Source organism: Lissotriton vulgaris, chromosome 9 (genome assembly GCF_964263255.1).
Source record: "Lissotriton vulgaris chromosome 9, aLisVul1.2, whole genome shotgun sequence".
NCBI lineage: Eukaryota > Metazoa > Chordata > Amphibia > Caudata > Salamandridae > Lissotriton > Lissotriton vulgaris.
The window spans coordinates 68,224,847-68,483,657 of NC_141697.1; the positions used below are offsets into that span (position 1 = coordinate 68,224,847).

At 46.3% G+C, this 258,811-nt stretch overlaps 2 protein-coding genes across 3 annotated transcripts; both read right to left on the reverse strand.

Moving 5' to 3' along the window:
- Positions 1 to 5,353: 5,353 nt before the first annotated feature.
- On the reverse strand, positions 5,354 to 161,323 carry SLC39A9 (solute carrier family 39 member 9). Of its 2 annotated transcripts, none has more exons than XM_086937040.1 (7): positions 160,468 to 161,323; positions 125,230 to 125,338; positions 95,921 to 96,112; positions 35,870 to 35,941; positions 35,030 to 35,115; positions 29,292 to 29,426; positions 5,354 to 8,640 (listed from the first exon to the last, which is right to left on the reverse strand). In XM_086937040.1, exons 1-7 carry the CDS (start codon positions 160,561 to 160,563, stop codon positions 8,407 to 8,409), a joined length of 924 nt encoding a protein of 307 aa, XP_086793166.1. In that variant the 5' UTR covers positions 160,564 to 161,323; the 3' UTR covers positions 5,354 to 8,406. The 2 variants fall into 2 exon arrangements, with proteins under 2 accessions (XP_086793166.1, XP_086793167.1); XM_086937041.1 differs by having other exon boundaries at positions 125,233 to 125,338; positions 160,468 to 160,884.
- An 88,820-nt stretch (positions 161,324 to 250,143) lies between these two features.
- On the reverse strand, positions 250,144 to 251,985 carry LOC147689614 (uncharacterized). Its single transcript, XM_086939428.1, has 2 exons — positions 251,881 to 251,985; positions 250,144 to 251,268 (listed from the first exon to the last, which is right to left on the reverse strand). Exons 1-2 carry the CDS (start codon positions 251,983 to 251,985, stop codon positions 250,144 to 250,146), a joined length of 1,230 nt encoding a protein of 409 aa, XP_086795554.1.
- Between the last annotated feature and the right edge of the window lie 6,826 nt (positions 251,986 to 258,811).

Genomic DNA, 258,811 nt, shown 5'->3' on the forward strand with positions numbered 1-258,811 from the left:
AAATGCAGCTACAGCCGCAAGATCCAAACAAATGGAAGTGTAGGCTAAACCAGCACGCTGTAAATGCAGAAGGTAACATGATATTTTGAGTAGGGGCATCTAGTGGATTAATATTGTTGTTGGTTCAATATATAACAAATCATTTCCATTTTGCTGCATAACATGCTTTGGTAGTAGGCTTTCTTGCTTCCTTAAGAATATTCATACACTCTGGTGGCAGGTTGAGATAGCCAAACTCTATGACTTTAGGAGCCAAATCTCTAGATTGAGCTCCTTGGGGTTTGGGTGTCTGACTTCTCCATGGTTCTGAGTTCAGAAGGCTGGAATGGAGATGCAGCTTTTGAAATGGAACCAGTAGTAGTTTCATGAGTGTTGTGAACCAAGGTTGACATGCCCAAGTGGGAGACACTAGAAATCAATGTGAGGGATATTTGCTGAGCTTCCGAACTAGAAACTGAAGGAGAGGGAGAGGCAGTAAAGTGGAGGCAAATATCCCTGACCAATTCATCCATAGGGCATTGCCTTTGGATAGAGGTTGTGTGAACCTGGAGGCGAAGTTTCGGCATTTTGAGTGGTCCACTGTGGCAAACAGATCTATTTGTGGGAATCCCCATTCTTAAAAGTATGGAAGGAAAACTTTGGTATAAAGTTCCCACTCGTGTATTTGGTATTTGTTGCCACCTTCTGCAGAAGTCGGCAATCTGATTGCTCACTCCTGGGAGGTGCTCTGCCAGAAGATAAACTCTGTGATGGATTGCCCAATGCCAAATGGTCTGAGAGAGTTGTGAGACTTGCAGAGAATGCTTCCCCTCCTGTTTTTGTACATAGTACATAGCGGTCCTATTGTCAGTGGGGACTAGGACAACTTTCCCTATGAAATGAGCCTGAAAAGCTTTCAGTGCTAGATACACAGCTAGAAGCTCTAGATAGTTGCTGTGGAGACTTTTGCACTTGTTTTCCCATAGGCATTGAGATCTGTTAATTAACCCAGAGTCAGATTCCACTGACGTGCTAAGCATTCCTGTAGTGGGCGCATGTGTAACCTTACATGAGGCACTTTTGCAATACATGATGCCATCATTCCTAACAGTTGCATGAAAGTTCTGACCGGTAAGTATTAATGGGTCTGAAACTGTAGTAGCAGAGTTTGAATATTTCGAATTCTGGCTGCATTGGGAGAGGCTAGAGCTGTGCGAGTGTTTAGAGCTGCTCCCAGATAGGTCCACATTTGTGAAGGTTGAAGATGAGACCAATGCGCATTGACAGAGAAACCCACTTGGTGGAGTAGGTCCAATGTAGTCCAAGTGTGTTGTAAACACTTTTGGTGTGTGCTGGGTTTGATAAACCAGTTGTCTAGGCTTGGGAAGACATGAATCTGTTGTCTTCTGAGATGTGCTGCCACTATTGCTAAACATTTTGTGAACACTTTGGGGGAAGTGGTTAATCCGAACAGGAGTACTTTGAATTGTCAGTGTTTTCCTGCTATCAGAAATCTGAGATATTTGCGATGTGCTGGGTGAACCGGAATGTGAAAGTATGCCTCTTTTGTAGAGTATGGACATAAAATCGCTTTGTTGTAGCAGCGGAAGCACCAGTTGAAGTGTGACCATGTGAAAATGTTTAGACAGTATGTATACACCCCTGAACCTTGGTACTGCAACCTAACTGGTTCTATGGCTCCTTTTGTTAAAGAGCTTGTACCTCTTGTTTGAGGAGTTGTAGGTGCTCTTCAGAAAGTTTGTGAGTGAGAGGTGGAATATTGGGAGGATTGCAGGTGAGCTCCTGGCAATAACCATGTTGGATAATGTCGAACAATCATTTGTCTGATGTTATGGATTGCCAAATGGGAAAAATAGAGTTGAAGTCTTCACCCGACAGATGTTAATTAATCAGGGGGGGTGGGGGAGTGTAGGCAAGTCACTGTTTAATGGGGTAAAGGGGGTTGCGCGTGCTCTTACCCCACCCTTAAAATTGTTTCCTCTGTACCCTCCTATATAGAAGCCTCTAGAGAAAGAGGGTTGCGTGTTGGACTTACATGAAGCAGCATTAGGGTCTGAGAATGTATTATTGGACGCTCACCTATAAAATGAGCGGCGAAAGGAGCCTCTGCATGATGAAAACTGAAGCTCTTGCATAGATTCCGCCACGTCTGTTTTTTTTCATCTTTTCTAAAACCTCATCCACTTGAGGTCCAAAAAGATGTTGCTTATCAAAGGAGGTATTTCAAATAGACTGCTGGACTTCCGGTTTAAATTCTGAAATGCTAAGCCAGGCATGTCGACGTAAGAAAATGCTGGTGCCAACTTCTCCTGCTGCAGTGTCAGGAAGAATCAAGAGCACATCTAATAGAATAATTAGATATACGTTTTCCTTCTTGGACTAACTCTTGTGCCTTTTTCTTATGCTCTTCAGGGAGGTATTGAAGTAAGCCTTCTATCTCATCCCATCCCATTGCTCCCGGTCATACCTAGCTAGTAGGCCCAGCATGTTGGCAATGCACCAGTGGTTAGCAGCTGAACAGCCACGTTTTTACCAAATGCACCAATTAATTTAGACTATCTGGGGAAGGTGCATCCCCAGAGATCTGGGAGCTTGCTCTCTTACGAGCGTTTGAAACTACCAGTGAGTCTAAAGGGAGTTGTCCTTTAATAACAACAGGATCAGAGGGTGATGGTTTTTATTTCTGATCAACCCTGGGTGTTAAAATACAGGCACAAACAGGTTCCTAAAAAAATCTAATCTGCATGTCTCATCATGCCTTTAAACACAGTGAGACTATGACTTGTTCTACTTGGAGACCCTAGCTTCTTTGTGCTTTTTAACTTTTTTTAACTCTATGATATGCTGCTGCCTTAGAAATCAGCTCTAGATAAGAGACATTATCATCTGAAGGTGATGGCTTTGCAGGGTATAGATCTGGGTCATTATCCATGGGTGGATCAATATTATAGTCATCCCATGGATGTGTTGTCATAATCATCATCATCACCATCTCCTAAACCAGGCTGTGTATGAGGAGAACCCTGTGGTGTTTTGTGCAGTGGGTCTGGGCCTGGCAGTTGTGGCAAAGGTGAAGATGGTTGAGGGGATGGCAAAGTAGAAGATAGGACTTGTAGCAATCTATCCTATTAAGGAGGAATCTTATATCCAGTGTCCTCTGAACTGCCCTTTCTTTTGGAAGGAGTTTTGGGTGAAATGTGTCCAGTATCTGGATTAATGTATAGCTTTTTCGATTTGGGATCTAATCGGTCCTTCATGACATCTAAGATCGGTTCCGGGGGATCTGGAAGATTTTCTTTTGATGCTGAAGTTTTCGGTGGCGAACTGGACTTGTCCTTTTTGTCTTTCAAAGCAGAATGTTTTGGCTATGAACTGGATGTTTGTTTTGAAGCGGAAGATTTCGCCTCTGAAACAGATTGGTCTTTCGAAGCAGAAAATTAAGGGTCCATAGACTATCTGTCTCAACTCGATCGCGAGCCAAAAGGCTTGACCGTTTGTTTTGGTGCTGAGCCGGAGGGAAGGGTGTCGGAAACACATTTCAGAACCAATCAAGGGCCAAAGGCAGAGGTGGTGCGGAAGCCTTATGTTAATGGAAAATAGTTTATAGGGTACGGGTTTTAGTACTCACAACACCTTGTACTGCTGGAATGTCTTCAGACCGCAATTTGATCTCTAGGTCGGAATCAGATTCTGCGACCGAGAAGGCCTCCTCTTCTTCCGCAGCGGTCGATTTGTGTTCGGATTCTTCTCCGAAGATATCCAGAGTATGTTGAGAGCTTTGGTGCTGCATTACTTGTCATCGAACCCGATGATCTCGAAGAGTGTTTTTTGATCGGAACGACCAACAGGCCTCGCAATCTTCCTTGTTCTCCGGTGAGAGGCACAAGTGGCACACTTGACGTAGGTCGGGGTGAGGGTTCTTGGAGTAGCACCGAGGACAGAACTGAAACCGAGTCCGTTCCATCGGCAGAAGGCTAGACAGACACGGCTAGGCCCAAAGGCCGCCCACAATGTTTTCGACTGAAGATGACTTTCTCGATCAAATGGATACATAGAAAGAGGGAAACTTGTACGAGAACAATAACGTCGAGGGTACAGTGGATTGCTCACTGAGGTGAAACTGAAGGACGGTTTCGAACCAGAGTGAAGCAATACACGTGCAAACCTGATACGCTTATCAAAGAAAGAACCTAGAAAAATAGCATTTTCATGGAACTGGAGCATTCCAGCCAATGGCAAATTGGAACCTTCTACCAACACAGTCCATTTCCCACAAAATCCAATAAAAGGTATATTGCACAAGTGTTAGGCAAAGGCTCTCACAAGTATTGTGACTAGCCCTCGCTACTCATTTGATGTAGCAGTGCATGAATCCTGTTCCGCCTAAACACTGGATCTTGCTGTGTGGTATGTTACAGTACAAGAAAACTGTACAAGGAAGCAGATTAGAGAACAGCATGTGTTACCATGAATATTATGGATTTATATAGTCGACGTATATACATTTTCAGTAATAAATAAGGTACTTCGCCAAGAAACCAGGGAGAAGCAATCAGAACCGTATACTATATGAAAAAGCAAACTTTTCTGTAACAGTCATGAATGAAATGAGTTTGTTCACTTAGAAAGCCATCTGTAACTAATGGTAACTGAGGGGCTCTTGTTAGACAACATGGTCGCAGACATATTCTGATAATAGGTTGTCCACATGGGTAGGTGATTTGTCTTATTGGAATACTGGAGTCTAGGTCACGTTACTGTATGCCCACACTTGAAGACTTCCTTTGAAACAGGATAACCAGGTCAAATCCAGCATAACTGAGATCAGTCCTCTCAGTCCCAGTCTTTTTGTGGTTGCTACAGTACAAAATAAGTGCCAAATGGGTTTTTCTTCCATGGAGAACTCACCAAGCATTAGTCTATAGTAGCCACAGCCTTCTTGTCCTATCAACGACCATCAAATCATCCACATGCTTCAAGTGTCTAATTCAAATGTTAAGCCTAAAGCAGACTATTTGCGTGTTTCACAAGGAGAATGGCACAGACAAACCAAAACATCACCACATACTGACCTTTAATACCATCTCCGAGAGAGCAAGCATTCTTACAAGCAGTGCCTTCTTTATGAAACAAGCAATTGAAATACTTTACATGAAAATATGGGAACACTGGAAGAATCTTTTCTTGCACGGCCATCTATCAAAAGGGACAGGTCTCTCCTTTTGGGCAGCAATCCGTTTGAAATAATCAAAATACATCTCCCGTAAAAACAGAATTGCGGAATAGTTAAACTAAGCCCTTCAACTTTTAAAACCATTAAAGTGTACCAATCTGCACAATTACTGCACACAGATTTAGAGACTGCACCTAATAAATTTTTATTAATATCATAAAACAAATAGAAAACAATGAATCTCTTTTCTTTACTATTCACAATTAAAGTGAAAAAACACAAATAAGGCAGTCATCGATGGAATGATTCAATGTACATCAAGTCTGATTCAAAGAAGTCCTGCTTCGTAGCTGGGGAGTTAAATGTCCTTGTTTTGTCCAGCACTGCCGCAGGTCATATCATGTTAAAGTACATAATAGCTCCTCGATGTTGTGGGGGAAACAGAACATGCCATGGCCTCCTAAAGAACTTGAATCCATCACAAGTCAGAAAAGCCAAAATTGGAGCCTTTCCGTAATTCCAGATTGCCACGAGGTTGCAGCTTGATGAAGAAAGACCAGAGTGGAGCAGAATCAGCGTTATCAATAGCATCCTTAGGGTACGCTAACTTTCACAATGCACAGGAAATATTGGGCAACAAAACTGTTCGGAGGACATTCAAGGTCACTTTTGGAGTTGTGTTTGCAGGCATATTACTAGGCCTGCATCCATATATGACTTATTTAGAAATCATAGAGAAAACCTTTAGTAGACGCCTATGCTGCCTCGAGGAAGCTGATCAAGCACAGGTGATGGTGCATCAATGGCAGCCAGGATTCATCTACACCTCTTCCAGTCTCATCAATCAGAGGCAATGAAACCAGAGACAGCCAGTGTATTTCTGCAGAGATGAATTTGGTGTGAGGAACTCTGCAGCACTCCCCCTTTGTCTCACTAACACAGAATATGCCCACTCTAAGCAGTACAATGTAAATCAACCAAACAAATGCTAATGTTGTAGGGTGGCTGTTATCCAAAAATCAATCTGGGTGCACCTTTAAATATCTGGATACCTTAACACTGACAATAAAAAGAAATTTGGAATTAACATTTCCATGGAACACAACTATGAAAATGGACAAGACGGTCCAAGAATAGGCAAGTAAAATGGATTCCAGATGCTGCTGCGGCAACCTACAAATGCTTGTTAATCTACTCATGTGCTAAATAAACTAGGAGCAGAAATTAAGCAGTTTAGGAAAATACTAGAATGATCAGGAAACACTGTCTGCGCAACATTAGAAAAGACTTGTCAGCAAGCTCTAATTTCCCTCGTGTCCACAGCGTCAAGCTGCTGACACTGGTGGACAGATCCTTTCCTCTCTTCCCATGTTAAAATGGTTTAGGAAGGAAAGGAAAACAGTTGCTCTTACAATCCTACATTATGATACTCAAACATCTACGCTAATTTCACTTTTATAATGATTCTGTCTATCTTCCTTCCAATTTACAACAGGTCAGCACAGGGATAGAAACGACCAATGGATTTTGAACAACAAATGAACTTAGCCAGAGCATTTGTGTGATGACAATGTGTTCTACTCATGATAAATCACTGCTGAAAACAACTCCATAAAGTTGAAGACAAGAGACAGCAATTTAAAAGGGGAAAACATCCAACCTAAGAGTATTAAAACACATATAGGGGGAAGTATCAATCTGACCAGTTTCAAGACATGATACCAGTGTGGGATTGCATCAAAACTAGGGTTAAAGGCTCCATTCTGAAGGGTTGGACCGACTTACATGAGCAGGGAAAGCACCAGATGGAAACTGGCACTGAATGAAAAAGAGTAAGAGTACAAGTGCACCTCCTAGTTCCTCGTGAGCCTAGATCCTAATAAAATACTGGCTTTAAAGGGGTGTCCACTGTGTGACCATATCAGTCTGCACCAAGACAAGAGAGAGGTATGTGTTCCCAACATACCAATGCTTATTGATGTATTTGCACAGCTTCGCTTCTCTAGAGTAAGAGAGGAGTTCCCATTTGGTGAACAGTCCAAAAAGGCACCAGAGTTTGCCAGTATAAATGAAATACAGGTCCTCAGGATCTTTCTGAAAAACAACCTTTTGCACACAGGCAGCTGTGATTTAGGCACTCTTCACACCCAGTCTAAATCCAAAAATGGGAACCTTATAGCAGTCGTAACACTTCTTTCCCAATTTAACGGCATAGTGTTGAACCTACATCCAGAGGACTGTGGCCGACCTGCACGATTGCATATTGCAACAACTAGTAGGGATTCAGGACTCTTCCTGGCGTCAACTGGTAATGTTGGTAGCCCGTGTGCAGTAAGACAATGTATAATGGACAAACTGCAAGTCTCTTTCACAGTCCCTCCATTCTACAGCTGAATCAGACTGGTGAACTAGTTGACGTGTCACAAGTGACTATCAAAATTCAGACAAGCAACTGCCACACATCAGTGCTTGTAGCCAGGCGTAAGGCCAACATGGTTCATATCCAGGCCTAAAGTGAAGCCAGACTAACTGAGCTAGACTTTTTTGGGAGCGTTTCTGAACACAAGAGAGGCACAAACATTCCTGTAACTCTCCTGCAACTCCAGCCATCTCGTTACAAATCTACCTCTTGTTGTGGAAGGACACAGCAGCTGAAGACCCAAAAGAATGGAAATACAGAGTGGTCTGACCAATCACTGCACCTTACTACGGCTTTTCAAGAATACCTTCACAGCAATGCACCTGAGCAGCGTAAGACGATTAAAACCACCCCAACACAAAAAGATTCCTAATAGGGCATAGCCACATCACGTCCATTCAGTCTTACAATGACAGAAAAGTTTTCAAAATACTTACATCGACAGATTCCATGATAAACCCAACAGTTCTCCCCAACCCAACTTTTCTTAAAATCTAAATGAATTTTACATAGTTGGAAAAGGCAGGGAAACTAAAACCGAAAAAAAGTTAAGAAAAATAAAAGACCAATAGTTACAGATATCAAAACGAGCTGACAGTATAGAAATGTTCAATCTTCACTTTAAAAATGGCTCCCCTAAAATTCTTGATTTCATTACGTTCCTTTAGTCTGCGCAGGTGGGAGCTTTTAGTGAGATGGGTGGAGAATAATTCAGAGATACAGCAGCTGATGTGCATCACTTTAGCTGAAAAGCCCAGCAGGGCAGTTGTGGACCAAGGTTGGTTGAATGTGGAACTCTTCTTAAAAATGGTGTTTAGTGCTGATGTCCAATTGATAAAACAAGCGGGATAAGACATCCTATAACTAGGGCGGTCACTTCGATCCGACTGAGTCCTTTCCCTCCGGCAGCAGCATCAGGCTTATGGCTGTGCCCCATTCCTCCCACTTCCGGCAGGACGTGCACTGTGGCCACATAGAGGAAGGTGCCAGCAGAGAAAAGCATGGCCACCCCAGTGGCATTGACCTCGGAGAGGGCTTCTTTACTACTCTGGAACAGAAGACAAAGAAAGTAAGAAGGCTGTAATGGGAAAACAGCAAGTTATAATCAAACGGAACACTTAACCAAGATATATAAAGAACCCAATATGGCGAAGAAAAGGATAGTAAACAATAGTCACATTATGACCATAGGTGTAATTACTGTCCTATATCACCCCACAGTGAAGTAATTAAAAAAAGATGAATGGGATTAACACTACACATGAAATAAGAGCCTTTTATGCCAGGGCGCAAAGGAATTCTTTGTTTCTTGGGACCTTGAGCAGTAACAAAAGTTGAAACATCTGGAGACACAAGGAACCTACATAGAACTAAAACGTATTCTTGTTTTTGTACCTTCATTACTATCCTTGCAATCTTGATGCTATGCACGGTTAAACTATTAATCATGATTTGCAAACCAATTTTCAATAGGAAAAAAATAATGTATGAATATAAAATACACCGACTTTGCCAGACACGTCCGAACATTTGATTTCTACTGACATATGTACACAGATATGCAGTATATCCTGAACTGTTCATCCTTTGATTTTGTTTCAGGTGCCTTGATATTGAGATCCAATCCTAGGCGGAATGGACCAGGCAACAACAGTTCTACAAAGGCCTTAATTTGAAAATAATTATTCAATTAATTTGCACAGTAGAACATGTAGCAAGGAGCTTCTAACCAACCTAACCAGCTGAATGAAATGTATTTAACGTGAAAATTATTAAGACTTATAGAATATTAATGGGTTTTTTTCTTCCCACCCATCCTCAAAAACATGTTCTGCAGAACAATATTATTACTGGTGCAAGAGTGCACAGTAGAATCTGTGAAACAATCAGGTAATTTTAGATAGTTTATGGAGGTGTGAAAGGCTGTATGCACCCAGGCATTTCACTAAACTCATCTGAATACAAAGAAAATACTTTTGCAAAATACAAGCAGAGTACTAGAAATATAGGAGGGCACATAGAAGAGTTCTCTCTTTTTTGTGGCTTGAATAAACACTCCTGATTCACAGGCTTGGTCTGCTGTACAAGCCACCAGTAAATCACAGGTGATATCAGAAATGTAATTAAATGAAGCACTGAACAAAGTAGCCCATTAGCACCAACCCAGGAATTGGAAGACTTTTTTTCCCTACATCCCTTCGGCAGATTGCTATCCACGTTAGGCAGATCGAAGAGCAGCCGAGGGCTTCTTAAACTGTATTATTGCTGCCAGAGGTCCTACAAAAAGCATAAATCATAGTGAGCCACACAGGAAACACTCCCTAGAAAGAAATCAAGGTGATCACTTTAGATCACCTCACCCATGATAAACAATTTCATTTGCTGAAATCTTGCTGTGAAAGTTGGGTGCAGAGGATAACCACGGGGGTTTCTTTAACTGACATAAAGATGCTCCGGACCAATAGTTGCACCTTGAGACCTGGACCAAATGAGGAACAATAGTAAGTTATAGCTTAAGACATTTCCAGAACATCTCCACTTGTGATTAGTAAACTGGAGTATAGCTGTAAGACAACAGTCTGAAAGCTATTCATATGGCTGTACATTAATTATGCAGTCCGGTTCAGGGACTTGAGGTGGGGGATGGGCAATCTCTTAGATGAGTGCCAGGTACGATTGTTCAACTGCATCGGTTGGTGCACAGATAGCCTCAGTATGTCAATGAATCAAAACAGATGCGGCGATGCCCGTGAAATCAGAATCCGGGAACAGTAATCTAGTTTCGCCTTCCTCAGCACTCTGGAGGGGAGAGAAAATGAAGGAAAGGATAAGCCCGTTTCCACTGGACGTCTAGTTCCTGTTGAATGGGCCTCATCTGAAGCCTCAGAAAGTGATCACGGAGGATGCAAGATGACATGAGAAGTAAATGCGATTGGTATATCCTGAAGGGTATGGTTTGCTTTGAGCAAAATGCCTTCGCCATGGCCTGAGGGTTTTCTTCGAAAGGTAAAGTCTTCCCCAATTATGAATCAGGATAGTTTCTATGAACTTCTGGTCACAGGATAGATGGAAGATTTCTTGGTGTTCAAGTTCAGTTCCAATTCTTGGAATAGTAATTGGAATAGGCTAATGTGGACAACTGTGGAGACCAAAGCCACTACCTTTGATGGATCTTTGACAAGCAAGATGTTGAAGTGCGGATACACTTGGTAGCCTTACCTTACATGGAAGGTGGCTACTGGAGCCAGGCACTTCATAAAGATCCATAGACTTTAAAAAACCCTTAATGTACAATGCTGCCCCACCCTTGCAAAATGCAGGTGCTGCCAGTGATTTGGATGTACAGAGACGTGAAAATACACATCTTTAATACACAGGAAGAGGTGGTTCTTCCCTTCCTGATCCATCAGAAAGACTCACCGTAGGGTTACCATACAAAATGATTGTTTTTTCAGGAAAGTGCTCAATTTTGCCAGATCCAATATAGACCTCCACTGGACTGACCAGAAAGAATCCGGAGAAGAATCTTAAACTCCTCTGGTTCTTCTGCACCTTTTTCTAGGACTAATTTTAGATGATGAGAACAATCTCTTATTTTAGTTCCCACAAGTGTAGAATAAAAAAAAATTACTTACCTACAGTAACTATCTTTCTAGTAGATACTCTACCCGCAGAGTCCTCCCCTGTAGAACAAGTCTAGGTGCCAGACTGGATCCAGAAAACCTCAAAACTCTCAAATCGCAAATAGGAGGCACCAGTCTCGGTCGACGTCTGAAGTGGCATCATGCAGCATCACTGAGGCCATAAAGCGCTCACCCAGACATAACTACATTCATTTCAATCCATTTTTCCTACGCCTTTGAGGAGAGAGAACAGATTGTTCAAAAAAGATATAATCTGAGATCTTATTAACTCTCCATATAACTCATCTATCGAAAGGGGAGGTGGGCAGGCCGATGAGGAATCTGGTGGTACATTGGGTATCCACCAGAAAGATCATTACTGTGGTAAGTAGCTTTTTCTTCTGATGGATACTTCTACCTGCAGATTCCTCACCTGTAGAACAGATTTCACAGTAATACACTGCCCAGAACAAGGGTTGATAGATGGTTAGTTGAGGAAATCTTGCAGAATGGACTTAGCAAAGTGTTTGTTACTGCGCACCTCGAGGCAGACAGGAAGGCAGACAAAGCAGCCAAATACCCCATCACAGCACCATTTGCACACGCCTCTGATCAAGAAAAAGTACATATTTCAGAACCTGTGATAACTTGGTTCGTAAGTGGTTCACCTCATTGTTAGCACACCATGCATCAAAGTTGTCCCATCTGCCCGAGTAGGCCGACTTAGTGGAGAAGTGACCTGATGAAAATACTACAGCGACCAGTTGTGGTGGAAGCTGAAAGGAACTCCGTTATTTTAGAAAAAATCTCAAACCATGTAGGTGGAGGTATCAGAGATTGGTTGCAGAACTATTACACCCAGAGTGGGAGAGAAGGTCCAGCCTAAATGGAAGGCGAAGCCGGGGACATGTGGAGAAAAACCTTCAGTCGGTCAATCAGGAGAGATGAGAATGACTTGGACCCGGTCTTGGCGAATCTTCCCAACAACTCGAGGCATCAACAGCATGGGTGAAAAGCGAAATGCAGCTGAAAGTTCCACCTCAACTGAAAAGCGTCCCCAAAGGCTCCATTTAATTGATACTGGAGGGCACAGAACTACCACACTGAGCATTTCCAGAGGTGGCAAACCTGAGGAGTGCCCCACTGGGCGAAGAGGTCATGGACTAACTCCGGTAGAAAACTCCACTTGTGTTCGGCAAGATAACGCTGGCTCAGGCTGTTGGCTCTACCATTCAGAGAGCCCACTAGGTGATTGGCAGGGAGTCAGATCCCTTAATGGTCTGGCAACTCTTCCAGGTAAAGTAGTTGAGACACAACTCCCTCTTGTTTGTTCATGTACCATGTCGCTGTTGTGCTCACTAGCAAATTCGGACAGACCGACTGAAGGCCTGGAGTGCCAGCCGAATCATCTGCTGTTCTAGAAGGTTTATGTGAAGCACCTGTCCTTCTGGAGACCAGAGTCCTCTGATCTCCAGACGGGCTCCCAACCCTAGAGTGAAGGCACCTGCCGCCATCATAGTTAAGGCTGGATGGCAATTAAGGCAATCCCGCAGTTAAAGTTTGCCTTGTTCTCCCACCAAGCCACTCCAACCACAGCACTGTATGTATGTATGTATGTATGTATGTGTGTATACTTGTAAAGCGCACTATCGCCTGTAAGGTATCTTGGCGCTGTATACCGCTGTGGAACCCTTCCTGGCTTTCCCTGTGAGATGCCCCTTACTGGGCACCTCCAAGGTGAGGCCAGGCATCCTAGCGCTTTTGGGCCGTTGTGGAGATTAAGAAAGCTATTGCCCAGAGTTGCAGAGTGGGACCCATGATTAGAGTAAGCACCTAGGCGAGAATTATCGAGTCCGTGGACATGGAGCCCAAGAACCTGCCGCGTCAGGAATTGAACCCTGTTCCCGGGCCAGACCTCTGCCTCAGGGTCTGCCGCTCTAATCGGTGAGCCACACTTCTCCACACTGGGAGACATTGTAATGGATTTCGACAGCTCCCAGCCATACGAGAGCCACTGCCTGCTGAGGCATCACTGCAGGGCCCTCATGTGCCAGCTTGCGTACATGACTAGGAGAAAGCAGGAAGCCAGAAGACCTAAGAATCTGAGTAGTCAGGACTGGGACTCTTGCGCTTCAATGAAAAGATGGAACCATCACGGGTGACAAACAGAGCTCTACTAATCCACCTTGCATTACATTTCTGGGATGTCAATTATCCTCGGAGATGGAGGAAAGGTGCATAGACCCTATGAAGACTGGAGTCGATGGGAGGCCACAGTTGGGAATTGGCCTGGTTGATGGAAAAACCTAGGTTGCACAGCAGAAATTCTGTTGACTGCAGATGGCACAATGCCAACTCCAGTGGACTGTCTTTGATTATTCAGTCGTCCAAGTATGAGAAAATGGGGATACCCGACCTTCTGAGATGAGCTGCAAGAACTACCACAACTTTCATGAAGACTCGCGAACAATTGTTAAGCCAAAGGGAAGTACTGGAAACTGGTAGAGCGTAGAACCCACTATGAATGGCAAGTACCTCCAATGTGACTGCCAGATAGGGATGTGGAAATAGGCATTCTGCAGGTAGAGAGACATCATTCAGTTTCCAAGCTCCAAAACCAGTAGAACTTTAGCTAGGGTCAACGTCTGGAACTTTTCCTTTTTGAGGAAAAGGTTCAGGTCCCTGCGGGCCAGGATTGGATGCAGACCGCTGTCCTTCATGGACACCAGGAAGTAACCGGCATAATATTCCTGGCCCTTTCCTGTCAGCTGAGCCAGTATCCCTTCGACAAAGCGTCTGCCTGCCTGGCAGCACTCATCCCCTGTTGTGAGGCTTCAGCGGGGATACTTCGGTACACGCATTGCGACCCTGGGCTTATTGGTTCCCTCTCCGTTCAATACTGTACCAATTAAATTCCTTGGCTGGCTAAAGGATAATTACCCTGGCTCCTGGACGTATATTCATTATCTTCCTGCTACCTTGAGCACTCGCACACTTTCAAACTCCTGGAGTCCTCCCTGCTAGTGCAGCCTTCTCGCATCCTGCCAGACTTCCCACCCTTTGGTGCAGACATCGAGCACCCTAACAGACTCTCAACCCACAGGTTCATGGGTAGATGTGTCAAGAAAACTCCACACAATCACAGCTTCCTTAATATGCACCCAACAAATTGTTATCTTAATGTTCATGTGATATGTCAATTTTAATTGCACTGTCTGGCTGTTTCTTTCACCGCATCGCTTGTGCCATTCACATGGTCTTGAGCACTTTGTGTGCACTTATATTTTGGATTACACTAGCATAGGATAAAATGTAATATTGCGGTCTGAAATTAATGTCTTTGACCAACAAAAAAAACTTTGACTACAGACTGCGATATCCAACCGTTATTCCCTTTTCTTGCTTCTGTCTTGTAATTCACTTTGCACCTCCTCAATTGTCTTTTTAATACTACCTATTGAGACATTGTTGTCTGTTACTCTTGCCTGTTCTGGCACCAACTCCTCTGCTCCTTTCAGGAGGAGAGCTGCCACATTCTGCTGTAGTATGACTAAATGGTCTGAAGGTTGAGAATTTGAGAGAAGAAAGAGGGGGGTGAGGTAGAGCGCCTGGAAAAAAAAAAAAAGAAAAAAAAGGGTAAAGCCCTCTTATATGACCCAGTGGTCCAAAGTAATGGCCTTCTGGGACAGAAGAAAAAAGAGACACTCCTACTCTTACAGGCTCCAAGTGAGCTTGTGGAAGCCAACTAGACTTGCTTTCCTGGCAGTGCAGGAGGAGGAGAAAGAGGAGGAGGTGGGTTGCAAGACAGATCCGCAGCCCTATCTCCGGCTTCTACCTCCGTTTTCCCTGACAGGGGGATTAGGCTGCTGTGGGAGTTGCAGCTGATATGGTCTGGGACAAAAGGAGATCCTCTCTGGAAGCAGTATAAGCGACAAAACGGGTGGCAGTCTATGGTCAGAGGCAGGACCTGTAGGCCAAGGGAACGCATGACAGCCTTGCTGGTTTTAAAGCACTCTTAGACTTGGTCAGTCTGGTTACCTAAAATCTGCACCCTCCTCAAAATGAAGGTCCATGAGATTGGCCTGGACATCTGCAAAGAAGTTGGAAGTCTGGAGCCAAGCCTCTCTACGGATTGTGATGGAAGTGTCCATGTCACATGCCATAGAATCTGCAGTATCAAGGCCAGATTTGATAAACTGACAGGAAGCATTCTGGCCATCTAAAATGAGCTCCCAGAAATGGTCCTTTATATCATACATAATATGTGGCAAGACCATCTAGGCATGGTTGTACCTGGCTAGAAGGCAGTTCGCTTTAAGGGGCTTTAGGGCTATACTGCTTGCGGAAAATCCCTGTTGGACTCAAACCTCAAGATGTTTTAATTCAGAGCAAGCTGTTGGTAAGGCACTTCCTGATTGGCACCTGGAACAGAAGGCTTGAACGACACAGCTAGTCAGTGATGGATGGAATAAAATGAACACTGGGTCCCCTGGAGCTTGTCGATAGCAGCAATCTACAAGCCAGTTGTCTGCCATGGTGGAAGAGGGTTTATCCCATGCTGCCAAACAGGTTCTACCGTAGCTTCATTTAAGGTGTGCCAATGTTGCAGCAGTTGGCGAAAGGGCCTTAGTAAGAATGTTCACTTGGGTCTTCAATTACCCAACACAGGAACCAAAGACTGTGGCAGCCTTTAGCATTACTTTATGCAGCAAGACTACTTTAGGCGTTGGTGGAGCAGTAGCTAAGTTTATAACTAATTTTGGAAAAGCGTCTAGGTCACTGGCGGAGGACAGTCCATGAAATTCATAAGTATCATGCCCAGGACCTCCACAGATGATAGGGTCCGAATCCATCCAAACAGATCATGTAGACTGTTTATATAGACTTCTGTCTCCAAACGCTGTTAAGCATCTCTATGGGACGTGTTCTGAGAGGCGACGTCAGGCTGCCGTGTGGGTGGCATTACATCCAGCACAGGAGATGAAGTCGGCAGTGGCAGCTGTGAAAGCGGCGCCATAGACGTCTGAGGCTCAGAACCCTGTGACACCAGCACCGTATCCATCAGAGCGGTACCAAAGGGATTCGGACGCAAAGGTATGAACATGCCTAGCCGGAATGGGATCGCTGGTCCCAAATCAACACTAGTCGACATCGAATGGGATTAAGGCAATAAATACACTTCTAATGAGGATTAGCATTGTTGATCTTCTGTCCACAGCCCAAACAGGACTTTGAGAGATTTTATTTTCTCCTGGTCCTCCACCGTGACAGTTGGCGGTTCCCCTGGGCCAGTACTGAGAAATCCCAGAAATCCTCCAAATACAACTCACACTGAAATCTAAAAACAGGTCTGGTTGGTGTCCGGGAAGGACAAAGTCAAGGCTGAAAAAGCAACCAGTCTAAGGTCAAGCACAGATTAGAGCACAGCTCTTCTCCATGACTTCCTCACACAACATGTGGTAGAAAATAGAGCTATGGTGGCCTCCCTGGAAAGTAGGAGAGCTCAGCACTTCCACCTCATTGACTGAAGTTCAGGTGGTCTCAAATGAGGTTGATGTGCTTCTACGCACACACTACTGTTGAGGATTAAGGCATTTTAACACAGTTTACTGCTATTTAAAATGACCTTAGATTCCCAGCCCGGTGATGCAGAAGGATTTAGGCATGAGAATATATGAAAGATACAATGCTGGAGAACTCCTGCTATCTGCAGCCTACACCATAACCATATTGCAACTAGACAATACTCAACCCTCCAAAGCAGTGGTTCCTTCTCTAGAAACTATTGTCATGTTACCAAATCTCTTTGAATCTACTGGCTCCCCATTAGGGAAGAATAAAGTGCGAACTAGGACATCTAGCCTACAAGACAGTGCATCTTAATTTACCCAACTACTTCTCCAACCTCCTCAAATCTCTGGTGGCAAGAGAAGCCTCAAGAGTAAAGACCGCTTTCTGCTAGAATATCCTGGTTTCAAAACGATGCACACCCAGAACCAAGCCTTCTCAGGGGCTGCCGCTTTCCTAGGGAACTCGCTCCCAGCAGAGATCAGAACCCAACAGAGTTTAGTATCGAGGGAGGGCGGGATGAAAGGAGAGACGCAGGCAGGCAGACCTGTTCAATATCTGCTAACAGCAGTAAAGGTCTGTATGCAAACACCGGGAAGGGGGAGGGGGGGGGGGGGGTGATGGCGGCGAGGGGGAAGTGTAGGGGAGCGCAGTAGAGCATAAAGTTGAGTGATAGAAGTAGCTAGATTATGGACTGTTAATACATTGTGATATAGTGTTCTTCAAGGAGGTGCATTTTCAACGGTTTCATAAACTGAAGCTGCTTTGTGGCAGTCCTTATGGATGCTGGGGGTGTTTGAGAACCTAAGAGCAAGGATTGAAAAGTCCTGCTTCCGCGTTTTAAATTATTATTATTTTTTTACACTTCTTAGGCCTGGCTTCACGTGTCCTGAGAACCAACACTGGTGGGGAGCTTGTCTGCAAGATAAGTCGGCATGCTGGTAGTGATGGATTTGTAAATGAAACAGCTCATTTTGAAGATGGTGCGGGCCTGCAAGAGGAGCCAACAGAGTACTATCAAAATGGAGGTAATTATATTTTAGGTCCTGGATAAATGGGGTCGAGAGTGGAGTCTATGAGGCCATCGAGCAGGCAGTTTCCGCCATCTAGATGTTAAAGTATGAGGGCTTGAAGAGCAGTTCTGAAGGCACTTGAGAGCTGAAACCAGGCTTACTGTTTTATAGGCATTGTGTTCCATGAGGATGGTGTCTAGAGTGGATCCAAATGATCTGCCATTCAGTAAAAGTCAGGGTTCGAAGCCATCAATACTCATTACATGGAGCATGGTTTGTACGGTTTGTTTGTTATTCTTGCCAGAGAACAGGAATTCTATTTTGGTTGGGTTGAGCTTCAGGTAGACTCTAGACATACGGGTGTGGATGATGTGCAGGCATTGGAGGTGTTGAATGTCTGAAGCAAAGGAGACTTTCAAGTAGAGTAGTGAATCAGCATACTCGTGAATCTTAATGCTGTTATCAACTCAGACCTCACCTCTTTTAGGAAAAATTAAAAAACTTTCCTGTTTAACAAATAGTTTGTTCCTCCTGCATTCTGCCCTACGGGAAACACTTGTTAGCTTTCAGCGCTGGGACGCCTCCGGGCAGCTATTCTGCGCTTTACAAAACTCATTTTCATTTCATTCATTTTTTATTTCATCTGTGTGTGGAGCATGAAGTGGCTCCATGTGGACGTTAAAGAGGACAGCAGACAGGATGGAACCCTGAGGAACTTGGTAAGTGATGGGGAACTTTTGGGATCTGGAGGTGCCTATGCGAAGAAACTAGTGATAAAAAGAAAGGTAATCGGAGACTCAGGGAAGGACACTGTTGGTGAACCCCATTTGAGACTCAAAGGTGCATATGAGGATGGGATAGTCAACTGTGTTGAAGGCAGCGGAGAGGTCCAGCAACTATCAGGAGACAGAGGTCATCTTCATGTGCAGTCAAGAGGGCATTGCCTACGATGTTTAAGGTTGGCAAAGTAATTACTGTCTAGTGGGAGTTTCTTTAGAATTGGGAGGATCTGTCTTGTCTTCTGAAAAGATGCCTTGGGTGGGGAAACATTGACAATGGTCGAGAGCAAGATATCAACTTCCAAATAGGTCAGCGAAACCGGCATGAGCTAGAGCTTTAAAGCATGACCACTGCGGGATTCTCAGGAAGAGGTTATAGAGAGGCAAATGAGATAAAGCAGGCTTTGTACTGTTGCTGTAATGCTGGATGGCCCCCACACTCTTCAGTTGAATAGGGAATGGAGTCTCCGGCAGTGGGATGATGCAGTGCTTGATTGTTTTTAAATGCATTTTGCTTCCGTTAGTGCTGCCTGTACCGTACTTGGCTTTGGCCGATATTAGGAGCTGCCTGTGTTGCACACCAGTGACATGAGGTCATCAAGAGTTCGGTTCTTAATCATTTTCCATTTTGCTTTTTTATTCGGTTTCTCTCCTTTACAGCGACTATCCTTCAGATAGTGGAAATGCATTGCAACCTGCTGTCTGCACCCATCCTAGTCCCCTGAAGTTGTGTTTAATGGTGCTTCAGCCAAGAGCTGCACTGCAATGCCATCTGGCCTCTCAAATACAAGACCTCTCCAATGTTACAGCTTTTTCTCTCCTTTCACGCTCAATCAACTGCTCTTAACCAAACATACATGTATTGGAATATTGAATTATACCATACCACTGTTTGTTAAACTGCTCACATTTTGACTGGTTCAGTGAATTGTACCTACCAAGCTATGTCAAACCATTGGCATAAGCATATGTTCTTGTGGCTTGTTCAAAGTATACTTACAATTTGTTGTTCAATGTAATGCACTTACATAGTTAACAGTTCATAAGGGCCATTATACACTGTTAAATAAACAACGTGGTGCACTCCCGCTCACCTAAACAGTGAGAGAGAGGAGCTCAACCACAATAGTCATTGGAAAAATGAGCCTGACTTGTTAACCTCATATTGCAACAGTGCCTTACATAGAAAATGCAGGGCTTGACACTGTGGCAAACCCCACCAGAGGCAGTGGAGAGAATTTGGACAGGATGACTGTGTCTCGCACAGAGTGAGGGCTAGGCATTATCATCAGATGGCTGACACCCTGTAAGTACCTCCTGAGTCTTATTACTATACATAAAATGCAGTGTCCACAGATGAATGTGTGCACCTGGACTGCTGCATGCAATGCAGATGGTTCTGCAGTGAACTCGTACTGACAGCAGCAGAATAATCAGCTCTAGATATTCTTGGAATCTGAAGGAAAAGGTGTGTTACTGAAAACAAATGCTTCCCAGTTGAACAGGGTTTTTCAGCAAATAGTCTAATGTGGGGCGTACACATTTTAGGTAGGAATGTTGCTCCTACTGCTATTACCTTTGTAATGTAAATTTTTTATGAGAAAACACATGTGTACATAATAAAAAGAGCACGATTACAGCCCTGGCTGGTATAATATAATGTACTGTTGATTTTTGGGAAAACCTTTTACCCGGTATTGGCATCAAATGAAGCTTGGAGAAGGAAGCAGAGAAGACAGCTTATATTTTGGAGCTCATCAACCTTAGGAGGGATGGCCTCCAAGCCTTTCAAGAAGTTGCTATGTCAGAGGATATTGTACAATGGGTATCTTAGACTACATTGTTAAAACGATTCACATGAAGCACATAATTTAGCAATAAGACAATAGTACATACAATCAGGCTAGTTTTGAATGAAGGAAAAAAATTCAGCAAACTCCAGAGTAAAAAAATGATTTAATAAAAAGCCTTTCAAAAAATATGGAATGGAGCCAACTGAGCTGCAGTGCTCCCAGCATCAGCTCTTATGGTGCATTGCAGTGACAAGACGTACTTCGAAGTCTAACACCAGAAAGCTTATTCCGGTGTGATCCTGCCTGTGTTTCAGTAAGTGTTCAAACTGGTGAACACTTATCCAGAAGGCTCCGAGCCGCTCTGCATACTCGCTATTGGAGGCTGTTAGTCGGTGGCATCCATAGAGCAACGCAGTGTTCAGAACTACTGCCAAGGAGTAAGTCTGCAACAGGCAGGAACAACAGTAGGTTCACAGAGCAGAGCACAGCAGAGAGAGAGCGGAGGAATGTGGTTTGACTGGAGTAACCGGTTATGTGGAGTTCCAGGGACTGCTAGTATAAACAGAGCATTTCACTGACACCAGGGGCTCCTCTCAGAAACTGGACGAGTCTGACCATCAGAGTGTATATCTGTGAAGCACGTGACAGAGGACTACATAGCATCCCGGATATCTCCCCAAAAGCCAATTACTGGGAAGAGGAAACACTTTGCTAACTTCCACAAAGCCTCCAGTGGGACATGTTGCAGAGACTGTTGAACCAACAAGTATTTCAAAATGTTGCAGAAGAAGAGAAATAGAAGGGTTTAATGGAGAGATTTTCCAAGCCCAGAGTGTTTACTACGCTCAAGTCCATAAGAGATTAGGAGGTTGTTGCCTCAAATCATACATGCAAATTCACAAGCGGGGAAACAGCCTGGTTAAAGTCACTTAATATCCATGCATCAGAATACGAACTAAGATACAGAAAAAAATTGAAATGACAACTAAGGCAATAGAAATGAAGCTTCCACAGCTGAGTGAGCAGATGAGACCGGTTATGGTTGGACTGACATACTGAACCTTTCATTTGATGCTGTGAAGGTACAGCAGTGGCACGGTTTTAAATGTTTCACTTCTAGCAATTGGGCGTGCAGTACTGTTTGGACTAAGCCTACCTAAACCTAAAAAATAAGACACATGTTGTAAATTGTTGCGAGATCATGCTCAAAGCAGACCGTCCAAATGCTCCTGTTAATCAATGAAGAGCAGACAGACAGAAGTAGTTCGTTTTTATCTTTATTCATGTGAAGCACACCTACACGTCACATTAGCCATGAAAGCCATTTCTCTTGAACCTGCGTCAGCAAGGCAAAAAGGCTACTCCTTGTACTCCAGTGAAAGAGGTTCTGCAAACACAATCTGAACACTCAAAAGGAACATGATGGGCCAGGAAAGAACAGCTAAGCTTTAGCTTGTACCCGCTAAGAGCTCTAACAGAAAAATTCACCAACGTTTTTTTATTTTATTTTTAGACACTTGGCCTCTCTGGCCTGGTTGAGATGGTCAGAAGATTTAATATTCTCCATTGCCAAGCACGAATACTGACTGGGTTGTAGAATAAGCTGAGAGAAAGCCAGACTCTTCTCTAGCAGGTTCTCAATATGAAATTCAATTATTTGGCTCAATATGGGCAAGTCTCTGTTTTTGTCAAACCTCTGGAGTCAACAACAGAATAGCATTCACCAAGAACCAGGACAAGTAAGTGAGACATTTAAGACTGCAAGGCGTAAAGAAGGATGGAGCACTTTGAGGTAAAGCTCTTGATCCACGTTCGCTCTGAAGAAACAGTATGTGTCAACAAGCATTTGCAATGCAATAGGTCTCGCATTTGCGAGAGTTTGAGCTATTGGCATTGTAAATGACAATGCCTTTTATTTATGCGTTTAAAAACTTGCAAGCTGTGCCTAAACAAGCATGTTGTACTTATAGTCCTTGCTTATGAGAAGCAAGGCTGCCAGTCTCCTTAAATGCAAGCCTTGCTTCTCGTAAGCAAGGACTATACATACAAAGTGCGTGTTTATGCGCGCTTGCAGGTTTTCTAAACAAATGAATAAAAGGCAGTGTCATTTACAATGCCAATAGCTCCAACTCTCGCAAATGCGAGACCGTTGCATTGCAAATGCTTGTTCTCTTAGTTGAGCAAGAAACAATGGACCCTAGTTAGGAAATACAACATTTTCAACTTCTACATAAATTCTCTCTTGGGCTCAAATGAATAGCTGGAGTCCTGATAACGACCCCATAAATTGAAGGGAATCGAAACGCCAACCCCTTGTAAACTGGTGATTTGAACTCACGGGCTGTGTTGTTCTGGACTACACACATGTGTATCAAATATCAGAGAGCACAGAACGCAGTGTTTTTGCACGGGCCCTCAATATGATGTATGGGTTTTATCTTGTTTGATTAAAAATCATTTGACTTTATGAAAATATTATATTTCCTAACCATGGACCATTGTTCCATGCTCAACTGTTTATCTCAGATTCCTAATGACTCCTGGATTCCCCTGGTGCTGAAAAAAAGTATTTTTTTCAGTTGCAAAGGCTTCTTCGATACCACTCATTTCAAGTCATATTCACATATGGAGGTAAGTTGCTCTTCCGTGTGTCGTAGGCAACAAGCACACATTTGAGAGCTTGGCTGTGTGCCGTGTGTATGCGCTGATAGTTGAACCGCGTGATCCTAACTACAAAGCAACGGAGCGCTGTACTTCACATGAGATGGGGCTGTGCCATCTTCAACATCATGGACATCAAGTGGGCGTTATCTTCTGGGATATGAAAAGCTAGCCTCCATGGACCCTCTGGGTACGCCTCTGTTTACCAACTAACTCCAGCTGAAAGCAGGCACGCGATCCTGCCCCTACCGCTGCACACTTCTGGCCCCCTGCGAGCACTGGCTGAGGCGCTGCTCTCACGCCGGCTCCTGCAGGAGGAAAACAAACTAGTCTTCCTCCTCCCAGGCAGCTAATGCGAGCTGCGCCACATGGGGCTGGCCCAGGGCCGGAAACCCACCGCCCGCGTGGGTCCAGGAAGGTGCACTGCTTCCCTGCTCCGTGGGTCCCGGCCGGCGGCATGGTGCAGGCACTCTGTGCCCCCAGTGCCAGGGAGAGACAGGATGAGCGGGCACTCGGTGCCTCAGGCCCCTCGGCTCCAGGGTGAGACTGTTGTGCGCAGCAAGTGCAGAGCCCGTAAGAGCAAGGCTGAGCTGAGGGTGCCCCGAGCTGCCTGTGGCATCGAATGCATCGAGCAGGGAGCACACCCGACAGAGCTCATCTGGAGACGTATCACCCGGCTGTACATAAAGTTCCACGGTGTGGATTCCTTTGCTAAAATGCCCACAACCGCCCGTTCGAATACACCCCATTAGAATCCAAGTTACAGTTTACTGCCACCTTTGCGGGCACTGGTGCTTGAGTTTCACACACTGCAGCGTGCTCCGAAGGGTCGCGGATATCATCCCTGGAGGTTAAGGTAACACCTGATGTAAACAAACACCATCCACTCTGCATATTCACCAGTCTAATTCGAGCAGCGTGAGTTAGGGCAGTATAGGCACCGTTTGGGGGGCCGGAAAGGCGGAAACAGTAGGGTCTTTGGGGCGCAAGTGCGCCTGTGAATATGGTACGCAGCCACACAACAGTCTGTACACACAGTGTTCCCTGGTTCTTCGCCTCGATATGTCACGTTCCTATTATTATCACGCTGCCCTGGCATTGGCCAGGAAACACATTCTGTGCTGAGAGTGAAAGCGCTGTGATTGCGTCTATTCCAACGCTTGAGTAGCATCTAAAGGCCAAGTGAACCCGGGCTCGAGATACTCGCCCTCAGTCCGTGACAGGAGGATGGGTTTCTTCTAACTACACCCCCATCCCCCACAGGCGACAGAATAGGTAGGTAGATCAATGAAACTGGTCCAACTGTAAAGTATTAACGTCTGGGCGTACGCATCGGCATATACATATAAATCCACAACAGATCCAACAAGGTAACGCTAGTGCTTTGCATTAGTAGGCACAAAGGAATACTATCTAGAGGCTGGCAGCTGTGGGCACAAGGGAACACAATCCAGAGACAGTGCATCGGTGGGCATACGGGAACTCTATCTAGAGACAGCACTTGGCATCGGTAGGCACATGAGGACATTATCTAGTGCTTGGCATCGGTAGGCACTTACCCTGTGTGACCTACTGGTTCCGGTGGACGCCCGCCCCCTGCTGCTGCTGCTTCTCTCGGGCTAGGAAAGCAACAGTGTGAGTCACGTCCTGAGTCATGCTGCGAGCTACGCACAGGCACTAGTAAACAGTTTCCGCTTCCTTTGTTCTGTGTAGTATCCGCTCCCATTCTGCTCAGAAAAGTGCATGCAGCGTACTGGTGATGTCGGGATGTGCAGCCGGAAGTTAGGGTGCGTTACGACTCTCGTGGGGCGGGACTTCCGTTTTCCATGGGAAGCCCACGCCCATGGAGTGATTGGCAGAGATGCAGTACTGACGCTGGGCTCCCATGCCCAAGGGAGAGCCCTGCGATGGCTGCAGAAGTGGTGGCGCCGATGCGGTGAGTGGGGAGTGGGGCGGGGGGGCAATGTACGTGTGTGTGTGTGTGTGTATGTGTGGTGTGTGTGCGCGTGAGCCGTGAGTGGTGGGGGAGAGGGGTGCGTGCGTGTGTGTGTGTGTGCGTGCATGCCTGCCTGTGTGTGTGTATGCCTGGGGGGGAAGGGGGATGAGTGTGTGCCCTGTGGGAATGTGTGTGCGCATGCGTGACTTTGCCTGTGTGTGATTGAGAGAGCATGTGAATGGCAGGCAGGGGATGTGCACGGCGCCGTGCGCGCCCTCGAGGAGGAATCTGAGACAGCAGAGGCGCGTGCCCGAACGCTGTCTCAGATTCCTCAGAACACGCCGACAATAGGTCCTTCGCTACGCTTCGCTCTACCTAAAAACAGGCAGGTCCATCTTCTCATATCCTTGACCTAATTCCTGGTCCGGTTCAGCCTGGAGGAGAGGATGGACATACAGCCAATGGTAGGCTTGTGGCTCAACCTGACAAGACTGATGGACAATGGAGGAGAGAAGGTGTGTCCGAAAGGGCTAAGGCTGTCTATCTCAAATCTGAGGAACAGAGTTCAAGAATGACACTCAAAATCTTGTGATTCTGGGCAAATCACATAATCTCCCCGTGCCTACCATAAATAAATGTGTCCTTGTATAATGTAACTGGTGCTCATGTAAAGAACTAATACCTTCGGGTCAAGTTTGCGCTATATAAAAAAAACAAAAAACTCAGGAGTGTTGTGGGCTTTCCAGAGAGCCGACAGATTATGAAGTGGCATCCTGTGACTTCAGTCATTATCTTCTGAAAGATCACATAGGTATAACAGAAAGTTTCCCATTAAGTTGGTCACATCTTGTGGTGGCTTTTCCCTTTCATCCTCTGGGTAGTCAAATAGTTAACAGAGGACGCAGTCTGTAAGCGAGAAAGAATTAGCAGTGCATAGAGCAAAATGTTTTAAAAATATTAACCTACTGGCTCGAAGGCCAGGAACTGGTTTCAGACTCCGCAACAAAATGCTGATTAAGAGGTTCAAGTGAGGACTCACATTATCCCCTCCCCTAATGTATTCCGGACAGACCCAAATGGATATTAGGGGATTTTCTGTTGACTGCATGCATGATTTTCTTTTACTAATTGAAGGGTGTACAACTCAAGACTGCGAAGTGCTGATCATGTGACTAAACAGGGGCGAGATCACATAAAGGGCTTGGATGTCTACGATGCCGTAGGGCACCATATTACATGCTATAAAAGGCTATTTTAGTCTATGGTTCTAGGAAGACAAAACACAATGACTTTTGATGCCTCAAAGCAGCACTGACCACTGCCACTAGCAGTATGATGGTAGGGCATGTAAGGAGTCATTTCATAGTGTCATTCTCACTAGTCCAAGCATTACCATTTCCAAGTGCAGATCAAACATTGGGACTGTTAGAGCAAATGCATTTCAATGCTTCATTTGTCTGCATCGCTTTGCATCAAGCTCTTCTTTACATACAGGTAGATACTAGTACTGTAGTGGACCTATAACTGGTCCAAGATGACTGATGGGACAAAATGACTGAAAAATCAAAGCAGTAAGGAATTGCTATGTCAGAATGCCTCGTCAAATTATGCTTTTGTCGTCACTGAGGCGAACGTCTGTCTTTTCAGTTCAGTACATTTGTAGCAGTATCTTCAGTCTAAGGGGAATGCCTCCCAGCAAAGAAAAATGGCAAAAACCTTAAAATGTACAATAATTTCAAAATGTTTAGCTCCTAATTTCTGTTCACAAGAGTCAAAGTGCTGGGAGATGAAGTAGGTTTTCCCAAAGCCTAAGTTAGAAGACAGGTCTACCGGTTACACAATCAATAACTTGACAGTTAGACCACATCTCCCTAGGGACAAGCAGGAGGCTGGATAAGAGGCAAGATAAAAGGCAAGAAAATGGAGAGCTCCTACTTCAACACCGCATGGAGCAGTTAAAAGCTATTTAATAACTACTTCACCCAAACTCGCATGCTTGCTGTGGGCATTTTTTCTTTAATGATGCGTATAACAGAGACCATAAGAAAAAACTATTGGGGAAAAAGTATGACTTTTTCACAGAGAAGAACCTGTGTGAAATAGGTATTCACACTGCGGGACTAGTGAAATGTAAATTCCTCTGAGTGAATAGCTTTATGTCAGGAATCCTGGAGTTTGTGCTCTCCGGGGATCGTGTACAGTGTCACAGTCACATATCTAAGACTCCATGAAACAAGCTTACTGTGGCAGGCCTTGGAGGCTGTGACAGACAGCTTAGTAATGGTTGGGGTGGCAGAGCAGGATGGTACCAAAGGAAAACCGGATTAGCACTTAATGGGCACCGTGGAAAAAGCCAAAATATTCTGGAAGGCTACAGAAGGTTCCCAACACTTTCAAGTCAGTAAGAGCTGGACAATGTAAGCACCAGCCACAGCAGTACACTATGCCTAGTAACCGCAGTTGATGGATTCATATCTGGCAGCATGCTTCGCTCCGCTTGCATTCCCTGTACCTATTTTTTTGTTCATTCCTCTTGGGTTCCCATGGGTGGTTTATGACTGCTTAGATTAACCCTTCCTATCACAGATACTGAGCTTAGCATGCGGTCATTCACGAACTCCTGCTCGACATCGAGTACTCCAAGTCCTCCTGGCTCTCTGTGTCCCTACCACTAGAGGTCGACACTCGCTTTCAGGTCCCAGACTCTATATCCTGGCTGTCTGGAGGCTATTCATGGCCTCTCCGCTTCCATTCCCCGGTAAGTCAGACTATCGATAGTCACAAGACATTGTATCCTGTTGTACACAATTATACTTAGATTAATGGTACGACTTCAAATTGGATTACGGGGTCACTAGTCAGTCTACTGCATACTGAAGATCCATGCTGCACACCTTCCACCAGCCTGTGCTCCTGAAGTCAGCGGGCCGAGTGTTTGTCTCGATCTCCTGTACCCTTTTTTCCCCCCTGTGGAGCCACTTCAGAGTCTGGTGTTTGCTACAGATGTTATTTGACTAAAAGAGGAAGGAGTGGGATTAGCATTGGAGTTCTGGCCTGAATTACAGTGAAATTCTGCCGCCTTACTTCCTTTTCAGGTCTTGCCTGAGCCAATGCGCTTGCGCATTGCTCCGGCGAGATTATAGTAAGCAGAAAAGAACAGTCTACCAAAACGGCTGCGGATAGCATACAGTTCATGTGATATATGCGCGTGCACACACCCAGCCATATCACACACCACCACATCACTCGGGGGCACCACCACAACACTCGGGGGCACCACCACATCACTCGGGGGGCACCACCACATCACTCGGGGGCACCACCACATCACTCGGGGGGCACCACCACATCACTCGGGGGGCACCACCACATCACTCGGGGGGCACCACCACATCCCTCGGGGACACCACCACATCCCTCGGGGACACCACCACATCACTCGGGGACACCACTACATCACTCTAATATACCACCACATCACTCAGCCCAACCACCCACCACATCACTCAGCCCAACCACATCATCACTCAGCACCACAACAGCACTGTCCTTGCTTGCTACCAACAAGCATTGCCACAGCCAATAGGACTCGCATTAGGAAAGTGTAAGCTATTGGCTTTGTGAATAACAATGCTATTAATTTATATATTTTCAAAGCCAACACATATTAAAAAAATGTGTCATTTACAATACCAAAAGCTCACACTTTCCTAATGCGAGACCTATTGCATTGCAAATGCTTGTTAGGTTGAGCATGGGAAGCGCATGCACTGCTCTGCGAGGCATGCTGTATTGGAGTATGCACTTGAAGTCAAGCCCACTCTCCTCCCTTATTTTTCATTGGCTTGTGTCAGTCCTTCGTAAAGGCTGGCTTCTGATTAGTTAATAGGCTTTTTAATCCCTCCTTAGTACCGCCTTATCTTCATTTGTAACCTCCCATGGCGACTGGCCCTTTTACTTCTGTTGTGACACAGTAGGTCTTATTTAGCACTATTTTCTTTAATGAGCTTCTCCTACTGCAGGCACGAAGTGCAGAGCGGCATGCGCGCTTTCACTATCAAGCAGCCCAGGATCATGGCGGACACTTCTTTGAAGTGAAATAGGTCTTGTGTTTACCCTTAGTTTGAGCTATTGCCATTGTAAATGACAATAGCTTAAACTCTCACAAATGCAAGACTTATTGCATTGAAAATGCAGGTTCAAATACCTGTTTGTGCATATCAGTTTTAACTTTGAATCTTTGCTTTCCAAATCTGATGACGAGTGCCAGACTTCATGTCCTACACCTGCCTCTTCCCCAGCTCACACCTCATACCCCATCCTTACCTTGCTTAGGCCAAGGTATGTTAACATCGACAGAGCTGGTGCAGCCAAAGCGAACACCAGCAGGTGCTTCCTGATGCGATTCCGCTCTAGCCCGGCGTGCATGAGAAAGGAGACCAGACCAAAAGCAGCTGGAGCCTGAAAACAGAAACAATATATTAATTCTCTGATACTAAGAACATATTTACAATTTATTGGTTTTCATGCAAGGTGCTAAAGAAAATATATACATCAAAGTAGACCATAAAACCCAGAGGCTAGACACATTCAACCTCCCAAAACTCGCATGAAGCCCAGGTGCCCTAACCATCCCAGATGAAGATGACCATCCAAAACCTGCCAGGATATGACAAATACAGTCTGTCCTCAAAGCAATCACTTGAAATGTGCCTGACACTGCAAATTATACTTAGCTGCCACTAGAAGCGTCACAATTCCTACTTACTTTCAGGTTTAGGATAATGGGCTGGTTTTCATGTATATGCCTAGTGTGCCTGCATGGGAATGTCAATACTGCAAACATGTCAACCACATATGAACTAGAGCGGAGATGCATCCGAGCAGAATAAATTCTGCAAATCAAACGCAGCATCTCTCAACTGGTTGCAACACAAGCTTGAGCCAGCTTAGCAAAGCTGAAGCTCAGTGGATCTGGTTGTGGTGAAGAAGCGTCAGCTTTTCATCATCTGAACTGGATAAAATAAATACCTGCGGCGTCCCCCAAATTTGTATTACTGAAAGAAATCATGAGATGGGTCTTGAAAAGCCTTGAATCAAAGCACTATAAAAAAGTGTCCAATAATTACCATGAACATAAGGACTAAATTCAAACACAATTTCAAAAGGGGCAGGGAGGGAATATGATAAAACACACACAAAAATGTTTTTTTAAAGTAAGTTTGCCAAACAGCATCTTGTTTCCCTAGCAAGTGACTAATAATTAATACATTATGGCTGGTGCCTGAATTTTACTTTTCCAACGTTAGACCGTCTCATAGCTTGTAACCTTCTGCATTACAAAAGTCAGTTACTGCCAACAGTGCAATGTCCACTAGTGCCCTTTGCAGCATCAAGGAAGAGGAAGCATGGGCCGTGCTTACAAGGGGTGGCCCCAACACTGGGCGTGACCGCATTAAAGGCCGATACAGAGCAAGTCCTTTGGAGAGGTGAAAGAAATATACACAGAGGTGAGATAACAGACTGGTGAGCTCAAAAGATCAAATAGACCACAAACGGCAGGCTTATGGAGGCATGACATTAATATAAGTTTATGAAGGTAAAGCAAATATTTATGGCAAAAGCAACTCAAACATGTATGGGGAAAACAATGAGAGAAATGACAAAAGATAAATGAAACATGCTGAACTTGATGTGAAGCTAAAAATACACTCGGATTAAATCTTTTAATAGTTTGGTAGAATGCCTTCAACCTTTTTTTAAAAATAATTTTGCTATAAAAATTTGTTGGTGGGTGTCACAGACTAATCTTTTGTAAACTAGGGCCATTCAGGTAGGCTCAGGTAAAATTTCCGTTGCACTGGCGTAATCTCCTGTTTTTTGCGAATTTTGTGTGATTTATTAGTTTAACACCAAATCCCCATAATTATGTCATTATGCATCAATTTTCTTTTTCACGGGTAACAATGCGAATAAACAGAAAGCAAATAGTTGTTATTGTAGGCACTGGTGTTTTTGAGCTATTTCTTTTACCATGAAATGCAGCCCCAAGATGCTCCTCTGCTCCTCCGACCATCCCCTACATTCGCCATGCTCTCGGGAATTTTCTTTTTCGCAACGGTGCAACTCTTTGCGATGGTCGCCTGCTCAACCTTGGCTCCATTTCTGATCACTCTCGTTCACAGCTGAAAACCCACCTCCTTCTGACGTAAATGGGCTCTATGACACTTATTAACCAAGCAAATGGACACCTTGGAGTAGCAGAGCGCTTTATGAGTTTATAAATACATCAATCACTGAATCCGCAATTGATTGCTATTTTACACATCTGTTGACTGAGTAAAGACTGGCTGGTTTCTATATGTGTCCGTAACACGGATATATAGATGCTGGAGGCCTGACCCAAAGGTTGTCAGCAGGTCTTTAGAAAAAAGACAACGGTGGAGGATTCCCAACCGAACAGCACCTGGTCAAATATTCTCACAATATTAGCTTAAACCCACACTATCATATATGGGAAAATCTGTGTGCACACTTCTAAAACACCCACCGTTACAATGTTGGTTCAAGACATGAACTATTGTATACTTTAAACAAGGTCAAGGTGCACCACTTTAGGATTTGTAGACACTGATAACTTTTGATGAGATTAACAGCAATAATCACATTAGTTTGTTACTTGTGTTCTTTTAGAGTTCTTTATTGAGTTCAGTTGAGAGTAAAAAAACACACAGGAGCTACAGCCGACGCGTTTCGTCCTCTTGGGACTTCTTCAGGGCACAATAAAGGATGAGTTAATGTCCTAGTATCCTCTCCCGCAGTTATTTGGATTCGTAGAATTGTCTGTGACGAAAATCTGTGCTCAAACAGGCATCCTGTTCAACAGAATAGTTTTCTGTGGAGGAATCTGATCTGACCACGCTGTTCTGGATCTTAGGAGAGATGTATCTATTTGTAGTCTCGTTCTGCAACAGCTCTTTTATAGCGGGATTTCAAAGTTGTACATATGATTCTCATCAAGAAATGGGTGCACTATAACGTCCTCCTCCGTCAGGTAGCTGCTACCTGACGGAGGAGGACGTTATAGTGCATGCTGCTCTAGGAACCAGGGGATGCTTTGGCTCACTTTATCAAGAGTGTCCAAGCAGGAGGACCAATAACCAATCCCTCTACAACAAGTTAACAATTACAGATAGTCAGACAGAATCTACATTCCATGCTTTTTTACCCTGGTTCCAGCTCTATTCTTGGACCATCACCCATTTCTTGATGAGAATCATATGTACAACTTTGAAATCCCGCTATAAAAGAGCTGTTGCAGAACGAGACTACAAATAGATACATCTCTCCTAAGATCCAGAACAGCGTGGTCAGATCAGATTCCTCCACAGAAAACTATTCTGTTGAACAGGATGCCTGTTTGAGCACAGATTTTCGTCACAGACAATTCTACGAATCCAAATAACTGCGGGAGAGGATACTAGGACATTAACTCATCCTTTATTGTGCCCTGAAGAAGTCCCAAGAGGACGAAACGCGTCGGCTGTAGCTCCTGTGTGTTTTTTTACTCTCAACTGAACTCAATAAAGAACTCTAAAAGAACACAAGTAACAAACTAATGTGATTATTGCTGTTAATCTCATCAAAAGTTATCAGTGTCTACAAATCCTAAAGTGGTGCACCTTGACCTTGTTTAAAGTTGTCAGCAGGTCTATACGGAGCACAGAGGATCGCCACATTTGAGACCTTGTGCTCGTCGTGCACTAGCCGTGGCTGACCGATGCATTCACCAGACTTTGGAGTAAGTAGTCCGGAGTACAGAACAAGGCCAAACGCCAAATTAAACAAGCAGGGTCATAAGTCCTGCCAAGATGGTTCCTAGAGAAGTGGTGCTAAGGTGAAGGTGCTGTTACAGAGATGCACCAAGTCTGCTCGAGGTAACCAAAAATGGTGAGCTCTGGACTTTTGGAGCAGTGGAGACTGCAGGAACTGACTGGTGTGTAGGCCCAGAGTACAGAGACTGCTCGGGACGGGGACAGAGGTTGAACCCAGAGAACTCTAGAGAAAAGGGTGTGGTGACCTCGTCTCAGTGAGAGCATGGATGTTGGTGGTGACGTGATAATTGACGTCACTACAGAGGTCATCTGTGATGTGTGAAGTAACTGGCAAATTTCAGGTTTTTTGTTTTGTATCGTAACAAGTAGGTCTCTTCAGATATGTTATTTTGCAAGGAGTTTCTTTTGCAAAGCTGCAACTCTAACGCCAACTAGTACTGTGAAAATGTCAGCGGTAGGGTTGTCCCTAAGGAGGATCACAGTAGAAGTTTACCTTGAGCAGACTGAGCTCCTGCTTTCTCCGATAGGAGTTGTTTGCCTTTTGATAGCAAAGAATCAGGTAGGGCATCATTCAATGGGCCATGGACTGCATGGATATCGCCAACCCCATTGGGAGTCATCTTCAGAGACAATATAGGTAAATGGAGCAGTTAACAGTAATTTATGTTCTAGCCTCTTCAAATGTTAACATTTCTTTAGTTATCAGAGTTATGTGGGATAGAGTACAGAAATGCCTTCAACAGCTCATCAAAAGGACATTCCCATTGGATCAAGGAATGTGGCATATTAAGTCCCGACACACACAGCTTTTTTTTTTATCTGTGGCAAAGAAAACTAACCATGGTCTGCCTAGGAGCGGAAGACTAGATCTTGTTAAAGAAGCCTGAAATTGATGTGGGCTATCTGTTTCTTTATAAAGGAGACCTTGCCTGGCAGTTTGGTCTGGCCTAGTAAGCGAACACAGACTGAAATGCAGACCCAAGTGATTGCCAGTGGCCGAGAATAATTCAAGCATTCATTCACTCATTTTGCTATTTGCTGCAGAAGATGTCCTTGAGCAATGGGTATGAACAAACGTCAGGCCCATGCTCACTGTGCCACAGGACTCTAACTAAATATACATTGCCGATTAGTCCTATATAAGCAGAAACTGGTCTGGGGTTGCTTGAGTTCCAGTCTGCAAAGGACTCGTCTTTGCAGTTCGGTCTGGACTCTTTCCATCGGAGCAGGACCAAGACCGTTTGGCATATGGCTAGTCTTCGTCTAGGGAGGTATAGTAGGTGAAGAATAATGGACAGGAATGTGGCCCGAGTAATTGTCTGTAGCATAGATTAATTCAAGCATTTATTTCCACTTTGGGTTTCTTGAACTGGTGTTAACCAACAAATCCCACTTTTGCTTCCGGACATACCCTGGCTCAGGGTATTTGGTTGTTCTTGGTGTACTCTGGGTATGTGCACTGTCATGACATGGGTCCAGTTAAAAATCCAATGCTATGTGTCCTCGTTCTTCTGCTAGAGCATGCTCCCTGTTTATTCAGGTGGTAAATCACAGTTGTGATTTCTGCATCAACATTTTGTGAATCTTTAATGGTGGTCCAAATGATTTTCAGAAGAGTATTTGCATACACTTGACCAGACTTCAGTATCCCACTAATTGGCACTCAATCCTTCAAACTATTCCAAACTACAATAATGCTGGTAGAAGATTCATACAAATGTACAAGTACACATTTTGTGGAGACAAGAGGGTAAGGCTGGAAATAACAGTTTGACCAGCCAGCAGTCTTGGAACACTCCTGTGTCTAGGCGCCTTATGCTGAGGGCGCAGAGCAGGTTTTGGTCTGCTGTCACTACACAATGAACAGCCAGACAGAGGAGAGACCAGAATTGGTCACCGGAGGGCATGGAGAAGAATAATCTGAAGGAAAAGGCACAGTTACCTTTCGCTCTATTCTGTCCAGCCTCAGTTTATGCTGTCCACAACCAGCTTCCTTGAATGACTCGCCACAGGCTGATGAATTACTGGCTGCAATAACACCCCCTGTAAAAAATGCCTAGCATGGTCTGTACTATGTGCGCCAGGGAATAGTGCCCTTCCCTCTATAGAAGGATCCAGGACCAGGTCCGTCCACGACATGAAAGCCACTTACATGAAGGTCACCATTGGAGGAACACAAACGACTGCTCGAACACTGCACTTGCAGAATACGCACGGTTAGCGTTTTACCTTGTGCAGCATGATGGCCACGAACACGATGAGCTGCACGCTGGTCTGGGACGTAGAGGCCGCAGCTCCCAGTGCAACACCATCAGCTGAAAACAGAACATAGAGAGTCAGACTGGCTATCCTGTACGCATCTGAAGAACAACAGAATACATGAGCGCGCCCTCTGACTAACTCAGCCTCTACAAATGAAATATTGTTGCAGGTTGATGTTTCCCCAAAAATAGCCATGTGCCGGGGACCTCGTCCCAACACACATGCACTACAGTTTCTATAGAAAACATTTTAGCCAGAGAATATACCTAAAATGAATCACCACTGGAAAGGGAGGATGCTGTAGATAAAGATGCGACTTGCAGAAGCAGAAATGGGGATTTGTTTTTTTTCTATTTTTTATAATTTTGACATAGATAAATCTTGGTGCATTAGCAACACACAAAAACATTTGCAATGGAAAGGGCTAGGTAACAAAAGGCTAATGTGATGGATTACAGTGAGGGTGAGATTAAGAAGTATTAAGGGAAGGGTTTATGGTGACATGCCAATAACATTTTAAATGATTTAGAACAGTAAGAAAATAGTACATTTAGATCGGATTCCCAAAACGAATAACTTGAAATTTAGGAGAAAAAAAAACCCCATAAAAATAGGTTTCCAGATTATTCGAGGGTAGGAGAGCAGGAGGAGTGTGAGGTGGGTGGGCCTTGTGAGTACAAGTAGACGCTAAACCTCAGTCATGAGTTGACAACGAAGTAGGAGGAGTATGGAAAGTCTATGAATAATAAGTGCGGAGTTACACAGACCGGATGAGCTCAGGATCCTTCTTGATGGCGCAAAACCTACCTGCAGCGTGCACCACCAGCCCCAGTGTAGTGGTGATTTTGGAGTTGCCATTTCTTCCTCCTGCCTCCGGGTCTAAAAGGAGAATTGCAAAATCAAATGTTAAAAATTGGCAGGGTACTTTACACAGTTTCTGCTGAGAATGCAGTAAGACATCCGATTAAAGAAAGCACTACTCACCAGTAACAGTTGTCTCAAAGAGTTGAACATCTTGGTTGGTGGCAAGGAGCATGAAACACTTCACAGGCCTTAAACGACTTAGAACACCTCTTAATAGTCTTTTGCACTTTTTAGGGGAAGAAAGAGTTTTCCTGTCATAGAGTTTTCGAATTGCTTAAGCACAAGTGGTGTGGATCTACCATTTTAAGCCTGGTGGACCATGCAGAGTGCTTCAAACGCAGCGTTGTGGAAATCTCAGAGCGCGAATAATGTGGTCTTGTCAAAACCATGTTCTCATAGACTTCAGTCTAAGTGGACTACAGAACCTCATGCTTCGGCAAACCAATGCTTATTCTGCTTGCATAATGCTGCTATGATATACCAGTGAGATCGCTACCTCGAATCTTGAGTAAACTAGAGAGGGAAAGTTACGCTTCAGCAATCTGAGATGAAGAGATGAATTTTATGTCAAACTTTCAGCCAGCTCGTTTCCAAATGACCAACCACAAATCATGAGCATCAAAGACCACCTTCAAAGAATTGGAATCAGTGAAGAACATTTACCATGGCTTCCACTATAGGGCCCTGCCTATATATATATATATATCCTTCGTCACAGATGTCAACAGCACAATTGTGAACAGGGTTTGCACGTCGAAAAAATACAGAAAATCCGACAGTATGCCGGCAACAACAAACGTACTCCATCTCTGAAGCCAACCCATTCCCATAGAATCATGAAACCGGAATCCTTCAAAACTATCTCAGGTGTGGAATTGCAGACATACTGCACACCTTCAAAATCAATTCTCATGAAAATGGAGGTCCTACCCTCGTCAAAGCTCTCTGGGGGACACTCACCTCTCTCATCACTTTCAATGCCTCCGCCTCACTTACTAAGGCATCTTAACTGATGCTTCCAAAAAAACCCGATGATTTCACGCTTAAAGAAACCTGCACTAGACCCAATTAAAGGCCGGTCACAAACCTGCCTTTTATCAGCAAGATCATTGAAAAAAAAAAAAAGTCTATATTCATCTCCAAAAATTACATTAATGCTAACTAACTCCTGCTCAACTGCCATTCTTGTGGGCGCCTCCAGGTTTCCAAATATCCTGATCAACAGAAGAGACCCACTGGGTTCCAAACTTTCAAACTCTATATGGAGCCGCTTGTGCTCTATTCACAAATCACCTGATGAACAAAAGAAAGCCACTACTGTTCACAACTTAGAAACTTCCTTTCAGAGAGTCACCTTGACCTGAACAAACGTGACTATCTATTTCAAACAAGTTTTTTATTTTAAAGATTCATTAATTCATAGTGAAAAACACAACATTTCTTGGTCATTATCACAAGTTCTACAGTACACAAATATATGAAAAACAATCCATCCCCCAACTTTCGAATTAATATTTCTGTACAATCCAAAACCACTCTCACACATTCAAACCACATTCAGCATCCACACCAACATATTACAAAAGACAGTCTATATACATGTTCAGAAACAATTTCTTGCTATGAAAAAAATCATTTAAAACCTATGGTGCATGAAATACAGAATTATTAGAAAACTCAGAAATTTTTAAGTGATTTAAGACCACTCTGTAGGTCACACAAAGCAGGTCGACGCGTTTCGAACACCCCCAAGTAAGGGGTGTTCTCTTCAGGACCAACAAGCTTTCTCACATATTTCTATAGATCTGCCGATCTATTTATCAACTCAGTACATGGCCTTAATTGTTGGCCAGCCGAGGTACTCAGAATGCCGCCATCATTCTTCGACATCAAAGTTTCCTTGTACGTTGCGGGGGATCACCGAATAGTCGGGGCGTGTGGGCCGTCTGCAGTTACCTAGTGCTTAAATCGATGGCGTCTCTGTGAAAGGCGTAATAGCTTCTGTCAAAGACTGCGTGCAACTGATATTCACAAATCACAGCATCAAGATTCATTAGTATGAGAATGATACACTACTCTACCTGAAATTCTTCTCTGCTTAACATCCAACGCATCAAGCACTAACTGCACATGACCCAGAATTGGATGCACACTGCCTACATGACACTAAACCCAGACAAGGCAAATTCGAACTATGTGCCAAGAACAACAAACAGTGCAAACCTGGCTCCGCGATATGAACTTAGACAGTTTCGAAACCTAACTGTCACCAAACACCAAAGGACAGCCTCACCCTCAAGGAATACATTACTAAAAGAACAAAGACAGCCTTGTACCAGCTCTCTTCTTAAGTAAGTAAAACTTGTTCTTACAGAAAATGGCTTTATAACTGCTGTGGAAGCCTTTGTACTCTTGCATTTGGATTCCACTAACACCCTGCTCCTTTGCACCCCACCTCACCCAGACTCCACTCCGTCACCCATTAAGGCTAACCAAACACCACAGCAAGTCTCATCCGAGGCATGAAAAAAATTATCACCCCCCCCCCCCTCCATCTAGATGGAACACGTTGGTTCCCCTTACCACCCGCACCATCTTCAAAACCAGCTGAATCATTTACAAAGCCATCACGAGCAGCATCCCCACTTAGCTTGCAGACAAGCTCACCATCTCCGGTGGATCTCACCACAACCGCAGCCATGTATACCATTCGAGAACGGACTAAAAAGCACAAAAAGAAAAGGAAAGACAGCATTACTTTTGCATCTATGCACCCAGGATCTGAAACATGCTCCTATCAGGACCGCCCAAACACTGCTCTAATTTAGGAAAGAGTTGAAGACAATCCCCTTTAAACACTGTATCACAATGCATTAACAGCCCATAAAAGAGCCACGTCAACCATCACTTGTTGACCTTATGCTTTCTTTCACTTTCTCCAGCTTTACGCTTTCAGCTAGGTTCACACTAGAGAGAGACCACATACGTACACCTGCTGTCATTTCATTTACGTTCTTATTCCAAACATTTGCCCAACTTGTTTAGGCTGCAGCATGTTTATTCTTTTTACTTAACTTGCATATTTTGTTTAATTTATGATTTAAAGGTAGATGTTTTGCTTTGGTTGTGTAAGTGGGTGAAAGCAAGAAAGAGCTAGTGGGTGAATGCATGATTGCTTGGATGAGTGACACAGAGCAAGTATGATGCATTATTAAGTGCCTAAACCCATGAATGAATGGAGGGACGCTTCCATTTAAAAGCTCGACCTGTTGGCACTACCAATGCTTATTGTCTCTTTGGTTAGAACATGATGGTTCATTTATCACGTGCATACAAGGAGGTTGGTAACTGGGTCCGTGCTTATGGTCGGATCCAAGTCACACATGGCTCCCCACCTTAGAGCATGCACTGGTTACCAGTGAGACAAAGGATCTTTTTTAAATCCCTGGTCCTAACTTTTAAGTCCCTAAATAACATTGGAGCCCCGTATAGTAGGAACAAAATTCAGCCCTACAAACCATTCAAAACACTGCGATCATCATCTCAGCAGCTGACAATTGTGCCTACGTTTTGTGCCATTCTTACAAAGGAGGTCACTCCTTTCAAGTAGTAGCAGCAAAATTATAGAATAGTCTCCTTTTTTCCCCTCAGACAAGAAGTGGATCTCCTCCGCTTTAGGCGAAGCTTAAAGACCTGGCTTTTTCAACAGGAGTGCAGCTGTTCTTTCATCTATTCTGTTCTGGGGTCAAGATAGCGCTAGGACACTTCTCGGAGTAGCTGTGCGTTAACAAATATCCCTATAACATAACGTAACGTAACGTGCCCCTCCCTCCTTGAAAAAAAAACGCCTCTCCTCACCGAAAAATATTCCCATCAACTTACAAACACTATGATTAATAGAACTTCACTTTAGGGCGAGACAGGACGGATGGGGTTGTGGGTGGGGAGGTTCGGGCGGCACCCCCCTGTTCCACATCAAACAATGCATTGTAAACAGTGATTAAAAGTCCTGATAAACTGCCTCTTACATGGTGACACTTTTACAAATCAGCAAAGAGGGGAGTTGGGTGGGCACTGCTCACAAAAGGATGTGTAATCAGATGTACTCACCGATCTTAATACATTACTAACCTTTCCCAAAGGGGTTACTTAAGCATGTCACCCATCACCCAATACCTCCAAAAAAGCAAAAAATTACGAAGCAAAGAAAAACGAAGCATCCAAGTTCCCAACACCCTCTCCTACCGGATGATTCTCAGTATCCAGTAATCCAAGAACCTTTAAACAAGAGTCCAGCAGCCTTTCAGCCTCATATGCAAGAACAGGTGTTAAAAAGCAATGTGCGCACTGCACAAGGAGTCGAAGTCGCGAGTCTTGCACGCAAGTCTTTTTTCTGCACACTTACTGAGGATTATAGAAATACAAGTTGGTCTTCTAGTTTGACTGGCACTTCCATTGGGTTACTAACCTTAGCAGCAGAAGAAGAACTGCTCTCTTTTGGTTAACATAAACGTGTGTAAACCTCACACTCCAGGAGTCTAGCTGCCATGCTTCCCAGGAGTTGTTCAAGTCATAGCGGTTGCGCTCAGTCCTTTCATTGGCTAAAAGAAGCTAGGTTTGCTCAGCATCGGTGTGGATTTTGGGTGCTGGCATTGCCTCCTCTCTCTGTTTGGCAATCCTTATCCACCACAGTTCGTTCCGGAGCTTGGCCTCACAAGCGCTCAACCACTTCGGTTTCTTGGTCTTGTTTAAGTGGTCCATTCGCCGACTGTTCTCTCACAGCTCAGACCCCATCACCAACTACGGGTTCCCTGACAGACTGCAAGATCACAGATCCATTCCAAACAGGCAAGAATCTCGAAAGCACTCTACAGCATTGATGCACAGCCCAGAGTCCTGCTGACAGAACAACCCAATTACTCACTTTCGGAGCAGACTTAGTCCCCCACCCTTTCTACACCTTATTTGGAAACACAAAACTAGCAGCGCCAACACCAGTAAGTCTGAGTTGCCTTTTGAGACCAGATTAAAACATTTAAAAACTTGCTACAGTGAAAAAAAAAATGCATTGATAATTTTATGTACACCTTGCATCAGGGTTAAATCTGATGTGTAATGGTTCAATCACTTTTGATATGTAAAATAGTCTCCCTTAAGCGTTACAAGACAAGCACTCCATAGAAGGCTGGGTCATACACCTAACGGCATAAGGCAAGAGAGAACTACTCCTCTGGGTGCAGTCAAAACTGATGCAAGTTCCAGACTAACCACTATCTACCCCGGTTTCCACTCAGCAATCATCGAGGGCCAAAGGTAATGGCAGTGCTGCTTTCAAAACATGACGGATGATGGCGACGGACACGGCCCGGACACAGTGTTCAAGAAGTACTATACAAGCCTACAGTGCAAGTGTGGGACATAGCGGCATAGCATAAGGGGAAGATCGTAAGTACACCCCCAAATAAATGCATCCATTGCTTGGCAGTTGGGTCTGGGGCACCGAGTTGGGTCTGCTATCTTTGTGTCCGTCAGTTTTTCTCATTGTGAGAATAAAAGACAATACACTGCCTTTTGATATTAACGGGAGAGAGAGAGATACATACCCATCTGGAGACTGAATTTCAAAATGTGAAACCAAATAACTTTGAATCAATACCAGCTACCCTAAATTGTGGGATACTAGGCAAATCTTTATCACAGAGCAACGCAATGGACAATGAGTTTATATTAACATACTTCTTTTTACATGTCAAACATAAGAAAAAAGGTATCTTCCCAAAGCTAATGTGGCCACAGTTTTTTGCACTTTCGGCTTATGTTTACTTGTAGTCCTACGTTTACTTCACAAGGGAAGTGGGAGTGTATTCAAATGTAAGCTATGATAACATCACCTACTGTGAGCAAAGCTCGGATGAGCTGAAACGCATTGATTGCTACCTTTGTGGATTAAATCTTCCAAACCAGTACCCATCTCTTCTTTGGAGTGTCGAAGAGAATATATGAATGAATATAGATCTTTATATATCTACCCCATAGGTGCATATATGTGGAGTTAGTATTGATTTTCTATACCTAACTGTCGGTATTTTTTTTTTCATAATCTGTCCTCCATATTGTGGTTTCGATATTCAGTGAGCACACCTAAACATTTCGATACTTGAAAGGCATGGTGTTCCTAAAATACCATCACCAGTTGTTTTGCTAATCGGATGTCCAGTGCGTTGTGGACGACAGATAAACAGGTTGTGTAATGTGCACATCAGTGCATATATCAGCACCTACGTTCAAGACATGAGCAGATCATTGACTCTTCTTGCCCTTTTATAGGTGTACTTGCCCTCAAGAAAACAGTGAGATTTGAGGCCAGCTCAATAGGAATAGGAACAAGTCAGCGATATATTTATTTAATTCTGCCTCAATGCTTCTTTCACAACAACAACATCTTCCCACAGTTCAGGATGACGGTTATTGCGAGGGATGTGGTGGCAGCTGTTGGCTGCTTTCCTGGCAATCTCAATCTGGAAGAAAATGCCTTCCACAGACAAGCTCCACTCTAGGTTGCCATACCTAATTGTCGGTTTGAACTTGTAGAAGTTATTTGCATTGGCCGAAGACCAATAGATGGCTGACCCTTTGGAGACTAGTCAGTTCCCTGTGGCTGGAGGACACGTGGACTGGAAGCTCCCACGTGGCTCAGAATACTTCCTCCACATAGGTCTGAGCGAGGTTCCGCCACAGAGTGGGAGCTGCGAAGGAATAGTCTCCCAGAACACCAACTTCACTCAGAAATATTCTGAAGACCCATATCTTCAAACCCCACCTTAATGATGTACAAGACCGTAGCTGCAAAGTAACTGTTTGGATCTCTCTCTCTCTCTCTCCATTGCGAGGATACTCAATGCCATTTGAGTACATTTGTGAATCACTTCACTGCCCGCATGGCTATGAACATACTGCTGGTAAGTAAATACATCCAGCACTTTGACCTGGTATATAGTAGTTGCAACACAGCTAAACCTTGTAAAATGAACACTGTCCCAGCTGTTGTGTTAGTCCAAAGAAATTCCAGGTCAACCACAAACAAGAGCAATCAGAACAGAGTGCAAAGTCCAGAAGCTGAGAGGCTGGAGGCTGCACACTAGACCGGAATGATAGCAGTTCCTGATGGTCCGCTTAACACTCTGACCCAGGTAACAGGCACTGTTCAGCAATAACCTGCAAAGACATCTCACCTTGAATTTACTAATGGCAGGAGAGACCTGTGGGCCACTCCTGTAGCGTCCATGCCACCAGGAGCCTTCCCCGTCAGGTACTCAGCCCTGAAAGCAGTTCTTCATATGATTGCGGGCTACCTTTACCACTGAGAAGGATTAGAATGGTGACAAGGAGCCCCTAACTCGGTGGACACTCGTCCCCTTCTTCGGTTGTCAAGACCAGGCAATAAGACCTTCAAAGCACCTGCATAACTGCTAAGGAACCAATCATAAAGCAAGAACAAACCACGCTGCAGACTGAAGAATGCTTTTAAGAAATGTAGTAAAAAACCTAAGCTCGGTACTAGGTCTTCGCAAAAACAAATCTGATAAGCATTAAAGCAGAATGTTCAGGTTCAACACGTCTAAATGGAGTGTGGGGGCGAGGGTTTACAAGAAAGTTAAAATAAATATTAGTCATTATTACCTTTCGTTGAACATTTGAAACTTTGCTACATCATACAGTCGAGTCTTCTAAAGGTGCATTTTATTAAGTGCATTGCATAAAGGTCACTGCTTTTCACAGACACAATGTACAGAAACAGCTAGAGTCATCCTGTCCAGAGCCTAGAACTCTCCATGTTGTGCTGCTGCCCAGGAGATCTTTCCCCAGCCTGATGGCCACTACTCTATTGTTACACTATCTCTACCCCTTTTCTTTCTGCATCCTTGCTGGTCCCCTCTCCCGCTCAACCCTTAACCAAGTCTTGCTTCCCTCTATATGTCTTTTTAAGTCCATCTCACATTTGATCTCTAGTTCCACCTGCTGCTTTTCCCCTTTTCCTTCATCTTTCAAGCAGCAGCGGGTCGGTCAGCTACACGTCATCAGCAGAGTAAGAGGTGATTGGACACCACAGGGCACAAGCACAGTCACTGATCCTAGTCCAAGTGGAGCAATGAATAGGAGTGAATAGTGCGCTACTGATCAACCAGTGGTTCAGACCCATGAAGGACCGTCCTTTATGATCCAACTTCACTTAATCAACCCCGGCAAACGATTCATTTTATTCAAGGTTCTACTTGGGCCAAAGTTTAAAAATCAAGGACACTCACAACTTGACGGCTTGCGAGGAAAGGGACCATACATTCCACCAGTGGCTGTGACGTTTGTAGCAGCACTAGAACCACTCCAGTGCGTAAGCCCAAACTATTGGCTTTGTTAAAGCTCACTTTATCAGCTACTGCGGTTGGATCACCAGGGAACCTTCGTCAATGAACCATCATCATCAATGAGCACCATCAATGAATAGTGGCAACGCCGTTCAAAGCCCTACCTTCTCCACTCCCTGACCGAGAACGCCACTGACAGACTGGCATGCCTGGTCAGTCTGGCCTGGGCAGCAAACAGAGCACCGGACAAGCTCTGAAAATAACAAATTGAAAAAACAAAGGAATTTAAATGAAATCAGAATAGAAGCAAGGACCTTCAAATAGTTAAGACTTGGGGTTTGAGTTTTGGGGTTCTGAAGAAAGGACGATTACTGCTGAACAAGAGCGCCAGACGTTCCAAATAAACGGTGTCCCCCAGAAGCTTGCACCGCACTTGTTGTATTGGCCAGGTAAAGAGGTGGGCTTCAGTGCACAGATAAGGCAACACGCTTTATTGCGCCTTTACCATGAACCCTGGCTGTGCAACACGCTTTATGGCACCTTTACCATGAACCCTGGCTGTGAACCCTGGCTGTGCAACACGCTTTATGGCACCTTTACCATGAACCCTGGCTGTGCAACACGCTTTATTGCGCCTTTACCATGAACCCTGGCTGTGCAACACGCTTTATGGCACCTTTACCATGAACCCTGGCTGTGCAACACGCTTTATGGCACCTTTACCATGAACCCTGGCTGTGCAACACGCTTTATGGCACCTTTACCATGAACCCTGGCTGTGCAACACGCTTTATGGCACCTTTACCATGAACCCTGGCTGTGCAACACGCTTTATGGCACCTTTACCATGAACCCTGGCTGTGCAACACGCTTTATGGCACCTTTACCATGAACCCTGGCTGTGCAACACGCTTTATGGCACCTTTACCATGAACCCTGGCTGTGCAACACGCTTTATGGCACCTTTACCATGAACCCTGGCTGTGCAACACGCTTTATGGCACCTTTACCATGAACCCTGGCTGTGCAACACGCTTTATGGCACCTTTACCATGAACCCTGGCTGTGCAACACGCTTTATGGCACCTTTACCATGAACCCTGGCTGTGCAACACGCTTTATGGCACCTTTACCATGAACCCTGGCTGTGCAACACGCTTTATGGCACCTTTACCATGAACCCTGGCTGTGCAACACGCTTTATGGCGCCTTTACCATGAACCCTGGCTGTGCAACACGCTTTATGGCGCCTTTACCATGAACCCTGGCTGTACATTCTAACATGTCGAGGACCCACTGACGTATTTGTCCTTGTGAAGAACCCGCCGCCCCTTCAATCCAAGTGGAGCCCAGGACAACAGAAGGCTTGAATTGAACACTGACCTGTTCAGCAAACACTGAAGAACAGAAGAACACAGTAAAGCATCCGGCAGCACAGGGAGGAGGTAAAACGAGGGAGGGCTGGTGCTGCTCGAGGCCGAAGCCTCCAGAGCTTGAACACCTCTCCCCCCACCCACCCCCTCCCCGCCTCTTGCTGTCACACTCTGTAGAGGGGCTCGAAGAAAACCCTGCGTGGGCGCCCACAGAGGCCGCTTTCACTGAAATGACATTCATAATACAATTGTGTTTTTTCACGCCATTTGCCGCACAAAAGCACGCAGGAAAAAACTCCCAGGAGCCACTGAGTCACCAGGAAAGAACATGTAAATATTTTAGTTGCAGGCTGGAGGGAGGCATTGACATGCCCCGCTATTTGGTAATTTCCAGCTGCTAGACCCCCCGCCCGCCTCCGGGAATGGAAGAACATCATTTGACGTTTTGCACATCCGTCTCCTACAGCAGTTACACCACTCAGAAATAACACATATCCCGATGGCAGGGCGGCCAGCCTCACATCATTTCACAGAACAGTTTGAATGTTTGGCGCGACCAATGGCTACCTGTACCGGTCTTCGCTGCAGAGTGCATTTCTGGGGGTTAATGCCACACCACCCTCCTCCAAATCAGACCCCTCGTCTCTCTAACAAAGAAACTGGCTTATCGGACACAGGACACTGGGTTTATTTACTTTGAACAGCGGTGTTACACAGCATCCTTATTACAGTCCGTCTTCCAGCTCCGGAGTTAGCCTTCAGAGCTTGCTCTCACGATCCTGGAAGAGTCAGGGGAAAGAAACCGTATTTTAAACCTGTGACACAGAGGCGACAGCCCATGGCACCGACGTCTCCAGGAGCCACAAAAAAGGCCTCGCAATCTCTTTCCTTCTTTATCTTCGACATTGGGAGCACTTAGAAAGATGCCCAGTATAGTTCTGGTAGTGACTGTAAATCAAAAATTCCTTCCCAGAAGGCCCAACATGGTGGCCAGTTCCCAAGGCGGACCAAGTCAGCACTACCACTAGAGACAATCCAGTAGCTAGGCGTTGACCAGGACCTAAGGCTTTGCATCTAGTGCCAGCTCAACCACATAGCTAGTCATCACTGCATTACAGCTCTTGGCAAGGCCCCCAACACAGAGGCGCCCAATGACTGCGGTCCCTTAGAATCACCAGAAGTAGACCCGCCCAACTCAACCGTGGTGCAGCGTGGGCAAGGCGCAAACTGTGGAACCAGGGGTCAGGCTTTTGAATCCTGGCCTCTCAATGTAGCTAACTTCTAATACAACGCCAGAAGCAAATTAACGACAAAACCTTCGGTACTTTAACTGTAGCAACAAACGTGGTCACTACTACCTAATACAGATTAAAGAAAAGGCATTCAAACATGTATAACAGTGCAGCGCTCGGGTAGCACCATGACCTTACAATAGCAGAATCAGTCACACAGCATCACCAAATATAATTATCGCTGCAGAACAGCAAATCCCCCTTTGTTTTGCTGCTGTAGCTGAGATTCGTATACAGGTTCACTTTTTTCCTTAACTGTAAAGGGGAACTGAAGATACCTTGGTGTTTAACGCATTTGCGTTTTTTGCTCTCCTTTTTAGGTCTCGCTTACAAGCAAGCAAAAGCTGTCTCTTTGCCACAAGACCTATTGTTCACTTCTAGTGGGCTTAGAGCCTGGCCACTGCTTCCCATTGAGTGGTTTTACGGTCTCATTCATTTGCTTGCTTTTTATTCATTCGCTTATGGGGGCTTTCCTTCCTATTCTTGTGTGCTTTTCTCTCTGGAGGAAACCTCATTACTTGTGTCTTCCACTACTGAATTTAGAGGTGCTACTTTTTTGTTTAAAAAACTTCATGACCGTGCATCTATTTTCCAGGTGTCTCCTTCGTGTACTTCTCTTTCGCCCCTTCACACCCTGTGTTGCTCTATCTCGCCTGCTTCGCTCTGCCCCGTGATTGTCCTAGTGTGCATCTCCCCCATGCTGCTCTCCCCTTTGTGTTCCTCGTTGCTCCCCTGCAAGTCTCCCCTGCTCACTGTACTGCTTACCCCTCCCACGTCCTACTTATTGCATCCCTCATCCACACCCTTTCTGCTTCCACCACCACTCTCCTGCACCAATTTGGTTCCCCTCAATCAGTTTACAAGAAAACAAAATGTAAAAGAAAACAACCAAAGAACATGGTCTTTTATTTTTTTAATTTATTTGTCGATCCAACTGAGATCGGTAAAAAGAAAGGGAAAAAAGCACTTGTATATTTTTTTAGGCGTGTGTGTAAGTACTGCATCATCGGCTTTTTTCCCCTCTATTGTTTAGCCATGCTGCATAGCATCGGGATGCTATACAGCATCGAGAAAAACCCGTGGTAACACCAACAGGCCCCAAAATGTGAAACTTACTGAATTTGCCAATGCTGGTTTATAAATGTTACTTCCATTATTTATCTCTTGCATGGTAAAATTTTTGTTGGTGTCAATCTTTGCCCCAGTGTATGTGAGGCATCAGGGACTGTACACTCGTTTCTTTTGTCGGCTGTGTGAGGGATGCCCCTTCGTCTCAGATTGAGATGCGAAGGTTTCCATTTGCCACAGCCGAAGGCATCTCTCACGACACAGTATCGATGCCGCAGGCTTATCACCAGGTCCGCTTTAAGCAATATTTTGTTTCCATACGCCCTTCAAGATCTTTCTTCACTTTTATTTAAAAAGGGAAGATTTAGCTAGTGCTTTGCTTTTTCCTATACTTTGATACTTCATCCTTATTAGGTTACTGTTGGAAAAAAATAAAATACAGTGATAATTCTCAATACTTTTGTTATGAATAACTGTGCTTAAAAATGGAGGAGAGTGAAAGAGAGCAACTCGTAACATTTCTTCTCATTAAGATATTTTGCTCATTAAAGGCTGCATGCTAACAAGCACATCATGGAGGACACAGATAAGAGGGTCTTAAAGAGACACTCCATTGCAGACCTCTACTGAAGTAAAACCATGCTAAGTCTTTATCCTCTGTGGAGGAGGCTGGCCAGGAAGGCCAGTCTGGACAGGAGCCTGTCAACAAAGTCAAAGCCCATAAAAGCGGTTCAGTCAGCTGTGACAGCTTAACTAAAATCTATGCAGGTTGTAGGTAGCCTTTCCATTGTAGCATCCTTTAACTAAATAACAGATATGGGGCCGTATTACATATCACGGTTTGCACCAGACTCTGAACAGTCTACATCACCCATTGATCTGTTGTAATGAAAGTCCAGAGATAAAAAATTGAGTTTTGTTCTCCTCCAGTTCAGATGGTTCCTCCCCGATCGATGGTATTCAGAACCTTGGAGAGGGAATCATTAATGTAGGAAGTGGGTACATTGTGTCACAAATAGGGAGTAGAGAGAGTCCTGCTGCATTCTCAGGGGATTCTCATCAACTTGTGTTTGGTTTGGAAGCCGGATATAGGGTTTTGACCAGTGATAAACCTAAGATTGCTGAACAGTTTTGAAACTTACTAGCATTTGAAGATGGAAGAAGTGAATTACTCCAAACAAGGTAAACCGTTGAATTCTACTTCAAAATAAATGTGTTCACATGTTACAAAAACAAGTTGAGAGAATAGGGTCAAAATGTCTTGAACACTTAGAGTATCTTCCAGGGCTTTCCAAAACATAAGCGGCTTGGGGGTCCAGGTATCTTGAGATAGCAGTAACCGGTCCCTAGATTTCAAGATCTTACAAGGAGTCCTGCAACTCTGGGATGCATTACATGTGGACATTTTAGCCTATTTCTTGAACTGAAAACTGCCCAGATTCTTCAGTTGGAGAGTGAATGCAGAAACAGAGGTGGTGATGTGCTCTTTAAATAAGGGGTATGTCTTCAAGGTTATTCTTTTATGCCCTTTGCTGGTTAAACTGGATCTCCCATCTAAGGGGCGCTGACAATATTGTTCTCCAAAACGCTCTACGGAATCACCCCCTTAGGCATATGTGGGATAGCCTTGATCTATATTTCATTTCACATAAACCGCCATGATTCACGAAATTCAATGAGGGGGTATGTCCTCCGTCTGGCCACACCCTGGAGTTATATGTTCGGCTAAATATCCTCTTCAAAAGAGGCAATAGATCAATGAGGGTATTTCATATTAGTAGATGCATACTGTTTAATCTAAAATATGTACTTTTGTATTGTAGTTTTTTTTATTTTTTATAAATTATTGGTTTAGTTTAAGGTGGCCTTTACAGCCCTTCACCGATCTCCTCAAAGTGTGTTACTACAGATCTTGTGACGCAATGTTTGGAATGTATATTGCCACCTTAATATTTACCACCAATGTAATCTTTCCTTCTGTATTGATTTTCATGTCGGTAATCTGGCTGATTTTGGAATTTGGATTTGTTTTTATGAAAACAACCAATAAAAACTTTTGAACAAGGAAAACTTACATTTCTTCTAGGCGCTTCTAAAAGCAGCAAGTTAGTCAAAGGAATCTACTTTTAAAACATTATAATGCAAGGCAGATCAGGATGTTTCTTGTAACATTATGGCTGGATTTCAAACTTCAGCCTGCGATTTAGTAATGAAATGGAAACCTCCACTACTAACATGGCAGGAGATTTTAATTCTATAAAAGACCAGTAGGCGTAGATTGTCCCCTCCTCCCCACCACTCCCTGCTTTCATAATCTTTTTGCTCTTTTCCTAGTTTGAAATGAAGACAACTTTCTTTAACGGACAACACTCTAACCTCACTTTTAGGAGTGACTGAGCTATTTGAACATCGAATCCTGGTTTTGTGCTTTTTCAGGAGGAAAAAAGACGTTACATCCTCACTTGGTTTTCAAGAGACTTCTGTTGGATGTTATTTTGGTTACAAAGAAGAGGGGAGTTTGCTACTCTGCCCGGTGATGTGTTGTGATTGGTGCTGCCATTATAAAGTCACGGTGCTACTAGAGCAATGACATTCCTTACATCTTTAAATGCTTTTTTTCTTTCATCCATGCAGGCTGATGCTATATATTTGTTATTTGCTGCTAAAGAAGGTGTGGCATAATCTTCGCTTCAGAGTCTTTAAACAAATTCAAATCTCCTGTCATGTTCGTGGAAGAGATTTCCATTGCGAGAATTTGGGCAATCATTTTTCAAATCTTTTTTCTTTGGAGGAATGAGAAAAACCCAACAGACGAAGGATACTACTTGGGGGAGAACTTAGCCAGTGTCACAGTTTACACGGTGCAGTGTGTTAGACTGTCAAAAATAAGATCCTTGGAACAGGACGTCCTGCATTACAATCCCATCTCTCCTACTTGAACACATTGTTTGATCTTGGGTAGCGCTGTACTCCTATGCCTTTATCCTCTTATATCCGGTTATGAGTTAAGAGCTCTGAACCAAGCTATGTACAGGAGTTGTGGACCAACAATGTATTAAAGACCAGGCCATCAGCGCAGTTTTAACTTAAACAAGATGATTTTATTACATTTTCATGTCAGAATGTCTACATTTTTAGCTTTGCCATTACATTAGGACTGTTAAAAAAAGGTGTGAAAATATCAAACCTCCAACAAATCTACTAAAAGAAAATCAATAAGGGATGACTTTAATGCAATCAATCCAGCAGATTTCTGATCATCTTCTCCTTTCATCCATGCCTGATCAGGACCATAAAACCTTAGAACGGACGACCTTCATGCAGGGGCGGATTGGCAAGGCGGGCATTCGGGAATGGGCCGAAGGGCCGGTGCCTCAGTGCCCTCTGTGGGCCGTTTTTTTTCTCCCCTGTCCCAGTCCACAGAGAGTGGACTAGGAAAGGGGAGAAAAAAAAAACGGCCCACAGAGGGCACGGAGACAGAGACTGAGAAAGTGAAAGCAGCCTCGCTGTGCGGCCAGACAGCGATTGTCAGCTGTGGGCTCTCCTTCACCCCTTCCCTGCCAAGCAATCAAGCCGAGGCTGGGCTGGGGAGGGGTGATTGTTTGCAATAATCGGCCTCCCTGGGGGCCAGGTGTTTCTCAGGCTTTTGAGCCATTTGCACCTCGGCCCCCCTGGGGCCCATGCAGCCAGAAACGGTGTTAGTCTTCGCACCTCGCCCACAGCCCTTCACATTCAGGGCATAGTGGGCGAGGAAGAATGGGTCTTGCTGTGGGGGCCTGGTGATGTTTGGAATTTTTTTGTTTTATTTATTTATTTATGCGATTTTATATAGCGCAGACTTTACCTAAGGTGTCAGAGCGCTTCACACTAGGAACAGCAATAATACATGAGGAGAAAATTATAAGTGGACAAATTACAAAAGCAAACGTTAAGTTACATGAATAAAAAGTGACAATAGTGAGCAACCAAAATACAAGAGGAGCAAATGATATATTACAGGAGGAAAAAGTGACATGTGTGCAGGTTACAAAAGCGTACAAAATACAAGTAGAGGTATAATACTGCAATTAATGGCAGACACTCCAGCACAAGAACAAACTTTACGTAGGCAATGGTGGCACTTTGTGCAAGTATCTAAAGCAAACAAAAGTGAGAGGAAACAGTGTGTGACAAGAGAAAAGTGACTTGTGCAAGTTACAAAAGGGTACCATACACAGGTACAAGGGTAATACTACAGTAAATGGTAAACACTCAAACTGCCAGAACACACTGGGAAGGCACTTCCCATGCACCAGCTTCACCTCAGCCTCCCCCCTGGCTACCTGGCTACCTTGGATGACCCAGAAAGCTGTGTTTTGTGCTCCCCTGCCAGGACATTTTCTCAAGGCCTGGAGGGTTGATTAATTTACAAATTGCAGGGGCCTTACCTCAGTTCATGTGCTCCTGAGCTGAAGGTCTGGGGAGGGCTAAGTAGGTTAGTAATAGCAGGGGCTTTGCTGCTTTTCAGGTGCTCCTGTGCTGGAGGGCTGGAATAATTTTGTGACAAAAAAGGGCCTTGCTATTTTTTTTAGTTGCTCAGCATGTAGGCCATTGTCACCTTGGCCTTGTGTCGTGTGCAAGAACAGTATCCTCCCACTTTCATTCCTTGTCTGTGCAAATGGTGTTTCATGAAAGGGCACGCCCCTTGAATGTGGGCCACGCCCCTTAAATGTGGGCCACGCCTCTTGAATGTGGGCCACTTTTTTCGTCAGTGCCCGGGCCGAATTGTGATCCCAATCCGACCCTGCCTTCATGTGATAACCAGCGTGATGGACTCTGAACATAAATACCATAAAAAACGGTAGATATTATCAAAACTGTCATCATACCGCTAGCCATAAACTGCTATCCAACTCTCACACTTCCTCGTCTCACATCCACCATATGGCTGCGTCCCATAACACGATATCCGCAATTCAGCCATCAAGGACATCATGGAACCACTTGTCACAAACAACCACATCCTTCCAATCACACAGCCAACATAATGCAGCGTGCTAACCATGTAGGTAAAAACTTCAGAACCCTTTTTTTTTTTGCAGAGTTTTATAGAGCGCTAACTTGACTTGAATCGGGTATCAGAGCGCTTCACATAGCACCAGTTACGTTACAGGCGGACACATTCATTTTTGTTAGGCAAGGGGAGATTAAGTGATTTGCCCAGAATCACAGGAGGTTTAGCGTCATTACAGAGCCTCGAACCCAGTTCCTTAGGTCCGAGGTCGAACGCCCTAGGCATGAAAATGCCTTTCCCGCTCTTCTTTCTCTTACACGTGCATGACACTGCATGCAATCCTAACAAGCCCCTTAGCAGCGTAGAGCTCCAATTCCCTACATGAAATCAGAAATTACTTATTTTCTAGGACTCCGTCATAACCTAGCTTTCCGTGCAGGACCTACTCTTATCCCAGTTTCCCTTATTGAAAATAAATGACCCCTGGTTTAAATGCAGCTCTCGTTAACTGCTCATCTCGCAACCCTCAGCTTATACTCTAGTCTAGGTCTTAAACAAGACATTGCAGGACTGTATAATGTTTATACTCTAACAGCCTCTATCCTACCCATCCTCCACCAGTTATACTACATAAATTCACATATCTCCATCTAACTGACAATGCTTATCTGCTACTCAACTGGCCTCAACAAAGGGAGTGATTTGGGAACACAAGATTGAAATAAATAACCACTGATTAAATACGAATGCTTGCTTATTGGAATAGTGTGCTACTCGCCATAGAGAGTTTCAACGTCTAGCCACGGGTAGGAAGAGCTATATAAATGCCAGTACAATACAATGCATGTGGTGGAAAGTACCCCCAAAAAATGTCATTAACTCGTTGTTGATACTTCCTTTTTTTTACCTACAGAAAATCAGCACCATAGGAAATTCACATTGCACTTATTGTGATATCTTAAGATGATTGTGTCTTTCTAGAACTGCATTTTGCTGCACAACGTCTGTGCTGCCAGAAGGAGCGCCGACAAAGCCAATAGATCTGGCCTTTTGTAAAAAATGCAGATGCACAGCATCGGCAAAATAATTGCCGATTGCAGATTCTCTGCAGCGCTAGCAATAATACAGCACAACGACCTGTACAGGCTTTCATCTTTCATCATGCATTCACACATATGTTTAGATTGTTAGCTTATCCTGAGGCGGAAGCCGGGAAAGCTAGTGGGAACATTTTAAAATTGTAATTTTGTGATCTTACTATTGTGTTTTTAACTGTCATTACCTGCGGTGACTCGTGCTTGAGTCCGCCTACCTCCTTACTCCATCAGGACCCTCGCAGCCGATTAGGTGCTGCCGCGGTGTACAGCGAAGTCTAGCCGCCATCTTGGGGGTAGTTCTCGGGTTACAGTCCGGCAGCCTGGCCCCTCCCACACTCACCTGCTTGATATGGCCGGGGCCAGAGATGCTGCCCAAATCAACACCAGCGGCAGGAACACTTATAGCCGGCAGGAATTGTTCTCCCTAAGACCTGCTGGAGGCCCCCACACCTTGCTCCACACTTCCGAAAATACGAGTATGGACTCTTCATGTAAGGTCTTTGGTTTCTCCGGGGATAATAACTAGTATAGATAGACAACCCTCATCGCATGCCCTGCCTCTGTCCCGTGGTCCCGGAGTGACAATGACTAACGGCCAGATTAGTAAACTGTAGATCATTGGTAAAACACGCATTAGACATTTTTCAGTCTCTCAAGGATAATGATTGGGACCTCCTATTCCTGAGAGAAACCTGGCTTAGTGAGGTGACTAACCCTGCCTTGACCCTGGCTATAGCATATTATGTGCCAATCGTCAAATCGGCAAACATGGAGGAGGGGTAGCCATCATTTATAAATCTAAATGGACGATTACTTTGCCCCTTTATGAACAAATTGGCTGCATTGAGGGCCTCCCCTTCTGCATTAAACTGTCGGCATCGGTTACTTGTTCTGGCCTTCTGATCTATCGTCCCCCTAACTCTAGTCCCTCACATTTACATATTTTAACAGACTATATCATTCAAGCTTGCACGCGGTATTCTAATTTAACGTTGCTTGGAGACCTGAATCTTCATGTGGAAGATGCTACCTGCTCCCTTAGTTCGAATTTTATTTCCACATTGGCAGCTGGTGATCTTATTCAACTGGTAACTTCCCCCACTAGCAAGGCCGGTAATACGCTGGATCTTATCTGCTCTAACCTTCCCGACATTTTGGTTAAAGATACCAGACCAGTAATATGGTCTGATCATTACTTTATTCCCTTTATTGTCCACATGACTCATCATGATAGACCTTTCTTTCACTCCCAGGGAACTCGGTAGAAACTGGAGTAAAATCTCCCCAGAACTTCTTGAGCATACTAAAGATTCCAATCCCCACTTGACTTCTGACCTCGACTCACGCATCTCTAACTTTAATGAGCAGGTGACCAAAGCAATTGACTCATTGGCCCCTCTTAGACAAATTAAAACCTTTAGATCGGCTCCAGCGGCCACTTGGTACTCTGAGGAACTGAGACAAAAAAGTCAGCTGGAACGCTGCTGGAGATTGAATTTCTCAGCAGAAAGTAAATCCAAGTACCGGACGGCTCTCAAAGAATATCGAAAAATGATTATAACACACAAAATAAACTTTTTGTCGGACAGAATTAATAAAGCTAGTAATTCCTCTAGAGAGTTTTTAATATTGTTAAATCTTTCACTGATCCACAGGCCTTAAACTGTCGCCAACCTGTTTCTCAGTCTCTTTGTACTCAACTATCTGAGTTCTTTGAAGAGAAAATTGCCCTTATCTATGCCTCCTTCCCTAAAATTGATTGTTTGGATATCGGGGGAGAACAGTTAGCCAATTCCGCCATGGCTCCAGTCTTTGCGGAATTTTCTGAAATATCGGAGGATCTCTCCCATCAGGAACTTCTCAAATGTAAATCCGGATCTCCTAGTGATCCGTGGCCAGCAAAGCAATGTAAAGCCCTAGCAGCGTTCCTTAACCCCATCTCAATTCCATATGGAACGCCTCCCTGAGTTCGGGCATTTACCCAGAGTCGTGGAAACATGCATTCCTAGTCCCAATACTGAAAAAAGCCAACGCAGATGCAGAGATCCCGGGAAATTATAGGCCTATTTCCCTACTCCCTGCCCCGGCAAAGATCTTGGAAAAGCTGGCCCATCAACAAATGGCCAGCATCATAGAATCTAAGGGCCTTCTTCACGATTCTCCGCATGGATTTCGTTCGGGCTCTAGCACAGAGTCGGCCCTGATTGAAATGGACGATTCTGTGCGGTGGACCCTTGACCGGGGATCGAGGGCGGTGTTTGTGCTGCTGGACCTTTCGGCAGCATTTGACACCGTCTCTCACCCGATCCTCCTGAAACGACTGAGATCCATTGGAATCCAGGGCACGGTCCTTAATTGGATTGCATAATTTCTTTCTGGCCGTAAACAACAAGTGCACACTCCCCCTTACACCTCCTCAATTAGGCCACTCAAGTGGGGTGTCCCGCAGGGCTCCTCGTTGAGTCCGCTCCTTTTTAATGTTTACTTTACTCCTCTAGCCGAATTGCTATCTCAGTCGGGAACCAAAATGACATCATATGCTGATGATATCCAGATTCTCTTTTCCTATAATGAGTCATCTCCCACAACTTTTGACCCCCTAAAAACATGTCTTGGGAACATTGCAAAGTGGATGGATCTAAAGTTTTTGAGAGTCAACGCTGGTAAGACCGAGGTTCTTTTTTTCAACCAACCTTCCCCTCTTGCCTCTAATCTTTGGTGGCCGGAAGACCAGAGTCTTGCCCATTCCCCTAAGGACTGTCAGAAACCTGGGGGTTAGATGGGATAATCGCCTGTCTTTCGCCAATCAAGTCCACACAGTCTCTGCTGCTTGCTTTGGCAAAATCAAAATGATAAAAAAATGTATCAACTATCTGCCCAGCAACACTCGAAAAACTATAGTCCAAGCGCTTATAACATCGCATCTGGACTACGCCAATGGACTATATCTGGGCCTGACAGCAGGTCTGTGTCACAGACTACAGATAGTTCAGAATGCCGCGGCCCGATTGGTTTGCGGCATTCCACTTGTGTCTACCACAACTCTCCGTATCTGCGGAAACTACATTGGCTGCCCATCCCTAAAAGGATTGAGTTTAAAGCCATGACCCTAGTTTTTTGGACTACTAAAGGCCTAGGACCAGCCTACCTTACTTCCAGTCTTCGTCCATATAGTCACTCTAGAGCCCTTTGCTCCAATACCAAAAAGCTATTAGTCACTCCCAGATTCAAAAAAGTCCGATCTGGAGGCAAAACCTTCCAAGTATGCGCCACCAATCACAGGAATAAACTTCCTCTCTCCCTCCGTATGATTCAGTCAGAACTTGAATTTCGCAGATCCCTCAAAACTTTTCTGTTCTGCTAGGATTCCCTCTTTTGTTCCCACAACTATCTTCTCATCAGCGCCGGGACACCCCGTTGGGGTAGCTGCGCGCTATATAAAATACACAAACAAATAAATGTGTCATCATGCATCATAACCTATGCCTCATGATGCTACAGTGCCCAGCGGGAAGACAAGGCATGATACAAACGCCATTTTGTTTGAATTTTTATTTACAGTTACAAAATTGGGGATGACAATCTTGCAGCGTTGAATTAAAAAAATGAATTTAAACATTAGCAAAAAGCACATCTTATACAAGTAGAGGCCCGGCAACAACTGCAGCTGCTGTTTCATCTACAACTGTTTCTTTAAAAATATTTTTTTTATCATAATGAGACCAACGTAGGAGCAGGCAGGGTAGAAGTTGAAAAGGGTGGGGAGGGGTGGAGAACAGGGACAGAAGAAGCAAGAGGAGCTTCAGGCAGGGAATGGGGAGCAAAAAAAAGATAGGAAAGGTAATGGGAAGCAACAGAGGATCTTGGGTGAGAAAATGGAGCAACATGCAGTGTGCGTTGGGGATGAGAACGTGAGTGTGAACAGCACATGAAGGATATAGCAACAGAATACTCGCACTCCCATGGAATTCTTTAAAAAAAAAAAGTTAGGAAAATGTTACTTACTCTGTAAGCATCTGTACGTGGCATGTAGTGCTGAAGATTCACGTGCTGTACATACTCCATCTAGTGTTGGGCTTGGATGTGTGCAAGTTGTTTTCCTTTCAAAGAACTCTCGAGTCACAGGATAGTGTAACTCCACCTCTTGCTTCCAATCCACATGGTCATCAGCTCCACTGTTTGTTTGCTTTTCCCGCATGACGGGTAAAGATGAGACTGAAGCAGAGCGACACAGGAAAAACAGAGGGATAAAGATGACCATGCAAGAGAAGTACAAAGTAATGGCAACTGCAAAAGCCAGAGACATCCGGGGAGGATGGCTGGCGCATGTAAATCTACAGCACTACATGCCATGAACAGATGCTTACATGATAAGTAACATTTTCCATTCAAGGCATATATTGTTGTAGATACACATGCTGGGCATAGACTGTAAAGCTGTCCTTCCATAAGCAGTGCTATACGGTGGATGTTGCAGAAGACGAACAGGGTATGTAGTACAGCCTGACCAACATTGGCTAATACGTCTACACAATAGTGCTTAGTGAAACTGTATGGTCTACTTTAGTGGACCAAGTAGCTATTGGGATGTTTCCAAGGAAGGCCATAGAGGGCCCTTTCTTTCTGGTGGAATGGGCCCTTTGGGATTAGACATGGAGTTACATTTCATGGAACTTGGATGGAGCTAGCCTGACCCAGTTCCAAAAAAGGGTGGTATTGTGAGGGATCTCCGAATTACAAGATTAGTGTCTTGTGAAAGTTATCAATAGAGCTATATTTGTAAATTCAAGTTTTAACTTGCCTCTTTCCAAATTACCTTCTGTGAGTACTATTTGTATGTACATGTATTAACTTAATCGTCTCCCTTCCTCCATGACCCAAGTCAGCTGGCTGAAGAGGCAAGTGAAGAACATAAAATCCAACCAAGCAAGAGGGGATATGACCATCAAAGTAGTAGGAGCGTAATGGATAGTAAGGGAGTGTGGAATGAAGTTTCCTAAATTGCAGACAAGTTAGAATCTTCAATGGGTGGCAAACTGGATTTTCCAGCCATTGGCAAAAACAATAGGTCAAGCATTTCAATCATATTATTTGATCTTGTTTTGCTTTGCCAATGCTTTTTGACGATGCTATTTCACATCAGCCAAAATAAAAATGCTTGCTTGTAGATGCTGTGCAGCACTTGCAAAAGACCCTCCTGTAGCAAGATGACACACACCTCGACTGTCATCACCATGCATGCCCGCTTTTACATTGTGAAAGTTTAAATTAACTTTCAAAGATGGCAGACAACAATCTTGGAGCAGTAAATTAAAATATACAAAAGTGCACTGAAGAAAAAGTAGAGCCGAGAAGCAAACTGGTCGTGCGTGCGTACGCGTACACTCACTCACTCATCCACTCACTCAGATGGGTAGGGGACCAACGGAGCAAGGGGTGAAAATAGGAGTAAGGGAGAAAAGTAAAAAAGTAATTCCCTGAATGTAAGCAGTAGAAGCAGACAAATCTTACACTCAAAAAGATGGTAAAACAGTATTATGAAGGGGAGGAACAACCACAAGAGGAAGGAAAGCCGCTTACATAAAAAGCAGATGAGATTGACGAAAAAGTCAACCAGTGATAAGCAATGGGCTGACCAAAAAGCCAACTGTAAATATGTAAATATTGGTATAATCGGTCTTCTGCAAAAAACAGCTAAAGGCTGTCTGTAGGCAAGACCTAGTAATGAAACCGTCTGAGGAAGGATAAATGGTGGCTCAGTGTGGACAAATGAGAAGTGACAAAATGTATTGTGCTCTGGGAATGATAAATTGTACAATCGCGATTTGCATTCAAAACTGAGACAGAATAAGGGGGTTCCAAAGCATCCTTGGGAAATAGTAATATTTCGTATCTGGAAAACGGATTCTTTTACATTTCTGGTCCATCTACACATGTCCAGCAGCAATAAAGTAGGTCACGGGTTGGTGGGATTTGAGCTTGTGGTGATCTGCTGCCACTGCCCACCACTCAGTGACCCATACAGAAAATAGGACATGGGTTGTAGGGATGTGTGCTTCTGGTGGTCTGCTGCCACTGCCCACCACTCAGCGACCCGAGCGGAAAATTAAATCAAACTCCATCCTGAAGGCATTCTCTGATGGCTGTGCTTGGATATCTGGCTATGCTGTGAAAGGATCCTGCTGCTTCCGGAAGAAGCGTTGCAGTGTGCACGGAGTGGCATTGGAAGGTACCCTGGTAGGGAAAAAAAGAGGCTGATCTTGTAAAACCAGTTTGTCCAACAACCAGAGACAAAACAATAGATGTGAGTTGTGTTTACATGTACAACACTGATCAACTGACCCGGAGGTGACATTGTGTGTGCACAAATACTTTATCTTCATGATCTAGAGTAAGCGAAGCATGCCCTAAATAACGTCGGAAGTTCATCTTTTAACATTTAACAAAATTGTCTTTTTGTAGTACCTAGCTTTAAGGCTTAAAATGTCGAGCTACTGTGCCATTCAAGTGAGCATATGGTGTTCTATACTTAGTAAAGTCTTTGGGTCATTATTACAGTGTGGATCAGCTCACAGAAGTATTTTAGTCTCACTGTTTTCCTACTGACTTTCGGTTTGTCCTTCAGCTTCCACTGAAATGCACAATTGACTATTTAAAAAATAAAATCAGTCAGCAAGTGCTTGAAAACAATGTAGAGTGAGCGAAGACGAAAGTATTTGAAAAATGAATGCTACAGAAAATATTTCATTCTTCAGCATTCATTTTTAAGACGCTTTTATTTGAGCTTTAGTGCAATATGTTTAACATCTGTACACAGGGTCACCACCTTCCTTCAGGTCATTGTGGACACGGTCTCCAGTTCTGAATTGATTTCAGGTGTGTTAACCTTATAAAAAGGTCTATGAAGCAATTACTACAGCCCCCCAAATGCTTGTCTATCATGGATGCCTTCGGGTTTTTAGGTCGAGCAGACCTACCCTCAATGCGTGAGCATTGAAGGTGTCTGCTTCAGACCTATTGTGGCCCATATTTAGGAATGTGGACAGCTATCAGACGCGCGCTTTGACAATGTCAGATTTCACCTCGGGAGCGCGCGTCTGAGCTGCGCTTGCGCGGAGCAAAGCCCTTGCTCACACACAGACACAGGCAGCCCCCACCCCTCTGCATGCACACACACACACACACACACACACACACAGGCGCGCGCATGCACACGCAGGCACACGGCACACATACAGGCACACGGCACACTATCCCCTGCCTCGCATTCTCTCTCAATCACACACAGTCACGCAAGCGCACACACATTCCCTCGCGCACACATGCGCGCACACACTCCTCCCCTCCCCTCCCCTCCCTCACAGGCATACACACAGGCACGCACGGACTTCACATCAGCCCTGGGCCCCACTCACCGACTGTGCTCTTCCGGCGGGGCTCCTCTCGCGCTCCGCTCCTCGCGGCGCGTCTCCTCTTCTAAATCGGGGCTCCCTCAGGTCAGAGGAGCCCCGCAACAGGCGCCACACTCCTCCTTCTCCCCGGCCCCCTCTTGGGGACCCGGGCTACCCTGGACCAGCAGGGCACTCCATGCGCCAGCATGCCTTCTCACGGACCTCGGGAGGCGGGACTTCCGGTCGGCCGCGAGCGGATTGGCCGACCGGCCAAGAGCTTCCGGGTCGCCGCGGGCAGAGCGGCGGCACCCTATAATATGCACTTGTTAATAAAGGCTTTGAGTTCGGCTTCGAGAAGCTTTCATTTTTAGTCCACTGCAAGCGATTTATTTTCTTTGTCGAGCTCTGATAGCAATGCTGAGTAATCTTTCAACATTCTAGTTGGGTGCCTCAGTATTTTGGTGGCTTTCAGCATCTATGTTGAGTGGCTTTTCGCTGCTGCTGTGGATCCGTTTTCTTGCATGGCATCAAGCGGGATTTTATTTCTTCCTGCCATGCCAATTATTCGTTCGAGGTCGAAGCAGGTTTCGAGGGTTTGTCTCCATCGTGGTACCTTGACTTAGACCCACGTGGCTCCTTGGGTTTCACTCGTTCCTCTGATGCTGTCTCCCTAATGTGCTTATCTGCCCCTTTGTCTCCATGCTGCCCTGTCTCGCTGTGTGCTTCTATGCACACCAACCCTCCAGTCTTATGTTGCTCTATCTCACTGTGTGCTTTTCTGTGTCCGATGTTTCTGTCCCTTGTGTTGCGTCCCCTGCCTCTGTGTTGCTCTATCTTGCAGCTATGTTCCTTCCGTGTTCTTTTGTCTTGCCTTGCACTTCTCTGTTCCATGTCGTTTTCGACCCCCATGTGGCTTCAGCTCTCATCACCATCCCCCCTATTGCTTCCTCACCTGCCCCAGCCCCCCATTTTGCTTCCGCTCTTCTCCTTGTTACAAATGTCACTAAAAGATGTTAATATTTCACTTCTGTTCTTGGATTTTCGTCACAATAAAATACACTGCACATAATCTTCACAAAAGTTATTTACAAAAGTTTAATCTATTGCCATTATATATTACAATAACTTTTATTTAAGTATTAATTATTAAAAAAACATTAAGCCATTGTTATTTGTAATATCAATACATCTAAGTCACGTAAATACAACACATATTGCATTACAAATGCTATAGGTGTCACATTTGCAAAAGTTAAAACTATTGGCATTGTAATTGACAAAGCTATTAATTTCGCTATTTTCAAAACCAACACATAAATAAATAATTTGTCATTTTCAATACCAATAGCTCAAACTTTGCTAATGCGAGACCTATTGCATTGCAAATGCTTGTTGCTTGTAATCTCTAGGACTGAAACAATTGCATTCGGGAGACAAGTCTCCCTTTGTCTTTTGGTAGAACAAGGAAGGAAGGTTCGCTGTACAAAGAGATGTTACTATTGCATTTTCTAGCTTCATGGGGTGCTATGCATTGAACAACGGCAGACTGGAAACACCACCAGAACTCATCCCAAGTCCCCATATGACTTCTGCCTAGATGCCGTATCAATTTTGGACATACTGGAAAGTTACACTTGCGCTCATAGACTACAGATCCCAAAATGCGCTGACAAATATTCACAAAGGACCAGAATATACTATAATAATAACTCAGTATTTGTAAAGCGCGAACTAATCACCCCTAAGGGTCTCAAGGCGTTGGGGGCCATGGTGAAGATTAAGCGAGCTATTGCTCAGAGTCACATGGGGCTGGGCTAACCTGCCGACGGAGCCGGGCATCGAACCGTGAGCCCTGTGTTTAGGAGTTAGCCGCAATGGCTGCTGTGCCACACCTCTTCCTGTATGCCATGCTTTCTATATTACTAGTCCTAACACTGCTCAGCTGTGAGGTCTCTCTGCCTAGTATTGAGATTACGTTCACCTTTCGCTGGTCTTTAAGCCCAAACATCCAGCTTCACCCCGGGCTTGCTGCTACCCGCAACTGCATGTAAGCTGCTTCTGACAGACATCTTGCCGTTTTTTTAACCAATTTCTGCCTTGCTGCAACCAGAGTCTGCCTCCTGTTCTAGTGCAGCTTGCTGTAGATTTATCTCTCCCGGTCTTGTATTTTTTAGGTCTCCTGGCATTGAACAGCGCAAAAGCGCGGTCTCGCCAGAGACCTATTGTGAGCGACTGCTTCCCAGGAGAGGGGACAGGAGCTGGCCGCGCGCTGGGAAATGGAGCTGGCCGCGCGCTGGGAAATGGAGCGGGCCACGCGCACGTGAACGCGCTCGCTGTGGCCAGCTCCTGTCTCCTCTCCTGGAAAGCCGTACCACACAGCCACACCTCCCCTGCACGCATGCGCACAAACAGAGACACGCACACGAGCGCACCTACACACACAGGCATGCGCACACATACAGAGGCCCCCATCACCCCCCCGCACACATACACAGGCACGCGCACACACACACACACACAAGCGCACCCCCGCTCCCCCCTTCTACTAAGCCCCACTTACCGCCATTCTGGAGTTCTGCAGCCTCCGCGGGGCTCTCCCTCGGGCATGAGAGCCCCGCGTCACCAGCACTGTTTCTCTGGGCAGGCACTCCGTGGGCGCGTGCGCGGGCTTCCGATGACGGAAGTCCCGCCCAACGGAAGGTTTCGTTTTCGCTCACGTCTTGTGAAGACCTTGCTATTGAGGGCGGCTGTAGGAGCACGGGACACTGAATCCTTCACAGGCAGCCATCAGGCTCTAACACAGAGCGCAAGAATCACAGGTACTTCCATCCGTCACCAATCGGATTAGGGGGGGGTTGCCACTTTTGTCCGTCATTGCTCGCGCACACATTTTTCAAGCGATCGCAAAAGTGAAAGCGATCGCTTTGTCTGCCGTGCCTCCCGGCAGAGACACCGGTTTGCACCAGACACGAATGTGGTGACCCGGCGCTGATCCTAGCCGCAAGGTGGAGGAAGGGGGGACGCCGAGCTTGGCAACTACCCCAGTACTTGTCCGGGCCTGGATGTGGCTTTTAACATTAGCACTTCCGCAGGCCAGAAAACAGAGCCCACGTCTGCAGTGCTAACTTCGGCTGCGGGAACAATGGGCCACGAAGAGGGGCTTTCCTATCGGAGATACCACTCTGGAAGACTCAGAACTGCCCCCAGAATTTACAAATGCAAATCAATAATGAAATTCATCCTAATTCCATGAACGAGCGCAGCCAGCATATCGTTGGGGGTCGGTCTCCACAGAGAGGCAGTAAAAAACGGCCCTTCATGGGGCAGGTGGAGACCGATGGATAGTTAAATGGAGGAGAACAGGCTGGATGCCTGGGTTTTAACAGTAAAGAAATGCCTGAGTATTAGAATGTAATAATTATAAAATGAGCACAGCATAAGCTGGGTTGGTGACAATGACACTGGCTGCTACAGGGTGAGGACCCCCACCCCCCCTCACAATTAGGAATGCAACGAATAGGACAGGACATGTATGCAAGGCGGTGTGTTCTTCCGATCACACGTTTGGTCATGTGCAGATTAGAACACAAGTTTGCAGGTTTACAGCCAGACTTCATCCTTACTGGTAAGCTTGTAGTGCCGCCGAGGGGGGAGTCACGTGACAGGTCTGATAGGCGGGAATCCCCACCAGAGAGGCCTTGGCACAGTTACACCAGGAAGCACTTCCGCACTAAAATGAACTCCAGACTGATAGTCTGAAAAGAATCAGAGCAGTAATCGCAGACCGTTGACACCCGCCCACGTGCACATGAACTGTGCCAAAAATTATTATTCATACTCCTTTCAGATCTCCGAAAATTGCCTTTATTGATCAGCCATCAAAAATATGAGTTCTTTCCGACTGAAACTGACTAAAGACATTTCTATAGAGCACCACCCGCCTGGATCCCTTATTTTTTAAATAAAATTAAGAGGCTGCGAGTGGTGCTTAGAGGTTCCCGCGCCAGTGATGCGGTGTGCACGGCACTAATGCGCTTTCACCATGAATGGTGAGTGACATCCTTCCAGAGCACATGGCGACGAGCACCGACTCTCGGGGGCCGAATCTTAGATACAGAGCCGGGGAGCCGTTCTCTCAAGGGTGTTCCGGACAGCAATGCACGGGGCCATGCTGAGTAACACACCGAGACACAACTCGGGCCTCCCGCTCATCACTCGCAACACGTATCAGCCCCTGGGAGGAGTGGCGCTGAATCTACCTGATCAGACAGTAAGCTGAGTCCCACCAGAACAGTCTAGTTATCTGAAAACCATCTCGTATCTCTAGTAAAGTACATAAAAGCTCATAAATACATGAGGAATGGGCGGGCCAAGGGGCGAAGAGCCGTTAAATGACAGGTAAAGTGGATACGGAGGAGGGGAGGGTTAAGAAAATCGGAACAAAAGACAGACAGGGACGGTTTTAAGATTTTTGGGGCCCTGGACAAAAAGGGAACAAATGAGGGCAACCAATTTGCATAAAGGCAACCACAGGAAATTACATCACAGAAAGTGTCATGAGCATACTGAGGCAGAAGTGGCGAGCCGCGGCGACCACAGTGCCAGGAGGACACACAGGCAATGTCAGTCCAGTCGCCGCCCGCCGCGCAAGAAGAGGCATTGGTGATAATCGCAGGCGACGGCGCAAACTAAACTACGGGCAAGAGGGTGGACGAGGAGTGTCTCAGCAACCAGTGTCTGGGGGTCGGAGAAAATGCTAATGCAATCCCGCAGAGTGGATCATGCTGCAGAGCAGTCAGTGCTGCAGCTGAGCTGTGTGGCCTCGGCGGGGGGTCCCTGAGCGGCCCCCGGCCTCCGGACGGACCTGGAAACGTCTCTGAACTCTTCTAGTTCAAGTAAGTTTATAGTTGTACTACTACTTGAATGAGGTCGCATCTGACAAATACATTCATTTCACGCAATGGCATCTCATCTGCAGGGCTGCTCACTCTCATCATCTTCCCACTCTCATCATCTTCCCAGTAAGCCTCTTGGTTTAAATCTGCAGTCAGTCGGATCATTGAGATTATTACAGTCAATGCAGGCGGGGCCCCGGGGCTTCTCTGTCCGAGTCTCAGATCTGATCCCAGGGGCACCAGTAAGTTTATAATATTCACGGTGCACAGTGCGTGACAGTAACCACCAGGCAGGACTCTCTTATCTCGGCACAGTGGTGGGGGAGAGTGACACAAAACACAAACACAGGTCAGTCATAACATAGCCAGTCGTACAAAACAAGTTTCCCCAGTAGCCCCTTTGAATTTTTTCATGCGGCTCTAGAAAGATGAGCGTTTCATAAATAATAATAATGTATTCTTAGTGCAAGATCTGAAAGCTACCTTGCTCAAAGGGGTGTTATTTCATGTATTTAAGTGTTTCCCTAGCCTTACGACAAAGTGTCACTCATATTTCTGGAAATGTCACTCATAATTACACTGAAGTTCTGAACATGTCACACATGGCAATCTGAAACCTTGGCAGCTATGGCTTTCCTGTCTTCCGATTCACTCCTTCCCTCAAATTGACTTAACCACGGTATTCCTTGTTTTTAACCCTACACTTAAGATTGTTTCCCTCGTTCTCTTTGCCCGATTTTTGCAAGTAACTGGCAGACCTCCTGTCTTTCCCTACCCAGGAATCTCCTATCTGACCGACTTCGCACACAGTCGATTGGGGCTCCGACCCTGTTACCAGCCCAATCAATCATTGCACTGAATGGCCATTTGGTGATTTTCCTTTCTTACCAGCGCATTCGCTCGCCCTTCTCTTGAATGCGCCTACCAAATGATGCAAATGTTTTTTTTTTAATTTACTGATCCAAGTTGGATCTGTAAAGAAAAAGAAACAAAGTAGTAAAAATGCAATTTAATACAGGGGTGAACATGGGGAGAGCAACAGGAAACAGGGAAGGCTGGCGTGGAAGGCAGAAGAAATTAAGAGGTTCGGGGGACAGGGGAGAGAAGTGACATGGAGAGCCCAGGTGGAGGTAGTATGATCACCCCATGATGCCAATGTGCTTCTCTTCTGCCCTGATGGGGGCATGGAGACTCAGCCGGCTGTCTCATGGAGGGTGGCGGGGGAGAAGCACCCAATATGAGCTTTTCCGTTGTGGAACTTGGTGCTTAACTTTTTAATGAACTACTCTTTATGAAGTTGGGGAGATAGTGATTTGCCCAGATTCACAGGTTTCAAGGTCGGCCTTGGATCATAAGGATGCAGAAACTTCCTTTATAACATACCCCTTTCGATCACTGTGTGCCCGTCCCTACCCCAGTTCACGGTGTGCCCGTCCCTACCCCAGTTCACGGTGTGCCCGTCCCTACCCTAAGGAGGCCAAGAGAAGGCGCTATCTTTCAGTTATGTCATTCACTTCCAGTGTCCTGCTCCTGTGGCATGCTGTTCTCCCGGGACGCCGTTCCCCTGCAGGCTACATGAAGCCGCATGCATTGTTCCAGTCAGAGCTTTAAGTGGGAAGAAAAAACTAGGGGGGGGGGGGGGGAAGGGGGTTGTCTCTCAAAGGGGCGTGGTAAATGTAATTAAGGGTGTGGCTTAAAACATATGAGCTAAAAATCTGTGATTAGCATAGTGTGCCGCCCGCCTTGTATTTTGCTGTTCCTGTCATTGCATCCAGATATATGATACAACAAGTAACATCATACCTCCAACAAGTCAGGACTATTGGTTTGGTCAATAGTTATTGGATGCTCAAGATAAAAAAAAACTGCAACTATGGCGTGTATATAATATTGAAAAAGCTTCCAATTAAAGCCCTGGTGACACCACCTGGTGACTTTTGTTGCAATTAGTGTTGCAATATTTAGCAATGCCAAATGCTCAAACTTAATTACTGGGAGACCTATTGCATTGCAAATGCTTGTCTTTACTCTATTTTCAGTCTTTAGTATGCAGTCAGGTGAAGTTCCTCGGCTGCTAACTCACAAATTGTCTCCCAATTTGTTCCCTCTGCTCCAGCTACCTTTTCCCTGTACTTAATGTGTTGTATTCCTGTTTGTGATCCAGTGCCTGTGGTCTGTTTGCCTATTCCTTTTGTTTCGGTCTTTGACACAGCCAGTCACTCTGGCAAACCATCTTTCAACATGCCATTCCCTACTGAATCATGTAAAATGGTAAGCTAATCTGTGAATTTTAATATCATATTTTCCAACCGATACCAAGATTTCACGAAACTGTTAAAACCTTGCTCTCAGAAAATCTATATAATTCTATTCCACTACGAACAGTACTTTTGGCTACTTGGCATATCAACTATATTACCAGGTTAGAAGGCATGTTAATAAATGTCAAGTCAACAACAAAGCATCTAAACAAATCTCACATTTTCACTATGCGCTTGACTATTTTTTATGCACAAAAATAAATATAGCTATCAACAGACTCTAACCCCATTGTAGATACAGTGTCCCTGACGATACTAAAATAATTTGCACAAACAGGGTAAATCATACAGGAGGAGGGATGGCTTTTATAGCTCATTACAACTATAAAACAAACTTTAATGTTTTCATGTAAACTCAATATCACCAAGTTACATTTTATGTTAATTTACTAGCCCCCAAATGCCTCCATATCTCTAACCAGTCAGTGTTAGTGGAAGAAACTGATTACTTTGACTTATGAGATCAAAATCGGACTCTTACTTTATTTATCTATAAAGTTTTGTAAAGCGCGAACATGACCCCAGTGGTTATCGGAGCGCTGTACATGACAAGAAGAGTAACATAAGAAAGTAAAATAGGATAAAAGAGGCTTGGTCTTGATTAAAGTCAGTAGTGGGATGGTCAATCATCATAAAAGGTTGGTAAAAAAACAATTTCAATGTTACCAATATATTATCTTAGGGTTAAAACTTAGTCAGCAGAAAAGATTTTGCATTTTTTTTGAAGGAGGGGGAAGAGGAGATTAGGCGAACGTCAATGGTAGACAGTTCCATATGATATGTGCAATAACCGAGAATGCTCTGGCACCTGTTTTTTTAACATTTTTATTTATAACGTTTTATATAGCGCGAACAAGATCCTGAGGGATATCAGAGCGGGGTTTCAGAAGCAAGGTGTGCGTACTTCGCGAGGATCTGCTGCACCTGATTTTTCTAGCTTTTGAGCTTTGGGAGTATTGAAGTGTAACCCTTTATGCATCATGCACTATCATAATCCAGTCTGGGTAATACAAGAGCTAGAACCGCTTGTTTTACGTCTTCGCGCAGAAGGGATCAGGTTTCCGCAGGATGCCCATTTGGTAGTTCGCACCTTTGGAGGCTGCGCTAATGTGATCCTGCATATTCAGGTGTTTGTCTAATGTAATACATAAGGATCTAGCAGAGTCTATAAAGTGGAGTGAGCATTTGAGGGCTGTAAGGTGTTTCAACCAAAGATCAATCTTGGGGCTGTTCGGCGGAGAGATGAGGGGAAATTCGGGTTTAGAAGCGTAGAGTTTGAGATGGTGATCGTTGAGCCAAAGGTGTGTATTTTGTAAGATGGAATTGAGGGAAATAATGTCTGCTGGGTAGGCGATCGTGATGCACAGCAGAGTGTCATCAGCGTACATCTGGTAAGGAATGTCAGTAGATTTTAGGTGGTTTGCCAATGGCTCAAGGAATAAGTTGAAGAGAATAAGTGAGAGAGCAGATCCTTGAGGAACGCCAAGAGTGATAGCGTGGGGCTTAGACAGGGATTGATTCATTTTGACTCATAGGGATCTATTTTGGAGGAATCAAGACAACCACTGTAATACGACCCCTGATAATCTCCTGAACTTACTGGAACAAAAGGATGGATTCATTATGTTTCACAGTGTCAAAGGCAGCCGATAAATTAAGCAATATCAAAAGCCAGGATTCATTTAGATCCAGTATTTTTAGTAGGCCATCCACGATAGGAGACGGAAACCCGATTAGTGCCGATTAAGGAGTTGATAGTGGTCTATGCGATTTGGCTTTCAACATATTTTTCTAAGAGCTTTTACAGAGTAGGGATGCTGGAGATGGGTCGGAAGTTATCAGGGTCAGAGCAGTCTGCCATGGATTTTAATGTAGGGGTTACTTGTCCTCCTTTTAGGCAATCAGGGATAGTGCCTGGACATAGTGAGGCGTTTACAATCCTGGTCCATAGGGAAAGAAAATAGGTTTTGATCTCTTTAAATAGGAGCGAGGGTAGAGGGTCAGTGAAGTGAAGTGATTAGATGGATTTAAAGAAGAAAGAATGTTGTACATGTCAAATTCGCTGATTGGGGAGAAGGTGTTGCAAGAGGCATTATTTTTGGCGAGGTGGCAAGATGGTTCCTTCCCTTCCATATGCTTGGAGGTGTATGAGAAACTGAATGGGGGAGCCGGTAGTAGCTCTTCCGCCAGTTGTAGTTCCTTCGCTAGTTGTAGTTCGTTCTCGATCTTTCTGTTTTTTTTCCTCGAAGAAGGCAGCCAGTTCTTCACACTTTGGAAGGGTGATGGATCCGGAGTCCAACGAGTTTGATGTATTCGGGATGGCTGCTTGAGTATTTCGAATTGATTTTTGGGCCTATATTTGGCTTGGTCAAGCTGAGCTCTAAAGATTTGCTTTTAGTCGTCTTATTCTTCTATTGTATGTGGCCCTCATTGTTCTTAGACGTTTTAGAAGTCCCAAGGATGGGGAAGATCTCAAAGCTCTTTCTGCTATTCTTAGATTAAGTCTTCCGGTGTTCAAGTTGTCATTGAACCAGGGCTTTGAGTTTTTATTGGATATAGGTTTCTGTTGCAGGGGCGCAACCAAGTCCATGATTTCCAATACGGAAGTATTGTAGAAGTCTGTGAGGACATTGATATCATCCACGTTGGTCTGCGGGATCAATGAATTATTGTAAAGTGTAGTTAGTTCATTGCGGTTTATATTACAAAGATTATTTTTCCAAAGTTTTATTTTCCTCAGTTGGTCATTCTTTGGGATCTCCTTTAAATTGATGATGAAGGTGATGTGGTCATAATCTGTCCAGTCACAGGGGCTACCAGATTCCAAGGAGATCGTCTTTGAGATTATACGGCCCAGAGTCTCACCTTTGTTGTGAGTTGGCCTGTCACAAATTTGGGACAACTCCTGGTTTAATAGGAAAGACTTTAGGCTATTCGCAGAGTGGTTGTTCAAGTCATTTCAGTGTAGATTAAAGTCGCTCAGGAATATCTGGGGCACATGAAGATCATTCATTGTGATTATTTCCATGATTTGTTTGATAAACAAAGAGTTATCACCTGGAGGCTGATAGAAGTTGTGTATATTGAAAATGTATTTGTTGTAGCAAGAGATATCGATGCTAAGATGTTCGCATCGCAAAGCTATTGTTTCCAATTGGCGTACTGAAAGAGTATTGTGGGTTTTGCATGCTATTCCACCACCCGTTTTCTTAAGTCTATCTAGTCGAATGATCTTGTGACTAGGTGAGGACGTAGATGTCTGCTGGGTGTTTATTTGCCGATCTGCAATTGAGGAGCATGCACTTCAGCTGATTGTTAATATAATGAGAGGCTATCTGTGATATATTGACGCACTTGAGATCTAAATCTCTAGCTAGAAGTGCCATCCATTTCAGAACAAAAAAGTTTCTAGGAGACCTTGAAGTCTTTATCTTAAATGTACTTAGCACAATGCCCATGCTTCAAACAGGACAACTCTTGATCCAATTTGTCCATCTTTGGAACAAATCCACCCTGGTGAACCAATCCAATTCATCTGAGCTAACTACCTTGGTATTCTATTTTCACCATACTAGTAACAAACCCACAGCACATAGTTAAATCACCTCTGGACAGAATAGAAAAAATCTTTAAACGATCTAGTAATTCCTGAAATAAAAAATATATTGTTCAAATATAGACTCCAGCAGTTTCAAAGACAAGGGCATCTTACTTGACCAAGTTCACAATGACAGGAACCGAGCCTTAAATTATCCATTACCATTTTCAGTTAATAGAACAACTTCGTAGCCACTGTTCTCGAAACAGTGGGTTCACCCCTGAATTAGTCTTTGAAGCTAAACGTCCATCAAGCTTAAAGAAATGAGGATTACACTATATGCCTGAAGGCAAACAAACTACACCAACTTATTGACAGAGTACAAATGTAAAAATCAGGAAGCAAAAAAAAAAAAAAATTGCCATATGACTGTCACTGGCACAGTTCTTCATGCCCACCTTTTCAACTTTGTACTTATCAGGAGTACGCAATTGTTAAACGCCATGGAGCAGACCCCAATGATATTTGCTTGGCCCAACATACAAAGCACATTTGAAAATGTTTAAAGGATGATTCTTTGGATCGTTTCAATGGTTCTGACTACATGTGTAGTTCCCATTGCATGAAAGAATGCAACAGTTAAATATCTACTCAAGTATTTTTGTTTTTTTAAACTCTTATTCCATAGGACATCAGTAACTACCAGCCCATTTCCTTGTTAACATATCAACATAAACTGCTGGATAATTTAGTTTTCCAATCAACTTCATGAATTCACAGACAATCCGACTCTAGGATTCTTTTCAAGCGGTTTATTTCTAGGACACATTACTGAGGATAGTCCTGACTCCTGCTATATTAGACAACCTACGCAAATTAATGGATAAGGATGGTGCTAGAGCCATAGTTTGGTTTGATTTCTTTGTGATCGTAGGCACCATTGATCAATGTATCCTTAGCAAAACCCTTATGGTATTGGATTTCACTGGCCAGGTTATCAAGTGGATTCAATCTTTTTCATTCAATCTAAGATCTTTACACTATGGTGTCACACAAGGCTGAAAACTATTACTATTCAACTTGTAGATGCCCCACTTGCCAATCTACTCCATCTCCATGTGCACATCTGTGCTTGCAGAGGACATCCAGTTTATCTTCACCATCTCCTGTCGTCAAAAAACACTGCTTCTCCTCAGTTTGATTATGATAATCTGAACAAATGCCTTACTATTAGTAACAATTTTTAGGTCGAGCCTGTAACCGTGCTTGCGCTGTTCTGGCAAAGACTTTATGTAAGGGCTTTTGAAATCTCACCTCACGCTTGCACACGCTTGTGTGTGTGCTTTTTGTTTCGTCCCAGGCTATTGGCCTTTTCGTGCGTCTTTTTAACAGACACAGCACACAATAGGGCAAAGACTGGCGCATTGCTCCGCCCATGGCCCATTGGTTGCGGTTACCCGCACAGGCCACATCTGTTTTCAATTATCGTGCCTAGACACGGGCACGATAATTGAAAACAGGTCGCTCGCTGTGGCGTACACACCACTCGCGTGCTTGTTATACAGAGTTAACGCGACCCAAAGTGTAAAAAGCGCTTTACATGAGCGTTAGTTACATTATACAAGGCCTCACTCCTTGTTTGTAGGCAGTGGTTTCTGCTGTCATTTGGTCCATTTCGAGCACGAACAAACACCGCTGACAACAGTATCACGCGCTGTACGTGATCTTCAATCACCTGCCCGCTTGGCATGTGCTGCAGAAGCAAGAGACGATTTCTCTCATTTATTAAAACACATCACACACTTCAAAGGATCTCATATCCATAGCTTGCTTCCCCCGGCTCCCCCAAAGTGTTTTTGTTGGATTTTACATCATGTGGTAGAATACAAGGGGATTACGACAGGATTTAAACTAGTTCAGCACCACAGACCTTTCCACGGGCCAGCAGATTAGGTTTTGTTATTATGTTATGTGACACATATCTAAGAGAGAAACTGAAGCGCCAACTTCCAATGCACATGTTGGATGAGGGTGAACCATGAGATCTTTACATATTGCCAAAACAAGAGTAATATTGCTATGGAGCTTTGAACATCCCAGAGTTGGTGAAATACTAGTCAGCTTCCAACATACAACAGAAAACTAGAACTAGAAAAAGAAAAAAATGATCCATATGCTGTGATGGTGTTCAGGAGCCGGCACGGGCTGTGGTTTTGGAATCTGACACTCTGGGCTGTTGTGTATCACGAGACAAACGTCTGACTTCTTAGCGCTGTAGCTGCAAATTTGGCTCAAGCGTTCTCCCAACTCATTTTGGGCGTCTACTGAATTTGTAATTCAAATTTTGACAAATAAGGAAGCAGAGCAGTCAAGTCTGTTGCCCCAAAGCGATTTAATAGGAGAGGCTCTCATCAGTCCTGCTCTCGGACTGGCTGGTGGAGAGGTATCGCATACATTGTGCATCTGTAGTGATTACAATGCACAGTCGAGAAGGAGAACCAAACTTAATAGGCGATTTTAGTTTGTTCTGTTCTCAAACACAGTCATCTCGTGGCCACTTGTCAGAACAGACGCATATAGTACAGTGTACGTTGATAAAGCTTCATGCTTCCCTTTAGTTTTCGCTATGGTTGTGCTTGCGGTCCCTTCCCGCTAAACTCACACACACACGCTCTTTAAAGTGCACACGCAGTGTAGCTCCTCACACTGCCTAGGAAAGGAGTACATTCGCTTCTCTAGTATAAGGTACAAACAATACTCCCTCATTATACCCTCGATTATACTCATGCTATATAGTATTAGTAGTAATTACATCACGTAAGTGTGTGTAACTATGTTTTAAGCATGGGGTGGCGCATAGGACCTCCAGGTCAGATGGATCAATGAATTGTCGGGCGCCTTAGTACAGAGGTATTCACTCCATTCTGACATTGAGGGTTGTTACACACTGCATCTGAGCCCCCAGTGTGTTAATTTCCAGGCCCCATTGCTGGGCTGGAAGGAGCGGTAGTGTTCCTGCTCAGTCCACTGTGTCCTTTGTAGGCTTAGTCTGGAGTGCCCTCGGCACAGCTGGAGAGACGACCCCGCCACGAGCAGCTCAGGGACCTCCAGGACACGTCTCTGGCTCAGCGTCAGCGGATACTGTAGTACAGGATCAAAGGTCACTCACGAGGAAGAACATTGAACAAGGCTCAGGGTGCTGACCTCCATTTTCAGCAGTCAAGCTGCTCTTCCTTACGGTCACCCTATCTGAAGTTACCATAAGGGAAAACACAGGGCTGTCCAAAACTACACACTACATGATTTGTAATGTTAGGGGCTTTCATGGTCTGTAGGTTCCTGCTGGATGAGGGTTCTACGTTAGAATATCGTATGCAGAAATATCTGACAAATATTGTGCCCTAAATATTGTATTCACAAATATAATCCAGCTGATATTAGGGTTTTTATTATGAACTCAATTGAAGTGATGTTTCAGTGCGCAGTATTCTGACAGCGGTATTCTGACAATATTCTGGTCCCACACCTGGAGTATGTTAGACGGGGACCCGGAGGGTCGGCCGAGTACAGGGGGAGAGGCCTCCGGTGAGGGCCCTCTCCGGTAATCGTACAGACACGTAACTTCCCCCCCCCCCACAGATAGACACCACACAGAGATGAGTTCTGCACACTTTTATATATATCTTTAGGCAAGGTGACTGGCGATACAGCAGGACCAGGATACGGGGATCCCGTCAATTCTAGTCTCTTTGGGGAAAAGGGTAGCGGGACAGTCTGAGTACCGGTCCGGTGCAGAAGTAGCAGAGGTGAAGCTCACAATCCTCGAGCTGTAGAGTTCGCAAGGAGGGGCAACGGCAGCGCCAGCAGGCCTGGTAGATGGTTCACGACGAGGAGGGCCGCGGCAGCGCCAGCAGGCCTTGAAGATGGTTCCACGACGAGGAGGGCCGCGGCAGCGCCAGCAGACCTTGAAGATGGTTCATGACGAGGGGGGCCGCGGCAGCGCCAGCAGGCCTTGAAGATGGTTTCACGACAAGGAGGGCAGCGCCAGCAGGCCTTACGGAGGTTTCAACGACGAGGAGGATGAGCCGCGGCAGCGCCAGCAGGACTTAAAGGGTGGTTCACGAAAAGGAGCCGCGGCAGCGCCAGCAGGCCTCCAAGGATAAGTTCGTCTCGGTGTCTCTCGACTCCAGGATACAACTGCCTTCCTGCTCTGGAGCTGCCCCAGTTATAGGTCTGGCGCCCTTTGATGTCCGGACCCTCACACTTGGAGGTCGGGAGGTCCGGGATGAGGGAGTCCAGACACCCAGCAGGGGGGTGGAGCCAGCGCCCAGGGAGGCTGGGGGCGATCGGCACCTGGCGGAGGGGAGCCATCGACACTCCTTCTCCCATTGACCTGCCAAGTGGTCTCTTCACCCCCCTGGGCGGATGGTGGTGCCTCGATGTCGGGGCCTGGCTGGGCCCGAGGCCGAGGTCGACCCAAGGCCACGAGGCCTGGTCGTGTAGTGTCCAAAATGGCGGCTGGGCCGGAGACAGGGGTTCTGGAAGGTACCCGGGCCAGCCGATACGGTGGTGTTCAGGAGCCAGGGTTTCGTCGGGGGAAGGGCCGGGGGTTGCCCCGGCGGGTTGCAGGGGTGGTTCTTGTCCGGGGAACAGGAGGAGCAGGGGTCCGTGACCCCCCATGCGGGGAGGGGACGGTCCGGCCACGAGGCCTGTCCAACATGCGTCCCCCCCAGCTGAAGGCAGGGAGAGTCACCCATCCTCTTGGGTACTCTCCTCGCCGAGGCGGAAGAAGCGGGACAGGCCGTCTGCGTTGGCGTGATCCTGGCCTGGGCGATGCTCCACAGTGAAGTCCATCCCCTGCAGGGAGATGGACCAACGTAACAGCTTCGGGTTTTCCCCCCGCATCTGCATCAGCCATTGCAGGGGTCGGTGATCTGTTTGCACCCGGAAGTGGGTACCGAAGAGATAGGGCCGGAGCTTCTTGAGGGCCCACACTACGGCGAAGGCCTCCCGCTCGATGGTGCTCCAGCGCTGTTCTCGGGCCAGCAGGAGTCGGCTGATGAAGACCACTGGCTGATCGACCCCCTCGGTGTTGAGTTGGGAGAGGACGGCCCCCACGCCATGATCTGAGGCGTCCGTCTGTACTATGAATTCCCGGCTGTAGTCGGGGGCTTGGAGCACGGGGGCGGTGCACATGGCGGACTTTAGGTTCTCAAAGGCCGCCTGACATTCAGGAGTCCAGTTGACTTTCTGGGGGTTCTTTTTGGACGCAAGTTCTGTGAGTGGCCCTACAATGCTGCCATAGTCTTTTACGAAGCGCCGGTAGTACCCGGTGAGCCCCAGGAAGGCTCGGACCTCTGTCTGGGTGACCGGGGGCTCCCAGGCCTGGATGGCGGCAATCTTGAGCTGGAGGGGGGCCACCAGGCCACTTCCCACCTGGTGTCCCAGGTAGGTCACGGACCCTTGGCCGATCTGGCACTTGCTGGCCTTGATGGTTAGCCCGGCCTGCCGGAGGGCGTTCAGGACCTCCCGGAGGTGGTGGAGGTGTTCTGCCCAGTGTGGCGGTACACAACAATATCGTCCAGATAGGCGGCGCTGAATTCCTCCAGACCCGCCAAGACTTTGTTCACTAGTCTCTGGAAGGTGGCGGGTGCGTTTTTCATTCCGAATGGCATCACCTTGAAGTGGTAGTGGCCATCCGGGGTGGAGAAGGCGGATCGCTCCTGGGCACCTGGAGTGAGGCCGATCTGCCAATAGCCCGCTGTCAAATCGAAGATGCTCAGGTAGCGGGCGGCCCCCATGCGGTCGATTAGTTCATCTGCCCGTGGAATGGGATGAGCGTCGGTCCTGGTGACGGCGTTCAGACCCCGATAGTCTACACAGAACCTGAGCTCGGGGGCGACGCCCGGGGCGGCGGCCTTGGGGACCAGCACGACCGGGCTGGCCCAGGGGCTGTCGGACGGCTCGATCACACCCAGAGCTAGCATCTTGGAGACTTCCGACTGGATGCAGGCGCGTACTCGATCAGGCACCCTGTACGCCCTGTGTCGGATAGGGGGGCTATCCCCGGTGTCAATGTCGTGGAGGCACCAGGGGGGTGACCCCAGGGATGAGGGAGAACAGGTCGGCAAATGGCAGTAGCAGTTCTTGGCAGTCTTGGTGTTGCGCTGGGGACAGGGCATCGGAGAGGTGGACTCCCTCCACGGAGCCGTCTTTCTCGAGCGTTTTTAGGAGATCGGGGAGGGGCTCGGAGTCTTCTTCAGCCCCACTGTCGGTAGCCATCAGGAGGCTAAGTTCCGAGCGCACAAAGTGTGGCTTGAGCCTGTTGGCGTGGAGGACACGTAGGGGGTTTCGGGGTGACTCCATGTCTACCAGGTAGGTGACGGGGCCCTTGCGCTCCACCACTTTAAAGGGTCCTGTCCATTTGTCCTGAAGGGCGCAAGGTTCGACCGGGGACATCACCCAGACCTGTTGTCCTGGCTTGAACTCGATGGATGAGGCATTCTGATCATACCAGCGCTTCATGTCTTCTTGGCTGGCTTCGAGGTTGGCCTTGGCGAGTTCCCTGAACCGCCGGGTCTGGTTCCGGAGGGTCAAGAGGTACTTGTACACATCAGGGGGAGTCTTCTGAGGGGCCACCTCCCACCCTTCTTTGACCAGGCTGAGGGGGCCCCGGACAGGGTGTCCATACAAGAGTTCGAACGGACTGAAGCCCAGGGATTTCTGGGGGACCTCCCTGTAAGCGAACAGGAGGCACGGGAGCAGCACGTCCCATTGGCGACGTAGGGGTTCTTCCAGGCCCATGATCATCCCCTTGAGGGTGCGGTTAAATCGTTCTACTAGTCCGTTTCCTTGCGGGTGATAGGGGGTCGTGAATTTGTATGTGACCCCGCACTGTTGCCATAGGGACTTCATGTACCTGGAGATAAAGTTCGTGCCTCGATCACAGACGACCTCTCGGGGGAAGCCCACCCGCGAGAAGATCCCCATCAGGTCTCGGCCCACCACGGGCACCGTCACGGTCCGGAGAGGTATGGCCTCGGGATAGCGGGTGGCATGGTCCACCAGGACAAGGATGAACCGGTGTCCCTGTGCTGTCCGGGGCTCCAGGGGCCCCACATTGTCTATTCCCACCCTCTCAAAGGGATGGGTGACGATGGGAAAAGGTTGCAGGGGGACTTTCAGTTTTCGCCGCTTTTCCCGCTGGCCTGGCAGGTGGGGCAGGCCCGGCAGTGGTTCGCTACATCGTTCCGCATCTTCGGCCAGTAGAAGTGGGTCACCAGGCGGCTGTACGTCTTGTCCTGCCCCAGGTGCCCGGCAAGAGGCACATCGTGTGCCAAGTTCAATAGGAAGTCTCTGAATCGGAGGGGGACCACCAGCACCCGGCTGGCTCCCAGCTCGGCAATCATTTGCTCACTGTAGAGCAGCTCGTTGTCCCAGTAGATCCAGTGGGCCCCCCGAGGTATCCCCTGCGCTCTGGGCTATGGCTTGTTGTCGGAGGCCCTCGAGGGAGGGACATGCTCTTTGTACCTGGCGGAACTGTTGCTGAGTGGGGGCCCCCTTCTCGGCGCCACTGGGCCAGCTCCGGGAGGTCTTGGAGTTGATCCAGTTCTTCGTTGCCGGACCCTGAAGGACCAGGCTCAGGGGTGGTTTCTTCTGTGACGATCGGTGGAGGAGGTTCGGGCCACTCCTGTTCCTCTGGGCTGGAGATGGCGCGGGCGGCCATGGATCGGGTCGTTACACAGGCCCATTCAGGGAGACCAAGCATCCCCAGGTGCTCCCTCCGCTCAACGGCTGACCAAGGGGAGCTCTCGAGGTCGTTCCCCAGAAGGCAGTCCACCGGGGCATCGTCGCGGACAGTTACTTTCAGCATGCCGGACACCCCTCCCCACTCGAAGGGGACGCGGGCCATCTGGCACAGGCTTTCGGAGTGGTCTGCCGACCGCACTGGACAAAGTACATTGGGTATGATCTGGTCAGGGGTCACCAGATGGCAGCGGACTGCGGTCACACTGGCCCCTGTGTCACGGAGGGCTTCAGCCCGGCGTCCATTGATGGTGACCCACTGGCTGTATTTCTGCGTGTTGGCTGGGAGGGGCGCCCGCGGGACCATGTCCCTCTCCCCTAGACAGACCAGGGACATGGCGGCTGGTTCCCACTCGGGCTGGTACTGCTCGTACTCTTCTGCGTCTTCTTGGCCCGGCTCTTCTCCCAGGGCGGCGGCGGTGATCTGGCGGTTCACGGGGCTCTGATTTTTCGGGCAGTTGGGATCATTGGCGTAGTGGCCGGGTCGCTGGCATTTGTGGCAGATAACGTTGGAGCGGAACCCTGGTCGCGTTGGAGGGCTTCCTCTTCCGGCCGGGGACGGGGGGTTGCTAGTGGAGGGCACTGTGACGGTGTCCCGACCCCGACCCTGGCCTCCTCCTCCCCCCCCCCGCGGGCGGTGGGGCCCTTGGGAGGCTCTGTTCTGTTCGTTGGGCCAGCTCTGAGGGACTCGGGTGCTCTCCCATCGGTCTGCTTCGATGGCGAGTTTCCGAGGTTCGGTCAGCTTACTATCAAGGAGGTGCTGTCTTAGTTCGACGAAGCAATTATTGGAGAGGTGCTCCCATACAATAAGGTCGAATAATTGCTCGTAGGTGGTGACCTGGCTGCCCTTGATCCATCCCTCGAAGGCTCGGCTAAAAAAGTTCACGTACTCCACCCAAGTCTTACCAGGGATTCGTTTGCAGTCCCGAAATCTCTGCCGGTACATCTCAGGCGTGAGCCCATAGCGAGTGAGGAGGGCGGCCTTCATGTGGTCGTAGGATGTCATCTGGTGGTCGGGGAGTTGCAGCAGGGCGTCTCTTCCTTCGTTGGCGAATTTTCCCCATAACCCGGCTCCCCAGTCGCTCCGTGGGATTCGGTGGGAGGTCATTGCTACTTCGTAGGCTTTAAACCATTGCTGGATATCATCGTTCCGGTAGTATTCCCTGACGACGTCCTTGGGGATGTGGACCTTAGGGTCCGTAGGGGCAGTGGGGCTCTGGTGCCCGGAGACGCAGAGGTCTTTGTTCTGTCTTCGAATCTCTAGCTCCTTCAAGTTGCGCTCATGCTCGTATGCTAGCCTTTTTTCTTCCAGCTCCCTCTGGCTCTTTTTCTCTTCTCGTTCTTCCCTGAGCCGTAAGTGTTCGAGTGTTATTTTTTGTTCTGCTAATTTGAGTTCTCCATCTAAGCGGAGTCGAGCCAGCTCCAATTCGTGGAGCCGGCTTTTCTCCAGTTCTCGGGCCTCTTCGGACGAGAGGCCCGATCTTCTTTCGTCTGCAGGGGTGGTACTTGTTTCGGTGGTCTCGAGGCTTTGATCATGGGGTGGGGATGTTTCCGTCTCCACCCAAGATTCTAAGGCGTGCTTGAGGTCATCTTTCGTGCTCAGTCCTGTGGTAGCAATGCCCAGCTCTATGCAAAATTGCTTTAGTTCTTTGTGGCTGTACTCTTCCAGCTTTTCCATCTGGAATTTTTCTGTTGTTCCACTCTCCTTTGTCGTCATTGCTGCTGTGTGTCGTGGGGTGAGTTACTCTCTGTACGATTATGCATCAGCTCGGATCCCACCGCTGCCACCAATGTTAGACGGGGACCCAGAGGGTCGGCCGAGTACAGGGGGAGAGGCCTCCGGTGAGGGCCCTCTCCGGTAATCGTACAGACACGTAACTCCCCCCCTCCACAGATAGACACCACACAGAGATGAGTTCTGCACACTTTTATATATATCTTTAGGCAAGGTGACTGGCGATACAGCAGGACCAGGATACGGGGATCCCGTCAATTCTAGTCTTTTTGGGGAAAAGGGTAGCGGGACAGTCTGAGTACCGGTCCGGTGCAGAAGTAGCAGAGGTGAAGCTCACAATCCTCGAGCTGTAGAGTTCGCAAGGAGGGGCCGCGGCAGCACCAGCAGGCCTGGTAGATGGTTCACGACGAGGAGGGCCGCGGCAGCGCCAGCAGGCCTTGAAGATGGTTCCACGACGAGGAGGGCCGCGGCAGCGCCAGCAGGCCTTGAAGATGGTTCACGACGAGGGGGGCCGCGGCAGCGCCAGCAGGCCTTGAAGATGGTTTCACGACAAGGAGGGCCGCGGCAGCGCCAGCAGGCCTTACGGATGTTTCAACGACGAGGATGAGCCACGGCAGCGCCAGCAGGCCTTCAAGGGTGGTTCACGAAGAGGAGCCGCGGCAGCGCCAGCAGGCCTCCAAGGATGAGTTCGTCTCGGTGTCTCTCGACTCCAGGATACAACTGCCTTCCTGCTCTGGAGCTGCCCCAGTTATAGGTCTGGCGCCCTTTGATGTCCGGACCCTCACACTTGGAGGTCGGGAGGTCCGGGATGAGGGAGTCCAGACACCCAGCAGGGGGGTGGAGCCAGCGCCCAGGGAGGCTGGGGGCGATCGGCACCTGGCGGAGGGGAGCCATCGACACTCCTTCTCCCATTGACCTGCCAAGTGGTCTCTTCACCCCCTGGGCGGATGGTGGTGCCTCGATGTCGGGGCCTGGCTGGGCCCGAGGTCGACCCGAGGCCACGATGTCGGGGCCTGGTCGTGTAGTGTCCAAAATGGCGGCTGGGCCGGAGACAGGGGTTCTGGAAGGTACCCGGGCCAGCCGATACGGTGGTGTTCAGGAGCCAGGGTTTTGTCGGGGAAGGGCCGGGGGTTGCCCCGGCGGGTTGCAGGGGTGGTTCTTGTCCGGGGAACAGGAGGAGCAGGGGTCCGTGACCCGCCATGCGGGGAGGGGACGGTCCGGCCACGAGGCCTGTCCAACAGAGTACATATGGCACATTCCTGGCCTTTGGGCAGCCCTTAAAGCGGTTCATTAGTGTGGTTTAAGTTTTTTGTTGTGAGATGTGGGTTAAGCTAACTTCACTGCAGCTGGCGTAGGAGTCCAGTTGCAGAATAGGCACAGGTCATCTCTCTCCTCTGCAATAGTGGTCACCTTTCTCTGGTTTCCGCTCCTACCTTGCACATGTAGCCTGACTACAATTGCAAGTGAAAACAAGCATTGGCATAGCCAATAGGTCTTGCCTTTGGGACCTTATAAGTGTTTAGCCATGCAACAGTTGATGTTGTTGCACCAAGGATATTATGCTGGATAACTTAACACTTATAAGGTCCCAAAAGCGAGACCTATTGGCTATGCCAATGCTGGTTTTAATTGAATCCTTCTAAAAAACAGATGTTTTAATTACTCCACCTCCCTCAGTAACAAACCAATAGAAAATATTTCTTGGTCACTGATAGTGGGCTTGCTTCGTGCTCATGACCACCTAATGCCATACATTTTTGTTTTTAGGTGTGTCCCATTCTCTTGCTTATCACTCCAACAAGGTAGAAAACTGCTGTTCTGCCGATCTTAAGATTCCTAGAAAAGAAGCAACTTTTTGTTTTTACTTCCATCTATGTCCCTGTGGACAAAGCATACATTTTATCGAGACTGCTACAGTGAAAAGTATTCATGCTTACAGTTCATTCAGAATGGCGTTGCTCATATAATCACAGGGTGCTGTATACATTACAGAATAATTATTAAATCTATATCAGTTCTAAATAAGGCCATTTATCAGCAAAATCCAGTTATTTAGCCTTCAAATTCTCCTGTCAAGCTCCTTGTAGTGATTTGCATTCTGCTGATCCTTTTCTTTTAACTCCATCGGTGCTCATAACGAGTCCACGCTCGCACCCGGGGCTAATTCCCCGCTGTGCTGAGGTTCTGAAGAAACAGGCGCGGTCATGACGAGCTCAGCTCGGCATGAGCACAGCACCACTGTGCTGTGTGACGAGCTGAGCTCTTCAGGAGCACCGGGGCGCTGTGCGCGCCCCTCAGGACTGCGAGGGAATTACGTCTGCTGCGAAGGGGTTAATTATCAAAACAAGGGCAGCAGCTCATGGCGACAACGTTTTTACACTTGCTGTGTTGAGGATTAGGGATTACATGCCCTCTCCTATCCGATCTGTTTTCGGAAATTATTGAAATCTGGGATTTTTACTCCGTAGTTGAATTCTCTATAAGCCTCTAGGACCTTCTAACCTTCAGAAGACAACTCAAGACCTGGCTGTTCGACTAGTAGCAACAGCACCCCCTTCCGCCCCACCCTTCAGCGCCTTGAAACCCTAGCGGGTATGTAGTGCGCTTTACAAATTATCTGATTGATTGAGGGTATTTAGGTTGTTTTGCTTTACAGCGCCAAGAAGCCACAGTGTACATCAGCTAAATAAAATAACATAACATTTGACATAAGTAAAGTTCCATATTTATCTCCATGTCTAAACCATAGGGCACACACCAATGCTGCTGCCTTTGTTCTACTGGGGGGTGGGGTGGATCTACAGAGAAGTCTGCAAAGATATTTAATTTCCCCGTTGTCCTGGTTCTGTCCCTAACTCCTGGAAAGGACAGTCCCAAACAGAGTAAGTCATTACAAGTGCTCCTCAGTGTCGGTACACAAACTAAGAGCTCTGAAGTCTGATATTTCTTGACCTTAAGTGGTGTTTCCAGTCTACCCCCCTCCCAAAGCCATGGAGCAGGACTATAGTATTTATTCAGAAGTATTGCAAGCAATAACTACATGGCTCTCACAACAATACAATACAGTTGCACAAATAGTATAAAGAAGTTCCCATGCACAGAGGATGCATGGAGATATCATAAAGGAACACATTCTGACACAGCACTAGACACCTAAAAGAACACCCCAACACACCAATGAGGGATATCTCACCACTCCACACACCTACAAAAACGTGTACTCACAACATGCTAACACTCCAGGTGGAACACAGAAAGAAAACGACCACTTGGTCCATCCCATTAAATTCAGTGGTTTGGTTCCAATGTAATCCTTCCCTTTGTACAAAAGAAAGGCTCCCAACAAATCTGTAGTTCTGCAACGCCCTTACCTATTCGTTCCACACCGTCCATTACTAATGCAAAAAGAAAAACAAAATATCTCCCCTGGCTCCAAAAACCTTTCCCGCTACACAAGTCCAAAATCCTCTCCTCCTGCATAAGACCAAAAAACATCTCTCCTGGCATGGCTCTAAACGTCTACAGAGTTCATCCTCACTTCTAAGGAATATCATCTTCAACCATGCCCTCACAACAATATTCTGTAGACTCCTTAATCTCCTCACAATATCCTTGCTCCTTTCATACTTTAATTCTGCTCCCTCTTCCAACCAAGAAACAATTTGACTTTGCTCTTCTCTGGGCTCACATAGATATTTGTTTGCCTTCCTTGCAGTACAGCAATGGAGATGCCTCACCGGTAACCAAACTTCCTTTCTTCAGCCACCACCCCTGCAAAACCAATCGTAATGTGTAATGGGCCGGTTGCTGATGGATAGTTCACGGCCGCCTTTTAATGAACAATTCCCCTGGAGTTGAGCGAAGTCTTTGTTTCGATGAATGCAAATATAGTTAACAAAGGGTAAACGACCTATATAAATTACAAGACTTTTTTAATAGGTACATTAGCTAAAACATTAATCATGGATCAATTTGGAGTGGTATATAGTGATCCATTTATCCTTCTTGGACTTTATACATTCAGACTAGTGGTCTGTTCGACACCAACTACAATGAACTGTCCTAATGAAACCAACATGTGACTAGACACAATTTTCTCTCAGGGCAGCTAAAATGCACATGGGTAAACGTTGGACAGGCGGGGATATAAGATGATCGCACACTCCGAATTCTCCTCAGGGTCCAGAGGGACCGGCATCCTACTCAGGAAGACGTCACCGTTTATGGTCTTACAGACTAAGGTAGACGATCAAGGGCGATTCGCTGCAGTACAAGGCCAATGGGAGGGTAGACTCCTAAACATAGTGTCGGTATACATACCCCCATCACTCCACTCTGTGGCCCTACCAGCACTCGGCGACTTCCTACTCACACTCCCAGAGGGGGACCTAGTCATAGGAGGGGATTTCAACACTACGATAGATGCTACGTTAGATAGATACCCTGCACGACTGCAGCAACCCGGGCCCACGCGCTTCCTGGGGTTCATACAGGCGATGGGTCTCATAGATATATGGAGACACACACATCCTACTGCTAGTCAATACACATATCATTCCATGATGCATGATAGTCTTTCCCGGATAGAGTATTTTTTGACGTTGGGAGCCAGCCTCCAAACAGTCGAGGAAGTGGACGTAAAACCAAGAGGCATCTCAGATCACTCCCAGATTGTGTTGTCGCTTACATGTCCGGAAAAAGCGAGACGGCGACTCTACCCCATTTATCCGGGATAACTTAGGGTTCCGGCCATTAAGAAAGAACTCCGTGCAGCAACAAAACACTATTTTGCGGAGAACGCGACTTCGGTAGAATCGGCTGTGATATTAGGGGAAGCGTACAAAACGGTGCTTAGGGGACAGACCATTGCATCCATTACTGGACACAAACTGTTGCATCAGAGGGAACTGACGGAACTAGAACTGGCACTCGCAGAGGCTGACACTGCTTACACTCACCACCCAAAACATGACGCAGCACATACTCTGAAGCTTTGCCAATGCCAATGTAAGGATTATCTCGAAAAACAGACCATGACCAACATAACACTGACAAAAAGCAAAATTTATGATGTAGGAGATAAGGCTGGCAAAATGCTGGCATGGCTGGACAAGAAGGGAGAGGGCACAAAGGGCATACAGCAACTGAGATAACAGGAGGGCTCTCTGCACTCACACCCGGAAGAAATAGTACAATTATTAGCGGAGAACTTCAGAGAGGTGTACACTCCCACTACAATACTGACAGAAGAGGAGGTACAGGACTCACTGGAACGGATTGAGATGCAGACTTTGACGCCGGAGACGGCATTGGAACTAGAAGGGGAGCGAACTCTTGAGGAGCTACAAATGGCAATTGCTGCTGTGCAGTCGGGGAAAGCACTGGGACCCAATGGGATACCCATAGAATGGTTCAAGCAAATGCCAGAAACACTAGGCCCACCCTTATTAGCGATGTATAACGAGAGTTTAGAGGCAGCCGAACTTCCGTTGGATCAACGTATCGCGACAATAGTGGCAATCCCAAAACCTGGGAAACCTCCGGCGGAGTGTGCATCATACCGCCCGATATCTTTATTGAACGCCGAGGCCAAGAGATTAGAAAAGTTGTTGGCGAACAGGCTGATTGTCCATCTACCACACTTAATACACCCAGACCAGTCCGGTTTTCTGCCCCACAGGAACACAGCGCTCAACCTTAGGCGAGTGCAGGGAGCGCTAGCAAGGGCCCCATTATGGCCCAATTATTAACAGGCCAGACGGTGATACTCTCATTGGATGCGAGAATGGCATTCGATATGGTTGAAAAGGAATATCTATTCGGAGTGCTGAAACTGGTGGGTTTCGGCCCCAAATTCTGTGCATGGATACGACTCCTATACACCAAGCCCGTGGCTCAGCTGACTGCGAATGGACACTTATCAGAAGAGATACCACTAGCACGGGGCACACGCCAAGGATGCCCCTTGTCCCCGTTATTATTTGCTCTTATACTGGAACCACTGGCAACCATGATTAGAATGACCCCGTTGCTTAAGGGCATCGACTGAAAGGAGGGATGGGAAGATCGCCTGCCGCTCTACGCTGACGACATGTTGGTGTATCTCAGAGTCAGAAAGCGCCCCGGTTTTTTCAACAGGTGGCAGCACAAGTGTCACTCCTTCTGTGGGGTAACCGGCCAGCCCGTATTGTTCAAGCAAAACTTTATAAAAGCTGGTACGAAGGAGGAATCTCACTTCCAGACCTCAGATTGTATTATTGGGCGGCGCAACTTCAGATAATAAACCAATGGATCCACATACCCCAGACTGACCCAGCATATAGGGCAGATAGGGAGCAGCCGGGAACTAATAATATGCTGGCAGTATTATATAACAAAGGATCAGTCTCGAAGTTGACTGGCCCTACTAGGCACACTGCCCAGGTTTGGCTGAAATGCCAGAAACCGGTCCCCGGTAGCTTGTCTCCTTTCTGGTGAAGGATTGGCTTGGTAGTTTAGTCTGCCCTGTTCCCATGATGCACTGGGCCAGGGACAGACTGATTTGCATATAGCCAGGTTCTGAGCTGGGATGGTGCAGTGAGATAAATAACGGTGATGGATCAAGCCCTGATCTTTGGACTGGGTAAGAGTGGTCTGCTTAATTCAGACACTCTGTTCATCACCACCCCCTTTTCTGAATCGTTTTTGGCCACTATAGGTGTGGCAGGGTATACTCAGACATGAGTCCCTTTCTCACTGCACCATCAGGATTCAAGCAAGCCGGGCCGAAGACGGCTGAAATGCCAGAAACCGGTCCCCGGTAGCTTGTCTCCTTTCTGGTGAAGGATTGGCTTGGTAGTTTAGTCTGCCCTGTTCCCATGATGCACTGGGCCAGGGACAGACTGATTTGCATATAGCCAGGTTCTGAGCTGGGATGGTGCAGTGAGATAAATAACGGTGATGGATCAAGCCCTGATCTTTGGACTGGGTAAGAGTGGTCTGCTTAATTCAGACACTCTGTTCATCACCACCCCCCCCCCCCCTTTTCTGAATCAGGTTTGGCACGCAGCACAGACTAAATTAGGCTGGAGAGGGGTGATAACCAAACTGACCCCATTATGGGACACCAAGACTCTAGTATTTACAACAAGGGGTGGTGAGGGACAGAGTCTCTGAATTAAGCAGAAAGCTCTCACCCAGTCAAGAGATCAGGGCTAGATCCAACACCGTTTTTTAGCTCACTGCACCATCCCAGTTTCAGAACCTGGCTGTATGCAAATTAGTCTGTTCCTGTCCCAGTGCATGATGGGAACAGGGCAAACCAAACTACAAAAGCCAATTCTTACACTGGGAAGGAAACAAGCTCCCGGGGACCGGTTTCTGGCATTACAGCCGTCTTCGGCCCGGTTTGCTTGAATCCTGATGGTGCAATGAGCAAGGGTCTCACATCTGAGAATACCCTTCCACGCTTAGGGTGGACAAAAATATTTACAACAAGGGGTGGTGAGGGACAGAGTCTCTGAATTAAGCAGAAGCTACTCAGACATGAGTCCCTTTCTCACTGCTCCATCAGGATTCAAGCAAGCCGGGCCGAAGAAGGCTGAAATGCCAGAAACCGGTCCCCGGTAGCTTGTCTCCTTTCTGGTGAAGAATTGGCTTGGTAGTTTAGTCTGCCCTGTTCCCATGATGCACTGGGCCAGGGACAGACTGATTTGCATATAGCCAGGTTCTGAGCTGGGATGGGGCAGTGAGATAAATAACGGAGATGGATCAAGCCCTGATCTTTGGACTGGGTAAGAGTGGTCTGTTTAACTCAGACACTCTGTTCATCACCACCCCCTTTTCTAAATCACCAAGACTCTAGGGCACTTACGACGGAGTAAAGGTTTCACGAACTGGGATAATATAGGAATATCAACGGTGGGAGGTTTGTGGGATAAGGGAACAGTGGTACCCTTTGAGCAACTACAACAACAGTACCAACTGGGCATGAAAGAAAAATGTAGATATCTGCAAATACGACACGCACTACTGAAGGCGATACCACTAGACACCGAAGTGCCGGAGGCTTCCCCGTTGGAAGATCGGCTGCTCACGGAGTTCATGGAGGAGAGGGCCACCTCATTCACATATCGGAAATTATTGAATAACTTACCGGACCCCACGGTCACACTCAGAACCAAATGGGCGACAGAAGTGGGAGAATTTGATGATCAGGAATGGCAGAAAGCAGTAGCGTCACCTTAAGAGGTGGGCATATCTAGTAGGCTCCGGCTGGTGCAACTTAAGATCCTGCACCGCATATATTACACGAGATCCACCCTACACAAACTACAGAAGGCAACACACCCATTCTGCCTTAGGGGATGTGGAGAAGAGGGTACCTTTCTACACACTATATGGGATTGTCCGGTTTTAGCAAGCTATTGGCAACAGGTACTGCGCACCATTTCACAGACAACAAAAGTGTCCCTCTTACCAGACCCGAAGAGGTGTTTATTGAATGTATGGGAGCCCACCGACCTTTCACGACACATGCAGATTTGGGTCACGGTGGGATTCCTGATTGCCAAGCAGGATATTGCTCAGAAATGGGGGGCGGCGGAGGCTCCAACTTTGTCATCATGGTGCAGGAATATGGATTTAACGATGGTCACTGAACGGACAGTATATGCGGCCAGGGGCAGCCCACACAAGTGGAATAAAATCTGGACACTGTGGAATAAGTTTCGGGGAGATATTTGTGACCACTGCCAGAGTCTGAGGAAGATACTGCAGATGAGGACGAAGAAGAGGGGTGAGGTACTAGTTGAGAACTGCAGGGAGGTAACTAGAGGGATGACGGGGCCCGCACACAGTAACAGAGACTGCTTTAATTGTGTAATGTGATTTGCCTGAACTGTGAAATTGCCTGATTTATGCTACGATGTAAACTGCCACTTTTTCTTGTTGTTTAAATAAAAACATTTAAAAAAATGCACATGGGTTTGGTTGGTAACATGTGAAAAATCAGGACAGCTGCAAATGGCTTAAGAAGCCTTCACGATTTCATCTCGGTTGGGCAAGGGTCACACATGCCCATCAAGCACAACACCTCGTGGCTCTCTTAATAGGCATCATAAATCCACTTTATTAACAAATGTACACTGACTTCTGCTGTAGCCAAGCTATCTGTGCTACCAAGTGAAGGCTTTGGGACTGTAAAAATCACACTTTAAACGTTGACGGAGATGCACTCCTTTCTTCCTATTCTTCCGAGTATGTTCAAACTTATTATTTGAATCGATCTGATTCTGATCAGCGTTCTGCAGGGGTAGCGCGGTTGTCTTGCCCGTGCCTTACGAACATTCTTAATGTTTTATTTCGACACCAGAATGTAAAGTTTTAGACATTAATTCTTCAGCATGGGGAGGTTGCTGATGATTGTGTTGCATTGTTGTTTTTTAGATGAAACAGGCTCCCGATGAAGGGTCAAGTATGACCCGAAATGCATTGAGCACCTAAAAGGAATCACAGAAGAATTTGTGGAAATTAATTTCTTTATGTATAAAACGTGTGAAATGAAATGTGATCATAATCTTATGAATATGCTTTGTTTTTGTGATGAGTAATGTCTAAAAATTTACATTCTGGTGTCGAAATAAAACATTAAGAATGTGCAACTCATAGAGATTACGTTGAGAAATTTGTGTTATTACAGAAAGGTATAACCTAAAGCTATAGTGCGTGGGGGGTCGAGATCTTGGGTCTCGAGATAGGGAGGTTCACTGTAAAAATCACAAACATATGGTATAGGACAAGTCATAAATCAATGTGCAATTTGCAATGTACACATTGTAAGGATGCCAAAGCATGAAACACCCCCACACACCTTCTGACTAGTTTGTGACCACAAATACTGCCCAAACTATTGACTGGGTTCGTAAAAGTCAAATGGGGGGCTATCCATTTACAAAGTGGGAACTGCCAGTTTAGGCTGTGGCCATAGGTGGGAACAGCCAGCAGTCTAGGCAAACACTGCATGCTCCCCATCACATTAAACATTTGATATTACACCTCCAGTTCAGCTCTAGGTTCATGGGGAGTTACACTCAAAATTAATTTTAATGAGCCATTGATTCTGCAGACCCTTACAAATTTAATGTTTTAATTGTAATAGATTAGCACGTGCAGTGTTAGCCAAAAATATAGTTTAAGGTCACAACAAAGATGCTGCATAAATATTTTTTCCAAAGCATTGGTGATATGAACACAAGAAAGTCACATTGGGCCCTAAATCTCGACTTGGTTTTGTGTAAGCTCATGTGACTGGCAAGTGCTACCTCTCAAGGTTTAGTGTTTTGTTCTATCCGGTGCAACAATTCTATCTCCTCCGAACACTACTTCAACCTCACAGCAAGCTCTTCCCTCATAAGGATAGATCCCTTGTAGTTCATTATCTACCAATTTCATAGATAATTTGCTGAAAATCTGCGGAATCACCTTTTTTTCATAACCTGCCTTCCTTCAAAGTCTTCTCCCAATACGTCTCCATCAATGTATCAGTGAATGCTTAAACGCATTCTAACTCCTTTAAAATGTTGTTTCACACTTATTCTCCTACTACATCGACCTAGATAAGCAATCTGACACAGTGTTCCTAACCCAGGCACCAATTCAACCTCAATAAGTAGGTCTGCGCCTGGGAGTCCCAACTATGGACTTTTGGAATAAAGAAGGCCTACTACCTAGTTCAAAGATTGCCTCCATAAAGATGTGTGGTATCTTCTAAATTTGAAGTGTATTCCACACACCAAAGACTTCTTCATAACTCCAGATCCATCCTGGACCTCTATTACTAATGCTTTGCCTACGTACCTTTTAAACGACCCCATATTCAACCCGTATAGCAACCTTCCACTTTGCCCAAATCTATGGACCATACCATCAGTCGACATAACGCTCTACCGTGTTTTGTGAAGCCGGGTCAACATGACTGCATTGGTCAAGCCTTACTTCCATTATCCAAGTCACATAAAACAACGAACCCTTCATTAGGTAGGCTTCTCACATGAACCGTTCCTTCACTGTATCCTTTTACAAATCTGGACAGAACAATAAAATGACGAGGGAAATCAGTTCAAATTCTAGTTTACGGTGCGTTAATAAAACTTGCCTTGAGCCAATTGGTTTGCAGTTGCACATTCTGTTTGCAAACAAGATGACCTAGAGATTATTCACCGTATGACTGAAACGACACTTTCTCACTGTAAAGCCACTCCTTTTCAAAGTGTAACACCTCATCCATCTGCCAGTGCTGTTTTCAGACATACCTTCCAAATATTAAAGGGTCGTCCTAAAAATATTCCATCAATTGAGACTCGCCAAACAAGTTGACAACCAGTGTCAGACCAAACGGCAAATTGCCATTCTGGTAAACTGAAATGTTCTCTTGCTCAAAATCCCATGAGGGTAGGTATGGTACCGGATAACTTAATATGCAGATGATATGCAGGGAGGTAAACACAAAAGAAGAGAAAACATCTAGCAGCTATTCAAAACTGGATACCTACTACCTGGACACACCTGTTTTGCTTTGGTTCACAGACAACCTGACCTCAGTAGAGGGTTTTGCCCAGAACAAAAGGAGACCACAACCTCTGCAACTCTTTCGCAAGGGTGTGCTTTCACCTCAGAGCGATTTCCCTCACCCTATCACTTAGTACAGATTCTAATTTGAGACCTCAGAGCTGCACAACACCTTCGAGATAATCAAACGACATATCTCACTAACAGGTTACAATGACAGCTCCAACACACTGCATCACCTTGGGTTGGTCACTAAGGTCAAATATAATGCTGAGTTCTTGTGATGAGTCATTCTAGCACAGTCTCCCAAAGCTCCCAAGTCCTGTCCTATGGTACAAAAACCCTTGTGCAACAACGCATGCTCCTAAAAACCATTTATGACAATCGATCATACTCAACTGGCCTATGTAAGACTGCTTCAAACTGACTTACCAAATACCACATATTTGCACACATGTATCACCCCAAAGCAACGCTAATTTAGAACCTGAATCCTTGATCATTTCTGTTTTACTTACCAAATTATGGGGGCTGCGTAAACTCTTTTTAGCTAACTCTTGGTAGTTCCATTCTTCTTCCAATTCACACTGTTGTTTCTCGTTTGGTTTACTTTCCACAACACTTGGAAAGGTGCCATTTTTTCCCCATATGCTTTGGAGACACTTCTTCATGCTAGGCAGTCGTTGGAATCAGTGAATTTTCCGTTACTCCTTCACCCTTAAAATAGCTTCACTACTCTCCTTTGCATCCATCACTTGACTTTACTCTTTACCAATCAAACAGCATTTGTAATGCCCGAAAATTCTTGTCTTGGTTCCTCTTTTTATCTTTCAAACATCCATAGATCGCTCTTTGATCCCTTGAACTGCACTCACAGAAGGATGTCCCTGGTCATAACCTGCAGTTATATGAACATCCATTATTTGCCCTTTTACTTCACTGTTGATTATTTTACTCATTAGCTACATTTAGGTCACTAGTTCAGAAAGCTTTTTTAAAACACCTAGAGAAAATTTTACTATATGCAATGCAAAAACAGGGGTCCTTACCAGGGGACCTGCCATTTGCCCTTTAAGGGTCCAGAGCACAAACATACCAAATAATGCACACTTTGTTAATTGCCCTTTACCTTGAAATTAGGCTTGCATAGTCGGAAGAAAAAGCAATAGGCTTGTGAGTAACATTTTGGTTAATGACGATAAAAAAGTTCACATGACAGCTTCACCCACACAAAACCTGCACTAAACACATCCCGGCAGCTATAATCCTGCTACTCCTACTCAGTCACTCAAGAGGTATCATTTCAGTATTGCATTGGCATTCTTTCCTCAGACAAATGTCATGGAAATACTTTTCAGACTGGTGCTCAAGCAAATGTCATGTGCGTACACTTGCTCAATAACCTCCTTTTACTTCAAATATCATGGCAAATAGTGCCTTTCCTCCAATAATGCATGAAGACTAGATGCTTGTCACCAACATCAGCTGTAGGATAGACATGCAAGGGAACTAAATGTACAAGCAAAGCAACTGTTCTACTACAATGGTCTACGAGTCATGAACAATGTCATCTCCAGCCCCCACCAGCATGATACTTCATGGAAATTACCAGGCTGGTGAAGAGAAATATTCAAATACACTTAGCACCCTGTGACCACTGCTAGCACAAGGGTATGTCACGGAGCTAAAGGAAGACACACCATTGGGGTGTGTTGGGGATATAGTTGTGGTTCGAGAGCTGCTAAGTTACAGTGTCTAGTGGTCAACTGGATTACCAAACAGGGTGGGTTTCTGGGAGACTCCACAACTGATAGCCTGAATTCTATGTACAGGTATTTACAACAAGAATATACAGACAGTGATTTTTTTCCACAGACTTATTACAATCAAAAACCGATATTAATGCACCAAGTGGATTTTTAATTGAAATGTTAGCAATGAATGTGGGGAAGTGCCTATAAATTGATTGTGACATCAAATGTAGGCCCTTCAAAAACATTCACACCACACGTCTATAGCCAGCAGCATCCAATGGTGAAGAATCGACATTTTAACCACAGCTTTCTGGTATAAGCTCATCTCAATATAACAAAAGGTTTCAGAATGTATCAGACAAAAACGTGACAAGACCTGGTAAAGTTGTACCTATCTGTCTTGCAGAGCATGTCTGAATCACAAGGTAGACAGAACCAACAGCTGCTAACCTTTACTTTAAAGCAGAAGAATGTAATGCAAAGTTCCAAAATACCTCTAAAACGACATCTACCAATAGAATGAGAAAGTAATTTTGCATGGGCCAACATAGGACACAAACCCATGATGTGCTGGAGGCAGGTGCACTCAAATTCCTAAGAAATCTGAGGCTTCCCGTGCAGACTACAACAAACCAACCACGTCTCTAGAAAGAAACAGAAGTGCTGCTTTTCCGATACCCCCAGAATAATAGTACTCAGAAATAATTCACTCTTAACACAAGAAAACATATTTTGTGTTGCACACTTTTCTTTACATTGTGTTTTCCTCACAGTACTGACACCATGATAGAAAACTGGACCCTGAAAACACATTCACTCACCATCAGCTGAATGCATGTGAGAGCTTCCAATCTGGTCCACCAGGAGCATGAAGACGAAGCCCAAGACCAGGGAAACGCCGATGTAGGCATGTAACCGTGAGTGGTCGTGGTTGTGCTCATGAACTGCAGATATCTCGGCTCCCTTCACGGCATCTTTCACATTCTGCGTCTCAGGAGCATCATGGTGCTTAGCTAGAGGAGAAACATATTTATTCAATGTTAGCCATAACAACAATGTTCAGCCATAACAACCCTCAAGATGGCACTGGACCAGGGGAAAAAGGCCGTCCTGATCCTACTCGACCTGTCGGCGGCCTTCGACACGGTCTCACACCCCGTGTTGATAGGCCGCCTGACAGAGTCAGGACTAGCAGGAACTGCCCTCGAATGGCTTAAAAACTTCCTAAGCCATAGGAGACAAGTCACCATGCTAGGAAACTACTGCTCGGATGAAAAAATCAAAGACAGGGGTACCACAAGGCTCAAGTCTAAGCCCGGTTTTGTTCAACCTTTATATGACCCCCCTGATCGAACTTATCTCATCCTTCAACATCAGCACAATATCTTACGCTGACGATCACCAGCTCATCCTAGTATTGGATAACAACTCTTCTAAAGCGGAGGAAAATTTAAGTAACTGCCTGACGGCAACCTTTGAATGGATGCGTACGCACCACCTTAAATGTAACTCAGGTAAAACTGAAATCCTCCCTTTTGGTCAAAACAACCTTTTCTCCCCCACCAACTGGTGGCCCCAAGACGCCGAAATCCCACCAAACACCATCACGTCGGCCCGCAACCTCGGGATAAGGTTTGATGAAGCCCTATCCTTTAAACAACAAGCAGGCACAGTGGCAGGGTCCTGCTTCAATATTATCAAAGGGCTTAGAAGGTTCTTCGATCTCCTTCCCCTAACAGCTAGAAAGACTGTGGCAGTAGCCCTCATCACATCCCGCTTAGACTACTGCAACAGCATCTATGCAGGCACAAACAGAGCCGTCCTGCACAAGCTGCAGATGGTGCAAAACGCCGCCGCCCGCCTAGTGCTAAGACTACCTAGGAAATCATCTGCCTCAAAAGCGCTCAAAACCCTGCACTGGTTACCCATCCACAAAAGAGTGCTTTTTAAAATCCTGCTCATCACGTTCAGAGCCTACCACCAGTCGGGACCGACATACCTGTCCCAAAGGTTTGGAAGATACACCCCCTCACGGTCACTTAGATCATCCAACCTAAACCTACTCTCAATCCCCAAATTTAGACTAACGACAAAAGGTGGAAAATCCATCGGAGTACTTGGAGCCAAAGCCTGGAACAAGCTCCCACCACAAATGCGCCTGATCCACTCCGAAAAACTGTTTCGCAAAACGCTCAAAACATGGATCTTCAAATCCGAAGACTCATTCTGTTTGGCGTTAATCTAACCCTACACTTTATTCATAGACCAGGATCTATGAATATGTTCTACCTCAAAACAGCATCCCTCCTTCTTCTTTTCGGGACAGTGATGTCTAGCGCCAATATGCTCCTTGGAGTGTAAGAGCGCTTTACAAAAACCTATTCATACTCATACTCATAAGCTGACCGTTTCACGATGCAACGCCTAATGAGCACTTTTCAAAGGACTTGTAAAGTGTCCATAAAGTATGCCTTGACAAAATTATCTGCACTTGGACTTAGAAACACTTAAATATGAGTAAATTCTTGAATGTCATTATACTCAAAGTTTTCCAAGGGCTCTCTTAAAAAGTGACTGTCAGCAATCCTGGAATTCCATTTTTCACGTCATACTGACACTATAAGTGGACAGGCCTAGATGCACAAAGGGTTTTTTGTGGATGCAAACCTTACAATTAGGTAATACACAGCTTTTGAAGCCAAATAAATTTAAAAAGGCTTTTCCAAAATGCTAAATCGGCTTCGAAATCTTAACCAAAGCACAGTTTGGTAGGTCACTAAATCGCAGATTATAAGGAATATGCTATGTAAACGTAACTTTGGTCGCAAACCACTGATCAGTTGCTGACTGACTACTAAGTTGGGGTAGTAACTAATTCACAACAGGGGGGGGGGAGGGGGGAGTTCCACTTGAACCCCTTCTTCCTTCAGAAATAGGAGTGAAAGCTTCTCTTTTTATTTTTAAAGCAGTTGCAGTTCCTTTAGAATCAAATCTTTTTTACTGGCAGAACAATCAGAAAAGCAATTACACAGCATGCCGCCTACAACCCTGGTGGGCCGGCGGGAAGTCTGGCAAGGCATAAGTAGCACTACACAGATCCGTACATTTGGGATACGGATTACACAGCATGTCGCCTACAACCAGTCATGGTTCTGCCGCGTCTGAGGATGTGGTGCTTGGAGCGGAATAGGTAACAAAGTACATGTATATTAATGCTAGAGCCAAGCTTCGCCTCAGGTTATCATCAGTGAAGTGCTGGTAAGGCAGTCAAATTGAAGATTTCAAACCAGAAAAAGGGATAAAACATACTCCGAAATAAGGGAAAACACAGTTCCATTAAAAAAACTCTGGCTGCTTTAAAAAAATAAAAAAGAATTAAGTGCTCCATTTGGAAAGCAATCACAGTGATGGTGGTCTGCTGCAATCCTTTGTAGGACACCATCCCTGTGACTGTAGACAATCATCACAGAAGGGTGGGAACGCTAAGGTACTATTTATCTAAAGCTTTTGAGGTTGCCGATTCCTTAGTTTTAAAAGCAAAAAACACCCAAAACGGTTCTCCTTAGTATTCAAATACCCCAAAATGAATAACAAAAAAAGGAAAATGGTTGTTGTGGTGGGCGGTGGTTTACGATATGCTCTCTGCAAAAGGCAATGCTGACATCCCTGTCACATGTCCGGTTACTGTATTTTAAGATCACCAGGACATGAGACCACCACTGACAGAACATGTTCCAGGTTACAACACAAAGGTGGTCGCATCCTTTTTGACAAACTTGAATCTTCAAGATGTTGACTGGATTATTCCAAAAGTGCCTACAGGTAGACAGACAAACCAGCCACAAAACGCCTATATCCGCAGATGAAATATCGGGTTCTTGGTGATGAAGCAGTACAACAGATACCAGTTGAAAATGGTTTAATCCAAAGAGATAGGCTATTAAAATGTATGGGCCCAGGCCTTTAGGGCTAGAGATTCTAGATGGGTTAGAGAAGCCAATAAAACTAGGATATTTACTTTGCCAGCATCTGAAGAACGTATTTCGGAGATTTGTAGGCCCTTGTTCTGGGTTTCATCATGGACCATAGTGATGGTTTGTGATTGTGTCTGGTTATTGAAGCTATGCTCATTGCAATTTAACCATTTTTACTGCATAAACACTTTACAGTATGGAACAAACAAAAAATAATCATTACAGACCTATCAAACTATGGTACTAAGAAGACCTTGCAGAACGGCCAAGAGCAAAATATTACGGTTAGCAAAGTTGTGAGATTGTATATAAAAGGGGGACAGTGTGTTTTGGAAACGAACCCGAGGCAGTTAGTGGAGCAAAGGGGAAGACAAAAGTCAAACACAAAGACCCTTTCAAACAACGTCTTGAGCTGAGGGATTGCAAGGCTGAAACTGTAAAGATGATTAAGGAAGGAACAGGTATGTCACGGAGGACAGAGAAAAAGATGAATACTTTTGAAAAGCTTTAAACTTTTAAAGACGTTGAAGTGCCCACAGCACTTCAGCCAGAAGTGGGAGGAAGAAGTTAATTTATCAAAGACAAAAGTGGAGACAAATCAACTAAAAAGGATAAGGCTAGTGGGATAGGTGGGTCCATCTAGTAAGCTTATAGAGGCAATGTCAGTATGGCCACCATCCTGAATGCCTGCTAGTAACGTAGAGCTGCAGCACAGCAGACGCAATCACGGTTTGGAACAGCTTGTAGATGAGACCAGCTAGTCAGCCCACTATGGGTGGTAATAACATTAATGATAAATCTTGTGTAAGAGAAGATGTTGAAAATACTTAAACCACTAGTCATGATTGTACCGCCTCATAACAATAAGGCCACAGCAGACAAATAGGTATTTATTTGCATTAGGCTAGAAATTTATTAAGTTGAAGCTAGGTGCTGGTCTACTAGAATGTCAGCAAAGTTTTTGACACAACTAAATTCAAACAAACATTGGCAAAGCCAACTGGTCTCGCCTATGAGAGCTATTGGCTTTGCCAATGTCTTTTACCCATGTTGTAGAGGAACATGGCTAAAAGTAATAAATAAATAAAAAAAGCACTTTCATGCAGGAAAAGGAAAAAAAAGCAGCGCTGACTGGGTCATAGAACTTTTTTTCTAATGGTTTGGGTTTGGGCTGGCAACACATACAACAGGGGGTTGGGGAGCCACAGGCGAAATGCAATACAGACAATGGGAGGGTGGTAGGACAGAAGCAACATGGATAACGGATTGGATGGGGGGTGACAAGGAAGAAGCAACATGGGCAACAGGAGGTGGGGGTGGGATTAAAGATGTAATAGGGTCACGTGGGGTAAGGTCTGTTTGGGAAGAAGCAACAAGGAACACAAGGGTAAGATAATAAAAATAGTATCTCAATTACGGTGTAAGCAGATGAAGGACCCTATTCAAGATGAAGCAATCAGTGTTTGGTCCATGCTTCAGTTGAAAGAAGAGGAAGTAAAGCTGGCATGCGCTGCACAATAAGGAGGCAGAAAATGAGTAATAAGGAAAGCCACAAATGGTAAACCATGAGCTATCGTTACGTTACGTTAAATTATTTGTACCGCGCACTTTCACCAACGGTTTCATGGCGCTCTTTGACAGGTGCAGTGATCAAGGTGAGGGAGTTATGCGTATACAGATTGGAATAGAAAGGTTTTTAATAATCTGCGGAAACAATCATAATTGGGGCATAAACGAAGGGAAGGTGGCAAAGAGTTCCAAGTGGAGGGGGCAAGAACAGAAAAACTCAAACCACCGTGCTTATTCCGCTTGAATTTGGGAATCACAAGGAGGTTGAGAGATGCTGAGCGAAGAGTTCTCGAGGGGATGTGGCGAGTCAAGGCAGAAGAGATGAAGGCAGGGGCTGCATCGGAGAGGGCCTTGAAAACTGAGCATGCCAGCTTGAAGGTACAGCGCTTGGAGACTGGGAGCCAGTGCAGACTACGAAGAAGAGGAGTGACATGCTGATGTCTGGGTTGGCGGAAAATCAGGCGGGCAGCCTGATTCTGCACCAACTGCAGTCGATGGAGGTGGCATGCAGGAATACCGACATACAGCGTGTTGGCGTAGTCTAACCTGGAGGTGATGAGAGCGATGATAACTTGAATCAGGGCATCTCTGGTGAGAAACCTACTGATTTTGCGGATCCGCCCGAGATGGAAGAAACAGGATGATGTGACAGAGTTGATTTGCGGTCGCATAGAAAGGTCATCAGAAATAATCACCCCCAGACTTTTGACTGTACTCACTGGGGTGGGTGCTGACCCCAGGGATGTTGGCCAAAAGGTGAAGTTCCATGGATGAGTGGGACCCCCTACAAGGACGAGCTCAGTTTTGGTGGGGTTCAACTTTAATTGACTGTGATACATCCACTCTGCGATGGTCAGCATGATAGACTGAAAGTTGAGACGGGAGGAAGGGAGGGAGTCAATGGGGAAAATTAACTGGAGATCGTCCGCGTAATTGAAGATTGTGACCGGGGAATTGCGGAGGGAAGATAAAAGGGGTTGTAGATACAAATTAAATAGAAGGGGGGAAAGTGCAGAGCCTTGTGGGACACCACAAGTGAGGGATGTGTAAGGTGCAGAGAAGGTGGACAAGTGGACAGATTGTGAGCGCTGGTCAAGAAATGATCTAAGCCAGTCTAGGGCCACCCCCTGGATACCGGCATTGTGGACACGGTCGATCAGGATGGTATGATCGACCGTGTCGAAAGCCGCCGAGAGGTCTAATAGGACGAGGGCCTGAGAGATGTTTTTATCTGCCCCTTTCCTGAGGGCGTCCATAACTGCTACTATGACTGCCTCAGTGGAATGGAGGGGTCTGAATCCAGCTTGTTGGGGGTCCAAGAAGGAGGATTGCTCTATAAAGGAGCTCAAGCAGCGGGTTACATAGGTCTCCAGAATTTTTCCTAAATAGGGGAGGAGGGAGATAGGTCGGTAGTTGCTAAGGGTTGTGGGGTCCGCATTTGGTTTTTTCAGAATGGGTAGAACGGCTGCTTGTTTGAAAGAGCGAGGGACCACCCCAGTAGCAAGAGAGTTGTTGAGTAATGCTAGCGGGAGTCCGGACAAGCAAGAAAAGCTTCTCTCAGAATCTGAGGGGGGCAGCAGTCATTGGGAGACCCCGAACTGACTTTGAGAAGGAGAGGAAAAATCTTGTAGGGAGATGGGAGGAAATTCCGTCATGGTACTGGTGTTTTTGGGGGGAAGGGAAGGAGGAATAGGGGACGCAGGGGTAGGGATATTGTTTTTTATGGTTGTGATTTTCTCGATGAAGTAGGTGTTTAACGAATCACATAGGGTTTGAGTTGGCTGGGGTTGGGGAGTAACCCTATCAGGCAGAGAAAGCTCATTGACAATTGAAAAGATCTCCTTGGTTTTATTGTTCGAGTCCATTATTTTTTGGGAAAAGTAGGCCGTCTTAGCTGTTAAAATCGATTTTTTATAAGACTTTAAGGAGTCGATATAGGCGAGTTTAAGCAGCGGGTCATAGTTACGGCGCCAACGGCGTTCAGCTTGCCGCAAAGCAAGTTTGTCTGCTTTAAGGTGGTCCGAGAACCACCGTTGTGCATCGTGGGGGCGCTTAGCATTGATTTTTTTAAAAGGGGCAACAATGTTGCTAGCCTGACGTAGCCATTCATCGAGAAGGTCGGCCGGATCTCCGAGCGAGTTCGATGATTTGGGTGCAGTGGAGGCCAGTAAGTCATGAAATTCAGACATATTAGCCCTTTTCCAGTTGCGAGCCATTAGATTTTTAACAAGGGGAGGAGGGCACATAGTATGCAAATGTAAGTAAAAGGAAATAAAACTATGATCGGACCAGGAGCAGGGGAGGACAGCAGGAGGGGAGATGTCGAGATTGGACGTCCAGACTTGGTCAAGGATATGACCTTTGAGGTGCGTAGGGGTGTGGACGTGCTGAGAAAAATTCATGCTAATTAAAAAGTCAGAGAATTCCGCAGAGGATTTGCTTTCATGGGCATCAGATGGCCAATAATTGAAGTCTCCAATCACCAAGATATTCGCGTGATTGATCGCAAGTTGAGCGATAGAATCGCTAAAGAGTTGGGGAAAGAGAGGCATATTATCTGGGGATCTGTATACGATGACACAAATGAAGGATGACTTAGCAGAAGAAAATTTTAGAGCTAAGCATTCGGTTTTGGGAATGGGTGTCACGGTGACTTCCGCTCGGAACATCATTTCTCTGATGATGGCCGCCACCCCGCCGCCCGTCTTTCCTGCACGCCGGTTGGCATGCATAATGTAATATCCCGTAGGAATTGCTGCGAGGATATCGGGGGCTGAGTCTTCAGTAATCCATGTTTCTGTTAGCAGAAGGATATCGATGGTGCTCTGATGCAGCAGTTGGAAAATCTCAAGCTGGTGGCGAATGAGGGAACGGGTATTGAGATAGTAAATATGTAGAGAGGCGGGAGACGGAGGCATTGTGGGGAGGGGGTCGTGAAGGGAATCGAGAGGAAAGGAGTCAGATGAGACAAGAATGCCACAGTCCCGGGCCGCTCTGATAGTGCGGGAGGGAATAGGCCCTACTGCTTTGAGTCTCAGGAGATCGGTGGAGGAGTAAGAGTAAAATTGGGCATTATGACAAGGCCCTGGGCCAGGTCGGCCGCGGACGGGCGCAGACGGGCTTGACTTGTGCGCGACTTCGGCGCGAAGTCGGCGCTCCCGCTGCGCTCGTCCGCTGCGCTTCCTCCATACCGCCATTAAATACTAAAGGGGAGGGAGCACTAGACCGCTAACCTGCGAGGCTTCTGTGCAGGGCGGAAGTGGTGTCACTGACAGGAAGTGACGCTCCTCGAACTGACCCTCCGCACAAATGGCACAAGCCGGGGCGGAACGGGGCCACGAGGGAATGAAAAGTGCAGGTGAGAGTAACTTGGGAATTCCAGAGACAATGTGCAAATTACAATTTTTAAAATGCTATCAAGCTTGCTTTTAAAATCAGCAGCGAGGTCAGAGAATAAAGTGCAAGTTACAATGTTTAAAAAAAGCTAACAAGCGTGCTTATAGATCAGCAACTAGCTTAAACGTTCACAAACAGCATCCACAGCAGCTTACTACCGCAGCCTAATCGCCGCGTTTGTCAATGAGGCTGGGAGCTGAGAGCGGGAGTTAAGTACTCGGTAGGCTCGGCAGCACTAGACCGCTAACCTGCGAGGCTTCTGTGCAGGGCAGAAGTGGTGTCACGATCGCCAAACCCCTTGTTGAAAACAATGTTTTTCATAAGCGAAAGCGCATATGCCAGCACATGGGCTGTCACTGGCAAGACCTGAAAACACAGAGATGAGAGCAATAACTTTCAGAGCAGTGTAGGTTGGTAAAATGGGTTAGGAAGTGGTGTGGTCACTGGATGCCAAATATACAGTTAGATTTCACTCATGCACAAGAGGTACTCAAACCTGTGAGCAATTAATTTTCACAAATGAACGGAAGAATCAATCCATTTTAATTTCCCCAATGATATTGACAAAGATTGGACAGAAATGCTCTTCAGCCATGAAGAAAGGAGAATGGAGGGCGGTATTAACAATAACTAAAAGCGATCAGAGATGTATAAAGTAAGCTTAAGGGATGCTAAGCATGAAGTCCTGCATGATAGTCCGGAAATGCTTTCGTAAATGTAAAAACTAGATCAAGAGTAGGAAGGTTGATCACCAAGGAGACGGTTATCCTTGGAACTACACAAGCCATTTCAATAATTCAAGGCAAAGATGTGGTGCACATGTAAATGTGTACCCTGCAGATAAAGAAAAGGAAATGTTACTATGGAGTTAAAAGTGTCAACTAAAATACGGTTTAGATTTCGAAAGTACAGCAACAAAAAGAAAAATATTAGAGTGCCCAGAGAAGGACTATCACACATCAAAAGCATAATGAAAGGAGATACAGTCTGGCTGAGGGGATGGTAGGGGAGATGCAATCTAAACAAATACCTGACTTGAACATTTTGTAGAAAAATTGAACACATGCCAATCATGGGGAAAACTAAAAGGTGATGGTGGAATGCTTGATTTTTTTTCTCAGCTACTGGCAATTACTTTGGCTTGCAAAACAGGGCATCATCTTTTTGTCCACAGTGCCAGCTCGGCAAGGAACCAGCCATGCAAATCAGCCTTTGTTCTTCTCCAATAGGAACAGTCCACCTCAAAGAAAGGCCAGGTCAGCTCTAAACAAGAACATAACCAAAGGGATGGGAACATACTGAACTCTAGAAAATGGGATTCTGGAACAGCAAAGGCCAGATGAGACCTTAAGCAAACATTTGGAAGTAGGTCTTAGTTTCCATGTATTTATCAATTTATGTGACAACCAACCGCAGTGTTGTGGAAAAAAAATATTAAAGGTCCACGGGTACAAAACAGTCCCAGACACCCAGGTCCGTACCTGCTGACTCTCTATGCACAAGAAGGAAAGGTGCCCAGACCTCTGCACTGGAGCAATGGGCGCCTCGGACATCAGCGACTGGTGGTGTCTTTGGTTCCAAAAGGAGATGGTAAACTAGAAATCTGAAGCTCAATGGGCATGGCACAGGGTACACATTAGCACTTAAATAGATAACACACAAACACACTTCCAACAAACTTTCTTGCTAAAAATAAATAACTAAATAAAAACACACAAACATGCAATTTATTTATAGAAATAAATGCAATAGGCAATTTAAAATGGAAAATATATTCAAATAAAAACTGACTGAAATGCACTTTCAAGCAGATGTCCACTCGGTACAAATGATGTGATAAAATGCCTTTACTCGCAGTGGAAGAGATCCAATGGATGAAGTGGCTGAGCTATTGACCGATGTTGTATGCAGCAGTGTTTGTAAACAAAATGTCAATTACACTTGACCAGACCAAGGAATGAAGAGGGCTAAACAAAAGCTGCTCAAGGTATGTATTTTCATTATGAATTTGTGGGTTAAACAGGAGGCTGGCAAGGCAGCTAGAGTGGTCTCTATGCCAAAACGTTAAAACAATTTTTTTTAAAAAACACAATCCCAGATTGTTGATTTCTTTTATCCAGACAAAAATCCCATGAGCTTATGATACGAGAAGATAGTACCTGCTAGAAGGTTTAGATAAGGTCTGGACATCAACAAACTTTATGATGAACTAGGGGGGCGCTAGAGGGGGCGCTAGAGGGCGCACTGCAGGATGGCTGGTTCCTGAGGCAGCTCCGCCGGACGGGAGGCTGTTGCTGTGAATACTGCAGTGCTACTGGAGTCAAAATGAACAGACTTTGCTGATTCAGCTGTCTGAACATCTACGGACTGACAAGCGGATGTTTCTAGTGCCTGAAACTGCCTAAATAAGAACTTACGAGGCGAAACAACGCAGGCTGCGGACGGCCTTTCAAAATGGCGACGGCCGCGGAGTGAGGCGAAAACAAAGGAGAGCATGCCAGGACGTCGTAATCTGCCCACAAATGCTCACTTGGGACTTTGCAGTAATCGGAGGTCCTGCGGAATCGAGCAATTGCCTCCCAACAGTGTGAGCGGGAACAATGAGTAATATGCGATGTGCGTTCCACGGAGAGCAAAATGGCGGCCCTGAAACGCAGAATAACGAAGCGCGCTTTTGGTATATAAAAGGTCACCAAAACACTATTTTGCTATGTTTGATCACTGGGTATGGTGACCCCTAACATAAAAGCCCCACGCTAGCGACCGGACATCAACTGTGCCGTTTGAAGCGGACTGCCGCAATATACACACAGAGGGCTGGTCTTTCTGCGTATTACTATGAAAAAACGAACGGCGAGGACGGGAGAATCGCAGAACACGGATCCGAGCAGAGATCTTGGGTCTTGCTGGGTCGATGTCCTTAGGGCAGCAGCCGCTCCAGATATGCACACGGGATGTACCGCTCAGCGATCTGATTAGCACACGTCGGCGGTAGGTGAGAGGGTTTTGCATGAATAGTATGGCGCAGGAATAGACCTAGAGTACGGTGGCGCTGCATAGAAGATACAAAGTAGAAAAGGGCGGCACTGCATATAATTGAACACTATTTGCACCCGACGGCCTACTCATGACCTAAAATATGCGGATATACACCTGATGGATGTAATGCACACGAGAGGGGGGGGTGTGAGAACGCGCTAGTTGAGAGGTGATGTATGAGTGAGCTGCCAAGGATGACTATCAACATTGCTGACGAGGCTATATGAACGCACACAGCTATTTGCCAGTCCTATCTCTGAGGGCCGTCATGCTGTAAAGGACTGCCTCAACTGCCACTGACCCTACTATTGGTGCCACTATAACCACATCCCGCGTTCTTAAAGCACAGCTGCAAACGGATGACCACGTCGACCAGAAGGGCGCACGCCGTTCATAGTATACAGCGTGTAAGCCGCGGCCTACCCAATACAGCAGGCGCGATGGGCAAGCCAGAGAAACAGCAAACAGATACAATTTGAAGCAAAAAAACAGACTACGGGGGCGGCTGGAGGATCGGAGGGGGACCATGACGCCGAGGAGGAAGCCGGTATGGAGGGTGTGCTGCATGCCATACTACGAAGCCTGCAAGAAATGAACGGGAAGTTGGATACTCTTACACAAAGAGTTGACAACATGGCCGCCAAGATAGACAAGCATGGGGAAAGACTAGTAGAGGCAGAAACGAGGATATCGGCGGTGGAAGAGGTCTCCAATACCAACACCAAGACCTGCGCCACCATGGAGAAAACACTGGCAGCGCTACGTAATAAGACAGAAGATTTGGAAGCGAGGTCCCGCCGCAACAATATTCGCATAGCGGGTCTTCCGGAATCAACAAACACGGGTAGGATGGAATTATATGTGGACAATCTCCTTAAAAATGCAGCCTAGGTGCAGATTAGGCCTCAAACTTTTTGAAAACTGTCTGTCTAGGTGGGAACCCTTAATCTGGCTGCTCCCCGCAACAACCAGATTCTATTTGTGAAGAGAGCAGCATAGGTCGCTTCTTGCTTAGCAGCATGCACAACTCACTTCATTTAAGACAAACACCTCTGCAAAAGTGACTTCACCATCACAACTGACCAAAAACCAGCCAGTGTGGACAGAATGGCTGCTAAGACAATGAGAGTTTCATCTGCTCATGTTAAATCAAAGAGACCACAGTATAGGTACAACAGATGGAGCAGGATGACATTAAAAGCGAAAAACACATCTTCTCGCTTCGAAGTGGTGCGAAGTCTCAACTCCCATGAGATTCCCTGCATAGGTCTGCTGCTTAGCAACCAACATTATATCGGTTAGGAAACAGTAGAAACTACATAGCAGGCTAATTCAATGAACTTCTACCTGAAGAAGAACAAACAGTTAATAGATAGGAAGATGTATGTACACTGAAGACATACCAACAGAGCATCGTGCCTGCTGTTTCCATGGCAAGCTGCACTTAATCTGCAGAAAACAGGTACAAAAACACAGATGTCTGTGCTCCCCACAATTCTCGAACACCTGCTGCAAACAAATGGGGTGTCCCTCAGAGTGGTTCCAACGGTGGGTATGGTTGCAGCAAAGTTAGCTGAGTTCTACCTTAGACTTTGAGACACCATTCGGTGGACCCATTTCCTCCTTTCCCCATAGTACGCCTCAATGCCACACACAAAAACGCTTTCTTCTGCCTAGGAAGGCTAATGTGATAATCCTCCCTGAAGCGAGAGTGCTCTGCTTCATGAGTGAATGCACAAAACTGGGTGTGCTTCTCCTCTCTGTGGCAAGCCCACTCAGCTTCAAGAGTGGCATGAACGAAACGCTGTGTGCTGCTTCTCTCTCTTGCAAGACTGCTCTGCTGCCTCAGTGGATTGCACAGGATCATCCATGCAGCAAGACTGCTCTACTCTGTAAGTGGCAAGGAAGATACATTGTGTGCTTCTCCTCCCTGCAGCAAGACTGCTCTGCTTCACAAGTGACATGCAAGGAACACTATGTGGTACTCCTCCCTCCTTCAAGACTTCTCCGCTGCGCCAGGGCCGTGCATGAAACCGAATGCGATCATTCATATTGCAAAACTGCTCTGCTGCATCAGAAGCATGCACAGAACATTGTGTGCTAATCCTCCATGCAGCAAGACTGTTCTGCTTCACAAGTGACATGCAAGGAACACTATGTGCTACTTCTCTCTTACAAGACTTCGTGCGGGGCACGCAAGAAACCCTGTGTGCTACTCTCTTTTGAAAGACTGCTCTGCTGCATCAGAAGCATGCACAGAACATTGTGTGCTAAACCTCCATGTAGCAAGACTCCGCTGCTTCATGCGTGACATTCATGGAACACTGTGCTACTTCACACTTGCAAGACTGCTCTGCTTCATGTGTGACATTCGTGGAACACTGTGCTACTTCTCACTTGCAAAACTGCTCTGCTTCATGCGTGACATTCATGGAACACTGTGCTACTTCTCACTTGCAAGACTGCTCTGCTTCATGTGTGACATTCGTAGAACACTGTGCTACTTCTCACTTGCAAAACTGCTCTGCTTCATGCGTGACATTCATGGAACACTGTGCTACTTCTCACTTGCAAACCTGCTCTGCTTCATGCGTGACATTCATGGAACACTGTGCTACTTCTCACTTGCAAGACTGCTCTGCTTCATGTGGGACATTCATGGAACGCTGTGCTACTTCTCACTTGCAAAACTGCTCTGCTTCATGCGTGACATTCATGGAACACTGTGCTACTTCACACTTGCAAGACTGCTCTGCTTCATGCGTGACATTCATGGAACACTGTGCTACTTCTCACTTGCAAGCCTGCTCTGCTTCATGCGTGACATTCATGGAACACTGTGCTACTTCTCACTTGCAAGACTGCTCTGCTTCATGCGTGACATTCATGGAACACTGTGCTACTTCTCACTTGCAAGACTGCTCTGCTTCATGTGTGACATTCGTGGAACACTGTGCTACTTCTCACTTGCAAAACTGCTCTGCTTCATGCGTGACATTCATGGAACACTGTGCTACTTCTCACTTGCAAGCCTGCTCTGCTTCATGCGTGACATTCATGGAACACTGTGCTACTTCTCACTTGCAAGACTGCTCTGCTTCATGTGGGACATTCATGGAACGCTGTGCTACTTCTCACTTGCAAAACTGCTCTGCTTCATGCGTGACATTCATGGAACACTGTGCTACTTCTCACTTGCAAGACTGCTCTGCTTCATGTGGGACATTCATGGAACGCTGTGCTACTTCTCACTTGCAAAACTGCTCTGCTTCATGCGTGACATTCATGGAACACTGTGCTACTTCTCACTTGCAAGCCTGCTCTGCTTCATGCGTGACATTCATGGAACACTGTGCTACTTCTCACTTGCACGACTGCTCTGCTTCATGTGGGACATTCATGGAACGCTGTGCTACTTCTCACTTGCAAAACTGCTCTGCTTCATGCGGGACATTCATGGAACACTGTGCTACTTCACACTTGCAAGACTGCTCTGCTTCATGCGTGACATTCATGGAACACTGTGCTATTTCTCACTTGCAAGCCTGCTCTGCTTCATGCGTGACATTCATGGAACACTGTGCTACTTCTCACTTGCAAGACTGCTCTGCTTCATGCGTGACATTCATGGAACACTGTGCTACTTCTCACTTGCAAGCCTGCTCTGCTTCATGTGTGACATTCGTGGAACACTGTGCTACTTCTCACTTGCAAAACTGCTCTGCTTCATGCGTGACATTCATGGAACACTGTGCTACTTCTCACTTGCAAGCCTGCTCTGCTTCATGCGTGACATTCATGGAACACTGTGCTACTTCTCACTTGCAAGACTGCTCTGCTTCATGTGGGACATTCATGGAACGCTGTGCTACTTCTCACTTGCAAAACTGCTCTGCTTCATGCGTGACATTCATGGAACACTGTGCTACTTCACACTTGCAAGACTGCTCTGCTTCATGCGTGACATTCATGGAACACTGTGCTACTTCTCACTTGCAAAACTGCTCTGCTTCATGCGTGACATTCATGGAACACTGTGCTACTTCTCACTTGCAAGCCTGCTCTGCTTCATGCGTGACATTCATGGAACACTGTGCTACTTCTCACTTGCAAGACTGCTCTGCTTCATGCAGGACATTCATGGAACACTGTGCTACTTCTCACTTGCAAGACTGCTCTGCTTCATGCGTGACATTCATGGAACACTGTGCTACTTCTCACTTGCAAGCCTGCTCTGCTTCATGTGTGACATTCGTGGAACACTGTGCTACTTCTCACTTGCAAAACTGCTCTGCTTCATGCGTGACATTCATGGAACACTGTGCTACTTCTCACTTGCAAGCCTGCTCTGCTTCATGCGTGACATTCATGGAACACTGTGCTACTTCTCACTTGCAAGACTGCTCTGCTTCATGTGGGACATTCATGGAACGCTGTGCTACTTCTCACTTGCAAAACTGCTCTGCTTCATGCGTGACATTCATGGAACACTGTGCTACTTCACACTTGCAAGACTGCTCTGCTTCATGCGTGACATTCATGGAACACTGTGCTACTTCTCACTTGCAAAACTGCTCTGCTTCATGCGTGACATTCATGGAACACTGTGCTACTTCTCACTTGCAAAACTGCTCTGCTTCATGCAGGACATTCATGGAACACTGTGCTACTTCTCACTTGCAAGCCTGCTCTGCTTCATGCGTGACATTCATGGAACACTGTGCTACTTCTCACTTGCAAGACTGCTCTGCTTCATGCAGGACATTCATGGAACACTGTGCTACTTCTCACTTGCAAGACTGCTCTGCTTCATGCGTGACATTCATGGAACACTGTGCTACTTCTCACTTGCAAGACTGCTCTGCTTCATGTGTGACATTCGTGGAACACTGTGCTACTTCTCACTTGCAAAACTGCTCTGCTTCATGCGTGACATTCATGGAACACTGTGCTACTTCTCACTTGCAAACCTGCTCTGCTTCATGCGTGACATTCATGGAACACTGTGCTACTTCTCACTTGCAAGACTGCTCTGCTTCATGTGGGACATTCATGGAACGCTGTGCTACTTCTCACTTGCAAAACTGCTCTGCTTCATGCGTGACATTCATGGAACACTGTGCTACTTCACACTTGCAAGACTGCTCTGCTTCATGCGTGACATTCATGGAACACTGTGCTACTTCTCACTTGCAAGCCTGCTCTGCTTCATGCGTGACATTCATGGAACACTGTGCTACTTCTCACTTGCAAGACTGCTCTGCTTCATGCGTGACATTCATGGAACACTGTGCTACTTCTCACTTGCAAGACTGCTCTGCTTCATGTGTGACATTCGTGGAACACTGCTACTTCTCACTTGCAAAACTGCTCTGCTTCATGCGTGACATTCATGGAACACTGTGCTACTTCTCACTTGCAAGCCTGCTCTGCTTCATGCGTGACATTCATGGAACACTGTGCTACTTCTCACTTGCAAGACTGCTCTGCTTCATGTGGGACATTCATGGAACGCTGTGCTACTTCTCACTTGCAAAACTGCTCTGCTTCATGCGTGACATTCATGGAACACTGTGCTACTTCTCACTTGCAAGACTGCTCTGCTTCATGTGGGACATTCATGGAACGCTGTGCTACTTCTCACTTGCAAAACTGCTCTGCTTCATGTGGGACATTCATGGAACGCTGTGCTACTTCTCACTTGCAAAACTGCTCTGCTTCATGCGTGACATTCATGGAACACTGTGCTACTTCACACTTGCAAGCCTGCTCTGCTTCATGCGTGACATTCATGGAACACTGTGCTACTTCTCACTTGCAAGACTGCTCTGCTTCATGTGGGACATTCATGGAACGCTGTGCTACTTCTCACTTGCAAAACTGCTCTGCTTCATGCGTGACATTCATGGAACACTGTGCTACTTCACACTTGCAAGACTGCTCTGCTTCATGCGTGACATTCATGGAACACTGTGCTACTTCTCACTTGCAAGCCTGCTCTGCTTCATGCGTGACATTCATGGAACACTGCTACTTCTCACTTGCAAGACTGCTCTGCTTCATGCGTGACATTCATGGAACACTGTGCTACTTCTCACTTGCAAAACTGCTCTGCTTCATGCGTGACATTCATGGAACACTGTGCTACTTCTCACTTGCAAGCCTGCTCTGCTTCATGCGTGACATTCATGGAACACTGTGCTACTTCTCACTTACAAGACTGCTCTGCTTCATGCAGGACATTCATGGAACACTGTGCTACTTCTCACTTGCAAGACTGCTCTGCTTCATGCGTGACATTCATGGAACACTGTGCTACTTCTCACTTGCAAGCCTGCTCTGCTTCATGTGTGACATTCGTGGAACACTGTGCTACTTCTCACTTGCAAAACTGCTCTGCTTCATGCGTGACATTCATGGAACACTGTGCTACTTCTCACTTGCAAGCCTGCTCTGCTTCATGCGTGACATTCATGGAACACTGTGCTACTTCTCACTTGCAAGACTGCTCTGCTTCATGTGGGACATTCATGGAACGCTGTGCTACTTCTCACTTGCAAAACTGCTCTGCTTCATGCGTGACATTCATGGAACACTGTGCTACTTCACACTTGCAAAACTGCTCTGCTTCATGCGTGACATTCATGGAACACTGTGCTACTTCTCACTTGCAAAACTGCTCTGCTTCATGCGTGACATTCATGGAACACTGTGCTACTTCTCACTTGCAAAACTGCTCTGCTTCATGCAGGACATTCATGGAACACTGTGCTACTTCTCACTTGCAAGCCTGCTCTGCTTCATGCGTGACATTCATGGAACACTGTGCTACTTCTCACTTGCAAGACTGCTCTGCTTCATGCAGGACATTCATGGAACACTGTGCTACTTCTCACTGGCAAGACTGCTCTGCTTCATGTGTGACATTCATGGAACACTGTGCTACTTCTCACTTGCAAAACTGCTCTGCTTCATGTGTGACATTCATGGAACACTGTGCTACTTCTCACTTGCAAAACTGCTCTGCTTCATGTGTGACATTCATGGAACACTGTGCTACTTCTCACTTGCAAAACTGCTCTGCTTCATACGGGACATTCATGGAACACTGTGCTACTTCTCACTTGCAAGACTGCTCTGCTTCATGTGTGACATTCATGGAACACTGTGCTACTTCTCACTTGCAAAACTGCTCTGCTTCATACGGGACATTCATGGAACACTGTGCTACTTCTCACTTGCAAAACTGCTCTGCTTCATACGGGACATTCATGGAACACTGTGCTACTTCTCACTTGCAAAACTGCTCTGCTTCATGTGTGACATTCATGGAACACTGTGCTACTTCTCACTTGCAAAACTGCTCTGCTTCATACGGGACATTCATGGAACACTGTGCTACTTCTCACTTGCAAGACTGCTCTGCTTCATACGGGACATTCATGGAACACTGTGCTACTTCTCACTTGCAAAACTGCTCTGCTTCATACGGGACATTCATGGAACACTGTGCTACTTCTCACTTGCAAGACTGCTCTGCTTCATGTGTGACATTCATGGAACACTGTGCTACTTCTCACTTGCAAAACTGCTCTGCTTCATACGGGACATTCATGGAACACTGTGCTACTTCTCACTTGCAAAACTGCTCTGCTTCATACGGGACATTCATGGAACACTGTGCTACTTCTCACTTGCAAAACTGCTCTGCTTCATACGGGACATTCATGGAACACTGTGCTACTTCTCACTTGCAAGACTGCTCTGCTTCATGTGTGACATTCATGGAACACTGTGCTACTTCTCACTTGCAAAACTGCTCTGCTTCATACGGGACATTCATGGAACACTGTGCTACTTCTCACTTGCAAGACTGCTCTGCTTCATGCAGGACATTCATGGAACACTGTGCTACTTCTCACTTGCAAGACTGCTCTGCTTCATGCGGGACATTCATGGAACACTGTGCTACTTCTCACTTGCAATACTGCTCTGCTACATGTGTGGCATGCAAGATGCACTGTGTGATTCTCCTCCCTGTAGCAAGACTGTTTGGCTGTATGAGTGGCACGCACAAAACATGATGCGCTTCTCCTCCCTGTAACAAGATTGTTCTGCTACATCGATGGCATGCACCGAACATTGCGTGCTAATCCTCCATGATGCAAGTATGCTCTGCTGCATCAGAGGCAAGTGCAAAACAACGTACGCTTCTCTCCCTTGTAGCAAGACTGCTCTGTTTCATGAGTGGCATGCACGGAACACTATATGCTATGTCTCCCTCCTCCTACAATACTACTCTGTTGCGTGGTTAGCATGGAACACTGGGTAATCCAGGTAGAAGGCGTTTCCTTGAGAGACTGATAGCAGGAGTGATCCCCAAGAGCAGGACAAGGCCGTGCCGTAGAGGTGCCCTCATCCTTCTAGATCATTTGACGAGCTGACAAATGATTCCATAGAAAAGCACCCAATTATTTAAGGGACCAACAAAGCCACACGCCCTCGAACGAGCCAAAGAATGCAACTTTAAGTTCCCAGTTCAAAACTGAACACATTTTATGTTCCCAGACTAGAGAGTAGACAGCCGCACCAAGTTAAACGACGACGATTAGAAAGAAGCTTGAAACGGAAGGTCTCCTCTAGAAAGAAGGACTTATTGAGTGATTCGGTTTGCAGTGCACTGCTCTGCAGGTTCATTCATTCATGGCGATTGACTACGATGAATCGAGACTACAATTCTACACCTTTTCAAATTTGTAGATTTCCGAGCTTAATTTACAAAGCTGCACTTGCGTACATTTTTCTGAAGTTAACCTGGTAGCTATCCAACAATGATGTGTGGATGGCAGGGATAAAGAATAGAACACAGCTGCTGCACAAGGTGACAGACAAACATATTGATAATCCAGTATTCCAAATTCGGAGCTAAGAACCCAGAATGATGACATTGGGGTTGTTAAAAACTATTGTCACGAGGGATAGAAGTTCAAGGAAAGCCATACAAGTCACTATGCAAAACTATACATCTTGGGACATGAGAGAAATAATTTCCATGTAATTCCGATTTAGGGTTAGGCTATCCTCCCCCCACTGAGATTAATACAATAAGGTGTCACACTAACTTTGACCCACATTGACCTATGACATCTATGCAAGGTTGTTTTCACTAGAGGTCAATAATGTCCAGATAAAAGACTTCCTTACTCCAGGTCTTTCCCAGGCAGCAGCAGGGCACCTGTCCAACTTTCATGTCAAAATTCCAGGAGCATCATAAGACTTTGCTAAAGTTGTCATGTAAACAGGAGCTTCCAGACAGAGACACACAGAAGTATGTCAAAAAAAGAATTGGATACGCTTTTTTAAACACAGATTATTCAAGGGCAATTTATTGGTCTCATGAACATGACTACACAAGACTTCGATTTCAAACTGCTATAAAATCTTTCAGAAGGCTCCCCAGATGAAAAATTTGGGAGGAGGGGGGGGGGGAGGATTACCAGACAAAACAGCCATAGGTACTCCATGGGAATTCTTCTATTGTAGTATAGAATTACACAATGCTGCATGTCTAGGCCTGTGCGGAAGTCCACCGCAGGCAGGCGTTGCGTTGGAGTACAAGTGTCACTGGTTTCGCCTCACTAGTAGTCCGCAGGGGAAGATCAGGCTGGGCCTGTGCTGATCTGCTCCTCGTGGTCTCCCCTAGAACCTTCCCGGTTTTGGTGGGGCCGACAAAGCTTTCTCCCACTCGCCTCTTCTTGCTCATCTTGTGTCTAGGACCGGGGCTGTTCTCTGATAAAGGTCTGCAATCGGATTGCAATCTCAAGTTTTGTTACATTCTGTCCTTTGATCACTCACAGGAGGGTCCAGCATATGCAAAGACTTTCACTTCGGGCTTCTCCACAGGATCATGCTTGGGTTAGCCATGACATCCTCTCCCTTCCAACCCCCCCCCTACCCGCCAAGTTAAAAAGCAAGTTGTAGTATACTAGACCTTTTTGGGTGGACTGATGAGTATGGTTTCATGAAGGTTTTGAAAATGATAGTTCTTCTGAGTGAGACTTCCCATTGCTGTTCTGTTCAAGGGTCCTATCAGAAGTCAACAAACCCAAAAAGGTGAGTTGGCTCATAAAGTAACCTTTTACCTCCGATGTCCTTAACTGCGGGAGTCGAGGGTGGTGGGATGCAAAAGAAGAGCCTATACCCTGTCACAAGACATACTCAGATTGAGTAGGCTGGCTAGACACAATCCAGCTAAGTGGCCTTTTCAGCAAACTCTAGCACTTTGGACAGAAACATTTCTTCACAAAGACCTTTAGCTAACTGGAGCCTTATTTATGGAAGCAATTTCAAAACCTACTACTTTAAAGGGAATGTTTTTAGCAGATGCAAAACATTATTGAACAACAAAGTCTTCAACATTTGCACCAAACACTACTTCCACCTTAATAACTCATTCTACTTGTTCACTGCTTTGGCACCCCATTGAGGCTGCAAGAACGTGGCGAGTGCCCAGAAAGAGAGAAAGAGGAGAGCAGGCCCGCTTCCACCACAACACAGAGACCAAAGCAGGAACACCTTGCTGACTGGATGACGTTGTTTGACAGACTCACATGCATACAATGCTTACTAGATTGGCAAAAACCTACAAAAATTATACCTACATGGATGTTACATCCAGCCATACAGCATTCAAATAAATGATTGAAGAAGCTATAACCAACTACTTCAATGAGAATGAGCGCCAGCAGCAAGAAACAGGAACAGAATTGGAAGCTTTTAAAGTTGTCTAAAGTGAATATGCATTAAAACATCATATGGAATCACAAAGATGATTAAGAGACACATTGGAACTAGAGCCAGAATATGCAATTTAGAAAATACAAGAGCTGGAGGAAAACACAATAGACGTGTACTCTGCATGAAATCAGAATCAAATATGCAGCTCAATCAGAAGGCTGCTTGAGGTTAATGTATGTAGCAGCCTAACAAAATGGTAATCTACCCATAAAACAGAAGCAAGAATGGTCAAGTTACTTAGCTTCGGTAACGCTTTTACGTAGAGACTTTATCTAACCACAGATTAGTCACCATAGAATATTCACCAGATGTCAGCCTGGATCTCGAAAATCTTGAGGAGTGACTGCATGCTGGTAGGTGGTGTTTGGCTCAACATCAGCATTGTTGGAAGTGATGTAGCAGTGCTGCCTATATAGGCGCTACCCCGGTACGCGGACATCAGTTTCTTTCGTGACTAGTTCTGTGCCAAAAATGTAGAGCAATGTAAAAATACAACATACTTTTTTGACCAGTCTGCAGTGTCAAAAAGTTTCTTTTGGGCAAAGATCCCAGTTCATCAAAGCAGAGGAAATGGGGAGGGAGAAGTGATGAATCTGCTGTTTGATATAGTCTGTACCAGAAAAGGCATTACTGTAGGTAAAGTAACTTGTTTTTCTATTACAGACTTAACCACAGATTCCTCACCTTAGAATAGATACTAAAACAATCTTCCTGAAGGTGGGTCTGTACACTTGCTTAGACCAAAAAGTCCTGGAGGAGCCAACAGGTGAAATGCTCATCACAACAGACTTGACTGTCCAAGTAGCAGTGCTTTGTGATCATATGGAGGGACGTCCACATGGCAGCTTGCAGATGTCTAAGACAGGAACCCCATGAGCTAACGCAATATTGGTGACCATGAACCTTGTGGAGTGAGCCCGCACCCCTTCGGGTGTTGCTTCTTCGCCAGCGAATAGCAGAATTGAATGCAATGTACTGTTAATCTGGAGAGGATTCATTTTTGCACAGCTTTGATCTTGTTCGCTCCTGTGAATCCAATGAAGAGCCGATCATCCACCCGATGATCTTTGGTGCAATCAATGCAGAATCGCAGCGCTCTCTTAGGGTCAAAATGGAGTCTTTCCTTCCCCCTTCGACGGAGGAGGTGGAACGTAGAATGCAGGCAGAATAATGCTCTGGCCAATGTGCAAAAGGGCAATCACTTTCGGAAGGAGAAAGGCATACATCCGAAGGACCAGTTTGTCAAGAAAAAGTTGGTGTATGGAGGTTGGACCAAGAGAGCAACTTTGGAAAGTCGAGCCTACTGAAGTGCTGACATTGCGTCTTATCGGCAGTGGCAAATAGATCCAGCCAAGATTCTCCCCAGTTTCGGAAAAGACCTTCACCACCTCGGGACAATGACATCATTGTGATCTTTGAGGCATCAATGGCTGAGTTTGTCTGCACTGGCCTTCAGAGATCCTGCCAGGTTGTGTACAACTAGGAAAAGGTATTGAAACTCCAGTCACGGGCAGAGGCGCAGAGCCTCCAGTCACAGGGTCCAAGACCCCACCATGCACCTGAAGCAGCCTTAATGGATGGAAAGATTGCTCTTCATGCCAAGCTAATTGCCCTCGACTCCAAGTTGATATGAAGCCGAGATTCTGCTGTCGACCAGAGTCATCTGATCTCCACTTCTTCAAGATGGTGGCCACAAACTAGGAGTAATGCACCTGTCACCACTGTGAACTCTTGGTGGACAAAGAACAGGGGTCTGTCGTTGACCCAATTGCTGTTCGTCAGCCACCACTGCAGATATTTTGCAATTTCCCTCCGAAAAGCTGGACCTTGTCAGGAAGATTTCTCTGATGCTGTGCCCACTGGGACTTCAGGTCCCACTGCAGAGCACGTATATGCCATCAGCATGTAACATCAGGATACAGGAGCCCATGACAACAAACTGCTTCAGAGTCAGTCTCACAGAAATCCAAGATAGAGGCCGAAGCGTTGGAAGCATGTCCTAAATACCCCAGAGTCGCTGCTCCGGAGGATAGGCGTAGATCAGCACTGTGTCCAGAATGGCTGAAATGAAAGGGAGCGTCTAAGAGGGAGTCAGGTGTGACTTCGGCATGTTGATAATGAACCCAGCAAATGCAGAAGGTGCACCGTAGTCTTCAGTTGGGCGATTACTACCTGGAGCGAGCCCACCTTCAACAGCCAGTCATCGACGTAGCGGACAACTGGAACCCTTAACCCGCACAGACAGGCTGCAAAAACTGATACTCAAGGGGTACTGGTGAGGCCAAAGTGCAGCACAGCAAACTGGAAATGTTTGAGGCCCACCGTGAGCGCAGGTAACATTGTGGCCCGTACTGACGAGGAAATACACATCCTGCACGCCCAGTGCTCCGATGCAGTCTCCAGGATCCAGGTCAGAAAGAACCTAAGCCAACATGAGCATCCTGAATTTCTCTTTTTAAAGGAAGGTGTTGAGGGCACAGGTCTATTATAGGGCAGAGGTCTCCGTCCTTTTGTAGCACTGGAATGTAGCAGGAATAACATCCACGCCATACTTCTGGTGTGGGCACCCTTTCAATGGCGGCATTAACCAAAAGAGCCTGCACTTCCTGACAAGAGTGAGGAGTTGGTCCTCCGTCAGCTGTTCGTGAGATGGTGTGAGCGACTGATGTGTTTCTATAAATGGTAGCACATACCCCTTCTGCACTAGCTGAAGCAACCACTTGTCAGATGTAACAGATGACCACTGGGGCAGGTGGTGCCTGATTCTGCTGCCAATGGGATAGCTGTGTTGGATGGAGGGCATGCTAAAGGTGGCTTGAAGGGTGTGGTAGAAGGGGACTGTGCAGCACACTGGGAATTGCTCCACATCTTTTCTGGGGATCGCAGCACCGTCCTCAAAAGGACTGAGCAGGTTGTTGGACTGGCTATGGCTGGAACTGCAGACGACCAAAGTTGCCTCTTCCATGTCCGCGGTAGGTGTGGAAGAGCTGTTGCTGCGGCCGGGTCGGGGGGGTGAGGATGGGGGAGGGAGGAGGTCAAGGGATCTGGCAGTGACTCTGCCCTTGAGAAAGGGCTTGAGCGCTGCATCAGCGTGGTTGCTAAATAGGCGTGAGACATTGAAGGGAATGTCAGTCAGTGAAGACTGGGTATGCCCACGAGAACCCGGTAGACCATAACAAGTTAAGGCAACACAGCGCCACTGCAGCAGCCATAGCTCTTCCCGGGGACTTTGTGGTGTCCAGTCTGCACCCGATGGCAAACTTTGCTACATTCCTGCCGTCCACCAAAGCTTGACTGAGGATGGTGCAACATTTCTTGGGAAACACTGGAAACTGCTGCATAATCGAATCCCAGAAGGCCTGGGAAGATTGCCCCAGGAGGCACAGTGTTCACCGACCGCAGAGAAACACTGGTGGAACAATAAATACGCTTCCCAAAAGTGTTTAGCCTCTTTGAGTCCCTATCTGGTGGGTACGCTTTTGGGTTGACCTTTGATGTCGAGGCCTGCAACACCAGGCTCTCCGAGGAGGGGAGCTGAGATAGAAGGCTGAGTCTCCCAGGGCAGGACAGTGACAACCAGCAATCATTCGGTGCACCGGAGCCCCCGTGCAAGGTTTCGCCCAGGCCCCCAGGAGCACATTGGTGAGGTCTTCACTAAAGGGGAGCATGATTTTAGACAAGCTTGTCCCATGATGAAGCACCTCTGTCAAGACATTGGTGTAGACCATGATAACTGGCAGCTGGAGATCGAGACCCTCTACTGCCCTGTGCGCCACAGTGGCAAAATATGCTCCTTCTGCTGAAACCTGGCTGGGGGTTGGTAGAGGGGGGAGGAGGGAGGAGGGCAGGGGTGGCGGTTATACCAGGGTGTGGGGAGGTATCCAGGCCCCCAGAGTCACCCATCTCCTCAGATCAGTGGTCATCAGGGGTCTCAGGAGGACCATACACCTCCATCTCATCTCACCCTGGAAAGTAGGGCCTTTCAAGGGGTGAAAAGTCCAGGGGATGTTGAGGCCCGGGCTGTGGCAGCATAAACGTCACTCAAGAATGATAATCGGCTCAGCACCAGGGATGACCCCACAAGGGACAGAGCTGAGGTGGATGGAGGCAACTGTGGCATTGTTGGACTGAATCCGTAGGGGTGGAGGGGGGGGGGGGGGGGTCTCGGCTAGCGTAGATGGCGAAGATGCCGGAGAAAGGCGTTCCAGAGGGACTCGGTGGCACAAACATAGTGTGTATGGAGTCATAAAAATGGAGTTCTGCAGGCGTCGCTCTGGTGCAAGGAAACTAAGGATATCGTGGAGCGGGCCCAGACGCCAGCTCCACAGGTGAAATGTGAGAGCGGGCCTGGAAGCACAATGCTGAGCAGGCGAAGCCGAAGAGCACAGAGACTTCTTGAGCTTTCTGTACTTGCCTGGCTACGTCGAGGTCTTGTATTGGAAAGACAATCGACCACGGAAACGGCTCAGGGAACAGCAAAGAGATCTTGCACAAGAAGGGGAGCGGAGCCTTCTTTTGCCGCACTACAAGGAGCTTGTGAATCACCTTCCATGCATCGACCAGGCATCAGAGATGAACAGAGTGCGGATCGGACACAGACATCTGCCTGTGAAAATCCTCACAAGGCCTGAACACTGAAGGTTTTGGAGGGGATATGATGTCCGAGCACACTGGCTGCAAAGCTCAAAAATGTCAGCAAAAAGACGAAAAAAGTTGGCCACAAAATGACAGAGGTAGCTCTCAGGATCCACGCTGCTGGCACAGAATGAAAGGAATCAACGCCAGCTCTCCAGGGTGGCGCCTATATAGGCACTACAATGTCACTTCAGACACAGAGCCAAACAAAGTCACCTACCAGCGTGCAGAGGTACTGCTCAAGATTTTCTGGCTCAAGTTGGACGCCTGGGGAATATTCTAAGGTGAGGAATCTGCGATTAGAATTCTCAATCAGAAATGCAACTTGCCTACAAAAAAAAAAAAAAAAGACAACATCCAAACAATGTGAGATCATAGCGCCCCTTGTCCATGATCAATCTGAACTATAAAATATTTGGGAAGATGCTTGCCAATAGAATAATAGTTTCCCTAAGCACTAGTGCATGATGAACAAAACTGATTTACACCGGGTGGTAACACCTTACTATAGATCAGAAGGGTATTCCATATAATGATGCAGCCCTGGAGGATGGATCGCCACCAGCTGTAGTGTCAAAAGACATTGTGACCTTTTTTGATACCATACACTGCATCTACCAATTTGCAGTTCTCAAACAGACGGTAATGGTTCTGGAAAAGCTAGCATTGATAGGCTTTTTATACTCCAATCTGATGGCAACAGTGAGCACCAGAGGCAAAAATACTACAACAATGGGCAACTGGAGGCTACACCAGACAGGGATACCCACTATCATCTGTGTTGCTTTGCATAGCTATAGAAGAGCTGGCATGCAACATTAGAGATAAAAGCAGAAAGGCATAAACCTCAGAAAAACAGACACTATGTTATACTATAATAAGCAGACAGAGTATTATTAGATTTACGAGATGTAACTAGAGATTCACCAGTAGTTATAGAAGCCCTAAGAGACTTTGGTTTAGTGTTCAGCTCAAATGTGAACTGGGAGAAATCCACTAAACTCGGTCACTGCTGAAGCGAGAGGTTTTCTACTGATCACCCAGCTCCCCTGGGAACTAGTCATTTAAATACCCTGGGGTCCAAGTATATTTTAACGATGAAGAACTAGTGGCGCGAAATATAGGAAAAACAATTGCAGGTGTACATAAATAAATCCATCTTATTCTGGTGTAAACTCCCTATGTACCACATAGCCAGAACAGCAGTATCTAAAGTATACTGCTGAGATTTATGTATTCCTTTCCAGCCCTGCAAGTAGTGACATTCAGCAGTCTTCTCAGAGTTACACACACTGCTCTCTGACTCCATATGGGGTAACTGATAAAATAAAAACAAAGCTTTAAACAAAGTACATCTACAAATTAACAGGGGAGGACTGGGAGCATCCCACTATTAGAAATCATTAGCTGGCAGCTCAACTGCAAGTATTCAACAGACAAGTCAAGAAACGGGGTGGTGAAGCTGAATTCACCACAACCACACTGCTACTGATTCAGGCCATATCAATGGTGGTAATGTCGTACTCTATGGCCTCCCAGACATCACACTGGCACTTATATGCTGAAGCATGCATCACCCATGGCCTGAAGAATATGATCATAGCACCCCCATCCTTCTGGAGCTCCTTTGGTCCCTTGCCAATCTCGATCTCCCCCTCCCCTTTCCAGTCAAAGTCCTGGAGAAAGCCATCATTTACAAAACTATCATGATGAAAACGCCCACTTACCTTGCAGGCAGGCTCACCATCTCTGGTGGACCTGCAGCCACTAAAAAGTGTAAAAGAAAAAAAAGTGTCAAAGAAAAAATATACAAGATAGCAGGTCTTTTTCATCTGTGCTCCCAGGATATGGAACAACATTCCCATATCCATCAGGACTGCCCTAAAGCCGACCCAATTTTAGAAAGGGTTGAAGACTCCCCTCTACAAGGAACACTACATCACTATGCATTACCCATCCTCAACCCAGCTCCATCTCCTCTCACTCATTTACTTTATACTCGTCTTTGACAATGTACAGTGCTCTGTTGCTTTTTGGCTAAGTTTGCCCTATTGAAATATCATATACATACATGAGGGAGTACTAACAGGTCGAAGCAGACTCAAAAACATCAACATTAGTAAAAAAATAAAAAACAGCCAGATACTGCTGGCAGAGAAACACGACACCAACAGGAGCAGCGATAAGCTATGAAAACCTGAAATCCATATAGGATGCCTACCACATTTTAGAAAGGAGTATAAAATAAGGTAAACACCCATGGATAGCGGTAGGATGTGCCACAATAGCCCGACATGTTTGTCATGTACCTTACAGAGGAAACCACCTCATGTCTTCCTGGTTAGCACCACCAGAAATCTCTTTTTTTTTTTTTTAAATAGTAAACTAACATTTTGCATTAGAAGTAAACTATGCTGATAAAACGACAAATTAACAAAAAACGTAAGCTGCATACTGTGTATAAGGTGCCTTGGTACAATTTCTTTCCTGTCCTGTAATGAAAGCCTCCAATTGTTCTCCTGAATGGAGGACAATGCTTCTGTATGCCTTTATTAAGTATTTAAGGCCTGTGGGTGGAAGAGAACAAAGATGCCTACATTGCCGCACACCTACGGTGCAAACGGTAAAGAATACAGCTTGGACTTTTGAAGTTTTAACTTCATGTCTCCTCCCTAGATCACATGGTCGAAAGTGTATGAAGCAGTCATTCTCATGCTCACCTTCTAAGATTTCTTCATATAGTGCATGTACACCTTCGGGCACGATGACAGCGAGGGCAGTGCCACACAGCAGCCCAGCACCCAAGACGGTCACCAGCTTTAACTTTTCCTACAATTGAAGGATACACAGATTATAGAGTTGAAGAGCGTTTAATCAATATTCATGATAATAGCACTTAGCACTGAAGGTGCTAAAACCCACTAATTACAATCACACGGTGAGAAAGCAGTTTTCATGATTGTCACGTATTTGCACAGAACTTTCAAAGAATTTCAATACAAAATTAATCACTGCTGCTGTATTCTCAATTCCAAAAAGAATTTCAGCTATCTGTGCAAACGTTTCTGCCAATGTTTGATTACACATTTTACTTTATTTTTGATGATGCATATTAGCGCAAGCCTACCGAAAGGGGTAATAAATAAGAGCACAGGACAAAAGCAGGAGAAAACAAGCATTTACAATGCAATGGTTTTGCCTTTGTTAAAGTTAGAGCTATTGGCATTGCTTTTGACACTCTGCACTCTGAAGCTCTGCATCTGCACTCTGCATCTGCACTCTGCATCTGCACTCTGCATCTGCACTCTGCATCTGCACTCTGCATCTGCACTCTGCATCTGCACTCTGTATCCCCACTTATTTTTTTAGGATTTGTTCCCGGACTATAACCCACCACCAAGCAATGCACATACCAGTCTGCTCCCAGCCTGCCCGCCTCTCTGAGGGACACATTTCTACACACAACCGCATTCACGCCAGTGAATGGGCGAGCCGGACAGGGGACGCGGATCCTGAAAGGTTGGGATTGTGCGATTCAAGTGCATTTAACGTAACATCATATTCGCATGCAGGGTTTCCGGATTTTTAGAGGTACAAGCTGTCTTCATGACTAATGAATGTTATGCCCTGTACGTTTCCTGTTAACCGGTATCTTGGTCCCGTTTGTTTAATTGAAACTGGCCAAGACTACATCTCCCACAATACAACAGGTTGATACATGAAAGCTCAACACTGAGGCCGTCTTGAAGCCCTATATTTTAACAAGCCATAACGGTAATGTTTCATTTACTATAGAACTCGAGATGCCTCATCGCACCCCCGGGCAGAGCTGTGGGTGGGACCTGCGATCACAGGCTCGAGTCCCGGTTCTTGCTTCGGTCCTCCCAACCCCAAGGCTGGTGACATTTGCAGCGCTTTGAAACTGCCCTTGCGTTGAACAGGCACTTTACAAGTAGCTAAGATATTTGCAAACTTTCCAAATTCATACATTTCTATGTCAAACATTAAGTAGTCCGTCTCTTCACTAGTTTGCTCGTCAGGACTTTGCCAATGCTGTGCACTTGAAGGTGGCGCGAGTACTTGTACATTCGGTAACTTGCAATGCGCAGCTTGTCGTAGTGTTAATGAATGACAGATATAATGGGGTTGACATTGACCGTACCACACGTACAGACTGCGATCAGGCCTACTTGGAACAGGGCATCAGTGCAGAAGATCAAGGAGGCCCTACTGAGGGCATGCCCTATGGGTACTGGCTGAAGGTGAGTGGTGCTCTCTGCCAGTGAAGCATTGCCATGCCCAGAGATTACCACGAGCAAGGGAATTTTGGCTACAAGGCATGTCTGCAGTGTATAGGCAGTGAACTTGGGAAGGCAGTGGTACCACTGCGAACCACAAATAGGCAAAGTGCATGCTTTTTAAGGTTTTGGATACTAATTATAACTTCAGCAGTTGTTTCTTGCAGGAATGAGTTCATAGTTACAAATTACGTATTTTGCATAATTTGCAACCAGTTTGAATTATGGATTTCAACAAAAGAGAAGCTAGGAAGGCGTATAGTACACTCCAGGATACAGCACTTCATGCATTATGGTCACGTTTGCAAAGCACTCACAAAAGATCAAGGGAACATTCTAGATGATACACCACATTTTTAGTCAACAGCAGTGTTTTAAAGGAAGTGGAGAGACGTGGGAGAACTCACTATCCCAGAGTACCTGTTTGCTTCCGACAAGTGCGGGTAGTCTCCCATTAAAGTATTGTACCTGTGCTGGGAAGCATTGTTACTCTCCCAAGTCAAAACAAATAAGTGTAGGTACTCAGTACCTGCCCATTTAAAGAACTGGCCAACAAAGATTTGTATCTTGACCGACCTTTTCAGGTTGATATTTACCTACAACACTGAAACAGAAACAAAGTCCCAGAGAGCAAATGAAATAAAATAAAAAGCAATGACACGCATGGCACGAGCCACCCACTCAGCAACTATGCACCTTAGGTGGAAGGCTCCTGATTTTAAGGCAAGACATAGAGGCTAACATTATGCAGCATCCTTCATTGCTCTCATTCACTGCACGTTAGCTCATGTCTTTTTAATATAATCCAGATTCTCTGCTCACCAAGTATTCCTTGCATAAATATCAATACTTTTAATCATTTTCTCATGCCCCCATCCTGAAATACACAGCAGTCTACATCACGTGCATGACAGAAATTCCCCTCGTTTGTGTGCCATAATTATGGCATGGGCACTACATAACTCCACACACCATGGGTAGCATTTAAAAATATTGCGTCTGAAATAAATTTGTTTAAAAACAACAGCTGGTTGCATCGGGGTAGCCCATGGCCATAAGCATCAGCAGATGGAGTGCCAGGCCTGAACATTAACATCAGCACTAAAGGCTGCGTGTCCTGTGCTGACTCTAGTGTCAGCCACCACCCGGGGCGGAAGTAGAGAGCGGCGAGGGTCAAGCAGAGTGTAACGTGTCACACAAGACAGGCAGGGTGGCCGGGCTGTCAGCGCAGCTACACCAACCCCTTCGACCCAGCCCATGGGCACCCTAGACTTGGCATAGCGTTTAATTCGCAGTTGAAGGCACGAGACCGCTTTATCACCGGGAAGGGGGGCGCATGAATAACTGGCACAGGGGGGCACGTAGCACAGGCATGTTAGTGACGGTCTTGGCGGGAGTTCAGGGGTCCCCTCAGCCCTCACCATATGCCCGGACGAAGGCAGCACTCACCCCCTTTCTCGCCGATAGCGGGCTGCAGCTTGGCGGCTCCAATCACCAAAACGATGCCGAGGATGAACCATTCCTTGCGGACACGTTCCAGTAGGCCCATGCTGCCGGGAGATCTGAAACGGACTGTCCCAAGAGTCAACGAGCAATCGGGTGGGGGGGGGGGAGCAGGAACAGACACACACGGACAGGCACGGAGAGCGGAGGGGGGCGGGAAGACATAAGGCAATAACAAGAAAAGCGGGAGGGGGCGGGAAAGGGGGCGGAGAGACTTGGCATAGCGTTTAATTCGCAGTTGAAGGCACGAGACAGCTTTATCACCGGGAAGGGGGGCGCATGAATAACTGGCACAGGGGGGCACGTAGCACAGGCATGTTAGTGACGGTCTTGGCGGGAGTTCAGGGGTCCCCTCAGCCCTCACCATATGCCCGGACGAAGGCAGCACTCACCCCCTTTCTCGCCGATAGCGGGCTGCAGCTTGGCGGCTCCAATCACCAAAACGATGCCGAGGATGAACCATTCCTTGCGGACACGTTCCAGTAGGCCCATGCTGCCGGGAGATCTGAAACGGACTGTCCCAAGAGTCAACGAGCAATCGGGTGGGGGGGGGGAGCAGGAACAGACACACACGGACAGGCACGGAGAGCGGAGGGGGGCGGGAAGACATAAGGCAATAACAAGAAAAGCGGGAGGGGGCGGGAAAGGGGGCGGAGAGACTTGGCATAGCGTTTAATTCGCAGTTGAAGGCACGAGACAGCTTTATCACCGGGAAGGGGGGCGCATGAATAACTGGCACAGGGGGGCACGTAGCACAGGCATGTTAGTGACGGTCTTGGCGGGAGTTCAGGGGTCCCCTCAGCCCTCACCATATGCCCGGACGAAGGCAGCACTCACCCCCTTTCTCGCCGATAGCGGGCTGCAGCTTGGCGGCTCCAATCACCAAAACGATGCCGAGGATGAACCATTCCTTGCGGACACGTTCCAGTAGGCCCATGCTGCCGGGAGATCTGAAACGGACTGTCCCAAGAGTCAACGAGCAATCGGGTGGGGGGGGGGAGCAGGAACAGACACACACGGACAGGCACGGAGAGCGGAGGGGGGCGGGAAGACATAAGGCAATAACAAGAAAAGCGGGAGGGGGCGGGAAAGGGGGCGGAGAGACGCCGACGACGGCCTTGGAGCAGGAAGGCGGCCATGAGGAAACAAGCGGGAGGGGGCGGGAAAGGGGGAGGAGAGACGGAGCACGAAGGAAGACGCTGACGACGGAAGGCGGGTGCCGGCAATGCCGGACCAGACTCGGGGGCGTTCCCGGCGTCGCGTGACGTCGGCAAAAGCCAAAGAATGTCGGGAACGCCCCCGTGTCTGGTCCGGCATTGACGGACAGGCCCCTCGTCCAATGGCAAGGCTCCGTTTACGGAGCCAGCCAATCAATGACGAGGGCCGAACCAAGCTACACTACAGTTCTCATCAGGTTTTCGCCTGCGCGAAAAAGCTGCGCAGAAAGCGCAGCTTTCGCCAGGCAAAACCTAAAAAGTGGTGGAAATAGATCAGAACCTTAATGCAGAGAGAGGTAAAGAACAAATAGGTAGAAAATATATATGTTCATGTTGTGGAGGATATCCATTAATGGGGTGTAGAGTGTACACACAAGTCAGAATTTGGGTGTTCAAATAAGGAGTGGACACATTAGGCAAAGGCAGGGAATGGGTTGATAGCGGAGTTCTAAAATGTATTATCATGGAAGGAGAAAGGAAAGCAGGTGGTAGAAGTACCAGGGAGCATTTGTTCCAGAGTTAAGTTAATTTGTAGAGAGTAGCTAATTACCACCGAGGGTATCCAGGCACTGAGTAGGGCAGGCCTGAGGGGGGTGGGTGGGGGGTGAGGGGGGGGGGGGGGCCGGGGAGGGGAGGGAGATCATGCCCGCTTCATCTAAAAGAGCCATGTCTGGAGGTTCCTTCCGGGAGGTGGCAGGTTCTGAGGTGTAGCGGGAAGTCGTTCCTGGTCTTGGCTGCGAGGTAAGAGAAGGAGCGTATTCCGCTTCTGGTCTTCTTGATGCAAGTGAGGTGTGCTCATCCCTGGGACACAGAAGAGTCTGGGTGACCGTGGAGTAGTATTCGTAGTATGTGAAGCACGATGAGGAGACAGAGTTGATCTGTCTGCTCATGGAGAAGTTGGTGTCCAAGTTGATCCAGAGCTTCTTGGCATGGTCAGCAGGAGTGTGTGTGAGGGGCCAAGTTTGAAGGGACACCAACAGAAGTCCCGGGAGACTGGCTGTTGCCAAAGATTAGGACTTCGTTTTTTGTCTGTGGAGTTTGGAGCCCAGCATTGTTTTTAGTACACCTTGAGGTTGACCCAGCAGGACTTTCCTCGGACTGACAATCAGGTTGTCAAAGACAGTATAATTTCAGAAAGCTGGTTCCAGATTGTACATTTTGTTATAAATTGCAATGGAACATGGAGGAGGTTGGGGAAAGATGGGCAGACTAGCTCTCTCAAAGTGGGAAAGATCTCATCATAGGTCTTTGGTTCTGTAATCAAGCAACTTACTGCTTGGGGGCACTACCTTCAGCACGGCAAAGACACCTGGAGAAGTGAGGTTTTCCCCATTTATATCAGTAGAGCCATACTTGAGAACCTAGATAGGGAACAATCTAACAGATCGGTAAAAACCTGCAGACCAGCCAATTCAGCAGAGCACATCTCTATAAATGGTATGGATGATGGAGAACATCCCTAGGTTTGTAGGTTGCTTAACATTTTAAGACTCAGTACCTCCTCAACTTAGGTATTCACATCTATGCAATGTCAATTAAGTTTTGAATAGGTTTATTTCATGGCAGCTGTATGAATAATTTTCCAGGAAGGAATTATTAGGTGGCCTAGTCATGCTTCTTGGTCTGGTAACCTGTAGACGAATCTCAAATGTTCATACTCTGGATAGATCTGGGACAGTGTTTATGTTGGATGGGGTTAAATTCTCGATTTCTAGGTAGACTAATGCAAAAGTGATTGTGACGCAGGATTCAACGATTTTCCCAAAATATGTGGTTAAATGCCATATGAGCTAAAAGATCATGGCGAAGGAATTCAGGCCTCTAGGGGGTGAATCAATTACCCATTGCCATTAGATAACCTTTCAAGGTGGTTTCTTACCCAACCAATGCCAGGTGGGTGATAGAAGAGGCAGGGGTCGGCATTTTCAAGTCTGCTGCGCATTAAGCCAGAGGAGCAATGGCATCCCAAACTTTTTCTTTGGGAGTCAGACTGGAAGATATGGTCACCTGACTCAATTTTAAACAATTTGACTTTAAGAGGGTATAGAAGGTGGCTTCATTGGTAATATGGAAGCGCTTGACCAGCTTAATCCCAGATTCCTTTACAGATATAGGATATAAATGTTCATAGCTGGCGTGAAGCAACATTTTCAGTTCTATTAAGGACAAAGTGGTAAAATGTATCTTACTTGGCAGATATTTTTGGTAAAATCCTAGCTGTGTGGAGGACCTAATCTGTGAAGTTTATGGAGTAAGTATGGATGGCTCGATTCTCTCTTATATAAGGGTAAGCTGAATTGTTATAAGGATAATGTTTCCTGACATGGCATATGATGAAATAACTAGTTTCGTAACTGGATTTTTAAGCATTGGTTTAAAATGGGATCTGGTTTTTGAACGGTTCAGAACAAAAACAGGAATAAGCCCATGGAAGGAGACTGACCAATCAGGAAGAAATGAAAGAGTACATAGGATTATTGTAGCCTGCTTTTGGTTGTTTTGATAACAATTTTCAATATGCTACAAGAAAGAGAATGAAGAGAAGAATAATCTACACCTTTGTGCTATTTGAACTGAAAACGTTTCTTCGCGTCAGCTAGGAAATTTAATATTTGCTCTCCAACAGCAGCCATTTTATATAAAAAAGGAATCCTGCACAGTCTGCCCTGATAGTGATTTGGAGGGCCCATCACCAAATTCAATCATGGAAGGCACCATCAGCACTTCTCTCAGGTCTCAAACAATTCTTTAGTGACATTACCAGCTTCTGCTACTCTGCTACAAATTAGGCCATATGTGTCTGTAAACCTTATGCAACTCCTTCACCATCTGCTTATCAACATTAGACCGTGATTTTTGTCACATTCTGGTGGTCTTCCATAATTTCGACTAACATCAACTCAGCCGTAAAGCACCTATGAGAGATAGGCATCCCCCCTCACTTAGACATTTTAGAGTGGAGACAACTGATCACAAATACTTTGTAAGCATTTTAATCTTTATCTAGGGCAAAGAAGGACAATGTTGTTTTCAATGTAATCGGTCTCCTTTAAAAAAAATGGTGTCCATACACCATTGTATGTTGCATCATTAGGATTCTGGTCATTAACCGCATCGCTGCTGCGACGATTTTTGCGCTGTGCGGCTTTTCATTTTACCGCGTTACATGACGAGCTCAGCTCGTCATCAGCACACGCCACCCGTGGCTGATGACGAGCTCAGCTCGTCATCAGCAGCGAAGGGGTTAAGGAGGTGGTCTAGGATGCTCACAGGGGTGTGGGAGGGCAGTCTAAACCTAAGATCACAAACTGACAAAAGGTGCAGGAAATCAACTGTGTTCAAAAAGCAGGAGTGGATGAACAGACATTTTGGACGGCGAAGATTAGGATTACCCAAGAATTATTCAAATATTGTAGTACGTGATTTTTCTAGTTTCTTTTAAACATAAAACATGCAGAAGTAAACAAATCAGCAGATATATGCTCTCCTCACTCATTTTACCACGACAAACATGACATGACAAAAAATGGACCTAGTGTAGTGTCGACTGAGCTCCGGTTAGTACAAGGACAACCCGCATTAAAATACGCTTCATTATCACATCCTACATCAGGTGAGATACATGAACACAACAGTACAGTATTAGTGGGACATTTTAGAACGGCCCAGGTGAACTAAGGGCTATACTCTGATTTCACCATTTCTGATTAAGATTCCTGGATAGAAGGAAAAGGGCCCCAGGGTGAACTTGATCTAGCCAAGCTTTGTTCCCGGGGATCTCCTTCGTAAGAAGCACTCAAAGGTATCAGTGAATCCCCAACTAGCTCCTTGCCTTCAGCGGAATACAACCGCCTCCTCCTAGGTTACACAGTCTCAACATTCTACTCCATCACCACTCTGTCAGAACACTCACACTGGAGTCCTTAAACAGATGTCTATGTGATCATCACAGACTGCAAATATCACTGCTAAAAACATTAATCCAGTATGTTCTATGTGAAGGCCACAGATGGTTGGGGGATGGGAAGAGGGCAAGCTTTGGGCAGCATACTTCCACAAAAGCATTTATAAAAAATATACCCAGTCAGTACAGTCTTAACCAAAATAGTATAAATTCTACAACATTGTAAGTTTCAAAAGCTCTTCTTTTGGTTCTTTACCAATCTCAATTCCTAACAGCTGCATTTAGATTTACAAATATGGTATTCCACTGTCTTCAATTGTATTGATTTCCTATTCCTGGCATTGAAGGTTTCAGGAGGGCTTGCTAGCATCCCTGTTGACTTCCCCAACCCGGAAAGACAACAGCACTCCTTGCAGCTTCTGGAGTGTGAGAGAAAATGTCCCACATTGCATTCCCAAGTTGCCTTCTCGTTCACCAATTACTTTTCATGTTACCTCTAGTTTTGTATTGATTTCCATTTTAATGAGCAGAGGAGCGCAAATTTGTATGCAAAAGGGTAGAACTGCTTGCCTTTGCTTTGTCTGCACCGACAGCTCCATGCTCAATTGTGGATGAAGTAGCCTTTGGCAGTCAATTATTTACATCGCAACGCACTTACAGATATTTGAATGCATTTTGTGAAGCAAGCTTGAGTGACTAGCTTCTGAAAAGTCATCATTTGTCTTCTCATGCTGCACACGTTTCACAAAGAATCGCTCAAACGATTGATCAGCAGAGAATATGATGAGAACAGATTAAGACCTCTAGCAAACACTGGATAAACAAACAGAACCACCCTTTTAGATGACAAAAGTAAGACAGAAGATACCAAGAAACAAACTCTGGAGGGTTATCACTGAATTAAATGAAGACCTCTCCTTTATTTGGAAGTCTCTGAACAAACAATGAAGCTTCCTCATGGATAATTCTTCTCTACCTGGGGCTATTCATTAAAAAACACACGTTGAATTCAAAAGAAAATACCACTTGTGCAAATTAGAATTTAAACATCAAAGTGACAGTGGACTAAAATGTTGTCCAGGCTGCCATATATATCACAATTGCTCAATGTGTAAAGTGAGCAAAAGAAAAACACATTCTTTGACAAGGGAAAATAATTAGACTTGTTAGGCTGTTTAAGCACTTATGGGATTTACATAACATGTGCATGCAATCAATATCAAGTTGGAAACACCATTCATCTATTATAATCATGCATACAAGAAAACGACAGGAATATTCACAAACTTATTTCAGAAAAATCTTTATTGGAGCATCTGATAATTAAAGTACCAAGGTTTGCTAGAGAATGTACAATATTGGGCAGGTCACCTTCAGATGGAACACTGTACCTAAAGGACTGGTGGGTGGGGCACTAAAATAATTAAACTTATAACATTTAACACTTGGTCTTTATTGCTTTACATCTCCACACTGGCGACGATTAGGATGGGATGGGACAGATGTAATGTTAAAACATTTACTTTGCTGAAGTTATTCCTATCTAGGCCACATGCTTCTGCCGCACCTTGGACTGTTTCCTAAACAGGCTCATGATCATCTGAATCAAAGTTCTTGGCTTTCACAAATTAACCCAGATGGGACGGTTTGGATTCTAGTAGTCAGTCTGGATAGACCCTGGTGTGAATCAGTGTCTGGAACAAGTCAGGCAGCTCAAAAGAAAATCTGGTGTTTTTTAGGTTGAACATCAGCGAGCATGCGCGGTCTGCAAGACCTTCTGTAATCACTACACAGAGTATAACCTCGCCTGCTGTTTACCATAGGTTGACTCCTGCATAGCTCTTCCTTGCTGGCTCCTCATTGGTCGATGCATCACATCCTTTTTTCGTATAGGCGCACCGTGCAATTGGTTTCCTTTCGCTGCAAGTCTTTGTGCATTCCTTTGGGGACTACTACTTCTATTTCCTGCCTTGCCCTCTTCTTAGTACCCTGTGCCATTGATATCTGCTGCATGCTTCACTATTATCTATATTTACAACAAGGGGTGGTGAGGGACAGAGTCTCTGAATTAAGCAGAAAGCTCTCACCCAGTCAAGAGATCAGGGCTAGATCCAACACCGTTTTTTAGCTCACTGCACCATCCCAGTTTCAGAACCTGGCTGTATGCAAATTAGTCTGTTCCTGTCCCAGTGCATGATGGGAACAGGGCAAACCAAACTACAAAAGCCAATTCTTACACTGGGAAGGAAACAAGCTCCCGGGGACCGGTTTCTGGCATTACAGCCGTCTTCGGCCCGGTTTGCTTGAATCCTGATGGTGCAATGAGCAAGGGTCTCACATCTGAGAATACCCTTCCACACTTAGGGTGGACAAAAATATTTACAACAAGGGGTGGTGAGGGACAGAGTCTCTGAATTAAGCAGAAAGCTCTCACCCAGTCAAGAGATCACCACCCCCTTTTCTGAATCGTTTTTGGCCACTATAGGTGTGGCAGGGTATACTCAGACATGAGTCCCTTTCTCACTGCTCCATCAGGATTCAAGCAAGCCGGGCCGAAGACGGCTGAAATGCCAGAAACCGGTCCCCGGTAGCTTGTCTCCTTTCTGGTGAAGAATTGGCTTGGTAGTTTAGTCTGCCCTGTTCCCATGATGCACTGGGCCAGGGACAGACTGATTTGCATATAGCCAGGTTCTGAGCTGGGATGGGGCCGTGAGATAAATAACGGTGATGGATCAAGCCCTGATCTTTGGACTGGGTAAGAGTGGTCTGCTTAATTCAGACACTCTGTTCATCACCACCCCCTTTTCTGAATCACTATTATCTATGGCACCCGCTTTCATATTAGGTCACACCTGTAAGGGTACTGTGCAGTGAAAGTTGCAGCATGCCAATCTTCCTGTCGGATTGCCTGTATACATTGTAAATAACTTTTCTAAGGCGAGGCGTGCATTTAGTGAAAAAAATGACCTTGCACCTAGCCATAAACGTACAGGCTGTTATCTAAGGGGTGGTCACACCTGTAAAAGAAATCCCTGTCGCAGTGCGGTTTATTGTAGATATTTTGTAAGGATGACAGTGCTGCTGAACCCTCTGCAGCCAGAGCATGGCCATTAGGGTAAAAGGTCCCCCCACCCCTTTCCAAGCGCCTAATTGTAAATGGTCTCAGCGAGTGCGGCCCTCACAGGAATTTTGGCGATGCGAGTCGCCAGATAATGACATGTAATCAAGCTCCGGGTCACTTGGTCATCCTTTGCCCACAACCTCTGCCTGCTCAATCTGATCTGCTTTTAAACAAAATTTCAGACAAATAAACCAAGGGAGGGGCCCGACTACCCAAGATGATGGGGGGTGTCACCCACATTTGAAACTGCCCTCAAACAAACTCTAAACTGCATCACTACAATCATGGACAGGAAAGTACATTTTATCATGTGTACAAAACGTTTAAGGAAGAGGTGTGGCACCCGGGCACCGGCGGCAGATTAGCCCAGCACCATGTGACTCTGGGCAATAGCTTGCTTAATCTTCCTGATGGCCCCCAGCGCCTAGAGACCCTTACGGGTGATTGTGCGCTTTACAAATGTGGATTATTATTATTAAGAACCCTGCTTAATGTTCAAATGACATGATTGAACGGAAATAACGCGTACAGAGAACCTTATTAAGGTAAACATTCAGGCAGGGCTCGTTACTGGAAAAGCTTTGCCGCTAATGTAATTTCACCTCTTAGATTACTGGGATTTTGGAGACTTTTAGTGTCGACTGACACTGTTGGGAGTTCTGTGAACAGCTGAGTCATTCTGCTGGCATCATATGCCTTTTTGGACATCTAACCAAATTCCTACAGTGTCACTTCTGCTGATATCCAGTGAGTCTCTGAATCGGTCATTGGTGTTAAAGCTAAAGTCACCAATGAATGCCATATAAGTAGCAAAACTGCAAAAGACTTTGACCCACTCTTTGTGCAGGACATTTAGTCTCATGTCCACAAAACCCTTATTCTGCACTTTGATTCTTTAGAACCAGTTCTTACTTGGAGCCAGTTGTCTAAGTTTTCAGTCTGGCAGGATAGCGCAGTTAGTTTAGGGTTAGTTGCCCAGATCCAAGTGTAATCTGCAGGTCGCAGCATTATCTCATCCGTTTCCCCTTCCACAGTCAATCATCTGATGAGTTTGGATTAAGTTGCTGTAAATACACACACATATTTCGTGTATACCAGTTGTCTAAAAGGCTTCTATATCAGGGTTAATATTGCGCTGTTCTGTGCTGGGAAGAATACCCACCTAGCCCGCTGTGGTGTGCTTGGCAGTGGTGGAGAACGTGCCCCACCTTAATTAACACTCAAGGTTGCTGTGTCTCCGCATTCCGGAAGTATCTGAAACAATTGGGCTTGAAAGATGCAGCCTGTGTGATAATCCTATCTCTGGAGGGCCCTGAAACGTTTACTGGCCTGAAGGGAGGTGTGGCCAGCAGCAGTTGGGTAAATGTAGCCACTTTCCAGAAATTTGCAGGTTTCGCATTCTTTGGTTTTTTTTTTTAGATTTGCATTTTTATTAAATGATGGGTAGTCTCCGTCACCTGCTATACATTCCATCCTGCTTGTTAAGATCCTTTTTGTGTGTAGTTTCATTCTTCCACTCACACCCCTTAATGTTAACATAGCCATAGCTTTACTGTAAAGTTGCTATAAAAGCTTATAATATGGTATAGCGTGCAATTTTCTTCAAATAATCACTCCACTGCAAACAAAAAAACATTGCCATTTACGATATCAATAGCTCCAACAACAACAAATGCAAGACCTATTGTATTGCAAATGCTTGTTTCTACTGTGGTTTTAACGAAGCTTCAACTCTGAACAACGTTGCTCTTGGGCACCAGTTTGATTCTCACTACGCTTGTGCTAGTGTTTACACCCGTTGCCTGTGAAGTGTGAACACAGACGCAGGGGCATGTCAGAGAAGTTGACATGGATATTCCCCAACACTAACAATCTGTAACACAACTGCAAAGAACTATCAGAAGAATATAGTGTAGTGTGCTTGCCGGTTCGTTCATGTCATGAAGCTGGCAGCCACACAGCAGTACAGGAATGGACGTCTGATTCATCTTCTGAAAGGACGCTTGTCGGAAGGATCTGTGGACTGCATCCAATAGGCTCCGGCAATAGGTACGGACTAAGGGTGCACATCAAGAGGGCAATAAAGAACATGCCATTTCAAGAAAATGTGGGAATTGGAAAAAGCTGAAAAGATGCTTCAGGAACGCCTCCCGGTATTTTCGCTTTTGTTCCAAGTGTTTTTATGAAGGTTTGATCAACCTGCGTTTAGTGACACTGGCTAGGATTGTACCAATTGGTATCATGAAATGAAAAGAACAGCACTATACAAGGAAGATGAAATTATTTGGTCACAGCGCCACAGTGGGAGAAATCAGAAGACCGAATTCAGGTTTCAGATTGAATAACAGATTGTATCTGGTAGTTGATGTTGCCTACATGTGACATGTAGGTCCGGACATTTGTCACAATGCAAAACCTGACACTGTGACCATTCTTTTTGGAATCCCCAGAGGAACCTATTATAAAACGAGAAAAATGGAGTTTGCCTGAAATTTCAACTGAAGAAAGAAATAATTTAATGAATTTGAAATCTGTATACAAGAATCTTGAGGCACATATTTTAGTGAAAGTTTGCACTATTTTGTAAAGATTGTATTTTCGGAAGAGAACTCAAAGGAGCGAAAATTGTGTAGAGGAGTATGCAACAGCTTTAAGAAGGTAAGATACAACTTGCAAATTTGGGGAAAACTACCAAGAAAGATTTAGAGATCAATTTATGTTCAGTTGTATCATAGAATATGTCAAATAACAATTATGGCTAAAAAGACTATCACAAATTAAGCAAAATAATGCAAACTCCAAAAAAACTTTAAAAAGATTGCACAGTGTAGTAGGTTTGGAGGATCCAAGAAAAGCACATGCAAGAAGATTGTACAAAATATAGGTTTTAAACCAAAAGATGAGATGACAAGTAAGTTATGACATGTTATAAATGTGGCAATCAAGACCGCTTAGCTAATGATAGAGATTGCCCTGCTTGGAAAGCGTTGTGAAAACTAAATTGGGACAGGGAGGTGTAATTCACTCACCAAAACAGTCAGAGAAAGTTAATGAAGTAAAAGATTACATCAAACAGATGTATTTGCAAATTTTAGGTGAAGGAAAGGTCGAACCCATTGACACAGTAAGAGTGAAAAAACATGAAGTGTATATGCTATTTGATTCTGGGGGGAAACTAAAATTAGTATCTAAGGAGTGTTTGGCATGCAATCAAAGAGAAAGTAAAGCTACTGACATGGCAGGGAAAGTAAATGCATCTGTGAAGTGAGATTGTATAATTCGCAGATTTCATTAAAGAGATTTAAACAATAATCCCAAAAGATTTTACTGATATAAAACACTAACAATTGACGAATACTGACATGTGTTAGAGAGAAATTCAGTGTTTTTAATGAGAAACTGAGATATCTAGGAGGGTGCGGTCATGAGATGAAATTCAAGAAAGGGTCTCAACCAGAAGTATGCAAGAGGAGAAAAACCACCACCAAGGAGGAAATAAGTAGATGAGACTCACTACAGCAGAAAGTGGAGGCCATTGAATGGTTGGTATCATTGCTTGAAAACAGAAAAGGAACGCTAGGTTGTACATAGACCCGAGTTATGTGGGAACCAGTGTAAAGTAGAGGACAAACATTACATCCTAAACATTACAGAAATTATGCTTATATTGTAAAGTGAGAAAATATTTGAAACATTTGACCAGGTAAGACTACCTGATAATTCCAGGGATTTAACTGTGTTGATTAAACCCAATTGAATGCAAGGTTTTAACAAATGCAATTTGATCTTACCTCAACAGCCTGTGGCCCTCGAAAGCAGTAAGCACAGAGAGAAACACGCTTGCCTTTGAAACATAACAGGAGCAAAATCCCATCCAAAGATGTCTAAATGTTTTTCAAAACAACAACATAATCGAAATGATAGTTGGTCAGAAGTTTCCTAACTGATAGCTGAAACTGACTGGATACCATAAACAAACAAACAAAAACACACAAACATTCATTCTAATAAGCTCTTTCAGGGGGAGACACATTTCTGAAACCACCTTTCATTTGTGAAATCAATCCTGCACTTAATGGAAACATACTTCGATCATAAAAATTCTTTGCAGTCAATCGCCAAAATTAAATTGCACAATCACGGTCTCTCGTGCTCACTGCACCAAGCATAAATCACTGACTACTTAGTAAGAATTCTCTCATACACTTGAAAATATTGGGTTGGGGGTGGGGGGACTCATTCAGAGTGCTCAAATGATCAAGCTTCCTCGCTGAAGGGCTCTTAATGGAGACTTTATGAAGGCTATGTTCATGTGTGGCTCAGGAATATTAATGTATGCTTAATTTATAAAAAAAAATCCCTAGCCGCCTGGAAACAGGCTATTAGAAAAAAACTTTCAAATAACCCCAATAACCAGAAAAGCTTACATCCAATCAAAGTGGTTCTTTAAGAAAGAAATACCAGAGTAGTTATACAATTTAAAAGCTCATTTCCCACAAAACAAAAGCTACTCGTTTCAGAGACACTAGCACAGATCCCACTACCCTAAAGGTTGTAGTTAATGTACGGTATATAATAAATACAAGACTGCTCCCCAGTGGATCCTCATTTCAGTACAATATAACCTTCAGGCCCAAGCCAAATTCCACAAGAAAGATTTAGAAACCACTACCATTCAGTGGCATTTAACGCACAGGCCAATGTAGCTTGCAAGCATACAATAATGCCTTGCTTATGGCTGGTACTGTACTGAAATGGTTTACACTGTCAGTCCAGGACCACCTCCAGCACCTGAACACTGAATTTCAGGTCTCAAAGATCCATGCCCTGCCTTCCACTGATTTACTTACACATGGAGCTCTATAGAACATTGATAAGAGATAACAAACAAATGTTCCTTCAGTAAGCGGTCACATTCCGCTACATCTCAGGGTAACACTGGGGCATGATATTATCAACCTCATAGTCTAGCTCTACAAAATCATAAGGGAGAGGGCACGAGGGTGAGAGCTACAAGGAGCACAAGAAAGAGGCATGTGTTTGGGAAAAGCACACAAGGGAGAGAGATTCGGGAAACAGCTGCTCTCTCATGCAGCGCTTAAAACAAAAGTAGTTTCCTAAAAGTGAGCAGTGGAAGAATACAAGTCGGCCAAACAAAAACGTTGCCAAAGAAAATATGGCCCAGGAGATGGACAAACACAAGAACGACAAGATGGGACATCGAAAGCCACCAAATAAGAAGCAAGCAAACAAAAAGTAGTAACAGGGCCAACCAATGATAAGCAATGGGCGGGCCCTAAGCCCACTGTAGGTTCTTGATAAGCCCCACAATAGGTCAATCACAACCAATGGAAGACCTAAAAAGTGGATGCCAGCTCAGGTTTGGACTCTCTTCAGACTCTCATTACTACTGTGTAATAACTATTTATATTATTGAGAAAGCAATCTGCTACTAAGCAGTCACATGATAAACATGTCCAAATGAGCCCAATTGTAGCCAAACCTGCTGACGAATGTAAAGCATGTCATATCAGAATAATTTCTCTGTTCAGGGTAGTAGGCACATGCAGGCCCGACTATGGCAAAATCCTCCTTGAGGGCATTCATTAAAATGTGTTGCATCACCAAAAGATTTAACACTCTTTGGCTTTACTCCTTTGGCCATGTTGCCACAGTTCAAATAAACCTGCTTGCAATTACATGTGAATCATGCCGCATGTTGAGATTACGTCAAGGAAGCAATGTCTTCCACCAGATGCTCTGAAATAATTATGAGAAACGAAATCTCTGGAGTCTGCAGAGAAGTAGTCTATTGAATAATTACATTACAACAGTTGAATCTTACAGCTTTTCTCCAATAGCTGAATAATGTTTTTTTTTTAAAGCAGGCATTGTCAAAGCCAATAGGTCGCATCTCTGTGCCTGCCAAAACTTTTTATTCATTCAGTAAAACATGAAAGAAAGAAAATAAAAACAAGTACTGGCAATGCCAACAGGTCTATCTTATGAATGAAACTGCCTTTTGTGTCACTGATGGGTTTAAAAACTCAATCATCAAATATGGTCTGTCACACATTCATCCACTCATTCTTGTATTCACCATGTGACATCTGAAAGAAAAAAGAAAAGAAAAGAAAAGAAAAAAAAAAAAAAAACACGCACCCACCCACACCCTTCCTTACAAAGGTAATCTGACATTTCATCAAACAAAATACCTATCTGTAGACTTCAATACAGAGATATAGCAATACACACTTAAATGCCTATTGACTTTAACATTTGCTTTTAGCACCATCGATGCTCATGACGAGCTCAGCTCGTCATGAGCCGTGGAACGCTCACACGCGGGGATAATTCCCCTGCTGTGCTGAGCGTTCCACGAGAACGGGTGCACCTGTGACGAGCTGAGCTCGTCATGAGCACCGGAGCGCCGTGCCTCATGACGAGCTGAGCTCGTCATGAGCATGCGGGTGCTGTGCACGCCCCCCTGCCCCCCAGCACAGCGGGGGAATTACCCCCCGCAGCGAAGGGGTTAACAATCAATGTGTCAGGGCTACTTGGTTTATCATAACTTTCCATAATAAACAGATCTGATTTATGACATCGAAAATATGTTTCCTAGTGAACTAATCTTGCCTGTAGCTTTATGGCTGATTTGTCACCATAACCAACTGAGGTTTCCTATTGCTAATCTTAAGATTTTCGACAAGGGAAGCATCAAGCAGACAGTCATAAAATTGCAATTTAAACGACATTTCAGTTGGCAAAGCAAAATACAATCTCTAACAGAGTTTAACAAGGATTTTCACAGAGTAAGTCTTCTAAACCAATGGTCTGTCAGAGGGCAAAAACCAACACGAAAACTACTGCCATATAACAAAATGTCCATCTACGGGCTTTAACATAGAGTAATAACTATCCCCCTTTAAAATGCTTGACTTAAACATGTTTTTCACAATCAATATGCCAGTTCTTCTGCCTTTATTGTTAACTTTTCAAAATAAATCAGTTCAATAGCCTTTACCACTGGATGTTCACCATAACACTAACCTACTGTATCGAGCATAATCTCTCCACAAGGCAACAATCTGGCACACAGTCATACAAATACAACTGTATTCAAAATTACAGTTGGCAAAGCAAAATACTATCCCTCCTAATGTAGCCTAATAAAGGTAATTGTAGTGCATATCGTCTAACCCCATGGTTTGTTTGACTGGATCACCAACATCAGAACCCTTGTCTACAACGTTATTCTGAAATTATATTCTGAAATGATATTTAACAAATAGCAATCCATCCTTAACAGCCTAATGGCTTGAACACATGCTTTTCACAATAAAGAAGTCAGGTCTACTGGCTTTGTTATAACATTTAGAATAAACAAATCAAAGCTATGAAATCTGGCACGACTATCCAATAAAGTCTTTACCCCTTAACCAGCACTGGCCTATTCAAGTGCACTTAAACTGGCAGCCATCATTCATATAGTTATAAAATTACAAATCTGAGGAAAATGCAGCTTGCAAAACTGTGTACAACCCCTCTTGACAGGACCTAATAACAATCATCACAGTGAAAAGCCTCAGGGTTTGTCAGGTTGGCAGCCAATGTCAAAACCCTTGCCTACTGGGAGATTACATAACGAAAATATGTGCAACACAATAAAATAAAAAGCAGCGGCTAAGGATTTACTGGGTTTAACAAATAGTTTTCACAATTAATGTTAGATAAATTGACTTTGTCATAACATTTCATAATAAGAAGTCCTTATGGCACCAGACAGAACCTTTCCCAGAGCAAAGGTCAGGGCTATAGCTTGTCACCAACTCATACCTACTGTTTTGGGCATAAGCTTTTTCACAAGACAACCATCAGAGATACAGTCATAAAATTAGAATGTTATTTGAATAAATTACAGATGGTTGAAGAAAAAAAAACTATCTACTAACCGGACCTAATAAGGATTCAAATAGAGCAAAACACCTACATCCACAGTTTGTTAAACATGGTAACAACAACCAGAAAGATTGCCTACCATGGTGATCCGTGAGATTCTCAGTAACAAAATACTGTTTGTAAGCTACACTATAGAGCAATAACAATCCACATTTAAATGCCTATTTAATATATGCTTTTCACAATATATAGGTCCGGCCTAGTGCCTTTACCATTGCATTTCATATTAAACAGATCAAGCCTTTAGCCATGATCAGTGGCTTGCCCCCACAACCAACTTAGTCCTGCTGTATCCAGTATAAACTTTACCACACCCCAATAAAGTGTAATGCAACAAGTCTTTTTAGGGAAGGACACAAATTTGCTCAATAAAACCCTGCACTCAGGGGTACCTAGATGTGGGTGAAGGCTAAGCCCCTCTCTCAAAAGTACTCTAAAAATCTATTTTTTGTTCATCACAAAGTAAAGAGACAGTTGCACTGTTAGGCCAGACCTAAACATACATGTCTAAAGTGGAGGGCACTGGGAGCAGGGACAGCTTTAAAGCAGTGCGACTGCGGCCGCAGGACTTGCCTCTGACGGGGGCGTGGAGGGTGACACTGACCTCTGGGGAGGGCGCTGTGCTTAACAATAATTTAAGATTTAAAAGCACCTGCTCTAGAGTTCCTTGTGTGTTCATCTTTCAGGTAGCAATACAAATATTAAGATAACTTGTGATTAATGTTCCTGCTAAAGATCGAGATTGGAGTTTTGTCTAGTGCCAGTTTTCACTCGCCATAAAGTATCCCAGAGGGTTAGTATGCCTTCTGCAAAGATATGTATTTTATATGGATAGCAGAGTCAATTAGTAATGGGCTGTTAGAAATGGGGATCTCTAGTTGGCAAGGGTTTGTACCTTTGTCCAAGTAGGGACCCTGCTTTCTAGTCATGGTAAGGGAGTTACACTCCTAAAATAACCCCTACTCACCCCCTTGGTAGCTTGGCACAAGTAGTCAGGCTGATCTCAGGAGGCATTGTGCAAAGCATTTGCACATAGCCAACAGTAATAAAGTGAAAAACATTATAAAAAGGACACCACACCAGTTGGGATAAATATCGAATATTTTGACATATCCAAAACAAGACCAAAATGATAAAAATCCAACATATAGAACTTAAAAATATATACAATGCAAGATATCCTTAAAATGGCAGAAATACCTCAAGAACACTGTTCGTACAAGTCGGTAGCTCCGTTCGGGGCTACCGCGATGCTGCAAAAAACAGAGTCTAACAGTTCCAGTCGACCGGGTCGGTACGGGCCAGAAAAAGCATGGATAGACTCTAACAATCCCTTTCTCATGGAGGCTGGCATGTTGGCGTGATCTGGTCGTGGCAACTGTCCTGGTTAGGTTGCAAAATGGAATCGGAGCAGAGTGCGGTGCAGGCAGCGGCTCGGTGACTATCGTCCAGATGATGTCAGTAAAACCAAGGCTTACGGTGCAGGGTGAAGCGGTGCTTGATGCAGTGCCAACAGGTTGCGGTGCAAAAGACAGAGCCAGTTAGCGTGAGCTGGCAATGGTCAGCCCGACTGCTGTGTGGCACGAGGGGGTGCGTTGTGAAACCTACAAGCGGTGCCCCCAGCCACGATGCGGTCTCGGGTGTTGAAGTCAACAGCAGCGTCTTTGAGAACAGAATGGAGTAGTGAAGCGAGGCGGTGCGGAGTGCAGTGCCCACAGGTCACAGTGCAAGCAGAAGCTCAGTGGCAGTCGTCGGTGAGACCAGGGTTGCGGTGCAAGACACGGATGGTGCCTTCTGCTGTGCCATCAGGACACAGAGCCGCCGACGGAGTCAGTTGCGTTTCACTTCCCTGCAGCAACTGAAACAGCGGTTCCCAGAGGCTGGTGAAGTCTTTGCAGTCCCTGAGACTTCAGAACAGGAAGCAAGCTCTACTTCAAGCCCTTTAAGAGACTCAGCACAAGTAAAAGAAAGTTCAGTCCAGTCCTTTCACTGTCCAAAGCAGAAGCAGCAACGGCAGGCCAACCAAACAAAGCAACAACACATCAAATGGACAGTACTCCTCCTGGCAGCTCTCCCAGCTCTTCTTCTTGGCAGGTTTCTTTATTCCAGCGAGTTCTAAAGTTCTGGGGTTTGGGCCCCCATATTTATACTCCGTTTCTCTTTGTTCTCTCAGGCAGACAGTGTCTTTGCTTAGTCCAAACAAGTTCTGTCCTCTCTGGCCCATCTTCCTGGCAGGAGGTGGAGACAGCATTGTTCAAGGCAAGCCAGATCTATTCAGGTTCATGGAAATCTCCTCCCACTACTTCAAATGCATCCCAAGTCTATTCGCCCCAGCCCAGACTCATACAGACTCTCTGGAGCCACTACACATCCTCAGCCCCTGTCTCTCCAAAGCTAGATAGTCAATCCACAAACCCAGCAGAGGCACAGAGGATGGTTAAGCAAGAAAATACCTACTTTATAAAAGTTGTATTTTCAAGCCCAGAACATAAAAATCATCCTTACTAAAGGATGCATTTTTACATTCTGAATCCAGGCATACTAAACTACATTTATCTATCATGTCCCAATTGGAAGTTATGCTTATAAGAGGTTACAAGTAAAACTCCTATTCTTTCCTATGGGACAGATAGCCTTACAGTGGTGAAAAACAAAACAAACTGTAATTCACCACCAGGACATCTCACGTACACCAGTACATGTCCTATCTTTAACATACACGCACCCTGCCTACAGGGGTACCTTGGGCATACCTATGGGGCGACGCGTAAGTTAGGAAAAAGAAGATTAGAGCCTGGCAAGTGGATGCACTTGCAAAGTGGACATGGCAGTTACAAACTGCACGCAGACCCTGTAGTGGCAGGTCTGAGATACCTTTTCAAAGCTACTCATGTGGGTGGCACAATCAGTGTTGCAGGCCCACTAGTAGCATTTGATTTACAGGCCCTGGCACATGCAGTGCACTTTACTAGGGGCTTACCGGTAAATCAAATGTGCCAATCATGGAAACAACAATCCATAGTACCAATTTACAAAAGAGCACTTGCACTTCAACACTAAACAGCAGTGAGAAAGTGCACAGAGACACTAAACCACCAAAAACAGAGTCAAAACTGGGAGGTCAGAAAGCAAAAAAGACAGGGAGAAACACGCCAAAATATGCCAAGTCTAACATGGACCAAGCCTGTGTACTTCCTAGTCTTTTTTCAATAGCCACTATTTCTATTATTTTCTACACATGTCAGTATTATTCCTAGACATGGAATGTGCTTTCCTACTTTTAAAAGCGGCAGACAGCTTCTTATTTATGTTGCTTTCACCCTATCTGCTGTCTCTATTGACGCTTTAGTTAATTAAAACTACAACTGTACTACTCTATGCCACTTAGCTCAAATAACTTTTAGTCGCTCTGCTGTACAACACGGCTAAAAGACATTGGCAAACCATGAGCTCTCACATAGGTAAAACCTATTGGCTTTGCCAATGTTTGTTCATGACCGACTTTCTCCCATCTGTGCTGCTGTCAGAGAAAAAACAATCTTAAAAAGAAAAGAGTGTCCCAGAAAACCAGAAAGGACTGGGTAAACAAACTGTAACTAGACAAAATTCCTTTGTGTTATTCTGCTTTAGGTTTGTGACCAATTGGTCTTACTCACAGGTTTTAAATTCCTTGTGTACAGATAAACGATATAGGCATATTGTCTGACAAGGGACTACCCGCAATAGTATATATCTGCTATTTTAATATGAAATGTTTTAATGTGTGATGAAACCGTTTTAATTTATTTTTTCGGGCATTAAAAAGAATAGGATTGCTTTTTGTATTAGATTAGGGCATGCTCGAAAAATTATATGTTGGACATTAAATGCTCTGTGATTAATTTTATATGATTGCTTTTAACTTTATAAAAATAAAATGTTGAGAGAAATAATCCACTCTTGAGTTGTGTAATAATAAATGCCTATATCGTTTCTGTACACAAGGAATTTATAACCTGTGAGTAAGACCAATTGGTCACAAACCTAAAGCAGAATAACATAGAAAGGAATTTTGTCTAGTTACAGTCCAAGAAAAATCAAACATTGTAAATTATCCAATTATCGATGACACCTTACCAGCCAGCATTAAAACACCACCAAACGTTCAACCTCTGGCAGCCATATCAGGCAGCTTGATAAACAAAAAAAGAAACACAGCTGCATGGAGGGGAAGAGAACTTTTTTTCTGTGGAAGCACAAAACTTCAGACTAATCAAAAGATGTGCTCCTCCATTTTAGCATGTAAGCGCAGTCAATGACCCTCTCTACAGTACTCCTAAAAGCTCTTCTTTAGGTTGATCACATTACAACTGGCAAGCCAGACCTTAAAAAAGGCATGATGATGCAGCTGTGCAATTTTGAAAATGCAAGCATGGAGGGTGCAATTACCTTTAACCGATCTGAGATAGGTAAACAAAATAAAAAAGTTTTGGCAGCAATTAATTAAAATATAGAATATTTTTTTTTAAATGGAGGGGGCTACAAAAGGAGTGGATTGGGGTAGCGGGGGAGGGGAATGGGAACTGAAGCAGACAAGGGAGGGAGCAACAAGGAGGGGGAAGTCGGGGACGCACACGAGGAGAGAACAAAGTTAGGGCAAAACGCAACAGCAACAGAGCGTTGAGGGGGAGCCAAAAGAAAGGTCTGAAAGTGAGCAACACTGATCACTAGGGGGAGAGAAGCAGATGGATGAGAGGATTAACATGGAGCGCGACGGGAAAAGAAGTACACCAGGGAGACTGCTGGAAAACACATACCCTCTTATCAAGCAAGAAGAAAACAAGTTGTTCCGTAAACGTAAGCGCTTGACAACACAAGTTAAGAGGCTAAACTCCAGGAGTAGGACAAACAAGTTGGACAAGGTAAGCCACAGAATAAGAAGCAAGGGAGAGTGAGTGACAATAAAGCCAACCAATGGTAAGCAATGGACAGGTTTTAATCCCACTGTAAATTCATGGAAAACTGACAAAAGGTTTGTTTGCAGGCTGGTGGGCTCGACCTTAGGAATCAAAGTTGAACTCAAGGAAACAAAAATACTACCAAGGGCCTCTGTTCAAATTATCCCAACTGTGTTACAATACTTGAATGCGAAGAGCATCAAATGCAGAACAAGGCTGCTTCAGAGCAATGCATGCTGTGGAAGATGTGAGGAGATCCTTTCTGATCCTCGTTAGGTAGTGCCGGGTAATTTTAAAGTAACAGTGTGTACTACAGGAGTGCATTCTCCAAATCCCGAGGCCCTTCACAGAAAATGTGTCTTTTCATAACTCCGCTATTCTGGAACTTGAGTGCGCCCAGTGGATCAGTAATTGCACTGAGTAGAGGGACACGCAGGGGAGTTTCTCTGGACTGTATTTTGTAGATGTACTGGGACTTTATATCACTGCGCTTTAAGAGCAAATTAACATTCTTAACTATATTCTCTACAGAAATCAAGAGTCAGCAGAGAACAAGGTCTAAAAAAGATTTGTGGAACTTGTTCTGAGGTTTTAGTTAGTGCAGTAATGTCTCATTTTTTGATAATTTTATTGAAATTTTTAGAACAAGCAAATTCATTGGTAGCAAATCATACATCACAGTTAAAACACATCTCTCCATAGACAATCGACAAATGTAAAGGAGGCCCCCCTGAGTGGGTGTGGTAATCCCCAGACAACGCGATTACATAAGACTTGGGGTCTTCACATTGGTATTAAACCGAACCATTTGCCCCACATTTACCGAATAGTTCCGGGCAGCCCCGGGCCTCGAAGAGAGACTCCTCCTGTAGACCACACCAATCTACCCCCCTCCTCCATTTCCGCACCGTTGGTGTCGCCGCCTGGGACCAGAGCGCTGCGATGTCCCTTTTCACCTCCGCCACAGCTGTTCCCAGGAAACGCTTGTCTGCTCTGGAGCCATCCAAGCCATGGAACACCCCCAACAGCAAGCGCTTCGGGTCATGGGGAACCTCCCACCCCAGGGCCTGCATGAGCTCGAGTTCCACCCCCCTTCAGAACGGCGTCAGGGCCGGGCATTGCCACACCTTGTGATAGAAATCTGTAGGAGTAGAAGCACAGCGCGCACACGCCGGGGAGGATCTCATGCCGGCTCGGAAGAGATGTGCCGGAGTGAGATACACCGCGTGGGGGTAGTAAAGTTGGACCAGGCGTAACCCAGAGGATGTAGTCAGGGTTTTAGGTGCCATAAGGGCGTCCCAGAAGTCCGCCTCTTCTAGAGGACTCACCCACCCCCTCCCATCGCTCCTGAAGCCGGTCAAGGGATGCAGGGCCATTGTTCACCAGAGACCGGTATATTCAGGAGACCCTCTCCCCAGGTTCCCCATCATCACTTGAGCCTCCAGGGGCAGAATTCCGGGAGAGAGGTGGGGGCTGGAATGTGCGTGTGGAGAGCATGTCAGAGTTGTAGGTATTTATAGAATTGGGAATAAAGAAGGGCGTGGCGTTGTTGTAGGTCAGCAAAGGATCGATTTTGATCTCCCACTCGCACACCTCCTAGCAGCAAGACCCACACGAGGTCCTAGCGGCGGAACGCCCGCCCCCCCCCCCCCCCCCTGCCCAAGGACAAGACCTCCCTCAGCCTGGCCTCATTCCATAACAGCATCCATCTGGTAAGCCTCAGGTCCCATTGGACATGACGGAGAGATGTACGCCAGGCCATGAGCACCGTCCTAGTGACTGGGGGCAGGGCCTGTGGTACTGGGCAGCCGTATAGGAACCCCTGGATCTGTGCAAAGTCCATGGTTCTGAGCTCCACCTGGTACGCTGGGTCAGACCTGCCGCCCACATACCAATCGTGGATCACGGTGAGTCTCGTGGCCAAGTAGTAGAGGTGGAGATTAGTAACTCCCATACCTCCGTCAAAGGGGGGAATACAACTGTGTGCCAGGGACATTCGCGACCGCCCACCCGCCCGCTCCTTCCCCCCCCCACAGAAACCGGGTGAGTGTGCCATCCAGTTCCCGGAACCAGCTACCTGGGAGGTGGATCGTGATATTCTGCAGAATGTAAAGAAAGTGGAGGAGAATCATCATTTTAAAAAGCACGCACCTGCCCAGTGGGTTAAGGGGGAGGGACTGCCAGTTCTTGAGGTCTGCCTTCATCCGAGCGACCAGGGGAGCGACGTTTAGGGCCCATTCAAGCTCGGGCAGGAGGGTGACCCACATGCCCAGGTATTTGAATGATTGCCTCCGGAGGGGAATCACCGCCTGCCAATCAAAACACGCCCGAGAAAGGTGCAGAGGGACCAAGGTTGATTTTGCCGGGTTAAGTCGGAGCCCCGAGACTCGCTCAAATGCTGAGAGGGCCTCCAAGCATCTATTGCCCGAGCGGTCCGGATCGCCAGATAGAGCAGAACGTCGTCTGCATAGAGAGCGCTCTTATCGACCTGGCTCTGGTCACAGGTCCAACCCCGGATGAGAGGGTCCTGACGGACAAGCGCCGCCAGGGGCTCCATCACCAGCGCAAATAAGAGCGGTGAGAGCGGGCGGCCCTGACGTGTGCCTCTCCGAATCAGAAATGGTTCGGAAAGCTCACCATCAATGAGGACACGGGCCCTAGGGTTAGTATAAAGGACCTTGATCAGGGGGCGGAAGGGAAGACCAAAGCCCATCCTCTCCAGTACATCCTCAAAGTACCCAATTCACTGTGTCAAAAGCTTTCTCGAAGTCGACGAGAAGCAACGCCAGATACGGGGACAGCTGATGACAGTGGGCCATAGCCAGATGGCGCGGCGAATACAGTGACAGGTGCCCCTAGCGGGTATAAACCCACATTGATCAGGATGGACCAAGTCTTGCAGGAGGGGGCGGAGTCGCTGAGTTAACACAGTAGCTAAGATCTTGATCTCCGTATTGATCAGTGAGATTGGGCGATAGTCCGAGCATTCCGGGGAGGGCGGCTACGTCTTCGGAATTACCACAATAGTAGCCACACAGGATTCAGACGGGAAGGACCCCTCCTCAGCCACGTGGTGGAAGAGCTCCACGAAGTGGGGCACCAGGTCGTCTCAGAAGGCGGCGTAGTATTCCTGGGGGAACCAGTCAGGTCCAGGCGTCCTGTCAGAGTTCAACAGGGAAATTGCCCCGTGAATTTCTTCCGGGGTGAAAGGGCTGTCCACGGTATCAGCGCTTTCCTGGGGGAGACAAGGCAGCTGGGTATCGGTCTCCTCCAGCAGTCCAGCCAGGGAGGCGCCGGGAGGGCGAGCGGTGTTTAGTGCTGCATAATAGCTCGCAAACGTTTACGCAATGGCCAACTACGTCACCTGGCGGGACCCTGTGGCCTTCTGGATCTCTAGGATGATACGGTTAGCTCTGGGGTAGGACACCAGGTTGTGGAGAAGTTTGCCATTTTTGTCCCCCATCCATAAATAAGTGCCAGAGCATTTTAGCGGACTCCAGGGAGATCCGCCGAATCTCTTCACGGACCAATGCTAGTTGTCTAGAGGAGTCATTGCTACTATTGGTCAGTTGGACACGTTCCAGCTGCACAGACCAAGACTCCAGGCGCACAGCCCGAGACTCCAGCTGCACAAGCTGGGCAGCCTGTTCCAATAGTTTCGCGTGGACCAGTCCTCTGGCCACACCCCGAGCAACCGCCTTACCAGCCTCCCATAAAGTCCCCGGTCAAGGAACTGAGCCCATATTAATGGAAAAGTAGAGACGTAGTTCCTGGCCGAGGGATTCCACCAGTACTGAGTCCTGCAGGAACCAGGCGCTCAATCGCCAGGTCGCCCTTTGGCCCGCAAAGGGAGGACCCAATACGGAGAGAGATAGGGGAGTGGTCTGAGATCCCTCTGGGCAGAATAGCCGCCCCAGACACCAGTTGGCAGTCCGTGGCAGGCAATAGGACAAGGTCTATTCAGGAGTGGGTATAGTGAGCGGCATATGTGTGGGTATATTGCTCCTTATGGGGGTTCCACACCCTCCAGACGTCGCAGAGGCCCACGGCCGAAGACCAGTCGGAGAGGCTCTTCGCAGAGGCCAGCCAATGTGCCGATGGGACAACCATCGCATCTCAAGAGGGCTGCAAGACAGCGTTAAAATCACCCCCGACTACATTGAGGCCCTGAGGAAAGGAGGAAATCACCAGTGTGAGGCGCCGAAGGGTGGATGCCAGGAGCGCCGGGGGAACGCAAGTGCAAAGGAGGTTCACGGGGTAACCCTCAAATGTCCTCGACAGAGCCACATACGTCCCCGGTGCATCAGAGTCGGCTTTAGCCAAGGTAAAGGGGAGCCCCTTTCTAAGTAAAATGGCCACCTCCCGGGAACCCCGGGCAAAACCGGAGTGCCAGACCCGGTCAAACCCCTAACGGGCTAGGAAGTTGCGTTGTGAGCCCAGAAGGTGAGTTTCCTGGAGAAACAGAATATCGGGCATGTGGCGGCGGGCAGCACGAAGTACAGCTGTGCGCTTAATTCGGTCGAGAAGACCATTTACATTCCAGGAGAGGTCTATGAAAAGTGTAGGAGATTTAGAGAGGTGAGATGTGAATGGTGCAAATGCATGCAGGAGACCATGCTCGGTCCAAGGGGAGTCCCCACCCAGACTTAAAAGACAAAGTTAGAGGAAATAACGATGTGTATGTCGACTGTGGAAGCATGAAGGAACGCGTGGCTACCAATGAGAACGAAACGCAGTGGCCCGTAGGTGGCTAAAAATAACAAACTGTTGGGAGACAACGATCTCCACCCTCCCTCGCCCCCCCCCCCCCCCAACTCACTCCCCACCCTACACTTCAAAAAAGGAAGCATCTGTCGCCCTAAATAATGCTAAACCACCAGAATCCCCCCAAAAGGAGGCAAACAGCTACGGTAAAACTGTTAGCAACAACAAATGCAGAAAAATGGCTGAGTCGGACCCCCCTCCATGTATTCGGATGAAATGCTAAAAGCTAAAGGCAAAGAAGGACAATCATGTAACAAATAGAGTGCATAAACCCAGGACTGCACTATGGTCAATACCCCACCAGACCAGACAATGGAGCCCGGGAGAAGCAGGTTTGTGAGGCCAGGAGCAATCACAATGATAGGTGGAACCTCAGGCGTTACAAATGGTGTCGGTCATGTCCCATCCTCCACACCAGATCCACGGATCATAGGGCTCCCAGACAGGTCAGACATGGCCCATCACAGAGTTTCACTGGGACCGGGGACGCTGCCCAGGTCAAGCGAGCGCCGGGTCTGCGCCTCCGGCGACCGGGAGCCCCTACCTCGGCAGCCGCCTTGCCTCCGAGACCCGGTCCGGCGCCACTGGGGCTTCAGCGCAACCTGGCTCGGCTGCTTCCGGGCAGGAGAAAGGGCTGCCCCCGGCAGGAGGGGCCGCTCCTCTGTGAGCCAGGTCCACGCAGCCTGGGGGGAGTCAAAGAAGAATGTCTGACCCTGCAAGATCACTTTGAGCCAGGCCGGGAAGAGGAGCCTGTAGCGAAGGCCCATGGCCCTGAGTTTTTGTTTGACGTCAGCGTAGGATCGGCGTTGTGATTGCACTTCCCTGGAGTAGTCTGGAAAGACCATTTTGGAGTTCTGAAGTGCAGCGGCCCCAGCTCCCTGGCCGCCCCAGTATAGCTTCTCTGTCCCGGAAGTTGAAGATTCTAAGGATGATGGGACGAGCAGGGGCACCAGACAGAGGTTAGGGAGCTAGAGAGCGATGGGTCCGCTCCACCACAAACCAGGGAGAAAGTTTCTCTTCGGGCATCCAGGAGCATAAAGGTGGCAGTGCGATCCCTCTCCACTCCCTTCGGAAAACCCAGGCGGCACAGGTTGTTTCGGCGTACCCTATATTCGGCATCTTCAGCCCTACGGTGCAACTCTGAGGTCTGCGTCTGAAGACGGGCCACCTGCGATTTGAGGATACCCACGACGTCCTCCACCCTGGAGATACGGGACTCCGCCTCAGTGATGCGTGCTGTGGCCTTACGGAGGTCTTGGCGAATTACGGCCATATCCACCCGCACCTCTCCTATCTTACTTTCTACGGAGGCCTGCGACGTGCTGATCGCCTGTAGGATGGTCGAGAGGTCTCCCCAGCGAGGCCCGACGCGTCCGACTGTCCGTCAATTGGGCCCTGATCCGAAACCGCTCCATTGTAGTTTGGGTTGTGGGAGCGGGGGCTTGAGTGGTGCGAGACCTACCCATGGTCTCCAGGAAGGCCGACAGGCGGGATCAAGGGGGGGGGGGGGGCCCAGCTGTTATCCCTGCCACCCGATATAGTGGCCGAACCCTCTTCCCACACGCACGGCCAGTCAGCGCCGCAGACACTAGTCCACTTCAGTCACCCCCCCACTGAGATCCGCCGGTCTGCACACTCCTGATCTGCACTTCCAAGATGGCGGAGGGCACGGACAACATCCACAGCCCAAGAGGGAAGGAAGTCCTCGGGTGCTGTCCCCTCAAACCCTTGTGGGCCCACTGATAACCAGCCGCCACCCGCACTATGGTCCCCGACCCTAGAGGGTGGCTCGCTCACCAGGGCAACACCGATGATGAAGGGCTGGTAGGCCAAACCATGGGAGCACCCAGGCGTGACTCAGGCAGCCCAGAACAGGCCCAGGGCAGGCGACCCTCAGCCGCAACACACTCCGCCGGGGACCCCGCACCGCAGTCCCACCGCGACCGGGCAGGTCCACTCGTCTAGTCGGTGCACGGCACACCTGTACCAACACAGTCTAGCCCCAGCAACACCGGCTCTATGCTGCTCCTCGCAGCTCCTCCAGCGGGACTCCCACAGCGCCGGGCCGCCACCGTCTGCCGCAGAGACCGCTGCGGTACAGTTGGGGGTTGTGTCCGCACCACCCCCAGCGGGCAGGCGCGCCACTCGCCAACTTCGGGCCCCTTCGCTGCTCCCCCCGTAGGTCCCCGGCTCCGCCGGTTCAATCCGAGCACCACTGCAGCCCCGGCTCCAGGGCGGGAAGGTCGATCGGCTGGGTGTTCCGCCAACGCCAGCCGGCCTCACAGGCAGTGGGAAGGAGAGTGCCAGATCTTCAGGGCAGGCATCTCAGGGCCCGGGGCAGGACATCGTAGGGGCCGCCATTTTGAGTGGCCCAGGCCGAAAGTGATTCTGCGGAGGCAGCAGAGACCCAGAGCGGCTTCTTAAAGACACAGGGGGACAGCAGGCAGCACGGGGAGCCACGGCAGGTAGGTGGGGGTGGGGGGGGAAGAGTTAGATGCAGGCTTGTAGCGGCGGATGACGGAGGGAGGTCCAGAGCACTCTCGGAGTGCGACCTCCAGTTGACGCCTCAAGCCACGCCCCCAATGTTTACTTACTTTTTTAAGTAATTCCAGGTAAATGAGAGTTGCTGGAGTATAGACAAGTATGCCTGATTGCGCAGAACTTCATTGGTAGATTATGAAGTAGTGTTAGATTTCTCAAAGATACAGGGCTTAGCTATCCAGGTTTCTGAAGGAACTACCCAGTTACAGGGACATGATTTGGGTCATTCAAACAGCACAGATTTTGGTCAAAATGTAACCAATACTGCCAGCAAGGTAAAACAAGTTATCTATGTTTGAGCTGTAACAAATACAATTAAGTAGAATACAAGTGTTCAAATAGTTTTACTTACTAGACAAGAAATTCAGGGAAACGCATTTAATAATTAATCTCTCAACTTAAAAGCCAAGTTACGTAGTATTACACGAGGTAGAAGCTGTGAATGGAGTTAAGGGGCCAAGGTAAGTGGTGGGATTCAAGACTGTGGATGACCCCAACTTTAAGAGATGAAGAATTTAAAAAAAGTGAAAGCCAAACCGAGTCAAACAAAGTACACTTTTAATCAAAAAGCAAAAGTCGAAACTAGTTGCTTCCAAACTATTTAATGTTAATGAAACTCAAAATGATTTGACCATTTACCAAAGAATCCTACGGCTGTTAGTAACAGGTGTCCTAAGCAGAGCGGTTGCAGCCGTTTTTAATCACGCAACAACGCCTTCAGGTGGACACAAAACCGAACATCTTCAGGGTAGAGTTGAAAAAGGAGCCCATGACGCTCAGATTGATAATACACACAGACCTAAAAGCAGCCTTCGACAGTGTTGATCGCCATCTTTTGTGGAAAAAGCTGCGAGCCTGGGGTATCCCTGAAAAGCTTTTAAAAGGCATGCTGTTATTCTATTCAAACACCTGGCTAAGGATTAAGATAGGTGATGGGTCCAGACTCTCTAGGAAGCGGACAACCTCCAGAGGCTTAAAACAAGGGTGTGTTCTGGCCCCCCATCTTTTTAATTTGTTTTTATCTGACCTCTCTCAAAGGCTGGACTGTACCAATTCCCATCCACCAAAGCTTGGCGAACTGAGACTTTTGCATCTCTCATGACGTGGTACTAATGAGCCAAACAAAGATCGGCCTGCAAAGATGCCTGAATGAAATGTCAGTTTACATTTCAGAAAACAAACTTGAAATAAACACATCCAAAACAAAAACTATGGCGATTGGAAAAAAACAGTTAAAAAAAACAGACAATCTGGCTTAATGGAATCCAACTCGAGGAGGTAAAAAAATACAAATATTTAGGCCTTTATATTGACAACTCAAGAAATCTTACGGAGCATACAAAATATATGTCCCAGAGATCAAGCGCACTAACATTTGCTTTCAGCCTATTAGCCAAAAAGCGGAAGGGCCTCTCCTATAAACCTTTGCTCGCCGTAATGAAGGCAAAAATCCTGCCAACTCTAACATATGCCAGCGCGGCCTTCCATGGCGAGGATGGAGCGCACCTAAATCAACTAATAGCTTCCATCTATAAAAAAGTATTCCAGATGCCAAGGTCAGCTTCCCCAGCCCAGGTTCGTCTGGAATTCGGCCTTACAAATGAATAAGTTGGCAGAACGTACGCGATGGTGAAAACCTGGTATCGATTCAAGCTAAACGCTGCTACATCAAAAATCAACGAGGCCATCTGGTCTGAACTAAACCAAAATAAATCTTCTCCTTTCAATAAATACCTTTGCAATTCCCTTTTGGCCACATGTACGACAGAAACATGGAACAAAAACTTATCGTACCAATCGTTTAAACAAGTTGTATATAAAGCATCAAAAACCCATTCATTGCTAGTGGACAAAAATATCCCAAGATCAAGGTCGCACGCCTGGATGGTGATAAATCACTATAAGTCCCTTGCACCAGCAGCTTATTTATGCGAAACCTACTCAATTAACGTAAAAAAACAACTTATGGCACTGCGTTTTGGAACACTACCATCCCAGGCTGAGCAGCCAGCTTGGCTGCACACAGGCCCTAAATCATGCCGGCTGTGCGATCACCACAAAGAAGACTTTATCCATATAATTTGCACATGCAAAAAACTGTGGGCTGAACGTGTAATCTTATTAAAGACAAGTTTCAACGAAAGAGGTATTAGATCCTGCAGAGCCTCAATAATGGCTTGCCTAAGCTCATCAGACCCCCGACTGCATGGCAGACTGATCAAATTTCTTAAAGCCTTTAAAAAGCTTTGTTAAAAGGGTCAGAAGCTGGGCAAACGAGGTCTAACTTTCTGCATGGAACTTTTAAAGAAACAAAATGATTTTATACTTAAATTCCTGCTTTCAACTGCTTATTGTAAAATTGCGCTTTTGCTACTTGTTTTAAATTGTTATGGTTTTAACTAACTAAACAATAAACATTACTTTTACTTTACACAGACTGCAATGTAACCATTAAAACAGGGACGGAGCGGGTGAATGGAAGCCCTGCGTGATTATAAGAGAAGTGTATCTTCCTATTTTCAATTGCTGAGCTCTACCTCTCAGCAATGAATAGAGACCTTAGTGAAATATCAGATGCCCACTTAACTTAAGTGAAGTTAACTATAGCAAAAGCTGCTGGCTTTCATTAATCCACACGTTTCACCATATGAAGGAGTCAGGTTGCTTTGGTTCTATAAAAAAGGTGAAAAAAAAATAAGAATTGGTTGCTGAATTTGCTATGCTATTCAACACTATTGATCCGGTGATTAAGGTTTGTTTGAAAAATTGCCTACATTTTCTTTGCATAAGGTATGGTGGAACTCCCCTTTCCAGGGCCCCTTTTCATTGCGATTTACAATGAATTGCTATGCTGCCACGGTCAGCCTCAAAAGCAGATGTAACGCACTAGGTTATTTGGACACAAATCCTGACACTGCACCAGGAAGAACGGTTTCACATACTGAGCCTTAGGAAAATACAGGCATAAATAGCAGAATACGTATTGCCACTGGCTACAACAAAAATCGGAAAACAAAACTCAGAAGGCAAATTTAAGAAGCTTCTTTGTGTTTTACAAGAGAGAATGTTGATTTACATTACTAAAATAAATGTACCTTTAAAGTACAATGATTCTCAATTGTACCTTAAAAGAAATGAGATGTACACTGATAATTATAACACGTTTGACGCCGTCTACATATTTTGAAAGTGATAAGCAAACATCAAATTAAAATATCCATTGCCAAGCCTGCCACGTCGTTCCAAGGGATATGGAGTTAAGCAGGCTTTTAAATACTGAACATAAACATTTTAAATAATCCGTACGGAACTATCAGCGGACAACCCAGAATAATTTTACAAAAGGATGCAATCGTCAGTCAATAAAAAACATAAATGGAATTAATCAGAAGATAAACGTGCCTATTAGCTGTAGAACTTAACGCGAGGAGCCGCGAGGTAAGGCTCAAAATTAACGAAATTTCTGAGACAAAGTCGCAGAGCCTGTTCAACACCCCTACAGTCCATGTGAAGCAAACACAGTCTACACTCAGGTTCACTTTAGGGATGAGGGGCTAGGGAAGGCAGGTGGTTTAGGTAGATAGCTAGCCCCCGCGCCTCCAGCACAATACTTAGGTCAGCACGCAGGTCCTATAGTGAACACCCGAACCCTAAATGACGTTACTACGGTTTTGTGTTCATGAAGCTGGCCCCAGAGATCCTGAAATGCCTTACCTCCGAGAAATTGACAGCCAGAGGGATGGTGCCTGCCACGTAACACCCAACCAGCATAGCCAGTGAGAGCAGGCTGATGGAGCTCAGGTCATCCATGGCTCCCCACCCGTCACTGGCCGCCACACTGCCAGGCGCCAGCACCTCGAATCAGAGTGTCAACACTGAACGTCCTTCTGTTTGAGTAAACACTGCAGACCATCAGCTCACACCGTGCTGGTCAGAGCAGGATATTCATGGATACGGCTGACTGGCAGCTCTCCGCAGGCAGACTCGCCACTGACCACTCAGGTGGCCCCTGCCCGCTGCTGACACTAATCGTCCGTAAATCCAGCCTAATGTCCGTAGTTCTTTATTGAGCCTTCAACGGGAGACATTAATCGGTACTTTCAATACTTCCGGGTCGACACACAGCCAATCACCTGGCTGAAGACATTGAGAGAGGCGTCTAGGGGTAGGAGGGACTTGTGACGTATAAGACGAGCAATGGTTGGAGCATTGGCGCACCTCTGACAATGTCACAGTGTGCACGCACAAGTTTTCTATGTTCTCATTGGCTGTAGATTCAGCACGTGCGCCTGCGCTAAGCAGGCTGGGCGGGATTTTACTGGCAGTGGGCAGAAGACCAAGGACAGTCAGCGTGACGGGCCTCACAGGAGGTGCTTGCCACCTGTACAGGCCTCGCTGCCGTCACCCACGGGCCTCTCACGGAGTGAACGGCGTGGAGTTGGATTCTGGTTGCCTGTGCAGGCCGTGCTGCTCTTATCCATGGTCTGCATGGGAGGTTGGGGGGAGGCGGTGACGTGGCTGCAGACTAGCAGCGTTGTTGTCTTTCAGTGATCAGAGCCAGCGATACTTTGAACCCGGACCCAGGCCTTGTTATGCTCTACCTGCCAGGTGTTTTATACAGCTGCATAGTTTCCCACGCATGATGGCGTCGGTGCGTCATGCGCTACACCAGTTCAGATATTTTTGTTTGAATACTGGGACTTGAAGTCGGGGGCAGGGGCTCAACTAGAACCCATATTTCGGTGGGTTAAAAACAGCCTCTATAATGTTGAATCCAAAGCACATAAGGCATGTTTTCACAAAGGTATTTCAAGACATCACCCCTATTGCTAATTCCCTGATTCCTTCTGTGCAGGACAGTATGCTTGGGAAATATTTATAATTATGAATGCATAATTTAGTTTACCCGTTTGGATGTTGCAAAATATTCATGGGTGAGGCTGCCATTAAGTACAGGTCTCAAAATATTAGGCTTACTTGCAGTGCCTAATCTGAGTTGGTGGGTGCAAGTGGAGTCCACTTGCACCAATTTTTGGATCCTGTACTAAGGTTTCCTCATCAGACTTTGTTCCAGAACAAGAGAGAGAGAGGGAACACAAAAGGTGGAATTGCGAAAAAGAGAGATGGACAAATATGACAAAACGAGAAAGCAAAAATTAAAAAGAATCTGCAAGAGAGAGATAAGTGGGCATTGAGTGCCTGGTGGTAGATGAAAGTGGCACACATTAGAATCAAGCCTTGGCAGTGTTAGTATTCAGCTCTCTTGACATTTGAAATGGGTGGGCACAGGATTCTGAGCAAAACTTGGGGGCCCAGCTTTTATGATTTTGTGAGTTAAGTAAGGACTGCTTTGTGGGATACCACACGTAAAGTAAGGGTAGGTAGTGTGTAAATCATAGGTTTAATTCCCCAAATACCATTCCTTCTTCCGCAGTTGTGCGCCAATGAGTTGGTAATATTACTGCATGTAAATGCACGTCCACACACCTGCGCCACACTAAAAAAAAACAATGGTTATTGTTAGCACGCCACATTGAACAGTTCCCATATATGTAGATATATTGAGCCACAATTCAGTAGGATGCACCAGACGGTTCTCGATGAGCTGGCAGAAAAGTTGATTTGTAGGGAGTATTATGGGCAGACATGCCATTCTCAATGGCAGAGACCTACCTAACTACAGATACAAAGTTACTTTTTAAGAAGATTTGTCTGTGTCCCTGTAGAGATGGACAGGCTCAAAGGCAAGGGAGAGTTCAGGAAATAGGTGTGCTGGTACTCTATTTGAATCCATTCTAGAGTTTAAATCAAACCGTGTGGAAATCAGTGCTGCTTTTGTGCCACAGCCATACCAGAATCTGTTTTGGTAATCTAAGAGGTTACTTTCTCCAATGAATGTAGTTATTTGTCTTGACGCTGAGCTTTCAGTCTATTTACCTATAGACAGTTTGTTATTGTCTGGAAGGTAGAAAGGAGACATTGTTTGAAAGCCTCTTTGTTTTAGGGCAGGGGTCTCCAAACCGGTCCTGGAGGGCCGGATCCATGCCAGATTTTTGGGAAATCACCATTGAGATACATGTAGTTATTTTAAAAATCTGGCATGGATCCGGCTCTCCAGGACCGGTTTGGGGACCCCTGTTTTAGGGAGTTCTTTTGAGAAGATAACTTTATCCAATGAGTTGTAATATTTCTGGCCAGATCATTTGCAGAGCTAATAATGAGGATATTCTTGCATATATGAGCAGGACATATTTCTACCAGTGATAGTGCTGGTCTACAAGCTTTTGCATCCTATTGAAGTCCTGTGTGGTCAGGAGGTTAAAGATGAGTAACTGGTGATTGTTTTCATAATTTGTTTTCTAGTGAACTCTGCAGCACTGTTGGAAATGTGATTGGGCATTGGAGAGGGATGGAGGGGGGTCTAAAATCATTTGGAGGTTTGAGAGTAAAGCACGTGTTTAGGTCTCTTGACCGCAGTCTACTTTTCAGGCCACAGGTAATCTCTACAGAACATAGGACAGGTACCTCTGAAGCAAGACAGGCATTAGGTAGATTGGCTTCAGTCAGCTTTCCCTGCTACCTACTCATAATTCTAATGCATAGTCTGTCAGGACAATATGCACAACCTCGCTCCATGGAGTCACTGTCATTCACTTACTAAGATTTAAATGAGAGTCCAATGCACAATGGGTGCAGATATTAAATGTGTAAGATTGTGGGCAATACATGCATGAGAGGAAAGAAATGAAAATACGATTTTGAATAAAACAGAGGGTTAAAAACCACTGCACTGCTTCTGGATAATGAGTTATGTCATGGCAATCTATGACATAACTGCATGCAGTAGTCTAGAAAAGTTAATATACTTGTATAGTGCTGTAATGTGAATTCTTTTTTACAGAACTAACACTATTAGAAACAAACTAATCCGCTCTTTAAAAATTAATATCACAACAGCCAATTGATCTTATGAAATTCTTGACTGCTTTGGCAAGCATGTTTTTTTTATCCCGTAATACTTTGCATCTTGGGATTTTCAGACCCAACATATAATGTAAAGAAAACCCCTAAAAAAAAAACACATGCTCCATAATGAACCATTGTGGTGAATGGAAAGCCAGGAATAGTTGTAGGTGTCGCACAAAACAAAGGGCAACTATGCAAAAAGTTTATAAACAAGTTTCACTTTGTGATTTTTGTCCTAATTGTTTTGAACCAGTCAAAGGCTATGCAGTGAAATCATGAATGTGCAGAAATTCCATGTCGTATAGATGTTAGAATTCAAGTGATAAATCTCAAACATTCGAAGTCCTCTAAATTCTGAAGCTTGCTAAAAACGGACTGCCCACCACAGTGACTGGTCCAAGGGCTATTGGACCAATGCTATAGCATCACTTACAGCCCTTTGGTCATTCTGTGTAGTAACAGCAACTGAACTTGTCTGAACTGAGAAGATGAACAGAAAACCTCAATGCTGGTGCCTGTGTTTCCACGCTGGGCTGAAGCTTTGGTGCGCTTAAACGAGCTCCAGTAACTCAGCTGAAATATTGTTGAAACGTGAGCCCAAGTGTCCTAAAGAAGCTGGTACGTACAGCCTCAGACAGTTTTTCACTGTGGTACCCGCAGCCACAGAGCACTGCCATCATACAGGCCAAAAGGTCCAAACACTGATCTACGCCGTGGCTTCAGCAACATTGAAAACACAAGCTCCCTCTGCAGGCAAAGGGAGCTCAGGTGAATGATTAAAAATTAAATCTGGAGCCGGTGCTACTTCACCGCCTGCAATGGACCGTTGACTTAAGTCCCCACTCAATTCCATCACCAGCTCACAGTCTCTGCTGTATTTCTTCATCCTTAGCCTCTTGTGCCTGTGTCCCCATTCTGCAGCATTTGCCTGTTTTCTCCTCTTGTACCAAATAAACACCTGCTCCCAGCTTATCCCCACAGCCTCAGACAGATTCAAGTTCCTCACCATCCCCCAAAGCCTCAGCCCTGTTCTCCTTACTTTTGCCATCACTCTTCCCTCATGCACCAGCCCTATAGTTACAGATGAGACATGCTGGATATCTAGGGCCTCATTTACAAGGCCATTGTGCCACCAGTGCATCATTTTTTGTGATGCACCGGCAGTGCAGTGAGCCTGCCCTAATTTACAAGCCACTATGGTCTTGTAAATATGGGCCCCCTTCACACATTACTCTGCGTGAAAGGGGTGTTCCATGGGTGTTGCTGTGATTGTTCCCACACAACATCCATGGAATTTGAGACATTCCCAGATTTACAAAGTTTTGTAAAGCTGGGAATGCATCAGAATCCTACACCTCCCCAAGGGAGGCATAGGAGTGGCTCAACAAGGAGAAATACTTTTATTCCTCCTCATTTTCTCCTCTTTCTATGCATGCTGGATTCTGGAGAACACAGAAAGAGGAAAATGCCATCAATGAGTGCACAACCCTGCACAAAAACAATCATCCCCACAACGCAGGCCCCTTTGCAACAAGACGCAAGGGTACCTGCACCGGCACATGGCAGCCAATTCTGTGCCAGCACATGGGGAAGCAGGCGCAGCACAATTTGTTTTGTAAATGAGGCCTCTAGTTCTGCAGAGAGAACATATTTTGCAGGTTCCTTGTAGAAATGTGTATATTTATGAAAGTTGGGTAATTTTTAGATCTTACCTGTGAAAAAGTATGTGCTGCTTGCGCATGCACTCTAGCTTGCAAGACATATGTTATATAACAAGGGGCTTTGCCAATGCTTGTTATGTGTGCAGCTTAAGAGGTGAGCTCATGTAAATGTTGGGTGATTGTGAACAGTGGGAGTGAATGCAGCGTGAGAGTGTAGGGTGAAAGGCATGCTGATGTGAGTGCAGGGCGAGCTACATTAGTGCAAGGTGAGAGATGAGCCCATGTGAGTGCCGGTTTAGAGGAGTGCATACAGAGTTAAAGGAATGACTGCAGGGTGTGTGGTGTGAGCAGTGTAAATGCAGAGTGAGTGATGTGCCTGTGTGCGTACTGAAGGACCAGTGTGCATTTGCGAGTGCAGGGTGAGCAGCAAGAGTGAAGGGTGAGCTGTGATAGTGAGCGTATGGTGAGAGAAGTTAGTGCAGGGTGAGTGGTGTGTTTCTGTGAGTTCTGGCACACCATTGTGCCTGTGTGCAAGAAGAGTGAGCTGCTGGAGTGATGGGTGAATGCAGTGCCTGGGTGAATGCAGGCTGATCAGTGTGCCTGTGTGAGTGCAGGGTGAGAGAAAGGAGTGCAGCGTGAGTGGTGTGAGATCGGGGTGAGTGTTGAGCCTGTTTGAGTGTTGAGTGCAGGGTGAGTGGTGTGCCCATGTGAGTGAAGGGTGAGCTGTGTGAGTGACCAGAGTGCCTGTGTAAGTGCAGGATGAGTGATGTGCCATGTGAAAGTAGGCTCAGAGGAGCGAGTGCAGGGTATGTGATGTTAGTGCAAGGTGAGGGATGTGCCCATTTGAGTTTGGATGCAGGTGAAAGTGCAGAGGTGAGTGGTGAGACTGCAGGGTAAGCAGTAAGAGTGATAGATGAGTGGAGTATCAAGGTAAACGATGTGTACAGGGTGAACGGTATTAGTGCATGGTGAGCAGTGTATGTTCAGTGTGTTCGCTGTGAGTACAGGGCGAGTGACAGGTGAGTGGGGTGATGTGAGTGCAGGCAGAGAGGTGTGCTCATTTGGGTGAAGGGTAAGAGGAGAGTGAATGGCGTGGGTGCACAGTGATCGTTGGAAATACAGTGTGATCGCAGTGAGTGCACAGGGAGCGTTTAGAATGATGGGTTGTCTGAATGCAGGCCAGACACTTTGAGAAACTCAGCATATTTGTTATCCACGGTAGCAAGTGGATCTCAAGTATAAGTTGTATAATGCCATCCATCAAGGATGGGGAGTGGAGGAAGTAAATAATCTGTGGGTCCTACAACAAACTTTCAGACAATTGATATGTCTTGATATGTGATATATTGCTTTGCCTTGAAATTGGAAAGTGTTAGAAATGGGATTTCTGGTTGGCTAAGGCTTGCGCCAAAGCCAGGCAGAAACCACCACCCTAGTCAGGTCAAGGGAGTTACACACCAAGATAACCCCTGATGACCCCCTTGGTAGCTTGGCACGAGCAGTCAGGCTTATCCCGGAGTGTGTGTAAAGCGTTTGTGTAACACTCACACAGTAGCAACACACTAGGTACACCACAAAAAGGAACTCCACACAAGGTTATATATAAAAATAGCCTTTGTATTACCATAGACACATTAGATCATAATCACACAGATACACTGCCAACTGGCTCTGGGCAATATTTACAGGGGATTATATACACATGACAGGGCCACGTCGGCCACTGTCAGAATCAGCACTTAGTGAAAATAGTAGATGTAGCACATAGAATAACTGTAGCACAAAATAACAGTTATAGCACACAACCAGTAATTACTGGTAAAAGGTAGGAACACACTACGCCAGAGCTTTCCAAACTCTGTGTCGGGACACAGTACTGTGTCGCCTGCCATGTGCGGGAGTGTTGCGCAATGACTGTGCGTGTGCAGTGCATGTGCCCACCCAAGCGTGAGTTACCAGCACAAAACTCGCCGCCTCTGCCAGAAGGCAGGCTCGAGGCTCAGCTAAGTTAACCCTAAGCCAAGGTTACCTCTTTGGTACGACAAGCCTTTAAAAAATGCTTTATACAGATGCAATTTCTTATGGATCTCAGGAATACTGAGTCAGCGCTGCCAGTCAGTTACACACTGAGATCACAATGTTGACACTCAGCCGGCTGTATTATTTTGCAGCACTTAGAAAAGCTCAGATCTAACTGAAAAAAAGGAGGTAATAATGTTGAATTTGTTCCCTGATGGGTGGCTGTTCTCTGCGCGCACAGGCTGCAGCACACCCAGTCCTTCCTGCTGCCCCTACCCCTACCGGCTGTGACAGTGTTTCTCTCTGTTAGTCCCCCGGCCACTGCACGACCCAGCCCCCTCCCAGCAGCAGTAAGGCCCTGCGCGAGGAGCGTGAGCAGGGAGCTGGCTGGTCTCCGCTCCTCATGCGACAAGTGCAGCAGTCATGAGATGTGATCAGAGCTCAGTCCTGTGAAGTCACGCAGGCAGGAAGGCTTGTGAAAACCCCAAGGATAGGCCTTACGAACGGAAGGGGGGTTTGTGCACGTGTGTGCGGTCTGACAAACATGCACGTGCAGGTGGCACTGTCCAGCAGAAAAAAGAGGGGCAGGTGAATGTGACACAATACGCACAGAGATAGAGAGGCATGTATCGGCCTATGTCGGTGAGCAGAGCAAAACACGCTGTGTATGTGGCATTGCTGGGGAGCAAAAAATGGCATGTATATGTGCCCAAGGCCTCCAAAAAGAAAAAGGTGCATGCGTATGTACCACTTTCTGCAAAAAGAAGATTGCACCTATATGACCCACAGTGTAGTATCAGGAAGAGTGCCCTGTGAAGGACCCACTACCTGCGAACAGAGAGGCAAGTGAAAGTGTTCACCGCCTAGCATCAGGAAGAGGGCATGTATATGTGCCCCTACATGCCAACGGAAAGATGGCTCGAACATGTGCCAACAGTCTAGCATGAGGAAGAGGGGAATGGTCAGGGCACACTGCCAGGCATCGGATAAAATTTGCTGGAAAATACACCATTTGACCACTTTTTTCCAAACCCCCTTTAGGTGGTTCAGACTCGCTCACTAAGGCTCGCTCGCTGCACCTCTACCGTGTCGCAAAATGATGCATGTCTAGAAAGTGTGTCACCAACATGAAATGTTTGGAAAGCTGTGCACTACGCAACACTAATCACCATAGGCATAGATAACGCAGGGACACATAAACAGACTAGCATAAACTAGACTAGGCAAAACAACCTCCTAAGCATAAAAATACAGTTCGAGGTATCACAGGCATAAAGGCATTGCACATTACGCATAAGACACAGTAAGCAATTATCAGCATAAAAACCAATCACCAATTACCTTGCACAAAATCACATTAGGCATAGATACAGTGCACCCCAGGTGGGGCACAACACAGGCAAATGTTCCCCAGGCCAATCGGCCTCTCAAAAGGCACCAACGCCCTATGTCCAAAAGTCAGGGCTGGCTGCACACGCAGCCAAAAGCAACAAGGGAGAAGACCAGGCCTAAATGTGGCAGCTGCCCACTACTTGCTGGGCAGCTGTGTAATCCCAAAGAACAGATCCCCCTAAAAATGAAGAACCTAAACGGTGCAGCTGCCCACTACTTGCTGGGCAGCTGTGAGGTATAAATGCGGCCTGGGCTCTCAGTAGCCCTTTGAATAAATGTGCCACGTTGGAGCCCTCTGGCTCTGAAACTAAATGTCCCCAAAACAATTCACACTTAGGCACCACTGTGCCCCGAAGCCCCTCTGGGACTGTTACTCCAATGTGCCCCTGGTGGAGCCACACAAGGGATCTGAAAATAGTTGAGGCTTTGTTGGAGCCCTCAGGCTCTAGAAACAACGAAGCCCAGAACGGGGGAGTCCCGCTATGGGACTTGGGGGAGTGTGTCTCACCCCCCTTCTTCACACAAAATTCCCCCAACCGTTGCAGCTGCCTGCGCTCTCGCAGGGCAGCTGAATATAGCACGGGCACCACTGTGCCCTGTGAGTCCCCCCACTGGGAACCTAGCCACACCTGCCAACGTTGGAGCGGCCCTCTGGCACAAGCTGTGGGACCCCCTGTGCCCTCAGAAAAATAAAGACAAGATTCTTTAAAGGGTAGTCCCACTCACCGGGGCTCCAGGGGGGAGGTCTCTGTTCCTCGCTGCACCTCCCTGGGCACCATAGGGCTCTCCCTTGCTCGGGGGGGGGGGCGGGGGCCGGGTGCAAGCGCCTCCTTCGTCCTTGTGGCCTTTCTTCTGGGTACAGTAGCGCGGGGTGGGCTCCCGTCCACTCCTTTCTACCGGCTGCACTCCTCCGGCAGGGTTCAGTTTCCGGCTCTCTCCTGCTCACAGGAGCGCGGGTTGGGCTCCCGTCCGCTTCCTGTTTTCGTCCCAGCACTTCCGAGTCGCCGCAGGCAGCGTGATGGCCCTCTGCATGTCATGGGCTTCTTCGTGGGGAGAAACGAGGGGTAGGCTCCCTCTGAAGACATCGTCCCTGGCGGGGTAGGCACCCGCTAGGGGTTTCAAAAGGGACACAAGGTCCCTGGTGGGGTGGGCACCCGCTAGGGATATAAAACAAAGCTGGCACAATGTCAAGCGGCAGGGTGGGCACCTGCGCAATAAAATCCAACCATAAGCGGGATGACCCCCCGCGCCGCAAATTAGGCAGGTGGTGGGGGAATCTCCACGCCGGGGATTCCCTTGGCCCAGATGATCGCAGCTTCGTGCTGCTGCCCACAATCAGAAGCGCTGCTCAGGAAAGCAAAGCGCTCCCCAGCACCACAGTCAAGCGCTTATCCAGCAATAAAGATATAGTGCTACCCAGGCACTGTAGTACCAGGTCCAGGGAAAGTCTTGGAAGTAAGGCAGAGGGGCCAGCTCACAGGGCCTTCCAGGCAGGGAGGCAGTCCCCAGTGATGGTACCTCTTGGTGCCCAGCAGCATGAAGCCCCCCTCAAGATAGGATCCAAAGAGAGAACATTTCACATGGGCTCACAGCCCATTTTTATACACAATTTCCCTTTGTCTCAAGAGTGCAGGGTAAGGGGAAAACCAGACGCAGCTGGTTCTGGAGCACTCTGTTGTGCTCAGCCCCTCTCTCCATTCACAGGACAGGCTAGGAACATCAGACGCACCACAGGGGCGGAGCCAGCATTGTGAAGGGAAGGGCCAGCCCTATTCAGGTCCTAGGTGCACTCCTCCCTCCCATCAACATGCAGATCTCTCTATTCACCACCGGGGCAGACCCATCCTGATCCTGATTCCTGGAGCCAGGCACACCAGCCAGCACCAGCGAATCACAAACCAGACAGTCAATTCACATTTACTACACAGACATGCCAACTTCAAGAAGTGGCACTTCTACACTAGACACATTAAATCTGCGCACACCGTCGCGAAGCATTTAATCTCACAAGTTCGCACATGCCAAACTCGCCCCTGCACTCCCCACACATCAGGAACTACCATGGACACACACATTCCCCATGCATTCCTATGGGAGGGCAGGCCAATCTCACCACACGCACTCAGACTGTGCACGCACTTTACACTGGGACACGGGTTAAAGGGCGCAGAAGCCAAAATCAACTAACACCAGGTCACATATAAAAGGAAAAATTTTAGGGGTGAACCTGCCAAAAGAGACAAGTCCAACAGAAAGGATGTGGCATAACTGCTAGAGCTGCTGGCTTTTAGTTGGGAACACGTTTCAAGTCTAAGAGCCAGCTCAACATCTTGTGATCCTGGGTAAATCGCTTTATCTCCCAGGGCCTTAAAAAATGAATGTGTTTTTGTATAAAGTAACTGGTGCTCATGCAAAGTGCCTCAATACCTTTGGGTGGAGTTGGAGCTATATAAAACTGACAGTACAACATGTGGGCCAGCCCCATGTATGCCACTCCTGTGAGTCAGCCTTAGTATTAAGGAATTATTTGCTAGACACATCTAGTGTTTGACCGCATCTTGACCGGGACACAACAGGTTGAATTGCAGGAGGGATGCCGAGATAAAGTCTACAGGCCCCTCCACCCAGGCTGACCATGGGGCATAATACTGCTATCTAAAAAATACGACAGATACAGCGTTAACCGTATGTATTATAACTAGATACACACACTAGGTGTAATTCCTTAATACTAAGGCTGACTCACAGGAGTGGCATACATGGGGCTGGCCCCCATGTTGTCCTGAAGTAAATGTGTAGAGGACACCTTGAAACATGTCGACAGGATATTAGGGATTGTGACCACATAACAGTTATTTTTCCCTTTATCCACCCCCGTTTTTATCATACCAACTATTTTTTTTTTATTTTTTTTATTGCAGAATTAGAAACCATTGCATACAATAAATCAACCAGCACACTCATGGTGCCCCCCGCATGGATCGAGTAAAGCATTGATCATACACAGCCATTCAGCCCGTATCCCGGGGGCCGGGCGGCGCAGCGTTCCAAACTTCCAGCAAGAACATCATAGTGAGCATCCCTGAGGGACAATTGGTCGATAATCTTTTCATGTATCTGCATTTTACCCCCCTAACGCCTAACCCTCCCCCAACACCGTCCAGCATATCCTAACAGTCCAGTCACATGGCGATATTTGCGATCCTACCCCCCAGTCCATCCAGTGGTGGGCCCAATCATAACAGTTCCATGTGTCCCTACCCCTACCCCGCCATCTATCCAAGCTCTCCAGACCCGCTAGGACAGTTACAGCCCCGGGGATCACCGCCGCTTCCCAACCTGGATCCCGGTGCCCAACCCGCCCCCCAACAAACCCAAAATAACCCCCATCCCCTCCCCCCCAGCAACCGCTAATGATGTGGACCATGTTCCTAACGCCATTATGGGTCCCGCTACAGATCTACTAATACCTCCATACTCATAAGCCTCATGGAGTCCTTATGCACTATCCATTCAGTCCTCATCGTCCACCATGGAGTCACGCAATGCCTGCACTATTAACTCCCACGCTCGAGCTGATTCTAGGCTCTTTTCATTGTCGAGCTTGACTGCTTGTCTCATACGGAGCACACTCTCGCATTCAGACCACCTCAGCAATTCATTCACCCATCTCCTCACAGACGGTCCCTCCCTGGACTTCCAGTGCCAAGTGATTTCCCTCTGCGCCAGTATCAGCCCCAGGTCAATAAATTTACTTGTCACCTTGGTATTTTTCGTGTGTGGGAACCAGAGCAACAAGCACGCCGCCATGTCAAACTCCACCTCCCTATCGGTCACTACATTTAGGAGTTCCCAAACCTCCACCCAGAAAACCTCCAGTTTCGGGCAGCCCCATAACAGATGATCTAAATCTGCCTCCAATACCATGCATCTCGGACATCTCGCCTCCTGCACCTGGAAATACCGTTTGATCTTCTCCGGGATCAGGTAGGCCCTGTGCAACACATAAAAATGTACCTGCTGAAAGCGTGCGTTCCTTGTGCCCTTCCACATACGCTTAAGGATATGACCCCACACCGTGTACGGAATGGGCCTGCCTATGCTAAGTTCCCACTTCGATTTCAGGCCCAGGAGCGGATCCAACCCCTCATGCAACATCCTATTATGGAGGCAGGTCACCGCTTTAAAGGTGCCAGCGGCCATCACTACATATTGGCAAGCCATAGTCGTTTCCGGTTCAATGAGCCCCCCTTTCCAGTGCTTCTGCATGGCCGCCACCACGGCCGCATGCAAGCGGAAGCTCCCCTCCGGCAGCCCAAACTGTTCCTGCAGCGTCTGGAAGGGGACCAGCGTCCCATCAAGATACAGATCCCCCACCACTTGCAGTCCCAGCTCCTCCCACTCCAGTAACGGAGACCAATCGCCCCCATGCGGCAGCGCAGTCAGCATACCTATCGGTATCTCTGGCGCATACGGTCGGGACGCCTTCGCTCTCCTCAGACTCCTCTGCCAACATAACCTGAGCGTCTTCTCCTCCATGGTGAGGCCTCGCAACTCCAGTCTCTGCTGCATGATAATGTAGGCCAGGACATGGCGTTGTATACCCTGCTCTCGGTCGTGCTCTGGCCCTCTGAATACCCTAGCCACATGCTGTGTGAGAACCTGAAGCTGCGCGGCCAAGTAGTACAACTCAAAGTCAGGGACCGCCATCCCCCCCTCAAGCTTGGGACGAAGCAACGTGTTCAATGCTACTCTACGGCGACCATGCCCCCAAAGGAAATCGATGATCATCGTCCGCAGGTCCCTAAAGATCCTCTGAGGAATCCAAATGGGCAGCGTGCGAAAGTAATACAAGAGCCGCGGGAGCACTACCATCTTCAGCAGAGCTATTCTACCCAACACTGACAAAGGGAGGGAGGCCCAAAAAGACATACAGCCTCTCAGCGCCCTTATACACCGCCCAATATTACCCTCCAATAAGTCCCCGACCTCGTGGTAGATTCGTACTCCCAAATAAGTAAAGCAAGATGGCTCCCAGACCACCCCTATATCGCGAGAGGGACATGGCACGTCCGCCCTGAGCGGAAAGACACAAGTCTTCGTCCAGTTAACCCTGAGGCCCGACAACCGACCAAACTCAGACAGCATATCCATCGCCCCTTCCAGAGCCCGCTCCGCATCCGCCATATATAGCAGCAGATCGTCTGCATACAATGATATGTAGTGCAACTGCCCGCCTCTATCGATCCCCGCGTACATGTCTCCCGACCTGGCGCGCGCCGCCAATGATTCCATCGCCAGTGCAAACAGAACCAGGGAGAGGGAACACCCCTGTCTCGTCCCCCTACCAACTGGATAAGCCGCAGATACCAGAGTGCCCAGGCGTACTCACGCCATAGCCGAGGAATACAAAAACCTTCGTCCATCTACGAAACCCCTCGCCAATGCCGAACTTTACTAGGACTTCGTCTAAATAGACCCACTCCAGCCTGGGCATCGTCCACTTCCGTTGCACCGTCCAATATCCCAATCAGACGACGAATATTAAGCGCCGTGCTCCTCGTAGGGATAAACCCCGCCTGGTCCCTGTGCACCAGCCTGGTCATATGTGGGGCTAACCTGGTGGCCAAAATACGGCTCAATATCTTGTAGTCCACTGTCAACATGGACAATGGCCTATACGATTTTACATCAGTCGCCTCTGCCGGGTTTCAACAATGGCACTATCAATGCCTCCCTCATCGATCCGGGCAGACTCCCCAGCCTGTGAGCCTCCCCATACACCACCAGTAGTCTAGGTGCCAAGCTATCTACATACTTCTGGTAAAATTCAATCGGCAGGCCATCTACCCCGGGTGTTTTATTCCTCGCCAAATGTTTAATGGCCGCCCTAATCTCGGCGAGCGTAATAGGTCCTCCCAAGTCCTTTGCATCGTCATCGTCAAGCACCGGAAGCTGCATCGATTCTAAGTATTCCGCGATCTCCCAGGCCTCCACCCCTAACTGACTTTCGTATAACTCAGCATAGTAGGTCCGAAAGCATTCCATCACCGCTGTTTGTGAATAAACCATCTCCCCCAGTGTAGTTTCTATGCTCAAGATCGGGCAGCCTCTGAGTTCAGGATTAGCGAGCCTGGCCAGTAACGTGCCTACCTTATCCCTTTCAGCATGCGCTTTGATGGCATATTGTCTGTAATCATAACTCCGCAGCCGTTCCGTTTCGGTAGCCACCACCTCCTTGGCTTACAATAACCGGGCTTGTAAGTCCGGTCGGTCCGGTCTACGCTGTTCCAGATCCCTCAACTTCTCTTCCGCACTGGCAAGCGCATTCAACACCGACGTTCGGGCATTCGAAAACCTACCCATGCACACTCCTCTCACCACCACTTTCATCGCGTCCCATTCAGTGGACCTACAAGTTGCTGTCCCTTCATTCTCATCAAAATATTGATCTATGCCCCGTTGGACCGCGTCACTAAACACCGAGTCCTCCAAGGTGTCGGGCCGGAGCCGCCATGTTGGAATCGCGGATCGCGCACGCTGCCATTGGACGTGCACCAGCAAAGGATTATGATCCGAGATGGTCCTGGCCAGGTACTCTGTATGGGAGACCAGTGGAACTAGGGACCCACTGCACAGGACCGAGTCGATCCTAACATGTAGAGCGTGGAGGGCAGAGAAAAAGGAGTAATCCCTGCTACCCTGGTGTTGTTCCCGCCACACATCCAGCAGTCCCCATCTTTCCTCCCAATCCTTCCTGTGTGCAGCTAGCCTACGTGCAGGGGAATCGACCAGTGGTGGGTGAGACCTATCCAAGGCTACATCTGTGATCGAGTTAAAGTCCCCTCCCAGAATCACAGGACCCGCTAAGAAAGAGGCCAGTGAGCAGGATAAACCATCAAAAAAGCGAGCCTGATCAACATTCGGAGCATATATACAGCATAGGACCACATCCCGACCATACAACCTTCCCTCCACCGCCACATATCTACCCTCAGGATCCACCAGTTGATTCAACATCTGGAACGGTACCCCGCTCGTACCCATATCAGTACCCCTCTAGCAAACGCGGAGTAAGTGGTTCCAAAGACCTGACCTCGCCATCTCTTCTGTAACGCAATGCATTCCTGTTTCGTTAAATGAGTCTCCTGCAACATGGCAACCTGGACCCCCCGCCTCACCAAATAAGCATGCACTTTGTGGCGTTTGACCATAGTTCGCAGTCCTCGGACATTCCATGTCAGGCATTTCAAGTTAAGTAACGTCCCCATACCAACGCAGAACGATCCAGTTCAAATGTAGCCATTCATTGCCCACATCATAGCAGTTGCCCCCTCCCAAACGAATCATAGAAAGAACTCCCCAAACCCCACTCCCCAGGACAGAGCCTACAAACCCAATTTCAGCCCCGATCCAAGCCTTAAACAAAACACACATCCGACTAATCTGTGGTCGCCACCACAGAAGGCCTTAAGGGCCCCGAGGGGGTGAGTTATCGCCGACCCCGGGCAGGCGGAGCCCGCGCCCCGCGCCTTCCATCCCGCAATGTTGTTGCGTCACCCTACCTGGCAGCCCCTCTATTACCAACAGCGCACCTCCCCGCAAGAAATACGTGTCCCAAGTCCCATACATGAGTCAGCCATGAAAGATCTCGTCAGATGTCTGGGGGGTGACCACCGGGCCCTTCGAGCTCTCCGCCTCCGATAATTCCTCTCTAGTCCTGCCTCCGTCTCCCCAGAGTCCGTTACAGCCATGTCACTCTCCTGCTGCGATCTCGTGATGCTCGCCGTCGCTGCCAGCGCCCCTCTCTTGTCCGCAGCCATTTGAGCCTCCCGTTTCGCTCTCTGAAGCTTGTTGCGGGAGTGAATCCGTTGTGATTTCCGGACCTGAAGCGGTTTAGGCTTCTCTCGCTGACTTTTGCCTGGCCTGTCCGTGCCGGCGCGATACAATTCCAACCATGACCACGCTTCATCAGGAGTCTGAAAAAATTGAGTGTTCCCATCCAGGATTACTCGCAGCTTGGCCGGAAAGAGCAATGAGTACTGGATGCCCTCCTCTCTCAGCTCCTTTTTCACCGCCAGGAAGGATGCCCTATTCTTCTGGACCGCCTGTGTATAATCCGGGAAAATCGTGACTCGGCTATTATCTACCTCATATGGACCCGAAGCCCGAGCTTTCTGAATTAACAGGTCCCGATCTTTATAATGGAGGAGCTTCACCACCATCGGTCTAGGGGGGCGGCCAAGCGCTGGTGGGCGAGCCGGCACCCTATGTGCTCGTTCTAACGTGAAGAAGGAAGTGAGACCCTCCGGTGCCACCACTGTCCGGAACCAGTTCTCCATGTAGGCCACCGCATCCTCCCCTTCAATTCTCTCCGGCAGGCCCACGACCCGCACGTTGTTCCGTCTATTGCGGCTTTCGGCATCCTCTGCTCGTCTCTCCAGCGTGTCCAGACGGTTCAGGATGTCCGTGATCTTATGTTCCGCGGTCACCACCGCCGGTTTCAGGTCTAAGAGCAGCTGCTCATGGTCCTTAACCTTGTCCGCCAACTTGGCATGATCCGCCCGCAGGAGACCCAGCCCCGTAGCGACCTGCGCAATGTCCTGCTGCAATGCCTCCTTGGTCGAGGTGATGGCCTCCAGAATAGCATCCAGGCGCCGGTTCAGTCTCTGCTCCTGTTCCATCATCGGCGGGGAGGCCTCACCGACCTGGGATAGCGCGGTCGAATCCTCCCGGCCCTGCTCCGTGATGGCTCCTCCTCCCTCAGCCGCCATCTTATGTGCCTCTGTCGTCGTCGCACGGACAGGCCCGGTCCTCACCAGGGCCCGATATCCTCTGCCCGGGGGACGTGCGCGCCAGCAGTGATCGTGGTAGAGTGCCTCCGCTGTGCCTGCAACTCTAAGAATCAGGAGTGCCAGCACCGTCCGCTCCACTGTCGCCAGAACCGGGGGGGAGGGAGAGGGGGGGAGGTAGAAACGAGTGCGTACACCCAGTACACCAGTCCAATGTTGGTCGCCGTGCCCCCAGCTCCACAGGTCTGTGCCAGCAAGCCCCCGTAACTCCGATCTCACATAGGCGGGCCACCTCGCAGGCCGATGCCAATTCTCCTCAGTTTCGGTTCAGAGACCATCAACCCTCACCGCCGCCATTTTCTTCGCACTCCGGGCAACACCTCGGGCGTCGTCTTTCAAGGTCTCCGTGGCACTAGCGGTCCCCCAAGAGCTCTCAGCCGCTCTCCAGTGGTTCCCCAACACCTCGCAGGCCAGTTGCGCTGACCAGGGGTATCCCCAGGTGTAGTTTTCAGGAGAAATAGCGGGACCCTGCGTGGAGCTGCAAGCTCACGCCGCCATCCCGATCGGCGTCCAAGCCACGCCCCCCTTATCATACCAACTAGAGGCAGGAATAAAATGTTGGCTTACTAGTTGGTATTTTTAATTATCACCCACCACCACTCCACCACACACTGCACTACACATAGCTATGCAAAAAGTGCTCCTACGTATCCCTCGCAAGTCGCAGCACGCCCCAATGATGAAGCATGTCACCTAAGGTGCCACCTTGGGTGAGTGAGGGGACTCTAGAAAAGAATTCTCTTTTCCAAGACAGTACACCCAAAATCTGGGCTGTTCTGAAAAATTCTTTCCTTAGCTAGGTTCACATGATCCATCATTTTGGATTTAAGTGTTACACTTTACAGTTCAGGAGGCCAAACCTAGCAGTAGCCTCCCTCTCCCTCCTTTTGATAAACGGTCTGCTGACCCCATCAGACCACCATCCCTGTGAGTGCTGGCCATTCCCAATGAGATTGCATATTGCAACCTGCCTCATGAATATTAATGAGGCAGGTCGTTTGCGACCCCATTGAGAATCACAAACAGTGTCTGAGATGCTGTTGTACATTCCAGTTTGTGAATCACAAATTGCAAGTTGCAAAACTTTGCAACTCTTAAAATGGAAGGGTTCTTCCTCTGACCCCTAAATGTATAAGTTGAGGCCCCGATTTTGTGTCAGGGGTGCATCACTTTTTTGGCACAACCCCCATGCAAAATCTCACTTGTTAAATCTTATAATACGCTCAATTATAGTCCTGATAGAACTGGCAAACGTATGTCTGAGGTATTAAGATTTGATATCCCTTCCTGTGAGATCGTGGGTGTGATGCCGCATGCAGTGACACATGCCGTGATGTCAAATGCTATAATGTTATTTGCATACTGCCTGACTTGGCTGGTCTACCCACTTTAAAAAAAGACAATTTTTTAGGACTTTAGCCCTGCTTGTAGTACTGTTTATAAAGGGGAAAAAATACTGCAAGTCCCAGAATTCAAAGAAAAACTTGAACTGGAGCAGCACTTCGCACATGAACTTGGGAAACCTGGCAGGACTGACTGTCTTCTGCTCATTACTGAGTTATCCACTTTTCTGTCACTCAGACCAGGTCATTGAAATACACGGGGAGGGCTCTCCGGGGCACACTTGTTACATATAGCTTTTAAAGACGAGGGATATTCCATTTGTTTTGTGACATTAGTCCAGTCGCATCAAAATGTAAGGGATCGAAAACGATGTAAATTTGTCATTGTATAGTAAGTGTTTTTATAAAGTGCTTATGACCCCTGATGAGGCATTGAAGCGCTTTTTAAGGGAGTAACATTTACTTTGCTCACGGGGAACAATCGATTGTTCCCCGTGAGTCTCGGCTGAGACTGAAACGCGTTGGGGTTGTGTGTTGGCAGCGTTTTGAAAATTAAAAACATCCTTGAACGATCAATGGACGAGTAAAGATTCATTGTTTTTTACAAACAAACGAAGCGGCAATCCCTGTTCCAAGGTATATTGAGGCGATATATATATATATATATCAGGGGTCTCCAACCTTCTATGCGATAAGAGCAACTCATGCTCAATGAAAAGCATCCTGAGTTACTAATATACTAATATTAGTGTTCTACCAATGACCATGTCAAACAAGATTACATTAGTGGCCACCCCACACAAGATTACCATCAGTGATCACCTCAGTGCATCGAGCAGTGTTACCAGCAGCAATGTAAAAAGGTTTTTTCAATCTGGGATGTCTCTACATGGAAAATACATGGCTGCTGTAGCTGAAATGTCCAGGTCACCAAGGTGATATTAGTAATGTTGTATGATTTTGCACTCAAATATCAGCGTAACTATATTTTAGAGATCTGTTTTTCTCCAAACATCAGCTTTTGAGTTATGAAAATACACACATTTTCATCTTGAACACATGCTTTTCAATTTTGGTATGCATACATTAATTTGACCAACCAGTAGCTTACAATTTAGGAGACTGGACTGCACACAGGAGAGCTACTTCCAGGTGGCTGGAGAGCTACTAGTACCTCCCAAGCAGTTAGCAGATATAGTTATGCGTAGGTTTCACTTGTCCAAAACCAGTGATATTCAGCAGTTATAGTTAGCTGAGCTAACTATAACTTGCGCCCCGGGGGGCGTGGCCACAGAGGCGGCCAAGATGGCTGCCTCTGCCTGAAGCTACGTCGGTCGGGCTTCCAATTGCTTAAATTATGATGGCTTAACCAAACTCTGAACCCAGCAAACTTTATCCATCCTGCACCAGACCCCGTTGGCAGCCTTCCGGTCCTGGAGCGGAGCTCTGCGGGTGTATTAGGCACTTGAACGGCAGAGGGGTTCGAGGGCCTCACCGCCCTGTCCCTCGCACAAACCATCTGCGCCCGGCTGTTGGGTGAGTCTTGCGCCTGTGGGGGCCGTTTGGCGCGCTGCGCTGCTCTGCGGCGCTCGGTGGGCCCCCTCTCTCTCCCTCCTGTCGCCCGCGGGGTTGGGCTGTCCTGTTCCCGGTTAGTGGGGAGCCCGGTCGGCCTTTGGGCCTGTTGTGCGGGCCCGGACCGGGGACTGGAGTTGCGGTCCTGCCCGGTGGGCGGGTGGGGCTGGGGTGGGCGCTCCGGGGGCCGCTGTGGGGTGCGGTGGGTGATCCTGTGGGGGTAAGTACCTCCCCTTCTCTGAGGCGGCCCCGCCTGTTCCATTTTTGCCTCTGCCCCCACCGCAACTCCTCCTGCCGAAGCCCTGCTATCCCGGGGCCTAAAACACGCCCTCACTGATTACCGGTCTCTCTGAGCCCTCCACCTTGACCATTGGGCCGAAGATTCTAGCAGCTGCCGCACGAGAGGGGAGAAATCGGCGACTGCCTGAATACCACCCTGGGGCGAGTCCGCTGCCTCCCATTGTGACACCATGGTCGGGGACCAGATCCTTCCTGGGCGTGGCCCTTTTTTTTCGCTCCTGGGCCTTTGGAGGTGAGACTGGTCACCCTGGTCGGCTCTTGACCCGAGGGTGTATTCACAAGCCCGGGTGCTGATTATACCTGCTTTCGCACAGACTTTCTCTTTACGCCAATTTGACCACTGGAGTTACACTGACTTTGTCTGCTGCCTGAGTGTGTCATTGAGAGCTTCTCTTCAGGCACGGATCCTTACCTCGTGCTCAAGACCATCTGTCTCCGCCATTTTACCGGCCTACTATCACCTGTTCTCACCCGTTCCACACCATGGGGAAGAGGGATCCAAACCAACGTAAGCTCAGCTTTGACAAAGCTTCTCTCCTTACCAATGATGCCCCCCTCTTCCACGGGCGCTGTGGACCCTGCTGACAGAGACGACGCAGCTTCTTTAGTCACTACCATGATGAGTGAGATGAGGGACGGTTTTAAGTCACTTGACAGTCGATTCGACAGCCTTGAGCTAAAGCTGGCCGACATGGGGTCTAAGGTTCAGGCTCACGACCGACGCTTGGACATGGTGGAGTCGAGGGTCTCGGACATAGAGGACAGAGCATCAAAATCGCTGAAACACCTGGAACGAGTGGAAAAAAACCTCAAAGATGTGGCCATTAAAAATGAGGACCTTGACGCACGTAGCAGACGCAACAACATATGCATTCTTTGCATTGCAGAGACGATGTCAACTGATTGTAGGGATATCTTCGTGGAAAAATTTACTCATTGAACTGTTTGGCAGAGAAATATTCACGCAAGGGTTTGTGATAGAACGAGCCCATAGGCCCTGGCTTGCCTCCACGCCCCATAATTGCTAGACTCATGAATTTCCGCGATTGCAATGCTGCTCTCAGGGCGATGTGTGAGAAAGGTGAGATTCGGTGGCTGGGCAGTTCTTTATCTCTGTTCCCGGATTTTACCCTCATGGTCCAGGAGGCGCGACAAAAGTACAGCGGCGTCAAGGCTACCCTGAGGAACCTGGGCCTTAAGTATGGAATGTTATATCCAGCAAGACTGAAGGTGGACGTTGCTGGCAGGTTTCGCATTTTCGACACCCCCACGGAGGTGCAGGAATTTTGCCAGAACTACAAGAAACATGGATCGGGAGCATCTGATGCTTCTGGTTTGCTTTCTCCTGTGCAGGGTGATTCCCAGAACAGTGTGGAACTCTTCACGGACCCGGGGGCTGGCTGAAAGCTCATTGTTTCAGGTCCTATTTATTGTTGCTGGGTTACAAGATATTATACATTACTAATGTTCATTCGTGACTTGTCATATGGTTTGCCTGACCGAAGAGGCGTTGCTGCCTCCCATGGCGGATGCCTTTGATTTCTTGATTTTTGTGAGCTTTTTTGGAAATGTTTATTGTTATACATCTTGTCAATGTTATACGCATTACGATGTTATGCTATAGGGGTTCATTGGTTTTGCTTCTTGGGGGTTGACAATAGGCTGGGTGGTGGGAGGAGGGCGGGTTTTGTTTTGGTTTTTTCAGTGATGGCTGTTGCATTGTTTATTATGCTCTTAGATTGAATTGGAGTAGCGTGCACTTCAGATTATCCTGGATTTTGTTTTTCACATGGCCATGTTAGGCCTTCAGCCCGGGGCTTCCAGGCTATCATTGCTTTCCTGGAATGTTCGGGGGCTTAACAATACTAAGAAATGCAAACAAGTTTTCAATTATATTACTAGACATAATGTCGATGTTGCCTTTTTGCAGGAGACGCATTTGTCCCCTTCTGACTCCACTCGGATCGCCAATTGCTGGGGAGCACACAGGTTTTTTTCTGGCTATAGCAGATATTCTAGTGGAGTGGCCATAATTATACATAAACGTCTCCCTTTTGCTCTTTCTAATACTGTGACTGACACAGATGGCCGCTATTTGATGGTCACTGGGACCCTAATGGGACATAAAATTACATTGGTCGGGATTTATGGCCCTAATGTCGACTCCCCATCTTTTTTCCAAGAACTACAGGTACACCTCCTTACGCTCAAACCTGGTTTGTTGATTCTAGGGGGCGACTTTAACTTATTGATGAATTCCACCAGGGACAGCACGTCCTCTTCCCCCGACACTGAAACTAGAATTGATATTGAAGAGAGGCTCCACCCACATCTTCCTGATTACACCCATCATTCTGGGTGTCATAATACCTGGACCAGAATTGACTATTGGCTCCTCTCCCCTGGGGTGGCTGGTTGGGTTGAGAGTATGCTCAAACTCCCTCGCACTCTGTCGGACCATTCCCCAGTAGTTCTTAAATTGAAAGTGCCCAGATTGGGTGGATATGAGAGACAATGGCTCTTCCCTGGGAGGGCACTTGCGGATCCCGTCTTTACAGAAGAAGTCAGACAGGCTATTGAGGAGTATTTTGACTTCAACACTGGATCAGTGGATTCCTGGGCAGTTCTTTGGGATGGATTCAAGGCGTACATATGCATTTGTATTACTAAACATGTCGGCGTATTGAGTGACATTCGTTCCACATTGTCTCGTATAGAGAAAGACACTGCTGCCCTAGACAGGGAACTATTATTGAACCCCTTCAGCGAGAAGGAAGCCAGTCGTTTGGCATTAATGATGGAGTTTCGAGACAAAGCTGACAGGGAATTAAAATTTCTTACCAAACAATTCGTGGCAGGCAGTCTGGAGAGAGCAACAGGCCCGGCCGACTATTAGCGCAGCTACTTCGTCACCCTTATAACACCTCATACATCACAGAGATTGAGGGTCCGCGAGGTGATTCTCTTCACTCCACGCCAGAAATTTGTGATGCCTTCCTGTCCTACTACAAAACCTTATATAAATCCACACTGATGGGCGATTTGGGAGATCAAGGTAACTACCTCAACGAGATCGCCATGGTTTATCTGGAGAAACACATGCAGGAATTTCTGGCTATGCCCATCACTCCGGATAGCATAGTCGAAGCTATAGATGCGTTACAGGGTTCTTCTGTGGTAAATAAAATTACCGGGACTATGGGCGTAAAAGAAGGCGTGTACAGGGGCGTACATGGAGGTGTGTGCTGGATGCGTCACAGAAGTGTCATAGGTGGGTGGATGCATAGAGGAAATCTGCAGGGTCAGCAGAAACCTTTAACATAGATGCGCGCGCAACTGAGCATGACGTATATTGACGTGTAACTGTGGAGAGCTGGGGGCTTGACTTTAGCACTAGTAGAGGAGTCTGGTGTCTGGGATGTCAGAACGACCTGCACCTATAGCATATCTGATATCTTGTGTTTGTAGGATGTGTTATCTGAAGTAAAAGGTCTCTCGGGCAGAGGCCGTTCATAACTGAATGCTGGTGGGTGCATACGTTTCTTCGTGCAATGCGCGGGGCCATGGGCCTACTATGGCAACGGGTGCAGTAAATTACTTGTAAGGAGACGGAAGGCCGGGCCCCTTGCTCTGCAGGCGGAAATATGTTTACCTATTTCACTAGACTGGAATGTGTTTTTACGGAGGCTGAGCAGATAACTGTAGGCAAAATACCGTCTTGGCAGGCAGGCCAGGCCGAGCCGGGCACCGCTTGGCTGGGCAGGAAGTAAGGTAGAGGTCAGGGATGCATACCTAAACTGTAGCTTTCTGAGACAGAAGAGGCTCGGAGCCTAAATTCAGGGCCTGGCTCGACTGAGCCACATTAACGTGAGCTTTGCGATATTTAAAAGTGCACCATGTAAATGCATTGGAAACGTAGGCCTCAGTGTGGAATTAATACTAAATACATGGAGGGCCTAATAACTGACATGCTAACGTTTGACGGAAATGCAGGGGCATGATTAAAACAGGCACGGGAAAGGAATGACATGATGACAGGGACATACATGTGGCATAGGTACATGGATAGGGTGCGAGGGGGGGCACACTGACTACCGGAAAATTTCAATTTCCTCATTCCCTCCTTGGCCCCTACTGCGCCCTTTAGGATATATCTTTTTTCATGAGACCATCTATCTGTTCATATAACATCATTTGCTCGTCTTTCTTCATTCGAGCACGGGAACGTGAACGGGGACGGGGAATACAAGCCGTGGCGCACAAGCCGCAAATCGCTGGGCCACATTGTAGACAGAGACAGCAACTAAATACTATAAGAAATACTAGTCCTAGGAACGACAGTACTTTCCATCTCCAGGCTGATATCACACTCCAGAGCCAACCGGACCAAGTCCAGGTGCCTGGATTCTGGTGTATCTGGTGAGCTATTTTATGAAGCCTTGTTATTGCTGAATACACTGATGGTGCGTTATTTGGAATAAACACACAACAACTGGAGCCGATCACTCTACAAGCTCCGCCCCTATCGGCCAGGATGACGTCAAGAACAAGGCGGTTCTGAAGAACAACAAGTCTCATAGCAGATTGCTCTTCGGTTAAGTTTCCTAGGGCAGAAGTAGTTTCATTCACTACTGCTTCAAGGGTTCTGGTCAATCTGCGTATTAATTTACTATTTTGGATGGGACCTATAAAGAAAAAGAAACCTTTATTGAAATCTGTATATTGCTCCAATGTTGTCTCAGTCTGATCGACAATTGGGGATTCGATCTCCCTTTTATGTCTGACGTGTACGAGATGAGAATCTCGATGATAATTGGATGGAGCTGGAAAGACTGGTGGCAGTAGAAACGCAATATAACATGTTCCACCCCAATCTAAGGGCAGACGTACATAAGCTGTCTGACCACAAATAAAATAAGAATGGCGGGAAGCTTTGAAAGTAGACTTTCCTTTATCACTAAATTCGACCACAGTATTACAATCACTGTGTCCTAGGTGTACTGAACCATTTTTCCTAACGCATAATTCACCTTTCACCGGTAAAACTGTTATAAACGGTAAGCCCGAATTAGTCTGGACGTTCAGAATCATAAGGTTAAGGGAAAAATTACCTAAATCATACACTTCATTTTCTAGATCGGTCCCTGTCCTTTGGGGAAGACCGTCTTTGTCTGGGAAACAGGCTTTATTCATAACTGTATTCAGGTCTCCCCATATCCAATTGCTCTGGGAAACTGTGGACTTACTGCCTAGTGAGGACATTAATGCAAACCATGCTCCGCACGAACCATTGTGTCAAAACGGATAGGGAAAGAGGGGCAGAGCTCCCTTCATTTTCTGGTAAGGTGGGAGTCAGCCACATACCCAGCAATTCGTGACATTGCTGGTCTGGTGAGAATGGTGTAACATACGGATAAAAGTATTGTTGCGCAGTGCTAGTCGATAGGATAGTTCGTGAGGTGGCAGGTCACTGAATGTATGTTCTATAGTATCATTGAAAGAAGAATGTACATGTGAACCAAGAGGAGGAAAGAAAACATGTAGCGTCAAGCTTATACATATAATCGTAATACTCAGAAAAAACATAAAAAGCAATGTAACGATGCATCTACTACGTAGATTTTTACAGTATTTCATTTTCATTATTTCCTGTCTATCTCTCTCACTAATTGGGTCTACAGTCTCATACATATCAGGAACCTGTCTAACCGCTTCACCCGAGGGGGACTTAAACAATTAAACGCTGCCTGATTTACTAGACCGTAGCTTGGATCGGTACTCCTGTTGCAGAGTTTTTTCTAACAAAGGGAGTTTAGTGTCGTTATCAGAAATGTTCTCAGAAACCTTTGCGAAACAGTCTTTGGAATCTGAGCTTAGTCCATGAAATCGTTTAACATGATGGGCATGGATCCAGCCCTTGCGACCTTCTACTTTTATTGCAGTCCTCGTAGTTAACAACACAAGTTTTGGTGATTTCCAACGCGGCTCCAGGGGACTTGACCGGTCGAAATTCCGTACACAAACGAGGTCGCCCGGGACAATGGAGTGGTCCTTAACCTGGGTGTTGTCCGGAAAGGCGGCGGCAACCTGTGAACGACAAGAGAGTAGTGCAGACATCAAGGAAGCCAGGTAATCTGTCAGCATGTTACTGTCAACATCGGTTATTTTCCTAGGCATAGGTGTACCCCAAATATTTGGGGGTCGACCGAAGACAACCTCATAAGGAGATTGTCCGGTTCTGGAATGAGCTACCATACGCATAAAAAAGAGGGCAACAGGCAAGGCTACCATCCAATCTACGCCTTTTTCTGCACAGATCTTTGCTAGTCGTGTTTTCAGAGTCTGATTGTGTCTTTCTACGAGGCCAGCTGCCTCTGGATGTCGTACGCAATGGAACTTCCACTGGTACCCTAACAGAAGAGAAACTTGTTTCATGAGTTCAGAAGAGAATGGCTGTCCATTATCTGAGTACACGACATGGGGCAAGCCGTATCGCAGGAAGAATTCACGGACCAACTGTTTGGCAGTGGTCACGGCAGTGTAATCTGGGACTGGGTAAGCTTCTGTCCATCTGGATAGGGCACATACAACTACGAGGACATACTTGAATCCTCGGCGTCTGTCCATCTGGATATAATCCATCTGGAGGACTTCAAAAGGGTGGTCAGGAGGATGAAATCCACCTTGTTCCACGGGAATGCCTTTGCCTGGATTGAACTGACAACAGATCATACAGGTACGTACTTTCTGTTTTGCTGCTGCACGTAAATGTTTGTTGGACCAAATATTCTGTATGCTGTCTAACATAGCTTTTTCTCCTAAGTGTGCTGGACTATGTGCTGTATTAATGATAACTTGAACCATAGAGTCGGGGAGAAACCATGTGGCTTTTCCCTTTGTCATCCATCCCTGATCTGTCTGGATCCCTCCTTGTTCAGTCCATTTCTTGATTTCGTCTGGAGTGGCATGTGTCTGTATATCGAGTACATCTAGTGTGGGATCCCTGACTGTCATGCAATTCGTCAGTGATGGTACTTCGGACTTTGTCGTGTCAGCTGGAATGTCTGTATGAGTCTGAGCTGTAAGCTTGGCTGTTCGATCTGCCAGGTCGTTACCCTGGGAAATGGTGTCAGTGGCTTTCGTATGTGCCTTGCACTTCATGATGGCTATGGCTGTAGGCAAGTGTATTGCATATAACAGAGCCTGAATGAGGGGACCATGCTGTATCTTGGCTCCATGAGAAGTCAAAAAACCTCTCTCTTGCCAGAGGACACCGAAGTCGTGAATGACTCCGAATGCGTACCGTGAATCTGTGTATATGTTTACTTTCAGGTTCTTGGCTCGTATGCAGGCTTGGGTCAGAGCGATGAGCTCTGCTGCTTGGGCAGACAGGGTGTCAATACGATGTGTTTCTATGACTTCAGTTTCAGTGGTCACTGCATATGCGGCCACTAACTCTCCTGTGCTTGTTCTCATACATGAACCATCCACATAAAGTGTCAGGTCTGGGTCGGGTAATGCAATGTCTGTTAAGTCTTGTCTTGGCTTTGTCATGGTGTTAATGACTTCCACACAGTCGTGTGGCGTAGGGTCTGCTGTGATTGAGGGTAACAGTGTAGCAGGGTTTAATATGTTGCAACGTCTGATCTCTATGTGTGGCTGGAACAGTGTTAGTTCATATCCTGTCAGTCGTGCTATGGTCAAGTGCTGAGTCTGTGTCCTGTTTAAGAGAACTTCCACGGAGTATGGAACCTGTACTGTCAGGGGATGTCCTAACACTATGGAGTCGCTTTGTCTGATTGCTAGAGCTGTTGCTGCAACTGATTTCAGACTCGCAGGCAAAGCCTGGGCTATTGGATCCAATGTACTAGAAAAATAAGCACAAGGCTTGTGTTTTCCTGCTTGGTCTTGTGTAAGAACAGATAATGCTGTGCCATCGCGTTCAGTAACAAAAAGTGTAAAAGGTTTGCTGTAACATGGTGTCGCTAAAACAGGTGCTTGACATAGGGCTTTCTTCAATTCATCAAAAGCAAGTGTATGTTCCTGAGTCCAAGGGAGGACAGTCGAAGTCGCTGCCTCCTGTGCTGTCAACTGTATGAGTGGTTTGGCTAGATATGCATACTGAGGAATCCATTGTCTACAGTAAGAGGTGAGGCCAATGAAGGCCCGTACTTCCTTTTGTGTCCTGGGCTGTGGAAGATGTGCAATTAACTGAATGCGATCAGGCGTCAGCTGTCTACCCCTCTTGGACAGCAAGTGTCCAAGGTAAACCACTTGCTGGACACAGAATTGTAGCTTCGAAGGGGACACTTTATGCCCCTTTTCGGCCAGGAAATACAAGACTGTCAGAGATGCACGTTCGCAGTCTCGTTCTGTTCGTGCTGTGATCAGGAGATCATCAACGTACTGGAGTAGGGCAGTGTCAGTAGGCATGTGAATACTATCTAGTTGTCGTTTCAGTGCTTGACTGTAAATACTGGGGCTTTCTGTGAACCCTTGAGGAGCGCTTGCAAATTTGAAGCTTCGGCCATTTAAACAGAATTCGAAGAGATACTGGCTTTCCGGATAGATGGGAACACTAAAGAAGGCGTTCTTGAGATCAATTACAGTGAAGAACGCAGCTTCGGAGTCAATGGCAGTCAATAGGAAAGAAATGTCTGGGACCACTGGATACTGTGGTATTATGCATTTGTTTAATTCTCGAAGGTCAATCACCAGTCTATAGACCGGTGGTGCATTAGGGTCAGTTTGTTTAAGAATCGGAATGATAGGAGAATTATACACATTGGAGTCAGTTTCTATAACCACTCCTTGTGCAATGAGTTCGTCAACAATTTTCAGTAAGGCCGCTACAGCCTCAGGTGGTAATTTGTATTGTCGGATTCGGGGCAGTACAACTCCTTGTTTGAGTGTGACACGGTATGGTGTAATGTGCATGCAACCTACATCAGTCGGACCTTGCGCCCATAAATGCTGTGGTACATTCTGTAATCTTGGGTCAAAATCTCTTAACACATAATGTCCTTTAAAATCACGTAAAAACAATCTCACTCCTTCCGGAGAACAACAAATCACTGCTCCTAGTTCTTTCAACGTTTTTATACCAAGCAAGTTTTCTGGACACGATTTCGTAAGTAACAAGTCTGTAGTGCGAGACAATGGACCAACTTCTAGGGAAACTGGCTTCGACACTTCGTTAACAATAGGCTTTCCTGAAAATCCCAGGAAAACATTTCGTGAGCCTGAGAGGGGTGCCCCTAGAATGTATGATTCAGTGGGTGTGAATGACTATAAGTGAGTGATTAGGTGTCTCAGTGAATGTATGGATGAGTGACTGGTTGTGTGAATGTTTGTATCAGTCTATCAGTTAGTGTCTAAGTGGCTATATGGGTATGTGAGTGGCTGTATGGGTGTGATTGGTTGTGTGGGTGGGTGAGGGGATGTGTGACTGACTGTATAGGTGAGTGAGTCAGTGGCTGTATGGGTTAGTGCGTGTGCGAGAAGCTGTATGGGTGAGTGAGTGCGTATGGATGAGTGGATGTGTCAGTTGTATATGGGTGAGTGGGTATGTGAAAGGCAGTATAGGTGAGTGATGAGGTATATGGGTGAGTAAGTGGCTGTGTAATTGACTATACGGGTGAGTGGGTAGGTGTGTGAGTAGCTCTATGGGTGATTGACTAAGCATATTTACAGGAAACTGTCCGAGTGCGGTGTTATGCCAAAATTGGTAATGCCACGCTCCGACAGTTTCAAAACACAGGGATGTGCTGTATTTACAAAATACAGCGCACCCCTGTGTTTCCCCCTAGCACTAAAAAAAGCTGCCTAGCGCGGGCAGCAGGCCCACTTGTGCCATGTTGCAAGGGTGTCTGCACTGCAGGGGCAACTGTTTTCGTGCAGGAACAATCAGCACATAAACAATATTTACAGGTAATTTGCTGTTTCTATGTGTGCTGCAGAATCCAGCACACATATTAAAAACAATATACAAGGAGAAATACATTATTTCTCCTCGTATCGCCTGCTTAAGTTCGGGTGTTCCCTGGCGGTATTTTTGGCACTGCACCATACCTTGTAAATAGGGGGCAGTGCCAAAAAAGCCATGGGTATTGCAGCGGAACGCCCACTGCAACACCTATAGCATGCCCCTTTCATGCTAAATGCTGGGTGAATAGGGACATTATTTACAAAGTGCAGTTAAGCCACGTCAAGTGGCTTAATGCTGCCTTGTAAATAAGACGAAGGAAAACGCCACCAAAACGTCGGAAAAAGTGGCGTTCTGGTGGTGTTTACTCCTTGTAAATATGCCCCTTAGTGTGTGAGTCAGTGTATGAGTGGATAAGCAAGTGACTCTATTAGTGAGTGGGTGGGTGTATTAGTGGCTGTATGGGTAAGTGAGGGGATGTGTGTGTAGATCTATGAATCAGTGAGTGGGTGTGTTAGTACTGGTATGGGTCTGTGAATGGTTGTGTGGGAGTGGGTATATGAAAGGTTCTATGGGGGTGTGAGTGGGTGTGTCAATGATTCTGTGGATGATGTCATGAGTGATGTCTTTTTAGATGTCATCAGTGATGTCACTGACCATGTCATGAGTGATGTAATATGTGAGGCCATAAGAAATGCATTGCGGGGGCACGAGTTATAGTTAGCTCAGCTTACTGTAACTGCTCAATTTCACTGGTTTTGTATGACTAAAACATGAGCCTTTGGTTTTATCAGTGAATTTCAAAGTGTAAAAAAAAATTAATGTCCTAACTTTAACGTCCCTGTAACCTTTGATTTTTTTCAGTGAATTCTAAGGTTTTTAAATGCTAGTTCCAACTATAATGTCCATGTAACTGATGATTTGTTTAGTTAATTTCTATGTTTTTGTAAGTAGTAGTTACGTTTGAAGAGTGGTGGAGAAAGGTGGCAGGGCCTCTTACCAGCTCTCAGGAATCCCGCTGTGTAGGACTTACTGGAGTTACCAGGAATGCTACTTGGCACACAAGCTGCCTCAGCATCCAAGAGGACTTCATCCTCCAAACAGCAGTGTGGTGTACCAAGAGGTGTGTTTGGAGAGTGGTGGAGAAAGGGGGCATGGCCTCTGAAGATCGCTTAGCAATCCCGCTGTGTGGGACTTACTGGAGAAAACAGGAGGGGTTGTTCGCCCCCAGTGACCCTCAGCAGCCGAGGGAATTTCATCCCCCACCTAATAGTGATCCAGGAGGTGCATTTGCAGAGTGGTGGAGAAATGGGGCATAACCACCGACAACCTCTCAGCAATCCTGCTGTGTGGATCATACTGGAGGTTACAGGAGGGTTAGTTGGCCCCCAAGGACCCTCAGGAGTGAAGTGAACTTCATTTCCCAACCAGTAGTGTGCCAGGAGGCTCGTTTGCAGAGTGGTGGAGAAAGGGGGCACGTCGTCCAGCAGCTTACCGGTCTTTTAAAAAAAAATTTTTATTGAGGAGCTGGGCCGCATGGCCTCCCTCCCGGAGTCAATTTTGGCCCTAGGGACCCCATCCTCCCGATGCCTGCCTTTTATTTTTTTTACAATAACGCAATGAGTACAGGTTTCCTGTTTCATTCTCTACTATACCTATAAACCCCTATTCATGGTTTTTTAGGTGTACTGCCTTGGTACCTATAGGGTTTTTAAAAGAACCCTCACTCACCTACCTGGTAGGTGATATGCTTCCTCATTGGGTTCTCACCCTGGTCACCGAATGCTTCCAGGGTGTGCTGCGACGCCTGATTCCAGCAGAGCTAATTTTTTGAGTGGAGAACAGTGATGGTGAGTTAATTTGTGAAAGGTGCAGTTTTTAATTTGACTCAAGAATTCCAGTCAACTAGACATACATTTTATTCAGGGAAGTCTTGGTCAATGTCAAAAAATAGATAGTGGAGAATATAGGTGGGATATTAAATTGATCCAACTTATTCTCAAAGCGGTCTACATGTTTCAGCCATCTTCTAATAGTGCCGCACAGGGTCTGAATGGCTTTTGTCAGGATCAAAAATAAAGGGACAGCATGCACGCTAAGGAAAGCAAGAAATGCTGGAGTGGTTTGTACTTACAACCCACCGATTTGTCAGGAAAATCACTGTTTATTTTTCTACCGGAAAGAGATTATCAAAAACAGGCAGTGGTAGTGATTAGAAGAAGTTATAGATGAGGAGCCAGATGGGTACTGTCTCCTCTGGTTCCTTAACAGGACAAATTTGTCACGTTATATTTCACACGTCTTGTTAGCATTTATAAATAGAGTACGTATGTATGAGCATACAAGATTTCTGTTTCATAGACAGATCTTACAACCAAAAAGTGTCTTGGGTATACATACAGATTAGTTGTTTTACAGACAAGACATACAGAAACAGTATTTCTCATGAGGATCACAACATAGAGACTTTGCTTATTATTGTTGACGTGTGTCTATTCTTTTCAATGGTTCAACATAAATCTAGACTGGATATTGGTCATACGTGCTATATTGTTAAAGTTCAAAGGGGCATATTATCAAGAGGGTTTATCTCCGCTTTTTTGGCTTTAAAAGCCACGAAAGCGGAGATAAAATTATCTCTCTATTACCAAGCTGTCGCTAACACCAGTTAGCGACAGCTAGTAGGAGATAGCGACCATCTTGGGCCCCGCTTTGCATGTCAGTGATATTTATCACTAATGATATGCAAAGTGGGCGTGCCAAGATGTTAGCGGCTGGAAACAGTCGCTAACATCGCTATCTCCTATTACCAACCAGTACGTTAAAAAAAGAGCTCATTCATCACAGTAATGTGTCTATCTTTAAGAAAATATAATAAGGAATAGGAACTGACTTTGCTGTGGTAGCCTCTTCCTACCTGGGATAGACCAAGGGGGTGGACCCTGTAGTCACACTTTCGTCAAGGCATCTCACCTTCCGTAGTTCCTGCTTCGCCTCAGTCGTCCCACATCTTGTGGACTACCTCAGGAGGCTATGCTTTTGTGTGGGATTTAGTTTCCCACTCTTTGGTGATTACGTGTGCCGGTGCTCATCCTGAGGGGGTCGGGGTTGGACCCTTTCACCTGTCTGCATATGACATGTGAAACGTCATCACACGTCTCCTTGGTATACAACCTTTACAACGAATCTTTTAACACGCACTACCATTACAACGCAGTCATTACAACGCAAACAACTACAACGCATTGCGCTAGGGGGCGCTCTAGGATAGGGAATAAGTTTAATTTACTATCCAACACCTTCCCTAGTGTCCACGGGGACTGGAGTTGGAATAGTAAATTAAACTATTCACTATCCAGCACCCCAAAGCGCTATGCGTTGTAATGGTATGCGTTGTAAAAACTGCGTTGTAATGGTATGCGTGGTAAAAGTATGCGTTGTAACGTCATACATCCCGTCTCCTTCATTTCTACGGGCGTCTTCCGTCTCAATTCGGCTTAAATTTCGTGTTCTCATTTATACCAGACTTGATTTTAAGGTGGCGGCAGTGTGTTACACTATCTGCAAAACAAGTACTGTTTCCAGGCCAATCATAGCCTATGTCCCTATTTATTCACATTTTATTTTCAGACAAAGAACCTATGTCTGAAAATATGAAAAAAAAGAAACAAATCTAATTTGCTGAAAGCCTAACACCGCACATTTTAAACATCTGACATACTGGCCAATAATCATGGAGTAGTAAGTCCATAAACAGATATAGAATGAACATTACAAGAACATATGCTATACCTGCCCATCATTGTACTCTGACATCATTTATATAAGCCAATAATAATGTGAATAAACATTTTGCCACAAGTCAAACCAACTGCTCAAGTTTGCTAACAATTATGACGCAGTGTGGTCTGTTAATATTAACAACCTAATGTTTATTTATTTTATTTATTTATTTGTGAAGTTTTATGTAGCACAAACAAGACCCATTAGGGTATCAGAGCACTTTACACATGAACGAAAAAGAGAAATGACCTATAAAACAAACAACATCATGGTCAGAAATGTCAGGCGAGAGAAACTCAATGACGGCATGACATATATAATCATAAACAGTCGAAGCAAAAATAGGACAGAGCAGGCATGAAGAAAGAAGGAGAAAAGTACACGAAGCATCTTGCAAAGTCATAATGGGAAGCCATCAACAAATACAATAAAAATACAAGTAAAAACAGAGGGGATGAGTCTTTGAGTGCGCATGAGGCAAGGGGATTCTAGGGCCAGAATTTTAACTTCCTTTTTAAAATTAACAGTTGAGGGGATCGTCCTAATTTCCGGTGGAAGGGAGTTCCGGATTCTCGGGGCAATACCAGAGAAAGCTCTTTCACAAGTTTTTGTTTTCTGGAATTTTTGATGTTTCAGCAGAAGGGTGCTGGTGCTTCTGGAGGATCTGGAGCCACCAGATAGGGTACGCTTTTGTGCAAGGTATAGTGCGGTGTTGTAATGTAATGCTTTGAGAGTCATGCAAACAATTTTTTGTTGTATCCTTGCTTCATAAGGGAGCCAGATTAGGGATTTCAGCTTCGGTGTAATATGGTGGTATCTTTTTGAGCCTCGGATGAGTCTAGTACCCGAATTAAGATAGGCCCTGAGTGGAGCCATGTTCGATCTCGGGATTCCATAGAGGGTTGCACTTCCATAGTCCAACTTGGAGATCACCAGAGATTGCACCGCAGATTTGAACTCATTGGTGGGAAGAAAAGGTTTTATTTTCCTGAGGATGCTCATTTGGAAGTTAGCTCCCTTGGTGAGGGCAGTACTATGTATTGTTTACAAGCCACTCAATAATCAAGGTCCCCACTTTCTCAAACAGAATCTTCTCCATCATGTCCCAACCCGATCTCTTCGTTCCTCTATTCAGAACTTCTTGGCTGTGCCTCGCACTAGAACAGTCACCTGGGGCGACAGGCGTTTCCTGGTTGCCGCCCCTAGACTCTGGAACACCCTTCCTGCACATATCCGAGCAAGTCCCTCCCGGTTCACATTCCGCAAACAGCTAAAGACGTGGTTATTTGACCAATAGCCTTGTATATCTTCTTTACCCCAGTTGCTGATCCATCCCTTAACTAGCGCCGAGACGCCCACGGGTATTCGCTGCGCTCTACAAATGTCAATAAATAAATAAATAAATAAATGTTTTTGCATGTTTAGGCTCTTGTTGAGCATTATGCCCAAAGAACTTGTGGAGTCAATGATGTGTGGTATGCAGTTAAGAGCTGTTAGCTGATTGGTCCATTCACTGATGACAGATGAATGATTTGGTGGGGTGATTAAAAGTAATTCTGTTTTCCGAGCATTGAGTTTGAGATGATTTAGAGTCAACCAGTATTGCGCTTTCGATAGGGTGGTGTTGAGGGAACTGATATCGTCAGGGGAGGAGACTTTCAGGTACAGTTGGATATCATCGGCAAACATGTCAAAATGAACATTGGATAGTTTTAAGATTTCAGTGAATGGTCCATGAATAAGTTGAAGAGAGTTGGAGAGAGTGTGGACCCTTAAGGAACCTTAAGGTTGACTGAAGAAGGGTTAGAGAGGGGTTGATTGACCTTGAATCTTTGAGTTCTATTGTGGAGAAAAGATGCAAACCAATTTAGGACAGGCCCTGAAAGCTCCATCCTATGCTCTAGTAGGTCATCAAGCAATCATGTTTGACTGTATCGAAGGCTGACAATAGGTCGAGGAGGATCAGAAGGCAGGAATCGTTCTGATCCAGCATTTTGAGTGCATCATTGAGAATATAGGTGATTGTTGATTCCGTACTATGACCATGACAGAAGCCAGATTGGAATTGGTCCAGACGTTGGAAGCGTTCAATGTGATTGCAAAGCTGAACGTGGACACATTTCTCAATGAGCTTGGCCAAGATCTGAATGTTGGAGACTGGGCAGAAGTTGTTTAGGTTGGCTTGATCCTCCAATGGTTTTTTAAGAGAGAGAGGATGTAGTCTTAGGGCTAGAGTGATCAACCTCGAAGCTGGGGAACCAGGTTTGAGTCTTGGCAACAACGCTCTAATAATAACACCTTTTATATAGCGCCTGGTTACACTAGGAACAGTGTGTCCCCGCGCTTAGAAACAAGTTCCCCAGCACTAAACCCCAAAACAAAAGCCACTAAGGGAGAGGTCAGGAGAAAATGAAGCTTTGGGAAAGAGGTGAGTTTTCAGCCTACGTCTAAAGCTAACTTCTGATGGCTCCATCCGGAGCTCAATGGGTAGGTCATTCCATTGTTTGCTAGCCAAATATCTGAAGGACCGACCCCCCATCCGTGCCCGCTGAATTCTGGGTACCTGAAAGAGCATACGCCCCTGAGATCTTAGAGGACGATTGGGGTGATATTTGGTAAGTAGCTCTTTCAGATAGGTAGGCCCTCTCTCATAGGCAATACGGTGGGTCATACACATGCTCTTGAAGATAATGCGTTCCCGTATAGGGAGCCAATGGAGTTGGGCTAGAGCTTTTTTCCCTGAAGATCTTCTTGAGAGGTTGAGAGCTAGTCTCGCTGCCGCATTTTGGACACACTGTAGCCTATGCAAACCCTTCCTACTCAAGCCTAAATACAAGGCATTACTATAGTCAAGGTGAGGCATCACCAACGTGCGAATTAGCGTTTTCCTACTATTTGCAGGGAGCGCGTCCAGGGTCTTGCGTAGGACCTTGAGGATCCCATAGCATTTCCCTGCTATCCCTCTGGTGTGCTGTTCGAAGGATAGAGTCTCGTCCAAACTGACCCCTAAATTTTTAACCTGCTCTAATGGTTCTGGGATGGTGCCGAGTTCTTTAGGCCACCATGCCGATGACCAGATGATCCTGTGATTCTGGCAAATCACTTAATCTCCCCGTACCTAACAAAAATTAATATATCCTTCTGTAACAAAACTGGTGCTATGTAAAGCGCTCTGATAGCTGATGTCTCGGGTCTAGTTTGCTCTATATAAAACTAAACTAAAAAAAAAGAAGAATGGGGGTAACCTGACCTGCTTTAAGACAGTCTGTGATAGAGCCTTGAGTCAGTGAGGCTGTAGCGATTACCCAGAGCTATAGAGGAAGAGTAGGCTGCAGCACTACATATCCCAGAAAGCTTAGGGGCATGACAAACCGGAACACAACCACTAGGCGGCTATAAATCACTCCCTTCCCAATTTCCCGGTGCTTGTCAATCCTTCCTGGTAATCACCGCGTTGGACCAGAGCTGCATTTTGTATTCTTTCCTGAGGAGCCGCGAGACGCTGTTGGGCGGACGCTTTCTTTCCCGCTGGAGGAGCCGCGAGACGCTGTTGGGCGGACGCTTTCTTTCCCGCTGGAGGAGCCGCGAGACGCTGTTGGGCGGACGCTTTCTTTCCCGCTGGAGGAGCCGCGAGACGCTGTTGGGCGGACGCTTTCTTTCCCGCTGGAGGAGCCGCTGATTCCCGTTCTGAGCTTCCTTGAGTTCAAGGTAGGACCGCTAGTTTAGAGCACGGCCGTGCTGCCATATTATTTAGTACTTTGTAGTCAGCTGGATATTGACTTTGCCACACGTTGCACACACATAGAAGTGAGCTTTGCCGCTAGCAGTGTTGATAACTGCTTTGGGCTAAACTATTGTGGCCATAACTATTGCGGATCCAGGCTGTGAGGTAACAGCCTCTAGAACCCTTCGCATTTGGTACCGAGATTTTCTCCGACTTCCCGCTTCCCCAAGAGAAGGCTTTCAGTACGTATACACTGTATTCAATGCTTATGAGACATACCTCCTACCGCATATCCTTATCCTAATAGATTGTTATTGTGTTTCTAGAGGTACTTCCATATTGAAGACATCCCAATCCTCTGACCAGACCAAGAAGGGTGTCTACACTACCTCCCCGATCAAACTCTCCTTCCCCCTGCCCAAAGGGCTACCTGTCCCTTGTGTGTGTATCACGCGGGGAGGGTCAGCGCTATAGGGTATAGGGAAGATTACCTTCAAGCTGTGGTCCCTGCTGGCTAGATACCTCAGGTTAGTGGCATTACAACTATTATTCTTGTTTGGGTTTTTTGTCTGCCGCTGCCGTGACAGATTGACAAGCCCAAGGAAGAAGACCAGCCTGGACCATGGATACGAATGCATCTTTGGCTTCGTTGCTTGAAGGGTTTAGCTTACTGCAGCAAGAAGTGCAGGCTTCCCGAGTGGAAAACCAAGAACTCAGGAAAGAGATGAATACCATGCGGAGAGAAGTAGCTGGCATGTCAAGAAGGTCTCCAGGGGCAGGTTCTTACATAAGAGAAGCCACACTTCCCCCTCCATCACAGGTCTTATCCCAGCCTCCTACTCCTATGGCAAGTGGGGGTGGGTTCTTTTCGCCTACCGCCATACCTTCGTCCTCCACAGATCATTCCCCGACGGTGCACGTAATACAGAGCACTGGACTCCCTCTGGCTCCCCCTGAGAGGTTCTATGGGGACCCCAAGAAGTTTGAGACATTCCTGAACCAGTGTCGACTTCACTTTTTGTGTAAACCATCTGTGTTCCAGGATGACGCGTCTAAAACCGCGTTCATGATGTCGTACATGGGTGGCAACGCGGCAAGCTGGACTATTCCTTTAATGGAAAAGAATGACCCAGTCCTGCACCAGTTCTCCGGATTCTGCTCCGCTTTACGAAAACTGTTTGACAGAAAAACCCATATGTTGTCTCTGGATAAGGAGCTCCTGACGCTACGCCAAGGGTCACAGGATCTTTTGTCATACATCACGTCCTTCAACCGACTCATAGCTGAAACCGACTGGCCGCCAGAAAAAAGAACCTCTCTGTTCTATCAAGGTTTAAGAAGCGAGCTGAAAGACGTCTTGTCACAGGTAGTTCAAATGCCTGCGACTTGTGAGGAACTCATCGACCTCACAGTACAATTGGATCATCGGCTGTTGGAGAGAAGAGGGGATCGGAGCAGGAGTGATGGACGTGGATGGTACACCAAACCAAAATACCCTCCGGAAGAGAGCGCCAAAACTACGGATGGTTCTGAGCCCATGCAGATCGGGGGTATCCGAGGTCCCCTGTCCACGGAGGAACGTGAGCGAAGGCGAAAAATGAAATTATGTTTGTACTGTGGCAAAGGAGGGCACTTCATCAGAGAGTGCAGGGCAAGAGCCCAACAACCAGAGAGGAATCCGGTTCCCCGCAAATCTACAAGTAGCGGAACAAGAGAGACGTCGGAAAACTAGAACGTCCAAACCAGGTTGAGATCACTGGAATGGACATGAGACAAACTACGATCTCCTCACTCCTCGCAAACACTATGATGCCCGCTGTGGCACATATGAATTTACCAGTGTCCCTCTGGACCATGGGGGACCAAGTCACGCAAATGGATGCTCTTTTAGACTCCGGCGCCACCGGTAATTACATGGACATTGACTTCGCATCCTCTCTTGGAATCGACTGGGAGAACAAAGAAACACCTGAACACGTGAAGGCCGTGGATGGGTCCGTATTGTCTTCTGGGCCGGTGACGAAGCACACGCTCCCTCTGCTTATGCAGCATGGAACACACACGGAACATATACAGTTTGACTTAATTGCTGCACCACAGTTTCGCCTTATCTTAGGCATGCCTTGGCTCACGCTACATGATCCTGTGGTGAGTTGGTCTGCGCGAACCATCAAATTAAACTCCTCCTATTGTATGGAACATTGTCATAGCCATTCTCCCTTGCTAACTGGAGAGGAAGATCGTCCTAGTATACGTCATCTGGCCGTGGCTTGTGCAGACAAACACATCTGCGGTGTTTCCAGTTTACCTGACATCTATGAGGAATTCCGTCCCTTGTTTGATAAACAGAAGGCTACCAGTTTACCCCCGCATAGGGTTTACGACTGCTGCATTGAACTCCTCCCAGGAGCGGCTATTCCTTGTAGTCGTGTGTATGCCTTAACGGAACATGAAAACGCATATTTACAGAATTACATAGAGGAAAACCTAGCAACAGGATTCATTAGTCATTCTACATCGCCTGCTTCTTCTCCCCTGTTTTTCATCCCGAAAAAGGACTGTGCAGAACTAAGACCGTGCATCGACTACAGGGCATTGAACAACATCACGGTCAAGAACAGATACCCCCTGCCATTGATACCTGTGCTGATGGACCAGATAAAGGGAGCTCGCTACTTCACTAAGTTAGATCTGCGAGGGGCCTATCATCTGGTTCGGGTGAAGCAAGGCGACGAGTGGAAAACGGCATTCCGAACTAAATTCGGCTTATTTGAGTACAACGTAATGCCGTTTGGACTATGCAATGCCCCTGCGGCATTCCAATTTTTCATGGATGAAGTGCTCAGGGGCCTTTTAGATACCATATGTATGGTATACATTGATGATATCCTTGTTTATTCCAGTACTCTTCCCGAGCATGAACAGCATGTCAAGGAAGTCCTCCGTCGTCTTCAACAACACAATCTGTTTGCCAAATTAGAGAAGTGCCTATTTCACGCCACTGAAGTCTCCTTTCTGGGGTATGTGATAAACGCCGATGGATTTCAGATGGAAAGCGGGAAGGTTGAGGCCATCACGAATTGGAAAACACCTCAAGACGTCAAATCTGTACAGAGTTTTCTCGGTTTCGCTAACTATTACCGACGCTTCATCAAGGACTTCTCCAAGATCATTCACCCCATATCCTCCCTGTTAAGGAAAAACGTTACGTTTGAATGGGGAGAGGAGGCTGAAAGGGCCTTTCGGATACTGAAAGAGAAATTCACGCAAGCCCCAATTCTGAGGCATCCGGATGCTCAACTTCCGTTTATTCTGGAAACCGATGCCTCTCAGTTCGCATTAGGCGGGGTGCTTTCGCAACGCCACCCTACCACAGGACAAATCCATCCGGTGGCTTTTTACTCTAAAAAACTCAGTCCCTGTGAGATCAATTACTCTATCACCGACAAGGAGCTGCTGGCCATAAAACGAGGGTGTGAGGAATGGAGACACTACTTGTTAGGAGCACGTCATACCATAGAAATCTTCACAGACCATCGGAACTTGTTGTTCTTAAAAACTGCCAAAGCTCTCACACCACGACAATTGAGATGGACTCTTTTCTTCTCAGACTATGATTTTGTTATAAAGTACCGTCCAGGCCCTCAGAACGGAAAGGCTGATGCCCTATCCAGGAATCAAGACACCCAAAACACCACGTCAGTAGTTCCGGAGGAACCCACGTCTATCCTGCCTGCCAAATCCTTTCCAGAAAGCACCATAGCCTTACTCACCTCCAGTGATTTTATCGAGGACATCCGAGTGGCTTTAACGGAGGTTGATGCTCAGTCTTGGCTGCAGGAAGAACCCCATTGGCGGTCGCAAACGGATGATCTCCTGTACTATCGACACGCCTTGTACGTGCCTGACCCTGGGTTGCAAATGCAGGTGCTCTCCTGGGCACATGATTCGGTGTTAGGAGGACATTGGGGGGTGTACAAAACAATAGCCACCATCGAACGATCGTTTTGGTGGCCTAATTTAAGGAACGACGTCAAGAAATACGTAAGAAACTGTTCTGTGTGCACCCAGAGCAAAGCCAAACACACCCGACCTACGGGGCTGTTACGTCAGATTCCTATACCCCCTGCACCGTGGCATACCGTCTCTATGGACTTCATAGTGGAGATGCCCTTATGTCAAGGAAAGACTACTATACTGGTGCTTATCGATCATTTGACCAAAATGGGTCATTTTGTGCCTTTGGAGGGCCTACCCACATCCGCTGAACTGGCCATGGTGATATTGCAGCATCTTATCAGAGCCCATGGCATTCCGAGGGTCTTCATCACAGACAGGGGTACTCAGTTCACATCCCGCTTTTGGAAAGCCTTGTGTGAGTCGTTAGCTATCGATGTCAGGCTCTCTACGAGCTATCACCCACAGACGGATGGCAAAACGGAGAGGCTCAACCAGACCATAGAGCAATATCTGCGGTGCTTCACCCTGCAGAATTCAACGGATTGGGTCACCCTCTTATGGTTGGCGGAGTTCACGTATAACAACACCGAACACTCCACATTGGGTTGTTCCCCTTTCTTTTGTCTTCTTGGGTATCACCCGAACATCCTCCCCTTTGACTGGCCATTGTCATCCAACCTTCCCAGCATTCAGGAACATCACGCTCATCTCCAGGCGGTTCGAATAGATGCGAAACACCACTTGGCAGACGCTCAAGCATCGCAGAAACGCAACGCCGACAAGAAACGCTCTCCTGAACCGTGCTATAAAGTGGGGGACAAGGTATGGCTTTCTTCAAAAAACATTCACCTTCGGGGTATTAACAAACTGAAACCGAGGTATATTGGTCCCTATAGTGTCGAGGAAGTCATCAACCCTGTGGCGATGAAACTGTCTATTCCCCGTACCTGGCGGATCCATCCTGTTTTTCATGTGTCCCTCCTTCTTCCTTGCCATGTGGACACTAGGTTACCCCTGCATCCTTCCCCTGTGTTGGTGGACGGGTTGGAGGAATATGAGGTAGAGGAATTGTTGGATTCCAGGCTCCACCGAGGTAGAGTGCAATACCTGGTTAGTTGGAAGGGTTTTGGGGCAGAAGAAAGGACATGGGAACCTGTGCAGAATCTCCACTGCCCTGACCTAGTGGTGCAGTTTCATAGGCAGCATCCTGGAAAGCCTGGTCGACCGCCGGGTCGGCGTTCCTCGAGAGGGGGTTCTGTAGCGATTACCCAGAGCTATAGAGGAAGAGTAGGCTGCAGCACTACATATCCCAGAAAGCTTAGGGGCATGACAAACCGGAACACAACCACTAGGCGGCTATAAATCACTCCCTTCCCAATTTCCCGGTGCTTGTCAATCCTTCCTGGTAATCACCGCGTTGGACCAGAGCTGCATTTTGTATTCTTTCCTGAGGAGCCGCGAGACGCTGTTGGGCGGACGCTTTCTTTCCCGCTGGAGGAGCCGCGAGACGCTGTTGGGCGGACGCTTTCTTTCCCGCTGGAGGAGCCGCGAGACGCTGTTGGGCGGACGCTTTCTTTCCCGCTGGAGGAGCCGCGAGACGCTGTTGGGCGGACGCTTTCTTTCCCGCTGGAGGAGCCGCTGATTCCCGTTCTGAGCTTCCTTGAGTTCAAGGTAGGACCGCTAGTTTAGAGCACGGCCGTGCTGCCATATTATTTAGTACTTTGTAGTCAGCTGGATATTGACTTTGCCACACGTTGCACACACATAGAAGTGAGCTTTGCCGCTAGCAGTGTTGATAACTGCTTTGGGCTAAACTATTGTGGCCATAACTATTGCGGATCCAGGCTGTGAGGTAACAGCCTCTAGAACCCTTCGCATTTGGTACCGAGATTTTCTCCGACTTCCCGCTTCCCCAAGAGAAGGCTTTCAGTACGTATACACTGTATTCAATGCTTATGAGACATACCTCCTACCGCATATCCTTATCCTAATAGATTGTTATTGTGTTTCTAGAGGTACTTCCATATTGAAGACATCCCAATCCTCTGACCAGACCAAGAAGGGTGTCTACACTACCTCCCCGATCAAACTCTCCTTCCCCCTGCCCAAAGGGCTACCTGTCCCTTGTGTGTGTATCACGCGGGGAGGGTCAGCGCTATAGGGTATAGGGAAGATTACCTTCAAGCTGTGGTCCCTGCTGGCTAGATACCTCAGGTTAGTGGCATTACAACTATTATTCTTGTTTGGGTTTTTTGTCTGCCGCTGCCGTGACAGAGGCATTGACTATCATAGCCAATAGTGGGAGCAGGCATAGTTTGCTCTCCTTGAAGAAATGTGAAGGTAAAGGGTCATTGAAGTGGTTGGAAGGTTTCAATGCTGATAGTGTTTTGAGAATGGTATTATCATCCAAGGTATCGAAAGTGCTCCAGGATGATTTGTTCTTAGGGGTCGAACCTGGAATGATCAATAGTGTCAAAGATTGGGGGGTATACGTAATATTGACGTCAGCAAACCAAGCTCCATCTTAGTTGTTTTTTTGATGAAGAAAGTGGAGAAATCTTCACAATTCAGCAACAGGAGTGATCCGATCAGGGGGAGGTTGAGTAAGCTATTTGATTGAGATGTAATAATCTCAAACTGTTTTTTGGTTGGTTTTTAGCTTGGTTTAGTTAATTTGTGAAATAATTAGCTTTGCAGCGTCGTATTTTTTTTTTGTATAGATGTTCCTTAGTGATCTCAGATGTGTGAGATGGTCAAGGGAAGGCGAGGATCTCCAGAATCTTGTTGCTAGTCTTAGGTTTCTTCTCTCAGTGTTAAGACTGCCATTGTACCATGGTTTGTAGACTTTGGGAGGTATTCTTTTTAACTGTAAGGGGGCGATCGTGTTCAGAATGTTTGTCATGGAACCATTGTAGTGTTTAGTGTGATCGTGGATGTCAGTCATTGCCTCTGGTGGGGGTTATATGTTATTACTGAGAGTTGTCAAGGCATCAAGGTTAATGTTTCATAATGTTCTCTGCCAATGTTTGGTTTTTCTTAGTTGAGTTTTGCTCATACCAACAGATTCAGAGATGAGGAAGGTGATGCAGTGGTGGTCTGACCAGTCACAAGGGGCGATAGAATCCAACTGAATGACATTCAGATTACCAATGATTAGATCTAGGGTACCTCTTGTGACGTGCGTGGGGCTGTCACATATCTGGGTTAGATAGAAGTCACTAAGGAAAGATTTGAGACAATCTACAGAAAGGTCATTCCAGTCATTTCAGTGGAGGTTAAAATCTCCAAGGAAGATCTGAGTGCCGACTTGATCAGCATTGGATGAGATAATTTACATAATCTTTTGGATGAAGGAAAGGTTGTCTCTGGGGGGCATGATAGAACAGGTGGAATTGCAGACTTATCTGGTATTGCAGGAGACGTTGATGCATAGGTATTCACATGCAGGGAGAGCAGCAGAATGAAGTTGTTTAACCACAAGATTGCTACGGTATATGCAGACAATACCTCCTCCTTGCCCACAGGATCTGTCTAACATAATAATGTCATAGCTAGGCGGGACAAGAAGGTCAAGGATTGGAGCAGAAGAGACATTTAACCAGGTTTCGGTCGACATTAAGAGATCAAGCTCATGGTCGAGAATGGGTGCAGCGATATCTGTTGCGTATTTTACAGCAGATTTACAATTGAGAATAATGCATTTGAGCTTCGAGTTGGCGTTGGCAGGAGACTTGTGAGAAATGGGGACTAGTGTGGGGTTGTTTTTATTTAAGGCTCTAGGGTTAGCTCTGGGTTCTTTGTGCGGGTCGGCTTGAATTGCCTCGATATGACAGTGATGGGTGTGTTGTCAGTGAAAGTTAGGTTGTAGGAGCGTAGAAGCGAGAGGCTATCCTTGTCAGTCAGGGGATGAATTAATCTAATGGGATGAGTAGGGATATTGGGGAGGGGTAAGATTTTCCATTTGGGGTATGTGGGGGTTCAGATTTAGAGAGAGCATAGGGGGAGGAAGGCGAGAAGGAGGCCTATAGCAGTGGTATGTGGCAAAGGAGTGTTTGTGGTTGTTCATATCGAAAGAATTGCTTAGATGCCCCTTTTTCGCCAAATCAGAGGTGAGGATTAGAATGCTTTTAACATCAGACTTGAGTTGTTGGATGGCCAGGGAGATCTCATCCAGCTTAGAGACAAGTGAGGAGTTAGAAGTGAGATCTAGCTGGGGCGAGGAAGGGTTATGAGTGAAGCGAGTTTTGATGGCAAAAGAGAAGGGCACAGTGAGTGCCTACATGAGGTTTCAGAAGTGTGAGGGGCCTGACTGTTGGCCATGGTAAGAGGTTCCGTAAGATTGGTTGTGAGGACGGTCAGTCTGTGATGGGGGTTTGGGCATGTTGGTAGAATCAACAATAGTGTTGTGATAGGACAGGGGTAAGAAAGGGGTGATTGTGAGACTATTGGAGGTGTGTAGCTCAGGGCTGGCTCCTCTGTGGGAGCAGTGCGCATGAGGACTGGTTTGGTGCAAGAAGGGGAGCTGCTCGGGCCCGGTAGGTGGTGATGATGGGTTAATATTGAGTACAAAGATATAATTGGAGATATCATTGGAGGTAGGAGGGCTGGAGAGGGACGGGTCAACAAAGCCATCTTGGTTGGAATCGGGTTTAGCCGAGGGTGCAGGATGATTTAGGAAGGGTTTAGACTCAGTATTCTTGATCGACTTTTGATGGTTGGGAAAAAATATTCAAACAATTTAAGGTTGTGCGCAAAGGATTGGATAAGGAAAGTGAGATAGTATCTTCAAGATTATAAAAAGGTGAGTGTGCATCGGTTACTCTTAAGCCATGAGGATATTTTTTGGATGTGGTAATTGTGAGTAAGGAGTATAGAGCGTTCCTCCACTGGGCGCGTCCTTTAGTATAGAAGATAAGATCACAGAATAAGGTGCCTCTTTTTATGCAGAGGAAAGGATCAGAGATATGGGTTTCTGGTTGGGATTTAAGGAGTCTCAGTTTAAAGTTTTTACATGAGTTTTAAGATAAGTTGGGAGGATATGTGATTTTATAGGCATTGAGGGCTGAAGGTTCCAAGTGAGAAGGGTTGGCTCTAGAAAGATTATTGTCCATAGTGAATACGAGGAGGCTCGAGTAAGGAGGAAATAAGGGTCACCGCTAAGATACTCATGAGTGAAGTGTCCTAGTAGAGGAGGTAATTTAAGGAGACGCGCAAGTAAAAGGTCCCGGTGGTGCCAGAAAGGTAACGGGAGAATAGGGGAGGGGTGACCCTAGGGGAGCTAGTAGGATAGGATGAGGAAGCATCAAACTACCCAGGTGCCAGACTAAGCAAGGAGATGAGGCGGGCTGGGGTGGATAGGGAAAGAGAAGGAGTGGGAAAGAGGAAGAAAAAGTGCGGATGATACAAAAAGTGGACTCGGGCAGAAATAAAACAAAATTTTAAAAAGTCCTTTTCCAGTTTCTATTACACAGGGACTGCTAGAGAATAGTCCTTTCACGATTTCTAGTCTGATAGGACCATCATCTTAATGACAGGCTTTCCAGCTGGGATGGATCCTGAAATGCACCCACCAAGTTTTTTTAAAAAGAGAGAGCTAGGGGCAGATCCAGTGAAGGGGGGGGGGGGTAAACTCTGAAACCTGGAGGCGTAGTAAAAATACTGAATCCTGACAAAGCACCACCAAATGCTGCAAAAACCAGTCCGCAATCAAGCACAGTGGACCTGATGCAAATGCACCAAAATAGCCAGTCTGTACCTGCAGCGAAGCAGCGACTAGGCCGGAGACATCTGAACAAGAGCGGCCATGCAGAGAGCACAGGGTAATGTCAGGCCGGTGGAGCAGGAACAGCAAAAGGAGGGGGCAGGGCCAAACAAGACAAGCACTGCACCCAGGGCAGGAGATCACAGCACCGCCGAGATGCCTGCAACAGCAGGAAAGTGGAACACTGGAAGCGCAAACCTCAAGCCACGGATCAAAGGTTGGGCTAGTATAGCAGCGCCACTCACTTCGGCCTCATCCACGTAGAGCTCAGCAAACAGCGACACCAGATGATCCACAGCCTATGATCCGGCAATGGAAGCGGCAATAAAAACAAGCATTTACAATGCAATGGTTTCGCCTTTGAAAAAGTTAGAGCTATTGGCATTGTAAATGACAAAATTTGTATTTATGTGTTGGTTTTGAAAACAGATAAATAAATGGCATTGTCATTTATATTGCCATTAGCTTAATCTCTCGCAAATGTGAGACCTATTGTACCCTACGGATGAGCTCAGCAGACAGCAATTACTACCACACACACACACACCAATGATCCACACACCCAGAGCCACACACACACACACACCCAGAGCCACACACACACACACCCAGAGCCACACACACACACACAGAGCCACACACACCCAGAGCCACACACACACCCACACACCCAGAGCCACACACACACACACACAGAGCCACACACACACACCCAGAGCCACACACACACACACCCAGAGCCACACACACACACACACCCAGAGCCACACACACACACATACACACACATACACCCAGAGCCACACACACAGAGCCACACACACCCAGAGCCACACACACACACCCACCCAGAGCCACACACACACACCCAGAGCCACACACACTCACACCCAGGGCCACACACACACACACACACACCCAGAGCCACACACACAGAGCCACACACACACACACCCAGAGCCACACACACACACACACACACCCAGAGCCACACACACCCACCCAGAGCCACACACACACTCAGGAGAGCAAGCACAGCGAGGGGGCAGGGAAGCAAGCACATCGAGGGGGCAGGGAAGCAAGCACAGCGAGGGGGCAGGGAAGCAAGCACAGCGAGGGGGCAGGGAAGCAAGCACAGCGAGAGGGCAGGGAAGCAAGCACAGTGAGGGGGCAGGGAAGCAAGCACAGTGAGGGGGCAGACTAGCAGCGTTGTTGTCTTTCAGTGATCAGAGCCAGCGATACTTTGAACCCGGACCCAGGCGTTGTTATGCTCTACCTGCCATGTGTTTTATACAGCTGCATAGTTTCCCACGCATGATGGCGTCGGTGCGTCATGCGCGACACCAGTTCAGATATTTTTGTTTGAATACTGGGACTTGAAGTCCGGGGCAGGGGCTCAGCTAGAACCCATATTTCGGTGGGTTGGGCGGTAATACCTCCAGCAGGGCAGGACAAGAATTTCCAGAAGTGGAATCCGAGCAATCCTCATAGCCAATATGAGAATAACAACCAACTGCAACTTGAATATATTGGACGCACTTGATATAACTAGCATGTTTTTGTAGAATCGACACTTTTCCTAGGCTACTCACAGTGATCTTTGAAAACCAGATTGAGTGCACTGACAATTAAAAACAGCCTCTATAATGTTGAATCCAAAGCACATAAGACATGTTTTCACAAAGGTATTTCAAGACATCACCCCGATTGCTAATTCCCTGATTCCTTCTGCGCAGGACAGTGTGCTTGGGAAATATTTATAATTATGAATGCACAATTTAGTTTACCCGTTTGGATGTTGCAAAATATTCATGGGTGAGGCTGCCATTAAGTACAGGTCTCAAAATATTAGGCTTACTTGCAGTGCCTAATCTGAGTTGGTGGGTGCAAGTGGAGTCCACTTGCACTAATTTTTGGATCCTGTACTAAGGTTTCCTCATCAGACTTTGTTCCACAACAAGAGAGAGAGCGGGAACACAAAAGGTGGAATTGCGAAAAAGAGAGATGGAAAAATATGACAAAACGAGAAAGCAAAAATTAAAAAGAATCTGCAAGAGTGAGATAAGTGGGCATTGAGTGCCTGGTGGTAGATGAAAGTGGCACACATTAGAATCAAGCCTTGGCAGTGTTAGTATTCAGCTCTCTTGACATTTGAAATAGGTGGGCACAGGATTCTGAGCAAAACTTTATGATTTTTTGAGTTAAGGACTGCTTTTTGGGATACCACACGTAAAGTAAGGGTAGGTAGTGTGTAAATCATAGGTTTAATTCCCCAAATACCATTCCTTCTTCCGCAGTTGTGCGCCAATGAGTTGGTAATATTACTGCATGTAAATGCACGTCCACACACCTGCGCCACACTAAAAAAAAACAATGGTTATTGTTAGCACGCCACATTGAACAGTTCCCATATATGTAGATATATTGAGCCACAATTCAGTAGGATGCACCAGACGGTTCTCGATGAGCTGGCAGAAAAGTTGATTTGTAGGGAGTATTATGGGCAGACATGCCATTCTCAATGGCAGAGACCTACCTAACTACAGATACAAAGTTACTTTTTAAGAAGATTTGTCTGTGTCCCTGTAGAGATGGACAGGCTCAAAGGCAAGGGAGAGTTCAGGAAATAGGTGTGCTGGTACTCTATTTGAATCCATTCTAGAGTTTAAATCAAACCGTGTGGAAATCAGTGCTGCTTTTGTGCCACAGCCATACCAGAATCTGTTTTGGTAATCTAAGAGGTTACTTTCTCTAATGAATGTAGTTTTGTCTTGACGCTGAGCTTTCAGTCTATTTACCTATAGACAGTTTGTTATTGTCTGGAAGGTAGAAAGGAGACATTGTTTGAAAGCCTCTTTGTTTTAGGGAGTTCTTTTGAGAACATAACTTTATCCAATGAGTTGTAATATTTCTGGCCAGATCATTTGCAGAGCTAATAATGAGGATATTCTTGCATATATGAGCAGGACATATTTCTACCAGTGATAGTGCTGGTCTACAAGCTTTTGCAGCCTATTGAAGTCCTGTGTGGTCAGGAGGTTAAAGATGAGTAACTGGTGATTGTTTTCATAATTTGTTTTCTAGTGAACTCTGCAGCACTGTTGGAAATGTGATTGGGCATTGGAGAGGGATTGAGGGGGGTCTAAAATCATTTGGAGGTTTGAGAGTAAAGCAGGTGTTCCAGCCACACACCAAGGGGAAGTCCAGAAGCCTTTGACTGTGTTGCCAAGGCATCAGGATTTCCTATGGTACAGCCATTTCAGTTACTGTGGTTAGAGGATCTTTTTACCTGTGAACTCTTCCAGTGGATTTGTCATCTAGAGGCCATCAGCACCTCCCCATGTTCAGATATCCTGTTTCATGTTTAGGTCTCTTGGCCATGGTCTACTTTTCAGGCCACAGGTAATCTCTACAGAACATAGGACAGGTTCCTCTGAAGCAAGACAGGCATCAGGTAGATTGGCTTCAGTCAGCTTTCCCTGCTACCTACTCATAATTATAATGCATAGTCTGGCAGGACAATATGCACAACCTAGCTCCATGGAGTCACTGTCATTCACTTACTAAGATTTCAATGAGAGTCCAATGCACAATGGGTGCAGATATTAACTGTAAGATAGTGGGCAATACATGCATGAGAGCACTGCACTGCTTCTGGATAATGAGTTATGTCATGGCAATCCATGACATAACTGCATGCAGTAGTCTAGAAAAGTTAATATACTTGTATAGTGCTGTAATGTGAATTCTTTTTTTACCGAAGTAACACTATTAGAAACAAACTAATCCACTCTTTAAAAATTAATATCACAACAGCCAATTGATCTTATGAAATTCTTGACTGCTTTGGCAAGCGTGTTTTTTTTTGTCCCGTAATACTTTGCATCTTGGGATTTTCAGACCCAACATAAAATGTAAAGAAAAACCCTAAAAAAAAACACATGCTCCATAATGAACCATTGTGGTGAATGGAAAGCCAGGAATAGTTGTAGGTGTCGCACAAAACAAAGGGCAACTATGCAAAAAGTTTATAAACAAGTATCACTTTGTGATTTTTGTCCTAATTGTTTTGAACCAGTCAAAGGCTATGCAGTGAAATCATGAATGCGCAGAAATTCCATGTCGTATAGATGTTAGAATTCAAGTGATAAATCTCAAACATTCGAAGTCCTCTAAATTCTGAAGCTTGCTAAAAACGGACTGCCCTCCACAGTGACCGGTCCAAGGGCTATTGGACCAATGCTATAGCATCACTTACAGCCCTTTGGTCATTCTGTGTAGTAACAGCAACTGAACTTAGAAGATGAACAGAAAACCTCAATGCTGGTGCCTGTGTTTCCACGCTGGGCTGAAGCTTTGGTGTGCTTAAACGAGCTCTAGCAACTCAGCTGAAATATTGTTAAAACGTGAGCCCAAGTGTCCTAAAGAAGCTAGTATGTACAGCCTCAGACAGTTTTTCACTGTGGTACCCGCAGCCACAGAGCACTGCCATCATGCAGGCCAACAGGTCCAAACACTGATCTACGCCGTGGCTTCAGCAACATTGAAAACACAAGCTCCCTCTGCAGGCAAAGGGAGCTCAGGTGAATGATTAAAAATTAAATCTGGAGCCGGTGCTACTTCACCGCCTGCAATGGACCGTTGACTTAAGTCCCCACTCAATTCCATCACCAGCTCACAGTCTCTGCTGTATTTCTTCATCCTTAGCCTCTTGTGCCTTTTTCCCCATTCTGCAGCATTTGCCTGTTTTCTCCTCTTGTACCAAATAAACACCTGCTCCCAGCTTATCCCCACAGCCTCAGACAGATCCAAGTCCCTCACCATCCCCCAAAGCCTCAGCCCTGTTCTCCTTACTTTCGCCATCACTCTCCCCTCATGCACCAGCCATATAGTTACAGATGAGACATACTGGATATCTAGGGCCTCATTTACAAGGCCATTGTGCCACCAGTGCATCATTTTTTGTGATGCTCCGGCAGGGCAGTGAGCCTGCCCCAATTTACAAGCCACTATGGTCTTGTAAATATGGGCCCCCTTCACACATTACTCTGCGTGAAAGGGGTGTTCCATGGGTGTTGCTGTGATTGTTCCCACACAACATCCATGGAATTTGAGACATTCCCAGATTTACAAAGTTTTGTAAAGCTGGGAATGCATCAGAATCCTAAACCTCCCCAAGGGAGGCGTAGGAGTGGCTCAACAAGGAGAAATACTTTTATTCCACCTCGTTTTCTCCTCTTTCTATGCATGCTGCACTCTGGAGCACACAGAAAGAGGAAAATGCCATCAATGATTGCACATCCCTGCACAAAAACAATCATCCTCACAACGCAGGCCCCTTTGCAACAAGACGCAAGGGTACCTGCACCGGCACATGGCAGCCAATTCTGTGCCAGCACATGGGGAAGCAGGCGCAGCACAATTTGTTTTGTAAATGAGGCCTCTAGTTCTGCAGAGAGAAAATATTTTGCAGGTTCCTTGTAGAAATGTGTATATTTATGAAAGCTGGGTAATTTTTAGGTCTTACCTGTGAAAGAGTATGTGCTGCTTGCGCATGCACTCTAGCTTGCAAGACATATGTTATATAACAAGGGGCTTTGCCAATGCTTGTTATATGTGCAGCATAAGAGGTGAGCTCATGTAAATGTTGGGTGATTGTGAACAGTGTGAGTGAATTCAACGTGAGAGTGTAGGGTGAAAGGCGTGCTGATGTGAGTGCAGGGCGAGCTACATTAGTGAAAGGTGAGAGAAGAGCCCATGTGAGTGCCGGTTTAGAGGAGTGCATACAGAGTTAAAGGAATGACTGCAGGGTGTGTGGTGTGAGCAGTGTAAATGCAGAGTGAGTGATGTGCCTGTGTGCGTACTGAAGGACCAGTGTGCATTTGCGAGTGCAGGGTGAGCAGCAAGAGTGAAGGGTGAGCTGTGATAGTGAGCGTATGGTGAGAGAAGTTAGTGCAGGGTGAGTGGTGTGTTTCTGTGAGTTCTGGCACACCATTGTGCCTGTGTGCAAGAAGAGTGAGCTGCTGGAGTGATGGGTGAATGCAGTGCCTGGGTGAATGCAGGCTGATCAGTGTGCCTGTGTGAGTGCAGGGTGAGAGGAAGGAGTTCAGAGTGAGTGGTGTGAGATCGGGGTGAGTGTTGAGCCTGTTTGAGTGTTGAGTGCAGGGTGAGTGGTGTGCCCATGTGAGTGAAGGGTGAGCTGTGTGAGTGACCAGAGTGCCTGTGTAAGTGCAGGATGAGTGATGTGCCAGAAAGTAGGGTCAGAGGAGCGAGTGCAGGGTATGTGATGTTAGTGCAGGGTGAGGGATGTGCCCATTTGAGTTTGGATGCAGGTGAAAGTGCAGAGGTGAGTGGTGAGACTGCAGGGTAAGCAGTAAGAGTGATAGATGAGTGGAGTATCAAGGTAAACGGTGTCTGCAGGGTGAACGGTATTAGTGCATGGTGAGCAGTGTATGTTCAGTGTGATCGCTGTGAGTACAGGGCGAGTGGCAAGACTGCAGGATGAGAGTGACAGGTGAGTGGGGTGATGTGAGTGCAGGCTGAGAGGTGTGCTCCTGTGGGTGCAATGTAAGAGGAGGGTGAATGGCGTGCTTGCACAGTGATCATTGGAAATACAGTGTGATCGCAGTGAGTGCACAGGGAGCGTTTAGAATGATGGGTTCGTTGTCTGAATACAGACCAGACACTTTGAGAAACTCAGCCTATTTGTTATCCATGGGAAGCAATTGGGATCTCAGGTATCATTTGTATAATGCCATCAATCAAGGATGGAGGGTGGAGGAAGTAAATAATCTGTGGGTCCTGCAACAAACTTTCAGACAATTGATATGTCTTGATATGTGATATATTGCTTTGCCTTGAAATTGGAAAGGATGTGGCATAACTGCCAGAGCTGCTGGCTTTGAGTTGGGGAACACATTTCAAGTCTCAGAGCCAGCTCAACATCTTGTGATCCTGGGTAAATCACTTTATCTCCCAGTGCCTTAAAAAATGAATGTGTTCTTGTATAAATTAACTGGTGCTCGTGCAAAGTGCCTCAATACCTTTGGGTGGAGTTGGAGCTATATAAAACTGAAAAAAAACAAAGCCTAAGGTTACTTTTCAGGAAATGCATTCTCACACTGGCAGCAAAAGTAATTTGCAAATTTAAGGAATAGGCAGAGTGGAGGTACAGGGGCTCTAGGAACGGGTAAAAGAACAACAAAGCCTCGTTATCAACTAAATGGTCTTTTAAAGACCTGTGAAATACTTGGGTGCGGCTGTGATAAGACGCCAGACCAGCTAAGCCCACAACAGCTCAAGAACTGTTTGTGTGTGTGTTCCGGAAGCTGTCTCAGCCCAGGCTGACACACACAACAGGGAAGGGGGGGCTAAAGCCCTTTGAGCCCTATGGGCACTGCACGCATGAGTTGAGTGGAATGCGGGTAGATGGTAACCTATTACCGACTCGCAAAATAGGCTTAGCGACTTGCTATTAGGAAGGGCATGCCAAGAGCGTCCCTTCCTAATAGTGAGTCGCACTTCTGTGTACAATTGTTTTGCAACAGCAATTGCAGCCACAAAACACTTGCAGTTTACCACCTACTTTATGTAGGTGGTGAGCCACTTGCAAACGGAAAGGGGTCCCTAGGAGACCCCTTCCCCTCCCCTTTGTGGCAGCGAAAATATTCTTTTTTAAATGCTTCCCATTTTCCTTTAAGGAAAACGGCTGCTTTTTAAATAAAACTGCTTTATTGAAAAAGCAGTTACAGACATGGTGGTCTGCTGACCTCATCAGGCCACCATCCCTGTGAGTGCTGGCCATTCCCAATGAGATTGTATATTGCGGCCTGCCTCATGAATATTAATGAGGCAAGTCGTTTGCGATCCCATTGGGAATCGCAAACAGTGTCTGAGATGCTGTTGTACATTCCAGTTTGCGAACCGCAAATTGCAAGTTGCAAAACTTTGCAGTTTGCAACTCTTAAAATGGAAGGGTTCTACCTCTGTCCCCTAAATGTATAAGTTGAGGCCCGGATTTTGTGTCAGCGGTGCGTCACTTTTTTGGCACAACCCCCATGCAAAATTTCCCTTGTTAAATCTCGTAATACGCTCAATTATAGTCCTGATAGAACTGGCAAACGTATGTCTGAGGTATTAAGATCTGATGTCCCTTCCTGTGAGATCATGGGTGTGATGCCACATACCGTGATGTCATGCGCTATAACTGCCTACAGCCCACTTGGGATTTATGTTTGGACTTCCAGTCCCAGTATGCAATTGAAGCTGTACTCACCTGATTTTGTTTAACGGCTAATTATTAAAGGGAGATCGCTGGAAACTAGCTTGTTGGCAGTTTGTGTGTGGCAGTGAAAACCCATGATTAAGAGTGCTTTACTCGAAACACGCCAGGTTACTGCAGACGCTGGATGTGCCTGACATTTCCTTATCCAGATGACACGCCGACATGGGAGTGCGCCCTGCCTTTGGGTAACTTGTGAAACAGTATGAATTTCGGCCGACCCGGCCGAGGGGTGCACCTGCTGCTGGACTTGCTTTCAGCCGAGCGGATCAGACAGGCGGATGGTGTACTTGGGGAATGCTCGTGCTGGCACACCCGTGATGAACAATTTATTTCATGCAGAACTGCCTACAGCCCACTTGGGATTTATGTTTGGACTTCCAGTCCCAGTATGCAAATGAAGCTGTACTCACCTGATTTTGGTTAACGGCTAATTATTAAAGGGAGATCGCTGGAAACCAGCTTGTTGGCAGTTTGTGTGTGGCAGTGAAAACCTATGATTAAGAGTGCTTTACTCGAAACGCGTCAGGTTACTGCAGACGCTGGATGTGCCTGACATTTCCTTATCCAGATGACACGCCGACATGGGAGTGCGCCCTGCCTTTGGGCAACTTGTGATACAGTATATATATATATATATATATATATATATATAAGAATATCTCCGAATCCCCTCTGCAGTGCCCAGCCGGAACACAGCCAAAGGAACGAAATACAGACTCCAATTTTCGTGGATTAGCATTCTTTATTCAAATGTTGTCAGACGCGGTTCGAATACCTCCGTATTCTTTCTCAATTGACAAACAGATGGTCCGCTTTTTGTTTTTATACATTTTTTGGTGTGATGCTTTCACCTCATCTCAGTGCAGAAAAATAGAAGAAATACTATGTACATGTGCATGCTGGGTTTTGTAGTTTCAACACCCAAGGTTGCCAAATCAATTACATTGCGTGTTTAAAATCAAGACAATATAACAGCATGAATGCCGGTTCATTGATTAGAAAATACAACGCAAATGCACAAATATGTTGATATGTCAGCACAAAGCATATCATACCTTACAACTTTGGTCACTTTTATATATGCTTTCATCGATTTTCATGAATGTACCCATAACATACAAAAATATATATATCTCTCTTTTACTTTAAAAAAATATATATATATAAATAAATATGCATGTTATATACAATATAAAAATAGAAATATGCTATAAAAATATTGGTACTTCACAAATCGCTATACATATCTATCGGAATGAATTCCAAGATTTTATAAGGACCTGAGCTCATTGATCTTGAACTAGTCAAGATAGAGCAGTGCAAAATAGAGCTATGTGCAAAAATACAAATTGAGTGCAAACGATGTATTTATAGCAGCATGAAAGTATGTCTTCAAATAAAGTGCTTAAGGTTTCCAGTGATGTTTTCCCCATACCATAATACTGGTGCTCTCTTTTTTAAGGAAAGAAACTTCATGTTAATCAAAATTCGTATTTTTTAAAAATTATAAGATAAAAATAATTTATGCTTATAATGTGAAAGACTAAAACCAAAATTGAGATAGATGGAAAAGACTCTGGGGCCACAGTATGATTATTGGACTTCAAAAAACAGGAAACAAAAGTTTGAAGGTACCTTATCAGGGACATCCTAACCAATTAAATGAGTTCTTTAAAGGAAATGGTGAAGGTCCTCCGTATTGTTTAGACCGTTGGGCTGTCTGCTATCTAATTCAATAATGAATTTCAATTCCAGCTGTTTCTCTATTTCCACCACGCGGATTGTCAATCACTGCTCCAATGACAAAATATTTTAGGTCCGCTAGGTTGTTTTGGTGGACTGCCTTAAAGTGTCTTGCGACAGGATACGTGCTATCGTTATTTACGATAGCACGCAGATGTTGCAGAATTCTGACGTGTACTTGCTGCTTGGTACTGCCCACATATCGGAGCCCGCAAGTACACGTCAGAATATAAACTGCATATTCGGTTTTGCAGTCATAGCATCCCTGAATTTTGAATTCCCTCGGGCTAAAAGGTGTGGTGTATTTTTTGGTAGTTATGCCAAATTTACAAGCCCGACAGGATGAGCATTTGAAAAAACCTTGTTTGTCCGGTAACCAAAGGGTGCTCTTCTTTTTGGTACTAAGGTCAGCGACGCTTTTAGCTATTTCATTTCTCATCGAAATGCCTCTCCGAAAAGTTATTGTAGGTTTTTGAGGCAATTCTGGTGTTATGACTGCATCTGTCTGCACTATCGCCCAATTTCGATTAATTATTGATCGAATTTGGCGATGCTGGTTGTTATAAGTTAATATCAGCCTGGGTGTATTGGGGGTGTCTTCACTTTCCTGCAGGGTATTTTCCTCTGTATTTGATGACAATGATTCCCTAGATCTACTGTTGGCTTTGTCCAAAGCCCTTTGTAGAATTTTGGCCGTGTAGCCTCTCCTACGGAATCTCTCCACAGCCTCTCGCATGCATATAGTTTGCTGTTTCTCATCACTGCATATGCGTTTTATTCTGAGAAGCTCACCATAGGGAATGCTATCAATTAGGTGTTTAGGGTAGGCACTGGAGGCATGTAACGTCGAGTTACCGGCTGTTGTTTTTCTATGTAATGTTGTTTGTAATTCACCATTTTCTACATAGACCTTTGTGTCCAAAAATTCAACCTCATTACAACTCATGTTTGAAGTGAAATTTAAATTCATTTTGTTCACATTAATGTCCTGTAAAAAAGCATTTGCACTTTCATTGTCCCCTTTCCACAACAGAAAAACATCGTCTATAAAACGTAACCAGATTATAATGTTGTTACCATATTTGACGACAGTTCTTTTCTAAGTGTCTGCTCCTCCCACCAGCCAACCACTAAACAGGCATAGCTGGGGGAGAAGCAAGACCCCATCGCTACGCCCCTGCATTGCCTGTATATCTTTTTAGAAAACGCAAAGTAGTTGTTATTTAAGCACCAGTCAATGCTTCTCATGATTACTTTGTTGTGTTCGTAATATTCGATTGGTCTTGTGGACAAGAAATGTTTAATAGCATCTAGTCCCACTTGATGATCTATACAAGTGTATAGGGATTCAATGTCCAATGTTAACATTCTCATACCGTCTTCCCATTTGATATTACTGATTTTTGTTAGAAAGTCGCCGGTATCCTTGACATATGATGGCAAGTCCCTGACCAAATCTTGCAAGAAGAAATCAATGTACTGTGATAGGTGCTCACTTGCACTTTCAATTGCTGATATTATTGGGCGTCCTGGGACTGGGGTTCTCTCCTTATGGGTCTTGGGGAGAAAGTATATTGATGGCAAAACAGGTGAATCATTCCATAGAAAAGTATATTCCTCTTTAGAAATCATGTCGTAACATATCCAAACAAAGTTTGCCTGTGAATAGAGGGCCCACAGGTTACTTTTCAGGAAATGCATTCTCACACTGGCAGCAAAAGTAATTTGCAAATTTAAGGAATAGGCAGAGTGGAGGTACAGGGGCTCTAGGAACGGGTAAAAGAACAACAAAGCCTCGTTATCAACTAAATGGTCTTTTAAAGACCTGTGAAATACTTGGGTGCGGCTGTGATAAGACGCCAGACCAGCTAAGCCCACAACAGCTCAAGAACTGTTTGTGTGTGTGTTCCGGAAGCTGTCTCAGCCCAGGCTGACACACACAACAGGGAAGGGGGGGCTAAAGCCCTTTGAGCCCTATGGGCACTGCACGCATGAGTTGAGTGGAATGCGGGTAGATGGTAACCTATTACCGACTCGCAAAATAGGCTTAGCGACTTGCTATTAGGAAGGGCATGCCAAGAGCGTCCCTTCCTAATAGTGAGTCGCACTTCTGTGTACAATTGTTTTGCAACAGCAATTGCAGCCACAAAACACTTGCAGTTTACCACCTACTTTATGTAGGTGGTGAGCCACTTGCAAACGGAAAGGGGTCCCTAGGAGACCCCTTCCCCTCCCCTTTGTGGCAGCGAAAATATTCTTTTTTAAATGCTTCCCATTTTCCTTTAAGGAAAACGGCTGCTTTTTAAATAAAACTGCTTTATTGAAAAAGCAGTTACAGACATGGTGGTCTGCTGACCTCATCAGGCCACCATCCCTGTGAGTGCTGGCCATTCCCAATGAGATTGTATATTGCGGCCTGCCTCATGAATATTAATGAGGCAAGTCGTTTGCGATCCCATTGGGAATCGCAAACAGTGTCTGAGATGCTGTTGTACATTCCAGTTTGCGAACCGCAAATTGCAAGTTGCAAAACTTTGCAGTTTGCAACTCTTAAAATGGAAGGGTTCTACCTCTGTCCCCTAAATGTATAAGTTGAGGCCCGGATTTTGTGTCAGCGGTGCGTCACTTTTTTGGCACAACCCCCATGCAAAATTTCCCTTGTTAAATCTCGTAATACGCTCAATTATAGTCCTGATAGAACTGGCAAACGTATGTCTGAGGTATTAAGATCTGATGTCCCTTCCTGTGAGATCATGGGTGTGATGCCACATACCGTGATGTCATGCGCTATAACTGCCTACAGCCCACTTGGGATTTATGTTTGGACTTCCAGTCCCAGTATGCAATTGAAGCTGTACTCACCTGATTTTGTTTAACGGCTAATTATTAAAGGGAGATCGCTGGAAACTAGCTTGTTGGCAGTTTGTGTGTGGCAGTGAAAACCCATGATTAAGAGTGCTTTACTCGAAACACGCCAGGTTACTGCAGACGCTGGATGTGCCTGACATTTCCTTATCCAGATGACACGCCGACATGGGAGTGCGCCCTGCCTTTGGGTAACTTGTGAAACAGTATGAATTTCGGCCGACCCGGCCGAGGGGTGCACCTGCTGCTGGACTTGCTTTCAGCCGAGCGGATCAGACAGGCGGATGGTGTACTTGGGGAATGCTCGTGCTGGCACACCCGTGATGAACAATTTATTTCATGCAGAACTGCCTACAGCCCACTTGGGATTTATGTTTGGACTTCCAGTCCCAGTATGCAAATGAAGCTGTACTCACCTGATTTTGGTTAACGGCTAATTATTAAAGGGAGATCGCTGGAAACCAGCTTGTTGGCAGTTTGTGTGTGGCAGTGAAAACCTATGATTAAGAGTGCTTTACTCGAAACGCGTCAGGTTACTGCAGACGCTGGATGTGCCTGACATTTCCTTATCCAGATGACACGCCGACATGGGAGTGCGCCCTGCCTTTGGGCAACTTGTGATACAGTATATATATATATATATATATATATATATATATATATATATAAGAATATCTCCGAATCCCCTCTGCAGTGCCCAGCCGGAACACAGCCAAAGGAACGAAATACAGACTCCAATTTTCGTGGATTAGCATTCTTTATTCAAATGTTGTCAGACGCGGTTCGAATACCTCCGTATTCTTTCTCAATTGACAAACAGATGGTCCGCTTTTTGTTTTTATACATTTTTTGGTGTGATGCTTTCACCTCATCTCAGTGCAGAAAAATAGAAGAAATACTATGTACATGTGCATGCTGGGTTTTGTAGTTTCAACACCCAAGGTTGCCAAATCAATTACATTGCGTGTTTAAAATCAAGACAATATAACAGCATGAATGCCGGTTCATTGATTAGAAAATACAACGCAAATGCACAAATATGTTGATATGTCAGCACAAAGCATATCATACCTTACAACTTTGGTCACTTTTATATATGCTTTCATCGATTTTCATGAATGTACCCATAACATACAAAAATATATATATCTCTCTTTTACTTTAAAAAAATATATATATATAAATAAATATGCATGTTATATACAATATAAAAATAGAAATATGCTATAAAAATATTGGTACTTCACAAATCGCTATACATATCTATCGGAATGAATTCCAAGATTTTATAAGGACCTGAGCTCATTGATCTTGAACTAGTCAAGATAGAGCAGTGCAAAATAGAGCTATGTGCAAAAATACAAATTGAGTGCAAACGATGTATTTATAGCAGCATGAAAGTATGTCTTCAAATAAAGTGCTTAAGGTTTCCAGTGATGTTTTCCCCATACCATAATATTGGTGCTCTCTTTTTTAAGGAAAGAAACTTCATGTTAATCAAAATTCGTATTTTTTAAAAATTATAAGATAAAAATAATTTATGCTTATAATGTGAAAGACTAAAACCAAAATTGAGATAGATGGAAAAGACTCTGGGGCCACAGTATGATTATTGGACTTCAAAAAACAGGAAACAAAAGTTTGAAGGTACCTTATCAGGGACATCCTAACCAATTAAATGAGTTCTTTAAAGGAAATGGTGAAGGTCCTCCGTATTGTTTAGACCGTTGGGCTGTCTGCTATCTAATTCAATAATGAATTTCGATTCCAGCTGTTTCTCTATTTCCACCACGCGGATTGTCAATCACTGCTCCAATGACAAAATATTTTAGGTCCGCTAGGTTGTTTTGGTGGACTGCCTTAAAGTGTCTTGCGACAGGATACGTGCTATCGTTATTTACGATAGCACGCAGATGTTGCAGAATTCTGACGTGTACTTGCTGCTTGGTACTGCCCACATATCGGAGCCCGCAAGTACACGTCAGAATATAAACTGCATATTCGGTTTTGCAGTCATAGCATCCCTGAATTTTGAATTCCCTCGGGCTAAAAGGTGTGGTGTATTTTTTGGTAGTTATGCCAAATTTACAAGCCCGACAGGATGAGCATTTGAAAAAACCTTGTTTGTCCGGTAACCAAAGGGTGCTCTTCTTTTTGGTACTAAGGTCAGGGACGCTTTTAGCTATTTCATTTCTCATCGAAATGCCTCTCCGAAAAGTTATTGTAGGTTTTTGAGGCAATTCTGGTGTTATGACTGCATCTGTCTGCACTATCGCCCAATTTCGATTAATTATTGATCGAATTTGGCGATGCTGGTTGTTATAAGTTAATATCAGCCTGGGTGTATTGGGGGTGTCTTCACTTTCCTGCAGGGTATTTTCCTCTGTATTTGATGACAATGATTCCCTAGATCTACTGTTGGCTTTGTCCAAAGCCCTTTGTAGAATTTTGGCCGTGTAGCCTCTCCTACGGAATCTCTCCACAGCCTCTCGCATGCATATAGTTTGCTGTTTCTCATCACTGCATATGCGTTTTATTCTGAGAAGCTCACCATAGGGAATGCTATCAATTAGGTGTTTAGGGTAGGCACTGGAGGCATGTAACGTCGAGTTACCGGCTGTTGTTTTTCTATGTAATGTTGTTTGTAATTCACCATTTTCTACATAGACCTTTGTGTCCAAAAATTCAACCTCATTACAACTCATGTTTGAAGTGAAATTTAAATTCATTTTGTTCACATTAATGTCCTGTAAAAAAGCATTTGCACTTTCATTGTCCCCTTTCCACAACAGAAAAACATCGTCTATAAAACGTAACCAGATTATAATGTTGTTACCATATTTGACGACAGTTCTTTTCTAAGTGTCTGCTCCTCCCACCAGCCAACCACTAAACAGGCATAGCTGGGGGAGAAGCAAGACCCCATCGCTACGCCCCTGCATTGCCTGTATATCTTTTTAGAAAACGCAAAGTAGTTGTTATTTAAGCACCAGTCAATGCTTCTCATGATTACTTTGTTGTGTTCGTAATATTCGATTGGTCTTGTGGACAAGAAATGTTTAATAGCATCTAGTCCCACTTGATGATCTATACAAGTGTATAGGGATTCAATGTCCAATGTTAACATTCTCATACCGTCTTCCCATTTGATATTACTGATTTTTGTTAGAAAGTCGCCGGTATCCTTGACATATGATGGCAAGTCCCTGACCAAATCTTGCAAGAAGAAATCAATGTACTGTGATAGGTGCTCACTTGCACTTTCAATTGCTGATATTATTGGGCGTCCTGGGACTGGGGTTCTCTCCTTATGGGTCTTGGGGAGAAAGTATATTGATGGCAAAACAGGTGAATCATTCCATAGAAAAGTATATTCCTCTTTAGAAATCATGTCGTAACATATCCAAACAAAGTTTGCCTGTGAATAGAGGGCCCACAAACAGGTAAATTCATCTGCCGACCTTTATTTGGATATGTTACGGCCTGCCTGGGCCGTGGAGGATGCCCCGGTGTTGTGAAACATACCGCGACGACGCCAATCGACGCCGCCGCAAGGTGAACAGGTGCCGGTTTCATTAGGGATGAAGCACACAGCGAGGACTCATGCTGTGCTCCACTACCCACATGGGTTTGATATTGACATTGGGGGTTTATCCGGACGGCCGCTCACCGGAGAAACAATCAGGCACTACGAATACCATCAGGCCCCTGGTGTGGCCACGCCTACCAAGGCGGAGTTGTGGTGTTGCTGGTAAATGGCCGAGGAGTTTACCCTGGAAAGTCGGCAGCCCTTTGATGAAGTGTGTCAACACGAAACGCGTCGGCTGGACTACATGCTGTGGCGCGCAGCGTTGAACCTTTGCTGTGTCCCTTTGAAATAAAGGTCGGCAGATGAATTTACCTGTTTGTGGGCCCTCTATTCACAGGCAAACTTTGTTTGGAAATATATATCTATATATATATATATATATATATATATATATATATATATATATATATATATATATATATATATATATATATATATTCACTGAAAAAACCATAGGTTATAGACCATATATAGTTAGGAATTTGCATTTACAAAACCTTATTTTACTCACACAAAACCATTGAAATTCCATATATAGTTAGTTGCACTAACTATATATCGCGCACCCGCAATCCACTGCTGATGATGTCACATATTACATCATTCATGACATGGTCAGTGACATCACTCTGTGCATATACAAGCGGCCGGCCCGGTCGCGAAGATGCTCCGACGCTTACCAAGCGGATCCTGGGCGCTTGCTGACACGAGCGCTTCAATTGGGACAGAGGGGGCCTCAGCAGCGGGAACATATTAGCAGAGGAAAGCAGCGCTGACATTGCTTTTCGCCCGACAGGGAATTGACATTTACATTGGAGCAGAAGCGGACGCCACTGGGCTAAAGAACCGTGAGTCTTAGGTGGCAGTATATGGACTATCATTACCAGCATGCCACTGTGTGTGACGCTCATATTGGGCGGGACTCTAATTTCAATAAAATAGCTGTTCTGACAAGCCCGCTTTCTGATTCATTTCCGCCAGTGATCAAGAGCTCAAGGCAGCTCGAAACGCGTATGGCCAACGAAACGCCTGCAGCCTGCTGACTACACTGCTGCCTGCTGTGATTTGTGTTGTAACCCCGATGTGTGTGGCATCTTCAAGAGGGCAACTCTCTTTCTGTGCATATATATATATATATATATATATATATTCACTGAAAAAACCATAGGTTATAGACCATATATAGTTAGGAATTTGCATTTACAAAACCTTATTTTACTCACACAAAACCATTGAAATTCCATATATAGTTAGTTGCACTAACTATATATCGCGCACCCGCAATCCACTGCTGATGATGTCACATATTACATCATTCATGACATGGTCAGTGACATCACTGATGACATCACTGATGACATCTCAAATGACATCACTGATGACATCTCAAATGACATCACTGATGACATCACTGATGACATCTCATTTGACATTACTGATCACATCACTGATGATATCATTCATGTGATAATACGATGAACCTCTTCAGACTCTAATATAACCTTAGATACAATCAGTGTAAACAGACACTCACAGATTGTCACTCATCCATGGAATTACTCACACACCTAGTCAGTCATGCAAAGAATCAATCACACCTCCATTTCCTCAACTATACAGTTACACAAACTTTACTTATTCAAACATATACTAACACATATTTACTCTCTTATACAATCCCTGATACAAGTTCACAATGATCCATACAGCCACTCACACATTCACTGGCTCTTATGCACAGTTATTTATATATGTCAACTCTCACATGTACTGTGTTTTACATATGTACTTACTTTGACATTTAGCACTGAGATATCCATTCACTCACCAATACACTCATGCACACAGTCAACCGCCCATACAGCTGTTTCCACATGCACTTTTGAAACCATACATCTAGTGAATCAACTGCTCACACATCTATGCACAGAGTCATACACCTCCCAGCCACCCACACACACACTCAGTCTCCCATACAAATACTTGGGCAACCAATCAATAACCCATATAGTTACTCATATAGCTACTTATCAACACATGCAACAGTTTACAGAACAACAGACATAATGATGCACAAATTAAGACAGTTTAGTCACTAACCCATGCACTCAGTGAGACACATTTAATCACTCACTCATACAGTCAGTCATGCACCTACTAAATCCTTCATCCAGACACTTATACATCCACTCATTCTTCAATATGTAAGACATATTTTAACTTTACAGAAACATACAGTCACTGGATGTTGTCATCAGTGATGTCATCAGTGATGTCATTTGAGATGTCATCAGTGATGTCATCAGTGATGTCACTGACCATGTCATGAATGATGTAATATGTGACATCATCAGCAGTGGATTGCGGGTGCGCGATATATAGATAGTGCAACTAACTATATATGGAATTTCAATGGTTTTGTGTGAGTAAAATAAGGTTTTGTAAATGCGAATTCCTAACTATATATGGTCTATAACCTATGGTTTTTTCAGTGAATTTTCAAGGTTTTGTAAATGCTAATTCCTAACTATATATGGTCTATAACCTATGTTTTTTTCAGTGAATTTTCAAGGTTTTGTAAATGCTAATTCCTAACTATATATGGTCTATAACCTATGGTTTTTTCAGTGAATATATATATATATACATACATATATAAACATATATCATCTATATATCTATATAAATACAAACATAAATGCATGCATACATATACTTATATGCATACAGATGCATGTTATTTACATGAAAGTTGAAAAAACACTAATAAAAGCAAAGCTAAAAAGCCACCTCATTACAAACAGAATGGCTTTAACTTAAACGAGGGCGAGATCTATTGCATTTTCAATGCTTGTTTACTTTGGTTCCATCAAGAAGGCATTCAGATGTGTCACACATTTGCCATAAATTCTGAATGTTAGCACTCTAGTTGCACATTAGATCACTGTAGTAAAGCTACTGCTCACCAGGGACGTCTGCTGCTGGTATTCAAAGTGCATGTTTCAGTCTGCATGTCAGAATTTTTTTAATGAAATAGAAGAGGATTTGAGAAGTCACTCAAAATGATCCCTAATTTTTCTTTCTGAAGCACTAATCATACTTTCTATGGCAAAATTAACCCCTCATGTTGTTCCTTTTTAAATTGAGTGTTTTCAGACTTACCACTTCATTCCAATCAAGATGGCTTCTGGTGTGCCATACTTTTGTCATAAGTAAGACTGTTAGCGCTCTAGTTGTTCTTTAGAACACTCTGGGACATTCTGTCATTGGGCTATACTTGGGGTACATCTGGGTGATATTTGGGCTACATTTAGGCTCTTTTGTCTCTGGTGGCCATCTTGGGAGACTGTATGTAAGAATTTTTTAATGAAATTGAAGAGGGTTTGAGAAGTCACTCAAAATGTGCCCTAATTTTTCTTTCTGCAGCACTAATCATAATTCATATGGCAAAATATACCCCCTCATTTTGTTCCTTTTTAAATTAAATGTTTTAAGAGTTACCACTTTATTCCAATCAAGATGGCTTCAGGTGTGCCATACCTTTGTAATAAGTAGGACTGTTAGCGCTCTAGTTGTTCTTTAGAACACTCTGGGACATTCTGTCATTGGGCTATACTTGGGCTACATCTGGGTGATATTTGGGCTACATTTGGGCTCTTTTGTCTCTGGTGGCCATTTTAGGAGACTGCATGTCAGAATTTTTTAATGAAATAGAAGAAGATTTGAAAAGTCACTCAAAATGTGCCCTAATTTTTCTTTCTGCAGCACTAATAATACCTTCTATTGCATAATATACCCCCTCATTTTGTTCCTTTTTAAATTAAATGTTTTAAGAGTTACCACTTTATTCCCATCACGATGGCTCCAGGTGTGCTATACCTTTGTAATACGTAGGACTGTTAGCGCTCTAGTTGTTCTTTAGAACACTTTAGGAGGCTGCAGTAGAGCACAAAGGAATCAACTGACAGTCTCTGTCCTTGTTGGATGTACAGGTTTTACTGAGAATGTCAGACTTCATTTTCACATGACTGAGAAAGATAATGTGAATTTACAGAAAATATGCTTTCAGTTTAGCTTATAGATCCCCTTCCAAACCACTGTGGGAAAATCATGAGATATTAGTTTTCTTTCAAACAATATTCATGATATCACAGCAGAAGGTTTTTTCACATGGTAAAATCACCTTAGAACCCACCACAATTCCTAAAACGAGTATGGTACCATCAACAAATGATTTATAATGTAACTAAAGTCCTAAAACCCTCTATTAACTACAATGCTTTTTAATGAGGTGCTATCATGTATATTGGTCCCAAGATGGCTGCCAACACTTCTTGGATGAAGTGCTGACAGCCAATCAGATCAGATGTGTGGTTAGGCTCCGCCCAGATATATATCTTTTTTTGAACCTAAATTACTCAAAATCCACTGGAGCACATATATTGAGACCTAGCAAAGGCACATCGGGCTAACAGTCCCTACAATTTTGCCAAGTTTCGTGCAAATCCATTCAGCCGTTCGAGCTAAAAGTGAGGCCAACCGCCCTATGGAAATTAACATGGGAAAAACGCGTTTTGGGACCCCCCTTTTTTCTCGGCCCCCCCTTGATGAAACCCCCCCAAATTGTCAGGGGCTGCTCAGAAACAAAATGTTCCATTTTCCTGAAAATTTCAGCCAATTCCGTCCACAAACGCCAAAGTTATTAGACAAAGAATTTTCAAAAATCCCATAGAGAAAAAATCCTAACTATATATACCTACTGGCGACCGCCAGTAGGTAATATATATATATATATATCTATATATCCCAACACTAAAGTTGAGCCCTAGTGGGAAACAGCAACACAGTCGGATATTTGCATCCATTTCATTCAGGATCTGATGCAGCATGAGACGCGCTCCGGCACAGACATCTCTCTATTCCTTGCCAAACCGGTTTCGGGATCATCATCCCTTTGTCAATGGCAGCTGTTCACTCGGAGAACCTTACGTGCACTTCAATATTCAAGAGCCTGCCCATGTGGGCGTGTCCAAACGGAATTGTGGTTCTTGTAGTGCTTGTGATAATGCCTCAGGTGAGTAGGTTCTGCGTGGCAGCAAAATTCAAATTAAAAGTATTAAAACCCCTGTGGGCTGATGCATTGTGGCGTTGGGCATCCTGCTGTGTTTTTTCATCTGTTCACAGGACTCCGACCTCCCGTTAAGATGACACCGGTTGGCGCCATCACGGGTCCGCCCTGGAGCGGCTTGCTTCATTCCTATATATATGGAACAACAAAAGCCCTAGAGCTTTGAAAGAGCACACGGCGCTGTCTCTTGCCTTCCAGCAATTTTGTGCCTCGCTGCAGTTTGCTTCCTGACACCTTTCATGCATATCACCATTTCCGACGCGTTTCGAGGCTGGAACGCCTCGTAATCATGGAAGGCTTCTCAGAGGGACATGACACAACAGCGCTTCATTTATGCTTTGGTTTAATTCAGTGAGGCTGCCCTGAGTGGGCGCGGCACACTCCGGACATGCATTTGGCATTCTGGTAATTGAAGTCCTGTGAAACGCTGCTTAACATTAATACCTATAGTAGGCTCAGTCCCCCTGCGTGCATTAGGCCATAATTAAGTTCCTTGAGTAGGAAACGCGTCGGACCTTTTAAACTTTATTTGGGGGAAGACTGTGAGGCATTCGGGTGCAAAACAAGGACTGGATGGCCAGCAGTGACGTGGTGATCCCTCCTGAAAGCGCAAGGGCGAATTGCTCATCACATTTTGTCAACGGTAAGCCTTAACAGTAGGGGGAGATCTGCCTCGACGGGCGTTCAGTAATGCTGCAAACGACGAGGACTGAGGCAATGATACATATCGTTGCATTTCCAGCATTGCACATTAAAAAACACCCTCGGAGCCTTCCTTCAAATCCTACTCAAGGATGGAATACAGGATAAATTATACAGAGACAAACTACCTACTCAAGGATTATAACCTAGTCACCTTAGGACCACGTTTACCAGCAATCCTGGCGGCAGGTCCTTGTAAACCACACCCACTTAGGGAGTATTGATTTAAATAAACCGCATTTAAATCACCAAGGTGAGCCCAGTCTGCCTCTGCTTACAAGTCCATGAGGAGGGGGCGTTGTGCCCCGAAACGCGTCGGACCTTTTAAACTTTATTTGGGGGAAGACTGTGAGGCATTCGGGAGCAAAACAAGGACTGGATGGTCAGCAGTGACGTGGTGATCCCTCCTGAAAGTGCAAGGGCGCATTGCTCATCACATTTTGTCAACGGTTAGCCTTAACCGTAGGGAGAGATCCACCTCGACGGGCGTTCAGTAATGCTGCAAACGACGAGGACTGAGGCAATGATACATATCGTTGCATTTCCAGCGCGACATTGCACATTAAAAAACACCCTCGGAGCCTTCCTTCAAATCCTACTCAAGGATGGAATACAGGATAAATTATACAGAGACAAACTACCTACTCAAGGATTATAACCTACTCACCTTAGGACCGCGTTTACCAGCAATCCTGACGGCAGGTCCTTGTAAACCACACCCACTTAATGAGTATTGATTTAAATAAACCGCATTTAAATCTCCAAGGTGAGCCCAGTCTGCCTCTGCTTACAAATCCATGAGGAGGGGCGTTGTGCCCCGAAACGCGTCGGACCTTTTAAACTTTATTTGGGGGAAGACTGTGAGGCATTCAGGAGCAAAACAAGGACTGGATGGTCAGCAGTGACGTGGTGATCCCTCCTGAAAGCGCAAGGGCGCTTTGCTCATCACATATATCTATACTACTATTATAAAGGAAGAACTTTGAACCTTTGAGGCGGGTAAACTCGGGAACCACAGCGCCAATCCAAACACCCGATACATTGTTGTAATTGGCAGGGTCTGTAGATAGACATAGGCTATATAAATTTAAAAAATATACGTTATTTAAAATATTTACCTAAAAAAAAAAGTAGTTCCTTGGAAGTAGCGCCTGCCGGCCGCAAGGTACATGCTGAGATCAGGAGCCAGGGAGGAGCGGCGTACGCTAGGAGGAGCGGCGGACATGAGCGTGGGGAGGAGCGGCCGACAGGCGGCGAGGACCGGCGGACAGGTGGCGAGGAGCAGTGAGCGGCGGATGAGGTAGGTGAAATATAAAAGCTACAGGCGGGGAGGAGCGGTGAGCGTAGGTGAAATACAGGCGGGGAGGAGCGTGAGCGTAGGTGTAATACAGGCGGGGAGGAGAGGTGAGTGTAGGTGAAATACGGACGGGGAGGAGCGGTGAGCATTAAATGAACCAAAAGAGGTAGTAAACTGCAAAAGTGAGTGCATTACAAAAGTGAGAATCGTGAGCCAACAACATACAAGATTTAACAAACGGTGCATTACATGAGGAAAAAGTGGCGGGGAGGAGCGGTGAGCGTAGGTGAAATACAGGCGGAGAGGAGCGGTGAGAATTAAATTAAGCAAAAGAGGTAGCAAACCGTGCATTACAAAAGTGAGTGCATTACAAAAGTGAGAATCGTGATCCAAGAAAATATAAGACCTAGCAAATAGTGCATTATACGAGGAAAAGGTGACGTGTGCAGGTTACAAAAGCGTACAAACGAAACAGAGGTATAATACTGCAATATATGAAGGAAGGCTCCGGGGGACCCACGGACATTACAAAAGTGAGTGCATTACAAAAGTGAGAATCGTGAGCCAACAAAATACAAGAGCTACCAAACGGTGCATTACATAAGGAAAAAGTGACGTGTGCAGGTTACAAAAGCGTACAAAGGAAACATAGAGGTATAATACTGCAATATATGAAGGAAGGATCCGGAGGGCCCACGGACAACGTCGGGGCGGGCGGGCCCCTGAAGCCTGATTGCTCCCGGACAAGGTCGGGACGGGCTGCTAGTATATATATATTTTTGTACCCGTGATCAGGGACAGCTCTTGACGAAACGCGTAGGTGGGGAACCTACAGAAAATAAATTAAAGATCAACAATTGAAGTAGTGTGCGGCGTCTTCTTCATTGAAGGTTCTTTGCTGAAAACATTGTTTGCGAGGGTGTCCTGAACCTCGCAGCCAGCACCAGCCACTAAGCCGCTCCTCTCGCCTTGGGACATTTGCTATTACAATATATGTATATATATATACATATATATATATATATATATATATACTAGCAGCCCGTCCCGACGTTGTCCGGGCATGAATTGCTGCCGGCCAGTAGTTTATTGTTTTGTAGGATTTCGTTTTGATAGCATTTCTTATCTGTGACAGGCCTGTGAAACGCTCCTATTCACAGTGCACTGCTGATGCACTTAAGAGTGCAAGTTCAGTAGTGTATGAACTCGAGTTTCCCTACTTTATTTTTCCTTGCAATATTATATAGCGCAAAGTCGACAACATGGCATGAGCACAATTTACATTACAGAAGAACACATTCATTTGTGGTAGGCACGGGGAGATAAAGCGATTTGCCTGGAATCACAGGATGTTGAGCTGAACGTAGCTCCCCAGCTCTAAAGTTAGCAATTCTAGAACTTGTGGCGGGAGGTGTGTCTAAAAGTGTATGTCGGTGCTGGCCATCAATGAGAGAGACCTGTGCATTTTTCAAATCGGTGGTGAAAAAATATGAGTATGTTGCTGGAGATGTGGGCCGCCGTGCCACCAATGTCCGCAACTTTCTTTCCGCATACCATCACTCCGCATACTTTCATTACGAAAGTACCATGACTCCGCAATGCCATTATAACGCTTGGCATTACATTTTATATTCTTTTACCACGCATACATTTACAACGAAATTCTTTGTAAATGCATGAATGGTAAAAGCATGTTTTTTTAATGTTTGGATAAGGTAAGTATGGGTATAGGGGTATATGTTTTGGGGTACTGAGGTATATGTTTTGGGGTGTTTGGGTATTTTAAGGGTTCAGATATAGTTTTGGGTTATGGGGTACAGGGGTAGTTTTAGGGTTTAGGGATAGGTATGGGTTTTGGGGTACAGGGTTTTTTTAGGGTTCCGGGCTAGGTTTGGGTTTTGGGGTATAGGGGTATTTTTAGGGTTCAGTGGTAGGTTTGGGTTTTGGGGTACATGGGTATTTTAAGGGTTCAGGGCTAGGTTTGGGTTTTGGGGTACAGGGGTATTTTTAGGGTTCAGGGGTAGGTTTGGGTTTTGGGATACAGGGTTATTTTTATGGTTCAGGGCTAGGTTTGGGTTTTGGGGTACAGGGGTATTTTTAGGGTTCAGGGGTAGGTTTGGGTTTTGGGGTACAGGGGTATTTTAAGGGTTCAGGGCTAGGTTTGGGTTTTGGGGTACAGGGGTATTTTAGGGTTCAAGGGTATGTTTGGGTTTTGGGGTACAGGGGTATTTTTAGGGTTCAGGGCTAGGTTTGGGTTTTGGGGTACAGGGGTATTTTTAGGGTTTAGTGATAGGTTTGGGTTTTGGGGCACAGGGTATATTTATAGGGTTAAGATGGGTTAGTGTTTAAGGGTGTTGGGGTATTTTAAGGAGTACGGGTGGGTTATGATTATGGGGTGCAGGGGTATTTAAAGGGAGCAGGGTGGATACCCGGAGCAGGAATGTACAGAACCTGGGAAGAAAAAACGATGAAATATTAGGCACAACGCTCACTTTTTGTTTTCCGTAATCCCGACCCCGCACACGCCCACGCCCCCAGCACACGCCCACAGCACACGATATGAGACATGGCATGAAGGGCGGAACGTACCACACCCCCCCCAGCATTTGTCAAGCCCCCGGCACACGCCCACAGCACAACGCAGACACGCCCACAAGGGACTACTTTGCTGGCACGGTTCTGCTGGCACGGTTCTTTTACCTTTTAAATGTATATGGTCGGCATCTGCATAGCCTATGTCCTTCTGCTGCAATTGCCCTTTCCAACACTGTATTGGGTGTTGTGATCGGTGCTGTGGTTCCTGAGTTTACCCGCCTCAAAGGTTTGGGCTCTCTCTTTAAAATATATATATATATATATATATATATATATATATATATATATATATATATATATATATATATATATATATATATATATATATATATATATATATATATATATATATATATATATATATATATATATATATATATATATATATATATATATATATATATATATATATATATATATATATATATATATATATATATATATATATATATATATATATATATATATATATATATATATATATATATATATATATATATATATATATATATATATATATATAGGAAGTAGTGTGGCTCACTGGTTAGAGGCGGCAGACCCGAGAGCAGAGGACGGCCCGAGACCAGGGTTCGATTCCCCGCGCGGCAGGTTTCTGGACCAGGGTCAGCGGACTCGATAATTCTCTCGCCTCGGTGCCCACTCTGATCAGTGATCACAATCGGCAACTCTGGGCACTAGCTTGCCTCATCTTCACTAACGGCCCCACCAGACCGCCGGGGATGCCTGGTCTCACCCTGGAGACACCCATTAAGGGACCATCTCACAGGGAAGCCAGGAAGGGTTTCGCAGCGGTCGAAGCGCGGAGGTACCCCTTCGGGAGTGATTCCTGCGCTATATAAGCACTTAATTAATTAATTATAGATATATATATATATTTATTTATTTATTTATTGAAAAAACCATAGGTTTCACACATATATATATATATATATATATATATGTATATCAGTGGCGGCTGGTGACATTTGAAAGTGGTGAGGTGTAAAATGATTGGCATACTGCACCGTTACGAGCGAGCGCAGTGGGACGCATAATGTTGCACACTAAAGACTGACAGCCAAAAGTTCAAGGACTCAGGAAAGAACCAGACGTCCCTTCAGCCAAGAGCAGGCAAGGAGCTGGCATCGTTGACGCCGGGCAGTGTTTAATTTAACTGTGGGCTCAGATTGCCATTTTAATTGGACTCCTACCATCGCGTTGTAGACAATCCCGGGTTCCTCTTAGGCATGTACGTGCGTTTTACCTAATGTAACCAGCGTGGGTAGCAGCTAGTTGGATCTATAAAATACTACCTTTTATTCGATTCTGAAACGACACTGGTGGCCTGCTGGTAACTCGGTCTCAAAAGAGTTATTGAAACCGCTAGTACAGTTACTCTGGCAGGGCTGGGTAGCTTGGACTTGCTTGCTTTTTGCCAGTGAGACCCTGAGGGACCCTATGGAAATGAGAAATTACTGAGGGACTGAGGCCCCGAGAGCTGTAAATTGCAGCTGTTACTGTTGCAAAAACGGGCATTCACATGTTCACCATCACAAGCGCACACAACATGCGAGGAAGAAACAATGCTGGCGGCCCTTTAGTTGATAGGAAGTGCATTCAGCATTACAATAGACAGGGCCAATAAAGCACCTAGAGTGAAAGTATGGAAGGGTAGCAGGCTCTAGAAATCACAGATGGATTAAATTCATCAGTGCAGATGTACAGGATTTAAAATGTTCCTCATCCATCACATTTTCGTTGTCTGTCTACAGGTCGCCCATCATATTTCTCCACATAATTATATCAAATCCAACCACGGCTATATTAGCAGTAAGATATCCATGCAGCTGGTCTACTAGAATACAAGACATAGGTTTTATCAGAGGGGTATTAATTCGGCAATTTGTCAAAATAATATATGCAGGCAACGTTTCGTGTCAAGATCTTTGTACAGTCGGGAACTCTGCTGGGCCTAGCATTCTAAATACAATAAATCAGAAATTAACATATTCGGCATCAATTAGAAACTATATAAATTATACACACACCTTCACAAACCCGAAGCTTCTCCAAGTTTTACTCTCTCTTTTTGTCTGATAATTAACTTGCAAATCATGAAGAATCATGAAGACCACACTCAGAGGCACTCTCCTCTACAGACCTCCTGGACCCCGTGCAAAATTCAGCGACGTTATCACCGACTTCATCACCCCACACGCCCTCCCCTCCGAGGAATACATCCTACTGGGAGACCTCAACTTCCACCTGGAAAAGAGCAACGACAGCAACACCACCTCCCTTCGGGACAACCTCGCGAACCTTGGACTCAAACAACTTGTCTCTACGCCCACCCATATCGCAGGTCACACACTCGACCCCATCTTCACCTCCAGCAAACATGTTTCCTTCAGCCACACCACTACCCTCCAGTGGACGTACCACAGCTGCGTACACTTTTTCAACAATAAAACCACCACTCACAACCGACTTCAACCTACTCTACGAAGAAACTGGAACAAAATCACCATCGACCAGATCTCCTCATCGCTTCTTCAAAACCCACCTACCCACTCCTCAAACCCAGACCAAGCAGCATTTAACCTCACCCAATGGCTATCCAACAGCGCCAACACCCTAGCACCGCCGAAAAAACGTCAAATCAAACTTGGCAGCAAAAATGCCTCCTGGTTCAACGATGATCTTAAGAAATCCAAGAAACTCTGTCGCTCCCTGGAGAAGGCCTGGAAAAAAGACCCAAACACCAGCACCAGGGATGCCTTCAAAAACGCCACCCGCATACACCACCAACTGATCCGGACTGCCAAGAAAGCCGCATTCAAAGACCGACTAGACAACAACGCCCACAACAGCAAGGAACTATTCAACATCGTCAAAGAATTCACCAACCCCTCAGCCAACTCCAACGACATCACCCCCTCGCAAGCCCTCTGCGATTCCCTAGCCTCATTCTTCCACAACAAAATTGCAGACATCCACAACAGCTTCGACATCCAACCCGGAGACCATCCCACCCAATCTTCTGCCGTACCGGCACCCCCCTCGAACATCCTTAACAACTGGAACCTAATCTCCACCGAGGACACCATCCGCCTGATGAACTCCATCCATTCAGGATCCCCCACAGACCCTTGTCCGCACCACATTTTCAACAAAGCAGACTCCATCATAGCACCACACCTCCGAGACGTCATCAACTGCTCCCTCAACTCCACCACCTTCCCGGAAAACTGGAAACACGCCGAACTCAGCGCCCTTCTGAAAAAACCCACATCAGATCCCACCGAACTCAAAAACTACCGCCCCATCTCGCTCCTACCATTCCCGGCCAAAGTAATCGAGAAAGCCGTCAACAACCAGCTCGCCGCCTTCCTCGAAAGCAACAAATCCCTCGACTCCTCACAATCCGGCTTCCGAGCCAAACACAGCACGGAGACCGCTCTCATCGCAGCAACAGACGACATTCGAACTCTACTAGACAACGGAGACACAGTCGCCCTCATTCTCCTCGACCTCTCCGCAGCCTTCGACACAGTCTGCCATAGCACTCTCCTACAGCGCCTCAATAACATCGGGATCCAAGGAAAAGCACTGGAATGGATCACCTCATTCCTCACCGGAAGAACCCAGAGAGTCCGCCTCCCACCATTCAAGTCCGAGGCCACTGAAGTCATCTGCGGTGTACCCCAAGGTTCCTCACTCAGCCCCACCCTCTTCAACGTATACATGAGCCCCCTCGCAACCATCGCCCGCCAACACAACCTCAACATCATCTCCTACACAGACGACACCCAACTGATCCTATCACTCACCAAAGACCCCAACACCGCCAAAACCAACCTACATGAAGGCATGAAGGAAGTAGCAGAATGGATGAAGCACAGCCGTCTGAAACTGAACTCAGACAAAACAGAAGTCCTTATCTTAGGCACCTCCCCCTCCGCTTGGGACGACTCTTGGTGGCCAGAGGCCCTTGAAAAAGCACCCATCCCGACGGACCACGCACAAAACCTGGGCGTCATCCTGGACTCCTCTCTCTCGATGAACAGACAAGTCAACGCAGTCTCATCCTCATGCTTCAACATCCTCCGCATGCTCAAAAAAACATTTCGCTGGATCCCCACCGAAACCAGAAAGACAGTCACCCATGCACTGGTCACAAGTCGCCTGGACTACGGAAACACCCTATACGCCGGTATCACCGCAAAACTCCAGAAAAAACTACAACGCATCCAGAACGCATCAGCCAGACTCATACTTGACATCCCACGCAAAGACCATATCTCTAGCCACCTAAAAAACCTCCACTGGCTCCCCGTCAATAAGAGGATCACTTTCCGTCTCCTAACCCACGCCCACAAAGCACTCTACGAACTTGGACCCGAATGCCTCAACACACGTCTTTCCTTCTACACCCCCCCTCGCCAGCTTCGATCTTCCAACCAAGCCCTTGCTACCATTCCTCGCATCAATAAAACCACCATGGGTGGTAGATCCTTCTCCTACCTCGCAGCTAAAACCTGGAACTCACTCCCCACCCACCTACGTCTCACACAGAACCACCTAGCATTCAGAAAGCAACTCAAAACCTGGATATTCGACAAATAACTCCCTTCCCCTCCTCAAGCGCCTTGAGACCCTCTGGGTATGTAGCGCGCTATATAAATCTCTCTGACTTGACTTGACTTGACTTGACATTAATTTATAGTGCCAGGACACTTTCTGAACGAATGGCGCGTATTACACGATCCTTTAATGCGAATCGTGCTAAAAGAAATGGCAAAGTATGGAAACCCCTGTTTTTGGGTTAACTGGAGAACGTATTACAAAGAATAGTCAGTGCAGCCTTGCAAAGAACGGTTGGTCTAGGCACGCCAGACCATGGTTATCTGTTGTTTTCTCTGGGGGCAGATTGTTCAAGCCGCCTGCGCTAAAAGTTATAAATCATGACGCAGACGTATTTTATATTACCGATTTTGCCGCGTGAATGAGTAAAATGCTCTCGCGTTGCAGACAACACACACACATACACAACAGACAACACTGAAAGAAATGTATTCAATTTCACACACGCATTCACACAAACACATCCATTCATGACAAAACTCTCCACCAAACATTCATGCATACACGCATGCACGCTCGCACAAAACACTTTAAAATAAATTAAAAACACACACACACTCTTACAGGTGCACTGATACAGCCCTGCGGTGCCTTCTGCTGCTGCAGAACTGGGCCTTGAAGTTCCAGTACTGGGCCACATACACAGACCTCTGCACCCCTCCTACTCCTGGCCCTGGGGTGCAGTCAGTGTCTCCTACTACTTCAGCACTGGGAACCCTACACATAACACAACATCCCTGCAACGTCCGTATGAGCTGAGAAGATAGCATAGTGAATAATGTGGTCCTTGCTAGAATCCGGGGATGGCATGGATGCCACTGCTTCGATTCCCGAATCCTCTCAGCCTTTCATCTTTCCGAAGTCGATCAAATGAGTTAAGTAGTAATTAAATTACACCTCTGAATACCTAGAAACAATACAAACGAGAGCGGTGGTGACAGAAATGTGTTAATTATTAATCTTACTGGAATACCCGGTGTCCTGCAGCTGGGGGATCCACGTAGCGCACAGCTCACCCAGTACCGGTACAGACATGCCAAAGGTCCCAGCTGCCCTTGCGTGAACCCCAGTGCCGGTCCTAGGCCTTCTGAGGCCCCGGGCGAAAGGAAAGATGTGAGGCCCCTCTAATTGCATATTGCGTCACAAGAAGTGACATCACAGAAAGTGACTTCGCAGGACTTTTGATCTTAGTTATTTGGCATCACTGAAGCAAACTAATGTGAATATCAGTAACATGATGGACAAAAAGTAGAGGGGATGGAAAACAGGTGAGCAAATATCCATGAGGCACTTTCAAGTAGTTCAGTGACAGTGACAGTTCCAACTTCCAGATAGTAAACTGTCTTCATAGCTTCTCCCACACTCTCCTGTGCGGGGTGGCATCTGCTCCCCTAAGAGACTTCTCCCACGGTGCCCTTTAACTCAGCGCCAACGTGAAATGACACTGCACATCATCAGACACATCACTTGCAGCAAGCCATAATAAATTCATCATGGAATGACATTTCATGTACAATAAATACATCAAGTGCAGAATCCATCAACTGAAAGCAAAGCCAAGACAGCTGCTCTTAAATAAGAGAGATAGCAAAGCCTAGGAACCTAAATCTAGACAACGTCTTCTACCACTTGAGAAGCATATTTAGAGTCAGCTTGGAACTCAAATTTACACAGTAAAAAAAGAGTGTAGAGTTCATCAACTCAAAGTAAATGTGAGAGAACTGCCTGCAACCAAGAAATTACAAACAGACTTGGCAGTGCCTATAGTGGTACCGGTACCCAATAAACAATCAGGGTTGCATCATGTCTTGTAACAAGGATGCCAAGTTGAGAGTCCAACAACTTACGGCAAAAGCAAGGTGACTGCTCGTACACTGGAAGCAACGGGACCGCTAGTGCCAATGAACTAAAAACAAATATATATAATGTAACATATTGCACAGAATCCACTAACATAAGGGCACTGTTAATGCATGGAAATTAAGTCAAAAAAATAATCGAAGGAATCTCTTCTACCACAACAAACATAATTTTTGTTGTCTACTAAAATGACCAGGAAATGACACATGACACATGACACAGGACAAGTGTTGAATAAGTACCATGAGCAAAGCCTCAGCCATGAGTAGCACGTTATCACATCACTTCTACTGCACCAGTAAATGTGAAACACCAACTAAACTCATTAAACTGAACATTGTATACTCACATACACACTTCCCTACCTCAATTATCACTCATCATGGAAACACATAAAGCATTAACCACTATGGAGACATAAACATCAAACGCAGGACCACACTGGACAGATGACTACCCACAAATTCAGTACAGGTGAAACATGCCACATAGCTAGTAACATAAACCGGAGATCTACTCCATCCACCGGGCAATGGGCAAATTACCAATCTAAGAGATATGTGATCAATCAGTCAATGCTTCATGCAAAAACTGCCCACCACCATTCACCACATACCCACACACAGCGCAGAAAAGACCCACAAAACCCTACCTGACATTTATCATTATGCACAGATTCCAGTCTAGGACAGAAATCTTGCTTCCCTGCGAAACTGAAATTATGCTCGCAATTCTCCTCATTTATATTGACTCTAGTGGAATACAATACAGAATCTATTTCAAACTAACGGTCCGGGCTAGAACCTGTGATAGTGTTCAAACTCCTTAGTTCGTGATCCCCATCCACCGTTCTCTCCGGCACTCTGACTCCCTGAGGCAAACATAGACTATACAAATATTCCACCAGTTTACGTGAGTAAATTTAATGCACTAGGAGGACGTAGGCTTGCACTTTAAAGAAGGTGGCGCATAGCGGCATATACATACTCAACAAACACTGAACTCAACCAATAACACTTTTACTCAATGTGGCGCATAGACGAAACTTGGGATTTAGCCGATAACAAATCAGCAGATCTTTTTTTACAAGAAGTTCGAACAATGAAATAGTCAAGTAAATTCAGCTGCATGCAATGAATTGCTACACCAGTAAAACAAATTAAACAAATGCATTATGTAATGCATTATCAAAACGCCCTCCTTAGTGATAATGCACCTCAAGTATTTCACTGTTTGCATTTAATAGCCAACGTTCGGTTGGACCAAGTAAGCAATGTAATTTCCTAGTTCCATCACTACTACCGCTGAATTCGCCAGCATTCAACACAGGATATTATACGGAACATTCCACATAATATCCAACACTGCCTATAGGTGACCTATCACAGCTGCACAAGCAATAACAACTGGGATACATACAAGTGAACATATCCACATAAAAAGCACATGCATGCTTTGAGTTGGATGTCAATGATGATCTAACTGTAAGCCTTCCTTGGCACTTTGAAGTACTTCAGTGACAGTTCCAACTTCCAGACGGTAAACTGATTGACTGTGATCTTACCTTAAGACGTTACGCCAACGCGGCCGGGCCCTAACCGACTCCCACGCGGCCCAAACCGGCTCCCGACTCCACCCTACTCCTGGCTGAAGAGAGTAGAGTCTGTAGGCCAGGCACCGCGTGCGGCGTGCGTGCTGCGTCACGGCAGATTGGGTGCTGGCCAAAAAATGATGTCCAGGGCCGTCATTGGTAGCGCTTTCACTCGCTACCAGATTAACGGCCCTGGGACCCACAAACATCATTAAACGCCTGCCGCCGCCCACGCACCGCGCATGGCACCCCCACCACTAAGCTAGGTGGTGGGGTGCGTGCGTGCACGGTGACGGTGCACTAGTGACACTAACTGCCTTACTGCCTGTGCGAGCGCGAGTGCACGCAGCACTTTTACCGCATTTGCATTTCATGTTGGGCCGGCGGGCCCCCTGCTCTGCGGGCTACTCTGTGGGACTGGCGGCGCAGATTTGAAGTCATTGGTGGGAAGAAAAGGTTTTATTTTCCTGAGGATGCTAATTTGGAAGTTAGCTCCCTTGGTGAGGGAAGTAATATGTGTTTGCATGTTTAGGCTCTTGTCGAGCATTATGCCCAAAGAACTTGTGGAGTCAATGATGTGTGGTATGCAGTTAAGAGCTGTTAGCTGATTCATCCATTCACTGATGACAGATGAATGATTTGGTGGGGTGATTAAAAGTAATTCCATTTTCAGAGCATTGAGTTTGAGATGATTTAGAGTCAACCAGTATTGCGCTTTCGGTAGGGTGGTGTTGAGGGAACTGATATCGTCAGGGGAGGAGACTTTCAGGTACAGTTGAGTATCATCGGCATACATGTTAAAATGAACATTGGATAGTTTAAAGATTTCAGTGACAGGTTCATGAATAAGTTGAAGAGAGTTGGAGAGAGTGTGGACCCTTGAGGAGCCTAAGGTTGACTGAGGAAGGGTTAGAGAGGGGTTGATTGGCCTTGAATCTTTGAGTTCTATTGTGGAGAAAAGATGCAAACCAATTTAGGACAAGCCCCGAAAGCTCCATCCTATGCTCCAGTGGGTCAAGTGGGCAATCATGTTTGACTGTATCGAAGGCTGACAATAGGTCGAGGATAATTAGAAGGCAGGAATCGTTCTGATCCAGCATTTTGAGCGCATCATTGAGAATATGGGTGATTGCTGATTCCGTACTATGACCGTGACAGAAGCCAGATTGGAATTGGTCCAGAAGTTGGAAGCGTTCAATGTGATGCAAAGCTGAACGTGGACACATTTCTCAATGAGCTTGGCTAAGATCCGAATGTTGGAGACTGGGCATAAGTTTTTTAGGTCTGCTTGATCCGCCATTGGTTTTTTAAGAGAGAGAGGATGTAGCCTTTGGGCTAGAGTGACCGACCTCGAAGCTGGGGAACTGGGTTTGAGTCTCGGCAACGACGCTCTACATCCTGTGATTGTGGCAAATCACTTAATCTCCCCGTGCCTAACAAAAATTAATGTGTCCTTCTGTAACAAAACTGGTGCTATGTAAAGCGCTCTGATACCCGATGTCTCGGGTCTAGTTTGCTCTATATAAAATTAACTAAAAAAAAAAAGAGGAATGGGGGTAACCTGACCTGCTTTAAGACAGTCTGGGATAGAGCCTTGAGTCAGTGAGGCATTGACTATCATAGCCAATAGTGGGAGTAGGGATCGTTTGATCTCTCCTTGAAGAAATTGGATCGTAAAGGGTCATTGAAGTGTTTGGAAGGTTTCAATGCTGATAGTGTTTTGTTATGTTATGTTATGTTATGTTATGCAGGGGTTTTGTATAGCGTGCGGCTACTCGGAAGAGTGTCCCGACGCTTTGGATTGCACACTAATCTCATAACACAACAGGGAAAATAAAATAAGAAACAAAGATAAAAGAGACCTAGTAGGGACCGAAACTAAGAGGAAAAGAGCCAAGTTTTAAGCCCTTTCCGAAAGGCCAACAAATTAGGAATGCTGCGCAGGGACACAGGCAGTTTATTCCATAACTGAGGCGCTAGTAGTTTAAAAGAGCGGCCTCCGATGCGGGCTCTCTTCACACGAGGAACCGTCGCAAGAAACAGGGCTTGAGAATTGTATTATCATCCAAGGTATCGAAAGTGCTCCAGGATGATTTGTTCTTATAGATGTTCCTTAGTGATCTCAGATGTGTGAGATGGTCAAGGGAAGCCGAGGATCTCCAGAATCTTGTTGCTAGTCTTAGGTTTCTTCTCTCAGTGTTAAGACTGCCATTGTACCATGGTTTGTAGACTTTGGAAGGTATTCTTTTTAACTGTAAGGGTGCGATCGTGTTCAGAATGTTTGTCCTGGACCCATTGTAGTGTTTAGTGTGATCGTGGACGTCAGTCATTGCCTCTGGTGGGGGTAATATGTTATTACTGAGAGTTGTCAAGGCATCAAGGTTAATGTTTCATAATGTTCTCTGCCAATGTTTGGTTTTTCTTAGTTGAGTTTTGCTCATACCAACAGATTCAGAGATGAGGAAGGTGATGCAGTGGTGGTCTGAACAGTCACAAGGGACGATAGAATCCAACTGAATGAAATTCGGATTGCCAATGATTAGGTCTAGGGTACCTCTTGTGACGTGCGTGGGGCTGTCACATATCTGGGTTAGATCGAGGTCACTAAGGAAAGATTTGAGACAATCTACAGAAAGGTCATTCCAGTCATTCCAGTGGAGGTTAAAATCTCCAAGGAAGATCTGAGTGCCGTGATGATCAGCATTGGATGAGATAATTTCCATAATCTGTTGGATGAAGGAAAGGTTGTCTCTGGGGGGCATGATAGAACAGGTGGAATTGCAGACTTGTCTGGTATTACAGGCAAAGTTGATGCATAGGTATTCACATGCAGGAAGAGAGCAGAAGAATGAAGTTGTTTAGCCACAAGCTACGGTATATGCAGACAATACCTCCTCCTTGCCCACAGGATCTGTCTAACATAATAATGTCATAGCTAGGCGGGACAAGAAGGTCAAGGATTGGAGCAGAAGAGACATTTAACCAGGTTTCGGTCGACATTAAGAGATCAAGCTCATGGTCGAGAATGGGTGCAGCGATATCTGCTGTGTGTTTTACAGCAGATTTACAATTGAGAATAATGCATTTGAGTTTCGAGTTGGCGTTGGCAGGAGACTTGTGAGAAGTGGGGACTAGTGTGAGGTTGTTTTTATTTAATGCTCTATGGTTAGCTCTGGGTTCTTTGTGCGGGTCGGCTTGAATTCCCTTGATATGACAGTGATGGGTGTGTTGTTAGCGAGAGTTAGGTTTTAGGAGTGTAGAAGCGAGAGGCTATCCTTGTCAGTCAGGGGATGAATTAATCTAATGGGATGAGTAGGCACATTGGGGAGGGGTAATATTTTCCACTTGGGGTATGGGGGGGTTCAGATTTAGAGAGGAGGAAGGCGAGAAGGAGGCCTATAGCAGTGGTATGTGGCAAAGAAGTGGTTGTGGTTGTTCATATCAAAAGAATTGCTTAGATGCCCCTTTTTCGCCAAATCAGAGGTGAGGAGTAGAATGCTTTTAACATCAAACTTGAGTTGTTGGATGGCCAGGGAGATCTCATCAAGCTTAGGGACAAGTGAGGAGTTAGAAGTAAGGTCTAGCTGGGGCGGGGAAGGGTTATGAGTGAAGCGAGTTTTGATGGGCAAAAGAGAAGGGCACAGTGAGTGCCTACATGAGGATTCAGAAGTGTGAGGGGCCTGACTGTTGGCCATGGTAAGAGGTTCCGTAACATTGGTTGTGAGGACGGCCAGTCTGTGATGGGGGGTTTGGGTATGTTGGTAGAATCAACAATAGTGTTGTGATAGGACAGGGGTAAGAAAGGGGTGATTGTGAGACTATTGGAGGTGTGTAGCTCAGGGCTGGCTCCTCTGTGGGAGCAGTGGGCATGAGGACTGGTTTGGCGCAAGAAGGGGAGCTGCTCGGGCCCCGTAGGTGGTGATAGTGGGTTAGTATTGAGTACAAAGATATAATTGGAGATATCATTGGAGGTAGGAGGGCTGGAGAGGGACGGGTCAACAAAGCCATCTTGGTTGGAATCAAGGTGGGGTGAGGAGCCATGGGTTTAGCTGAGGGTGCAGGATGATTTAGGAAGGGTTTAGACTCAATATTCGTCATCGACTTTTTGATGGTTGGGAAAAAATATTCAATTTAAGGTTGTGAGCAAAGGATTGGATAAGGAGAGTTCTATTATTGTAAAGTGAGATAGTAGCTTCAAAATTATAAAAAGGTGAGTGTGCAGCGGTTACTCTTAAGCCATGAGGAGATTTTTGGGATGTGGTAATTGTGAGTAAGGAGTATAGAGCGTTCCTCCATTGGGTGCGTCCTTTAGTATAGAAGATAAGAGCACAGAATAAGGCTCCTCTTTTTATGCAGAAGAAAGGATCAGAGATATGGGTTTCTGGTTGGGATTTAAGGAGTCTCTGTTTAAAGTTTTTACATGAGTTCTAAGACAAGTTGGGAGGATATATGATTTTATAGGCATTGAGGGCTGAAGGCTCCAAGTGGGAAGGGTTGGCTCCAGAAAGATTAGTGTCCATAGTGAATACGAGGAGGCTCGAGTAAGGAGGAAATAAGGGTCACCGCTAAGATACTCGTGAGTGAAGTGTCCTAGTAGAGGAGTGTAGTCGTGGGGTGTGTGCGGGCCGGAATAACAGGCTTGGAGGCCGTATATAGTGCGCTATGTCTCTTTATTTATCCATGTACAGAGTTATTGAGAAGAAAAAAGGAAAGGTTGTAGCTCCGAGAGGGAAGGTGCTTGGCTGGAGGTCACAACGACGGTTCCTCCAAGAGGGCTGTATCTTGGCCGGACGTCGGTTGGGGCGTTGTCCACCGGGTCGAGATGGTCCTTCACCGGAGAGGTTGTTCCTCGGAGGAGGGGCAAGGAGAGAAAGAAGGATGGGCCGTTAGTCCGTCCGCTTTTAACTGCGTTGGCACCGAATACCGTCACCAGGAGTGCGGAAGGGGAACAGACCATGAGGGAGGTAGGGGAAGGGGTACGATGAAGATTAGGAGGAGAGAAGGGTGATGTAGTGCTGAGTCAGTGCGGGGAGTTTTACTCTAGTGTCGGTGACTGAGAGAAGTTGAGAGAAGTTACTATACAATATCTACAGTGGTCGGTGAGAAAAAAGGGAAGTTGTGTCTGTTTACACTAGGGCTATTTATACGCTAGATTTACAAAGGGGTTTGTTACTCACATGCCCCCGCCGCAACTCTCCCGTGAGTTGCTGCCGCTCCCCAGCGTCCTCCACTGGACTCCACCAATCCTCCGTCCAGACTTCCTCGTCTTCTCCTTCTTCACCGTTCTCCTTCACAGGGTCACCGCAAGCCGTTTCTTGCCATGAGTCGAACTCTCTGCACACCCCGCCGTCTTCGTTTCCGGCTTTTCCGTCCTCCGTCTCTGAGTAGGGGAGGAACTTCCGGGGTTACTCGGGAGTCCTTCCGGTTTTCCGTTCTTCCTGATTGGGTCCTGTAATGAGGAAGATAAGAATGGAGTCCGGGTTGCTAGGGGCGCCGATGGATCGGACTGCAAGGTCCGGGACTTTGAGGGAAGCATCGGGGTATGCGAGGTAGGGACCGTATTCTGTTCACATCCCCTTCCCCTAGCTGTCCTTCTTGTTCTGGTTGAAGGGGGAGGGTATGGGGATAGGTAGTGGCATTTCCCTGATCAATGCCTTTCCGGTGCAACGTTTTGAATCTATAGGGTTGTAGGGACAAGAACCAACGTAGGACACGGTCGTTATGTCCCTTGTTGCGGGCCATCCATTCCAATGGAGCGTGATCAGTATACAAGACAAATTCTCGTTTCTCCAGATAATATCGGAGGCTTTCTACTGCCCATTTGATGGCCAGCGCCTCTTTTTCTACCACTGCGTAGTTCATCTCCCTGGGAAACAACTTTCTGCTCAGAAAAAGGATGGGTCGTTCCTCGCCGTTGTGGTCCCTCTGTGATAGAACAGCCCCCAAACCCTGTTCTGACGCATCGGTCTGAAGGATAAAAGGTAGGGAATAGTCTGGGCTGATAAGCACAGGACCGGACATCAAGGACTGCTTTAGCTGGTGAAATGCTCGTAGCATACGAGAGTCAGGGTGCCTCAATGCGTCTTCAGTCTTCATAGACTTTTTCAAAAGATCAGTTAGCTGTACTGCAGTCTGCGAGAAGTTAGGGATGAATCTCCTATATTACCCCAAGAGTCCTAAGAATGCACAGAGTTCTTTTCGTGTTTGCGGAAAGGGGATTGACTGGATGGCGGTGATTTTATTGTTCTGGGTCGAATAACACCCTCGCCTAAAAGATAACCCAGGTACTTGACTGTTTGGGCAGCAAGGGTAGTCTTTGCGGGGTTAATGGTGAACCCAGAAGAACCCAGGGAGGAGACGACTTCATGCAGGTGATGTAAGTGTTGACCCCAGTCGTCACTGTAGATGATTATGTCATCCAAATAGGCCCCGGCATAACGGGAATGAGGTTGTAACACATGATTCATGGCTCTCTGGAAAGTAGCGGGAGCACCGTGAAGGCCGAAGGGCATCATGGTGAACTGATATAGTCCTTCGGGGGTAGAAAATGCAGTTTTCTTTTTATCCTCATCTTTCAACGGGATCTGCCAATACCCTTTACACAGGTCAAGAGTACTGATGTATTTGGCCTTCCCTATACGTTCGATCATCTCGTCAACACGAGGAAGGGGGTAGTTATCAAAGGAGGAGATCTTATTCACTTCTCGAAAGTCGATGCAAAATCTGATCGATCCGTCAGGCTTTGGGACTAGTACAATGGGTGAGTTCCAGCTGCTGATAGACGGCTCTATGACCCCCAGGCGCATCATCTGGACTATCTCTTCCTGGATGACGGCTCTACGGGCCTCAGGGACCTGATAGGGCCGTTGATGTACTGTTTTTCCGGGCTCTGTTATGATGGCATGTTCAATTACAGAGGTGCGGCCAGGGTAAGAGGAGAAGATCTGTTGTAGTGGACTCAAGAACTTCCGTAGTTCCTGTCTCTGATTTTCTGTCAGATCCTGATCCATACAGACCTCATAGGACAAAACCGTTTCAGGTTCTGTACTAACTAGTACAGGACGAGGACCGACCCATGGTTTCAGTAGATTTACATGGTAAATCTGTGAGGTATGTCTGTTAGGGTCTGTTTCTACCTCGTAGGTAACCGGCGTCACTTGTCGTAAGATGGAGAAAGGGCCCTGCCACTGACCCAGTAGTTTGTGGTCTGATGATGGGATCAGGAGAAGAACCAGGTCTCCTGGGTCAAATGACCGTGATTTTGTGCCCTTATCATACTGGTGTTTCTGGTTGGCTTGTGCAGTCACCATGTTCTGCCTTACGATGTCTCTTATTTGCCCCAAATGTGTCTTGGATGGGGTCTGGTCCGGTCTGGTTCAGCCTCCCAGGCTTCTTTGGCCATGTCTAACAGGGTTCGTGGGGGTCGCCCATATAAGAGCTCATAGGGCGAATATCCTGTGCTGCTCTGAACCTTGCAGCGGATCGCAAACAGAGCTAGGGGTAGCATCTCTTCCCACCTCCTGCATTCAAGGGCCAACAACTTTTTCAAGGTAGTCTTTAGGGTGGCGTTTTAGCGCTCAACAAGCCCATCCGTTTGGGGGTGGTAGGCGGAGGTCCTTATCTGCTTAATACCTAATTGGGAACACACCTGCTTCATAAGGGCGGAGACAAAGGGGGTCCCCTGGTCGGTTAGGCTTTCCCTAGGGAAGCCTATCCTAGAGAAGATCGAGATCAAGGCTTTGGCTATATTCTGGGTTGTGGGTTGTCTTAGAGGTACGGCTTCGGGAAAGCGGGTGGCGTAATCGACCAGTACTAGAGCATATCGACATCCGCTTCAGGAGGGCAACAGGGGGCCTATAATGTCGATCCCTACTCTGCTAAAGGGTATATCGATAACGGGTAGAGGCTGTAGGGGCACTCTGGGGGGTCGATACCTGCTATTCCTTTGGCATATCGGGCATGCACGACAGTACAGTTTTATTTGCTGGTAGACGCCTGGCCAATAGAATTTTTCCAGGATCGCCTGTCCTGTCTTCTCGTCGCTAAAGTGGCCCCCCAGCAGGTGACTGTGGGCGAGAAACAACACCTTGTCTCGGAAGGGTCCCGGGATTATCAACTGTGGTGTTTGTTGTGCCCCTCCCTTCCTGTATAAAAGGCCATTCTTTCTAAAGAAATAGGGACCTACTTGTAGTGGGTCTTCATTGTCCAGGGCTCGTCCCCACGCATCTTGCAGGACGGGATCCTCCTGTTGGGCGGCACGGAATTCTCTGTCGGTTTCCCAGGGGTGTTCTTCTACTCGGACGGGACATACAGTGGCATAGCTCCTCTTCTCTTTCTTCTTTTGGGTTTTTGATTTGTATGGTTTGTCTGATGTCTCTCGACATGGTTGGTCGTGTGGAAACGGGGCCTCTGACCACCATTTTTCTAAGGAGTCGGTGGTCTCATGGAGAAGACGGGGAAGTCCCGAATAGTCGCTGCCCAGTATTACTTGCTCCGGGAGGTTAGGTATAAGGCCAACGGTTAGCATGCTTCCCTGGTCCGTAGGGTGTTGAACCCGAACCTGGGCTGTGGGGTATAGTTTCGTGTCACCGTGCACACACTGTATGGCAACTGTACCGGTCATTGGTCCCACAGGGTTTGGCAACTCTTGAGAACGGAGTACGCTTTGTCTGCAGCCCGTATCAGCAAGGGCTAGAACAGGGTGTCCATCGATCCGTACCGGGCAGTGAAATCTAGGAGGGTTAGGTTCTGCTGCGAGGCATACAAAGTTCCGGGCGAGACCCACCTCCATTGGTTCTTCTTTCTGAGGGCATACTTGGGCGATGTGCCCATAACCCCCACAGTGATAGCATTGAGGACCGGGTGGGGGTGCTCGCGGAATAACAGGATATGGGAGCAGAGTGACGGGCTCCGGTTTCTTGGGTAGGGGAGGCCTCGGCGTTCGGTTCTGGTTATGAGGCTGTGGACGGTGAGAATGTTCATCTTTTGACCTCTGAAAGTCTTGTGCTCGGCTGTAGGTGCTGGCGATCTCTACCGCACTCTCTAGGGTGAGACGGGCGTGTTGGCGAACCCATTTTTGGGTAGAAGGATGCAGGGAGGCTAGAAACTGTTCCAAATATATTTTGGAGAGGATTTCTTCTTTCGTGGCGGATCACAGCCAACGGTCGGCCAGATCCCTGATGCGGAAAGACAGACCTCTAGGCGTTTCTTGTGGCCCTTCTTTGGCCTGTCGCAGCTTCACCCTGTAGGTTTCGTCGTCTATGCCTAGACGTTCCAGGATGCAAGTTTTGATATCGGCATAAGGGGTTTGTCCCTGGATATTAGCCTGTTGATACACAGCTTGTAATTCGCCGGTAAGTAGTGGACCTAGATAGTGTCCCCAACGTTCAGTGGGCCAGGCAGCGGCTTGGGCCAGCTGTTCGAAATTAGTAAAGAAGAAGTCCGGGTCTTCTCCCGGTACGTACTTTTGGAGAACCACTGAGGGAAGAGAAGTGACAGGTCTTTTTTGGCCTAGTACGTCGGTGAGCTTTCACATAGCTTGGTCCTGGGCTGCCCCTTGGCCCTTTATTACGTCATGCAACTGTCCCCAGTTATCCTCGGCGGTTTTTAAGAATTGCTCCATCATCTTCCCCAGCTGTTCCTGAGTCTCTGCGCGTTTTTTTACCGCGGCCTCCATGCTTCCGGACAATCCCACTTCTGACACCAACTGTAGTCGTGGGGTGTGTGCGGGCCGGAATAACAGGCGTGGAGGCCGTATATAGTGCGCTATGTCTCTTTATTTATCCGTGTACAGAGTTATTGAGAAGAAAAAAGGAAAGGGTGTAGCTCCGAGAGGGAAGGTGCTTGGCTGGAGATCACAACGACGGTTCCTCTAAGAGGGCTGTATCTTGGCCGGACGTCGGTTGGGGCGTTGTCCACCGGGTCGAGATGGTCCTTCACCGGAAAGGTGGTTCCTCGGAGGAGGGGCAAGGAGAGAAAGAAAGAAGGGCCGTTAGTCCGTCCGCTTTTAACTGCGTTGGCACCGAATACCGTCACCGGGAGTGCAGAAGGGGAACAGACCGTGAGGGAGGTAGGGAAAGGGGTACGATGAAGATTAGGAGGAGAGAAGGGTGATGTAGTGCTGAGTCAGTGCGGGGAGTTTTACTCTAGTGCCGGTGACTGACAGAAGTTGAGAGAAGTTACTATACAATATATACAGTGGTCGGAGAGAAAAAAGGGAGGTGGTGTCTGTTTACACTAGGGCTATTTACACGCTAGATTTACAAAGGGGTTTGTTACTCACATGCCCCCGCCGCAACTCTCCCGCGAGTTGCGCCCGCTCTCCAGCGTCTTCCACTGGACTCCACCAATCCTCCGTCCAGACTTCCACGTCTTCTCCTTCTTCACCGTTCTCCTTCACAGGTTCACCGCAAGCCGTCTCCTGCCACGAGTCAAACTCTCTGCACACCCCGCCGTCTTCGTTTCAGGCTTTTCCGTCCTCCGTCTCTGAGTAGGGGGAGGTACTTCCGGGGTTACTCAGGAGTCCATCCGGTTTTCCGTTCTTCCTGATTGGGTCCTGTAATGAGGAAGATAAGAATGGAGTCCGGGTTGCTAGGGACGCCGATGGATCGGACTGCGAGGTCCGGGACTTTGAGGGAAGCGTCGGGGTATGCGAGGTAGGGACCGTATTCTGTTCACATCCCCTTCCCCTAGCTGTCCTTCTTGTTCTGGTTGAAGGGGGAGGGTATGGGGATAGGTAGTCGGCATTTCCCTGATCAACGCCTTTCCGGTGCAACGTCTTGAATCTATAGGGTTGTAGGGACAAGAACCAACGTAGGACACTGTCGTTATGTCCCTTGTTGCGGGCCATCCATTCCAATGGAGCGTGATCAGTATACAAGACAAATTCTCGTCTCTCCAGATAATATCGGAGGCTTTCTACTGCCCATTTGATGGCCAGCGCCTCTTTTTCTACCACTGCGTAGTTCATCTCCCTGGGAAACAACTTTCTGCTCAGAAAAAGGATGGGTCGTTCCTCGCCGTTGTGGTCCCTCTGTGATAGAACAGCCCCCAAACCCTGTTCTGGCGCATCGGTCTGAAGGATAAAAGGTAGGCAATAGTCTGGGCTGATAAGCACAGGACCGGACATCAAGGACTGCTTTAGCTGGTGAAATGCTCATAGCATACGAGAGTCAGGGTGCCTCAATGCGTCTTCAGTCTTCATAGACTTTTTCAAAAGATCAGTTAGCTGTACTGCAGTCTGCGAGAAGTTAGGGATGAATCTCCTATAATACCCCAAGAGTCCTAAGAATACACAGAGTTCTTTTCGTGTTTGCGGAAAGGGGATTGACTGGATGGCGGTGATTTTATTGTTCTGGGTCGAATAACACCCTCGCCTAAAAGATAACTGTGAGAAGTTGGCCTGATATGTAGTGTTTCCAATTCTGGAACCACTTGGTATCAGTCCAAACAAACCCCAAAGATGTCTGGTTGTAAGTCAACCTTGTTAGACAAGCTATCCTAGTGGTAGCATGGACTAAGCAGCCTTAAAGGCTTAACTTAAGAGGTCGTGTTAAGCGAGCTGTTTTACCACATACAATCCTGTAATCAAATGAAAGGACACCACACAAGTATATATTATAAAAATATATGTATTTATTTCTAAATTACTCCCCAGTACTCTTTATGAGGAAAGGGGCACAAGCGTTAAATCAAAAGCACAGAATAACATAAAAAGTCGCACAATTTTGGATAAGGGCCGGTGGCCACTTAAACCATATACTAAAAAAGTGGTATAAGAGATACCAATCGAACAGTGGTTAGGCCTAGGACCTAGAGAATCGCTGGGAGCAGTCAGGACTAGCAATGCTGAAGTCGGGAGTAGCCCACGGAACTCGGGTGCAGCACGGAAAGTGCGGCTTGCACCAATGCAATGTCAATGGTGCGTAAAAGTTACACAAAGTGAGTTAAAAGATACTTCCGCTGAACCTAGAGGAACCAAACTCAAGACACAGACCCTAGAGGTGTGTACCAGTGTGGGAACACCGGCGTTGCAATGTTACCTCACCCACAGGCCGTGGGTGCACAGGGTCGAAGTGGCGTCGGGTTTTGACACGCAGGCTCTTGGTGCTTGGAGCTGTTGCAGCTGCAGGCGATGTGAAGCAGAAGTGTCCGGTGCGATCCAAGGGTGGATCGAAGTAGAAAAGTACCTGAAAGCAGAGGGGACAGAGTCTGGGTCACTCAGCAGTGACCAGGGTGGAACCAGGACGGAACCAGGCAATGTTGGGCGCAATCAGGTGGTTGTCGATAGGCTTCTCTCCGTTGTCACGTGGGCTCTAGGGCATCTACGACGTCCAGGAGCGGGTCACAATCTGTCCCACGTAGGCTCTCGCCGTCAGCACCGTCGGCTTCAAGATTGCAGCAAACAGCACTTGGCAAAAGCAATCCACGCGGAACCAGGAGATTGCCTATCACTCGAACCAGGAGGGTCAGAGTGGGGGCTCCTTTTTACAGGAGCTGGTGCAGATCTGGAGCAACCAGAAAAGCAAGTCGTATTCAAGTTTTCGTCGGCACAGGGGCCACAAGCCAGCTGGCAAGTGACCGGGCCAACGCGTCGAGCCAACACAAGCAGAAGGGCCCCACGCAGCACTCGTCGAGTGTGGAGGGGTGAGCTTGGGTGCAAGTGTAGCTCGGGGTGGGGGCTTCTCAAACCCCGGTGTACAGCTTCGAGGGTCACTCGTGGACTGCACGGTCAGCGTCTCGTGGCCTTTTCAAGATGGCGTGCCCCACGCTTCCGGTCGCCTCCACTGGTCTCAGCTCTGCAGGGACTGTGGATCGGGCTGGGAGAAGGCAGGCAAGCTTGATCTCGTCGATCTCTGTCGCTCGAGTTCCGGCGGGAACTGCAACAAAGCAAGGGTCGAGGGCTGGATGGTGCCTGTTTGCACAGGGTGGTCACTCCTTGACCACAAGGGAGATTCTTCCGTCTTCTATGTTGAGTAGAAAGTTGAAGGGTCCAGAATTCGTTTCTTATGTTTCTTCAGGATGATCTGAGTTGCATTGGCACTGCTCCCACTCTTATTCGAATCTGGTGGGCTGGACATCCTGCTAGGTCCCCTCCTATGGGTGGGACCTAGGAAGGTGGTGGTTACACCCCTTTCCTTTGATCCAGGCCGCGCTGGGACTGGGGCTGGAAGGCCCCAGAACCGGTTTGGCCGGATTATGCAAGGGGCAGCCTTGTGCTCCCCAGGCAGTGTCTGGTTTCTTTGAAACCTCCCTGCTGCAATCCACTATCTCCTGTCTGGGGTGGTTTAACACCGCCCTGCGACAGGAAACCCTTTGTCCAGGCCACCATTTGCTGAGTTTCGGTCAGCAGCAGGAGGCCAGACCCGTGTCTGTGGCAGGGGCATCCATTTTGTGGATCTGAGGCTCATTTTAAATCAACCGCGTTTCAGTAAAGTAACATGTCTTATCCCTCTAGAAGGGTGGAATGCTACCCCCGTCGCCAGAACTGGCGAGGGGGTAGTATTCCAATTCGTATGACACCTTACACGACATGTTTTGATAAAGCCAAACCAAAGTTGCCATATAACCGCGAGGATTATAAGGCGCTTAAGAGTATATGGTATGGCATTATCCCGGATCAGCTTAGGGAGTTGTTCCCGACAGCTGCAGACAGGCTCAGCTCATGCCAGAGCTCCATCTCACATAAAACCACGCACTCTGCCTCCAGGATTGATGAGGCCTTCCATAGGAGTGGCTTACAGGCTATATATGTGTCCAGATATAGGTTTAGATATAGGAATACTATATCTAAGCAAGGGGTGATTACACCCACTTGCCCCAGCTGAGTGATCAGCCAGTTGTGTCAATTTAAGAACCAGCCAGGGGTGGCAAAAGCTATGCTTCAGCCCCTGGTAGGCCTTGGTGGCACCTATGCCCTGAGCACCTATAGTGCATGGTACAGGGGCTGACAAGGAGTCCATTTCCAATTGTGGTATGTACCTATAGCACATGTATTATAAATTTAGAGAGAGAACAGCAGGCTGGGGGTCTGATTAGCAGGCCCACAGCCTCAGTAAGTCGAAAACCAGTGAAGCAAAAAGCAAAAATTGGGGTGACCATAGGATAGCAGACCCTACTCTCCTACACAACCCCCCCCCCCCAAACGCAGGGACATTAAACTTAACCTTGACCAGATAAGTCTTCATGTTCTAAGTGGAAGTACCTGGAGAGACCATCTGCATTACCCTGGTCAGTCCCTGGGCGGTGCTCCACTGTAAAGTCCATCCCCTGTAGGGAAATGGACCACCTGAGCAGTTTGGGATTTTCACCCTTCATCTGATTTAGCCACAAGAGGGGCTTATGGTCTGTCTGAATTAGGAAGTGAGTACCAAACAAGTATGGCCTCAACTTCTTCAGGGCCCAAACCACAGCAAAGGCCTCTCTCTCAATAGCTGACCAACGTTTCTCCCTGGGGGTCAGCCTTCTGCTAATAAAAGCAATGGGCTGGTCTTGACCATCTTGATTAAGTTGTGAAAGCACAGCTCCCACCCCCAACTCAGAAGCATCTGTCTGTACAATGAACTGTTTGGAGTAGTCAGGACTCTTCAGGATAGGTGCAGAGCACATGGCCTTCTTCAGGTCATCAAATGCCTTTTGACAGCTAACTGTCCACTGAACCTTTTTGGGCATCTTCTTGGATGTCAAGTCATTCAATGGTGTCACAATGGACCCATAGTTCTTTACAAATTTTCTGTAATACCCAGTCAGGCCCAAGAAGGCTCTGACTTGTGTCTGGGTAGTTGGAGGAGCCCAGTCCTGTATGGCCTGGATCTTGCTCTCCAGTGGTTGAACTTGACCCCCACCTACTAGGTGGCCCAAGTACACAACCTTGCTCTGCCCTATCTGGCACTTAGTAGCCTTGATAGTCAGGCCTGCCTTTTGCAGGGCCTCCAGAACCTTCTTCAGGTGGATCAGGTGATCCTCCCAGGAGGAGCTAAAGACAGCAATATCATCTAGATATGCTGCACAAAAGTCATCCAACCCAGCAAGGACTTGATTCACCAACCTTTGGAAGGTGGCAGGTGCATTCTTCAAACCAAAGGGCATTACCACAAATTGATAATGCCCACTAGGGGTAGAGAATGCTGTTTTGGCTTTTGACTCTTCAGCTAGTCTGATTTGCCAGTAGCCAGCTGTCAAATCAAATGTGCTCAGAAACTTGGCAGAAGCCAATTTATCAATGAGCTCATCTGCTCTTGGAATGGGATGTGCATCTGTCCTAGTGACAGCATTGAGACCTCTGTAGTCCACACAAAACCTCATTTCTCTCTTTCCATCTTGGGTATGAGGTTTTGGCACAAGGACCACTGGGCTAGCCCATGGGCTCTCTGATGGCTCAATCACTCCAAGCTCCAACATCTTTTGCACCTCAGCCTTTATACAATCCCTGACATGGTCAGGTTGCCTGTAGATCTTATTCTTCACAGGCAGACTGTCACCAGTGTCCACCTCATGGGTGCACCAGTTAGTCTGGCTGGGTGTGAGTGAAAACATATGTCTGTGGGCCTGCAACACCTGTATGCAGTCCACCTGTTGCTGCTCAGTGAGGCTGCCTGCCAAGGCTACTCCATCAACTGAACCATCATCAGGGTTCTGGGAAAGCAGGTCTGGGAGAGGGTCACTCTCTTCCTCCTGATCCCCATCTGTGGCCATGAGGAGACTCATGTCCTCCCTGTCAACAAATGCTTTCAAACGGTTTACATGGAGCACCCTGTGGGGGCTCCTAGGGGTACCAAAGTCAACCACATAGGTGACTTCTCCCTTTCTCTCAATGATAGGGTAGGGTCCAGTCCATTGGTCCTGGAGAGCTGCTGGGCCCACTGGGTCCAACACCCACACCTTCTGCCCTGGCTGGAACTCAACCAGAACAGCCTTTTGGTCATGCCAAGCTTTCTGTAATTCTTGACTGGCCTCCAGGTTTTTGGATGCTCTCTCCATGTATTCAGCCATCCTGGAGCGGAGACCAAGTACATAGTCCACAATGTCTAGTTTAGGCTTTTTGAGAGGTAACTCCCATCCTTCCTTCACCAAACTCAATGGACCCCTCACAGGGTGGCCAAACAAAAGTTCAAAAGGGCTGTAGCCAACCCCCTTCTGTGGGACCTCTCTGTAAGCAAAGAGCAAGCAGGGTAAAAGGATGTCCCATTTCCGCCTAAGCTTCTCTGGTAAACCTTTTATCATTCCCTTTAGGGTCTTGTTGAACCTTTCAACAAGCCCATTGCACTGTGGATGGCAGGGTGTGGTAAACTTATAGTTTACTCCACACTCTTTCCACATGGCTTTTAAGTATCCAGACATAAAGTTGGTACCTCTGTCTGAAAGAACCTCCTTTGGAAAGCCCACTCTTGAGAAAACTGCAATGAGGGCTTTTGCCACCACAGGAGCTGTGGTGGTCCTCAGGGGAATTGCCTCTGGGTACCTGGTGGCATGATCCACTACCACCAGTATAAATCTGTGCCCAG

Excerpts from the sequence above, each read along its gene's own strand:
- SLC39A9 (XM_086937040.1), bottom strand. The coding sequence starts at position 160,563 with ATGGATGACCTGAGCTCCATCAGCCTGCTCTCACTGGCTATGCTGGTT. Across the intron at positions 35,116-35,869 it reads GCTGGTGGTGCACGCTGCAG|CTGATGGTGTTGCACTGGGA; the intron begins GTAGGTTTTGCG and ends TTCTGTTTTCAG. Across the intron at positions 29,427-35,029 it reads TGGCCATCATGCTGCACAAG|GCTCCAGCTGCTTTTGGTCT; the intron begins GTAAAACGCTAA and ends TTCTGTTTTCAG.
- LOC147689614 (XM_086939428.1), bottom strand. The coding sequence starts at position 251,985 with ATGGAGGCCGCGGTAAAAAAACGCGCAGAGACTCAGGAACAGCTGGGG. Across the intron at positions 251,269-251,880 it reads ACTGGGGACAGTTGCATGAC|CCTCATAACCAGAACCGAAC; the intron begins GTAATAAAGGGC and ends CACCGTCCACAG.